Source organism: Sciurus vulgaris (assembly GCF_902686455.1).
Source record: "Sciurus vulgaris genome assembly, chromosome: 7".
Classification (NCBI taxonomy): Eukaryota; Metazoa; Chordata; class Mammalia; order Rodentia; family Sciuridae; genus Sciurus; species Sciurus vulgaris.
In genome coordinates this window covers 115,283,751-115,527,543 of record NC_136467.1, presented here as the reverse complement: position 1 = coordinate 115,527,543, position 243,793 = coordinate 115,283,751, and the positions used below count along the sequence as shown (strand labels likewise).

Genomic DNA, 243,793 nt, shown 5'->3' with positions numbered 1-243,793 from the left:
GACGGGTGAGAGGGCGGGCTGGGAGCAGGGCTGGAGGGGAGCACCTGACAGGGCTCAGACAGCCCCTTTAAGCACAGCGGAGGTCCAGGGCCTGCTGTCTTACTTGCTGCAGTTTCCCTTGTTCGCCCCCCTGAGGAGGACTTGGGAGGAGCTGGAGAGGGTCCCCCTGTGAACACTGCTTGGAACCCCTGGGGGTAATGTAATTATGACCCCCCCACTCCTACCCGCTCTTCAGCTTCAACACCGCCCCGCCCCTGCTTCCTTCCAGTATTTGTTTCCACTCCATAAGTGTGGGCTTCCTCGTTGCTGATTTGGTCTAGGGGACCCCCACTGCTCAGGTAGCCCTGCTTCCATCTGAGAACACCTAGGGGCCCCCCAGCCGATGCAGCTGTGCCCCAGGAGCAGAGTAACCAAGTTCCCGTCAAATCCCAGTCAATCCTGCAGACTGGACTCTGCCCTGGTGGCCCCTGCACACCCAGGAAGGGCACCTACTCACTCCTCACAGGGGGTGCCAGCAAGTCTGCACCAGGGAAAGTGTGGGCATGAGCAGGCTGGCCCGGGGGCCCTCCTGCTACTCTGAAAACCTGGGTGAGCCTGGAGTCGTGGGGGGTTGTGAACACCCATGGGGCTCCCAGGGCCCCGACCCCTCAGAACATGGCACTTTTCCGTCTCTGCTGAGCAATCCAGGCACTGGGATTCCCGTCCATCTGCAGCATCTTCATCACCCACTTGTCACGACGGGCACCTTCAATGAACTCATTCAGTGACAGCCGGCCTGAGTGAGCATGGGATGGGAGACATGGTCACCGGGGAAGAGGCAAGACCCGGAACTGGGGGCAGGGGCAGAGACCTGCTCTCCTAAGAGGCGCCTGCCCCTCTTCTACAAACCAGCCGGCAGTACGGAGCCTAGCGCTGTGGCTGGTCAAGTCTGATTCTCCAGGAGCCTCCGGGAGCCTGGAAGGGGCTTTCTTGACAATGGACTGAAGTTTTACTTTTGAACACAGAACCTCTGAAATGCTGAGTGGAGCTGAGAGATTCCTGAGTGTGTTGCAAGCCAGTTCCTGTGCACAGCACTGGGGGGCTGGGCACTGAGCTACAGGGTGGGGAGCTCCAGGGGCCTGAACAGATGCCTCCCCTGTCAGGCTCTTACACACTACCCCATTTGTTCCCCTCAGCCATTCTGGTTATCCCCACTTTCCAGGTGGGGAAACTGAGGCCACGCCGGCGGGTTAACTGTATCATTCTGACTCCAAAGTTCCTACTCCTTCTGCTCGCTTGCTAGGCCTCCATTGGTGACTCCTGGAAAGTTTTAATCTCTCACAAACATGTGCTCCTGTGTGATGCCCTTTGATAATTCATGTAATCCTCTCCTCAACCAGCTCACAGATGAGAACGTCAGCGGTTGGGAAGTGGGGGGCCTGGTCCATGACATATTGCCAGAAGGTAGGGATGATGCGGAGCAGGCAGCCCTCCCCTGGCAACTTCGCCCCCCTTACCGTCCCCGTTTTCATCCACCAGCTGGAAGATCCTGTCCACGACCTCCTCGGGTGTGAGCATCTGGCCCTGCTGCTCCATCTCCGTATCTACGCGGCAGGCTTTCTTCAGCTTGTAAATCGCCTGCCAGAGAGGAGAGAACGCAGCCCTTCCAATGCAGCTCAGTATCACACGATCCAGATCTAAGCCAGATCCAACCTGTCCGAAGCCCCAGCTGGTCTAATCCCACCTGGGGACCTGCTGGCCTCCTATCTGCCCTTGCCAGCACCATTTCCATTTCCACTGTGATCTGCAGAGGAATGGGATGTTTAGGACACGGTGACAGTTCACACTGCAATCTACCGAGGAAGAAATGGAGATGCAGAGAGAGAAAAGAACTTAGTGTGATCTCTGTGTGGAAGTGTCGAATACGGCCATGGGCATACAGGTGCTGGGCCTGGAAGCAACCTCTCCTTTCCTCGCCAATGAGATGACCTTTGTGAAGGTACCACGTAAACACAAAAGAGAGGGAAACTTGAGGACCCTCCCTAGCCCCCAGCTGGGTGCTTTCTGAAGACAGAGGCTGCACAGTCTTGGTCTCCAAGGTCTCCCTGCCCAGTCCAGCACTGGCATGGCAAAGCCTCATTAAACAGGTCAGGGGGGCCTGCGGGGATGCCCTGAAATTCAGGCCCCGCACTTCCTAGGATGTGGACGTGGCAGACCACAGGGCCTCTGTGAGGCCATTTCCTACTCTGTAAACTGGGGCGGGCAACAGCCAGCTCATGTCGTTCTGGGGATCCACTGGCTGCCAGAGGAAACATGTCTGGAGCCTGTGACACTAGATGCCACCTTTCCTCTTTGACAATTCCTGCTGGCTATCAGTTTTATTAGTTTTTTAAAAGAAACAACTTTGGTTTTATCAACTTGGTTTTTCTCTAAAGCGCTTGATTTTGATTGTATTAATTTCTACTCTCTATCGTTTCTTCTCTTATGTTTTCTTTGGATTTAATTTAATCCTTTCAATTTCTCTAGGTGATTTTTTTTTAGATCATTAATTTTCAGCCTCTCTTATTTTTTCATATAGACAGTTTAAGGCTGTGGATTTTTCTGCAAGCCCAGATTTAATTGTGCTCCACATGTTTTGGTATGTCATGTATGACCTGTGTCCATCATGATTCAAAATAGTGTGTGTGTGTATGTGAGAGAGAAACATGATTTCTCAGGGTCATGGAGTATTTGGAAGGGTAGTGCCAAAGTTCCAAACAGACTTTCTACTTAACTTTTTTTTTTTTTTTTTTTTTTTTGCGGTGCTGGGGATCGAACCCAGGGCCTTGTGCTTACAAGGCAAGCACTCTACAGACTGAGCTATCTCCCCAGCCCTCTACTTAACTTTCTGCAACTGATTTCTGGCTTAATTTCACTGTGGCCAGAAAACACATTCTGAATGATTTCGTGCCTCTTCCCAACCCCAGCCCAGAGGCCTCTCTTCAGTGGGTCACCTGCGGCCAGCCCTCAGTGCCCTAGCAGTGCCAAGCACCCAGGGAACCTGCTTCCAGGCCGGGACACCAACCTCCACGATGTCCAGGAGCTCCGGGCGGTCGATGCAGCCGTTGCCGTCCTTGTCGTAGATCTTGAAGGTCCACTTCAGCTTGTGCTCTAGGGTGCCCCTCAGAACCAGGTTCAGGGCCGCCACATACTCCAGGAAGTCGATGGTGTCATCCTGCATGGGGTGTGGCCATTGCTGAGGCCTCTCCCAGAGTGTGGCAGTGAGCACTGTCCAGGGCCACCCATCCCTGGGGAGACAGGGCCTTCCCTCTTCCCTGCCACACATGTAGCCTCTGTGTCACGGCGCATGCTATTCTCCACCCCCAGATGCTTCCCATTCCCAGTCTTTCCTGTCCTTAAGGCTCAGCTCAAGGGTACCCTCCTCCAGGAAGCCTTCCTTCTTGCACCACTTGGGCCATGGCCTCTGTGTCACCTGTCTCTCCTCCCTCCCTGTCCTAAGGTTCACAGCACCTGCTGTGTTCTCCTTAGTTTGGGGACAACTCTGGCAGCCCACACTCCCTTCTGGAGGACAGAGAGGGGCTGACACTGCTTGCCTTTCTTCTCCGTACCTAGCACAGTGCACTTGTACACAGAATTGAGGTCCCGTACATATTTACGAATCCTGAGCAGATGATCAAATTGATCTGAATTTGGGACTAAAGTAATTTTGAAAGATAGGAAGCAGGGCTCACCTTGGCATTTCCCCTCATAGGCACATTCCCCCAAGTGTACGGGAAGCGCAGGCAATGGGTCCCGTCCTCACGCACAGCTAGGCCTAGGTGGACCTTACACGGAAGGACACGCACGCATGCCCCCTCCATCCAGGAAGAGCAGGAGGAGGCAGAGCTCAGGTGGAAAGAGGGATCGTGAAAGGGGAGAAGCACGGCCTATGCTATAGATACCCTGACCAAAAAATGAACCTTCTTGGGACAGAAATGTGACAGCAACCATTATTCCAAAAGCAGTAATCAAGAAACAGGAGAAATGGGTGCAATGGCTCACATCTGCCATCCCAGTGACTCTGGAGGCTGAGGCAGGAGGATTGTGAGTTCAAAGCCAGCCTCAGCAACTCAGTGAGGCCCTAAACAACTCAGTGAGACCCTGTCTCTAATAAAGTACAGAAAAGGACTGGGGATGTGGCTCAATAGTTAAGTGCCCCCGGGTTCAATCCCTGGTACAAAAAAACCCCAAAAAAACAAAAAAACAGGAGAAGTACATCCTCTTGCTTTTCTCCTCCAAATGCATGTGGGGTGAAGGGCTGATGGTATGATGGCCACAGAAGGTCAGCTGGGCTAGGGTGTCACTTACAGGAGCTCACTTATTCCAGGGTTGGGACCTCTGCTCTCCAAATGAAAAACCTAAGCCATCAGCTCCCTGAGGAATATCGTCATTCACATGACTTTGGGATAGTAAGGACATCAGTGGCACAGAGCACTTCTGTCCCATTGGGTCAGGCCACTCAGAGCAGCCCTAACCAAGGAGTGCCCGGCTGAGAAAGGTTTGAGCAACAGGAGAAAATGGCAGAAAATGAGGGACATAGCAAAAAGATTGAGGAAAAAATAAGAGGAAAGTAACACTAAACTTGAGTAACAATACTTGAGGGTTTTATTCAACATATTTTGTATCATTCCTACAAATAAATGGTTCCCCTGGTCCCCCTCCCTTTATATTTACCTAATTGAGGTCCAATTATATTTATGGTTTTATTTGCTGGGTATTCATTTAACATCTCATGTTTTAAAAAATTATTTAAAATATCAATATTTGTGGGACTTGGGAGGTACTGGGCATTCCCTTTTGTTAAATATATTTCTGGTATTTTATTTTATTCATTTATTTATCTATTTATTTAGTACCAGGGATTGACCCAGGGGCACTTAACCACTGAGTCATATCCCAAGCCCTTTTTATGTTTTAGTTTGATATAGGGTCTTGATAAATTGCTTAGGGGCTCTCTCTAAGTTGCTGAGGCTGACTTTGAACTCACGATCCTCCTGCCTCAGCCTCCCAAGTCACTGGGATTGTGGGTGTGTGCCATCATGCTTGGTTTTAATATTTTATATTGTACAGGAAACATTTACGTGTTTTTAAAATAGATATTTCTGATACTGTCTTTTCTTTCTTCCTTCTTCCACCCGCCCCTCCCTGTATCGAGGGTTGAACCCAGGGGCTCTACCACTTAGCTACATTCCCAACTTTTGATTATTTATTTTTCTTTTCTTTTATTATTTATTTATTTATTTATTTATTTATTTATTTATTTATTTATTTTAATTTTGAGGCAGGATCTTGCTAAGTTACCCAGACTGGCCTGGAAACTTGAGATCCTCCTGCCTCTGACTCCTGAGTCACAGTCTGGCAATTTCTTTGGAGTAGATCCTTAAGCAGTGGTTATTTGTTCTTTTGGAAGGCTATTTTCTTTTGTACTTATTATTTATGAAGCTTACCACAAACCAATCCTGTGTTTCTTCTTTAATGAGATTGAGTATAAAAATGGTCTTCCCCTTTTCAGATGAAAACCTGAGACTCAGAGATGCCCAAGCTACACGTCTCCTCCAGTTCATCCAGTTGGAAAAAACTTCCGTTCTCCACTCCATGTTTCCCTCCCTCCCTTCCCTGCTCCTCTCTCATTCTCTCATGGTGCTGGCAATGGAATCTAGGACCTCACACATGCTGGGCAAGTGCTCTACCCCTGAGCTACCCCTGAGTTACCCCTAATAACAAGGTCTAGCAAATGAGTCTGATGTCTAGAGGTGTCCCAGAGGCTGGGGGGGACACAAAACCCAAACCACCCAGAAAGTCTCCAGATTTCTAGATTCTCCCTCATTCTTTGACCAGAAACTTCTGTTTCACAACAACCTCTCTCAATGTGATTCAGCTGAGAGAAGATGATTCACGATGTGATTCTCCTCAAAGGAGAGGTCACTGCACACCCCAGGACCATTTCTGGGAAGCTTCTAGCTGGGGCTAATCTCATCTTCTGTGCCCGGGTCTAGTCAGTTCCAATTACCCAGAGGCCTGTGAGGGCTGGAAATACCTCATCTGCTCCTGAGTCCGATGGGCGTGTCCTCTGCTCTGGGGGATTATATGCCCTATTTCTTTCTGAATCGGCTGCATTTGTGCACCAGCCCTGACCCCAATGCTGTTATACAAGAATCCCAAATGACATACAGTTTCCACCCTCCCTTTTCTTCCATCCCAGGGTGTCGCAAGGCGTATTCCAGAGAGAGAAGAGTGCCACAAGGGAGCAGAGGGGCAGAGACAAGGTGTATCTACAGCTCTGTCTCCACCAAACCCATTTCCATTCCCCTCGATTTGGACATGTGAGCTAAATCTTTGAGTTCTTTTCATATATATATTTTTTTGTTCTAAAAATCTCAGACCAATTGTCCAGAAATGAAAATCCAATTCAAAGATTTTGCTGAGGGGCTGGGTGGAGCTCAGTGGTGGAGCGCTTGCCTAGCGTGCAGGAGTCTTGGGTTCCATCCCCAACATGGGGTGGGGAAGGGTAGGTTTGGAAGTAGAGACTGCATGGGAGAGAAAGAGGGCTCAGTCCCTGACAGAGGAGTTCAGCACCTTCCAGGAAAGCTCTTTCTTACAGCAGGATGCCAACTAACAGAGAAGGACAGTAGAGTCAGAAAACTATCAACAGATGCCCAAACTGGAAGATGATTCGATGAGCAATAGTATATTTACTGTCTCCAGGGAGATCCTTCCAGGATGCTTAGTAACTGCAAAGAAAACATAAGTACAGTGGGGAAACCAGGAAGACAACATCTCCACCAAAGTCTTGAAGTTCTATCAGTGACAGGTCGAACCCACATCATGTACCGGATACAATGCCCTGACAAGGTCGCAACTTCACACCATAACCTTTTCTACCGGAATCTGAATCTCATCATGAGGAAACATTAGACAAACCTGAATTGTGAGATCTTCTACAAAATAATTAGGGCCAAAGCCTTCAAAACTGTCAAGCTCAATTAAAACTAAGGCTGAGATTAAAGCTTCCAAATTAAAGGAGACATATCAAGTAAGTGCAGTGCGCAATCAGACCAAAAAAAGAGAAAAGAAAGTTGTAAAATTAACAATTAATCAAACTTGAATATAGATGTTCATTAGATAATAGAAATTCAATGTTGAAAATGGGCTAAGGATATGAACAGACGCTTCACAGAAGAAGATCTACAAGCAATCAACAAACATACGAAAAAATGTTCCCCATCTTTAGTAATAAGAGAAATGCAAATCAAAACTACACTAAGATTCCATCTCACCCCAATTAGAATGGCAATTATCAAGAACACAAGCAACAATAGGTGTTGGAGAGGATGTGGGGGAAAAGGTACACTCATACATTGCTGGTGGGGCTGCAAATTAGTGCAGCCACTCTGGAAAGTAGTGTGGAGATTCCTTAGAAAACTTGGAATGGACCCACCATTTGACCCAGCTATCCCACTCCTCGGCCTATACCCAAAGGACTTAAAATCAGCATACTACAGAGATACAGCCACATCAATGTTCATAGCTGCTCAATTCACAATAGCCAGACTGTGGAACCAGCCTAGATGTCCTTCAATTGATGAATGGATAAAGAAACTGTGGTATATATATACAATGGAATATTACTCAGCTATAAAGAATAATAAAATTATGGCATTTGCAGGCAAATGGATGAAATTAGAGAATATCATGGTAAGTGAGATAAGCCAATTTCAAAAATCCAAAGGGCGAATTATCTCACTGATAAGCAGATGATGACACATAATGGGGAGCAGGAGGGGGCAAGAATGGAGGAAGGAGGGACTGTATAGAGGGAAAAGAGGGATGGGAGGGGTGGGGAGGAGGAAAAAATAACAGAATGAATCAAACATCACTACCCTATGTAAATGTATAATTACCCAAATGGTATGCTGTTACTCCATGTACAAACAGAAACAACATGTATCCCATTTGTTTACAATAAAAATAAATTTAAAAAAAAAAAAAGAAATTCAATGTTGAAATTCCTTGAATTTTTTCGAGGGTGGGCAGGATTGGGGATTGAACCCAGGGGAGCTCTATGGCTGAGCTATATTCCAAGCTCTCTTTATTTTTTATTTTGAGACGGGGTCTTGCTAAGTTGCCCCAGCTGGCCTGGATCTTGCAATCCTCCTACCTTAACCTCCCAAGTGGCTGGGATTACAGGCGTGCGGCACTGCACCTGGCGATCAAATTGAATTTAAAAATTAAATTCCCACGTGTGCGTTTACAAAATTTGGCTATCTTCTTAGCTGCCACTGCCAGTGAAGAGGTTAAGAAGCCCTGGGTTTGGATGGTTTCCTGAAATCCTCCATGACCTGCAGAGTTGGAAAGGATTTTTCCCAAGGATCCGGTCACTCTCCCAGGAGCTGCAGCCTCCAGCAGCCATGGCCGGGGAGACCTGGCCCCTCAGTTCAGAGGATCCCAGCAAGAGGCAGCGCGCGGTCTGTGCTGAGGTATCTTTTCCTTAGCTCCTTGGGTTTAGAGAGCTGGGGGCTCCGGGGGGTGAGAAAACCAGGTCCCTGGGCTACAGAGCCTCATCCAATAACACACAGAGAAGACCTGGACTGTCAGGCACCTCAGGTCTCAGAAGCAGGATGTGAGAGACAGGGAGGGAAGACAAGAAGGAAAGGGACAGAAAAATGGAAAGAGAAGAATTTGAGGAGCTTGAGACTGAGGAAGAGCAGGAGGCTTGGGGGTCTGGGGGTTCTCCCTGAGGATGCATCTTTGGCCTAAAGACGTGGAGGGTGCCGGGTGGACTGGCCACAGGTCCCTCCCTTCAGGTTCTTACCCCATTCTTGTCGAAGGCTCGGAACATGCCCTCTACATACTGGGCAGCCTCCTCGTCGTCCGTGACCTTGAAGAAGCGCTTAAACTCGTGCATGAAGAGGGTGCCACTGGGGCACTCCACCACGAACTTCTTGTACCACTCCTGGAGCTCTGCCACGTCCATCTCCCCAGACGTCTCCGCCTCCTCCAAGCTGAATTGCTGCCCCATCTTGCCCTGTGGGTTGTCAGGAGGCCAGGGCTATGTCTCCTCTTAGGCCCCTGCTGACTGATTCCTTAGGCTAGGGCCCTCTTCCTCCCTCTCCTTTGCTAGACCAGCCTGTTCATCGTCTCCTGGACAACTGGACATGATGGACAGACCAGCTAAGCTGCCCTAAGACCATTAAAAGATTCTTCTGGAAAGTCTGACCTCTAGTCTGCTAATCTCCTCCAGCTTTGCCCCTCCTGTTAGCCCTGCCAACCAAGCATCCTGGCTGATCCAAGAGGACCCAGAAATGGAAGAAGGGAAGAAACAGGCTGAGGGAAGCGGGGGAGAAGATGACAGGCTGGGACCCTCCCATTTCCCACATCCCCCTTCCTCTTTAATTGGGCAGAACAAAGCTCAGAGAGGCCCATCTTGGAGATACAGGAGACTACAATCCAAAGACGCAAGACCAACTTCTAGCCATAGAATAGAACCTTCTGATGCTCTGGGCCTTGCCCTTCCATGTGGTCTGTAGAACCGTGATGGGAGGGGTCCCCGGGGAGCAGCAGTCCCCAGCACAGTATGGGCAGTTCCCTTACAGATCACGCCTGAGTCTTGGAAGGTTTTCATTTTCCAATTCTAAGTATCAGTGCCTCCCTCCCACCCTTCATCCAATCCTTTCTCACATTCCCTCCAAAGTTCTAACGCAGGAGAGGGATCTTGGAGCATGGCCTAAATTACCTTTGAAGGCTCTCACTTTTATAGTAAAGGTCATTGCAAAATTTGCCTTTGGATCAATTATCTGTGCATGCTTAGAGTTTTGTTGTTTGTTTTGGTGGTGCTGGGGATTGAACCCAGGGCCTTGTATATGCTAGGCTAGCACTCTACCAACTGAGCTATATCCCCAGCTTAGTGTAATATAAAAATGATACCTCCAAGAAATCAGAAGACCCACTCATTTTTCTAGATTTTAGGGGCAGTAGTTCCAGTGAATCTACCCTTAATCAAGGGGTAGTACTGCCATCCTGCAATGGATACACACCTCCGAATGGCTCTGTGCAGCTCCAGCCTGGCCTCACCTCCCTGCTCCTACTCCAGAACACCTCCCATCCCTCAGTCCTTTGAACCTTCTTGCCATTCCCAAAGTAGGAACCCCACTTCTTTGCCGGCCCTTCAAGCCCTGGGGGAGTTCTCCCACATTCTCCAAGGACTAGGGCAGAGCTAGTGTTCTCCTTGCTCCTTACTGTTGCTTCCAGATAGCTTTTTCTTTTCTCTCAAAAATGCCTGTCCCAGGACAGCCATGTCTGACTACACCCCCATGTACTCTTCCTGTTGCCATCATTTGCTGGTGACGTCACTGCTTATCTCAAAGCAGCAAATATTTCAGTGACTTTGACATCCAGGTGGAAAACTGACCCACCCAATCTTCTGAGTTGCGAAGAATTTTTCTTCTCCCCAACCTTGAAGCCTTTGTGGTCCAGGGCCTACAGCTGCAGCATCTGGGAGCTTGTTAGACATGGAAATCCTCGGGCTGGGGATATAACTAATTTGGTAGAGTGCTTGCTTGCCTTGCAAGCACAAGGCCCTGGGTTCAATCCCCGGTACCTCCCCACTCCCCCAAAAAAGAGAGAGACATGGAAATCCTCAGCCTCCCCACCCCAAACTGGTTAAATGGGCCACCTTGGGGGTGGGCCCAGGATTTCCTGTTTAGCAAACCCAAGCCCTCTTGTGCTTCTGACACATACTAAAACCTGAGAAGTGCTACCCTAGGCCTTGTCACTGATATCTCAATTGCCTCTGAAACAGCCAGACACTGCCTTCGCTAGTCAGCCTCTATAATACCCATACTCCAGTAATTCACCAAATTCACCAACCCGAGTGACACTTCCGACCCGTTGATCTAGGGTCTGTCACCTGGACCATGTTCTCCTTTCCTTCTTATCCTCACACCACTGCCCCGCATGCTTGCTGTTTCCTTGAATTCTCTGTCCCTCTCTCCCTCCAAGTCCCTTGGCAAAACCAGTTCCCGGTTAACACTACCTACTCAGTACTAGCTGGGAGGCTGAGCACTGCCAGAGCTGATCATAAAATCATGCTGGCTGCACACACTTCAAATAATGGTGGAAAACTGTGCTCTGTGCTCTTCCCACCGAAGTCACTCTTCCTCTACAAAGGACTTCCTGCCTCCACACCTTCCACTCGCTACCATGGGCAGTGGTGACCAGGTGGCATCCCTCACAGAGAGACAGAGGGGCCACAGAGCAACTCTTCCCACCAGTGTTTACCAACTTCTGTGCCACTGTGCCCTCTTCTGTCTTCTGCCCTCTTCTGCTGCAGCAGAAGCTGTGTCCCCGTCCCACTTCCCTGTCTGCCCTGACTCTTGCTTCCCAGATGACGTCTCTCTTCACCTACTGGCCTGTGTTCCCACGAGTCACCCCTTTCTGTTCTGCAGCCTCAATCTCTCTCTAACAGATCACTCCTGTCAGCATCCGGAGAGCCTTAATATCCCCGGAATGAAAACAAAGCAGTCTGCCCCGACCACACATCTAGGACCCCATCAAGACTGGGGGGTCCTCTACCCTTTTGTCTTCATGGGTCTTAATGTAAAAATTGAATAAGTAAATATCAAATATTAAAACTATATTTCACTGTTTGCAAGACTTCGGGTCGATTACTTGTGACGTAATTGCTGCTTGAAGATACGAAATCTTAACAAAATTGACAAAAGCCTGAAGTCAGGGAGGGACCTGGGCTGTGATACTGCCACTGACCCTGGGGTCTGACAGTTTGCACCAGAGGCCCTCTGAGCACTTTGTCCTCTGCCTGGGTCCCAAGAGGCGCAGAGACCACCACTGTGTAGGGGATGCGGGGCTGTCACTGGGGCTGGGAAGAAACCCACTCCATTTGAGCTGTTTTCACACTCCTGCCCAATCAGCACTGCTCGCCTCTGTCACTGCGTTTCTCCTGATGTTCATGATCAGCTGTCTGCCGCAGTCTCCGGAGTCCGGGGGCTTCGCGTCCATCATGGTGGCCTTAATTTGGGATTCATCATTGTAGGGCTGCAGTTTGACCCCGATTTTGAATGTGAATGTCCCAAAGTCAGTGTTCTGGAAAATGTCTTCAAGCTTCAAGGATAGCTTTAGCACACTCCCGGAAACAAGTCACTTACTGATTCTCTTGAAAATCTACAATATTTGCTGACAAGATCAAATTGGCAAATCTACTGTGGCACCGTTCACAGTGGTATAATCCATCCTGTGGGTCGATCACTTCCTTACTGCAGTCCTGGGTTGGGCAGCCTGGTCCACGTAGTTCTCTTTGTGAAGATATACCCCGCTTGCCACAGAGCTAAACTAGTCTGCCTTGTCACCTTGGCCCAGGCTCTCTGATTTCACCTCCCATAAGGTTTTCCAGTTGGAGTTGCTCCCTTCTCCTCCTCCACTCTTTAGACACCATACCAGCCTTGTCCTTGTGAGTTGAAATATCCAAGAAGCTTACAGGCCTCTGAGATTTCAGGATTCACAGTGATAGTGCTTGAAGACAGCATGGAAAAGCTCCAACCACCAAAATCAGAAACCCTGCTCCTTTAATGGCCACCATGGGCTGTCTAGAACCATGGAACTTGTCTGCATCTTCTCCCCACAGAGCAGCAGTTACTACTTGCCCTGATGTGTCCATCAAATAGCTGCTTCTTTTAGCAACTTCTCTGTTGTGAGACTTTGTTGTGATTTTAGTGGCATCTTCATAGCTCTTGCAGATCCCAATAGGTCTATGAATGAACCTTCAGACTTGTTCTCTAGGTCACCAGTCCCTGTGAAATCAAACTGAACTGCAGGTAAATGAAGACCATCTTCCCAGGGCATGACAGAAGTCTCATTACTGAAAGTCTTTGCACAGTCATTTTTAACAGTGAGAATTGTTCGTTAGCGATCTTCAGGGTGCCTTTTGAGAAATAATACACCCTATCAACTTCAATAAGGGCAAGAACTTGTCCACTTGCTCACTGGAAGCTGTAGCTATGATTTCACCACTTCATCAACTAGCTCTATAGAGAAAAGCTTCCCTTCTCCTGGAGAATTGCTCCAGGTACAGGTCTGACTCCTGTTGGTAACATGACTGGTAAGGGGTGAGGCTGGCAATGGGTACCACTTTGGACTGTGTCCCCCTCAGAAGGATGTGATAGGCTGGTCCCTCTAGGTTTTCCATGTTTCTGAGGCACCATAAGCCTTAGATACTGTGGAAACCACTCCCGAGCTCCCATTCTGTTGCTGGGGCTTGCTGGATGGGGGTTTGACAGCTGAATGGGAGAGGGAATACGCACTACTGCCCATGTCCTTCATGACAGGGCACTGGATTGCCAACCTTCAATCCGACTGTTTCAGCTGATTTCAAAACTTCTAAGTCCATCAAAATAACTACTTTCCTTCCATCTTTCAGTGTTAACAATAAACCAGTTAATCTGCTAAACACAATTGCTGGACAACATTTCTTCCTCAACAAGAGGGTTCAACTGTGTTGCCAACATAAGACGGCAAGACAGTTCAACCCGTCACTCACAGCAGTTGATGACTGGGTGGATTATTACCTGTTGGAATAGGACAGATGTTAGTGACCTGGTAGATGAGGGTTTTGTTTTTGTTTTTATTTTTTGTACTGGGGATTGAACCCAAGGGCACTTAACCACTGAGCCACATCCCCAGACCTTTTAAATATTTTATTTAGAGACAGGGTCTCGCTGAGTTGCTTAGGGCCTTGCTAAGTTGCTGAGGCTGGCTTCGAACTCGCAATCCTCCTGCCTCAGCCTCCAGAGCTGCTGGGATTACAGGCGCGCGCCACCACACCTGGCTTTGGCAGTTTTATACGTGTGTCTCCCTGTTGTAATGGCCCCCTTGCCAATCAAGGATCCACGGCACTAGCTCCTGCACTTCTGTTCCTCAGCCAGGTCAGATTCTGCATCCTCTTCTTCATCCCTTACTCTCTCCTCAGCTTGCTCCAGCTGAATGTTCACCCCTGTCAGTCCCCTGAAAAGGTTTTTAAAGGTCCCCAGTGACCTACTTCTCTTACTCAAACTGCTAGATTCATCCTCGTTCACCAAACCATTTTCTCCAAACGCTCTGGGTTTCAAGGCCCTACGTAGACTCCTCTGAGTCCTCTCTGGCTTCACCAATCGTTCATTTCCTCTGCCAGCCCCTCCTCCTCTTCACCAGCCTCTGAATCCCTGCTCTCTACCTGGGGTCTCATTCACTCCCACCACAGTACACACCAGTCACAGGCTGAGAGCTTCTGCATTTTCATCTCCAGCCTGAACTTCGCCCCACGACTCCAGGCGCTTGCACCAAAGACACACTAGACACCCACATCCAGATGGCAAACCTAGCAAATCAAACTGTCAGTTTCGGTCAAGTCCCTCAACTCTTCCTCAGGGATAGCGACCATTTATCTAGTTGCTTAGGCTCAACTAGGAATCACTTTTTGTCCCTGAGAGCTCACTCCACTCTGTTAGCAGGTCATTCCATCAGTTCTACCTGCAGACTCAGTATACTGAGTCCTCATTGGTGCCACTGCTGTAGCTCTAGACCAGTCCCCTCACCAGGCCCACTGCCACAGAAACCCAGTGAGCTTCCCAGCCCACTTTGGTCACTCTGCTCTTGTCTTTCACCCAGGAGCAAGAGCAGCATGTTCAAAATCACAAATCAGATCCCACTGCTCTTGTTCTAACCTCTCCTATAGCTCCCCATTTACACTGAGAAGACATTCTACACTCCTTCCCACGGCTGGGATGCATTCCTTGCATGACCGATTGATCCACTTCTGTCTTCACACATTGGCCCCTTCTGCAAACACACCAAGCTCATTCTAGGATCAGTCTTAGCATTTAACGTTCCTCCTGCTCGAGCTGCTCTTTGCCCGCCTCCTTCCCAGGGTTCTCCTCTCCTCAGAGAACTCACTCCTCTCACCAGGGGCCACTCAAGGAATTCGGACATAACCCTATTTTATTTTCTTCATAGTACTTAACTGCTTCCTTCCGATTTACTATCTTCCCCACTAGTCTACAATCTATGCGGAAAGGGACGTCACCATGTACACTACTGAACCCTCAGGTTTAGAAGAGTGCTTGACACATATAAGGAACTTGAGTCCCTGTTGAGTAACTGAGCAAAGTGGCACGGTTAGTGCTGAATTCATGGGAGATGCTGCTCCTTCGTTTCACAGCTCAGTTCCTCCTGGGCTCCTCTGAAAGCCCCAATTAGGGGCGCACACAAGTAATCCCAGCAACTTGGGAGACTGAGGCAGCAGGATTGCAAGTTCAAGGACAGCATCAGCAAGTTAGCGAGGCTGTAAGCAACCTAGCAAGACTGTCTCAAAATTAAAAAAGGACCCAGGATGAGTGATTAAATATCCTTTGGTTCAAGTCCCAGTTTAAAAAAAAAAAAAAAGGCAAGCCCTGTAATCAGGCAATTCATTGAAATGAAAAAGATTTTAGAACTGGAAGAGACCTTTACTGTCATCTAGCTCAGTTGTTTTCAAACTTTCTCGTCTCAACACACCTATGATCACTGTGGCCACTGGCGCTATAGCTTTCTATGGCCAAGCATCTCAACTGGCTCCATGTGAGGTGGTGTTAGCCGTGTCCATCTCTTGGTATTCATTGACATTTAAGCCACACTGAGGAGAAATTAGAGGACAGTACCTGTCACAGAATAGAAAAGCTGACTACAACAATATTGTTCTTGATTATATTGATTATTTCTTATATATTGATGTCTTAGTCTGTTTTGTGTTACTATAATAAAACATCTGAGAGTTGAAAAAATTTTTTTGTGAATGAACTACAACTTGATTATACCTTTGGCTGAGGTATTTAAATTTTGATTGGCTTTTCATGTGGGTCAGTTGTCCATGACCTACCTGAAAATATTGCTGAGCTACTGAGGTATAAATATATCGTTTTCAAGAGGATTAAGAATCCACAAAGAGAACTGATAGCTTGCAGAGAGTAACAATAGTAAGGATTTAAGGAGGGCAGGGTTAGGAATTGAGCTGGGGATTTGCAAAGAACCCTGGGGACTGCAGGCAGCCGGCCATAGCCTGACGTCAGGAGCAAAGGTGTACAGGAACTACAGGCCAGGGTCTGCTAAGCCCTAGCCAGGTCTGACCCTAAGCCTTAATGTCAGCCACCTCCATGCCACTGTCCTGGGGATCCAATACCTGCCTTGAAGGAGCCCATGTTGCTCCTTCTCACTTGGGCCCTGTGCCAGCAGCAGGAACACCAGGACAAGACTTTTTATTTTGCTTCTTGCCTTTTTGCACATTGAACCTTTATTCCTTAGTTCTTGCCACTAGTCAGTCAGTCTCTTCACATCCAAGCATTAGAGGAAATAAGTATATTTTGCTAAGGTGAAAGGGGTAACAAACCTGTTATTTTTTGTTTTTTTCATTTGTAGATGAACACCTTTATTTTATTCACTTATTTTTATGCGGTGCTGAGGATTGAACACAGTGCCTCACACACGCTAGTCAAGTGCTCTACCACGGAGCCACAACCCCAGCCCTAGGTTTTAATATTCTGCATTCATAGCAGCTTGGGAGGCTGAGGCAAGAGGATAGCAAGTTCAAAGCCAGCCTCAGCAACTAAGCTGGGGATGTGGCTCAGGGGTTAATCACCCCTGGGTTTAATCCCCAATACCTACCCCACCCCCTAAATTCTGCTTTTAATATGTGGACACTTGAGTTTCTCAAAGTTCCTTTAAATAGACTCTAGGGTTGTCCCTGTCACTAACCTGAACTTAAAATTAGTTTCACCTATTTTTTGGCCTCAGTTTTATCCTCCCACTGAAAAGGCAACTGAATGGGCAAGTCAGACTCTCCAAGTCTTGTTTTTTTTTTTTTTTTCCTCCTGTAAAGGCAGATAATAATAGGAATGACTTTACTGGGTTGCTAATAAGGAGTAAATCAGATAGTAGCTGTAAATGACTGCCCATGTGGAGTGTAGCATGATACATGGTGTCTATAATAAGCATGTGACATGTTTTCCTTCTGAACTTCAGGGTCATACTCTAAGGTAAGTACTATCCCTTCCTAAGTGACAATCCAAGGGCCTTCCAGCTAGTACTTGAAGAACGCAGCACACGAGCATCTAAAGCATCATCAAAGTGGTACTGCCATCTAGTAAGTGATCATTTATCCAACGTCTATTATCTGCCCAGCACTGCGCAACATGTATTATCAGTTATCTAATTTAATACTCCAATCTTGGTAAGTAGGTACTAGTTTCCACATTTTACTAATTAGTAAATTAAGGATCTGACAGGGTTAAGTACCTTGCCTGAGCTTACAGCAGCTTTGAGTCTGAACTCTTTATCTGATAGGTCTGTTTGACTTCAAAGTCCACATTTTCTCTACTCTGCTACTCACTAATGGTGAAATAAATTTAACACAACGTAGCAAAGGAAAGGTGGTTGGCAAGTATAAATGTTAGGGGACTGGCGGTCTTAAAATAATTGCTTTATATATTTACTGTTATGGGTCTGTATCATTCTCTTTGAAAGAACTGAAACTTGGCACTGAACTAGTTTCTTTCCAGAGTTCAGCACTTGTATCTGTAACTTTAAACAGACCAGCAAATAATTATATTTGATACAAAGAAGATATGCTTTACAGGAGAGAAAGCAATAATGAACTTAGGGCTACACCTTAATGAAAAATAAATCTAACTTTCTACCTGCCTCTGGTTCATTCTATCATCAGATCCTCGTTTTTCTCATGGCACCACAGAAAGCAAGACCTGGGTATTGCTTCTAATTTTCAGAATATTCATTTTATCCAGGACCAAACTTAAAGCAAACAAACAAACAAACAAACAAACCCCAATCCCTTCTCAGCCTATCAGGGTAAGAAATTATCTTGTTTATACCAAGTAGGCTTTGAACATGCCAAATACGTTTTTGCAAAAGAAATACTGCTAATTTTTGCTGTATGTGTAGTTTAATTGCCTATTTATTTTAAAATAAGGTTTTAACATACAAGTTGAAGTGCTAGGCTAAGCAACCTGGTTTATAGGCTAATTAATCTGAAAACAGTTAGATATAGACACAGCCTTTGAAGGAGCTCACATGGAGCTGCTGGAGGTGAGCACACACACATCATCCAATTATAACAGTGATTTACACTGTCTGTTTAAAAAAAAAAAAAAAAAAAAAAAAAAGTTCCAAAAAGCTTACATGCGGGATCTATACTTATTTTTAAAGACCAGTCTTTTAAAATAAAAGTGTGTCACAAATTGCTGCTTTGCTAGATGCAGTTATCATTACACTGCTTCTGTTTGATTGATTAGTTCTTAATTCTGAGGTGTATACCTGGAATGAGTATGCTTTATGCATTTGTGAATGACAGTCAACAACTGAGCTGCAGGAGGTCATGGGGCACAGGCTATAGTTCTTCTCATGTTAATGACAGTAATGTAAGTCTGACACACAAGCAGTATGTATTCAAAACGCTGATACCTGATAGTAGATCAGTTTAAAGGGAAAAACTGAGAAGTCATAACTACCCCAAAGATGTGAAAGAAACCACAGACACAGACCTGATTCTGCTATAAAAAAGAAACAAAGCACCCTCCTGAGGTTGCCATACCAACTGTTCAGCCCATTGTAGTCTTGCGTCTTTCAGGGCTTTAATTTCATGGAAAAGTAGACATCTCCAAATAAAGCAAATGACAAAAAGAAGAGGGCTTCTTATTGTGACAGACTTAAGGAAAAATATTTATCTGGGCCTTCCAATGTTTAAAAAGTTAATTCTATTCAATTATTGGTATTTACTGCAGTAGTGAGTGCTAAGTTTACCAAATAAAAGCTTACTGAATGACTGAATCACAGGATGAATGAAATGATACACAAAGTAATTTCTTAGAGCATAAATGACACCACAGTGAACCTTGGAAGCAGTCCTGTAAGGGTTTAGGTTACAAGAGTCCATTGCATGTCATAAATGTGCTTCATCTGCTGTAAAGTATGTCCACATTCAAAAACATAATGTTTAAACAAGGTCAATCTGTTGGTCATTACCCGCAAGGTAGTATATGCGAGCCTGCACTAAGGTAAAGATCAAAACATTTAATTGCTCAAAGTTAAATTAACCAAAGGTTCCTTCAAGGAACTTTACAATTAAAAAAAAAAAAAGCGTGTGAAAAATACTGATACACTCATATTCCAATATATGAAATCATATAAATTAAAATCAGTACTAGCTAATAATAGAACAATAGCAAAACAAAATATAAAATTTGACTCTTGGCTCAGAGTATCCAAATGGTTCACTTGTATATTTTATTTTTATTTTTTTGCGGTACTGGGTTTTGAACCCAGGGGAATTCTATCACTGAATCACATTTCCAACCCTTTTCTTATTTTGAAACAGGCTTTCAGATAGTTGTTGAGGCTGGTTTTGAACTTGCAATCCTCCTGCTTTGGCATCCCAAGCAGCTGGGATTACAGATGTGTACCACCATGTCTGGCTGCTCAAGTTTTAAAAACTGGAACGGAAACAATGACATGGATAAAAAAAGAACAGATAAAATGGTCTCTCACTCCATTTCAGTCTGTTGTTAAGGTTCCATTCCCTATTCTCAACTGAACTGGGCAAGAGGACTCAACAGGCAGTGAGAGTACTCCACACTGTCTCAGTTTCACGCACTCTCCATTCACACATTTGCATCTGGCCCGCTCTTCTTTCAAATCCAGGCACAGTGGCTCCCTGAGGCTTCACGACTTGCTTTCTTCTTTTTTCTCTGGTACTGTTTCCCAGATTGGCTCCTTGATGTGATCTGGTAATCGTTCTAACCGTGTCTAAAAACAGAAACAAAACTATTATATAATATGAATTTAAATGAGCTTTGGCTACAAATTGAATTTGTTAACTTGTCAAATCCTCTTGACTTTTTTTTTTTTCTTTTAAATCTCCCTTGCCTTTCTGTAGAACTCTGAAATGGACTGAAGGCTATTTAGTATATAAGGCACTTCATATATATATGTGTGTGTGTATATATATATATATATATATGAAATTTATTTGATCCTCAGTGATTTTCCAAGGATGGCCACCCAATGTGGTCCCCAAGTCCAGGGAGACTTCATAGGTGGCTCAGCAAGGACATGGGGGATTCTGAGACTGCACAGGGACGGGAGAAGCACCCACCACTGTGGACACATGATTCCCAGTGCCACAGCTCCTCCCCTTCACTGCAGGAGCCAAGACCAGCCCTTTTTTTGTTTTTTATTTTGATTCAGGGTCTCACAAAGTTGCCAGGGCTGGCTTTGAACTTAAGATCTTCCTTCCTCGGCCTCCCAAACAGCTGGATTACCACCTTGCCTTGCTAACATATTTGTACCCATAAATGCCTACCTTTACAGAACAAATCAGGTATCCCCAAAAGAGGTAGAAGTTCAGGTCCTACCTTTGTTACTTCCATGGCAACACCTTCAGGTAAGTTTCGCTGAATATATTCCAAGTAGACATCTGCTGTGCATCCAGTTAGACGCTCTAACTAAAATATCAAACATGAAAATGGTTCATGCTATGTTGTTAAAGCAGAAATCTTTAGGGTTTTCTGTTTGTTTATAAAAGTGAAGCCAGGTTTTCCCCTAAGAAAGTACATCCTTTGGCCCTGAACATGGCCCTGAAGCCTGCTTCTTACCAGATGCCACCCTGAAAGCCAGAGCTCCACAAAACACAGCAATAAACAACTCAAACCAAAAAGAAACAAAAGACTAGATTATTACATAAAGTTAATTTATGATTTTTGTTATGTTCCACAGCAAGATGATTCTGTGAGACATAGATAAAATTTTGGTTTTTCTGTATCCTTTAGGGCTGGGGGTATAGTTCAGTGGTAGAGGGTCTGCTCAGCATGCATGAAGCCTAGGTTTGACCCCAACAGCACAAAAGGAAAAAAAAAAAAAAGGATTATTGAGATCTCCCTTTAAGAGCAGGAACCATTTCTTAACATATTTGTGAATCCCCACCCCATCCCTTTGTTTTGTTGCTGGACTGGGATTGAATCCAGAGCCTCATACATGCTAGGCTACATCTAAGCACTCTACCATGAAGCTACATCTCCAGTCCTTTTTTTTTTTTTTAATTTATTTTGAGGCAGGGTCTCACTAAGTTGCCATGGCTGGCTGTGAACTTAAGACCCTCCTTCCTTAGCCTCCCAAATAGCTGGATTACAGGCCTGTAGCACCTTGACTTTGTACCCTTAAATGCCTACATTTACAGCACTGGCATGCATATACAATGCTTTCATGTAAAACACACATGCTTCTTTTAAAATGACATTTATCAATCACTCATTATGTGATGGAAGTATTCTAAGTGCTTTTCCCAAATATGTCATTTAAGCATCGCACTAACTTTATGAGCCGGGTTCCATTATTATTTTCATTTTATAGATGATGTACGTGTCACACAGCTAGTAAGCACCACAACTTCCAGAACTTCAACTTCTTAACACTGTAAGTCTGACTCCAGAACTCATGGCCTCCTTTAATTATAAGACTGTATTAGCCCGAGTGAACACATAAATGAATGATAATAGTTGAAAGAAAAACCTAATGCTGTGTATCATCGTCATGGAAAATCCCATTAGCATGTGGAAATAATTATGAGTTATAATAAAAACTAGGATTTTGAAGCATGAAGCAAAGCATTCCAATGCTATCTGCTATTTTATATAAAAATTAGCTGGCATAAAAAGAAAAAACACTGGAGAGAAAAAAATTAGCATAATCTGCATTTATTTAGTAGGGTATTTACTATCATAAAGGATGGTTTTGAGTTTGGTTTTTCTATCATATGGCTTCCATGAACACAAAAAAAGACATTTGCCTTCTACAACTAAAAGGTAGAAACTGGCTAAAGGAAGTCCACTGACTCACAGTTAAAGAAAAGTTAATGATACATACTATTTTGAATTTGCAGTATTTAAAAAAATGCCTGAATGGCTGAAATAAACTCACCTCTAAACATCTGTAAAGTGTTCTCATTTCATACTGAACTCTGTGCTTCTTGAAAATATGCACCGATTTGAGAAGAGTAAATCGCTCTATTTTTCTTGGAGGTTCATGTCTGAAATTAATGGATAAAACAATAAACTTAAGCTAAAGATATTAAAACCTGTATCACTGACGTCAAAATATGATTCCACAATTTTGTAGGTCAGGCTCAAACTCAATCATAGATATTTACTAACTTCCATTAGTAAATTAGATAGTCATCTGTAACAACTACTGTTACAAAGCTCAGGACAAAATAAACACTACAGAAAGCAATGGGAACCTTTCCCATGGACTCCAGAAATGAGCAAACAAGCTGTGAAACATACATGCACTCATAGTTTCTGTTTTATGCCTGTGGAGTCCCTTATTAACCAAATGCATGACCTGTGAAACAGTGTGGTGGACACAGAGGTAATGTCTGCTGTATGTGTTTTAGGAAAACAGATTATGTTGATAAGCACAAAACTGTATTTTGTTTTAAGAAAAAATGTAGCCTTCTGTTTTTGTTAGAAGGTCAGATCGGTAAAGTCCCAAGTGGGTCCTGGTCAACACCAGAAGGAGCAGGGGACAAGACAAAGGAGGCAGTTCTTCTTTACTATGGAGTGACTCCAAAGCCACATGAAGCTCCCTGCTCATGCATGTATTCCTGGGTGAGTGGTGTTCTTAGGGTAGAGTAGAAACAACGGAGGCATCAGACAAAAAGATCATCACATTCAAAGGGTCTAAAAGGCGTGTTTGTTCACCTATTCTACCTCCCTGCTTCATGGAGATCCCAGACACATGGGCTTCTTGGGTCTCCTAATGTCAGTGAGATTTCTTTCATTTTCCTGTTCACTAATTCCAGTATTTAAAAGTTCCAGTAGACAGAAAGGGATGATCCTGTTTTGGATAACATGACAAACCTAAACTAACCATTATGACTTGTAACTCATTTTACCAGCTCAGGCCTACCTGGGATCAGTACCAGATTCCCGGTTATTATATTACAGCAGCTACCAGATCAGATTAGGAAAAGTTCTACTTACACTTTAATAGAGATACCAAGTTCTTTAGCAGCAAGCACAGCAAAATATTCATAACTGTCCAACACAGCCTTATCGTGGCCTTTAACTAAAATTGACAGTCGTTTATATAATGTGTCTGGTTCATCAGAAATGGTTATCTAAATCAAAAAAGAAAAGTTTCAGTTGTGGTTCCTTTCATATTTGTAACTATCAAACTTAACATTTTATCCTTCACAGAACAACTTTAGTTTACTAATAAATGGGAAGAAAAATGCTGAGGAACATCTTAATGCTGTTACCTAACTACCTACATATTATCACATTTAGATTTGCACAGTGACCCTCACAAGTTGTTAACATACAGTTTGAATCAAAAGGACTTTCAAGGCAACCTACAAAATCATTAATAGGACCTTCCAACTTAATAATTATTGAGCCCTATACTCACATTAACAGTTATGAATCCTTCTAGAAATCTGTCCCGAATGTAGTCACTTTATCCATGTACATGCACACCCAAATGGAACTGTGTTATATACAATAAGAAATAGGTTCAGGGTCTATTAGCAAAAGTAACCATGTTCAAAGATCTGGACTGAGAAGTACACTCCATTTGTAGCTGAAGGACAATGGGCAAATCATATCTCCCTGCCCCTTAGTTTTCTCATATATAAAACAAGGTAATAATACCTTGCTATAGCTCATAGCATTTCTGTAAGGAAAAAATAAGAAAACACAAATTAAAGTGCTTATAAATTGTTAAACATTGTTATACAAAGTCAAGCTATTTCTATTCATCTTTTTTATTAGGTTTTATTCATATATGCTTTGCCTGCTTTAATATGTGTATTACTCATGTCTAATTAAAATGTTATGACACTGACTGTACCTATAACTTCTATCTCTTCCACTCTAATACCCAAAGACCTTAGAAATAATGGGTTTGACATTTCTGACTATCTTCCAAGAGGTGAATTATCTGTATTTCATTCACCTGTTGAACCAGTAAATTATATTACTAATCCTATGATTCAGGGTTAAATTACTTCACTTCTAAAAAGATCTACTTACTAACCAGGAAGCTAGACATTTACTCTCAATTACTCCAAACAGAGTTGTTGAAAAAACAGAACATACTGATAGCCTATGTCAAAAGTTGAGGGACAAGGAACTGGGAATATAGCCCTAAGATGTGTTCTGATTGATTCCTGTAGGGCTTTATTTTTAAATTTTAGTTTTTGCAGTGCTGGGGATAAAACATAGGGCCTTGGTGCATGCCAGGCAAGAGTTCTACCACTGAGCTATATCCCTTGTAGGGTTTTAAAAATATTTAAAATTTGTTATGAATATTAAAAATCTGGAGATTTCACATAAAGATTTGGACATTAGTTTAGCTTGGAAGATCTGGGTGACTTGGCATCACTAAGTCAATTTCCCACATGGTCACTGTGGCTAGAGTAAGCAGTAGAAGGACAGTATGCCACAATGCCCAATTACCACCTCCTCTTACAAGCCTGGCCCCTGCAGTCACCTGAGTTGAAGACCAGCATTTAAACATACTATCATGGAGATGTATTCAGTTCTAAGGAAAAAAGAAAAACAGTGGTACATGTGTGTGTAACACAATTTTATTTTGGTGTGCACATGCATGGATAAAATGATCATGTATGGACAGATGTCTAGAAGGATTCATACAAAACTGTATTTTTGACAGGTAGAAAAGACTTAAGAATTTGTAAGTATTTTTAAAAATTACAAATAACAAAAAACTGGGTTGATGGAATCAGTGCTTCTACAAGGTTGCATAGATCCTTCTGGATTTCCATAATTTGTGCTAATGTTTTTTTCCCACTGTGAAAAATAAAGCACTGTCCAGGCCTAGACTCAGTACTTAAAATGAAAACAAAGAGTTGAAAGTTACAAGAAAAGTATTTTTCCACAATATAACATCAAGTATTCTGCATTATTAATTATTATAACTTCTCAACTATGCTGAGCTAAAAGTAAGACTACTCTTCACCACAGTTATTTGGGTTAAATAATGTATTCCTTTAGAACTTGCTTTGATACTCCAAAAGATAACGTATGAATACCCAGGAACACTGGAGAATATGCATATTGTACATGTGCCAGTATTCCAGAACAAACTGTTTTTATTCATAATGTGTTTGGGAAACAAACTCAAATGAAATCGTAAGGAAAGTTATTGATAATGTAGCTTCTTATGCTAAGAAACAGGGAATACATACCGTAGGTTTGGTCAAATCCTTTGGAACATCAATATGAAGGTTTGAGAACTGTACCCACTTCATGCTGCTACTGCTGTGAGTGGGGGAAAAAAGAGAAATCCAAGTAAAATGGGCTCAAATGCCCATTTTCCACTTCAGTTAGGCACATCAAATTGTATACTTACAGAAGAAAGGCACCATTATTTGCTGTACTGCTCTTAGAACTGTTTACAGACAAATTCCCCAAGCCCTTAAAAAAAAAGTGGGTGAGGGGAATGTGTTAGAATTAAAGTCAACTTCCAAACCACTCAGTTTCCACTAAAAATTAAAAGATACATAATACTTCAAATAAAGGGATATCTGATTATTTTAGATGAAGATGTTTGGGTATCTAAAATGGACAAATTAAGAATAAAAAAGAGGACAATGGTTGAAAATTAAAATGCACTCTCAAAACACTAGAATCTCAATTCCCACGGGGAAGAAAACAACATCTATGAGTTAAATATGTGGACATCAAAAAATAACATCATATATGATTTCACTTCCCACTGTTTTTTAAGGATTAATTGTACTTTAATATAATACTTCCTCTGCTTAAATATTTTAAGCAATAAAAATGATTGTCTTTATAATTTAATTTATAATTGTCTATTTAATTTATTGAGTTGGAGTAAGTTCCCTTCTTTTGAAACCTTCACACATCTTTTCAAGCATATGCATTTCTTGGCTTGGCTAGTATAACTAGTAACTGAAATACAGTACACCCTGGAACTTGGACCCATCACTAACTGCTATGCCACCCGCTGCAACAATTAAACAGAGCCAAATCCTATCTTGTGAGCGCCCCCTGGTGGAACAACACTTTCTTGTTCTAGGAAACTTAAATGCTCCTCTCTATATAATAGGTAGTTTGTCATCTGCCTGTTATTCTTTTAAGTTTTCCTGATATTTAAGTGTACCTTGAGAAAGCAGAATCCTTAAAATATAATGAAGATGAAAATAACAAGCTGGCACAAGCAAAGCTTAATTAAAACAACTGATGGTCACTTAAATGTTTTAAAAGTCTATTCTTAGTTTATTGCTTTTCCTCTCTTTACTCAAGTTAGAGACAAATTAAAACTTTTCATATTTTCCTTGGCTCATAAGAAAAAAAAAAAACAAAGGAAATCAGACAAATACAAGGTAGTCAGAAGTATGTGCCATTCTTCACGTATAATCTCATACAAAACTTCCTCCCTGCATTTATGCCAGAGACCACACAGTTCAGTTGTGAAAGAGGAGAAATCTCAGGAATACAACACTTCTCAGTAATACTCTTCCTGTATAAATCTTGGCTTTTAACAGCTGCCTTAAGTGCTGTTACATCCATTAACCAACCTCATAAGTTCTTAAAATTTTCTTTTCACTCTCTCTTTAAACAAATTGAGAGGGCCCAATGTGATAGCATATGCTCAAGCTACTCAGGAGGCTGAGGCAAGAGGACTGCAAGTTCAAAGCCAGTCTGGGCAATTTAGCAAAACCCTCTCTAAATACATACATACACAGGGCTGGGATGTAGCTCAAAGGTAAAGTGTCCTGGAGTTTAAACCCTAGTACCAGTGGGGGAAAAATTTTTTTTTGAGGGTGGAGGGTTGTGAGTGGGGGAATTTTTTCTGGGTAAGTTTGTTTTAGCACTTCAAAAACTTCAACCCCTGACCCCATCTAATGGAAAACAGTGGTCCTCAAAGTGTGATCTGAGGACCTCTGGGGAAGGGAATGTCTCTGAGACACTTTCAGATTTGGGAAGTCAAAACTATTTTCATAATAACACTAAAATGTTATTTAAATCTTTTCTCATTCTCTCACTAGTGTACAGTGGCATTTTCTGAAGGCTGAATGATGTGTGATATAGCAAAAGACTGAAATAAAAAACATGAAAATCCAGCAGTCTTCTATTAAGCCAAATATTAAAGATCTCTGTAAAAGTGTAAGACAATGCCACTCCTCACTAAATTTGTTTTTGTTTTGGAGAACACAATTCCCATAAAATGTTCATTATGTTAACATGTAAGGAATTTATTAGTGTTACTCCTCCCTCCCCCTACTGGGGACTGAACTCAGGGATGCTCTACCACCAAACTACATCCACAAACCTTCTTATATTTTCTTTTGAGACAGGGTCTCGCTCAATTGCCCAGGCTGACCTCGAACTTGTGATCCCCCTGCCTCAGCCTCCTGAATTGCTGGGATTATAGGTGTGCACCATCGTGCCCGGCTCATTAGGGCTACTTTTTAAACAAGTATTTTTAATATTCTCAGTTTTATTTTTACAAAAAAAAAAAAAAAAAAAAAGACTGGTAGTTAAAATTCGCAAAAAATCTTCTTTGGAGTCCTCATCTCCAAAAATGGGACGGAGTCCTTTGGCCAAAAAGCCTGAGAACCGCTGCTTAAGTTTTTCTTCTTCCAGAGAAACGTGTGGAAGATATCTAGCCCACTCTTCTGACTTCAGAGACTCTCATTTAAATCTCCGAATCCCCGGGGTCAGGAAGCTGTCTCGATTTAGCTCGTGGGGACTGTCTGGGATCTACTGCCGGCTAGGCCGCTGACTTTCGCGAGCCAAGCTTCCTGTCTTCTCTGAGCCTGTTTTATCTTTTCGAACATGGAGGGCCTGTGAAACACGACGTTCACTATTTTTGTTCCAGCTCTAACGTTCTACAGTTCTTGTTCCTGTCTTTGCCCTGACTCGTTCATTTACGTTTAATTCCACGAGACAATCAGAAATAAAGCGAACCCCTTTCTTATCACCTTCCTGCAAACAACAGATACCGGGAAAGCCTCCTGACGGGCTGGGGGGCAGCGGGAATGAACTACTGTCCTCGTCGGCCCTTCCAGTCTGCCCAGATCGCTCCTTACCTGCCAGAGGTGCCGGCACACAACTCCAAAGGCTGCCCGCGCCGCCATCTTCCTGCCAGGAACTTCCAGAGTCACTTCCGGGGTCACAGGGGCGTCCTAAAACCATAGAGTTCGACGAAAGGAGAGAGTATATCCTCGTGTGCCGTCAGGAACAACCATAGAGATGTGATTCCTTGCTTTTGGGTTTTTTTAGGCCTTTGGGTTGGCTTCCTTATTGCAACCGGCTCTGCTTAGACTTGCTTCAGCCCACGTCCAGATAATAACCAAGTCCCATCAGTATTTTCACCTTCAAATCATGCTTGTCCTATGGGTTCTGTTTTGTTGGAAGCCAACTGGAATTTTGTTCCCCAGATATCTTCTATATCTCCATCTTACTGATCTTCCTAACTCATTCTTTTCCACATGTTCCTCTAGTATTTCAGACTCTCCAATGACTGCGTTCAGTTACTACAATGAACCCAAAGCAGCGTCTGGTTATTAATGTCCACAGTAATTTAATTTGGTGGATTGGATTTGCTGTAATAAAAATTTCTTCCATTTGTGCAAAGTTCTAAGCTTTTTTCCAAAGTGCTTTTACTTAGACAATTTAATGGAAAACTTTAGATTTATAATTAGGAAATCTGGTTTGTAATAATCTCTGATTTACCACTTAGCTGAGTGACTTTGGGCAAGTTTCTTTCCCACTCTGAGCTTGTTTTCTCATATGTCAAATAGAGATGACACTAGATTTCACTTTAAATAGTTGCTATGAGGATTAAATGAGATACTGATGTGTGATATTTAGTACAGTGCCTGCCACATACAGGATAAATGTCATCTACCATTTGCAGCATACAGTTTCTTGTACCTACTGCTTCACAAAGTTGTTGAGAAGATTAAAACGATCAATGTTATGACAACACTTGAAGCACCTAAATAAAGCATTGTGCAAATGTAAAGTTATTGTTTCTCCTCGCGAGTAGATATTACCCTGTTTTGTAGGCAAGAGAACCAAGTAAAAGGTAGAATGATTTGTGCAACATTCCATATACGGATGAGAGATTTAGGAGCAGAAACCAGTTTTCTTGCCCCTCTGTCTTGGCTCTGCTCACTAGAATGTAGTCCATGTGGATGGTGGCAGAGATGCCCAGAGTGGTCCCGCAGCAGAGTATGGAAACAGCACACACTTTGCCCATGTGCACTTTGCTGCACTCAGCTGTGCCCCACCTTGGCCCACTCCCCTGGGTCTTACTCAACATTAGGCTCTCTCTTAATTGTGATGTTCAAAGTGGTCTGTCTCAACCAATGGGTTTTCCTGACAGCAGCATCCCCACCCTGCCCCCACCCAGCTCCAGTCTCCAGCTGTTGCTGCTTCTAAGGTTTGCATCGGTCTCTCAGTATGGCTCCTCAGCTGGCCTCTGCCCCTTGGAGTAGCCTCACTTTGGAAAGTGTTCTGCAGCCACAATGATGGTGATATTAAGGTTCTCTCTCCCTCTCTCTCTCTCTCTCTGTATGTGTACATTTATGTTAACTTTATCTCAGACCTGAATTTCATCCTAATTTTATAGGTGAAGAAACAGGCTCAGAAATAACTCACTCAAGATCATATGACTAGTTGTTTAGCAACTGAACCAATAACCATCTTCAAAATCTTAGTTCAGGGCTGGGGAGATAGCTCAGTTGGTAGAGTGCTTGCCTGGCAAGCACAAGGCCCTGGGTTCGATCCCCAGCACTGAAAAAAAAAAAAAAAAAAAAAAAAAAAACTTAGTTCAGTGCCTTTCCTGCCTAGCAATGGGCTGCTTCTGATTCTGATGAGGCTCAGTTGTATCTGAGTCTCCTTTGGATGAAAGGAATAAAGATACCCATACTCTATCCTACTACAAAAGAAAAAGGAGTTTATATTTAAATACATGGTGGCCCCAACTCTCCTGGGACCCAAAGAGTGTGCTACAGGCAGCCATAGGGACTGGATGTCCTCTGCTTACCAATAGTTCATGCTACCTCAGGGCTCTGCTCTGCTTGTTGCCTTTGCTTGCTGCCTCCAGCTCATCAAGTTTCTTCATTCATACTGTCTGAGAGGTAGGAATTTGATTCCATCTCCTCATCTTTCTTCGCTAAGCCATATCATATGTCACTGAATGGCCTATGGGACTAATGGCTTTGAGTCCCATGCCAATATGATCCAATTAACTGGGGGTAAGGGGAGAGTCATTGTAAAGGGAAAAACCAGGCCTGGGATGTACTCCACTGGAAGAGCACTTACCTAGGAAGGGCAAGGCCTTGGGTTTGACCCTCATACCACCAAAAAGGTGAGGGGGACCAGGTTTTGCCAACAGTATGGCTGTGGACCTGGCTCTTTGGCACAGTGTGTGGGGATGGACGGTGTTCTGAAGCTTGGCCTATCCATTATGAATCTCTTTCCTGCAGCCTAGAACTTTCTAATGTCTGGCCTAATGGAGATGAGCAGGTCAAGGGCAGCAGGTAGTTGATGCAGGTGCATCTTGCTTTATCTGCAGGAAGACACAGATCTTGCACATCAAAATTATATTTTGATTGCACCAGTTCTGTTTTTGAAGAGATTCATTTCAAAAGATTATCCCTTACATTAAAAACAAAACAAAACAAAACAAAAAACAAACAAACAAACAAAAAACAGCCTTTTAATGGCTGTTTTATGTAGGGATATCTGGAATCCAAGATCTTGTACAGGACTGGGGGTGTAGCTCGGGGGTAGAGTTCTTGCCCGGCATTCGCAAAGCCCAGTCCCTAACACTGCAAAACCAAGACAAAGATCAGCTCATTTAGGAAGGTGTTATTCAGTTTCTTTCTTTTTTTTAACTTTTTAGTTGTCAATGGATCTTTTATTTTATTTATTTATATGTGGTGCTGAGTATTGAACCCAGGGCCTCACACCTGCCAGGTAAGTGCTCTACCACTGAGCCACAACTCCAGCTCTCTTGATTTCTTCAAATGTCTAATTATGTTTAGTTTTGGTCAACATTAAAATCCATTCATATTTCTAGAACACATACAACTCAGCTGGCTGGCTGTCGCTGAGGAAGGCTGACTGAGAAGCCATGGAACTCAGAATTGACTTGAGGTTGTTTCTCTCTCTCTCTCTCTCTCTCTCTCTCTCTCTCTGTCTCTCTCTCTCACACACACACACACACACACACACACACACACACACACACAAAGCATACCTGGAAGAGACTAGAAAGGTAATTAGCAAATAGTTACTGGGCATCTGCTATAAATTGCTGCAAATGTGTGGGTGATGGCAAGGAAGTTCAGAATATTAATAAAGCCTGACCTTTACTCTTCCCAATGGTGAACCTGAATCAGTTCCCAGGTCCCTGCTTGTTCTTTCTGGGTATTAAATTCTTTGTAGTGAAGGAATCATGTACAGTCATTTTTATACACTCCCCGCTGCCCTGGGTATAACAAAGTGCCTAGCTCATGAAGACTGATCCACTGAGCGTAATGTAGGAGAAATCTGCAGATTGGACACCTGGGCCTCTGGAAGCTGACTTTAAATTTACAACAGTGGCTAAATGTACACTGCTTCTCGAAGAACTATTTTAATTGATATGGGACTGTCCAAAATAGATGACTAAAATGAAAGTACAAAACAAACCAAAGAAGCTAGAAGATCAAGGTCTTGAACAGTACATGTCCCCACCTAAGGCAAATTCTATGTAAGACCCAGCATTTCAAATTTCTTCCAAAGTTTGCTTTTGACCATTAAAAAGCAAACATACATTGACATTTGCAAATCCACATGCAAAATGGAAATAAATCAGGGCAGACATGGATGCTGTGGATGGTTTACTGTAGATTCCTGCAGGTAATATGAGCTTGAACAATACTGGTAAGCATGTGTCACATCTTCAAGTGCCCCATCCACGGCTTGAAATGTGCATCCTCATTTCTGGAGGAGGGATGGAGGGAGAGGGTAACTTTAATGAGAATGAAGTGTGACCAACTGACCTGTCAAACCTGTGTCAACATAAACCAACTAGCACTTACTCAGCATTGAAAAGTCATTTCAGTGGCTAGAAAAAAGGAATATGTAAGCCAAATGAAACTCAGAAAGATAATATTTTATTTTCAGAGCAGCTGATGCAATATTGAATCAGGTTTTCACAAATAAATATGACAGTGTGTATTTGGTTACATTTCTCTTTGATGAATGCCCATCTCTAGGAACTGTAAGAAATTTCTAAGGTTAATGACTGGAACTGAAGTAAAGTTCTCCTGGTTCTCTTCCTGAAAAAGTATTGTGATAATTTTAAAAAAATGCTTAACACTCAGGAGGGGAAGCAATCTAGAATGCCCCAGTTATTATTATTTTCTTTTAAGGAATGCACCTTTTTAGGACAAGTCTATAAAACATCTTTATTTATTTGTTACATATGATGTTTAAATATAACTTTGCTTTCAAGCTTCAAACTTTTTTAAACCCCTGGTAAAATAAGACTTTTGGTTCACCTTAACAAAAACTGACCTAGGAAGAAACATTTTTAGCAAAATGTTATTATAAAATTCACTAGAAAATACTGTCCTCTTTTTGCCAAAATGTTACATAAAATCCTTATTAAAAATACACACATTACAAAAGAAAAATTATGAATATGCTATACATAGTGCTTTGATATGGACCAAGGTAACTGCATTCCAGGAAAATACAGTTAAGCACACTGAATATTAAGATGTCAACTGATAATAGTGCAAACCTGAATAAATTACACCCCAATATGGAAGGCATGCAAGTCATCTGTTGAGAATAGAACATAAAGAAGCCAGAACAGGAAGCAATCACAGCCGCTATTTAAAAATGTTTTCATTTTTATTACATTAATTTTTTTCAAAAATACTTTTCTTTACAATAGAACTCCTAGAAAATATTTACAACCTTCCTCTAATAAAATATAACAGCAGTTAAATATATTTGAAAATAAGATGGGTTTTTCCATAAAATATATCTGTTAACTTTTTATATACAAGCTTTCTCAAAGAGGTCTAAATTCACTAATGAAAAACCATCTGATAGTAAACAGTAACCGTGTTGAAGACATTAACCATTAGGAAGAAAAGTTCTTTGGGGTGGGTGGGTGGGTGGGGGACACTAAAACACAATACATCCATGCAGGCAGATCATTCCAGAAAAAAAAAAAAATAAGTGCAATATTATACTAGGAAGTCAATTCTTTGATAGTCAAGAAATACTAATTCAGGTATTTGAACTGTCTCATTAAAGAGGAGTTCTTTGGTTATTTCAAGTCAAAGATCCTTACCCTATACTGCATGGAAAATTAAAATTGTGCATTTTATTTTTTGCTGTGAGAACTCAGTTTATTTTTAATGTTTAAAACTGGAACAGCTGAGCAAGTCTCCAAATAGAAGGGATACATTTGCTTTATAAACATTTTTCTGGGCATTTGGTCTTTTGACAGATAAGCATCTGTAGACCCAATGGCAGAACCATTCCAGGCTCACCCTCAGACCAGAGGGAGGTCACTTCAAGATCTGATGATGACATGACAGTTGCAATGGTTCTGTAATAACTGCCACCAAGCTGATGCCTGATGTCCAGGCAGTTTTTAACTCAGAACTTCTTAGATAAAACACAGGATAGATTAACCCATTGAAAAGGCAGCAAACAAAACAGTTTTTTTTTTTTTTTTTCTTAAAGAGGAAGGAAACCTCCAAGACATCTCTGAAAACAAAATGCTGGAAATAAGATCTTTGTTATTTTTCTTGTCTGTGGCTTTCCTGAGATTCAGAAATCACTGCCTGTGTGGGGCTGTGACAGATCACAGTGGGCCCCCATGAATGTGTGCTAATGCTTTTGCAGAGTCAAATTTAAAGGATGCTCAGGTCCCGTCCTCATGCCTCTGCTGATACTCTGCCTGATGGCCAGCATTACTGTGTCAGCACAGTGGCCCAGAGTGATCGCTACCCTTTGGTGGAGCTGGGCAGCTAGCTAGGGAGGGGAGAGGCCTGAGAACACCTGCTCCGGAGGTCATGCGGCATTAACACTGAAAGGGGGCCGAGAGGAGCAATCCCCTCCTTGCAGGGCCTAAGTCCCAGTCTGACTTGTGCACTAATAGTGGGATGGGTCAGTCTGACTCAGTTCAAAAGCCGGATAGTGACATTTTTGAAGGATTAGAAAGTTTATTGCCTTCAAGTACAAACAGCAACCCTGCTGAAAGGGGCAGGAGGAGGCAGAGCAAAGTCGTGCAGCTTTGTGAAGTCTCGAAGTGCTTTGGTAAGTGACTTGTAATGAACACATTCATTGTTTGAATGCAAACATTGAAGCAAAAGTGTATCTGAAACTATTATTGTTGGCCTTCAATGCTATTTCCTTTGTATTTGTTAGAAAACCCTCTCTTAGCTGGTATCTAGGTAAACTTCAGTCCAGCAGACATGAATGACAGCAAATTCCCAGTGAATGTTGTGTCATCCATCTTTCAAGTGACACAAAGTAATTTCAGAACTCCACTGACCACGTACAGCACTGCAAAAAGAATAAGTTCTTCTGATCTGTTTTTTTGGTGGAGGAAAAAGAACAGTTCCTGACAGGTCTGGACAGAAAAATAACTCTTGGTGGGAAAAATGGCCCAAGGCCCCAGCATGAAGAGCATAGCCTGCTTCACACATGTACCCACACGCACACGCACACACACACACATGGCAAGCTTTGGGATAGAAGGCAACCAGGATGGTTGACATCTGAAAGCAACGGAACATGACGTCAGGTCCATTCCCTGCTGGGAATGATTTCATGAGAACGTAGCCCAGATGAAACACCTCTTGAAGATAGTTGTGCCAATTATTTATTCCCCCAACCCCCCCGCCAACAATTTAAAAAAAAAAAGGAAAAAGAAACTGGATTTTTTTCTAAACCTGAATAAAACGACCACTTTTTAAACAGGTAGTTTAAAAGGGTTACAAAACAAGCAGGCAGTCCAGGTTTCCTGATTAATAAAGACGGAGGCCATGGGTTCTCACTGTCTCTAAGCAACAAACAGGGCTTTAGAGTTCCGCGTCACCCTGAAGCAAAACTGAATCTTGGTCATCCAAGAGAAGATCGGTGTCCACGACCTCAGCCTCTTCCATGACGCCTCCTAGCTGCTGGACCACGTCGTCATCGAGGGTGTCTGCATCCTTGATGGGCTTGATCAGACCCAGCTGGTCCAGGGGCAGGAGTCCTGGCGTCCCCACCGACCCTGTAGTCCTCTCGATTGTGGCTGCCATTTCCGCAGCAAAAGCTGCCTTCTGAGCCTTTTGCCTCTGCTGTTCCTCCTGCTGCCTGTGAGTTTTCATGTGTGCGTTTCGGCTTTTGATCTTGAAGAAGACTCTAAAAATGAAGAAAACAAAGCACATAAAATTTATAAGGAGATCTGAATTCTTGGAGATCCCAGTGTCCTACAGGGAATGTGGATGCAGGTTGGACATCTTGTTTGGGGTGGCTTTACAGAGTCCTTTGACATTCTCTTGCTGTGGCCCATCACCTCCCTTTCCTTCTCTCCAAGCATTGTAAGGAGAGGGATGGGAACAGGAGTGCACTATTGGCATGTCAGGCCTCCTTCCCAGGACAATGGCAGGGGCCTTGGAGAAGGCCTTTGGGTCCTTCTGGGGTCTGGAACAAGTGCTCTTTCTCCTTCTTCAGCCTCCCTGCCTCCACATCACTATCCACGCCTTCTACAATAGAGAATCCGCAGATCATACTGTCGATCTCTGAGAGTCCCTATCATTAAACAACCCAACATCTGCTCCTGGCTTCTGTCCCTGCTCTTCCAGTCAGGGTTGGTGAAGGATCTGCCTGCATGTACTTGGTGCATCCCCCTTTCTCTCCTCTGCCCTCTCCAATCAGCCTCTTGTTCTCTGGTTGCCCTTCTCAAGGTCACCACAAACCCTGTGTGGTCAGTTCCAATGGCCTCACTTCTATCTTCCTGGTGCTTGTCTTCTGAGCTATATCTACCACATCTTTTCATTGAAAACTCCTTGTTGTTGGCCATCATATTATCATTTTCTACTGTTGGCCTTAGAATAAAAGTGGGTCTCAGCTGGGATGATTATGCCCTCCCAGGCAACACTGGGCAATGTCTGGAGACATTTTTGGTTGTCACACCTTAAGTGGGGGAGGTGTTCTTCTGGCATCAAGTGGATGGAGGCTGGGGGTGCTACTGAACATTCTACTTTGCAGAAGGCAGTCTTTTCCCCAGCAAGGAAAAGATGTAGATGTCAAGAGTGCTGAAGTTGAGAAGCCCTGGGATAAAAGAATAGCTATCATATTTTGGGGATTATTCTTTACCAGGGGCCTGCAATCTATGGTCAATGGATCAGATCTAGCCTGTTTTTTATAAATAAAGTTTTAACAGAATGCATCTGTGTCAACTTGTTTGTTCTGTCTATGGCAGCTCTTGTGCTCAAGGGCAGGGCAGAGTAGCTGAGAAAAAGAGAGTGCAGTCTCAATGACTAACATATTTACTATCTGGAACATTTTCAGAGAAAGTTTGCCCAGATGTGAGACCATGTTTATGGATGGGGTGGCATAAATACTTTATTAGTATTATTATTCACTTCTAAGTGCCCAAAGGATAAACACACAACAAACCCCAAAACCTGATTTCTAAAATCCAAGTCAAACAGGGTTGATGAATTCCATTCAGACATACTGAAAACTGTTTAATGAAATAAACATAATTTCAGCAACTAAAGAAGGCATCTGTGAACATTTACCTAATGTCACTCCTAGTAGGGAAAACCACGGAAAATACTTCTATTTTCCATAAAATCTTAACCAGACTTTTGGTAGAAAAAGAATCCAAGCAACATAAAAACGAGAGCCATATTTAATCATGCCACTGAAATACAGTCAGAAAGCATGAAAAATAGATTGAATATCCCTTATCAAAAGACTTGGGGGCTGGGAATATAGCTCAGTTGATTAAGTGAAGTGCTTTGCCTTGCATGTATAAGGCCCTGGATTCCATCCCCAGCACCCCCCCCCCCGCAAAGACTTGGGCCCAGAATGGCTTCAGATTTTAGATATTATTTTTGATTTTTGAATATTTGTATAAATATAAGAGATATCTTGAGGGTAGAACTGAAGTCTAAACATGAAATTCATTTGTTTCATATATGCCTTACACACAATGGCCCAAAGGTATTTTTATACAATAAAATAATTTTAAATAGTTTTGGCTATGAAACAAAGTTTCATGATATGGAATTTTCCACTTGTGGTGTCATGTTGGTGTGCTCAAAAAGTTTCAGATTTAGGAGCATTTTGGATTTCAGAGCTTCAGACTAGGTATGCGCAATGTGCTTGTTTGTGTGTTAAAGTGTCCTTTGTCTCCACCTGGTGGAATAAGGAGGTATAGCCTGTTTGAACTGGCTAAACGGAAGGCGGGGGCTCCTTTCAGAGGGAACTGGCCAGACCCCACACTTCCACTCCAGGACAAGTGGGAGAGAACTGAGCTCAGGGTGGCTTCACCATTACTCCAAATAAATAAGCCTGATGAGCAGTCTGGGGACTCCTTCATTCGGTGGCTCCCTCGATGTGTGCAGGGTGGTGATGTGAAGATGACAAAATGGCATGCTCTGAAAGACTGCAGAGCAGAGGAGCCAACACCTAAACCCTCTTCTCCCATCCCTGCCTCCACAAGGGGGAAGGGACAAGCTGGGTCCAGTGCCCTGTGGTGGGTGTCCTGGGACTGAATTAGGTTCGCACAGAGGCAGCATAGCCTAGAGGCTAAGAACACGAGGCTGCTCCAGACTGTGTGCTTTGCACCCCCATGTGGCATAACCTTTCTCTGTCTTAGTTTCTGTTTATAATGAAGTTACTAAGAGCACCTGCCTCACAAGGTATTTTAAAGAGTAAATGGATCAATACATGTAAAAATTCTTTAAAATAATGCCAGATAGTGAGGGCTGATTGACAGCAGTTACTACAAAGCGGCCAGATACATCCTATGAGGATGTGGAGGGGGCGGTCCCAACTGGCCTCACTTATGTAAGTAGGGATGCTTTCTTGGCAATTTTGGCATCCTCCTGGCTGGTGTCTCTCCAGGTGACATTTCTTGTGTTAGTGGCATTGGAGGTTATGGGAAGAGAAGCTTGGTAAGACTCCTGAAGGATCTGCATGACCATGTAATGCCCTCGAGTCAGACATTCACTAGGAAGGAAACTGGAATTTTCTCCCAGAATTCCAGGAGACGGAACCATGCAGCTTACCATGAACGATATTTTCTTCCTAAGGTAAGCAAACAAAGCAAACCAAAAGGACAGAGCAACAGTCAGGAACCCTGGCTCTTCATCTGAACGAGCATGGGTTCAAGTCTTGGTCTGTTCTTCACTGGCAGTGTGACCCAGGCAAGGCATTTTACCTAACTTTAAATTCCTACTTATAAAACAAGGATGAAGACAGTGATGTATCACCTGGAGTTTCTGTGTGAGGACTGAGTTCATGTACATGAAGTAAGTACTCAGTAAACATTAGCTGCTTTTATTACTACCTACTGTCAGTTTCCCCCTTAGTTGTTGTTTTAAACTGTATCTAAGAGGGCAGTGACAACAAATAGGTTTTATCCCATGTATCAACTCTAATCAACTGGTTGTACAAGCTTGAAGCATGATGATAGAATTTGAGGCCCTGTCTTAATGTGATAGCAATGAGTGTGGTGCTCCATTAGTGATGTCTGCCCTGGGAATAGGAGTGAGCAGTGACGGTAGGTGTGTGATGTTTGAGACACCTCTGTTATGGAGCTCCTGATTAGGTGTCCTGAAGCCATTCTCAAAACACTCAGCAGGGATGCAAAGATAATGACATTAGTGAATATAGTTTGGATGTGTAGGGAGAAAGTGGGAATTGGAGTTCCACATACCATTTCTGGAAAGGAGTAAAGTTTGTCACTAGAGGTTTGCTCTCTGAAGATGCTCATCCTTCGAGGCCTAGAATGGCCATGTTCTGAGTCACAGAGAGGGTCTACCTTACAGACCCTAAGGATGGCATGAAGGAGAGTTGAGACTCTAGGTTCTTACTGCAGCTGATGAAACCTCAGACTGTCTTGGCCTGGGCCCTACAAGCCATCATCCACTCTGGTTCAGACCCTAGTTCGAGTCCACCTACTTGCCACACTCCTTGCAGGGGAAGATGGTGGTGGGGTCTGTCTCGCCACTGGTGGTGCTGTGAGAAGGTGAACTCTTCACCGAGCAATACCCACTCTGGGTGCTGCCAGGCTTCTGCTTCCCAGAGGGGACAGCACCTCGAGTCTTGGTCACCTGGTTGGTGCCACCGTGGATGCGGGCATGGCCATTCAGTGCCTGTCGGGAGCTGAACACCTGGGGAAGAAAGGGAGTGACATGACATCTACAGTCCTGAAAAGGAAATTAGGGTTATTAGTTACTCATTGGTAAAACAGGTGATACATGAAACAGTGTCTAACGACAGCACAAGCATATTGTCTAAGCAAACTCTGGGCCTATGCCACAGAAAGCCAAGCTCAAATACCGCAACCACAAATGCTGTGCCAACCAAAACATCATCATTTTCATCATCTGGAGAGGAGAGGCAACGTGGCACATGCACAGAGGACAAAGGCACCATCTCAAATTCAGAAGACTGGGAGTCTACATCCAGTCCGTCATAACTCGCGGGTGGCTCTTGGGCCATTTTCCTTTGAGACACCTCATTTTTTCCCCCATATGCAAAAATGAGGGGGTTGGACCTGTTTTCAAACTTTTTTTTTCCCCCAATGGAAAACCAATTCCCTCCCTCTTCATTAAAGAATTTGGTCTTCCTCAAACCTCAGGTTAAAAGCAGAGATGCTCTGGCTGAAACGGAGAGGACGGGCGGGAATCTGGCCCCCTTACTCAGCTGTCTCCACCCAGGAAGCCCTACCACCCCAAGGAATAGTGCAAAAGACACTGATGAGGTGCTCTGGCACATTCTCCACCTCCATACAGCCTCAATCAGGAGCCCATTGCTTAAACCCTGCCCCTCTGTCCCCAGTGCTGGGGCCTGAAGCCAGGTCCTCTCACCCCGGTGCTCTGCCACTGGACCACACCCCCATCTGGGAAGCCATTGTTTAAGCGTGTTTAAGACCCCAACCTTTCAATACAGGGAATACAAAGGGGAAGAACCTGCAAGTCTTTCTGAAGATTCCACAAAGCAGGGGTTCCAGCCTCAGCACTATGGACACCTGGGGCTGGGTGATTCTTCACTGTGGGGACTGTCCTGTACACTGCTGATGTTTAGAAGTACTTCTGGCCTCTACCCACCGGGTGCCACTTCCAGAGTCCTGATGAACATGGCTCCAGACACTGCCAAATGTTCTTGGGGAATGGAATGTTCTTGGGTCCTCGGTTCAGGACCACTGCAGTAAGGGGATGTAATCCCCAGCCCTGAAGCCCGAGAGCCGGGACTTCCAGCTTATTAAGCTTAACAGCCAACAGGGGTGCCCATCAAGCTGCCCAGCTATAGGGGCTACTCTGTGTTCATTTTGCAAGTCCTATTTATTGTCTTACAGAGAAAAACAAAATCTATCACTGATTTGACAACTACAGCCTCTATTGTTATGCAAGGAATAAGACCAGCATGCCTTCCCTCCTTTGATTTAAAAAAGTCATTAAACAATATCTATCTTGCTGAGCATTTCTGATGGGGCAAAATAAAAGATGACTTTCAGCTCAGTAAAAAATTTACTGTACACTGTAACTATGAATTGAGGAAATATCCAATTTCTGAACAAATTCACCAAGAGATATTGTCATTTAAAGTCACATCTTAATCATCCCCGAACTGAAGCACTCCATGCAAAATGGCAGTGACAGAGTAAAGAGACCAGGACATTAAATATCCAAGAAGGAAAGAAGCTGGCAGGTCCCGTTCTCACGGCTAATGCAAAATGTATACATCTTTTTTTTTTTAACTTTTTCCTTTTTTTCCTTAAATGTAAATCAAGTACATTTCTGCTTTAGGATATAAATATTTTAAAGATTGTTGCCTTTTTCATCTAAATGACAGACTCAATAAGCAGCATTTGATACATTCTGTATTATACAAGCATAAGACAACAGCACTAACTTGAGGACAAGAGCCTTCGTTTTAAAGGAACTGCATCCTCACTTTGGGAAAATACTCTAAAATTTGCCTGCACAGGTATGCCAGGCTTTAAGAAACCTGATTTGGGAAAAGTTTCTCAGTTCAGACTACTGGGGGACAGGTGAAAACCTGAGAGTTCAAAACTGCCTTTAAAATTATGCTTTAAAATATGCATGGAGCCCTCAACAAGGCTGGGACAGCTTCTGTAAGGCTCCCTTTAGTGCAGGGAATGAGGCCAGGTGGTTACGCAGACTCCCTTTTAGGCTGTTTACATAATTACTTTGTTCAGTCAATCTTTCAGTCCCCACAGAATACAAAGACAAACTTTAGCTAAATCTTTATAACAACCTTCTCAAATTTCAAATTAATGACATTTGAATTAGTAACACTTTATGGAATATGAAATGCAAAACCTTCCAGACAGGTAAGACTATAGGCAGTGGAGCAAGTAATTGCATTTATAAAAAGGTGATCCTGTCTGGAGGTTCTTCTTGTCCATTTAAATGCATGCCGACAGGGCATGACCTTGGGTGACATGCAGCCCAGGAGGTGCAGAGGCATCAAGAAAGAGTGGACTTTCTGGAGGCCACAGCTTGCTTTGAAGTTTTAAAAATTTTCATTTATTTACTGAGGATTGAACTCAGGAGCACTTTATCATCTCCAGCCATTTTTTATTTTTTATTTTGAGACAGGATCTTGCTAAGTTGCTGAGGTTGACCTCAAACTTGTAATCTTCCTACCCCAGGCTCCTGATCTGCTGGGATTACAGGTGTGTTCTACTGTACCTGGTTAGTTTTCTTCTTTCTTTTTTTTTTTGTGCTGGGGAATGAACCCAGGACCTTGCACATTTTGGGCAAGTGCTCTATCATTGAGCTACTTCCCGAGCCAGGCTGCAGAGCTTTGAATCACACATTTCCTGAGGACTGAGGGTAGGGCTTCGTGTGTGTGTGTGTGTGTGTGTGTGTGTGTGTGTGTGTGTGCGCGCGCGTGTGTGTGTGTGTGTTGGTAGGGGTGGTACTGGGATTGAACCCAGTGTGCTCTATCACTGAGCTCCATCCCCAGCCCTTTTTATTTTTTATTTTGAGACAGGGTCTCACTAAGTTGCTGAGGCTGGCCTCTAACTTGTGATCCTCCTGCCTCAGCCTTACCTAGTTGCTGGGTATTACAGGCATGGGCCACTGAGCCAGGCTAGGGACCTTTTTATGTCCTCCAGCACACAGCATCAAGCTTGACACAGAACACACGCCATAAATATCTTGACTGAATGAATAAGGAAACTATGGCCCCATGGAGCGGCCTCTACCAAATTTTCATTGCTCAAAGTGTAGCCTTTCCAAAATGCAGCCTCTCATAGCCAGGGGCAGCTGCATGGCCCTCACTTGTCCCAGAACCCTGGACAATACAGACACTTACAGCCCCACAATTGGGCATTTCACAGATGAAGGAGCCAGAGGGCTGGCCAAGGGCCTGCAGAGGTGGTCCCTCGGTGGGAGCCAGGACAGGGACTGGTGGTGGCTCCGGGGACTTCGGCAGTTCACTTTCTTCTTCTTTTGTTGATTTCCTATCTTCTTCTAGGTCCTCCTCCTCTTCCTCTAACTCTTCTTCTTCTTCACTTGTCTAGTGTTAATAAAAGAAAGAAGGGGAAAATCCCCACATAACATTTTTAGTGATGAACAGAAATCACAGGCCAGCAGATCAGAGGGGATGGTGCTGAGGCTGAGGCTCTGGAACTCTTTTCCTGGTACCAGGGACTGAACCTAGGGGCACTTTCCCACTGAGCTACACCCCAGCCCTCGTTATATTTTTTTATTTTAAGACAGGGTCTTGCTCGGTTGCTGAGGCTGGCCTTGAACTCCTGCCTCAGCCTCCTGACTCACTGGGATTACAGGCGTGCGCTACCATACCTGGCTGCTGTGTCACTTTCTTTTCACACAAGGAATGGCTGACAGCCCGTCAGGCTCAAGGCTGGCCTCTGGACACTTGGAGTTTTGAGGCCAAGGCAGTCTCCCTGCTGCACTTTGGGTCCCCTCATCCCTTATACAGAGTCATCCTCTGGCAGAGAGGAGAGACTTCTGTATGGACAGATTCTCATCCTTGTTTGGGATCACTGGACCTTACGAATGACTAACAGTCAAGTAGGGCCCTGCTCCTGAGGGTCTCCTCCCAGTAGTGGGTTTTCAGGCAGTGATAGCACCCTGAAGTCCCCTCCAGAGAGAGACTACAGAGACCCACGTGATTTGGTTTATAGGCTTTACATCACACTTCCAAGAAAGATGCCAATTTGCCCTGTGGTGCAGGGAAAGCAGGCCTGGCTCAGAGTTCTCCTCCTCTGCTCTTGTCAGAAAATGGAATAAAAAGGAGAGAAAATGGAGGGGGGAGTTCCTTTTATTTATCATGTGCTTTTTCTTTTGTCTCTGGCTACAGACTTGCAGAAAGCAGTGTGGTCGAGGTTTCCGTTTACTTATTATCTCCTTCCAGAGGCATTTTATAATAAAAAAACCAAGCAACATTTTCCACGAAAATGTATCCTCTTGGCTACTATGCTCCCTCTCCCCACATCAGAACAGGAACCACACAGAGAATTACAGAAGGTCCCTCCCGCCTCAAGGTTAATAAAACAGCAACCTCCCAGAGCACCCGGGAGTGGGCGCCCTGGCTGCTGGGATGGAACACAGGGATCCAGGAGCCCCTCATTCGACCTCTTGCTTGACTAACCACTTAATTCTTCTCTCTCTGTCCTTGTGGAGTGGGGTGGGGCAAGGGCTGTGGCCCAGGGAGCAGGAATTCTATGTTATGTTCCCCTCATTTCAGCTTATAGTTTACAGTTTACAAAAGCGTGCAGTAACAAAGGGCCGTGTTGGGTCACTGAACAGGCCGAAAACAGTCCTCCCATTTTACAAAGGAGGAGGCGAAAGGTATGTCCAGCTGCCTCTGTCCCCAGTAGGTCATTTGTCTCTCCCAGGCTCTCCTTGCACACCCACTGCTTAGAGCAGTTTGCCTTTCCTGGAGTGACGTAACTGGGCAAGTCTATGATTCTTAGAACCCAGAAATTCCAATTTCCAAGAAGAAAGATTTCTGAAGAGCATTGGTTCTCTGGGATCCAGCAACCACAAACTTCCTCTCTCCAGTCTGGTTTTGGGGTGTGTGTGTGTGTGAGAGAAAGACAATACCAGTCAATACAAGGCATCTAGCAACCTCTGACTGTTCCAGTATTGTCCACAGGTAATATCACACATAAGCATATTTGAGATGATGTATTAACAAGGTGTATTTAAGAAAAGGTTCCAGTTTTCTGAATGGTAATTAAGATTAGTAAGGATTATATTTGCTGGAAGACTTCAATGAACACTGATGTTGGTCTTATACATTTCACAGTGTTGCATGATATAAGCTGTAGGTCTCTTATGAGTACAGAACATGCAAGGAGATTTCACTGAGGTGGTCTTATTCCTATAGAAACCCACCATTTTTCAAACCCAGAATTTCAGGCAAAACCATGTTATAGCCAACTCAAAGACTTCCCCAATTCTTTATAGAACTGGGATTTTGTGGTCTCAGATACTAAGTGGACCATGGCCTACAGTTTTGGCATTTTAAATGAATCACATAATTACTTTTAATGAAAATAGCATTTGTTTCAGGATACTTGTTATAATTATTATTTTCTCACAATGCCATTCTTTGGCTTAAAAACTCTTAGAAGAAACCCTCCACGTAGCCACAAAATTACAGACTAAATTATTCTGCACTATGATTATGTATGCCTCAGGAATTTAGATAGATTTTATTTCAACTGGCAATCTATACGAGCCTGCAAAATGATTTATCATCAAGCCATATGGCTCAATGAAGTGACTAAGAGATACATAGATAGGAGGACAAAATTCCTAACATGCAGAACTCTGTATCAACAAGTTGGCCATTTTATGATGTCTTGCAAAATGAAACATTTAGTAATAATCCACAGTTAGTGGGAAGTGGGTAAATAGAGGGTAGGGAGGAGGCTGTATATTTAACATGTAGCCCAAGCCTTGAGTACCCACAAAAAGTTTCACAAGGAAGATGGCATTTTTACTTCTCAGGCATGCAAAGGAAATTCATGGCATGAAAAATGTCAGCACACAAACCCTCAACAACCCAAATCTGCTCAAAGACACAAATCTGAGTGTTATGGTCACTACTGATAATGATGATAATGTATGGAATGCATGTATCAATCAGGCAACACACACACGCACACTCAACAACCCTGTAAAACTCCTTTTTTAAACAACCAAGGAAACTTGCCAGAGAAATAATTTTCCCAAGGTCACATGACTACTAAACTGAGATTCAAAACCTTGCCTAATTCCAAAATCTCAGCCATCTTCACTCCTTTGCCATGAATGTCCACAGGGGGACACTGGTCCATCTGTAATTAGCCTAGAGATCCTAAACTCCCCAGCCATTGTAGTTAACTGTCCCTGGCCTACCCAGGCACACTGCCACCTATACTAGGGGGAGATCTGCCTTTGCCCTGAAGCCCAGAGGCAGTTAATCGCCTGGGCTGGTTTCTTGGAACCAGCAGGCAGCCCCAGATTTGCCGAGTGGGGAATGTGAGCATGCGCAGCGGGTAGCATGGTGTGGGCAGCACACTTTCTTCCAACCTCCTTAACAGAAACCCCCCAGGCTCCCTTCTGCCTCCAAGGGAGGAAGGGCCTGCAAGGGCTCAGGCTGGAAGTCAAACTATCTTGGCTGACCTTGCTATGTCAACCTCCTGGCCACCTGAAGAGCAATCGTTCCTTATAAACCCTTTAAGTCCTCAATAATCCCAGTGCTCCGGAGTGTTTTTCCGCGTGTTCCATTTGGGGGGAAATGCTCACCTGTTCTTTAATAAAACATTGAGGTTACATGATCAGGAGAGCGGTCTCAGCTGTTCCAGACAGGCCCAGGGGACAAAGGGCAGGACCATGTCCTAGGACTGTGCCTTCTGTACCCTCCCGGCCCTCCCCGTTCTTCATCTCTACTTGGCAAACTGTGTTTAGAAGGCTGACTGTGCCCACGGTGCCCACGAAAAAGCTGGGAGCATCCTGTTGGCTTTAAATCAAGATTTTCTGGTTTCTTTGGGCCTGAGTCATCTCTGCACATAAGCTTTTTGCTCTCCCTAAGCTCGCCAATGATGAAGGTGTGGATGCTCCTGACCCAGCCTGAGACTGGCTCCTGGGAAATGAGCCCAAGGTGTGGCCCCCTGGGCACCCTCTTAACCCTGCTCCTTGTCTGAGGCTATGCACTGGCCTGGACCTTTCTACCCACCTTTAAAGCAATACTAGCCAAGAGGGGCTCTGCCTCGTGTGGTGACATCTCCCTAGTGGCGCTCCTCTGCTCCACATCCCACTGTTCATTCCACCTCCCCCCAGGGAGTTCACAGGGAATGGGGCTGTGAACCAGGGTGGCTCCTACCTCAGAAAATTGTTCACTCACACACTGAACAGCTATTTATTGAGTGCCTCTGCAGTACCCAACCACACGCTGTCCTAGGCATTTGGTAACACCCAAGTCTATGAGACACCAATTTACCTTAGGAAATTAAATCTTCTGACTTTACCCTTTCCCAAAACATGACACAGACAGAGCCCAGAACATTCCAGAATTGGAAGGGACTTTCCAAATCACTGAAATTGCCTGCCCTCTTTTACAGGTCAGCAAGCCTCTAAATTAGGTACTAGGTCTCTGAGGCCACGATTCTTGGTGCTTCCTTGTTTACTGTCGATTCTACTCATTTGGAAAGCAATGCCGTGTGACCCTAGGCAAGTCCTCCCTTCCTGGATCTCAACCTTCTACCTGTGAAATGGTGGGTCCAGATGAGCATCTGTATGTAAGACATTCTGGTTCTCATCTCATACTGCTTTTAAACACACTTGGGGTTCATGGTAAAGTTTCCACTTGTATGTGTCACATGATCCAACCAGAATATATACTCTGGTGGGTGGAGAGAAGGCAGACTGGAGCTTAACAACCTTGCTGTTTACATCCACACATGTTACTGTTTACCTTGTGGGGACTCAATAGCTTTTAGTGGACTGAACCAGATAAGGTCATCCTATTTTTTTAAACATTTAGGCTGCAGATGAGCAAAAGGCAATTCTGTTCTGACTTCACGACTTAAACTGAACAAAAGCCCTGGTCACAGGAAATCCTGAATAGGGAATACTGCCACTTCTGATTTTAAAAATGGCAACACCATTCTAATATGCAGTTCTCTTATTTCCTCTGACATCTGGACCCACCTATAAATGTATATGTGTGTGTACTCCACACCTAGGATCAATTCTTAGCTAGGAGCTTGGGTTTTGATGCATTCTGAGTCCAAGCATTTTTATTCTTCTCTAAGAGAATTTGCATTTGACTGCTCCTAAGTATTCCACAAGGGAATCAGGCTCAAACAACACAGTCACCAGCTGTGTGACCATGGCCAACTCATTTATGCTCCGTGTCTCAGTTTCCTACCTCACAGCATTGGTATTAGATAAACTGTTTTTGATTAGAGGAGTCAACGATATCTGCAAAGTGTCTGGCACAATGCCCGACATACAGAGAGTGCTGTTTAAATGGCTGTTAAAGAAAAAACCCCATGTATGTACTAATAATATTACTGGGGCACAAATGGGACTGAGAATATGATTATAAATGATCACATAGTTCATGAATCCCAAATGTTTCTGTAGATGGTGATAAAAGACTACAGTTTAGTAATCTGCAATAAGACACACTTTCACATTCACACACATGGTAGATGATGTCTTCCACAAAATGGGAAGAGGAGATTTCCCTTGGGTATGAATGCAGAGCAGAGTTAGTTTATAAAGATCTCTACTAAAGCCATACATTTGGGGTTCAGAGACTGTTTCCATCTTAGGTGTTTAGTATGTACTTAATTTTAATACACAGAAAACTTAAGCTTGTCTGCTAATGAAGGAAATCAAAGCCAGAGATAAACGGTGATGGAAAGACTGAAATCATCCACACACTGTTACCTACTTTTTAAATGACCAAGAGATCCTGGTACTACTAGAGGCCAAAGTCCCTCTTGTTCAAGCAATAGAGACTGGAAAAATCCTAGGGCTCCCACCTTTCTGAGGTGTCATGTTCTCATGTATCTGTGACATGGAAGAACCAGGGAGGAATATTCCAGAGGCTAGCACACCTGCTTATAAACCAACGCATGGAGCCTGGGACCGTCCTGGTTTTACTGTCCTGGCTCCTACCTGCTTCAAAGCACAGTGAGCTGTCCCCTTTGTAACTAAACACTGGGCTGGAGGTCCTGCCTTCCCTCCGCCACACCAGGAAGCCAAGTCCTGAGTCCCACAAGGGAGCAGGGCCTCTGTCTCTCCTGATAGCAGCTGCCTGACCATCTCCATGGCAAAGCCAAACCAAACCCCAGCCACTAACTGACCTGGGGTTGGGGTGAGAGAGGGGCCAGCAAGGCAGCCACCGGCTTGGTTGCCTCACTCACCACACAGTCGTCGATGATTTCCGCCAGGCGTGTCCGGTGTTTCCGCCCTAACCGCATTATCTTCTTCCACGTATAGTAGTACTCCACGCACTGAGCCACTGTCTTGGACTTCACCTGTCAGGAGAGTGTGTCTGAGATGCGCTCCAGCAGCGGGCAAGCTTTTTTGAATATCTGGTTTTGTTAGGACACCAACAAGTTTCTACATTCAATAAACAATGAATATAGTAAAAGCCTCCTCCCCACGCCTGATCAGCCTCCTGCAACTCTGGTGGCCCTTCCTAGTTTCCTGGGTACAATTCCAGGATTTTCTTTATGCAAGTACCAACAAGTGCAAATCTGCAGTTCTCCCTCCACCGTTCGTCCTGACAAGAGGTAATGAACACGCTGGAGGTTATTTTTTTGCAACTTGATTGTTTTCACAATGAAGCTTGGAGAGTTTTTGAGATCAGTTCAGAGACTACTCGTTTGTTTTTTTTTTTTGTTTTTTTTTTTTTTAACCCAAAAAGCAGTTGTTTTTTTTAAAAAATTTTATTACTGCTTTATAGTTATACATAGTACTTGGGTTAGCAGCTGCTTTTTCATTTAACATGCTTTGTTGTGCTGAGCTCTCTGACTTGCTGACCTTCAAATTTTATTTATAAACAATGTTCTTTAAAAATAAAATAGGAATATAAGGCAAGAGTTATGATGACAGAGCTTGGTTTCTGCAGGAAACAAGTCTTGCCCTCTTCATCCCCCAAAAGGCAAGGGTGGCCCTTATTCAAGAGGTGTGGGACTGTAAGTGCTCCTGACTTCCAGATTCTGATTTAAATTTTGGGATATTTGCACAGACTTTACTGCATCCTTAATCTGAAAATCCAAAATCTAAAATGCTCCCAAATCCTTAGGGCTCCTCAACCTGATATGTATTTAAAAGTGAAAACATGCCTTGGTTTAATTCTTATATCTCCACACTCAGGTGGGGCTCAATCAGGTGGGTTTTCTGGAGGCAGAATAAAGGGTGGCCCTGTCCTCAGAGTGGGGAGGGCACGGCCACCTTCGTAAGATGAAAAGCCCTCTTCCCTTCTAGGCTGTCTTTTTCGACATGCAGTTGATATCTAGGATTCTCACTAGAATCTCCTTAGGGAGTTAGGACACTGTCCTTAGAGAGCCCTTACTTAAAAACCTGCATCGCCTGGCAGGCACAGCACATGCATCCATTGTCACAACTAGAATAGGCCTTTCAAGGAATGAGGTGCAGGCCTGAGCTGAGGTCTGATGTGACTTGTCCTCCAAAGGTTCAGAAGCCGGGGTGGTGGTGTTAGGAGATGGCAGAATCTTTAAAAGGTGGGGCTTGGTGGGAGGATCTAGGTCACTGAGGAAGGGATGAAGGAAACTCTCAAAGAGCAAGAGCAAGTTGTTATAAGAATGCTCTGGCTTCCTCCTCAGGACAACATCTCCCACTTTTGCATGTGTTCCTGCCATGATGCCATCTGCTGGTTGGCTCTCACCAGAGGCTGAACCAACACGGCTGATCTCAGGCTTTCAGCACCTGAACTATGAGCTACATAAACCTATTTTTCTTTATAAAGTTTCCCAGCTTCAGTATTTTGTTAGAGTAATGAAAAGCTGACAAATACACCAGATTGGTCCTGGGGAAAGGTCACTCAAAAAAGGTGGGAGCATGGGAACTGCTCAGCCCATGGGCCAGCAATGGAGGTAGTGGCAGCAAAGGCAGGACAAGGCCTTGGATTAATAGCTGAAGACACTTTACCCTAGGACACTAGGACCAACCAGGAGCCAGTGGGAGCTGTCATGTGTAACCCTGCTCTTTGTATACGGAACATCCTTAATAATCCTTCATAATGCAATATGGCTCCAACAATCATCAGTTTGTTGAAACACTGAATCTTTTTAATTTTTTAGCTGAACCCACCTCTCAGCTGAAGCCTACTGCATTTATCATCTGTTGTACAGAGTGTGATCTTTACTTATAAAAAGTTTTGCTGTAAAATGTTGTATATGGCAGGTATTATTCCTGCCGTCACAAAACTCTGCTACTGGGTATGGAGAGGACACGTGTCCTCCCCTCACAATACCCCAGGAAAATTCTGTCACAAACATGATAGATTGGGTAGATGCATATGGCGTAAATTAGGTGACCTGTGAACCAGAAGCCTCAGTTCTAGTTCTTCTGGCAGAATTAAGAATTACACATCTTTATTAAGATAGACCCTCAACACTACAACATCCAAAGTCTGTCTTCTTTCCCTCCATCCTCTCCCCACTATCACAACATTGTGGTTAGGCCACCCTAAACAACTACCTTTCTTCACCAGTGAGTGTGGAAGACAGGCTTTGTGTGAGGATGCTAGAGCTGCAACCCCAAATTTCTGAGTACCTTTGGGTGTATTATTTTTCAAATTTAATTTCAAGTGAGCAATGAGGGGAATTATACTTACCATCTTCTGTACAAAAATAAAGTCTTTGCTGTAAGTGGCTAGTGCTTTATTAAACAGTTTTCTTTCTAGGGAGGTCCACTTGTCTGTACCTACAAGGAAACACAAACTTCATGAGAACAGCTCAGCCTTCTTTCCATGTTCAGTTGGTTTGTTTAAATCATACAGTACAGCAGCCTAGCGAGTGATATGATGCATATCGAACTTCTGTCTGAGAACAAAAAGCTGGTGTAGTGTAATAGTTAGCAATCCTGACATTGGGGTTCAAATTGCAGCTATGGCCTTGACTTTGGTAAGTTACTTAACCTGACTCAGTTTTGCTACCTACAAATAAAAATAATTATAATTATCTCCACACCTTAGATTTTTGTGAAGTAAGAAGATAATGCACAAGAGTGCCCAGCTTTAGTAACTGGGAAATAGTGAGCACTCAATGAATTTTAGCTTTTCCATAATTATTATTTAGCTTTTTCCATAATTATTATTTTCATGAGAGCTAGCATTCACATAACGAGCATTCTTCAGGTGTGGATGGATTCACTGTCTCCACCTCACAATGCTCATGATCTGGTGGGGAGACAAACCAGAAGGCTGTGGAGTTCAAGGTGGTAACTGCAATTATGAAGGTAAAGGTGAGTTCCAACGAGACACAAAGCAGGAACACCACACTCAGGGTCAGGGTCGTAGGGAAAGTTTCCAGGCAGAGAGAAAACACCTGAGTGGAGTTTGAAAAGATACACAGAAGCAAGTTGGGCCACAAAGAGATGATGGGGATTCTGGGGAGAGGAAGCAGCAGGTGGCAAAGCCAGAGGCAAGAGAGAGAGTCTCATTTCATCTACTCACTCATTCACCTGAGAGATATTTACTAGATGTCTACTACAAGCAAACGATGTGCCACTAAGAGTGAGCTAACACACATGCCAGGTTCTAAGTGTTTTATAGTCATTAAGCATTAGGTTCTACTAATAACCCTGAAAGATGGAATTGCTATTGTCCCATTTTACAGATGAGGAAATAGGTTTCCAAAAATGACCAGAAGTCTAGTATGGTTCAATCGTAGGGTTCCAGCAGAGGGAAAGTGGAGGAGGCTGGCCAGGGGAGAGGGACCAGTTCTTGACAGATCTGCTCTAATGAAGGAGTCTGCTGCAGTGCCTTTGCTGGCGAAATTTGATATTCATGTTTTTCCTCCATAAAAGAGAAACTAGGATTTGCTGATGACGTACAGAATGGTACTGGCTTGTGTGGACTAGGAAATGAAGCCGCCATCTCAAGGAGCTTGCTAGGGTCTAGACATGGTTTGAGTGCGTTCTCTAAGGGTTCACGTTAGGGGCATGGTCCTGAGTGTGGCGATATAAGAGCTGGTGGAACACTGAAGAGGTGGAGGCTGGGGGGGGTGCCATGACGAGCCCTTCCCAGTCACCCTCTGGCTTCCCATCTCACCATATGAGCTCCTCCTCTAACATGTGTTCATCCCACAGGCTGTGATGTACCTGAAAGGGCCCTTGCCAGAGGCCAAACTATGGCTCCATTCAATCTTGGACTTTTAATCCCCAAACTCTGAGCCAAGTAAACCTCTTTATAAAAAGTACTCAGCCTCAGGTGTTTCACTACGGTGAAAGAAAATGAATAGAGGACTCCTATTCCAGGGGCACTAAGGAAGGTTCAGCTACTGTGGCTGGTTCACAGGAAACTCAGCCCCATCCTTCTGGCTTGCCAAAATCCCCACATAGCCGATTGTTTGGATGGTAAACGACATTCTCCCACCACTTCTCAAAGCTCTGACTCCCCACACCACAGTATCTTTTCTCCCACCCAGGGTACGTCCACGGTTTTCATTTTGCTGTGGTCACCCGATGGGTTGGAGAACAGGAAACCTGCATTGCCTCTTCAAGGTTCAGGCAAAATCACTGAAATCAGGTGAAACCACTCTGGCAGGCAGGCGCCTCCTTAGGCTGTGGGCAGGGATCCTAGGATTCTTGAGGGGACAGGTGCCTCAGTGATGTAAACTCAGATTTCTGAATAAACACCTTTTCTGTGTGACTCCTTGCTAGGTCTTCAAGCCAAAGCTCTGGCTCCAGAATCAGAATATGGTCTCCACATTTGGGCTGTTTCAAACCTCTACAAAGCGCTACTTGATTTCTTTAGTTTTCACTTCTAGAAGGAAAGAAGTTTTGCAGTGAATCCTCAGCAGCAGGAAGCACCTTCCATAGGCTCTGGAGGCCTGGATCTCTTTGGCTGTTCAAACCCAGCAACAGGAAGGAGAAGAGGAGGCTGGGGGCCCGGAGATGCCTTGTGGAGTGGACATGAGCAGAGGGGGTTGGTGAGATTTGGGGCTGTGCAGCAGCTCTATCACCATTCCTCAAATTCTATCCAAAATCCCAGGCCTTGGGGGTCCCATTTCCCAACTGCTCCCAGAAACAGCAGAAAGAGGAAGACAGAGAGGATTAACTAGCAAATTTAGCTGACTGAGCAAAGAATAGTCACAGTTCCTTTTAGGTGTCCACAAAAATAGTGAACAGAAAAGAGGAATGAAAATAATGAATAATAATGGAAGAAAATCACCATAGTGACATGTCACACCAGCTCCTAAGAAGGTCAATCAGATATGGAAGCACACACTTGTAGTCCCAGCTACTGAGGAGGCCGAGGCAGGAGAATCATAAGTTAGAGGCAGGTCTCAGCAATGTGGGGAGAACTTGTCTCAAAATATAAAATAAAAAGAGCTGGGGATGGGGGGAAGTGGCTCGTGGGTAAGTGCCTCTGGCTTCCATCGCTAGTACCAAAAAGAAAAAAGAAAAAAAAAAGGTCAAACACCAGATGTGGAGGTGCACCCCTGTATCCCAGCTACCTGGGAGTTGATTGCAAGTTTGAGGCCAGCCTGGGCAATTTAGTGAGTCCCTGTGTCAAAATAAAAAAGAAAAAGGGATGGGGATGTAGCACAGTGGTACAGTGCCCCTGGGTTCAATTCCAAGTACTGCGCAAAAAAAAAAAAAAACAAAAAAAACAAAAAAAAAAACCACACCCCAAAACCAAAAAACAAAACAAAATCAAACAAAAAAAAACCAACCTCAACCAGACTGTAAGTTTCTTGAGTTAGTGCAGCTATAAGACCCAACAAGACACTCACAGAACTATCAGCCTTGGAAGGCCAGCATCCTGTCTCTCCAGTAGACAGTTTCTTCCACTCCATGCCAGGCTCACCACCTAACTTTTGGTCCCAAAAGAAGCCTGTTCCCAGGTCACTCTACCACTGAGAAGCACGTCCGTCTTTTCATGTTTCTAAATGGTCTGTCAGCTGCCCCCCAACAGGAGGCAAAGTAACTTGCTGGCCCATCTGTTATGGGGGATCCCCAAGCCCCATGGGAGAAGGAGCTCTCTCAGTGGTTTCCAGGGCTGCTGCTCTGTGACAGGATCTTTCATCTTCCAGATCCCACTGAGTACATTCTGCACAACTTGTCCTGGAGAGGAGCGGGCTGCTTGCTCCCTTTCCTTTCTGTGTCATACTCTCACTCCAAGGCTACAAGGGCTGGGGCAGGAAGTATGGCCTAGAGAGGAAGAGATGGTTTCTGTGCACAATTCCAGGATCTGTGCTTAAGTGCAAAGGACAGTGCTTTGTGTGTGTGTCCAAAAGGACATCCATGAAGCCACTGGCCACTTGAAGAGCAGGGTCACAGGACACACACTGCCCCTCTGATGTACACCCAGGAGCCCTCCTGAAGACCACCTGTTCCTGTGGGTGCTCTTTACTCTGAGTATTTAATCCCACAGCTGCTCTTGCTGCCTGTCTACTCCCTGGCTCCAAAATCCCTCTGGAAAGACTCAGGTGACTCTCTGTCCTGGAGTCTATCAGCACACAAGCACTCTCCTTATTCTTAGACAAGAATCTACACCAACCTTTCTGGGATTCTGCATCTTGGACAAAGTCCAGGATAAAATGCAAAACCGAGGCAGGGGACTGCCACAAATCCTCCCCTCTCCTCTGTCCTTCCTCTCTCTGTAAGATCCCTGCTGCCCACTCAGCAGGCACCAGGGGTTAGTGGGCTGACATCCCCCCAAACTCATTTGTTCCACCTGGGGATTCCTGGCTATTGGGCTATTATCAGCAGGGGCCCCTAACAAGACGATTAAGGCTAATGACAAAGAGCCTAATTAACTGGATAAAACTGGTGCTGGAACAGTATCCAGAGAAAAAATGCTCTGAGCTGCGGTTGCTGGGAAACGGGCTCTGGACTGTGGCTAATTCTGGGGCCATCTACAGTGAACCCGGGCAATTAAAAAGACACATGGAGGGGAAGAGAAAGTTTGAACACAGTATCTTTTAGAGGGCCTTTCTGTCTTCCCGTCAGGATTTTAAAAACTTTTTTGATGCTGTTATTGTAGTTACACCAGAAAGGCATGTTCATCATAGAAAAATAGGAATGTTTCATAGCTGACTTCCTCACCCTATAGGGTTTCCATAGAGGGTGAGAGGTGAATAATTTTTTTAGGGTGCAGAGTGAAGCAGGCTGCTACCAAAGTTCCCTCTAGGGACAAAAGAGAGGGAGGCCATGAACTGAATCCATACTTTGAACTTGTCTACTAAACATTTTCTTTACAAGTGCTATGTCAAGGGAGGCAAGGGGGTAACTGTTAATTCTGTCCTGCCCTTGAGGGGATCATGTCTCTATCCAGCTGGAGACATGGGCTAGGCATGCTTGGAAAATGAAATCACAGTTGTGTTTCTTACAAAGTATTCTCTCGAGAATGTAATTCTGTCTCCTCATCAGGCTGGGGCAGCTTCCAAGGCAGAGAACAGGCCTCCCCCACGGAGTGGGTGTTTCCTGCAGGTTTCCCTCATCTCTAGAGCTCAGGGGACGGTTTTAGGGCCCACTGAGTGCCGGGGCTGTGGTGGAAGCTGATAGGCTCTGTGGACCCTGGCCAAAAAGCCAGGGCCAGTTCTCAAACCCCCTGCACTCTGTGCCCATCTGCAGAATGACCAGTTCAGTGGAGAAACCAAAGATTTGGAAACTGCAAGCCGACTCATGACAAGTGGACACCTCCCTGCTCTGGTTTCCCCACACTCAGACCTTCCCCACCCAATGCTAACTGGGTACCGTGGAAGCCACATATGGGTGGACAGTGGTGGGGAGGTGCTGAGAGAGGGACAGTGGGCTGGACCATGTGTCCTGCTGTGAGCTGAGTGTTGGGAGCCACTGCTGCAGCACCTTGCTCTGAGAATCTTGTATAGGAACTCAGCTCTCGGATCTGGGTAACTTGCCCACCCCAACCAGTCCTTCACCCCCTAGCATGCCTCTTCTGGGTCCCAGCATTGGTCACTTTTTCCTTTTCCTACTGAACTGCTTGGGATGGAGTGGGAAAGGGAAGATAATGAGCAAATCAGGAAGTGATCTTCACAGGTCTGTGTCTCTTTCTCTCCAAAACTGACAGCCTCCCTCCCTGAGCCCAGCCTTGCCGCCTCCCCTTCAGGGCACAGATAGGCCTGGGGGAGTTGACCTCTTTCTCTAGATAACTGGGAGCCCAAAATACAATCCCAGGACCAGGAATTGGGGTGGGTGATACTGGTAACAGCTACAGAGCTGGAAGCTAAAGGAGTTCCAGAAGATAGTGTTCGGGTGAACTGGATTTAAGCCGACAGTGCTGGGGAGCAAGTGATGACCTCAACAGAAAAACCAAGGCAGGATGGGACCATGAGTGATGGGGTTCACCAACACCTGAGAACCAAATAAGGGGGGATCAGGAGTGGAGGGAAGGAGGTGGGACATGTGACTGGGTGGACTCTGCCCCCTCCCCTACAGTTTAGAAGAGAACTGCTAAGGACATGGAGTTTGGTCAAACTTTAGAAAGCAGTGACCTCTGCCCTTTCTGCTCATAATTCTAGAAGATTCTCTGGGGCCTGTTCTGCAGTCACTTCCTGGAGAAGGCAAGTGACTAGCAGATGTAGGTGGCCATACTTTTTCTTGGAGATGCTAATCCTTCAACACCTCAGTTTCAGCTCTAGTCTCCAAGGTCTGAAATGATTCCAGAAAGCAAGTCTTTTCCTGTTTGCCTGGGGAGGAAGGGGAGGGCAGATGGGTAAAGGATTAGCTATGAACCCCCAACCCCAAATCAATTTATTTTAGCAGAGTTCTGGACCTTCTGGTTTCATAGTTCTTGGTAAGGTTTTGGTGCTTTGGGTTTTTTTTTTTTTTTTTTTTGCTTGGGAGTACATGGGGCTTCTAGTCCACAGTTTTCCAGTCTTTATAATGTCATGACACACATAAAAATAATACTTATTTGGCACACTGGGAAGGACTGAAGGGGAACTGTGTCAGATGAAGTTGTTTACAACTGGACATGACCAACCCTGAGGCTCCGGCCACCCCAGCCACCCTGAGGCAAAGGGAGGCAGCATCCCTCAGTTGGGAAGCTCCTTTGAGCCAGTCCACTAGGCAGAGAAGCTGGGACAGGCTCCAGGACAATGGACAGCCTGTCAGGGCTTAATGGGCTGCAGATGATGCTGGAAATTAAGAGAAGATGAAACTGTTTCCATGGCAGATTAAAGAGAACTCCCACATCTTTCTACCCACTCTTGGGACAGACACCAAGCAGGAAATGATGGAGATAATATAAAGAAATTGAATACTTAGGACATTGGTTCAATGACAGATTATTATTATTATTATTATTATTATTATTATTATTATTATATATATTTTTGGTGGTACTGGCAATTGAACCAAGGGGTGCTCACTACTAAGTTACATCCCTAGACCTTTTTATTTAATTTTGAGACAGAGCCTTGTTAAGTTGCCCAGGCTGGACCTGAATTTGCCCTCCTCCTGCCTCAGCCTCCCCAGTAGCTGGGATTATAGGCGTGTGACATCACACCAGGTTTCAATGAAGAAGCCTGGCTGGGCTTGCTGTGAGTTATTGAGTGGCTTCAAGCCTTTCTACCTGGTGATGATGGCAGAAAAGCCAATTCATGAGTGAGGCAAATGGTGGACACATTAGTATCCGTAAAGAAGCCCTCACCTGCCAAGTACATGCCTGTAATCCCAGTGGTTCTGGAGGCTGAAGCAGAAGGATCATGAGTTCAAAGTAAGCCCCAGAAAATGAGTGGGGTGCTAAGCAACCTGATGAGATCCTGTCTCTAAATAAAATACAAAATAGACTGGGTATGTGGCTCGGGGGTTGAGTGCTCCTGAGTTCAATCTCCAGTATCCTCCAGCCCCCAAAATGGGATGGGGATGTGGGTCAGTGGTTAAGTACCCCTGAGTTCAATCCCTGGTACCAAAAAAAAAAAAAAAAAAAAAAAAAAACCTCACCTTAGGGCACATCTGGTTACCAAGACCAGGGACTGGAAGGAGTATTACTTGGTTTGTATGCCTAGATGTTCAGCATCTACCTGGGCCGGGTCTGACCAAGGCACCAAGGAAACCCTCAAATGACTAAACATCAAGGGGCACTGGAGATTCAGCCCGTCCGAAGTAAAGAGAACCAAGGCAGGATTGTGGAGACCTCTCAGGCTGCCCAGCTAGCTTCATTGTCTGTGTATGCTTCACACTCCATTCAAATCTCAAAGGCATCTTCTTCCCTCCTATTGGTAATGCTACCATTAATCCACACACTCCCCAGACCCTGTAGGTATGAAGTCTTTCTCTTGCCATTACAGTGACCCATTGTTTAAGAACTACTTCCTCCAAGCCACATGAGGCAGGACTTTGTCAATGTCTGACACAGCCACTGTTGTGTCGTAGCGCTTAGCACAGTCCTTTGCACATGGTAAATTTTCAATAAGAAACAGATGAATAAATGAATAGCAATAGCTAATAGAATGTGCCAGGCCTGGGTACAAATACTACCTCTTACCTTTCCAACAACTCTACAAGGGATGGAGCATGAATTCCATTATATAGTGAAAAAAACATTTAAGGTTAGTGGTAGAGTGCTTGCCTAGCACATGCAAGGCCTTGGGTTCAATCCTCAGCACTGCAAAATATTAAAAAAAAAAAAAAAAAAAAAAAAGACTGCGGAAGGCCAAGGGACTTGGTCATGGGGTGTGGCCAAGATCTGAATACACCTCTACTGATTCCAAAGTCATGGGGGCTGCTGGTCACCCTCTGTGGCTCTATCCTCACAACTGCATGGGCCTCACTACCACTTGTGCAAGCACCTTCTACTATCACCCAGGTCTTGGCACACCCATGAGAAGCAGGAGTTCTTATCTAGACAAAGGCCTCACAATGCTGGGCCAATGACACAAACATATATCAGCTGTGGCTCAGGAGGTCTTGAGATGACAAATGGTGATTAGGACAGAGCCAGTGTTATGTGTTAATAAAAATTATTAAAAAGTGAAACAGCCAAACATGCAAGCAGCCTGCTTTCAGGAATCAACAGGGCACAGAGCTCCTGGCAACCTACCGGCATAGTGGTAATTTGCTAAAGGATGACATTTTAACCTGACTGGCTTCTGCAGCAGCAGCATTTCCAGAGCAGCCTGTGGATCCAGAGGAGAGAAAAGGCAAGTCAGTAACAGGTTTGTGTCCTATGGAGATCATCTACCCAAAGGGGAAAGCAGTTAGCACTGCTGAGCCCAGGGATGGAAGCACTGGAAAAGAGAGATAAACTACTGTAATTGGGGGTTTGCTTTCTGTTCAGCCCCCAACAAGATTTGTCCCCAACAAGACACCCTCCCCAGTCCATGCTGGAAGCCCAGTTGGACGTGTCACACTCAGGCAGTGACTGGGACTTGACTCTTTCCTAGGTGAGGGCCCATGAGCTTCACAGAGATGGGTGGGGCCCCCTCTAAGTGGGTCTGTCTCTGGGGAAGGGCTTCAAGGGAACAAGTGGGAGATTTATAATTGTATTACAGAAAAATCATTTCTCATTACAACTGAATGTAAACAGCTGTATCAGTAGTAATAACTGTACTATAGACAGTCCTCCCAGACAGCCTAAGTAAACACTTTTAGATCTGCTTCTTTCAGCCTCCTAGGTAAAACACACGCCTATAATTTGAGTTACTCAGAAGGCTGAGGCAGGAGGATCACAAATTCGAGGTCAGTCTGGGCTATTTGGTGGGCCCTGCCTCAAAATAAAAATTAAAAAATGACTGGGGGTGTATTTCAGGAGTAGAGCACTTGCTCAGCATGTGTGAGACCCTGGGTTTAATCCCCAGTACTACAAAAAAACCACCACCACAACAAAACACCTCAGGCAGAGCTGAGCAGTGGATGGTTTAGGGGTACAGCAAGGCCTGGAATCTCGCTATTCCAAGTGTGACCCACCCACAGATCAGCAGCGCCAGCATCACCTGGGAGCTGATTAGATGCAGAACGTTGGGCCCCATCTCACACTTGTTGGATCAGAATAAGCATTTTAACAAGATTTCTCAGGTGATTAGTGTGCATGTTAAAACTTGGAGGAGTGCTACTCTGCAACCCTGACCTCAAAGGGTGAAGAGGAGCTCCCCAAATCTTAGGTGTGGTCTTATTCTACAGAAGTACTTGAAGGGTATTACGCTACTGGGACATTAATTTACTTTTACATTTTCATAAAATCGAAAAGCAGGAAGCTGGATCTAGTATGAGGAAGAACCATGTATTTTTACAAAGCAGAAATGAGGTTAGTGATGGAGTGATCTGGCCAGAAATCTCAGTTGAGCAGACAAATGGTCAGCTCTGATTCTGGGAAGAGGGCACTAAGGGTCTGGGGTGGGGACATTTGTAAAACTGTGTTAAGAATGGAAGAATGGAACCAATTGGTGAACTGTACACCTTTCATTTGTGTTAGAGGTGAAAAGATTCTGTAAACATCAAACTTTGGCTGATTTTCATGGCAAGGAGGACCATCCACACGTGTGAAAGGCTACTGTGGGCAAACTCTTATTTCAGAAAGACCTCCTCTCTCCACTACTGGAGATTCAGTTTCCTGATGTGAAATACAAGATAGATGAAAAGAAGTCCTAATTTCCTAAGACAGATGTGCTCACAATTATAGCCTCAGTATAGATGCGTAAAAAAGAAGTCCGACTGGAGTTTTTTTCTGCGGGCTTGTAAATCCTGACTTCTCACTGACATAAGCAACACAGAGGCACATGGGACTGGCCATCATCTTACAAACTGGTCGTATGGTGCATGGGGACAGCACGGACAAAATGCTCTTCAGAATTCTGACGTGAAGCCTCTTTTTTGTGGTTCCTTACCATCACATCACCTTTGGCCTCGAAGAGAGAGTGCAAAGCAAATTCAGAATTGGTCCCTCCACCTGGCAATGCACTTGAACAGCACAAATTCAGAAGATTCTCCACTGTTGAGAATAAAGAGAACCAGTGCATAAGAGAAAGCTCAGCATCAAGGGAAAACATACCGATCCTGAAGTCAGAGGTTCCAATGAGAGCAGCAAGCCTCACCCGCCCAGTTTCTCCCGCATGCTAATACCTCGCTGCTGGAGGTCCTGGTTTTCCAATTCTGGCCAGGGCTTCCATACCAGTGTGGCCTTGTGTGTGTCCTGGGCCAGGGCAGAGACATCCTGGAGTTCTGGGATCTCTGCTTGGAATCTCAAGCCAATGTTGATGCGTCTTTAGTGAGAAAAGAAAAACAACAGTGTGGTCTTGAATTTGATGGCCTAGGCCAAGGGTAACTGTCAGGAACTTGAAAAAGAAGGAAACCAGTTCCTTCTGCAAGAACGCAGGGGCATTTCCTCACAGTATGACCCTAGGATTCCAGGCATGGCTTTTTGACCAAGATAAGGAACAGCTTTAAGATTGGGGAAAACTGTTGAGGGGAGCAAGGGAGCAGTTGGCCTAAGGCTTCACAGTGCTCTGTAACTGGAGTAGAAAGGTGGTTAATTCAGGGAACAGCTGCCCTGAGCATGGTTGATGGTACCATTTAACCAGAAAAACAAAGGATAAATACAAGGTTTGTATTTTTTTTTTTTAATCCATTTCAGATCACTTTCACATACGTTATTCTATTTGAACCTAACAGATCTGTGATGTAAACAAAGTAGTGATACTTACTCTCATTTAACAGGAGTCAACCCAAGTCTAGAAAGGTTAACTTGATATAGATAAAAACCAAAATGGGCCAGAGCTTGGGTTTTCTGATTTTGGACTCAGTATACTCCACCACTTAGGCCCTTTTCTGTTCTTCTCCATTGAAAGAACTTTTCCCTTTCCTAATACAACAGTGCCTCCTTATCTCCAGTTTTGTGTTCCATGGTTTCAGTTACCCATTGTCAATTACCCAGTTTAGACCTCAACTGAGGTCTAAAAATATTTAATGGAAAACTTCCAGAAATAAGCAATTCATAAGTTTTAAATTGTATGCCATTCGGAGTAATATGATGAAATCTGTTCCTCCAAGGATGTGAATCATCCCTTTGTCCAGAGTATCTACTCTGTATACACCACACCCCTGTTCATCACTTGGTAGCCATCTAAAATATCAGACAGAGTACTGAGGCACTGCAGTGTTTGCATACAGGGCCTGGTACTATTGGAGGTTTCAGGCATCCACTGGAGGTCCTGGAACATATCTTCCATGGATAAGGGGGGATTACTGTACCCCAACTGCCCATGCAAGATTGAAATACTGAACAAGTTCACCTGGAAGCCTGACCAAGAATCTGACAGAAGGAATGGGGAAGCAGGAGCATTCAAAAGTCTCTTAAGAGGGTTGGGCACCTAGACATGTCTCAATGTCACTAGGGATGTGAAAGCATGTACGTCTATCCAGACTGGTTTATAAAGCCAGAGATGGGAATGCTAAGTTCTCTGAATCCAGTGCTTTGCTCTTTTACATTTAGGCTTTGGCAAAGATCTTGAAATATGAGCAACTATAGGGAAATAAGATTACTGAGGAAATACCAACGTCCTACAATTCCTACAACTTCTCTATCATTGGCCACTCTGACTAAAGGTTCTGACTAGTCTTCTCAAAGCTCTTGATCACTTTACTCAGCTGAGACTTCTAAAAAAATAATTGGCTTTTCCTTACGGTTCAACATCCACAGTCTGCTCTCCGGGCCCTGGGGTGACTGTCATGTTGCTGCCATCAATGCTGTCTGAAACAAACAACAAAAACAACAACAAAACCTGAGGTCACTGGCCAACAGGGAAGGGGTGCTTAAGAAAATAAAGCAAATGAGCAGTTAGCTAACCAGTCCTAACAGGCCTCCTCCCCCATGAAACCCGTCAATCTCCAGACAGTTGGATGCAGTGTGGTTGTAATGGTTTAGGGCCAGCCATTTCTCACACAGGTTGAGAAGCCTCTCCTACACTGGCCTGCTAAAGCTGTGTGGTGCCTATGCAAGTATTCTTGCTCCAGGAAAAGATCCTGACTACAGGCCTCTTATGTTTTTGTTTTTGTTTTTGAAGACTGGGCCTTGCTATGTAGCCCAGGCTGAACTTGAACTCAAAGATTCATCAGATCTCCTGCCTCAGCCTCCTGAGGAGCTCAGGCTCTAGGCTGGTGCCACCACAAGCAAGTTTTCGTGCTTGATTTTTCATAAAGCATGCTAAGGCCTGGTCTTGCACATCATACCTAATCTCTACTAAATGTTTATTCTGTGTCTTCCAAGGTAGTCTTGGTGTGTGCACGCTTAACATTATTTCCTCATCTCAAAGAGACTGTAGGGATCACGTCACTTTTTTATCTCAATGAGACCCCGATTCCCTTGGGGATAAGGACTAGCTCTAGTTCTAAGCATTTCTGAACAGCCCAGCACGGTGTCTGGGACACAGATATTCCACAGGAATCCGTGGGGTAAATCCGACAGCTGAAGAGACGGAGACCCCCCACTCGACCCCGGGCAGGGCGGTCCCCAGCACAGACAGGGGTGGGACTGAAGGGGCGACTCACTGGAGCGGCACAGCAGCACCCGCGGGGTGGGCGTGAGGGGTGTGAGGGGCAGCTGCGGGTGGGCGCCAGGGCCGTGCCCCGCGATGAGGACGTTGCTGAAGAGCCCCGAGCCCTGGCGCACCGGGCTCAGCATGGGCGGGGGCGTGTAGGGGGGCAGCTCGTGGGTGGGGTCCAGCAGCAGGTGGTCCCCGAGGACGCGCGGGGAGCGCAGCTGGCTCTGGTACAGGGTGGCGCCCGAGTAGGAGGCGGGGGTCGGGGTGTAGGAGGGCGGTGGCGGGATGAAGAGGGGCTCGGGCCGGTGCCGGAACTTCTTCTTCTCCTGCACGGTCTTGAGGGGCTCCTCAGCCTTGGCCACGGCGGGCGGGTGTTTCCGGGGGATCTCCTAGGGACGGGACAACGATCTGATTCAAACAGGTGCCCCGCCGCAGGCCAGCTCCACGGGTGCGGGGAAGGGGTCTCTATGGGGACGGACTCCCTTCCGCTCGTCCCCCTCCCGCTCCCACCACATCCGCTTCGGCCAAGGCGGGTTCTGGTGGTTCGGCCAGGAAGAAACCGAGGGTCTGGGAAGCCGCCCCTGAGGTCCGGAGCGAGCCGGGGTGACGGGAACGGTGGGTGGGCGGAAGGCAGAGATTCAGATTCTCTTCGCTTATCATGACATTCCCATCTGCTTGAGTGGAATCCAGCTGGGTGGGCTCCGCGGGGCACGGCGGGCACACACAGCACCAGGTCTGAGAAGGGGCCAGAACCATCCGCTCAGGGCAGCAGAGCAGAGGGGCGCAGCCTGGCAGCGCTCCCAGGGCCAGCCTCCCACCCTGGGCTCTGGCGCGATCCTGAAGGCCCGGCCCGCTGCCACCCCGAAGGCCCGGTTCTGGGCTCTCCTAAAAGGGGACCTGCTCAACGTCCCCCTGCCCACCCCTCACTGCTGCGCCTGCACTGCGGCTCACTGGTAGCAAGCCCTCCTCCTGGGTCGGCTTCCTGTCAGCAGAGTTAGTTTATTTTATGGCAGCGGAACCAAGCTTAGTCTGGAAGGAAGATCTGCCACATGGATACATATATACTTCATAAGTAAACATGTGCACGTCAATAGATAAGCAGGGCATGCCAAAGCCAAACAGAAACAGACTTGGGTGGTGTGCCAGCATCAGCCCAGAAAGGCCAAGAGCTGATGCGGGTGGGGGAGGCGGCGGGGATACCTGTGGAAAGGTTCTGAGCAGTCTGAGGTACCCTCCTGAGCACTGCAGGGCAGGGGCCAGTCACAGCTGCAGTTCCCAGCAACCCCTGTGCCCAGGGTGGCGCCTGATAGGAGCAACAGCAAGGGGTGATGGGAACGGCTGGCCATGGTCATGTGACCGGCTGCCTCCAGGCCATGTGACTTGCCCCACTGGGCGCCTCAGCTCTGGGCTCCTCCTGCTTGCAACAGGCTCTCCCTCAGCTTCCTTGTCTTCCAAGGTGCCATGCCAACCTCTAGGACAGGAGTCTAGGAAGGCAGAGAGCTGGGGAAAGCAGGGAGCAGAGGGTCCCAGGCTCCAGGCTTCAGTGTGGAGGTTCCTGAGCCCTGCCTCAGCCACAGGGGACTCTCAGGCCACAGCTCCACAGCCTGCCTCTTCTCCCCACCAGAGGGCTCCTCACCGCCTGAGGCTGTGGGGGAGAGGCTGAAATGGAGAGAGGCTGAGGTAGAGAGAGGAGGCTGAGTTGGAGAGAGAAGTCTGAGGTGGCAAGAGAGAATGCTACTGTGAGGAGGCTGAGGTGGAGAGAAGAGGTTGAAGTGGAGAAGGGAGGTTGAAGTGGAGAGAGGCAGCTGAGGAGACTGGGGGAAGGAGGCTCAATGCCACCACCCCCTGCAACCCCAACTGAGGAACAATCCTGAAACTAAGAGCTCTGTTTCTGGGTAACTGATGAGGTCATGTAAGCACATGCAGACCTCACAGTGATCTTGACTCTGCCCTGGAATCTAGACTTAAGATCACAGGGCCAAAGGTCCCTTTTGGGTTCTCTCCTCCAGCCTTCTGTCCTGTTATTCAACCTCTATTCTAGGATTTCTCATCCTCCAGGCAAAGCTCTGAGCTGCCTGGACCAGAGAAGCTACTCAGAATGTTACATTTGGCTGTCACATGACAGGAAGTATTTGCAATGTTCCACCCCACAAAGCTATCTGGATTCTGGAAGTGGGGACAAGCATTGAGAACTTTTAAAAGCGTCTGGCTGCAACATCATGTACAACCATAAAAATGGGAAGTCATACTCCATGTATGTATATTATGTCAAAATATGTTCTAACTAAGAAGAACAAAAAAAATCTTTTTAATTAAAAAAGAAAAAACTTCTGGCTACAGAGAAATGGGAGAACCATTGATGAGTCCAACCCTCTCTAGGTTAGGGGAGTAAACCAGGACTCTCAGAGTGAGAGGGGCTCAATTTCCCTTGTCCTAGCTGGCTAGATACAGAGCTTAGAATTCAAGGCTCTTCTGAGACATTTTAATTTCCTTACATCAAGTGCCAGGATCTTGCTCACATTTACTCAGTTCCCTCCCCATGCTTCCACTTCAGCCTCTCTCTCGATTTATGATGTCTCTCTTACCCTGCAATTAAGCCAACTTCATCCCATCCTTTAAAGCCTTCTCAGAACTCCCCTACAATGATCTCTTGTGTAAACTCATACCAAATTCCCTTGTCTGTCCCTAGTGCCTAATTACTGCAGCTCACCTGGTGTACAGACACACTGATGGGGCTATGTTTCCATAAAACCATGGTTAAGTTGAAAATATTTTAAGTGGAAAATACATTGAAAGCCCCTAGCCTATGAGCATCCTAGCTTAGGATCTTAGTGCACAATGAGTCTTGGTTATTTTCCCTAGAGATGGCAGGGCTGACTGGGCGCTGTGGCTTGATGCCACTGCCCTGCATTGTGAGAACTCAACTGCATATGGCTAGCTCCAGAAAAGATCAAGATTCAAAACTCAAGTATGGTTTACTGAATGCACTTTTGTACTACTGTAAAGTTGAAAACGTGGAACCACCATGGTATGGACCATCTGAATCCCCATCCAGCTATACCCAGGGCATCGGTTTCTCTTCGGCCCTTATCTTTTTCTCACCATCTTGAATGAATTGGGCTGGGTTATGCTGCCTAGACTGTGACTGCTGTGTGACTAGGAACCCTTGATTGAGAATTCTCCAAGGGTCAATGCAGTGCATTTAAATCAGGAACTTCCCCGAGCAAAGGGGAAGCCTGGATATGTCATTTCATCTCTGCCTGTTGTTGATCCCCTCCCACCACCGTATGAGAATCTTCACCCCTGGAGGTTCTCTATCAGTCTCTCTTCTGAGGCCTTGATATCACATAAAACCAAAATGTCTCTTTCTGGACTTTTCCTGTTGTCTTAATTGTGCTCCCAAATCCTATTCTGGACCAACCCTATTCTCGTGCCTCCTGGATTCTCAGCAACCATCTATTCTCTAAGGACAAACTCTATGGGAAGGGACAAGTATGAGGGAGTCGACCATGTATGTCTGGGGCGGTGGGGGGAGAAAGGGAGAGAGAAAAACAGAAAGAGAAAGAGAGAAAGAGAGGAATTTGAGAGAGGGAAGGAGAACTTAATAGTTCAGTGAGAAACACAAATCACTTTGCTTTCATGAGATTAGGGGTAGGTGGCTTTCAGCAGAACTACTTTGGGAACTTTAACAAATTAGGTTCTCCAGGGCATTTAAGCAGGTGTAATGTTAAAAATATTAAGCATGTGCTAAGGCTGATCATCAGAATAGATGCCAGGGTTACAGCCTGGAGGCCTTGTGGTTCCAGGGGTTACCTCTTTGGCAGCTGGATTTGGGGAGGCCTAGAGGTCCTGGGGAAGGGCCAGGGCCCTGGATAACAGCGGATATTACCTGGGGAAATAATCCCATATTTTAATAACTGGTATGGTTGTATTGGTGATTTCTAACCGAATTATCCTCTGTTTAAGCCTGGGGACACCTCGAGGTGTCTAAAGCAGCCCATTAACCTGGAAGAGTAACAGGTATTTAATGGGCAGTGGGCAGGTGGCCAGTGGGGCTCAGCCCCAAGAGGAGGTCAGGTCGGTGACTGTGGAAGAGCTATCCCCATCTCCAAGAAAGCAAAGGGATGTCCCCACTCCAGGCAGGTGGGGCAGAGCAGCAACTCACAGCAGGCTTGTGGGGGGCAGCCCCCTGGGGGGAGTGAGGGGGAGAGAGGGTCATCCTCACGAGCACAGGCATCTCGTCGTCCGACACCGAGCTGGCTGGCTTGTCTCTGGCGGAGGGGACGGCAACGACGCTGTTGGTGAACCCCTGAGAGCTGGGCTTGGGCGGGAGAAGCTTGACAGGGACAGACACGGGCATGACCATAGGCGTGAGGCTTTCTGCCTCGGGAGGGAGCTGCGGTGGCGGTGGAGGCGGAGGCGGCAGTGGCGGCTGGGGCGGAGGCGGCGGGGCCTTCTCTCCTTCCTCCTACACAGACAATAAAGGCTTTGATCCTGGGCTGAGAGCAGCTCTCCCAAGGGGATGCACTTTGCTTTCCCAAAAGGTTCCAGGACATCAGGTGTGGGTGACAGAGAACCACTGCCGGTGGCTTCCTTCCTGCAACCCTGGGTCCCTAGGTGAGTAATGCCAGTTGGAGGTAGGCAAGGTCAAGCATTCTACGTCCTACATTGAAAACATCTTGGCCATATATCACTTATATGTTAAAATAGTTTTTAAAATTTCGTGGTTGTTATTGCCTTTTAAAAAAAATTTTTTTTAGTTGTAGATGGACACAATACCTTTATTTTACTTACTCATTTTTTTTTTTTAATGTGGTGCTGAGAATCGAACCGAACCCAGTGCCTCACACATGCTAGGCAAGTGCTCTACCACTGAGCCACAACCCCAGCCCCATTTCATTGCTTTTAAAGAAAAGGACACTGACTTGTAATCAGTAAAAACAACATGTATGACTTTCTGTAGGTGCTTTTAATTCCATGGGCCTCAATTTGCTTATGTGTTAGGCCAAAATAGGCATTCTACCCTACATTTTATTCAGGTTAAGAAATCACACTGAAAATGCAAAACCTGTTATTTTTTAAAAAGTTGAAGATGAAGTTCCTTTATCTAGCCTGGTCAGGAGAGGGACAGATCCAGGTAATCCAAAATTTTGGTTAACAGTTAATCCCTTAGACTTTAAGATCAATAAATAGTCAAAGAATTCTGAGAACATTCTTTGAATTTTAATTAATTTAATTAATTCATGGATAGTATACTACCTGGATATTCTACATGGAAAATCCAGAGGGTATTTAAGGGATTTCAGATGCTAGAACCAAACACCATTATACTGGCAAACACAAAATTCTGGCTGAGAGCCTGATGGTTACATCCTCTTTTCTTGGCCACTGACCACTGATCTTGAAGGCCCAAGTGGCTGTAGTCTTGGGTCTTTCAAGAAGCACAAATTTAAAATATTATTGCGTTTACATGTTTTCTTTTGCTGTTTTCTCTGGGAAGTAGAGAGTTCCCTATTTTGACCCTTGTTCCTAAGGCCAGGGAAGTAGGGCTGTTGACCTGGCTGGCTCCCAGCATCCAAGCTTAAGTCTTTTCCGGTTCGGGGAGGACTGTGCCTTCCCAGGTACCCACACAGGGCTCACTTCCCTCTTTCTCACACAATATTTCTGACGGCGACAAAGCAAAGCAAGCAGCACATGGCCTGGGAAGGACCAGGGACTGGGTGGTGCTCACCTGTTTGAGGCTGGGGGAGGCCCTCATTCCACCGTGGGAGCGCATGTGGCCATTCAGGGCAGGCAGGCTCTTGAACTCCTTCAGGCAGATGGAGCATGTCAGCTTGCTCTTGGCATCAAACTGCTCCCCAAACACTCCTTTGGGTTGGCCACTGCTCAAGGGCAGGGACAAATGGAGAGGACACACACGTTGAGGAAGGAGAAACAGCGATTTATCACAAGACCTCTCGCCCACAGCAAACCCATTTTATTTGTCCAATGCTCCTCTGTCTGAGGCCCCAGAACCCTTCGGAGAACCAAGCCCAACTTACAGATGAAAAACTGAGGCTCAGAGTGGGAAAGGACATAGAAGAGTTGACCATCCTCCATCCCAGCCTTCAGCAACTGGGGTTATCCACTCCACCTAGAGCTTATTGCCCTTCCAGGGTCAGACTGAGCACACCTCCTCTGGAAGGCTTCTCTGAGAGTCCCCTGGGTAAGTCCCATGGGGTAAGTCTCCATACTGCACACATCAGCAGTCTATCAGGATCTGGCTTGTCTTTAATTATTCACCGTGGCCATGAGAGGAGGAAGCAAGTCTGTAACATTTACCACTGCATTCTCAAAGCTCAGCTCAATGCCTGGCACACAGAAGGCACTCAATAAATCCTCACTAACTGATCGAATGGATAGTGGACAGAATAATGGCTTTGGAGTTATTCCCAACACTGCTACTTACTTGATGTATAACCTTAAGCTCTCTGAGACTCAGTTTTCTCATTTCTAAAATGAAAACAGTGATAGCTAACAGTTATTGAGTGCTTGCTATTTTGGAGGGGGGTGTTGTTGGGGATGGAACCCAGGGCCTCACATATGCTAGGCAAATGCTCTACCACGGAGCTACACCCCAGTCCTCCAGGGCTTCCTATTGACGAGGTGCTTGGTAACCATCCCCCCCCCCCCCCCCGCACTATGTTATTTCACTACACACAATGTATGGTGCCAAGCACACAATAATTGCTCAAATACAAATGCTATTATTATCCTATACATTTCTTTGATCAAATTTAAAAATTAATCAGGAGAAATAACCCAGGAAAACCTCCCGGTCTCCCAAAATACCACCACCAAGCCACCATTCATCCTACCTTGACTCAGGGGACCCTGGCTGCGCTCTCCCATCAGGTAGGTGCATCTAATTGTGAGCCAAGCAGGACACCGAAAGACAAGAAGAAAAGAGAAAAAAATTGTGGTTCTGAAGTGGGGGGTTTTGACCAATGAGAACACGAGGGCCTGGCCTTCAAGGGCTTTCCACTCCTGATGACCCTGCTCATGTCCGCTTAAGCCTTCACTTATCTGCCCTGACTGGGACCACAGCCCTCCTGCTGGAGCTGCTGCCAGCCACAAGCCCACTGGAAGCAACCTTCCTCTACCTCCTCCTCCTTCTCCCAGCAGCCCCCTGTACACAGACAAGGTTCCATCCCATCCCCACCAGGGACTCAGAGAGGAAAGTTGGATGACTCATCCTCAGGCCAGGAGACCACCTGCAGGGTTTCTTTTTTAAAAACCTTAAAAGCCTTGGCCATGGACTCTCATTCTTTTATTCACAAAGGCTCTCACAGACCCAGTTACTACTAGGTCTGTGTCCCTGAAGAAACAAGGTCCAGGGGAAGTTCACCTGTGGCCTTCGGCCTCCATTAAACCCTTTCTCCACTCCCCTAGTTCAGAATGGGGTCACCTCCTCCAAAGACCCTGTTGTCACACAAGTCTGTAGCACTTCGAACATGCCTAGGCATGAATAGTACCCAGTACACAGTAGGCTCTTTTGTGGTCAAATACTTATGAGAACTAATCAAGAGTTAATAACCATGGCCCACAGACTCAATATGGCCTGCAGACATGTTTTATTTGGCTAGATTTTTTTTTTTTTTTAAATCCTGAATGAGACAGGGTATCTGCTCTTCAGTTTACTACACTCTCCATCACTCCCAATTGTCTCGTACTGGGTCATTTTGCTTATTTATTTATTCTTTGGTACTAGGGATTGAACTCAGGGGCACTCAACCCCTGAGCCACACCCCCAGCCCTATTTTGTATTTTATTTAGAGACAGGTCTCACTGAGTTGCTTAGTGCCTGGATTTTACTGAGGCTGGCTTTGAACTCGTGATCCTCCTGCCTCAGCCTCCTGATTTGTGATCCTCCTACCTCAGCCTCCTGAGCTGCTGGAATTACAGGTGTGCCATACCACACCTGGCCCATTTTACTTATTCACTTTACCATCCTGGCTTCTGTGGCAGCTAAGGTTCACCTCTGCAACTATATGCAGCATCCCCTTTGGGAGATTAACAATGCACCCTGGCATATTAAAGGCCCCAAGAAGCCCTGCAGTATAGCAACCCGTTCCACTCTGAGAAACTCCAAGTTTATCCAACAAACCCATTATTTCCCTAGCAATATCCATTAATATCCTGCAGAACTGCTGTTCTGAGCAATATACTTTGAGAAATGCTGTCATAATGGTCCCAAAGGGGGACCAGTTTCACAGGGATTACCCAGAAGATACAAATTCAAGGGGGTGACACCCATTCTCACTGTGTGGTCCCCTGGCATGTGACTCAAGGTCTCGATCATCACGTGAATCATTTAGGATACGATCCAGTATTTTGGCCATCTCCTTAGTGACATTATATGCGCTATTGGCAAAGAACTGAATCAAAACTGAGTGCCTGGCATAGATGGTGCCTGGCACATGTAGGTTAATGTTTATGGAACATATAAAGAAGAAAAAGGTTGAAGGTTGGAGAGGGGATTAGGCACTGCAGAGACTCAGCCCTGGCTGGCCCTGTCACAGACTGAGATGGGGGACAGAAACTTCCACTGTGAGAATACCTGGGGCCACATGGCGCTGGGAGACGGCTGCTGATGCTGAGGCCCCATGTTGTTGAGGTGGATCCCGCTGGGGGAGAGGAGTGGTCGATGGGGGAGGGCACTGCTAACCCGGGTCAGGTCCGAACTCGCTGGGTCTCCCATTCCTGTATCAGGAGGCCCCAGGTCCCCGTGGGAGCTCAGCATGGTTGAGGCCTGCCTGTCACTAGAATAAGTCTTCAGTTGACTGTCCTCCCGCTGCTGGTGCTGGGGCAGGTGGCTCTGCTGGTAGAGAGGGTGGCTGTAGGGTTGCTGGGGCTCTTGGTAGTAGTACTGGGGCATGGAACCCAGCTGAATCAGCTGGACAGCGTGCGCCTGCTCCGGGGTGTACTGATGAGGGTCCCTGTGATAAGAAGGGGGTTGCAGGTGCATTGGTTGCTGCTGCTGATCTTGCAAGTGTTGCATCATGGGTTGGGGCTGATAATACTGAGGTATCTGCATTGAACTCTGCCGCTGCTGCAGTGGTAGCTGCTGCTGCTGCTGCTGCTGCTGCTGTGGCTGCGGCTGAGGCTGTGGTGGGCGAGTCTGTTGCTGCTGCTGCTGCTGCTGTTGCTGCTGCTGCTGCTGTATTTCTTGCATGGAGATACGTTGCTGCCCTGCTTGCTGCTGTTGCTGCTGTGAATAATACTGGTGCTGCTGCATCTGTTGCATGTGCTGTGACAGCACCTGTGGGGCTTGCAGCGGCTGTCCTCCCTGCATTGGCATCTGAGCCAGTGGCTGCTGGTAGTCATAATACAGGTGCCCTTGGGAAGGGTGCTGCCCGACCTGAAAGGCTGGTTTGGACAATGCCCCAGTGAAACCAGGGTGAGCCTGCTGGGTCACCTGCTGGTAGCGGGAAGGTATAGCTGGAGCTGGGGGCTCCATGGGCTTCTGAGACAGCAGCTGGCGCAGGGCACTGTCAGGGGCTCCATCCATCACCGCTGACTGGGTATGCAGCACCTGGGCCATATTGTTGACCTGAATTCGCAGGTTTTGGTTGGCAAACACCTGGGTGAAAGAGTCCAGCTTGTGTAAGACACCACTGGTGAGCTTCTGGGTCCGGATCTCGCTGGCCTGGGAGTACGTGTACTGGTAGCCATCGGCGGGCTCCACCTGGGTTGGTGCCCCCCACATCATATTTGAGTTGGCCAGGTTGCCACGTAGCTGGACATGGTTTCCAGGGCCTGCATGACCTCCCCACCCTCCCTGCCTCGAGGTATCCATTTGGCCAAGGTTTTTGGAACCAACAGGCAAGCCCAGACCATCCCGAGTATCTTGCGGGAAGTGGGGGGAGATGGGTGAGGCCTGAGGGGCATCCATTCCACCCCCTGTGACTGTATTCCCATAGTTGTGGTTTAGCCCACTGTGGACACCAAGGGGTGGCTGTTGGTAGAAAAGGTTCTCACCACCATGGGCCACGTGGTTGGTCTTGTACAATTGCTGATCTCCCATGGTGTCTGCCTTGGATGTCCAACCACAAAACCATAAAAAAAGGCAAATGAAGAAAACCCAAAAGACGGAAACCCTGAGAAGCTGAGAGAAAGTGTCCACACTACTCCACGGCTGCCATGTCTGTGAGGGTGGTGGGAGCCAGGGGTTCCTCTTGGCCTGTACCACTCATCTGCAGAATCCGGGGTTTTACATCCTCGACAGAGCTGAGGTCTGGACCAAACACCACTGTGGCGAGATGTCGCTCACACCTGCAAGACAAGACAAAGAACAAGAAACAATTTACTTGGATGTTTCATGGTAAGCAATTATGTCTATTACGAGTAGTTATAAAAACAAATATAAAACAGGATTCTCAATTAGAAATAGCCAGGCCCACATACACCACATCGCTGGCAATGCTCCTGCAGATCTGGACTCTCACATGAAGTGCTGAAGTTCTCTTACTTTCCAGCCACTGTTCAATGGCTCATTAGTTCATCGATTTGTTAATTTACTGTTTTGTTCATTGATTAACTCACCCATACTTCTGGGACCCTGCTATTGAAAGTCCAGCACTATTCTAGGTCCCATGGGGGATATAAAGAAGTTTAGGACATGCAATTTACCTGTTCAACAAATATTTTAGACACCTGCTAAGTGTAAGACAGGATGCTAGGAAATGATTAAGATATGGGCCCACCCTTGAGGGGCTTACAGTTAGAAAAGGTGATGGGGCACATGAAGAACTCCAACACAAAGGGGAAAGCTCCGTATGTGAAGCCGGGTGTGGTGGCACACGCCTGTAATCCCAGCAGCTTTGGAGGCTGAGGCAGGAGTATTGCAAGTTCAAAGCCAACCTCACAGTGAGGCCCTAGGCAACTCAGCAAGATCCTGACTCTAAATAAAATACAGAAAAGAACTGGGGATGTGGCTCAATGGTTATGTGGCCCTGAATTTAATCCTCAGTACTTCCCCACCCCTAATCTATTTGTGATAAAATAATAAAGGTGAAAATAAGAGATTTGGGAATTCAGAGACTGGAGAACCTGTTCGCAGCAGAAGAACAGAGCTGGAGAGGGGTTTGAAGGAGAAGCACTGCACTAACAGTCACCTGGCTCCTGTGGTCCCTGCCCAGGGAAATGTCTCTGCATAGGTGACAGATGGGTCAGAAGCTTATGCCATGATCTAGCACAAAAACGTTGCCTGGATCAGTCAGTTTCCCTCTCTGAGAAATGTGAACAGGAGTCTAGAGAGACTGGACTGGTCTGGTTTGAGTCCTTTCGGGCTCTTAAATAGACTTCAAATTGGACTGTGAACTTCTGGGAGCAAGCCCTGCACACACACCTGAAGCTTTGTTCTGTGTGTGGTTTTGGCGGTCATGGGGACTGAGTCCAGGGGTGCCCTACCTCTGAGCTACAACCCCAATTCTTTTTACTTATTTAGTTTTTTAAACTTAACTGATATACTTGGTAAGCTAGATCTTTTTAAAAATACATTTATTGTTATTTATTTTTATGTGGTGCTGAGGATCGAGCCCAGTGCCTCACACGTGCCGTCGAGTACTCTACCACTGAGACACAACCCCAGCCCCAGCTCTTTTTTTAAACATTTTGAGATATGGTCTCTTTGAGTTGTCCAGGCTGGCTTTGAACTTGTGATCCTCCTGCCTCAGCCTTCTCAGTTGCTGGGAGTACAGGTGTGCACCACTGTGCCCAGCACACCCCTAAAGTTTTAAGAGAATCGGTTTCCAGATCTTCAACTTCTCTAGAAGCTCCTTTCCCTATCTGGGGGATGAGAGAGGGACAAGTAGTCCTTTAGTTTCTGCTCTTTCATAATCGCCCTCCTCCTTTATAAAGAGAAAGGTAAACTCACCCATCCCATTCCAAATTTTAACTGGATTTATTGATCCAGAGAGAAGACCCTTACATCCCCCACCTGAAGCCCACTGGCTACCACACTAGAGGACATTTAAAAACTGGGAAGGCAACTTAAAAATTAGCATACTATAATGACACAGCCATGGCAATGTTTATAGCAGCTCAATTCACAATAGCTAGATTGTGGAACCAACCTAGATGCCCTTCAACAGAAGAATGGATAAGGAAACTGTGGTATATATATACAATGGAATATTATTCAGCCATAAAGAATAATAATATTATGGTATTTGCAGATAAATGGATGGAATTGGAGAATATCATGCTAAGTGAAATAAGCCAATCCCAAAATACCAAAGGCCGAATGTTTTCCCTGATATGTGGATGATGATATGTAACGGGGGTAGTGGAGTGGGGAGTCAGAGAAGAATGGAGGAACTTTAGATTATGTAGAAGGAAATGAGTGGGAGTATGAAAAATCGTGGAAAGAGACTGACATTGTTACCCTATGTATGTGTATGATTACACGAATGGTATGAACCTACATTGTGCACAACCATAGAAATAAATGATGTACCCCATTTGTGTACAATGAATCAAAATGCAGTCTGTAAATTTTTTTTAAAAAAATTAAAAACAAAAAAAAAAAAAAGAAAAAGAAAAGAAAACTGAGAAGGCAGGCAAAGGAACAATAAAGCTGTCCCTTTACCCTCTCCAAGGAGGAAAGTTTCTAATTTTGTGTGTCAGGGGGAGTAGGTACTGGGGATTGAACCCAGTGGTGCTCTATCACCAAGCTATATCCCCAGTCCTTTTTATTTTTTATTTTGAGACAGAGTCTCACTAAGTTGCCAAGGATGACCTTGAACTTGTGATACTCCTGACTCAGCCTCCAGGGTAGCTGGAATTACAGGCATGCACCACCACAACCAGCTTTCTAATTCTTTCTTTCTTTCTTTTTAAAGAAAGTTCTAATAGAAGTAATTGAAATATGATTTTTGGTGACAGATCACTTTGGCATACAACTCAGAAATAAATCAAAGAATTGAGTGACCCTGCTCTAACAAAATTTGTCTTCCTATGTGAATGAGGGTTTTCAGTGTTTACATCTACATAAATGAAATATGGAAATATACTAATGCTGATCTTTTGTCTCAGACTAGCAATAAATAACAGTCTTACATGCATAAATAAACATTGCAGAAATATGCCAGCACTAACCCTGGGTGATAACTCCATGGACATGCATGCTTTTTGATAATTCAAGCTGCATACTATCTGGTCAGATATGGGCATGTATGTTATACATCAATAAAAAAGTTTATTTTAAAAAACCATCCACTACCACCATCTCATTAAGAGGTGTATATTCAGTCTGATTTTATTTTTATTAATTATTTATCCAAATTAGTAATACATTTGTAATATTCTGATCAATTAAGTACTGTTAGCACTTGTAATGTTAACTCAAGCCAGAAGAAAAACCTTAATGCTTAGAGCTTTCTGATTTTAGGAAATTAAGAAAGTTTTGACTTTATATAAGTCATCCCTGAGAAATATGACAGGGACACAAATGAAAGAGTTTCCCTCAAGCATAAAAATATATTACATATATAAAGTTAGGGTAAAATTCCTTGGGGAAAGTGAAATGGAAATAAAATTTTAAGGAGAAAAAGAACACAGAACACAGAGCGTGTTCGTGCATTTTTGAGATGGAGGATGCTGGGTATTGAGTTGCTACAGTGTTTAGATTCCATCGGACAAAATTAAAACAGTGACGTCATAGTTTTACTTAAAAATATCAATGTTTACAACATTCTGGAGATCGTATCTTCTGCAAACACGATAAAAAAAAATGTAGATGTAAACTTAAAAATGGGCGAGAGAGGAACTGGGGGCAGCAGTGCATGCCTGTCACCCCAGTGACTCAGGAGGCTGAGGCAGCAAGGATTTCAAGTTCAAGGCCAGCCTCAGCAACTAAGTGAGGCCCCACACAACTTAGTGAGACCCTGTCTCAAAATAAAAAAAAAAAAAGGGCTGGGGATGGAGCTCAGTAGTAAAGTGCCCCTGGGTTCAATCACCAGTATTTAAAAAAAAGGTGAGGGGGTTTAAGGAGGATTTTTAAGCAGAAAAATCTGGAAACCATTGTAGTTGTCCCCTTCCACGTGGGAGTGAGCTTTATGGGTCTCTGTCCCTTTCTGAACTGTAAGAGAAAGAGATGGAAAATTTGCATGCAAGGGGTTTGGCTTGGTGGGATGAAGAGGGGATGGAAGGAAGCATAGGGAAGAGGCAGGCTGGCCAGAGACAGGGGAGCGATGAACGGCCATGGAAGGCCTGAGGGTGTGGGTTAGGAGGATGCTGAGTTTCAGAAACAGAGATCAGTGCCCTGCTGCCAAAAAGGTGGTCCATTATCCCTGGGAGAAGGACAGAGATGCAAAATCACAGGCTCCAGCTGAGATCTCCCGAATCAGAATCTGCATTTTATCGAGGGACCCCAGCCCCCAAGTGATTGGTGGGCACCTAAAATCTTAGAACTGGATTAGCAGGCTCTTGCTGCATACAGGTGAGAGTCAGACCTGAACTCAGGTAACAGTAAGCAAGGAGAGGGAGAAATGAGAGAATCATCCCTTGTGCTACTACTGGAAGTCACTTTCTTCAAAATGCTCTGCTCTTCAGGGGTTTGTGACCTCCTCCCTTCCACACATCTCCCTTGGTGGACTCAGCTACTGCCCATTCCCTGTGGACTCCCAGTGACTACCCCAGCCTGATTTGCTCTGAGCTCCTGAGCAGCTGCCCAATCCACCTCACCACTGCCATGTTCAAGGTAATTCAACATCATCTTCCTCAAACTGGATGCTGTATCAAGGATCTCTTTCCTTGAATTTGCCATAGTCCCTCCTGGCACAGGACCATTGCACATGCTGGCCCCCTTATTGAAGAACTCTTCCTTTCCCCACCTCCTCTTCATCTATCCAAGTACTCACTTTCAAATCTTTGTTCAAACTATGTTTTCTCAGAAAGTCCACCCTGACCCCAAGTCTACACCAGGTCCCTTTCTCATACATTCTCATAAAACCACACTCGTTTCCTTCAGACTACTCTTCTCAGTTTTTCACTAGTGTAATTATTTGATTAGTAAATTTTTCTCTATTGGAAACAGGTCTGATTTTTTTTAAACTTATGATTCTATTTCTAAAACCTGTCATAATGTCCAGCACACCACAGGCCCTCTAATAAGATTTGTTGAAAAGGCAGTATTTGTTGAATGAATCAATCAATGAATGTGAAAAAAGAATAAAAATCAGATAACAAAATCAAGTCTCCCAATAATTATGAGGCTAGTATCACCCTTATTCCAAAACCAGACAAAGACACATCAAAGAAAGAAAACTTCAGACCAATATCCCTGATGGACAAAGATGCAAAAATTCTCAATAAAATTCTGGCAAATTGCATACAAAAACATATTAAAAAGATAGTGGGACTAGGGTTGTGGCCCAGTGGTAGAGCACTTGCCTAGCATGTGTGAGACACTGGGTTTGAATCTCAGCACCACATATAAATTCATGAATGAAAATAAAGGTCTATCAATATCTAAAAAATATATATATAAAAAAAATAGTTCACCATGATCAAGTGGGGTTCATCCCTGGGATGCAAGGTTGGTTCAACATATGAAAGTCAATAAACATAATACATCACATCAATAGACTTAAAGACAAGAATCATACAATAGACTTAAGGACAAGAATCATATGATAATCTCAATAGACACAGAAAAAGCATTTGACAAAATACAGCACTTCTTCATGTTCAAAACACTAGAAAAACTAGGGATAGTAGGAACATATCTCAATATTGTAAAAGCTATTTATGCTCAGCCCAAGGCTAACATCATTCTAAATGGAGAAAAATTAAAAGCATTCCTCTAAAAACTGGAACAAGACAGGGAGGGCCTCTTTCACCACTTCTATTCAACATCATCCTTGAAACTCTAGCCAGAGCAATCAGATGAAAGAAATTAAAGGGATACAAATAGGAAAAGAAGAACTCGAGCTATCACTATTGCCGATGACATGATTCTATATTTAGAAGATCCAAAAAATTCCACCAGAAAACTTCTAGAACTCATAAATGAACTCAGCAAAGTAGCAGGATATAAAATCAATACCCATAAATCAAATGCATTTCTATATATAAGTGACGAATCCATCACAAGAGAAATTAGGAAAACTACCCCATTTACAATAGCCTTGACAAAAATAAAATACTTGGGAATCAATCTAACAAAAGAGATGAAAGACCTCTACAATGAAAACTGCAGAACACTAAAGAAAGAAGTTAAAGAAGACCTTAGAAGATGGAAATATCTTCCGTGCTCCTGGATAGGCAAAATTAATATTGTCAAAATGGCCATTCTACCAAAAGTGTTATTCAGATTCAGTGCAATTCCTATTCAAATCCCAATGACATTCTCCACAGAAATAGAAAAAGCAATCATGAAATTCATTTGGAAAAATAAGAGGCCCCGAATAGCCAACACAATCTTTAGCAAGAAGAGTGAAGCAGGAGGCATCACAATACCACACCAAAACTATACTACAGAGCAACAGTAACAAAAATGGCATGGTATTGGCACCAAAAATAGACATGTAGACTAATGGTGCAGAATAGAAGACACAGAGACAAGCCCACATAAATATGGTTATCTCATTCTAGACAAAGATTCCAAAAATATACAGTGGAGAAAAAATAGCCTATTCAACAAATGGTGCTGGGAAAACTGGAAATCCATATGTAACAAAATGAAATTAAACCTCTCTCTCTCACCCTGCACAAAAAAATCAACTCAAAGTGGATCAAGGACTTAGGCACTAGAACAGAGACCCTGTGTCCAATAGAAGAAAAAGCAGGCCCAAATCTTCATCATGTTGGCTTAGGACCTGAGTTCCTCAACAAGACTCCTAAAGCGCAACAAGTAAAATCAAGAATCAATAAATGGGATGGATTCAAACTGAAAAGCTGCTTCTCAGCAAAAGAAACAATGTGAAGAGAGAGCCTACAGAATGGGAAAAAAAATCTTTACCCCATGCACCTCAGATAGAGCATTAATCTCCAGGATACATAAAGAACTCCAAAAACTTAACACCAAAAAAACACAAAAAACAAAACAAAAACAAAAAACAAAACAAAACACCACCAAATCAATAAACGGGCTAAGGAACTGAACAGACACTTTACAGAAGAAGAAATACAACTAATCAGCAAACATGTTCATTATCTCTTGCAATTAACAGAAATACAAATTAAAACTACTCTGAGATTTCATCTCACTGTAGTCAGAATGGCAATTATCAAGAATACAAGCAATAATAAGCGTTGGATGGAACCGGAGAGTATCACGCTAAGTCAAATAAGCCAATCCCAAAAAACCAAAGGCCGAATGTTTTCTCTAATAAGTGGATGCTGACCATAGCGGGAGTGGGAAGGGAAGAATGAAGGAACTTTGGATTGAACCGAGGGGAAGGGGAGGGGTGGGGCGGTGGGGATGGGAAGGATGGTAAAATGAGATAGGCATTACTACCCTATATACATGTATGAAGAAACTTTTTAAAAAAATAATAAATAAATAAAGTCTCCCAATAAGCTGAGACAGGCAGAAAACGAAACTGAGTATAGGCCAAGCAGACGAGAAGCTCTCATGGGGAATAGTCAGAGTTCACCATGGTCCTCATGACAAATGGGACCTAAAGAGGTGGAGGGGACCAAGAGGGGATTCCAGACAAGGGAGAGGTATGAATGAGGTCCTGGAGCCTGGCACAGGTGTCCATGCTGGACTATAATGTCCACGTCAGGAACTCCTTAATGATCAGGTTGACTCTGTAAGCTGGGGATGACAGTGGCAGACCTTAAGGAGGCATCTGACAGAGAGATCCTATGGGCCAGAGACTTGGTATTTTGGAATGCCTTTCCTGGTTTAAGTCTCTCTATTCCTCGAAAGCCTTTCATTAAGTCACTTCTCCTAGGAAGAACAACTTGTTGGGACTCACCAGACTCTGGCCACTGTGTGATTTCTTGTCCCTGCACCATGGCCCTGCAGGTGGAATGGAAACTATGTCATTTAACTTTTGTTGATGTGCTCATTTTGTGAAGTCCTTTTAAACTGCTGGGGAGAGGGATTCCTTTACATTCTGAGCTAGAGGAACCTATTCTTTATTCATTGGTATTTTTAGAATGGGAATGTAGTTTCTTTATAAACACGGACCCTAGATGGAACCCTGGGTGGTGGTTCCTGAGCTGGCAGCCTCAGCCTTATCAGCTGTTAGTGGTTTGGATAGGAGGTGTCCCCTAAACACTGTGTGTGAGACAATGCAGGAATGGTCAGAGTACAATTATTAGATGAGAGCTGTAACCTAATCAATGGATTAATCCATTTGATGGATTAATAATTTAAATGGACTACTGGGTGGTAATTGTAGGCAGGTGGACAACGGCTGGAAGAAGTAAGTCATTGGGGGCATGACTTGCAGAATATATATGTTGCTTGATCCTTGCATCCTCTCTCTGCTTCCTGGGTGCCATGAACTGAGCAGCTTTCCTCTGCCACGCCCTTCCGCCATGATGTTCTGCCGCATCTTGGGCCCAGAGCAACAGAGTCAGTGAACCAAGAACTGTTCTGAAATCATAAGCCCAAAATAAACTTTTCTTCCTCTAAGTTGTTCTTGTCAGGGGTATTTTGGTGGCAGTGATGAAAAGCTGACTCACACACTCGGCAATGTGTTGCCCATGCTGATTAATTCTTGCCCTGCCAAGCCCCCAGACCCAATCATCAGGAAATCAGAAACTTTCTTGTCAGGTATGATCAGAACCCGAAGTCTGAGTTCCTGGTAAGTCTGCTGCATGCTCAAGTTGAAGGCCACTGCCTTAGAGATCACAGGAGGAAACCAAGGGCCAAAGATGGACCTCATCCGCCTAGAACAGACAGGGCCCGCTCATAGTAGACAGTCAAGACTCAATTGCTGGGGCTGGAGATGTGGCTCCGTGCTAGAGTACTTGCCTAAGCACGCACGAGGCCCTGGTGCTCAACCCCTAGCACCATCAAAACAAAACAACACAAAACCCAATCGCCCAATGGAAATGAAGGGACAGCGACTTCCCCAAAACAACAAAAGAAGGTAATGGCAAAACCATTTGCCTTTTATTTCATATTAAATTGGTATTTTTTTAAATAGGTACTCCATTTACACAGTTCAAATCTCAAAAGAGTGAAAATTATGCCATACAAATGCTTGAAAATAAAGTGGAAAATTATAGCAAAAATTTTAAAAAGGGTATACATGAAAAGTCTCCCTCCTGCCTCATTCCCTGGCCACCCAGTACCCCTTTTGGGACAATCAATCAAGTTCTTGGATATCCTCCTGGAGAGACATTTTATCTTCACACAAGAACAGTTGGACACAGTCCCTTTTACATAGATGGTAGGACGCTAGGCCCATATTTCAGCATCTTGCCAAAAGGCCATTTTAAAACGTATCATTTAAAACCTAGAAACTATTCTTGGTGGATTAGTCAATCTACAGAATTGCCATAATACCAACTCAGGATTTAAGTCTTCATTATTTTTCTAATAAGGCAACTGCTTTGCTCATTATGTACATTTCCTATTGGGTAATTGGTTTTCATTCATGAACTAATGAATGGAACTACCACTTTCACATTTATGCAGTGAATTCCTTCCTCAGGAGAAGACTCCAGGCTCTGGAGTGGGCTCTGCAAATGCCACTCACAGCCCGAGGCCCTCTTCTGCACTCCCCCGCAGCCTGCTGCCACCCTGACCACACGACAGTGGAATTGCCTTCTTTGTGCTGGTCTCCCCATGGCTGTCTGGTCACCCAGAGGCAGGAACAGCAGTCAACCTGTTTCATGTCCCTGGATACTGGGATCCAAAAGGTGATCTCAACACCAAACTGAAACACGGAGCTGGGCCCACAAGACCAGGAGCAGGTCTCTTCACCCCCAGGTTCCACACTCTGACATGGACGGAGGGACAAAATTTACTGTTCTCTGAAGAGGGCCTACTGCCCTGAAGCACCAGATCCGTGGAGTGGTGTGGACGATCACAAGGCTCTACTGAGACCTCCTAGTGCAAGGGATGGCGCGCTGCACAGTAGGGTCAGCTACCCAGTATTTCCAGCTTTGGGGACCGTGTGGTCTCTGTCACATCTCTGCTGCTTTAACACGAAAGCACCTATGAACAATATAACTTTATTATTATTGGTACTGGGGATTGAACCCAGGAGTGCCTTACCGCTGAGCTACATCCCCAGCCCTTTTTTATTTTGAGACAGGGTCTTGCTCAGTGCCGAGCTTGGCCTTGAACTTGTGATCTTCCCACCAGGCTACTGAGCAGCTGGGATAAGAGGCATGCACCATTGAGCCTGGCTGTAAAAATCCTTCTCAGCTCACAGGCTGTACAAGAATAGGTGGGGGCTGGACCTGGCTGTAGCCATGGTTTCCTGGCCCTTGTTCTAGAGCATCAATGTCCTTTCCAACCCCCCAGCTCAGGGCACCAGGAGACGGGGGTCAGTCTGCAAGGAGGGCATCTGTCCTAAAGGCCATCCTTTGAGCCAGAGAGACAGACAGACATCAGGAGAGGAAGTTGACTTTGGCGGAGGTCTCGGTGTTTGCTTACAATTCAGAAGGGGTAACACCCTGCTCCTGCCAGACCACCACCGCTTGTTTGAGGAAGAAAACCCCAAACGACTTTCCTTTTCCTACTGGGGCTGTCATCTAGAGACTGTATACACAATTCTCCAAATTGCCTTGGCTTGTGTTTTAGTCCAGCCTTCCTCCCAGGTCCCCCAAGGAAGCTTAACTCATACCCCTGGGATTCGTTTTCTCTAGTTCTGCCCCGAAAGGAGGCAGGAGCCAAGGGCAGTTCTCCAAGACGTGGGCTCGCGGTCCGTGGTTCCCTTTTAAGCAATGCTGTTATTCTAAATGCTTTCTGATTAGTCTTCTAAATAAAGCCGGTGGCTATTTTATAATCCAGTAACCCGATTACCATGGACGTGCTCTGCCAGTGGCGGCGTTAGCGCCTGCACCTCCCGCGGTGCTGCGTCTGGCTGGCTCTTCCTTCCTGGCCCTGCCGCTCCTGCCTGGGCTTCAGGCTGACTCTGCCGCGGGAGGAGTTTCAAGCTCCCTTCAGGCTCCAAGGGATATTCATTTCTCCAACCCCAGTGGCCTCCCACGTTCCCTCTACGTTCTAGGAATCAGCAGAGCCTGACTCAGCTCGGGACCTGAACATGGGGCAGTTTGGACGCTGCTCTCTGTCGACTGGGGCTATTTCACCCGGGCACAGAGACTCCTGGTCCTCTGTCAGCGCTGTCTCCCCTCAGCAGTTCTTTGCCTTCTCCTCCTTGTGACTGAGGTATGCCACCTCTTCTCTGTCTCCCTAGCTGGCACAGAGCGCTGTGGCTGCGGAGAGAGAAGAGGAGTCACCTCATGCAGGACAGCTTCCTAGAGGAGGCGACCGTGGTCTGGATGGGCCTGGCTGACATTTTCTGGACCTATTTTCAAACCACCCTCCTCTGCAAATGGCTGGGACTAGGGAGTGAGATCAGGAGCGTGGGCACTGGCTCTGAGTGTGGAGTGGTTAGAAGGGCACTGGAGTAGAAGACAGGACCACGGGCTTTGGTTCTGCTGACTGTGTGACCCTGGGGACATCACTTGCCCTATATGGACTTTGGTCATGTTTCTATATATCCGCATAATTGAAGGAAAATTTGTCTAAGGGAGTGTGAATAAAATCCATACAATCTTTGCCTCATCTTTCACTGACTTGCAGAAACTAAAATTCAAGGTTCTGTACCTGGTTGGTGGGGGGCAGATGCCCAGAGTGAAGAAACCACCACGAGGTCTCCATCTTTTCTTTCAGGACACAAAAGTTAGGGCAGAGAAGCAAGGTTAAATTGACATAACAAGCATTTCTTTTTTGGGGGGGCAGGTACCAGGGATTGAACCCTGGGGACCTTAACCACAAAGCCACATCTCCAGCCCTTTTTATTTTTTATTTTGAGACAGAGTCTCTCTAAGTTGCTTAGGGCCTCACTAAGTTGCTGAGACTGGCCTCGAATTGTGATCTTCCTGCTTCAGCCTCTTGAGCTGCTGGAATTACAGGCCTGGCTCAAGCACTTTTTGTATGACATTTTGCTTTGAGATTAGTGTGGGACGTGCCCTAATAGCCACTGTCCTCACACTGTACTGATAAAGCAGTTATGGCCTATGATTCCAGGGGAAAAGTGGCATGATGCAAATGCAGAGCCCATGTAAGAAATTTACAACCTGTGGCACCCTACAGCAACGGGCTCTGAGGCAGGGTGTGCCAGGGACAAGGACCACTGCAGCTGCCTGGAGCCTCCTCCCAAGCCAAAGCTGACCCCCTTCTCTAATCTCCCAGCAGTGGTGAAGATGACAGCTGATTCAGACAGGAGGTCTGCAGCAAGAGGACAGGGCAGGTGGGGGAGACACCCGAACAACCAACCCACATGTGAGACCCGGAGTTGTCTGAATGCGGGCCACTTCACAGCCACGCTTCTCCTAAGAAGGAGCAGCTAGAATCTCAGAATCCATCGGCAACCATGCCGAAGACCTACTCTGCGCCAGGTGAGATGAGCAGGTCGGTACCCTTGGCCTCCTGAGGCCTGCGGTTGAATGGACTGGGACCTCATGGATGGCAGAGCAGCATCTGTGCCCTGCCCTTTATATTCTTTCCCACAAATTCATACCAAAGTCTTTCTGCGCCAGAGGATCCGCCGTGAAAGGTTAAAAACCCACCACCTCGGGCCGGGGTTGTGGCTCTGTGGTAGAGCGCTTGCCTAGCATGTATGAGGCACTGGACTCGAGCCTCAGCACCACATAAAAATAAATAAATGAAACAAAGGTACCATGTCCATCTACCAAAAAAAAAAAAATTTCAACAAATAGCCGCCCTTTCTGTCTCTGAGCTTGCAGTTTGCAGAAGGGGATGCTTCCAAAAGACCCCAGGGAATTTCACAAGGAGAAGGCAGAGAGGGACAACGGGTGACCTTAGTCTTGCAGGATGGCAGCCACAGAAGAGGGCTCAGGCCTCTCTGGAGGGTGAGATCACTTCAACCAGGGCCCAGGAGGTACAGGGAGCAGGCCCTTGCATCTGGGACTTGAGGGAGGGTCTCCACAGGAAAGAAGGGTCTGTGTGCAGGACCCAGGAAGGATTTTCTACTCCTACCCCTGAGCACTCGGGGCCAGGATCTTCTGAATCAACACTGGCACAACTGCCAAAAACAAAAAAGTTTCCTCATCCCCAAAGCTGTCCTGGGCAGGACAGAGCAGGGCAGGGCAGGGCAGGGCACATGGGAGGAGATTTCCTTCAGGCTATTCCACCAAAGCCCCAGGGAGTGTAGGGGATTAAGATGGTGGAGAAAGGGAGCTGGCAGGGAGAGTTGCCTCCCTTAGCCCCACCTGCAGCTTCAGAGTGAATTATTAATCTAAGAGAATACAAGACAAGCACCCAAGGGCTCCATTCCTATTACTCAAGCCCCACACCCAGCATCCTGGGAGCCAAGCCTCCCAGAGGTGGCCAGTACAGACTGCTTCCTCAGCAGGGGATAGTGGAGGGGTGTGGCTGGCACCTTTGCTCCATCCCAGCCACTCACCAGGAAAAGCACCAGTCACACAAACTCTCCAAGGCCCAGGATGCCAGCTAGGTTGCTGGGGTTAGGGTCTCAGTTCCCAAAAAGACCGTGACACTGTCATGTGGTCTTCAAAGACATTAGACTGTATATTAAAAAAAAAAAAAAAAAAAAAAAAAAAGGCCTTGGTCACTCAGATTCCCAGAGAAGGGGTGGGAGTCTTGGGGGAACCACTCCCCATCTTTCTGGAGAACAGCTCACAGCTCACAGGTAACAGAACAGCCAGTGGTGCTCCTGTGAGGATGGTAACTGCATTAGGGTTCTGGTGTCTGGGGTGTTTGCTGGGCTGCCCTGCCAGCTTTTAGACAGGAAGCCCCTTGCAGAAGGCGCAGGATACCCCAGGCTATGACGTCAGTGCCCCACTTGGGCATTCTGTAAACAGTGGCAGCGACACAGAACCACATCCTGGGCAATGCCACAGCCCCCAGCCTCTTCGCTTGCGAGATAAGGGGACTAAGACAAGCCATGGCTGCAGCCCCTTTTGGCTCAGAGTTCTAAGGTCTTCTGGGGAATTCTGGGAGTTAGCAAACAAACAAGAGGGACCTCAGGCATCTGGGCTGGAGGCCTTCCCAGAGGCACTTCCTGACTCGCTCCCTGCTCCAGGCCCCGTGGATCCAGCTCTGGCCTCCTCCTAGAGGCCCTGGTGGGGCCCTGGTGAGCATCGCTCCTGCACCCGCTTCCCCGCAGGCAGAAGTCTGCAGACTGAGGCTGGTCTTGCTCACTTCTGGCTCAACCTGCATCTCCTGCCTGACCGTGTCACTTAGCAGGCACAATGAGGCTCAATGAGGCCAGGCAGAGGCCCCATGCTGGCAGCCAGAGATTTGATCCAGGGTCCAGGAGGAGCCTTGCCTTGGTGGTACCTTGTGAAAGCTCTCAGGATTCCTGCGGAGCTGCTGAGGGAAGGGAGAGAGCAGGGTGTGGAGAGACACAGGGGGAGGATGTCCCAGGAGGGACAAGCCACGGGGGCTGCTTAGGACAGTGGGTCGGGAGGACCTTGTTCCAAATCACAGCATGCCAAGATTCAGGAAAATCATATGTTGCATTTACGAATGCTTCTAAGAATTCAGGGCTAGGGAAAGGAGACTTCCGTCCTTCCGCCTCACCTGAGGTTCCCACAGCCAGGAGTTCTGTGTCTGGGATGGTGGGAGGGATCACAGAGTTTGACAACCAGGCAGGAAGAGCCTCAGGGGTTTAGACAGCGTCCTATCCTTTCTGGGTCTGCTACCTTCTCTGGGTATCCGTCACACCCTCCTAGGAAGCCCTTAACCTGTCTGGACTTACTCAAGATAGACGTCCCGTTGGTCACTGGCCCCATTATCTCGTGATCCCAACACAACTTCCCTTTGCTGCTACAAGACCAGAGGGCTGAAGTGATGAACCTTCCAGAGGCCCCTGTAGCTGAACCGAGAACAGAGAGAAGGGGTAGCCCGGGGACAGCGGGGAGAGCTGAGGCCCAGCCCTCCCTGAGGCCTGCACAGGCCCAGGCACGCCTTCTGGCTTGGAAACATGACTCCAGCGGCCTCGGTCAGTCATGTTCTAATTTTCAGCCAATACTAGATTAAAGATCCACAGGAGCAGAAATGTGTCAGAATACTTCTGCTTTTATACCTCTTCCTCCCTTCTCCCTGGTGCCCCCAGGAACACAGCAACCAGGTTTGTCCAACAAAACCCCGTGTGCAGGCTGAAGATCAGGAGGCGAAGGCTGCCCAGGGTGAAGCCCAGGAGACTGCACAAGGGCACCCTGGCACTGCCAGGCATCCTCCAAGGCTGTGAGGAGGCCGATCCTGGAGGGCTGGGCTGCAGAGGGAGAGACACCATGGTGTGTCCACAAGCTGGACCAAGATGCCCAGCAAGAACCCGCTAACGTGCACTGGGCATGAACCCCAAGCCAGGCATGGCATCGGGGCCCGCACAAGCCCCACCAGTATCCCCATGAGGTGGTAAGTACACCTGTCATCTTTCCCTATCCTGTCACCCTCCAAGTGACATCCCGAGATATACATACTAATGTGTATCTGAGAATTTCTTCAGGATCTACATTCCGGAGTGGAACACGATGTGATGGCATCAGTATTTTTTCTGAGACAGAGTCTTGTTGTATTGCCCAGACTGGTCTTGAACTCCTGGACGCAAGCAATCCTCTGGCCTCAGCTTACTGAGAAGCGGGAACTACAGGCACTGCCACCTTGCCTGACTAATGTGATGGCTTTTGAGGTGTTAATCTGGCTAGGCTGACCTACCACCCTCATGACTTCCCTTCTAGAAAGTTGGTTAAAGCAGAAACTCCTAACAAACGATACAGGCAAATGACCTGTATCCATTGCAGTACTGTTCGGACAGCCAAAGACCGAAAACACTCAAACGCCCATCAATACAGAATGAATTAGAGGGAATTATGGCAGAACTAAGATGGAGTACTATATGGCTGTTAGTACAGGGAACAGGGAACTCTATGGAGTGATATAGAAAGCTCTCCTGAAGTTAAAGAGCAAAATGCAGAACAATGTGTCTAATATGCTGTATTTTGTGTAAAATGGTTAAAGTAGAATATATTAAAAATAGAACATAACATAGAAACAATTAATGAATACTGAACTATTGCTCCTAGAAGAAAGATAGGGTTAGGTTCCTGTAAGCCTCTGGTCACATTTTCATTGATGGATCACTACATAACCTTGTTTTATGTGTGTTTCTGTTTAAAGGCATCCTATTTCATATACATTAACACTGAACTTGCAGCCAACAGTACTATAATTCATGCCTGGACAGGGCTTATCTCATATGCACATTTTCTGTCAGGTGATCACAGCCTTCTTGTGCTTGGAGCAGTAGACAACCCTTTACTCTCTCTGTGGGGCCATGTGAAACAGTGGAATCAACAAAAGCACAAAAACGTGAAACCGTGGCACTTCAGAGCCTGCGAGAAGCACACTTGGGTCCAGCACTAGAGGTGCGTGCGGAAAGAAGGCAGAGTGGCATTGTCCAGCCTAAGCTGGGACCACGGCTGGGTAACTCAGAACATTCACCGCAAAGGACTAGGAAAGAGCCATGAGTACTGGTTTTTGTGTTACAGACAGGTCTTACAGAGTAGGAAAAATGGCAAGATGGAATCCACGAAAAAGGAAGATCAACAGTATCTTTATGGTTGCTGGTGTGTGTGTGAAGGAAATCTAGAAGGAACCAAGAAACTAGTAACAGTGGTCTGAGCGATGGTGGCCCCCAAAACTGGCTTGACTAGGAAGGAGCAGGAAAGAGATTTTTTTTGTATCGCTTTTTATGTTTTTCTAACTTTTCGAACCATATGAATATACTACTTCTTCAGAAAATAAACAAAATTAATAAAATAGTGAAAAAATCTGGCATGCACATTAAAAGCATGTAAAGCACATGTAAAGCAGCACTTCCATGCTTTACAAATTTAACTTAAAACACAAATAATTTATGAAACTTTTGAGGTGGGGCCCAGGCCTTTCTTTACTCACAGATTTTGCTGAATAGAGTTCTGCATCTGTACTTAAGCATCAACCACCCAGAATATATAATCTACCATTTTTCAGCTTGATTTCTTTAAAAAAGGAGCCAGAGGTTGAGGTCACTGGTGTGAAGGAACTGTGCGGCAGAATCCTCTGACATGCTTACAGTTCTCTCCCTAACACCAGTCTTGAATAGTTGTCTTGCTCACACCTAATGTGGCAGCAATTCTCTCTTGTTTTATTTATTTATTTATTTTTGAGTGGGGGGGGCTACTGCGAATTGAACCCAGGGTTGCTTAATCACTGAGCCACATACTCAGTCCATTTTTGTATTTTATTTAGAGACAGGGTCTCACTAAGTTGCTTAGGGGCTAAGTTGTTGAGGCTGCCTTTGAACTTGTGATTCTCCTACCTCAGCCTCCTGAGTTGCTGGGATTACAGGCAAGCGCCACCGCGCCCTGCTAGTGATTCTCTTTGGTGGCTTGCTTTTAATAACTTCTTTCTAAAATATTCAGCAGTAAAATCTGAGTTGTCCGATGCTCATTCCCAGTTGAATAAGGTTGAACAAGGTGACAGTTACTTTCATAGAAACAGTATTCCTCTCTTTTTTTAAATTCATAGGTCATCAGTTTATATCACATTTAATTAATTTACATCATCATAATAACAAGTACAATGGCATAAGTAGGTCTGGGGACCAACACAGTCAGTGCTCATCCAGAGCAGGTGCTGTGGGGGATGGGTGCTCTGTTTGTGGGGTACTAGAGAGCTGTGGAAAGGTGGGTTGCTGCTTAGATACGGAGAGGTTGATGAAAGGCAGCTTCACCTGTGTCCATGTGTCCCGCCAACATAACATGCTACAATGCTAGCTGTCACTGAACTGCACGTCCTGGCCCTGTTCATGCAAGCCGAATGCCAGGGATGTGTCTCCAGGTCAGGTGCAGGCTCCTTGGGGGCACCTGGGGTCCTGCGGTGCTCAGGGCGGAGCTGGGTGGCCCTTGGCAAACATTTTCTAAAATGACTAGATCTCTTTTCTTCAAAGACTTATAAAGTGGGATTTCTGACAAGGCTGACATTTAGTCTTTGCATTTTAGGAAAAGGCAGGTCAGTAAGATCTCCCTTAGGCATCTGGGATATCAATGCCCCCAGCTGCTCCTGATGGAGATGAATCAGCCCACCATTCAGGGAAGATGTGGAATGCTTTGCTCACAAAAGGGGTAAAAAGGTCAAAGTGACCTGAAACTAAAAGGCCAATGTCTCAGCAGATAACCCCAATCGCCGCTTCACAGGGACAGAGGGGGCTGATAGGCCTTGACCCTTTCCTGTACCCCAAATGTTCACCCCTCTATCCTTACTCAAATGCTCTTCTCTTCAACCATCTGCAATGACCCTTTTCTCAGGAGCCTGCGTCAGACACTGGGCCCCAAGAGCCCATCCCCACTCAGTTCCTGCCAATGTCCCCTCTGCCATTTCCCAGCCCATCTTCTCTCATTTCCTTGGCTCAGGGGTTCTCACCTCATCTGTGACACAGCTGGCCTTACCTCCTCCAGCCTCATGCCCTGTAGTTCACGTTCTATCCAGCAGTCCTGCCCACACCACCATCTGCTGAAAACCTCCAGGCCTCCCTCTGCCAACAGGCCAGTGTCCAAACAGCCAGCACAGGAGGCCCCTCATCATTTGGCTTCATCTGTCTCCCCAATAATTTTCCCTTCCCATTCCCCAGAGACATCCTGAGCACCTGCCCTATGGAGCTAAAATCACATTTCCAGAATGCTGGTCCCTCTGTCTGTGATCTCTTTCTGTCATCCTCTACCTTCTCAGTCTACAGGTCTGATTGTGGCTATTGATTTCTCGAGTGTCCACTACGCACCAAGCACAGTAGATATGGGGAAGACAGGGAGTCAGCTTTGGCGGAGCCTGCAGCCCGGGGTGGGTATCTCACTTGTGGGCCAGTGCAATTTTAGGATGTGCTAGTGGCTATAATAAAGGGTCATGTTCCCAGAAAAAAGGTCAGGGAAGGATTCTCTCAGGAAATCACTGGGATGCTTGATCAAAAGATGAGAAAGAAAGACACAGGGGAAGCAGGGTGTGGAAAAGTATATTCCAAGTGGAGTAAAGGACAAGGTGGGCCAAGCCCCGCGGAAGGCGGGCATGTGGTAGGAACAGAAAGAAGGCCAGAGTGGCTGGACTGGGGGAACGAAGAACACAGTGGGAAACCGGAAGGCAGGAGCCGGACCACTGGAGGTGTTTGAAGGTAAGGAGCCTTATCTTTATCCTAAGTGCCCTGGGAGCCACTAAGTACTTTGGATTGGAGTCTGTGAGCAAGCCTGGGTGACTGATCAGATTTCTATTTGCAAAGCTCACTCTTCTTACTGTCTAGTCCAAAGCTCAGCAACATTTTTTTTGGAAAGAGCCAGATAGCATATGTTGTAGGCTTTGAACTTAAGAGGTGAAATAGAGGCTCTTACATAAATACTTACATAATAAGAGAAAAAATAAATTTCTACAAATTCTTGGAGGAACCTCAAAATGTAGTAATAATAATCAAGTATTTTTTTTTTTTTGTAATACAGATTTACTAATGGGAAAACAGAATTTTGGGGGGAAGGATTACATTTACTTAATTGAGGTCCAAGTGGAAGGATTACATTTTACTTAATTGAGGTCCAAATGTTTCCCCATCATCAAATGCTCATCTGTGAAAATAATTTATACCTCTTGGGTTATGCAAAATCAGGCAGTAGCTGGATTTGGCCAGGGACTGTAGGTTGTCATCCCTGGGTGCAGAAATTATGCAGAATTAGGCGGGTGAGTGAAGGGAGGGAGACTTGATTTTGCTATGGTTTCACCAGGGAGCTCAGATGAGGGAGATGATGGCGGGATATTCTGCAGGGAGCCTGATGGGACTTGGTGAGGGGGTAGGGTGCAGAGGTGACATCCAGGTGTCAGGTTTGCTTGGAGGAAGACTGGAGCACTGGGAACACTCGGTCTCACTGGAGACCTACAACAGGAGCTGTCCTGAGGCTGCTACACAGAGGGCGCCAAGGTCCAGAAAGGTCTGCAAGGCCCCTGACAACAGGTGATAAAGGAAGGCAGGAAAAATGCCCGACTCAGCAGAATGGGTTGGCACATTTATGTACCACCTAGCACATCCTTCCCAAGTGTTTTGTCTGCCTTGCCCTTCAGACTGGCATCTCATCTAAGGACTGCCTCGTTTGACTCTGTTTTTAGGGGTTGGCATTACACCTGTACACGTGGGGTGCTAAACTCACATGGAAGAAGGGAGGGACCGGGGATGGGGAGAGCTTTTGCTTCCACAGCCAACAGCAGATCACTTCAATTCTCAACGAAGCCAGCTTCCCACTCCGGCTCTGAGGGGTTGACCCTCTTCCATAGCTCCTCTTCCACAAGAACCGCCTCTGATAGGGGTCAACGAACCCTTCCCCAATCACCCTGAATCATCCAAGTAGGTGTGTGTGCACACATGCACACACACACACACATCTCCTCCCTGTCAACCCTGGGAGGAGGATTTGTGGTGATGGTGTATTGACAACACACCCATCAACTGTCAGTTCAACGTGTCAAAATATTATGTTTCATCACCCAGAACATCATTTTTATTTTTAATTAAAAAAAGTTAAGTGGCAATCCCACTCATAGGGAAGGGGATGGAGAAAAAAGCCACAAGTTAAAGAAAATTAATTTTTCTTTTTCTTTGCTTGCTTCCTTCCTTCCTTTTTTTTGGACAGAAAAGTAAAAAGCTCAGGACTCTGCCCTGTTAACAGCCCTGGGAGGTGAAGCCCAGTGCTCAGATGCAGAGATGCACAGAGGTCAGTTCTGGGGACCATAAGGTTTGCTTGACAGTGGAGCTCAGGGAAGACCAGTCTCCCTAGGTCTTAGTCACAAATCCTCTGACCCCCGGAGGTGACACAGAGGCATTTGTGAGAAGTGTGCATGCCCATGTGGCTAACAGAAATATTCTAGAAAGCACAGTACAGAACACATGGACACATACTATTTTACAACAAACTTGCAAGGTCAGAAGTGTTTTCTCTGTTTCAGAGATGAGGAAATTAACACTTGAGGGATGACCTTTGTATGGTCACACCACTGGTGACAAAGGGCTAGGACCCTGGTTGAAGGATGTTGAAGGATGAGGCTTCCTCTGATATTCTGCAGCTTCCCTTAATTGCTTGCTGTGGTTCTGGTTAGTACGAGGCTACTTCCCCCTTGCTGGATCCTTCCAGCTTTTATCTTTGACTTCTGAAGGGCCAACAAGAGCTGGTCTATACCACAGTATGGACATGCCCCATGAATGTAGCTACCAGCTCCTAGTAACCTTCAACACTCCAGTATTTAGGCATTTAGACGTGAACTTGAAGCGGGAAGTAGGAAAATAATGCACCCCCTCCAAAAAAAAAAAAAAAAAATTCTAGGCTTAAGGGGCCAAACTCCAGTTATATGGATATTTTTTTTACTCATCCATTCTGAGGAGAAATCAATGGCTCATGTGGCAAGCCTCAAGAGCACTGCTTTTGGAGCTAGAAGCCTAGCTCTAATCTTACACCAGAAAGGTGAGTAACCCCAGCAGAACCATCCCACCTTGGTTGTGACATCTGTAAAAGAGGAATATCAATACCTACTCTTCCTGATTCTTATGAAGACTAAACAAGAGAAGGTATGAGACACCATGGCACCCAGGGGGGAGGTACAGTCATGCAGCCTGGGTGGGGTTTTGGTTGTTTGGTTTTAATGTGAGTATAGTTAAGATCAAGCCCAATGGCTCAGTTGTGATAGCTTTGGTTTATTTGTTTCCTGGGTAACCTTCCCCCTCCCTCTGTTTCAATTAGCAGAATGGTGCTGGGGCAGAAAACCCCAGAAGTGGACATAGGAAGAAAGAGAGAAACTCGGGAGCCTGAGGTGCTCTGGTACAGGGATCAATGACCTGGCTTAGCCCAGCACCATCTGGAAGGACCAGTGCATTAGGGTACTTTTATTTTGATCCAGAATAAAGATTCAGAGACATGATGGAAAGGCTCAATTACATTCACTAAACAGAGCAGTAACCAGAAGAAAGCATGTGCCCATGTGACTTGCTCATTTTTGCAAGAAGCTCCCTGGGGCCTATGGGTCTACATGGGTCAGTGCAATTCAGGGGGACACGAGAGCGAATCCGAGTGTGGCCACAGGTCAGGCTGAGTTCTCCAACTTGTAGCTACTGGTAATGAGGTGGTGCTCTGCTCTCTGGGGTATAGCTGTCAAGCAGCTCACATCCCCAGGAGAGGAAAAGAGAAGTCATTTAGTGGCTATTAAAAGCATAACAATACCCGTGGTTATCATTAATGAAAATTAAAGTCCTTTGAGCCTGAGTTTTGACATCTTTAAAACTAAGGAGTTACTCTGGAGTCATGGAAGACCCTCCATGATACCAGAGAAGGTAATATTCTACCTGCGTCCTATTTCAAAAGCCCCAGCTTTCAGATGCCAGGAAACTGGCAACACAGTCACCATTTCCTGAGGATTGGTTGCTAAATGTCCTCCAATGACAGGCTCTTTGAGGACCTTGGAATACACAGTCTGGCAGGGCCGTCCCAGGGGGGCAGGACTGAAGTGGCCTCAGTGGCCCATGAGTACACCTGATGATCTGATGGGCAAATGGGGCCTTCCCCCAGAGCTCCCGCCAGCCTCCCAGACGTTAGAAAAGAAAATATGGGGCCAGCCCTATCCTGACCATTTGGGAGGTATCCTCATATCTATTATTTCCATATGAGCCGTTCCAGCAGGAAGCTGCTTGTGTATTTCAGGCTGAGCTACGGGAGCCCCAGGGAGGAAGAGATCTGAGGTTGCATGTGCTGACAGAAGCCAACCCAGGGAGGTGAGAACTGAGGGCACCTACCAAGTCCCAGGCCCAAGGGCCTCTAAGGGCCACAAACCATTGCTTCTAGGATGAATCCCAAGTCTTCACATGCATGAGTGAGTGCTTCCAAAGAACACAGACAAGAAGGTATTCTGGAGATGCAAAGACGCAAACTCTTATTTGGTCCCATCTCACTGATAAAAATGTCCCCGCTTTCTCTCCATAGCACTCATGTGGCCCCTCTTCCTCCTCCACTCTCGGGCTTCTGGAACCAAACCAAATCTCCCCCTCTCCTCTTGATTACATGCTCACAGATTATCTCCCTGTCACAGGAAATTTAAACATTCTCAGACAAGTTCTTTTAAGCCCACTTCCCCTGTCCTCCTCCCCACCCCCCACCCAGTTGCTGTGTATTCAGGAAATGCAAACCCCATAGAAAGATAACCCGGACCAAACAGAAAAGGGGACCAACTCTGTGACCTTGTTGGGCAAATGACTTCCCCTCCCTGTACCCTGGACTCCACTTCTGCAGAATAAGGAGGTAAAGGGACCCAGTGAGCTCCAATGTCCCCCAGCCTCTGACCAGCTAAGGCTCAGTGGGATGAGCCTCCCCACAGCCTATCTCAGGACACCCAACAATCCCAAGCACACCATGATACTGAGACAATAGCACTTCCCACCACAGATATCTTTGTGATCCCTCAAGATCCAGTCTATGGGGGGAAAGATGCTGGGAGTCAGGACCTCTGGACTTCAGTCTGTTCCACCATCTTTTTGGAAGAGGGAAGGAGAGGGTGGGGGAGGGTACAGAGCAGACTTAGGTTCTAGCTATAATGCTGCAATTAAAAATATAGAATAATGCATGGACCAGTATAAAAAAGGTGATTAAAATATTATTAGAAGGGAGACTGCACATCAGTGAAAAGGAGCTGATGGCCAATCTCAAAAGCAGCACTAAATGACTCAGTTTAGAATATATTTCCAACAGCTTTGATGTGACTCTGAAAGCATAGGAGCTCTGTCACAGGCCCAGGGTACCTGCTGTCACAATAACTCCAACATCCTCAACTCCTCAGAAAGCCCAGATGTGATATGTCCTAATTCCCTGATTCTAGATATGCTTTCAACATCTGCCTGTAAGGCAACCCCTTACTGCACGGTCAGCCAAGAGAACGTGCCCGGGGAAGTCACCCAATGAGGAATATTTAACCTACCAGTTAAGCTCCCCGTGGGCAAGGCCAGTTGGATGTTGTAAGCAATCAATCCTGGCTCACAGCTCTGAGTAACTAGAATGAAGGAGGGGCAGGAAGCATGAATCATCGAGAGAGAGGCTGTTAACAGAGTCTGAGGTTTGCTGGTGGGGTTGGGCATTTAACCCCAGGCAGACAGGCCTGGCCACTTGGTCTGATGGGGAATATCAAGACATCATCTTGGAACCGGGGAAAGCTAGAAGCCCCTTCCTGACTCAAACCACCTCCACTGGACTCAGGCTCCCTAGCAACCTTTGCCCTTCTAAACTTATCTAAACCACACTTGAAGAAAGAAGACAAGTGGTTGGCTCCAAGTAACTTTTGGCACTCACAGATTGAACTTTCAGAAGAAGGTGCCAATCCCTGTTTTACAAAGATGTGTTGGTGGCCCTGATGCACTGAAGCCTTAGATAGAAGCTCTACACACAAATCCATTCAAGAGCAGTGCGTCTTTCAGCCAGGAGCCTGGTGACACAAATATTAACTGCAGGACTTCTAGAGCTTTCCTTATGCTATGGGAAATGGTTCTTTAAGAAAGGTGGTGAAAGTCATCTGAGGGGCTTGGAAGCACCTTGCTGGGTCTCACTGCCTTATGAGAACACCCATCTCTAAATCTCTGCAATACCCAGGATGCACGAGGCCCCTGCTCCAGTCACCTCCCCCTGGCTGCCCCTTGGAGCCAGGAAAATTCTTCCTCCAGCTCCTCCAGAAAGCCTTCCTGACCACACAATGTACAGCTTCCCCTCCTTGGAAATCCACTCTGAATGCCTGACAGTCTTATGAAGATGTTTTATCCTTTATGTCCTTTTTGGTTATGAAGTTTGTTTTATTAACAGACTAATTTTTAAAGGACTTACAGGTTCATAGCTACTTTACACATTTTTAATACTATTTGCCCACAGTACAGAGCCTAGTGTCACTATGAATAGAAGGTGCTGAGATAAGAATTGTTGCCTGATAGATATCAAATCAGGAAGTGATTTGATACAAATCTGGGAGTAATATAAAGCCACTTACTAGAAGATGAAGTAAAAAGTCTCATGTCAACTATAAGAATGGAGATAAATGAGCTGGGTGTGGTGAAGCACACTTGTAATCCCAGCAAGCCAGGAGGCTGAGGCAGGAGAATCCCAAGTTCAAGGCCAGCCTCAGCAATTTAGCTAGATACTCAGCAACTTAGTGAGACCGTCTCAAAATAAAAAATTTAAAAAAGATCAAGGATGTAGTTCAGTGGTAAAATGCCCCTGGGTTCAATCCCAGGACCAAATAAATAAATAAATGAAATAAAATAAAAAAGAAAGAAAAAGGAATGAAAGTAAATGGATGTTGAAGATCTTCTCTCCCCACCCTGTCACTGCTGTACCCTGACCTGCGGGCTCCACAAGGGAAACCTTAACAGTGAGTGGCATCTCCTGGCTCCAGACCCATCATAGTCCTACTGGACTATGGGGGTCTCAGTCTCATCTCCAGAACCTATGATTTAGATCCTCTGCAAATAGTGGCCAGACCTATGTTCTGTCTTCCCTCAGGTTATTTCATTTTATTTATTTATTTAAAAAAAATTTTTTAGTTGTAAATGGACACAATGCCTTGATTTAATTTATTTATTATTTTTATGTGGTGCTGAGAATTGAACTCAGTGCCTCATACGTGCCAGGTAAGTGCTCTACCACTGAGCCACAACCCCAGCCCTTTTGTCTGTTTTTGAGGCAGGTCTTGCTCTGTGTCCCAGGCTGACCAAAAACTCCTGGACTCAAGTGATCCTCCTGCATCAGCCTCCTGAGTAGCTGGGACTACCCATCTGTACTGCCATACCTGCCTCCTCAGTTCAAGGAATATAACAGAGCAGCTGGGAGCCCCACATGTGTCTCTGATGCCCTTCTCCATTTACATCCATTTTGTAATCCAGCTCTTTCCACGTAGAAGCGTCACTGAACAAGAGCCCTGGCTTTGGAGCTCTCTGTTCTCAGTCCTAGTAATGTGACCACAGAGTGCTTCCAATGATGTCCAAGCGCCTGTTACAACCATCTCATTTAGTACTTGAATAACTCCATCCACCGCCTGCAGGTGACAGATGGAGAAACCAAAGCTGGGAGAGGTGAAGCTAGCAAGTGCTGGAGCTGGGGTCAATCTCAGCAATTTCTCCATGTCCCCCAAAGTCCAAATGCCCAACTAGAGGGCTTGGTAGGCTTCCCACCCATGAAAGGCACACCAGTGGGCAACAGAAAAACCAAAGGCAGAAAGGACAGGGTGGGGCAGGGATGAGGCACAGAGAAGGAGAGAAAGTGGGAGGAGGGGAGAACAGACAGGGGAGGAGGTGAGGTCTGGAGGAAAAGGACTGGGACCTTGCTCCGGTTCCAGGAGCCCTTCACAGAGTCGAACACAGCAGAAAAGTTGCTGGTGATGCTGGAGAAAAAACCCACAAAATATGCAGAAGCCATTTCCTCTCTCAAGGAAGATAAACAATACACTCATAAACAAATTTTACAAAGTTGTGCAGCTATTTAATGCATCCTAGCAGAAACTCATATTCTATGCAAGCATAAAGCTGATCCCCCTGCAAATGGTCGACAGCTACCTGAGGGAGGTTCAGAGAGGTGGGAGGACAGGAAAACGCTCCTTCCCAGCTCTTCACCTGCTAGGCCTGTGGCTGTGCCCGTGATACCCTCTCTGAGCTTTGGTTTACTCTTCTGTATGAATCAACTGGGCCATGGTGGACAAGAAATAAGATAAACTTTCTGGCAATATGGTGAATGATTCCATTTTCTTAATTGAAACAACTAATGCATCAGATAAAAAATTAAATATAAAGGCTATATGCACACATGGACAGTTAGTATAAATGGAAAGATTCTTCAAAGGCAACACCCAAACAAACAAAAAATCCCAGTCACAATAAAAGCAGGACCCCTGGGAGGCAAGCTAGCACCAAAGCGGGCCTTTACGCTGAAGGCTTTCAGCTCTGAGGATTTCTGTTGAATCCCGAAGATTCTAAGTTTCCCAATGATAGCTGCACAGGCTTCAAAGCCTAGGAAGACCCATACAGCTGAGATTCCAAATGGCTCCATTCTCAATGAGAAAAAAATATACAGCACAGAGACAACAGCAAGGAAAATAATCTCCCGAAAATTTGTAACCATAAACTGGACTTCACACAGCTTTGCAGGGTCTGAATTATATTACTTGTGTGGCCAGAGAACCCTGAAGCAGATAATTAATTCAAAGCAATTTTGGGGTGGTTACCCTCCTCCCCCTGACAGTCAGCAGTACTTAAAGTATATCTTCTCTAGAAAAACTAACTTCAAACCACACCTCAAATAGTTCCCAAAGATTTAAGTTCCAAGGAGAATGAGCAGTGACCAGAAACAAGAAATGGGGGCTGGGGTTGTGGCTCAGTGGTGGAGCACTTGCCTAGCATGTGTGAGGCACTGGGTTCGAGCCTCAGCACCACATATAAGTAAATGAATAAAATAAAGATCTACCAACATCTTTTAAAAAAAGAAAAAGGAAATGCAAACCCAGCCTGCAGAAACAACAGGCTGCAGAAGCAGACCTCAAGGACCCTGGAACCACCATAAGATCATGAAATTTCCAAGTGGTTAATTCAGTCTTTTAAAGAAATGAAAGTCTCCAAATACATGCAAGTAATGAAAGACCAGGAAAATCACTAAGCTGATTTGAAAAATAAAATCAGAACTTCTAGAAATGACAAATAAAGGAAGAGAAAGAAAATAATTTGATGGATGGATTAAATAGCATTTGAGATCCAGAATAAATGAACTAACCAGAAGACAGATTTTAAGAAATTATTCAATTATTCAGAGCTTAGCACAGAGAGACAAAGAGATGAAAAGTATAATACAGAGGTTATAAGACATGGAGAACAGTAAAAGGGCCAATGTAAGTCTAACCAAGGTTCCAGAAGGAGACAAAGAGCAGGAAGAGGCAATACTCAAGAGAAACGAAGGGTGAATTTTCCAGAACTGTTGAAAGACAGGGATCTTTAGCTCTAGGAATCCCTAGGAAACCAAAGCAGAATAAAGACAGATTTATATGCAAACACATCAGAACATGGCAAAACACCAAAGAAAACAATATTCTTTAGTGTAGCCAGACAGAAGTATCAGACCACAGGAACAGCATTTGAACTGATGGCCAACTTCTCAGCAGCAACACTCAATGCCAGAGGCTGTGGAACAAGAGTTTCAATGGTGTAGACAGATATACAGGAAAGCCACCACGCAAAACCAAAAACAAAACAAAGACATTGCCCAACCCACAAAAAATAAAAACCAAAGTGAAAGATCCCGAGAGTTTGCCACCAATAGCCCCCCACCAAAGGATAACATGGAAAGGTTTATTTTCAGACCAATGAAATGACTCCAGATTCATAAAAGAATGGTGAGATGGTGGCACATGTCTGTAATCCCAGTGACTTGGGAGGCTGAGGCAGGAGAATTCCAAGTTCAAGGCCAGCCTCAACAGTTTAGCAAGGCTCTCAGTAACTTACTGAAACCCTTTCTCAAAATTAAAAAATAAAAAGGACTGGGGCTATAGCTCAGTGGTAAAGCATCCCTGGGTTCAATCAGTACCAAAAAAGGGGGAAGAAATGTTGAAAAGCTAAAGAAGGAATATACCAAAAGTAATTCAACTCATATTTCAAACTCTCTCCAAGAATTCAATCTATTTTATTCTAGAAAAGAGAGAGACCCTGTCTTTCTTGCTCACTGCTGTATCTTCAGAGTTCAGCACACTATTTGTTTCAAAGGAAGTTCTCCATAGTCCCTGGAGAGGGACGGTGAATGAATGACTCTCCACTGAGGACAGCGCGGGTTGAGAGGGCAAGTACAAGGGCAGACCCTGGAGTCAACGAAGCCCTTTCCAACGTGGAGGGGAGGAGAAGAAAAGGTAAATTCTGTGGGAAGAATTTATTTAAGAAAACAAACAAACAAAAAACGAGAAGCAGAGTCACGGGCATGACAACCATCCCTAAATCCAAAGACAGAGGCATGTGGAAAGTCTTTGAGAGGCCAGTCTGTGGTTCCATCTGGCAAAGCAGAGACGAGCAGACAGGAGTTACAGAGAGGCACCATCTGTCCCCATGTTAGGAAGAATTTCCCAACAGGTAACTGTCCCACATTGGTTAGCAGTGGGCCTGGCTCACGGTCTAACGTCCCTTTGGTCTACGTGGCACAGGAGTCTGTCTGGCATATACTAGGAGTCCCAGACTGCGGACTTTCTGTCCTGTCTTACAGATTCTTTCATCCAAAATTCCCTAGAAGACCAGTCCAAGGTCCCAGACTCCAGAGGAGGAGTAAGAAACAGGAGCACCACCCAGACGGCTCAGAAGCCCTCCTGAGCCCGGCGCCCGCCCCCGGCCACGCCCCTCCCCGCCACGCCACGCCCCTCTCCGCCCCGCCCCGGCCGCCGTCCCCCCTCCCCCACTAACTACCCTTGTCCTGGGACACCCCACTATGGCAAGGGATCACAAAAGCACAGTAGACTTTGTTAAACTGAAACTCCCTCCACCTCCTGGGAGGAAGGCAAGCTCACCTTGACTTTGGAAGCAGAGGGCTGAGTTGGGGGCCTGGCTCTGGGGGCTTCTCCTGCGGCCGGCCAGTCATGCTGCTTTCATGCTGCTGGGCTGGGAAGAGGAGACCTGGGTCTGAGGAAAAGGAGAAGGAAAGATCATTTCCTCATGTTGGTTCTTAGCTTGCCTCCACTGTCCTGCAGAGGCTACCACCCGGAAGCCCAGGGAGGTCCCGAGGCTGCCCTTACCCCTCAGACTAGAGTGCGCCGGACAAACCTGTCCCAAGACCTGCAACACGCCTGGCAGGGCACCGAGGAATAGGCCACCAAGATGAATTAGATGCAGTCCTTGCTCTCAAGAAACCAAAGGGTGGGGAAAGCGCACATTCCACTACTATGTGATTTGTTAACTGCTGTGATTTCTCAAAATTCACCCACCACCCTCTCTGTTCTGTAGGAGAGCTGCGGCAGCTTACAAGCACCGTGGCAAGGCGATCCTCAAACCATTCACCATGAAGGTCTATTTTGTTTTAATTTCTAACCCCTTACAGCCAAATACACCTCTGAAATATGATAAAAATGAACTGATAAAAAAATGAAAAGAGAGTCATACACAGTACTAGCCCACTTTTTTTCACTCGTTTGTTTTGGTGCCGGGGATTGAACCAGAGGTGTTTTACCAGTGAACTACAACCCGAGCTCTTTTGTTCTGTTTTCAGACCAAGCTGCTGAGGCTGGCCTCAAACTTGTAATTCTCCTATCTCAGTCTCCCAAGTCGCTGGGATTACAGGTGTACTCCACCACACCTGACTAGCCCACTCTTTATATTATTATTATTTGATACAACAGACTATCGAGTCAAGTCAGAGTGAACGTTGCTAAGTGCCTGCTCTCTGTGTCTGTACTTCTTTGGTGAATGGTGGCCTGGCCAGCAGCAGCCAGACCAGCACCATTCCAGAGTCACAGCCAAGGAGGACTGCCAGGGACACACTTGTGCCACGTTGCCCACCTTTCCTCAGATGTCTGACTGGTATCTTGGTTCAGAGGGAACCAGAAATAAAAATGATTTCAAAGTCACTCTCTGGACTACAGGAAAATAGTTCAGTGGGTGTCTTTGTGGGAGGAGAACTTCACAGGGACTTTGCAGGAGTGGGGCTCAGGGTTGTCTGGAGGGCATCGAGTCCCTGGGTTCAGCTAACAAAGCATGAGGCTCTGTCCTTGCAGCCCTGTCTGCCCTGACCTTGGATTTCCCAACCCTAGGCTACCTCCCTGAATATGAGAACAAAGAGTCACCTATTAAAATGGACTCGGGACATTTGAGAAAAGAAATCATTTTCAAAATGTCAAGAGGGCTGCTGGTGTTCGTTCCTGCTAATGCTCTACAAATGATTTTTTTTTTTTTTTAATTGAGAAATCCTTTGTCTGCGACAGCCAGCTCCAAAAAAAAAAAAAAAAAAAAAAAAGCCTTTATGTGCCCACTGCCTTACTGCTTGAGGGAGGTACTCCAAGTCATTGTCACCCATTTGGACATTCAAGAGAAAGTCCTCACTGCTCTAAATTCTCAGCCTTTAAGTAGTTCTTATCTTAAACTTGAGGAGAAGATAACTCTGCAGAAAAAAACTTCCCTCTTCAAAGGCTTGTTTTGTTTTTGTTTTTGTTTTTTTAATGCAAACACACATACACTCACTCCCTGCTTCAAACACTAAATCATCTGCAATTTTAGAGTTTGTTACTCATGAAATTTTAGCGATAAGCACATCACAAACATTCCTATAGCAACAGAATGTTTTTGAAGTAGTGTCTGTAATGTTACAAAGATTGTATATCATTATCTCTGAATGTTGGCGGAAGAGAAGGTTATGGGGGGAAAACTGTTTATGTACAAATAAGTCAATACAGTAGCTGGCAACTGAGCCACAGACCTCACTGGGGAACCAAATCACGGCAGGGGTAGAAACAGGAATGGACTTAGTGTTCAGGAATAAATTCACCATCCTTACCCTCAACATATGAAAATAACTGGCTAGGCTCCTTGGAACTGCTGGTTTCATGGACAGGAGTTACTTTTATTGCTCATTTGCCCAATGTCAGGCATGGGGCTTGATTCTAGGTCTCTAAAGATGCTTCTGAGAGACACAGACACAGATCATTACCATTCTCCTTTCCTATAAGAAAAGATTATTGGCTGGAGTTAAGGGAAAGAAAATAAAACTAGCTCAATTCATCTGCTCAATGGTCCATTCATCTCTCTGAAGTCAACAGGGTACCTAATTTGTACTAGGCAAGTGCAAGGCACTAGGCGTACAAGAGTCACGTGAGACCAATGTGTTCCTTGCCTTCGTGAGGCTTCGAGTCTAGTGGGGGAGGTCAACATTAAGAGATCAGAAATTTAAAATAACCCTAACATATAATGGAGACCGGCATGGAAGAGGGTCAGTGTGCTTTCCTGAGTTATTTTTTATTTTAAGTCCTAAGACTCTATTAGTGAAGCAAAGAAAGAGGGCAGGAGGGGAAGGATAGAGAGAAAGGGTGCTGTGGGCACCATGGAAAGCCTGTGCAAAGGACCTGTGACAGGCAGGAGCATGACGGCTTTCCCATGAAGGAAGGCCCTTAATAAGATCACGCTGGTTCCTGATCTTACCTAATACTCCAATCACTGTGGTAGTCAAGACAGGCATTAATACATTTGTTTTCTGTTTGTTTTTTGTTGTTTTAAAGGTACCCAAGAAGTCACCTAGGGCAATAATAGTTAATTTTCTTCCTCTTCCATGTACAGCCATGTGTCTCCTTCCATGTGAAAATCATCAGGAACCCAAAGGATGGCCCAGTCAGGGCGAGGGGCCAGACATCACTGACCGGGGATCCTGATGACTCACCGTTTCTTGGTCTCCACCCTCAAGCATCCTCAGTCACTGTACGGACAGATCCCAGAGCAATCCAGATACCACCTGGGGGGCTTTCAGAGTGCCCCACCCAGGAGCTCAGGGCTGGAACAGCTGGGTTCCAGTTCTAGCTCCAGCTCCCTTACTCGTGACCAGGGTCTCCTGCACAAAGAGCCAAATCCCAAGCAATGGAGGAGGTGGAACAGCTAACACATTCTAAAGGCGTAATTCAGACCAGGCATGGCGCTGGGACTTCTCAGATGAGGCCTCAAACAACTAAAACAATCTTGCAGGAGGCTGGGGTTGGGGCTCAGTGGTGGAGCGCTTGCCTAGCAGATGTGAGGCACTGAGTTTGATTCTTAGCACCACATAGCAATATATAAAGTAAAGGTATTGTGTCCATTGACAACTAAAAATATTTTTAAAAGACAATCTTGCAGAATCACCATGGGGATTACTATTTTACAGGTGAGGAAACCGAGGCCCAGTGACTTGCCCAAGGTCACAAAACTAACTGGCTTGAAGTCCAAAGTCCTTTCTCTCTACCCCACTGCCACACCTCCTTAGGGGAATCTTGCTCATCTTCCCACCATTGCGACTATGACCCCTGAGGAAACTCCCTGGAAGGCTGTCTGACTCCAAGGGCCCAAAGCCTGCAAGCCACCAGGCAAGGCCCAATCTTCTCCCCTCTACACTGCTGTCAGAGTCTCAGTTTCCCTTCTGCACAATGGCGGTGGCAAAGACTCCCTCACATACTCCACTGCTGTTAGAGATAAGGAGAAAGGAAGGGTCTCGGGGAGGGAAAAAATCAACATACAGAAACAGGCAGAGCAGGGCCTGGCATTCGGGAGGCCCTGGGTTCCATCCCCAGCACTGCGAACAAATAAATAAAACAAATAAATTTAAAAGCCAGGTACACAGAAACTCAAATCAAAGACGAAGGGTTCCCTTGAGCAGCAAGACTGCCGAAATGAAAAGAACAGCTGACTTCCCACCAGCCAGGGGTGGGTGTCGGCCACAGGATACACACCATGGGCTTCTGAGAGGGGAAGCAGGACCAAATGAAGCGCGAAGAGTTCCCTCCATGCCACCCACCATAAATTAGGAACTGGCACAGATTTTAAAAAGGAAAAGGAGTCGTGGTGCGGGAGGTTAAAAACAACGAGGAGGAGGAGAAAGAATTAAATGTGAAACAGGATCTATAGAGCATCTACGAAACAGTGCTGAGAGTGATTGATGCAATGAGAAATCTCAGACTACAGGCACATGGGGACCAACCCCTCTGTCAACTGAGTGCTCCTCTGTGGAGATGACGGAAGGATGGACATTGAATTTTTTTTTTTTTTCTGGTACCAGGGATTGAACCCAGGGTTGCTTAACCACTGAGCCACATCTCTAGCCCTTTTTATTTATTTTATTTTATTTATTTTTAAAAATAATTTATTTGATTCATTTAAACAAATGGGGTCTTTTTATTTTTTGAGACAGAGTCTTACTAAGTTGCCCAGAGCCTCCATAAATAGCTGAAGCTGGCTCTAACTTGTGACCCTCCTGCCTCAGCTTCCCAAGCTGCTGGGATTACAGGTGTGCCTGGCATGGACATGTAAATGTTCAAGGGAGACCCAGAAACTTTTAAATGCGAAGGAAACTCAGCATCTCTCTTCTTTTGATGCTGTAGCCTACCCTACTCCACAGAAACTGAGAAAAGAACAATTTTCAGAAGAAAAGGGCCCCAGCTGGGCCACCATGACACACAGGCAGACCACTTCCAGTCTTCCTGCATCTGCTCATTCCAGAACACAAACACTTAGGCCTTTCACATCAATATCAGATCCTCTAAAATATCTGGAATTTGTCAGATGGAATCATCACAGGCCAACAGTGAATGACAGCCACACTCTATTCTTAACCTCAAGCTTCCCACCTTGCTCACAACTCTGACCAGCTTGTCTTTCAGGTCTTGAGATACTTGAAGCTCTTTCTACCCCAGGACCTTTGCTGATGCTGGCTTCTCTAGCTGGGATGTTCCTTTCCCAGCTCTCTCATTAACAGCTGTTCATCTTTCAGGTTATAGCTTCAGTGAGATGTCTTCAACCCTCTGAAAGTGGGCAGCAGCACTTGTCATAGTTGCAATTAGTTATTTATGGGATTAACCAGCTGGTCACCCCATTTGGGCCATAAGCTCTGACAGGGCAAGGGCTATGCCACATATTGTTCACCACTGTCCTCTGGCCCAGCACAGCACTTCTCTGTCCTAATGGCACCTCAGATTCATCTGGGGAGTTTTAAGGCAGATGCCTGGGTATCCACAAACCTGTTCAACCAGCGTGTTTGGAGCTTGCCAGGTGGCTGTACTGTGGCCACGGCTGAGAACTGCTAACTTAAAGAAGGGGACTTGGCTTGTGTCCTATAGCAGCCTGTAGTGGCTCAGGGAGTTACAGGAGGACCTTGCTGCCTTTGCTCGTGCATACAATGTATCACTTAGATGCTGTTTTCCACCCCAGAGATTAATTTTGAGGAAATTCTGGAAGAGGGAAACAAAATCCTCATTGTTAACAAGGAATACTACTCCTTTCATTAGGTGCTCCCATACGGCCCCTCCCCCAGCACTCCTCTGTCCCCTTACCCTGGCTAATCATCGTCACCCTCAGAACCACAAGACTGTCCTGACGCATTTACTGAAATATCTTTTATCTTTCATGTTTAATTAGAGTAAGTCTGGCTATTCTACGTAGTAACACTTACAATTTCACATTAAATTTTATCAAAACAGGAGGGTTCAAAGGCAGTTCAGACTGGGACAGGCCTTCCAGGCCATCCCCAGGTGGACAGGTGGAGGTATTTCCCAGAAACTCTCCGTGAGGCATTGGGGTGGGGCAACTTTCTCAATCAAGGGCCATCTGCAATGACCAGACCTTCTGAGGACAAGCCAAGAGGGTGCTGACCCTTCCTACCAGGTCCCCCTCACTAGAGGGGAGGGGTGAATGTGTGAAAAAGAAATCTGCTATTAACACACACAAAGCAATAATTCCAGGTCCCTGACCCATTCCCAGCCCAAGGACCCTGCTAGAGCAAGTCCCAGGACCCTGGGAGAAGTAGGCTCAGTCAACTAAAGGAAGTGTGAGCTCTCCTTAAAGCCACATTGCTCCAAATTTAGTGTCCATGGAGAGGGTACTGCACACCTGCTTCACACCTGCTTCACACCCTTCACACCGCTGGACTGGCCATAGCCAAAGAAAGGAAACCAGCACTGGTGTTGATGTGAACGGCGAACACACGTGACCCAGCAATTCTGCCCTAGGCATATGCTCCCAAGAACTGGAAACCGGTTCTTAAGCAAAAACTTGTTCACAGATGCTGCTAGCAGTTATTAGTCACGGTAGCTAAAAAGGTGGAAATGATCCAAATGTCTACTAACTGATGAATGGACACACAATGGAATGTTTTTCAGCCAAAAAAAGGAACCAAATACTGGCATATGCTAAGACATGGATGAACCTTGAAAACACTGAGCTAAGTGAAAGAAGTTGAAAACAAAGGGATGTATTCTCGTATGATTCCTCTTATCTGGAACTTTCAGAGTAGGCAAGTCCACAGAGAGGGAAAGCACATCAGTGGTTGCCAGGGGCTGGGGAAGGGAATGGAAAGTGACAGCTAAACAGTCAGGGGTTTCCTTCCCAGGAGATGAAGATGCCTTGGGGCCAGGCGTGGTGGCACATGCCTATGATCCCAGCTACTCTAGAGGCTGAGGCAGGAGAATCCCAAGTTCAAAGCCACCCTCAGCAACTTAGCAAGGCCCTAAGCAACTTAGTGAGACTCTGTCTTGAAATAAAATATGAAAAAGGGCTGGGGGTGTGGCTCAGTGGTTAAGGGCTCCTGGGTTCAATCCCAGGCACCAAAAAAAAAAAAAAAAAAGCCTTAGAACAAGGGTGAGATGACACGGCACAGCTCTGTGAATGCATACTTGTGTCCTTTAAGATAGTCAACTATTAATTTTATGCTATGTGAATTTTACCTCAAGTTTAGAAAAATGAATGAAGCTTCTTGGTCCTCACCATGAGAAACTGATTCAGTCCTGGGCTGGGTGCAGGGACCTGTTTTTGTTAATTTTAAGATGGACATAAAAACTATTTATTATGTGGTCCGAGGATTGAATCCAGTGCCTCACACCATGCTAGGCAAATGCTCTACCACTGGGCTACAATCCCAGGCCCACAGGGCGCTGTTTTTTAAAAGAACATTCTACTTGATTCTGGGATGAGTGGTTGGTTCCCAGACACAGTCCAAAAGGCAGGAAAAAGTGCTTTTACTTCAGACAAGTGAATAAAAACTATTGCTATTTACCGAGTACCCTGTGCGTGCGAGGCAGTAGGCTTGGTGCTTTCCAGTACACAGTCTCAGAATCCCAGGGCAAGGTAGGAATGCACTCTGTTCTATTTTACGGCTGAGGAGATTGAGGCTCAGAGAGGTTAAGTTAACTGCCCAGGCACACAGCTGATTAACAACAGATTCAAACCAATATCTGTCTGACTTCACAGACCATATTTTTCCCATCATTCTACACTACACTATTTTGACCCTTAACAAGCTCTTCCAGGTGCCAGAAATGTCATTTCTGTATTAAAAAGGTAAAGCATCCCTAATCTGAAAAATCTGAAATGACTTGAAATCCCAAACTTTGGGGTTACCAAAGACCCTGCAAATAGAAAATTCCATACCAAAAAATTTTGTTTCATGCACAAAGTCATTTAAAAATACTGTATAGAACTGTTTTAAGGTCCTTTGAATAAAATGTATATGAAACAAATTTTGTGTTTATATTTGGGTTGTATTCCCAAGATATCTCATTATGTATATGTAAATATTCCAAAAAACATTTGAAATTCGAAACACTTCTGGTCCCAAACTTTTCAGGTAAGGGATACTCAACCTATATGCACAAAAATGCTCCTTAGAGATCAAGACCATTTCACTCAAAGTGTCGTCTTCAGAACAGCAGCCTCAGTATCCCCCAGGGATTTACAGAAACTTGCTGTCTTCACCCAAGTTTGCTGACTCAGACTCTGTTACCCACTGAGTAATTCATGTGCACATTGAGGTGTGGCCATCACTGGTCTAGAGACCACGACTGGCTATTTAAATTAAAATTAAATTCAGTTCTTCTGTTGTACTAGCCATGTGTTTTAGTCAGCTTTTTTTGGCCACTGTGACTAAAGATCTGACCGGAATGATTATAGATGAGGAAAGATTTAGGGGTTCATGATTTCAGAGGTCTTAGTCCACCAAAGGTCAGCTCTATTCCTTGGGGCTCCAGGTGAGGCAGAACATCATGGTGGAAGAACATGGCAGAGAGAGGCAGCTCACACCATAAAAAGCAAAGAGAGTCTCCACTTTCCAGATACAAAATATACACCCCAAAGTCACGCCCCAATTCCAATCTCTTCCAACCTCACCCTACCACTTCAATTAATCCCATCAGAGATTAATTCACTGATTGGGTTAAGACTCTCACAACCCAATCAGTTCTCCTCTGAACCTTCCTGCATTGTCTCACATATGAACTTTTGGGGGACACCTCACATCCAAATCATAACAAATGCATAGAAAGAAGTCCTGGTTTCCAGAGTAATCGATGAGTTCATTACTAAAATGAAATTCCTACACTTCAAATCCCAAGGATTAGGAGAGAATGAAATTCATTTTTGGCACTGCGGTGTAGAATGCATAGTAACTTCTGCATAGAAATCATAATCTGCTGCAGGTCAGGTGCAGACATATCACTCATGGATTCACTGGAAAGTAATTACTGAGCACCTATTACATGTTGGATGCCCTTCTAGTGTTGGAAACAGCAATAAACAATATTCCAGGGGAGGAAAGCAACAGTACACAAGCAAGCAAACACAACAGTGTTATGAAGAAAAATGAGTCAGTTTAAGGGGACAGAGGTGTGATGAGGATGGGTGGGGTCTATCTGAGGTCACCTGAGAAGGTGACATCTGGGTAGAGACCTAAGACTGAACTAGGTGACTGGGGAAGGGGAGAAAGTTGCAGGCAGAGAAACAAGAGTATGCTGAGCCCTTTTGAGGAATGAGCTTGGGAAGGGGACTGGCAGGTGAAGTCAGCGAGGTGGGGCCAGGGAGCCATGGGAGACTGTGGACAGAGAAGAGCTTGCGTCTGATGAACTTCCCACGGAGAACAAACAACAGGAGGGCAAGGGCATTAAAGGCAAGACCAGTTACGAGGCTGCTGCAGACTTCTTGGCAGGAGATGGTGATGGCTTATCATTAATTAATTAACCAAATCATTAATATTAACACTTATTCTCTACTTGGTCAATGCTATTAATATTCTATTTGAGATATATCATGGGGAGGCCAAGCACCGTGTTCAAGCGACTTCTACAGGAAAACGCATTCTGCATTTCAAAGGATCAACTTGAAACCTTTCCCATCAGCCTCGGGTTTTAAGGTGAGGACCGTGCAGAGAGCAGGAAAGGGCATCAGGGGCTAGGGTGGAGCACCAAGAGAAACGGGGCACAGCCCCCAATCGGGCCGGGAGGAGAGCAGTGTGCGCGGCCGTCCTGGCATCGCTCTTGCCAGGATGGTTGGTTGGGCAGCAGATGGATGCGCCCAGCAGGTGGATGGGCCCAGCAGCTGGAGGCAGCCAGGAGGAGACGGGCTGCCTCTCCCAGAAGGACAGCACCACAGCTGCGTCCGAAGATTGCTGGGGAGGGTTCTGTAAGAGCATGGGGGGCCTTAACTCCTGTGGTTTCTGAGGTTTCAGGGCAACACAGGGCCACGGAGTCATCAGATTTACAGGGGAATAACCTCCTGGTGCCTCGTCCTGAATGCAGGACATGGGGCAACTCACCCGCTCTCCCTGGACCTCAGTATTCACCCCTGCACATCCCCACACTGGTCATGGTAAGTCAAACAGATGACAGTTGTGTTGACTGGGGTGACTATTTGTGGTCCATGTGCACACATGCACCTTCTGGAGTAGACAAGTGCCCACCATTGCCTATGGGGACAAGAGCCCACCATTGCCTATGGAGGCAGCTCTTTGCCTCCAGCAACACATGGCATTGAGGTACCACACAGGAAGTAGGTTCCACTAATTTTTCTTTTTCTCAGTGCCTGGAGGCCACTGCCCAGATCATTTCCTTGCCTTTAGATTAGAGCCACTGGCCTCTGCGGGCCTGCAAACCCCTCTTGTCACCCATAGCTTACAGTGTTGACCCTGGGGGCCAGTGTCCCCTGCTCATCTCCAGACTGGGCTGGTGTTTCTGCTGAAGCAGAAAAAGATGGTGAGAAAAGGCAGGGCTGGCAGGACAGAGAGGGGAACCCAGCTGGGTCTGCCTTCAGCAAGGCCTTCCTTCCAGCCCTTTCTTCCTTCCTCCACTGGACACCCGGCCTCAAGACAAAAAGAAAGCCAGGAGGGGTGAAGTGCCGGGACAGCCATTCCTGACCCCGAGATGGCCTGGGGCTCAGCTTCTCCCCAGTGCTTCCCAAGGAACATCTAGAAGAGAGGCCCAGCTCTGAGTCATCTGAAGCAGAGAGGAGACCTTGTAAAAATAACTCCAAGTATGAGGCCCCTCTATTCATACAATTCACGATACAAAGAACAAAAAGGCAGGGCAGGAAGCAGAGGAGGAAAGTGTCGTTCATATCAGGTTCCTTCACATGACAACCAGCCAGGCGCTCGCTCTGCGGAGCGCGGCCCTCCCCCTCCTTGGCACAATTACATAAGCAGACGGAGGGTCTCCCCAGCACCCTCCAGCCCCCGCCCCTCCTCCCCTGTTCCTGGTAACCCCTGCCAGGATGAAATAGGCCCCGGCTGAGTTCTCGCCTGGCCTGTCTGCCCTGGGACAGGGTATTCCATGAAGATACAGGAGACTCTGCTGAGCCCCAGGGGTGGAATTTTTGGCACTGTGCTGCGAAGGAGGCCAGAAGGGCTGGCCAGGTCCCAGACAGCATATGTGGTGGGACTTCCTTGAAAGAACTTGGAGTTCAAAATGTTAGGAAAGCTGGATTCCACAGCTTGGGGACCTGGGACACTCCTGGTCAAATTCAGGGTTTCCTGGGATCCAAGAAGGGTGGTGCTGCCAATTCCCCTGCTCTCTGCTTTCTGGGAGACCTGGTCTTCATGTGCAGGGAGTTTAAGGCCAGGGATTTTGAAATAAGAGTCCCATGAGAGGGAAAGCAAAGGAATAACCAGGAATAAGGAGGGATGAGAGATTTAAAAAAAAAAAAAAAATCCTAGCTGGGTATGGTGGTGCACACCTATAATCCCAGTGACTCAGGAGGCTGAGGCAGGAGGATTCAAAGTTTGAGGCTAGCCTCAGCAACTTAGAGAGGCCCTCGGCAACTCAGTGAGACTCTGTCTCTAAATAAAATACAAAGAAGGGCTCAGGATGTGGCTCAGTGGTAAAGCGTCCCTGGGTTCAATCCCTGGTACAAAAGAAAAAAAAAAAAAGGTATCAAACAGAAGCATAAATACAATAAAGTGACAGGGCTGGTCACAGATGGGACTGAGAAAAATCTTGGTAAGGAGGCATCAGTTGAGCTGAGACCTAAATGAATGTCATGTGAAGATCTAGAAGTGAACACTCAAAGCAAAGGGGACTAAAGTAGGGATGTGCGTGTGTGTGGAAGGTGCACAGTGGGTGGGAGCCTGGGACTCTGCTGTGTAAGGTGGCAGTTCTCCCCCTGGAGCGATTCTCCCCTCTGGAAGACACCTGGCTGGGAGAAAGTCACTCCAACCCGTTTTCCTGAAGCTGATGTCCTTGCAAAATCAAGGCAGGGCCTTGGATCCAAGCCACAGTGAAGAGGGCTGAGAGCTGGAAAATGCCACAGATCTGACAAGTGCAGATGGCACAGTTGAGGTCATGTGTAGACAGTTCAGGAATGAAATCTCCAGCAGAAACACAGCCTGGGCTGAACAGGAGGGGCTTGGGTGCAAGTGACACGGGAAGAGGCCCATCAGGCCCAGCCACACAGTACCTGGAAGGTGCAAACGGGGAACCAAGAGGTGCTACAAAATAAGAGACCGTTTAGGTGTGATCTCAGATCTGGTGGTTGCCACCCAGTTAGTGGTTCTCCACTTCAATGGAGATGGTGGCACTTAGAGGTCAGGCCACCTGGCTACCGGCCCACCTGACAACACTTCAGGGTGCAAGCTATTCCCAAAGTCAAGTGAGTCCACAGGTCTGGGGAAGTGGCCAAGATGACCAATGAGTGACAGGAGTCCATCCCAAGACTGCCCCTCCTCCTCACCCATTGATAATCTCCATGATTCATCAGAAGAGGCTGGTCTCACCTTGTTAGAAAGAGAATCTAGACAAGATCCTCATCCCTTAGAAATAAGACCGAATTCTTAGCACAGATGCAGGCCTGCACCCTTTCCTGGTCTCTACCCAAAGACATTTTCCTATTTTGGAGGGAGAATGGGAAAGAGCAGCTGCCTCATACTTTGTTTCAACAAAATTTCTGAAGGCATCCTCAGTTCTGTCTGTGTGTATACTTTAATACACTCTAGTTGAGGTCATATTGTATATTCAATTTTGTATCCTGCTTATAGCATAAGCACTTTGTCATAATATTCAAAACTCTTTATAAATATTCGGGTTTTTTGTTACTGTTTTTTCTTTTTTCTTTTTTTTTTTTTTTTTTTTTTTTTTTGTGGTGCTGGGGATTGAACCCAGGGCCTTGTGCTTGTGAGGCAAGCACTCTATCAACTGAGCTATCTCCCCAGCCCCAAATATTCGTTTTAACCAATGAATAACAACCCACTGAAAACTGGGGTGTACTCTGCCATAGCATGGATCTTAAGTGTCCTCCAAAGGCCCATGTTTTAAAGGCATGGCCCCCAGATAGATGCTACTGGGAGATGCCAGGACCTTTAAGAGGGGGGGCCTAGTCTTTGAGTCCTGGAGGACAGTGGGACCCTGTGTGTCTCTCCTCTCTCTCCCCACCACCTCTCTTTTGATTCCCCACCATGAGGAGAGTGGTTTTATTCAGCCATGTGCTTCCTCCATGATGTGCTGCGTCACTACAGGCCCAAATCAACGGGGCCATTAGATCATGGACTGACACCTCTAAAACTATGAACCAGATCAACTTTTTCTCTTCATAAGTTAATTATTTCAGGTATTTGTTGTAGTGATGGGAACATGACTAACTCAATACCCTAGTGTTATAAAAGCAGAGTCCCACTGCCTCCAAGGATTTATTTCAAATAACAAGTATTTTCAAATCAACCCCCAGCACTGAATACGAGACTCATCACCATTTTCTAAGCAATTACTATTGTGTATCAAGCATTTCCCCACCACACTGAGTGGCTGTGGAGATGGCTTAACACTGGATTTGTTCCTCTACTTCAGTCTTGGGACCTCTACACTTAGAGGAGGGTCATATTCCACTCTTCCTACTAAAACATCAGAGACAAACCCCCCTCATTCAGGTCAGAGGAAGCTCCAGGTTCTAGTTAGACACTGCAAATGGAGGAATGTGGATTAGGCCCCCAGAAACAGAGGCAATGTGCACAACTGAAAAGTCCCAGAATGGCCATCAGGTCTAGGGATACTCAGAGGTTGGTTAATGACAGCCTGCAAGCCAATAAGCCATGTGTTGATACAAATAAAGCTTTATTGGAACACCACCATGCCCATTCATTTGTGTACTGCCTATGGCTGCTTTCGGCTACGGAGAGCAGAACGGAAATTTTGAGTGATTGTGATAAAGACCATATGGTCTGCAAGTCCCAAATATTTAGTATGTAGTTTTTTAAGACAAAATTTGTGGGCCCCTGTGTTTGGAAGTCAACTGTCCTCCAAAATCTGTCCTGCTCCTTGTTTAACCAAGAAGTGTCACTTAAAAGGAGCTGGCCAGCCATGGACCACATTCCTCAACAACTCTTGCAGCAAGGTGGGACTCCCGTGACTGGTTCTCACCAACAGAATATGGGCCAAGGAATGTGTGTCACTTCTGGGCCAAGGGACACTAAGTGGGTGAAGCCTACCCTGTATCCTGTTTCCTTTCCACCTGAATGCAGAGGACTTGTAAGCCAGGGGCCATGTTTGTCAGCCTTTGTCTCATTACTGTTCTCCTAAGGAGCCATTTTAGACATTTTTCTTCCATTAAATTTCAATACTATAGATATACTGTTTGTTTATATATCATTTTTTCTGTGTTTTGTGCATCAAAATGTAAGATATTTCAGCCTCTGAGATTTTTACCTCTTTGCAGGTGATACTGCCCCCGTCAGAGATGCAAAGTCACAAGATGCAAGGCATCTGGGTCTCTAAAGTATATGGTGGAGGAAAGCCAGTCACAACCAGGAACACTTACATTTGACTATCAGAAGGGCAAAAATAAACTTCTTTCATGTTAACTCTTGAACTTTGGGAAATAATTATAGAAGTTAATGTTGCCCTAACCAATACAAGATCTGAATTTGATTGTTTAAAAAAAAAAAAAAAAAGGTGTGGATTTCTTTGACATCTACTATCAACAGGGAACTTCTCCTAAATCCTAAAGGAGGTAAACTTAGGATTAAAAGCCCCCCCCTTTTAGGTCGTGGAGCATTTTAGCCTGTTGGCTCTTGAACTGAAATAGGCTAAAATTTTAGCCAGATGCAAGAGAGGTTAAGCTCAATTCAGGGTTACAACCTATTAAAGAAGGACAAAAAATGAACTTCATTCATTTATATCCTCTCCATCTGGACACATCAGTAAGAGAAAAGGGAAAGACTTTTGCAAATGGAACTTTAAACAACAAAGGGTACAGGTGAGGGCTGCTCATGACCGCAGCTAGGGCAGCTGTGGAAAGAGGGACAGAACATGGAAGATCAGAAACTGATGATGACAGCACTGGATGCTTTAGCCTGCACAGGCACGGACATCTGGGGAGTCTATCAGTCTAGCAGAAGGGCCAAGGGGTTCATGACAGAGAGATGCCAGAATAAAGATGTGCAGGAATCACACATAAGGTTGAAATGGGAAGAATCATGTGAAATCTGGTAGCTCAAGAGGCCGCCAGGTATTTACTCTACCAGTTGGGGAAAAATAAATAAAAAAAATTTCCTCTTAAGGACAAATGGAACGCCACCCCCATCCCCGCCTTGCCCAAGACTGAAAATCCAGGAAGCAGGAGAACCAGCCTAGTAATAGTATAGAAGGGAACCCCAGACAACAGCTCTGTTGTCTAGACCTAGAGAGCAACCAAGCCAAACTTCAGAATAGAGGACTCAGGGGGAAAGAGGAACACATAAAAAATACCCAACTGGCTAGAGAGTTGGGGAGAAAAAAATAAGGATAACAGCAAGTGGGAAAGAAAGAAAAAGAAAAAAGGAAAATGGGAAGAAAAGAAAGAAAAGCAATGAGAAAAATAAAAAGCTCTAAGATAGTATTCATATCACATTAGTTGGCTCCAAAAGAGAGTAACATCAGGCATTAAATGCTTTTAGGATCAGGCAAGAAAGTAAATGAACAGGCAGGTCAGGCACCAGAGCTCGCGGACACACTGTGTGAATGGCAGGGACTGTGGCAAACTGGAACACTGCAGCCTCCAGCAGTTACATGAGAACTCAGAGCATACATGTCAATGTGCCACGTTTAGAGCATTGATTGAAAACCTTAAAAAAATCAGTGAGCAAATTCAATGAGTATGTCTGAGGGTAACCTGTCAATGTACAACATGCCATTTATACATTCACAACAACATAAGCCCTATGTGCTGGTTCTTCAGACATTACATCCACCTGCAGATAAAGTATAAAAGACTGAATGGCAGGTAGATGCTATCAATCTTACCAATATAAAAGTAAAAACAGAGGTGACAGAAGGTGCAAAGTGGAAGGCACGCTAGGTAAGGATGCTAGTACTGTCATCTTACTGAACAGGGACTCAGGAGGTATTGTTAAGGAACAAGAAATATGACAGCGAGGATCTCACTTATAATGGTAACACAATCGAGGTGCTATAAATACTGACATGATTCTGTTGTGAGGATGTGGGGAGGGGAGGTGGGGGTACAAGTGAGCTAAATTGCCATCTATCTTAACAGGAAGTCAGCTGATAATTTCTAAAATAGGGGTAAAATTAAAATGTATCACTTAAAATATGGAGGTAAATGACAGAAAAAAATAATTTCAGAGTTAAAAGTGATTGCCTCAAGGGAGTGCGACTGCATTAGGAAAAGAGAGGAGTTTATCATAAACTCTTCTGACCCTTCCCCTCCAATCTTTTTCAAGAAAATTAAACAGATCCATTCATGGGGTTGCCTATTGGGATAGATAACGAACCTGCAAGGCTGACTCTCTATGAGATGCTCTTGAAGGGGTTTAAGTGGAATGGATTGCATGAATGGACTCACTATCAAGGTGTGGGGAGGATGGAGGCACGCAGCAATATAGGGTGCGGCACCCAAAGGCTGACAGCAGCAGGAAGCTGATCCCACTACTAAGACTGCAGGGCCAGGAGAGGGAGCAGCATTACTGGAGGACTGGGAGAGGGGCTATCGCTGTAGAAGACAGCCACTGCTGGAGATCAAATAAAGCCGAGAAGGAGCAGGAGATTAATACGCCAGCCTCTCCTTCCTCCTGTTCTTGGATCTCCCGCTGGTGCCTCCTACTGGCCAAACCCAACCAGTTTGAGGAAACCAGCCCAGTTCATGAGATCCCTACAGGCTGGTCTTCCAAGACACAGCAGGGCAGAGAATGGAACTGTTGAGGTGTGGGGGTGGCAATGGAGAATCACCAGCACATATCACCTCCACTCTCCGTCACCCAGCCTGCTCCATGACTTACCTGAGACTGAAAAAAATGGGTTAGACAAAAACACATATTTGCCCAGAGTGGTAATTCTGACTTCCTCTATTTCAGCCCACAATTATGGGACTACCAGAAGGAAGTGATAAAGGGGGTGCACCTGCTTCCCCCCATTTTCAATAGTAAATAAATACAGATGGGTGACTGCCATAGGTAGCCCTGTGTTCTGTCATGGAAGAGAAGAAAGAGATTGAAGCAGCAAGAATCCCACCCACTTGACAATAGGGGAGGTGAGAGGTCCCCAGAGAGAGCTGAAGATACGGTGTGTGATGAGCATCTCACAGAAAGTGCAGTCACACATTCCCAAGCTCCAAGCCAGGAGGAAACTGATCTGTTGGGTAGGGGAGGTGCAGCCGGCCCCTGAAGGACTTACACAGGTGGGAGAAGGCAGCCTGGAGACCTGCTGTGAGGACAGCAGGAACGAGAAACAGGTTGTTGGTCAGATGGGGGCAGCCTAATGCGGGGATCCAAATGCAAGGCTCGGGAGCAAGGATTTTATTTTTGGAACAGGATATCATCAAGGTTTTCTGATCAAGTGACATGTCCGAGGCAACAGGGAAATACAGGGGTGAGATGTGCTTGGCAGCTGTTGAACCGAAGTCAGAGAGAGAGAGAAGGTGGGGACATGGGGTAGGAGATGTGCTCTCAGTAGGTGCCTAATACCTGCAGAAGGACAAGGGATGAGGGAGGAAGAGTGGACATAGGTAAGCACCTAACTCAGATTTTAAAGACTCAGGTACAAGGTCATCTCCTCTATTAATCTTTCTTGGCCAAACTCTAGTGGGACATGAGGTCTCACTAGCTGAGCTTGAAACACTTCCTTGAACTCATGTCTCCTGCCGTTAATGTATGCCAGGATGGTGGCTTTCTCATCTACAAAGATCCTGGCCACAAAGTCTGTCCCGTAATGAGCATTCAAAAATAAGTGCTACACAGGCTGGATGGAGGGGGACAGAGGTCTGTATTAAGGTGGTAGCATGCAAAGGAGCTGACTGCAACAGTGGAATCCATCAACAGGACCCACAGCCTGGATGCTTCCCAGAGTGAGCTGGTGTGACGCCTGTCTTTCTTGGAAAGTGGGAGATTATAACATAATTGCTTTATCACTCTGCAAATATTCCCCAGCTTGCAAGGGCATGTTTGGTTACTAACAGATCATGTAGCAAATTAGACACAGGAAATAAACTATGAATGAGAGGAAGGTGGGTGGGGACTCAGGGCAAGAACCAGAGACCAAAGCCCCCTCTCAGCACTTAGGTACTATTTAGGAGGATGGGGTCGGACATGTTGGCTTGCTTTACTTTAAAGCTTTGATTAGTCCATTCTTCGGAGGGCATCTCTGGAGGATGACACGGGAGTGAGAATCTGTTTCCATGGTTTTCTCCTCACCGTGCATCAACATATCATCTATTACCACAGTTTTTTTTAAACTGATAGTCTTGGCAAAAAAATGATAGAAAGCAAAACAGAATTCTTACACTTAGGTTCCAGAATAACAACAGCTGCTGAAATTAAATAGCCAGGCTGATAGCCTCCTAATGAATAAGAGTAATTTCCTTTAAAATGTGTCAGGAGTCGATGAGGGATTTTTGAGTGGTCATCTCCCCAAACAACAAAACTCACCACTTCCAATCAGATGCAACTGCTGCCTTAAATCCAACATTCCTATTGGCCAATGATAGAATCATAGCATCTCTTACATCCATGGACCAAAAAATGATTTCAAGGTTCTAGTTAGAATTCTTGAGACATTTAAGACTCTCTTGCTGCTATAAAATACCTACAAGTAAGGGATGGGAGACAGAATTTGACAAATGTAGTACCACCAAGATAGACCTAAGTGGTAGCTGAGTATCTTTCTTTCATCCAAGTAGGAAGGAAATGCTTGCTGTCTCCCAGTCCCAGAGTAAGGATGCCCAGAGACAGTCTGCCTCTCTAACAAACGTGCACATCCTGAAGTGATTTCACCAACATAGCTCAGAAGAAGCAGCCCAGGGGAAGAGCGGGGCAGGTTCCCCTATCATCCTTTCACAGCTGAGAAAGTTAAAGTAGTTATCTACAAAAGCATCCAGCCCAGAGTCTCAGAGAGGAGTCACTGACCCTCCTGGTCTTAGGATGCTGGTCTTCTGATGACTGAAAGCAAGGACAAGGATATAACCCATTTTTGTATCCCCATATTCTAGAATTGAGTATCCAGTAGGTATTCAATAAATGTTTACCGCATAGATGGCTCCCAGCAACATGTCACTGCACTAACCTCTCTCTGGACATGGTTTCTCTATTTGTGCAATAAGGAAATTCTTCTCTTCATAGTTAAAGTGAGGATCAAATACACCCACACATGCCAAGCTTTTCCAGCACTGCCCGGTGGGTAGTTGGTACTCTGGAATAGAAGCTACTGCTATTATTACTGCGTCTGTAACTGCTGTGAAGAACACAGAATAAGGGAATGTGAGAGAGAAGTGTTGCTGGGGAAGAACTTTCTGAGGATCCAACACTGGGCCAAGACCTAAGCAAAGGAGAAGAGGATGACTTGCTAGGTCCAGAGGAACAGGACAGCAAGGAGGCCTAGCAAGAGCAAAGGCCTGGAAATGCAGGGCCATAAACTTGGTGTGTCTGAGGGTCAGAAGGAAGTGGTAGTTTTGTGATTATTGCAATCTGCATAATGATTTTCATGTCCCAATTTCTATTCCTGATTTTTAGGTGGCAGTGTGGATTATCCATTTGAACAGTGATTCTTTCTCAGGTAGAATCCTTAGGGACTATTCTGAAGGTTTGATCAGAGTATCTCAAATAGATCTGTAAGACCTGCTTTGCTGAAAGTTAAAAAAGAAAAAATCCCTACAGCACTGTTCACAGATTTTTAAAATACTTCTTAGGCCAAAGGCGACTGACTGGGAAAACGGGGCTTCAAGTCACCCTGATCCTGGAAGTCCCCAGCTTATGCTCAAGCAGAGCAGCGGAGAGAAATTTACCAGCATCCACCCCCAGTTGGCTTCCTCCCCCAGCAGGCCTCACCAAGAAGTCATCTGATAAATGGGAGGAAGGAGACAAGTCAAAATGGTAAGCTCTGGGCAGCAGCACCCAGCAATATCGTGGAATCCCAGTGGGGACTGCCTGGTCCCCAAAACCACCCTCCTACCCTCTGACCCCCTACCATGGCTAAGCAGTCCCCAGAACTGTCAACTGTCTTCTGAAGGAACTGAGAACCACAACCTGAACTCAAGTCACAGAAACATCTGCAGCCAGCCCACTCCTTAGGCTAAAGCAGCAAAGGAAACTTAGGATTCCCATGGTTCATTCAGCTAATTTTGGAAGCACCCACAAATGCAAAAGATAGGTGAATTTTACTGTTTAAAATGTCTTAATCCTGGGGCTGGGGATATAGCTCAGTTGGTAGAGTGCTTGCCTTGCAAGCACAAGGCCCTGGGTTCAATCCCCAGGACCACAGGGGAGGTGGGGCAGGGGGGAGTCTTAATTCTGTGTGTAAACAAACAAAAAGGAGTAAGTAAAGTCAAATGTCAATAAAATGAAAAGACAATTTTCCATACATATTAATATCCTTAATATATAAAGAAAGCTTAAAGATCAATAAGAAAATGATAAATATGCAATGAGAAAAATGAGTTATAGATTATCCACAAAATAAGAAATACAAATGGCATGAACACATAAAAAATAGTCGACTTCAAGAGAAATCAATAAAATGCAGATTAAAATAACCTATCAAATTGGAAAAAATTTTGAAATCATAATGCAGCGTTGGCAAGAATGTGGAGAAAACAAGCATGCACACGTACTGATAATGGAAGGAGACTAGTAAATGGAACAATATCTATCAAAACTTCAATGTGCATGCACCCTGGCCCAGGGATCAATCCTGCAGAACGCTCACATTACATGCACAAAATTATATGTTCAAAGATACCTGGCATTGACAAGGCCATAGGGAGGCAGGCACATTCATTGCCGGTGGGAATGCAAGTTAGCTTCATATTTATGAAGAGCAAATGAACAACATGCACCAGGACCGGCCATGAGGATAGTCCCTTACCTTTATCCTTACCCCTTCCCCTGGGCAAGAAGTTGGGAATGGGGAGTTTTGTTTCCAGAGAAGTAAAATAGATGCCATTAGCTATGCTGTTCCTACAAATCAGGAAAACTAGACCAGACATGACATCTACTAGACCAGGTATGACATCTAGACCCAGCATGATATCTACTGTTTGAATGTCCCCACCAAAACTGATGTTGAAATTTAATCCCCTCTGTGAGATATTAAGAGGCAGAGCTAGAGGGACCTTGGGAGAACTCTGCCTTCATGAATGGATTAATAGATTTCTGGGTTGTTAAAGAATGTGCTGTTGGTATATTTGCTCTGTCTCACCAAGTGATACCAGGTGCTGCTTTGGGAGTCTTCAGGGTCCCTACTGGCAAAAAGGCCTTCACCAGATACAACTCTTCAACCTTGGACTTCCTGGCCTCCAGAACCATAAGCTGAGTAAATCTTCATTCTTTATAAATTACCCAGTGTCTGGTACTTAGTTATAGCAACAGCGAACAGACTAAGTCAACATTCTTGCAAAGAGGAGGGACTCTCCCTGTGAGGAACTGGGAAAGGTATAGTGTGTGGGGCTCAACCCAGGGAAGCAGGCACACTCCAATCTCCTCACAAAGAGAGAACAACAGCTCAGAAAATGGAGTTCCACTACAGATCACCTTGGATGGTCAAGGTTCTCCTAGACATGAACCTGGTGGCAAAGTTTCCTCACCTCCTTGGGCTATAAGTGACACTGAGGAAGAGGACTCACAGTGAGCTGGGGAGCAGGAGCTTCTTCCTTGGCGTTGTAGGCAGTCAACAGTATTGACTCGCTGATAGAGGGAGTCTCTTCTAAAGGCAAGCAGAAAACTCTAGCTACTTTCCTAGGGCCTCGCAACCCGTCATCCTAAACCTCACCTCTGTCCACTCCTGTGCTTAGGGTTCTCACAGTTACCCAGGTTGGTCTAATGAAGACTTGTCCATTGACTTCTTCAGGACAGTCAGTATTTATTTTCCCATGATGGTGCTTTTTCTAAAAATTCCAGAAAGCTGCGCCCTGATCATTAAAATACTGGACAAGAAAAGAAAACCTTTCCACTTGGGTAAGATGAAGACCTTTTACACAGCAACTAGCTCCTCAGAAATGCCATATGCTACATTTGGGGTGAGAGGAACTGTATTACTCACCTTGACCCCCAACTGAACCCAGGTCCTCGTGCATGCTAGGACAGTGTTCGGCTACTGAGCTACATTCCAAATCTGAAACTGGCCTACTTTTAAGGACCTGTTCCTTGGTCATCCCTCAAACCATATAAATATGGAGCAGCCATGACATTCTTAGCCTCTAGGGATATCCTCCTAGGTGACAGAATTAGACGTTAACACAAGTTGAGCGTGTGGGTTGGCAGAATGAACTGGCATCCCATAGCTGACACAGAGGCACAATCAGTTGCAAAGGATATTAGAGATAAGTCCTTTGCTGGTTGGTGCCAAGATGGTTCCTAATTAAAATCAGCAGTAAATGAAAATGTGTCTTGATTTCTCACATATATCTTGCTCTTACTTTTCTGGGGTTCTGGGGTTTCACATCAGTGCAGTGGGGAGACTATGATTCAGAAGTTCACAATTGCCAATGCTTTGAGCTACTTAATAACAAAGGCACAGTCCTCTTTTTGAGAAATAAACTGGGCATCCAAGGTGATACTTCCTCTATTTTCCAAAGGATCTGTGCTGTGGCTCTTACCAGGCACCTGACTTGCTGGCCTCCTCCTTTTTGCCTCTGATGCCCTGCACAGACCCACAGCAGACACATGTCAGAGGCAGCAGGGGCCCTTCACATCAGTGCAACTTGAAAAAAAGGTTTCTTCTCGGCCTGAGAAGAACTAACCTTTGGTCTCTGAGCGAGGAAGCAGGGTTTCTAGCACCTGAAGGTAAAAGGACCCCCTTCCCCATTCCAACTGCTCAAGGAGTAGAAAACAACCCTAAGATCCAAAGGAGGTCCCACTACTGACTTCAGGCTCCATAGGAAGAAAACATAGGAACCTCCAAGGGTCACATGGGCCCCTCTAGTGCTTACTTAATTCAAAGAGGAAATTGCCCCACAGACACCCATCAACGGATACAAAGACACCAAGGCCAAGAGCAGTGATGATCCCAACGGTCACTTCCAACCACCTCCTCGTCATAAAGAAATGGAAAGTTTCAACAATGCAGCAAAAATATTTATCTTCTCTCAGTCCATCAGTTTTGGGGGACTTTTCAGTGGGGCCACCAAACACACTTGTGCAAATCTACACATACACATACAATATATTCACTGATACTAATTATGTTATTTATTTAAATATATGTTGATTTATTCATATTTATGCATACACACACACATGAATGTGTGTGTGTATGTGTGGTGTTTTATACATAAGCCAAGAACTCCCAGTGGAATAAATATGAAAATCTAAAAATAAAACAAAGGAAACTTTGGGAAAGCAGGTGGGACTGAATGACTAGAAGGCAGTGAACAGCGGGGATCACAGCAAACTCAAGACAGGAGATCCACCTGCAGCAACCACTGACACGCCCCTCCCTGCAGAGCACCTGCCTTATCAAGCCCCTCAGCAACGTCCACCATTCGCCCCTCTTTCAAAGCTTCAAAGTAACTGAAAGTTCCAACTCTAAGATTCTCAACAATTATATTACCTAGCCATGTTTATACAGGCCAATCTCATTTATCAAATTCCATTGTAAGAAAGAATTACTTGGCTGGGCCAAGTCATGGTGACGTTTTGACTTGGTTAGTGAAAAAGTGTCTCTGGGAATGAATCTTATAGCACAAATTCTCCATGGGACCTGTCCAGTTACAGTGGTCACTCTCTGGGACAAAAATAGCTGGTCCTGAGTTGGGAACTAGGCAGACCTCTGGGGGCTGGGAGGAACATATCTTGGCTCTGCTTATGGCCCCAATGCTCTGATGGGGAAAAGGAATTAAACTCCAAGACCCACCCAAATAAAGGTCATCACACCACAGGCTTAGGGCCACCGAAGTCAAAAAGGTGATGCGTCACAGCTGCCAGTAAGCCACGTGGCGTGGGAGTGGCAGAGCACCAGAACACCTTGCCTACACCTGAGCGGAGGCAATGTGGTGGACTGGGCACGGGGGCTCACTCAGAAGGATGATGCGGCTGGCCCAGAGGGTCTCTTCCACCGCCAGGGTCCTCACATCCCCAACAACATGAACGTGACACGTCAGCATCAGGAATGACCTTGCTGGGTTGTTAGCAGGCTGGATGACATGCAGGCCACAGAAGGGACTGCTCTGCTGTGCCTTCTGCACAGCCAGACCAAACATTCACAGGGTCAGCTGCAGAGAGTCAAATGGAGAAGCAGGACAGGGCAGCATGGGAAGCATGTGCCAGGGAGCCAGCGTCCTTGCCTTGCTTGGGTGCTGGGGCCCGGGACCAGGTACTGCGTGATTCAGCAAGCAGCTGCAGGGAGGGCATTCCCTCTGTGGACAAGGCAGGGGTCCTGGGGGCAATGACCACAGCAGCCAACACTTAGAGCACTTACAGGGCACCAGGCGTGCCTAGGTGCTTTAGATATAGTAACTCATTTAACCCACAGCGTAACTCTGTTGTATACATCTAATGCCCATTTTACAGATGAGGAAACTCAGGCAGTAGGTGAACTTGAAAACCCAGGCAGTCAGGATCAGGGTGGACAGAGCATGCCACTTGTTGAATGCCAGAGATGCACTAGGCAGAAGTACTTTTGTGTGCAGCTCTGGGGTTCTGTCTTCTACCATCCTCCTCAACAACCCTGCCTGCTGGTCAACACCTCCAACTCTAGCTTAACCATCACTTCCTTAGGGACACTGTCTAACTCCCCAAAACAAAGGCTGACCCCATTATTGGCTGAGATAGTCCCTCCCCTTCTTCTTCCTATTGCTTTCCAGAGCTTGACCTCATTTGCTTCTCTGCTTACTTAACCATTTCTCTCCCAGGCTAGACTCTACTCTGGCCAGCAGAAATTTCTGCAATAAAGGGAACTATTTCGTACGTGCACTGTCCAATGTGACAGTAGCCCCAAGTCACAAGTCACTGTTGAGTGCTTGAAATCTGGCTACTGCAACTCGGGACCTGAATTTTGGATGTGTTTAATTGTACTGGACTTAAATTTTAATAACCCTCTGTGTCTAGTGGTTACAGCCCTGGACAGCGCAGGCCTAACCCTCAGCAGGGCCTACTTTGTGTTGCAATGTCCCAGAGACTGACAGCCCAGATGCCGTACACATTTGTGAAATGAATGAACGAGGAAAGAACACGGATGAATGGAAGAACACCTGAGCGGGCACTGGTGATGGAGAGAGAAGCAGATCCAAGCAGGACCACATTCTTCTTGCCCCTCTCTCCCCTGCACTGTCTCACTGGCCTACCACATGCCACCATCCCCCACCATCACGCCTCACCCCCCAGGTCTTGAAAGGCCTTTTGGAGGAGCTGCCTGCTGCGCCACCCTCAACAGCCTCTGGCCCCTTGGCATCAGGAGCCATAAATCCATTCCTATTCCTCCCCACACCTGCCAGGAAGTATGTCTTCTCCAGACGGCCTTATTTCACAGATTGGAAATGCACAAGGATAAAGCAAGTAATCATCTCCGATAAAGATTATTTGTCCCAAGGGAGGAATCATCATCCCTGCATCCCCACTCTAAGCTCTGCACAGACTGAGCCAGGGAACTGTAGGAGTGTCCTACCAGGTTACCTGCCTTCCGACACTTGGTTGAGAGGCAGGAGCGGAACTGGGGCTTCCATGACTCAGCATACTCACCGCACCCCGGAGTGGGGAGTCAGCAGCCTTGGGGTCAAATTCCAGTTCTGCCACTAAAATGTCACATGGCGTGGTGAAGCCTCACAGGCCGGCCTCAGGAGCTGCTCTCAGTGTTCATTCAGCTCTTATTTATTAAGCTTCTGCTGTGTCCAGGCTGTGTGTGAGGTGCTGGCAGTACAGTAAGGGACAAGGTGACTGTGGTTCCTCCTGCTCAACAGGACACTGGTTCTAGTAAATGCCAAAGAGAAGAGCATATAATGGGGACAGTGGGGGATGTGATTTGTCCTCCAAGAGTTCACGGGTTGGTCCTCACTGTGGCCATATGAGAGGCGAGGGAACCTTTAAGAGGTGGAGACTAGTGGGAAGTTGTTAAGGGCACTGAGGAGCATGTCCAATAGGGATTCAGAATGTTCTTGTGGGACCCCGAGTTACTTCTCTCTAGAGGATTGTTAGAAAAAAAGCAAGCTTGACTCCACCACTTGCCTGGCTTTCTGTCTTCCCATGTCATCACTCCCTCTTGAAGGTGTTCCCACTTGATGCCATCCACCATGATGTGATGCAGCCAGGTGTGACTTGCAAGAGCCTGTGCCATGCTGTTTGAACTTTCTTCCTTGTAAAGGGTGAGCTAAATATACTTCTTTTCTTTATAAAGTACCCACATCAAGTATTTAATTACAGTAATGGAGTAATGGAAAATGATCTAATATGGGGGGGTGAGAGGGTACACACCTGAAAGGGGAGGGAAGCAAGGGGGGCAGGAGGATGCCAGAGACACTGGCTCCTGAGGCATTCCTGTGGACATCCTGAGTTGCTCCATGGAAGTGTGAGCACTGAGGAAACCTGACAGACTCCGTTCTCTCTGCTTTCCTGAGAGGTGTGGCCCAAGGCCCAGAGGGAAACAGCTAGTCAGAGAAGGGCAATAGGGAGATGACCAAAAAACCCATCTCGGGATGGGGCTGGACCAGCTGTGAGCAGTTTGAAGGTGGTAAGAGCAAAACCTATAATGTTCTTGATCTTCTCCAACATTTGAAGCATCTCCTCCTTCCCCTTGGCCTTTTCCTCTAGGAAAAGCTGGGTTGTAGTTCTAATTCCATTCCTGCTCCTCAAGGAGACAGGACAAATTAGTGTAGTGGGTCGGAGGCCCCTGTGGGTTGTCTCTGGGCCCAGGAACGACCTGATTCATTCCCGTGTGAGTCCTCACTTGCAGATGAATGGGCGCGGTCCCCTCCTCAAGGCCTGCCTAATGTACTGGACGAGACAGCCATGCACCCATCACCTATCTGTGAGGCAAAGTGTGCAACAGAGGGGCACCTGTGCCGTGGGAGTGAGGGGACTGAGACCAACAGCAGGGATCCAGCATGGCTTCAGGAAGTCACCGCCCCTGGGCAGAAGGACGTACAGCATTCTAACAGGTGGAAACAGGGAAAGGGTTTAAGTAGAAGAGATGACAAAAGTCTGAGATCAATGGTTTCCAACCCAGGCTCCACATTACAATCACCATAGACGTTTTTAAAACAGACAGATGCCCAGACCCTGTCAATCAGAGATTCTGATGCAATTGATCTGCGGTGAAATCTGAACACTGGTATTTATTAAATGCCACCCTAGGGTTGAGGGCTGCTACCTGGATGGGCAGCGTCAGCACCACCTGGGTGTTTGTTAGGAATTCACAGCTTCAGGCCTCACACAGGCCCCCTGAGCCAGGATCTGTATTTTAACAAGATCCCTGGGTTGTCTGTGTACACATTCCAGCTCAAGAAGTCCTACTCTAGGGCATGGGAGGAAGAGTGAGGAGTAGCATTTAAATCATTCAGAGGGCATTTTTCTCATCAAAGGCACCTGGCTCACTGCTGTAAAAAGTAGATGACCAAACGCAGCACTGGTCCTGCGTCAGACGTCTGGCCTCTGCCAGGCATCATGGGGTTTTAAAGGAGGGTCACCACACAGCACAGGGACAGAAGAGAGGAAGAAAGAAATGAGAGTGGGGATGTGCAACCAGTGTTCTGAGCAAGACTGGGATCCTGTGAGGCACGTGAAGGAAAAATCATCTGGGCCACAAATATGTGACTGGGCAGAAGGCATATACACCCAGCATGAAATTCAGAATGGCACTGAAGACCTGTGAGGCTTTAAGAGTCAGAGGCCAAGGGTCCTAAATCAAATGCATCTGCTCATTGAAACGGAATTTCCAAAGAAATGATTAAGCGCCCCATTATTAACTTCTGAAAAGCAGCGCTCTTGCTTCTAAGAATTCAGAGCTAACAAGCTGAGTGAAGGTGTGCCCACATGGCGCTACTCGGCTCACTGCCTTCCTTGGGCACCATTCCTAGGAGCCACCAGGATTCACCACAGCTTCCTCTGCCATCACACCCAGGCCTTAGCAGTAACCAACCACATCTCTGAAATGGAACCTAAAGGACGCCTTCCCACACCATACCACCAGGACCCGCATGGGGGACTCCAAGTACAGCCTACACTCAGGAACTTCCCAGGTGCATCTGCTTTTTGTGGTGATGAGTCAACGTGTATTTGGTTTTGTTTAAAATTCTTTTTCACAACAGGTCTGCACCAGACGGTTGGGCAACTCACCAGTGATTCCTCAACCCTCCTCCCACCACTACAGCAGCTGGAAAAGCTAAATAATCCCTTTCCCAGCCTCTCCTGCGTCGAGGGATGACCAACACACCAGCTCTGGAACTGACAAGAAGCCCTGGGACAAAAGGCCAAAGCACCATGAAAGACAAAGCAGAAGACTGCAAAGGCTCCTCTCTATCCTTGATGTCTCCGTGGAACTTCAGATCAACGCTGGATCACGGCCTCCACCCGAGCTCCTTGTTTTGTGAGAAACGGCTCATACTTCTCACACCACTATTTGCTACTGAGACAAGTCTTCTCACTTCTCACCTTCCTTTTGCTTCATCTCCTGCCTATTTACCTCTTCCATTGCATTTTTGCACCCATCTCCAGACTGTTCCTTTTTTCATTCTTTTTCTATTCATATCCTCCACCCCCTGACTCACAGTATAAGAGCAGGGTCGTACGACCAGCCCCCACTCCTGAGATGTCAAGTCTCAATGTCCAATCCTTGATCCTCAGGCAGCCATTTCTTCTCAACACTGAAAACTTCAGAATCACTCCAAATTTACCCAGAGCTATAAAGAACAATGAGCACATTCCATTATTATGTTTCTTCACACCTTGGATTACTGTTATGAGCTAATAAAAGCACATGAGGATATTTCTCCAGTGTATTTATATTTAACAAACTATGCATTTCATAGCAGGTATCAAGACTCAGCCAAACTCATTCAGGCTGACACATCAACAAAGAAAGAAGGCCTTGAACAAAAGTAGCTACTCCTGAGAACAGATGTGTAAACAGAAATATAATTTATGAATTAGCTCGGTGCTCTTTCCAATGCAGACTGATAAAATCTGGACACTACCTAGCTGGGCCCAGGAACCTTCAGAGTCTAATCAGATATGTGAGTAAGAAAAGTGTATTTTAATCTTGAGTATGTTTAAAATTCCCATATCTTTCATTTTACCACTTAGCATATGTTTAAACCAACACGTTTTCTGTTTTCTGCAACTATCGGCATGTCTTGGCCTCCATGAGGTTGTAAAGTGCTCAAAGGCAAGAACTCTGTCCAAATGGCACCATGTACTACAACACAGCACCCAATCCAGAGCCAAGTCTGGTATCATCCCCAAAACAAGAGCAACCCAAGTCAAAATTGAAATTGCATGGCAGTTGCCAGTCACAACCAAACAGCCATTTCTTACCTGTACATGCTACAGAAATTAGTCACATTTTCAGGACTCCCTCATTTCAAGAACGGTTCACATATCTTGTGACTCAGATAAGTCACTCCTTCCTACTTTAGCTCATAAGGAGTGTGGAGTGTCAGCCTTATAGGATGGACAAGCACCCCAAGATTACCTTAGTGGGCAGACAGGCAGATCACGCAAGTATTGGGAGTTTATTAGGATCACCCACAGGTCAAGTCAATTCTTTGTGTTTTTTTTTTTTTTTTTCTTTTTCTTTTTTTTTAATTAAAGCCAGTCCTTTCTAATGGTGATGCCCCATTGCCAAAACAGGAACAATGCTACCATGTTCAGTATCCATTCATCAGTCCAAGGACGGATCTATTGATTCTTTACAAGTAGTATTTCTTCCCATTGTTAACTTGATCTTTTAAAAAATTTGTTCTTTTTAGATATACATGACAGTACAGTGTTTGTCTCTTAATCACACACCATGCATGAAACTTCAGAAGGGTTACCTTTCCCCAACAATGGATATGAGCAAAAAAGAAAATGCTTTTATCAGATCAAACTGAATTAAAATTCTCAGAGGATTCTCAAGTGACTGATTTCTTTCTAGAATGTTCTCTGACAAGTATGCTTCACTCCTTCATAACACCCTGGTGGATTGGATTTTAAGGGGTGATCTTTATGCACCTTGTACTTGCTATGGGTGCCGGGAAATTGTTCAGAACAAGTTTCTCCAAAGCACTGTCTGTCCTCAGGTGCCGAGAGCCTGTCACTTCTGACATCTCCAAAACTGTCCCCAGTGTGCAGTGATTCTCCACCAGCATGGTGGTGGCTTCCAAATTTGAGGGTGTGATTTTTCATGACCTCAAATCATTTACTAGTGAAGCAAGGAGTGAAAAACACAAGGGACTTTATAGACCAAAAGCTCTGGTTTTGAACCCTGCTCAGTGTGACCCCAAGTTATGACTTAACTTCTCCAAGCCTTGATTTTTCTCACCTGTAAATTAACACCTGCCTGTGTGGGGGCATTTCAAGGATTACAAATAGCAGAGGAGGCCTTGGTACAGAGGAAATGCTCAGTACTGGTCAACTATCAATAATTATCATTCTCAGCACCCCAGTGAGAACACTCCAGAAAACACATTCAACTTCACATTCATGGAACCAACCAAGTACAGATACTGTGAGTCCAAGACCCCAGGGACAAGAGGAAGCAGGCACAGGGCAAGGTCTTGGACAATGCAGCCCAGAAAGGCATGTTCCCTTGAGATATGGTGCCTGTTCCTTTTTCTGAGAGATTTGCTTGACCATCACAATTCCGGGGTGAACCATGCCAAGGCCCCAGGGCAACCCCCTCATCATTCAAAGCAAAGGAGTCCATACCCTTTACTGGGTAGTTGTTCCATGAAGAAAAGGATCAACAGTCATGAAAGCAAGTTACCATAATCCACTGGCAACTACCAGGAGAAAACTAGAAATTCCTTCATCTTGGGCACAATCGGGAGGAAGTTTCAATGTTATTTGTAGGAAGGACTCATGTGAATGTTCAATATCAAGTCACACAGTCACTCCCCTCCCCAGTCCCTGGCTTTGGTAATCATTAGTAGAGCCATCTGCTCAGCCTAATGAAATGTGCAATCTCCTGTACATATAATTAGTGAAGTCACTTTAATTAATTAAACAAATTAATTAATTGCAAGGATATTGCAACCATTTCCCAGGAACTGTATCCAACTCAGTTATTGTGCCCGTGTCTATGGGGCTCCTGTTGAGGGCAAAGGCCCATGCTAGTGCTCTGAAGAAATACAGATGCTCATGGCACACCATGAGCAGAAACAAAGCCCAGCATGAGATCACTGATGACCATCCCCTTCTCCTCAGTGTGACCAATTCATCCTAGCTTTCCTGGGAACATCTTGGTTTTAAAATCGAAAGTCCACGTCTTAGGAGCCCCCTTGGTCCCAGGCCATCTAGAATGGTTGGTCACCCTACTTCTGCTGCTTGGTATGGGTCAAAGGTCACCGCTGGACAGTCACCATTGGACAGGAGATGGAAAATAGTGGGTATCCTGCAGCCCCAGCCCCTGCTCATGGCAGACACGGCTCATGGAACAAGGAGTTCCATTTGCTCAGCTCCAAATCCTTCTCATTGCTGCTCCAGGCACCGCTTTTCATTACAGGAGGCTTGAGGAATTAATTCTATTTACCATCTATGTCTGAGAGTCATACAGGCTCTAGGCCAGAAAAGAATGTCAAAGTCTAGCCTCCTCACTTATCCAGAGCTTAAACCCCTTCAGAGCATCCTCCAAAAGTGGCCAGCCAGCCTCTCCTTACCTGCCTCTAGTGACAGAAACTCACTACTATCTCCTAAATCCACCCTTCCTGTCCTCAATTGTCTTGGCTATTAAAGTCTTTAAATTCCTAAAATGTCTCTCTCATCAATCATTTTTGGGGGACCACATGATGGTGCTTCAAATAATGAAATAACAGTTTTACTTTTTTTTTTTTTTTTTTTTTTGGTGGCACTGGTGATGAACCCAGGGATGCTCTTCCACTGAGCTACATCCCCAGACAGGGGATGAGACAGGGCCTTGCTAAGTGGCCCAGGCTAGCCTTGAACTTGTGATCCTATTGCCTTACCAAGCAGCTGGGATTATACCACCCACACTCAGCTGAAACACAGTTTTAAAGCTTTTCTCAAGTCTTCTCTTTTCCAGGCCCAATTTCTTCAACCGTTTCCTCACCTGACTTGGTTTACGTAAAGCTCAGGTGCCATCCTGGTTTTACCATGTCTCCTGAGGCCCTTGGGATCTGGCGCTCAGGCATGGCTTTCACCCAGTCATCCCGCTCCTGGTGGATCCTCTACTCTCTTGCAGCATCTGCCAGCCCAGCACCCCCAACACACACACTGACTCATACCAACACCCTGATGCTGTTTCTGAACATGCTACTGTTGAGCCCCAAGTGTATCCATCTGCCACAGGACTTCCCCAGAGCTTCCACTCCATCTGGAGTCCTGGAGACCAGAAACCCACAAGATGGTAAGAAAACACAATATAAATTACAGACTGCCAATTTCCCAGTTACAAGCAACTTGCTCTAAAGGTTTCCTTAAACGTAATTTCTTTAGAATGCTGACAGCATGGAGCCACACAAAACATATTTAAAATGATGGTTAGACTCCTAGCCAGCCCACAAAAGCCTTCTGAACTTATAATGTACCTGTACCATAAAACTAACAGTGCTATTTTAACCATATGTAGCCGCCATTTATATGGTGGTTTCTATGGTGACATGCACTCTGCATTCCATTTCAGAGAACTAGGCACAAGGTGTGCTGAGTGTTGTGTTCCTCTACCAGGTTGTTGGGGGGCAGGCAGGCCTCAAAGGAGAACTGACTCTGGATGCCAGGATCCCCACCCATTCAGACCCCTGGGTCCTTTAAAGTGCGCAGTGCCGAGGATCTGGTCTATGTACACGAGGGCCAGTTAGGACTGGGTGAGTCATAAAGCTGCAGCCAGCAGAACATCCAGAAGGTGGTAAGTGATAATGGTTATAAGGTTGGTTGGTGGGTTTGTGGGGTCACTGTTTTTCAACAAGGCACTGCAAACAAAAGGACAGGGCATTCCTCAAAGTCAGAGATGCAAAACTAGAAAAGTCATGAATGAGCTTTTCTTCTCTGAATCCTTATGCGATGTTCACAGTGATAAAAGAGTAGAGAGAGAAGATGTCCAGACACCTAGCTGGGGATGTTGTGCAGAACTGCAAAGCCTCGGTTCTTCCCTGTGGAAGCTCCATATCCTTCCTTCCTCTCACCCCAACCATCCCTGACAGCACCCACACCCTGCCCCCCTCCACTGCTCTCTCTTTTTCCAGTACAAGAGATTGAACCCAAAGGCACTTAGCCACTGAGCCACATCCCGGTCCTTTCTTATATTTTATTTAGGGACAGGGTCTCGCTGAGTTGCTTAGGGCCTTGCCAATTTGCTGAGGCTGGCTTTCAACTTGCGATCCTCCTGCTTTAATCTCCTGAGCTGCTGGGATTAGAGGTGTGCACCACCATGCGTGCCCCTGCCCCTCTTTTTTCAGGAAGAAGAGGAGATAATCAGGAAGAGACTGAATGGAATGTGTGGTTCTGTCTCCCTGGGCAGCCCACCTGGAACAGGAGGAGCACTGCTCACCTGAAGAAAGGCAGGTGTTCCTAGGGACCAAGCTGCCTGGCGTCTGAAGGTCAGCCTGAGACCTTGCTCCATGGCTTTGCAACCACTGCTGCTCTGAACTTACTAAACGGACAAAATCCCAAACCTCAGCTTCTTCATCTCTACACTCCTCATCCTCCTCAAAGGACTGACTGGTGCCGGTAAGTGACAGACAATAATAATAACAGCTGAACTTTCTGCACTCATATCCACACTGTGTTATGCACATGGTGTGGATTCACTGGTTTCAACTGCACAAAAGTTTGATAAGCTCATAAATGAGGAAACTGAGGCCCAAAGAAGGTGGGTTATTTACCCAAAACTGTGCAGCTAGCTAGTCAGCAGCAGGGTCAGGATAGAGATAAGAAATCTCTTTGATGCTGTCATGTGTTATATATATGGTGGCCAACATAGGAAGATGCTTGAGTGCTCAACTCTAAGAGAGAAAGGTCTTGCTATGTTGCCCAGGCCGGCCTTTGACTCTTGGGCTCCAGGGGTCCTTCTGCCTCGGCCTCTCGAGTAGCTGGGACTAGAGGAGTACACACTGAACCTGGCTCTCACCCAGCACTTTAAGGCTTTGATGATGTGTCAGCTCCAGCTCCAGCCCCAGCAGTCACCTTGGCAGTATGTGCTGCTTGCTAAATGTCATCACACACTATCAGGTGCCTGCTGAAGGACTGCCTCCTCACCCGACCACCCTGACAGAGACTGCAAAGTGCCCCCTGCACCTGCATCTCGCTTCTCCCCGCAGCACTTATCACCTGCTAAGCTACTTCAGGTCACATCCATGTGTGATTGCTGGTCCCCTCAACCAGACTATGTGCTCCATGAGGGCTGGGAATTTCATCTGTTTTGTTCAAAGCTGTATCACCAGCACCCAGGGCAGTGTTAGTGATGTGGTCGGCATTCAGGAAGTATTTGCTGAATGAATGAACAAATCAGTATTCGTCGATCTGGACAAAAATGGCCATAATATGTTATTCGGCAAAAGACAGTAGGCCTCTAAGTTATGTATATGTAATGATCTCATCTGAGTTAATACATTATTGTTTGTCTGAACATATGTGTAAGTGGCACAGGAAAACAAGTCTAGAAAGATACACGTGATGGGGAGTGACCTAATTATATTGCTGTATTATGTGTATGTACAAATGCATAACACTAGATCCCATCAATATGTACAATATAATGCACCAATAAAAAATATGGAAAGAAAAAGAAAGATATACATGAAAATGTTCCTTGTGGCACAAGAGGTAGAAAGAAGCAAACACGGTTTTTAACTTTCTTCTAGATGTTTTACAAAGATACACATTATTCCTGTAAGTTTTTATGTACTTATATCTGAATGCAAACAACTTTGGGCATGCATGTATACCTGTGCACGCACACATGTGCACACACGCACACACACACACACACACACACTCACAGAAGCATGCAATTGGTTACAGGAGAGCAACACAAGAGGTTAGGGCTGTCGGCAGCTTCCCCACCTTTCCCACAGTGGGCCTGCGCAGCACCTTCACCAGCAGCCAGTTATGCTGTGAGACACAACAGAATTAGGTCTCCAGGGCCCAGGACTCAGAGTTACTCCTTCAGAACTCCTTCGAAACAGGAAAATTCTAGAAAAATCAATGCTACTGCACTGCCTCTCCAGAGCAGTCTCAGAATTGTTTAATACCATGATTGTTTTTTAAATTACATTAGAATGTTCCAGAAAATGTAAAAAAGTTAACCTGATACATGAAGTGCAGCATTAACAAGAAGATTGGGATAACTGAATTCCACCAAGAGTCTGGGATTGGCTCAGGGTACAGTACAGATCCTACTCTCCCTCCATGCTGACAACATTTGGGTACTCAAAGGGAACTAATCCAGTGACTTGCATGTCCCCGTCACCCATAAATCACCAAGGTGTTGCCAATCAACAATATGCATCAAGAGAGGTCCGACTCTGGGCCCAGCGTGAGGCCAGGAGCTATAAGGGGGGAGGAAAGGAAAACTAAGATAAAGCCGGCCTTCTCGAATACACCTGAAGTGTGGAAGAAAACAACTCCACCCACGAATGGCCCTGCGCTGGCCAGCCGGTAGCAGGACTTCTGAGAAAAAAGAGGTAAGTGTGGGCAAGAAGGCTTTGAGGAAGCAGGTGGGCGACAGCTAGGGCTGAGAGCAGAGCTCAAGGTGAGAGAAGAGAGGACAGGAGAGAAGGGGGTGGCACTGAGCTGGGCTGGGAGGTGTCCTCAGCACATATCACACTGGCCTTGGGCAGAGCTGCCCAGCTTATGCTGACTTCCCCGCTCCTGCCTTCCAGGCAGAGGGTGCTACTTTGCCCAGTTAGTTGCTCAGCCACTCTCTGAGCACCACGTGTATAGAAACAGTGTCCTGGGGCCAGACACTCAACTCTGTGACAGCTTTCACATCCCGGTGGACTTGAGGAGCCAGTCAGAGAGGATGAAAGCACCTGTAACTACGGCCAGTTCCAAGAGCTCTGTCAGTCCACAGCGATTCAGAGCTCTGGTGTAGAAAGGCCACCAACAGCAGAAATACCAGTAAGGCTCCGGTAGAAGCAGTGGAGAAGGCAGAGGGGGCAAGTCAAGAGCACTGAAGGGGAAAAGAATTGAGAAAGGTGGCTGGCAGGGGGCAGGGAAGGGCTGGAGGCATCTAAAAAACCCCAACTGTCCCAGGACTCAGAACTTTCAGTACTAACACCAGAACCGTCCCAGACAAACCAGGACAGGTTGGTCAGCTCAGTGGCACCATCCTCAGGGAGGCTAAGAGGTTGCCTGACCCCTGGGTGCTCCTCCTCTGTTCTCTTTTGGATTTGTCACTGCTCATTAACCCCTGGAGGGCCAGGGGAAGGAAGAAGAAGCAACCCATGGAGGCGGCCACCAGGACTAAGAGCTGTGTCCTCTCACCTCAACCATGCAGACTTCCAAAGGGGCTCAGGCAAAAGAGATAATTTTTTACTACTGTTCTTAAATAAAACCTAGAATCTGGCCAATATCCTTCACTCAACTGCTTCTCAGATGCAACCTTATCAGCCACCCATCAGGGAGGATAAAGCACACCACCCTTAAGGAATCATTATATCTGAACTTGGAAATGAAAAGTCAAGGAATTGGCACAACCAGCTCTTGAAAGCATCCCTACCCAGGTTCAGTCACCCTCTTCCTTCTCAATTCCTATCACCTCTCCCAAAGACAGATACTACAAGTGCTGATGATGGTTTCTCTCCACCCACATAATCCTTCCACCAACAAGGATTTATTGAGCCTGTTGTATGTGGCAGACACTATGTTAGGCACCATCCAGAAACCAAAGAACAACAGGATGATGTCTATAATGCTAAAGGATCTGAGGTTCTGTTGAAGGAGGGTGAGGGGATTCAGCTGGGACTGCTATGGCAAGAATTCAATGTATATTTATTTTCCCCTTAATATGTGCCAAGAACTGGATGGGCTGGGATATAACAACCAGACAATTGCAAAACCAGATATAAGTGCAGGATGGTCACACGACAGCAGGGGTGCACCTACCCCAGTCACTGACCGGAACACCAGGTGATCACTTCTGCCTTGTACAGGAGTGAGCGCTGCAAGGAAAAGGGGGTGAGACCCAGCCCAGCTTCAGAGAATAAACCGAATTATCCAGAAGAAAAAACTCTCACCAATAATCAACTAGTGAACCATCCAGTACAGGGCACAGAGCTAACTGTGGAACAGACACAGGAGAAACAGAGGTGGAGAAACCCCTCAGAGCTTCAGAGAGGGAGTGGAAAAAAAATGCAAGATGAAATATTGATGGGAAACGGTATTCTAAGCAGGAGGAACATGACAGGCATCTGGTTCCTCAAAATGTTTCTAAATGGCACAGCTATGCACAGGTGCTTGGTTTGAGTCAATAGAGACCTTGCTAGCAGTGATCTTCACAAATGTAAGTTACATTTAGATGGAAAGACGGGCATCAAATCTAATTTCAGCTGTCCCCGACATGAAGGTGGGGAATTGAAAGATACTCCTGTAACACAGGTCCCTGTGTGTGTCTGCACCCCATGCATGGACACACTCCCCCAGCTTCTCTTTACGAGTCTACCCTCAAGCAATACAAAGCCCATCCTTCTGTTCAAAGAGCCCCATAATTCAGGGAAAGAGAAACTGAATTACCAGGCACAATCCACCAATTAATAACTGGAAATCGACCACATTGGTTTTTCTATAATAATATTCACAAAGTATGAGCTGAAGGGCCACCTTTGGTCTGATGGTACACTGGCCAGTCAATAACAAGTTAACAACTATTGACTGACTGTCTACTTAATGAAGAACGCTGCACTGGTGTTAAAGGAAAGGAAAGCAGAGGGCAGTGGGAGGGAACAGGAGGAAGGAGGCAGATACATAAAGAAGAATGAAATTATGACTTTTGCTGGTAAATGGATGGAAATGGAGACTATCATGCTAAGTGAAATAAGCCAGTCCCAAAAAAACAAAGGCTGACTGTTCTCTCTGATACCCAGATGCTAATACACAATAAAGAGGGTGTGTGTGTGGGGGGAAATAGAAGCTCATTAGATTAGACAAAGGGGAATGAAGGGAAGAGAGGGAGGATGGGATTAAGAAAAACAGAAGAATGAATCAGACATAACTTTACCATGTTCATATATGAACACATAACCAGTGAAACTCCACATCATGTACAACCACAGAATGGGATCCTAATTAGAATAAGTTATACTCTATGTATGTACATGTATGTATTTGTCAAAATACACTCTAATGTATTTCTAAAAAAGAACAAATGGAAAAAAGAAAAGAAAGGAGGCAGATACATCCAAAAGAAATGGGGGACTCATAAGACACTGACTCCAGACCTGGTTCCACCACTGAAAAGTGTTGGGTAAGATGAACCCGTGGTGAACTTCATTCCCTTATTCATAAACATGTCCTACCTACCTTGCAGGGTCACTTACGGTTCACATGAGATAAGGTATGCCTAAGTGCTTGGGAAAACAGAAGGCTCCATATACTGCATAGAAACCCACCTCTCCAGTTTTCATTAACTACCTGGTCTACTTTTCCAACAGTCCCCAGAAATTCCCAATTTGTCTCATCCCTTCTGCACCATAACTGATTCAGGGAACACAACCAAACTCAATTCCAGGTCTTCAGCATACCCATCTTTTTCCTCCCACTGGATGAGAACAAGGAGACATGCAAGCCCAGGAGCCACGGTCAGTCATCGTGGGGATGGAAGGGGAAATCCTGAGCCCTGGATAAAGTGTCCCTGACCCCATGTTGCTCAATCACATGGACCAATACATTCTTCTTTTCATCAGTTTGGGTTGGTTTTCAGGTCAACCAACAACACTGACAAAGAATGAGAGGAAATGAGGTTAAAGAGGCTTTTTTTTTCCCTGCCTGAGGGGCCGGGGATTCGAACCGTGGTCCTTGCACATGCTAGGCGAGCACTCTCCAAAACAAGCTATTTCTTCAGCTCCAGAAATGAGGTTAAAATCATACTATCAACCTGTCTAGGTCCTCACTGCATCCCTGGGGCTCCATAAAGTGTCCAGAAGGAGGTGCAGATGGGAAGGGGCTCACCAAAGGAACAGAGAGAAGAAAGGCCATCATTAGCAATAAAATGAAGGATTGCTGGGTCTGCCATTATTTGCTTCCCATCTTCTAAGACCAGAGAGGGTTGCACTGATGGAAGGGAGGGGACCCTCAATGATGAGCTCTCAGCTCTACGTCCTCATGGTTTCTCCAAATGTTTACCTATTTCCTTGTAAGGCAACCAATGAAGAGCCCAGAGCAACAATATGACTACCCCATTGATTTATTTTATATCTTAAAATTACCCAGGGCCTAAAGTACTGAGCTCATGTTCAAATTAAATTTTCTGGAAATCTAATTTGAGATGAGTAATTTAATTTGGCTACTACAATTAAAAGTGGTGCAGTATTTGTGTTTTAAAGGAAAACCATATTAAATTCACCTAATCTTATTAGGCGACTATCGTATTTAGATCACATTATATCTGGGACAGATACATACTGGATTGATTTCTTCCCTAAGTCACTTGGGAGGCCAAAGGGACTAACCTTCTCCTGCACCCTGTTCACCCAACCACAAAGGTCAGCACCAGCAGCAAATGCCAAAGAGACCTCTGGGAAACTGCCACTGCCCAGCCCTGGAATCCATGCACCCAACATATCACCGAGAACAATCTCTCATGCTTTGCAGATGAGTAAGCAGAGGCCTCAAGTGGGCAAGAGACTGGATCTGGATCATAGATTGAAGAGTCAGTGGCAATGCTGAGGCACAATTCAGTTCTGTGCACCCCGTGTGGATCCATGCCATGTAGCACCTGTGGGCTTTGTAAGGTCTAACATGAAACACAGTCAGAGGCCTCTGAGGCCCTGCTGCTACCCACGTAACTGAGGCATGGAGTGATCAGATAACCACCTATCTATAATCTATCAGCTGGTCCCTCTGCCTCTCTTAAATGTCCAAGAAGGTGAGGAACTGATCTCACTATCACCATGGATACCTTGGACCAGTACCCCAAATCTTTCTGTCAAGTCCATTTTTCTTTTTCTTTCTTTTTTGGTACTGGAGATTAAACCCCAGGGCGTTTTATCACTGAGCCACATCCCCAGCCTCTTTGTATTTTGAGACAGAGTCTCACTAAGTTGCTGAGGCTGGCCTTGAACTGGTGATCCTCCTGCCTCAGCCTCCCAAGTCGCTGGGTTTACAGGTGTGCACCAACACGCCCAGCTACTGATCAAGTCCATTTTCTTGATGATTTTTAAAAAAATCCCTTCACTCACCAAGCATGAAAATTCATATTAAGAACATCCAAAACGAGATGATGGGCCAGAAAAAAACCAGTTTGCTCTGCATTTTAAAATGCTATTAATTTCAGGAGAACTGCTACTAGGCAGATTAGGTGGGTATGATATCACACAACAGGGTTTCAACTGCAGAGTTTAATTTGCGAAAATTAAGTTATAAAGCAAAATTGAGGAAAGGAGAAGCTAGATAAAAAATATTTGCAACATATCACAAGTTAATACACATTGCATAAAATTCCCTTGGAAATGATTAGAAAATGGGCTGTGGCTATAGCTCAGTGGTAGAGTGCTTGCCTGGCATTTGTGAGGGTTTGATCCTTGGCACTACATAAAAATAAATAAATAAAATAAAGGTATCATTCTAAATGGTGAAAAACTGAAAGCATTCCCCCTAAAAACTGGAACAAGGCAGGGATGCCCTCTTTCACCACTTCTATTCAACATCGTTCTTGAGACTCTGGCCAGAGCAATTAGACAAACCAAAGAAATTAAAGGGATACGAATTGGAAAAGAAGAACTCAAACTATCCCTGTTCGCTGATGACATGATTATATATTTAGAGGAACCTGGAAATTCCACCAGAAAACTCTTAGAACTCATAAGTGATTTCAGTAAAGTAGCAGGTTACAAGATCAATGCCCATAAATCCAATGCATTTTTATACATAAGTGATGAATCTTCAGAAAGAGAAATTAGGAAAACTACCCCATTCACAATAGCCTCGAAAAAAATAAAATACTTGGGAATCAATCTCACAAAAGAGGTGAAAGACCTCTACAATGAGAACTATACAACACTAAAGAAAGAAATTAAAGAACACCTTAGAAGATGGAAAGATCTTCCATGTTCTTGGATAGGAAGAATTAATATTGTCAAAATGGCCATACTACCTAAAGTGCTATACAAATTCAATGCAATTCCAATTAAAATCCCAATGGTGTACCTTACAGAAATAGAGCAAGCAATTATGAAATTCATCTGGAAGAATAAGAAACCCAGAATAGCTAAAGCAATCCTTAGCAGGAAGAGTGAAACAGGGGGTATTGCAATACCAGATCTTCAACTCTACTACAAAGCAATAGTAACAAAAACGGCATGGTATTGGTATCAAAATAGAAAGGTAGATCAATGGTACAGAATAGAGGACACGGACACAAACCCAAATAAATACAATTTTCTCATACTAGACAAAGGGGCCAAAAATATGCAATGGAGAAAAGATAGCCTCTTCAACAAATGGTGCTGGGAGAATTGGAAATCCATATGCAACAGAATGAAACTAAACCCATATCTCTCACCATGCACGAAACTAAACTCAAAATGGATTAAGGACCTCGGAATCAGACCAGAGACCCTGCAGATCATAGAAGAAAAAGTAGGTCCAAATCTTCACCTTGTTGGTCTAGGACCAGACTTCCTTAACAGGACTCCCATAGCACAAGAAATAAAAGCTAGAATCAACCACTGGGATAGATTCAAACTAAAAAGCTTTCTCTCAGCAAAGGAAACTATCAGCAATGCGAAGAAAGAGCCTACAGAGTGGGAGAATATCTTTGCCAATCATACTTCAGATAGAGCACTAATCTCCAGAATCTATAAAGAACTCAAAAAACTCTACTCCAAGAATTCAAATAGTCCAGTCAACAAATGGGCTAAGGAAATGAATAGACACTTCACAGAAGAAGATCTACAAGCAATCAACAAACATATGGAAAAATGTTCAACATCTCTAGTAATAAGAGAAATGCAAATCAAAACCACCCTAAGGTTCCATCTCACCCCAATTAGAATGGCGATTATCAAGAATACGAGCAACAACAGGTGTTGGCGAGGATGTGGGGAGAAAGGTACACTCATACACTGCTGGTGGGGCTGCAAATTAGTGCAGCCACTCTGGAAAGCAGTGTGGAGATTCCTTAGAAAACTTGGAATGGAACCACCATTTGACCCAGCTATCCCACTCCTTGGCCTATACCCAAAGGACTTAAAATCTGCATACTACAGAGATACAGCCACATCAATGTTCATAGCTGCTCAATTCACAATAGCCAGACTGTGGAACCAACCTAGATGCCCTTCAATTGATGAGTGGATAAAGAAACTGTGGTATATATATACAATGGAATATTACTCAGCCATAAAGAATGATAAAATTATGACATTTGCAGGCAAATGGATGAAACTGGAGAATATCATGCTAAGTGAGATAGGCCGATCTCAAAAAGCCAAAGGACGAATGATATCGCTGATAAGTGGAGGATGACACATAATGGGGGGGAGGGAAGGGTTAGAGTTAGGGTTAGGGAGGGGGGCAAGTATGGAGGAAGGAACTACTGTATAGAGGGTAAAGAGGGGTGGGAGGGGTGGGGGGAAGGGAAAAAATAACAGAATGAATCAAACAACATTGCTCTATGTAAATTTATGATTACACAAATGGTATGCCTTTACGCCATGTACAAACAGAGAAACAACATGTATCCCATTTGTTTACAATAAAAAAAAATACAATAACATTATTTTTTAAAAGATTTCTAAAAAAGAAATGATTGGGAAAAAGATGGAATGCCACAAAATAAAAATGAAAAAGGACCCAAAGGGGCAATTCTCACACACACACACACACACACACACACACACACACACAACTTATTGCTTCATGAAAAAATGTTCCAACCCATTAGTAAGCAAAGTTTGCAAATTAAAACAATGCAACATAGTTTTTAGCTATCAAATTGGTAAAAATCTAAACACTATAATGCCCAAGATTGTTGAGGGTGCTCTGAAATTGGAATCCTCAGATACTACTGTTGCGAGTGTAAATTAGTCCACATTTTTGAAGGGGAGTCTGGTGATATGTATCAGTAGCCTTAAGACAGAGCAAATTCACTCCTAAGAATCTTCCCTAGAGAATAATCACAGGAATACTCAGTAACTTATGCACAAGGACATCTCTAGCAGTAATATTCATAATAATAAAAACCTAGAAAAACCTAATTGTACCATAATAGAAAAATGGTTAGGTAAATTATGATACACCAACACAAAACTCATGGTTTTGAAAAAGATTTAGAGATAGGAAAATGCTCACAAAATGATGCTAAAATTCAAAACTCTCAATTAGACTATTGCACTTCATAAAGAAGCATGCATATTACTTATGTAGAATCTGGGGGCAGATTCTGCTAAATGTCCAACAAATATTCATACTTCTCTTTCTAGAGTAGAGGATTTTCTCTGAAGAGGAGCTGCTGGGTCAGGGACTACATTTCCCAGAACCCCTTGTGGGTGCCCACTGACTTCCCACTAGAGGACTACAGGTGAAAGTGATGTGGGGCATGTTCAGGTGGAGGTGTTAGAAAGTGCTGTGTCCTTTCCATGTTGTCTTCCCCTACCTGCTAAATGGATTCAGAGGACTACAGGACCTAGAAATGGGAGAGCCATAGATGGAAGGAGCTGACTCACTCAGTGGAGGGTTTCACAGTGGAATGGTCACCCACCAGGAACACCTACACCAGACCGAGTGAGAAATAACCTCTATTGTGTTAAGCTACAGTTTGGAGTTTTAATGGTGTCTTCAGATAGTGTTACCCCACTGTACACACCTGCAAAAACTACTGGAAGGAAAACTACCAAATATTATCTGATGCACTATATGACAGTCAAATTTAGGTAAAAAAATTTTAAACATATTCTTTTCTATCACAAACATATCTTATTTGATAACCAAAACTTATTGAAATAAAACAAACAGACTTTAGATGACAATACTATATAATGAAATCTCTTAGGGTTACAAACATTATATAAAGTACAAAAATTACAAGGACACATGGAAAAAGAATCTAAATTTATAACTTTTAGAACAATCTACTAAAACAATTCTAGAGCTGGAGACATAGCTTCCTGGTAGTTGCACTTTCCTAGTATAAGTGAGGTCCTTGGTTGAATCCCCAGTACTGCAAAATAACCATATTCTAAACAATTCTAGACAAATTATTGTTAAAAAATGATTCAAGGCTAAAAGACAAAACACAAACTAGGAAGAAAAAGTGCAATTTATATAATATACAAAATGTTAGAATACTTTTAATATGTAAAGAGCAGCTGTGAATCAATTAAATTAAGGATAAATTTTAAAATGGAGGGAAAGGATATAGGCACCTAGTCATAAGAAGTCACTTAAGAGGCTGGGGTTGTGGCTCAGTGGTAAGAGCCCTTGCTGAGCACGTGTGAGGCACTGGGTTTGATCCTCAGCACCACAAAAAAATTAATTAATTAAATTACTTAATTAATTAATTTGATTAATTAAAATTGTAGGTATTTACCTACAACTAAAAATATTTTTTCAAAAAAGTCATTTAAGTCATAAGAAATAGAAGTAACATACACACATGCAAAGATTTTCAAACTCACAAATAATCAAATGATTGCAAATTAAAATATGATCCTCTATCAAACTGGTAAACATTTAATATTTTGGGAATATAGGAAACAAGGTTGCTGAGATTATGATTAAACTGGATAAATGCATACATTGTAGAAAAAAAATTAAAACTATCACTTTTCCAATGAACAATTTAGCATGATAGGGCAGGGTGGGGGGAATCTTGAAAACTCTTCGACCTTCTAGCTATTTGTCAAAAGAAATAATCAAACAGGTATACAGCAGAGGTGTGTTTAAATAGGAAAAAAAAAGGAAACAATTTAGGTATCCATCTGCAAGGAACTTGTTAAATACACTATGGCATATATGTGTATCCGTGTGAGTGTGCATGCATGTGTGTGTGTGTGTGTTCATGTACTGGGATAAAATACAGTCATTAAAATCATGCTTAAGATCTAAATGTGGGGCTGGGGAGATAGCTCAGTTGGTAGAGTGCTTGCCTTTCAAGCACAGGGCCCTGGGTTCAATCCCCAGCACCACCAAAAAAAAAAAAAAAAAAAAAAAAAAATCTAAATGTAATAAAACACAAAAGACCCCATGATGTAAGAAGAAGCAGGACACAAAGCAATTAAGGCAGTATGATCTCATTATTGTTTAAAAATGTATATGTGTATAAGAACATATGCTATAAATGTGTAAGGAAAAAGTACAGAAGGATTTTTATCCAAGTGTTGATAGTAGTTATTTCTGGGGAGTGGAATTATAAGTGATCTTCATTTTCTTCTTTATACTTTTCTACATTTTATATGTTTTTGACTATCAACATGTATTACTTTTATTTTATATTTTATTACAAAAAAGCAAACATATACAAAGGTAACTAGAATATACATACCCATCACCCAGCTTCAATTATCATACCTGACTGACCTTTTTCATCTTTATGCCTCACATCCCTGGAATATTTTCACATAAATCCTGGATATCTCTCTCTCTCTCTCTCTCTTTCTCTCTCTCTCTCTCTCTCACACACACACACACACACACACACACACACACACACACAAAACACAGACTTTTTATACTTAACATACTGGAACCCACCACTAGATTAATTTAATATAAGTATCTGATATTTCATTTATCCATAAATACTCCAAAATGTATCTTTAGAACATAGCCATTATGGACTGGGGTTGTGGTTCAGTGGTAGAGCACTTGCCTAGCATGTGCGAGGCACTGGGTTTGATCCTCAGCACCACATAATAATAAATATATACAATGAAAGATATTGTGTCCATCTACATCTATACTAAAAAAATTTTTTAAAAAGAACAGAACCAGTATAACAATATGACACCTAGAAAATTAACACGATTTCTTGATATTACCAAATATCTAGTGTCCCAATTTCCCCAGTTACCTCAAAATGCATTCCAGGGGTGTCTTTTAACATGGTCCACTATCCCCCTGTATTTCCTCTAAACTGAACTTTAGTTCTAATGACTAGTCAACTTCAAGGTCTATTAACTTTCATAAGAGTATTTTGAATCAATTGTATCATTTTATGACCAGACGAAACAATAAAGCTTAAGAAAGAAAAGGAACCCACAGAAATGCCAGCCTAATTCATCCATTTTAGCAATTAATTAAATTCAGTTCCAAAAGTTTTTGCTGAACGCAGCCCTGGTCAGTGCTTTCTCAAACATGCAAGATACTCAGAGATACTCAGTGACTATCTGTGGACTGATTTATTTTTCCAAACATTTTCCTGTTGCCTTTTTTTTTTTTTTTTTTTCAGTAGTGAGTGGGGACGGAACCCCAGGCCTCACACATGCTAGGCAAGCACCATGCCCCTGAGCCACAGCCTTTGTCCTTTTGCCTTTTAACTCCATTCGGTGGTGACGCACATCACCCTCCGGGCAATGGTAGCCTCCCACAGCATGCAATCCTTCCTTGTCATCTCTGATGGCAACTGTCTTCAAATTTCCTTTCTTTCATGGATGTAATATAAACACATAATGGACAACTTGGGAGAAAAGGAAAGACTAAATCACTCACAGCCTCACCCTCAAACACACGGTTAGGTGCATACAAAGCACTGTTATCTATGTCTTTCCATTCCTCCTTTACTGGAGGCACATGTTTTGTTCATAATCGTAAATCAGTGAATATGAGTGTTAATATCCTTTTAGTTAACATTAAATACATTCAACAATATTTATAGAGAACTGGAGGATGTAGCTCAGTGGTAAAGCACCTGTCTAGCATGCATGAGGCCAGGACAGCAAATAAATACATGTGTGTGTGCGCGCGCACGCGCGCACAGAATACACCAAGGGTATGAAAAATAGCAGCAACACATACATGTGTAACCATAGCCCAGCTTAAGGAAGAGAACTTCACCAATCCCTGGGGTGCCCTCTCCCCACGTGGAGGAGGGCTCTTCCGTCATCCTCTGCTCTCATCATTATTCTGCATTTTCGCTGCATTCACTTGGTCTTCTTACAGGTATTGCATATGCACAAGGGTGTCTAAATGCTTCGCATGCACCTAAACTTAAGGAAACTGAAATTACACTGTATGTACCCAGTAACTTGCTTTTTTGCTTAATATTATATTCCTCCAATTCTTCCATGTTGTATGCAGCTAGCACTCATTTATCTTCAGAGCACAGCTATATAGCTATATTTCCTGGAAATATATATGTAATTTCTGCATATAAAATTGTTTTGTAAATATCTTGCCACCATGCTACCTATCTTTAGAATAATTATTAATTATACTATTGTGCTGAGAGAAATGCTATTTTATTTTAGTTACTCAAATGTTGGGTGTGTAAGTGTGTTTGCTTTGAAAATAATGCATCAGAGAAGATCTCTATCTAAACTTGTTTGTTAAATATTCTGTATTATTTCCTTCATGGGGGATGGGAGAAGATCCACAAAATGGTCTGACTGCATCCATATGTATGAATAAATAACACGGATCTTTAATACATCATAAAATTGTTTTACAGTACTGCAATTATCACAGAATTGGAAATTATCATTAAAAAGTATTTTTGGCAAACATGTTCAAATGATACTTTTATGGCTATTTTAGTCTGCGTATCTCTTATTACCATTGAATTTGAACATTTTCCATGTATTTGCTTAGTGTTGTATTTAATTATCTAGTCAAGTGTTCTACCAAGGTTTTAGCACCTTTCTTTTTAATTTGAGCATTTCACATTATAAAGATATAAATTCTGTCATGTTACTTCTAATTTTTTTCCCAGTCTTTGTTTCCCTGTTGGCGTTTTTACATGAAGAAATCTTTCTTTTTCCTGCAAGCTGACTGACTGTTCTTTTCCTTTTTGAATGATTTCCTTTTGTTTCTAAGCAATATTCAATTCTATAGATTTCCTGTGCCTCTGCATTTTGCACTTCAATTGTTTTATCCATCTGTAATTCATTTTGGTGAAGCCAAAATGATTTTTCCCCAATTGCTAATGAGGCATCAGAATTATTTATTGAATAATATTCCCTTCCCCATTGATTTGCAATGACTGCTTTATGATTTATTAAATTACGTATGCAAGGGTCTATTTCCGAGCTCTCCTAGTTCACTCAGCTGCCTCCTCTCGCCAGCACCTCGGTGCTTTCATTACAAAGGCTTCATGGTGCATCTTAATACCCCATAGTCCTACGTGCCTTCCTATCCATTAGATCCAACTCCCTTCCCCCAAAACCATCTTCAGAACTCCCTTTGATGTTCTCACCTACTTATTTTTCCAAACAGAACCATACTGTGAAATTTAAAATATCCTGATGGTACTTTCAGAGGAATAGCATTAGGCTCACAAACTAATTACAGAAAAATCCAAATACTTAATTTTCATCTTGTCAACTAGAAATAGCATTTTCAGTTAAGCTCTTATTTAAGTCTTCTTGGGCTACAATTAAGCAATCTGTTCTAATGACAACGATCACTGTCTTTACAGTGTGTATCCCCCATGACTTCTTTTATTGGCTAAACCTCAAAGAACAATGCCTGACTCGGACAGAACTTTCCTATGTTCATATATGAACACATGACAGTGTCACTCCACATCATGTACAATTACAAGAATGGGAAGTTATACCCCATGTATGTATGATATGTCAAAATACACTTTACTGTCATGTGTATCTGAAAAGAACAAAAATAAATTACTTAATTAAATGAAAAGAAACAATGCTTTTAGGTTTAGTTTTGTTTTGATCTCATAGGAATCTCTAGTATTTCCCCACTACTGTATCAACTTTATCTTCCTTATTATGTTAAGGAATGGTCATTTTATATATTTTTCAGTGGCTCATAAAAAATCAGAAGCTGAATTCACTGAATGCACTTTTGGAGTTAATGAGATCACTACATATTTTTACTTAACCAATTTATGTAAATCCTCTGACTATATATGTATATGAAGCCACCACTCCTGCATTCCAGGAATATAATCTATTTGGTTATGGTGGAACATTCACATACTGTCTTGTTGAAATCTACTTGCTAGAATTTTATCTCCAATTTTTACATTCCTAAGCGAGATTGGTATACAGCCTCCCTTTGGGGACTCGCCAGCTTTGATATCAGGGTCATGTTTGCTTGAAAGAACGATCTGGAAGTTTTCCATCTTTTTTTCTAAATCTTAGAACAGTTTATATAACACAGGAATTATCTGTTCCTTGAAAGCTTAAAGGATTTTCAAAAGCCTTTTCATGTTGTAAAGTATTCCACCCAGCACAGGGGCGTGCACAGTAGTGTGTGGACACTACTATGTGTTTGTACACTTTTAGCATGACATGCGAGATACTGATCTCTAATGGAATAGCTTTGTTTTAATCAATGTCTTTCTTTCTCCCCATGAAAAGGGAGTAAATGCCCAGGAGGATTAAGAAGAGACCATTTTCCCAGGCTTTGGCTCCAAAAGTCTTTTTAGAGGCATAGAAGGAAGGCAATAGAAGGTGGTCAGGGAATTCTAAATGTGTCACCAACCAAATTTCATTGAGGCCAATCAAGTTTGGTAACCACACTGTTAGCTCTGGCATATGGAAACAGGAGACCCAGGACCTGGAGAAACAAGGAGATCGTCTGTCTAGCCCTAGATTACCCCTAGATCTGTGTAAAGGTCTTCCAACTTTCTTCTCACTGGTGTATCCCTTCTGTAGGATAGTTCTTTTCCACAGCAATAAAAGTTTGTCCGTTTAAGCCTTTCTCTACTATAGTTCTACTATACTAGCACTTCAAGGGGACTACAAATAAAAATTTAGAGTTGTTCATGGACTAAGTATTTATGTCCCCCACAAATCCCTATGCCAAAGCTCTAACCTCCAACAGAATGGCATTAGGAGGAAGGGCCTCTGGGAGGTAATTAGGTTTAGGTGACATCATAAGGGTGGAGCCCCCACAATGGGATTAATGCCCAGAGCTCCCTCTCTCCACAAGTGCCCAAGGAAGAGGTCAGGTAAACACACAGCAAGATGGCGGCCACCCACAAACCAAGAGAAGAGGCCTCAGAAAGAAATCTACCTTGCAGAGCATGTCAATCTTACTTCCCAGTCACCTGAAATGTGAGAAATAAATTTCTATTGTTTAAGCCTTCCAGATTGTGGTATTCTGCTACTGCAGTCCAAAGTGACTGAGACAAGAATGTTCTGGAAATGTCTATCAAGAACAGAGCTGGAGTTCTGTAGATCTCACAGTTTGCTGTAGAGTGAGTTACACCTTAGAAAGCAAGGAGTAAGAAGTCTGAGCAAATTATGATTCTGCTAGTACAAGCAAGAAGCAGGCCATGAGCAGGTATGAGGATACAAGCGGGACTCCATGACACCATGGCTGAGGACACAGTTAACAGGGCAATAACTACAGCTGTGAGTGTGTCACAGATGGTCTCCTTTTTCCTGAGAAGACACCCCCAACTTCATGTCCTTGTTCCCAGAGGAACCATGAAACACTAGCAATCAATGAGACATTAGAATTATCACACCTGTTGCCAGTCAAGGTAATCAGGAGCTCAAAACCCACCCCAGCTCCAGGATTCCATGATCCCACTGGGGATTTCACATGGACCTGCAAGCAGTCTTTCTCTCCCGGTCAGCAAGGACAGAGGGTTGCTTCCACATCAGTCACAGACTAACACCGAAGCTTCATTCTTGGTTGGAAGGATAAACGTGTTTGTGGTGAAGCCAGGCAGGCATGCTATCAAAGCAGAACGAGTAATGTTCATTACCATTCAGGATTCATCAGTGGTTGTTGTATGCTTGGGGATTTTTAATGACTCCAAAAGGCATCTTTGAAAGTCATAAAGCTCCATTATGGAAGCTTTTGCTACAACTACTAACACCAGCCACTGACTGATGGGCACAAGGCTTCTCTTAGGAGCGTCCCTTCCTCTTCTGGGACTCTGGAGACTAAAGCAAGTTTTCTATGTGTATGGAGGCAGGTGCACTTTCTCACCCACAGAAGCACACCATACCACTAAAGGCCAAATCAAATCGAAGGGAATTGTGGAAAAGGAAAAAAAAATATTGATACACCTTTTAATTTGAGCTATTTAGGTATTGCACGATTTTCTTCCTTCCTGCTGTAAGAAAATTAACAAGTCTAAGTTAATAACTGGAGAGTAAACAGTTCCTTTTCTGTCATATGAATTGGACTTGTCAAGACTAGTTGTTAAAGTAAATTTTCTCCCAACTTTAACCTTTAAATCCAATCGAGACATGACTCTGGAGAACTCCTAGGCTTTATGTGCAGCTTCAAGAAGTACTATTTTTTCCCCCTAGAGTTGCGTGTCACATAGAATAACTCCCCTTCTCCAGGTGGTTCCCCAACATTGCCTACAGGCAGATACAGGACAGTGCCCATTCCTGATGCAGTTTTGAGAGAAGTAAGAACAGTGAAATGAATTTTTCTTAAAGTTGAGAGTTATCGATTCAAAGATTCTTGGTTTGTTCTTAGATTATCTCCTTCCTATTATTTTGGCCTTAAGATTTTTTTTTTTTTCTTTTTTTTTTTAATAAAATGTCGGTGATGATGGATGTTAAGATTTTAAAAAATGTTCTACCTTTACAAAAGAACAACCAACCAACAACCAAAACTGGTGGCCCTTGGAACAATCCCCCAAATCTCTCTTTTTTTTTTTTTTTTTTTTTGGTACTGGGGATTGAACTCAGGGGTGCTCAAACACAGAGCCACATCCCCAGCCCTTTTTTATATATTATTAGAGACAGGATCTCACTGAGTTGCTAAGTGTCTCACTAAGTAGTTGAGGCTGGCTTTGAACTCGCCATCCTCCTGCCCAAGCCACTGGGATTACAAGTGTGTGCCGCTGCACTGGCTTTTGGTGCTTTCTTGGTTCAGGCAATCTATATTTGAGAACCAGTTGTCCACAGCACCTTTCGAGTCAAGGAATTAAGGGTCAATCAGTTCTCATCTGCACAGCATAAAGGTGACCAGCATGGACAGCAACAAACAACCTACAAAAAATTTAAGTCTGATCGAGTCCACCTTCAAGGAGTGGGACATGGAAACACATGGTATATAGGGTTCATGGTCACTCTGGAGCATCCTCCTCTCGCGGCACCCCTGGGTCCCATCCCTTCCTTCACTTTCAGAGTGACTTCCTTCTGGTTTTGGAACTGAACTGGTGGAAGTTTTGAGGCCCTGTGCCTACCTCTGTGTCCCCCACCAGCAATCTGGGAACCCCAACTCAAGACACTCAACCCTCCTGAGATTCTTGAGAGGTGAACCCTAAGGCGCCAAACGCTTCAGAGAATGATTCCCAGCGTCCTTCGTGTGGCTGGAACACCACTGAAATCCATGCTCAGTGCTAGCTTCTTTATTGATGCTACTGAAGCATCTCACCCGCTCCAGATCATCCCCAAATCCAACCACTTGGGAGAGCCTGACCGCACGGCTGGCTTGGAAAACCTACGGCCAGGGAGGGTCACTCATCTCTCTGGAGACACAAAACCGAATAGAGGGAGACAATGAGCTGGGACAGGTCATGTCAGGCCATTAACTATTTGAAGGATTTTTCAGCTAAGAACAGATTAGCAGGTTGCCATGAAGTTTAAAAATCCCTATTTTCCAGGGATTATACCTACTTATAACTTAACTGTAGGCTATTAAACTTTTCTTTATTGATGTTTTCCCCAAAACGGATTCTAACAACAACAACAAAATCACTAAAATATCCACAAATACTGTTTTAGTGCATTTATTTACATCATCCCTAACAGAGCTAATCAGAGGCTGATAATATATCTGTTTGTGAAGAGAGTTAATTTCCTAGATAAAATGTGCACATAAACACATAAAGTTGACAATATTTTGGGATATATGATGCTAATAAAGGTAACATTTATTAGGCCAGCCACCGGGCTAAACACTTTATGGGATTACCTCACTTAATCCTTGAAGCCAACCTATAAAGCAGGTGCTGTTCTTATTCCCATTTTATAGATGTGGTTATAAATGAGGGACCTCATTACTGTCATTTAATCTCCACCAACCCAGAATTTGAGTTCAATGGCTATAAAAAGGTTGAATAAGCAAATTAGAAATTAAAGAGGATTGCAAAAGGCCTGGTTAACCTACAAGAAGATTCTGCATCTTAAGACATCCTGAAAATCAGATGCTAATTGCTCCCAACTGGAAATGTTTGGGAAGATTCTGCCCAAAACTATATGAAAACATTTTAAAATTCAGATTTTGGCTAGTTAAGAGTGGGTTTCCTCTCAGTATTACCTCCAATAATGAATCCAAATTAGTAAGGTTTTACCCAATTTCTATAGATGCTAGCGTATAAAGGATGTCAGCGGCTGTTCCCAGTATTCATTTCCCTTTTCCCCTGACAGCCCCCAGAGCTGTCCATTCCCTCTTCCCCACAGCCCAGGCAGAAGCCACCTTGGGCATGAACTGACCCAGGGAAAGCAAGTGAAGAGATGGAAGAAACTGTTGAGCTGCTGGTTCACACTATCCCTGCAGTCCACCCTATCCCCGTTCATAGCATGTACCTGAGGGAGTTAATCCCCCTTGATGCCAGAAATCCTTTGGGTTTGACTTTCTGGCATTCAAACCGATAAATGGGAAACAAGAGAGCTTCTATGGTCTGAATGTGTGTGTCTCTCCCAAAATGCATGTGTTGAAATCCAACTCCCAAGGTGACGGTATTAGGGGTGGGGTCTTTGGGAGGCGATTACTAGGAGGTAGTGATAGTGCCCATATTAAAGAGGCCTGAGAGAGGTCCCTGGCCTCTTTCCCCAGGTGAGGGCTCAGGAAGAAGCTGGCAGTGTACAACCTGAAAGAGGACCCTCGCAGGACCTGAGCGCACTGACACTCTCCTCTCAGACTTCCAGACTCTGGAATTGCGAGAAAAGCAGTTCTGCAACTGTAAGCCCGTCTCCCCAATTCTGTTAGGACAGCCAGAGGTGACTGACAGCAGGGCTAACCCACAGTCTTTCCCTGGCACTTGCTCAGATTTTGTTTTCTACTGTTTCTCAACAGTTTCAAAGGTTCTGTATTGTTTTTCCTGAAAAAACATATAAAGCTTTCAAGAACCACTTCAGTGAATTAATGAGTGGCCTCAGGCACGTCATTTGACTTCCCTGGGTCTTTGCTATGGAAAGGAGGAGGGCTTCTGTGGCTCCTTCCATGCCTCTCGGCCCACAGCTCAGTTTGGCTGCCTTCCTCAAGCAAAATTTCACTCAAATACAAAACCCATCCCCTGGTCCTGTTAGGCGGTTTCCATCTGCTCTGTAGGTCCATGGCCACCTTGTCCCCTCAGCTTCCACCCAAAGGCTCTGGTCTGGGTGGCCAGCATGGATCAAGCTTCCTTGCTCTCGGACTCTGGCTAATGGCAGCCTCCTCAGAAGCATCATCCTTGGGAGAAGGGTGAGGACAGAGGGGAGCCCAGTGCAGATGTTCATGCTTCAGGCTCTTTCCCGGCCATGGGGCTGTGGCTTGACTGCTGCACCCTCCCAGGCTTTCTGGCCTCTTTGCCAGTCCTCTTCCTATCAGGCCTAGCCCCTGCCACTGCTAGCCCCAGGATACCTCCCTCATGGTTTCTCTTACCCCTGCCTCCACCCTCACAAAGAACCCCTCAGGAGACGCATCCATTACCCCATCCGAGTGAACTGCTTGCTGAGTGAACTGCTTGCTTCCTGCTGAAACCCCAGGACAGAACAGCTTTAAAATTAAATGAAAATCAGGCACAATAAAAACCCAAACCAACTTCAAGTCTCACATAAAAGGAATGGAAAAGGTGGCGCATACCAGTGCACGCTGAGATAATCAAACCAGGCCTCGCCTCCCCACTGTCACTGACCAGAGTTTTTAACTCAAATTAAAATTCTGTTCACATACAGACCTACTGACCCTTCTGAGGGCTTTTCTGTGGGACCTGGCAGAGGAAACACAGCTGTGTGTCCATTTTCTAGAGGGATAAACTGAGAGTGGAAGAAATCACTGGCAAATACACTAGAGATGCCCCAGGGCTGGCTAAGGCTCCTTGGTCCAAAAATCTGCCTTCAGCAGGCTGTGAGGAACCTCTCGCAGTGGCCTATACCACAATGCTCCAGAGTGCATACCAGCCATTTTCGATTCCTTCTGAACTCTCCTGGGGCTCCATTCACAAACATCCTTTGGATTCTTAACTATTTACAACACCTCTGCAGAGACACAAGATCAGATGCCCTCAGCCCTACTCCAGACAATACTGAAAACCAACATGTGACTCCACTGACCATTTTCCAGGGAAGGTTTGCCAGAAGTCTCTGGGGGTCCAGGCCCAGAGCAGCCCTCCGCCCTTCTAGGGCATTCTTCCACACCACAGGGAAGGATCTTATGACCTCTCTGTCACAGAATCTTCTTACACCAAGACTCCCAGAGAAGCTACCTGTTTGAGGAGTAAGAGGGTCACTCCTTCAGAGCTGTCCTGCTTCTGCGTCTTCCTCCTTCAGCATCCTCCAGAGCCGGGGCCTGTAGGAGTGATCCAAAGAGCACATTCAGGATATTTGGCTTCAACATGGGAACAGTCAGTGACAATCAGGGAGAGGCTGGAAAAGTGACCAGGGACAGAAGCCTGAAGAACCCCACCGTGGATGGGCTGACCCAGGAGGACCCAGCAAGGGCTGCTGAGGAAGGTCCCTGAGGGAAGAGAGGATTCAGGAGAGAAAGACGTCCACCTCCGTTCTTCTGGCTACTTAGGCCCTAAACCAAGTCATCATGGCTCCCCCTTTCCCTCAGACCCCAGGTCTAAACCACCAGCAAATGATGTCAGCTCTAGCTGCAAAATACTTTCATCATTTCTCACCACCTCCGCCATTACCACGTTGGTCCAAGCCTCCCTGAAACCTCGCTCACTGCTTGTTCACCTTCAAAACTCACTTTCCATCACCTACGGATTATGAGTTGAGTTCCGTTATGAGGTGAACTGTGTTCCCCAGAGCTCCTGTACTGAAACCCTAACCCCTAGTATCTCAGAATGGGTCATATTTGGAAACAGGGTCAATGCAGATATAATTGTGTAAGATGAGGTTGCGCTGATGTAGGATGGGGGGGGGGGGTCCCTAATCCAATATGACTGGTGTCCTTATAAAAAGAGGAAAGTTGGACACAGAAACATATAAAAGGAGAAGACCATGAGAAGACTGGAGTTATTCAGCCACAAGTCAAGGAATTTCCAGAAGCTGGAGAGGGGCCTGGAACTGATCCTTCCCTCAAGTCCTCAAAGGAAGCATGGCCCTGCTGACATTGTGATCTTGGGATCCCAGCCTCCAGAATTGTGAGACAATAGAATACGATTATTAAGGACACCCAGTGCAGGGAATTTTGTTTTGGCAGTCTGAGTGAACTAATACACACCATGCTCCCCAGAGCAGCCTAAGTGGTCATTTAAAAATTACTCCTCTGCTCAAAACACTCCTACAGTATTTCACCTCCTTCAGAGTAAAACAAAGTCCTTGAAATGACCTACGAAGTCCACACAAGCTGCTGATCTCTTCCCTGACCTCTCCTCCTCCTCCTCTTTCTTTCACTTCCTCCAGCTACAATGGCTTCCTCACACATCCCAAGCAGGCTCCTGCCTCAGGCCCTTTGCACTTGCTCTTCCCTCTACATGGAGTTCTCTTCCCTGGGGAATCCTTTACTTCCTTCAGGGAGGCCCACTCCACCCCAGCACATTTCTATCCACCTTCCCTATTGTATATTTCTTTGTGTCCCTTGTCACCACCTGGCATTTATTTACTCTCTTCCTTCACACTATAGACTCTGTGAGCCATACCATGGTATTGTGATTACACCCCAGAGCCTGACACACAGTAGGTGCTGACCGATTTACATCAAAGACACCAAGAGAAAAGAGGACCGCACGAAGAGGAAGTTGTCCTCAGTGTCAAAAGTAGCAAAGTCCAGAAAGATAAGGGCTGAAGTGTCCCTCGGGTGTAGCCACATGGAGGCCCCAGGCCCCTTAGGTGGGGCAGTCCCTGTGGACCGTGGGAGCCCTCTGCTGCAAGATCCACTGAGTCCCTGCGCTGGGCCAGGCACACCACCACAGCAGAAGCCAACCTGAGTGGGCCAGGTGTGTGACGGGACAAAGTGGCAGGCAGATTCCTTCCAGAACTCTGTCCTTCTGTGAGAAGAAACACAGGATGAAGGCCAGAGTTAAGAAGACCAGAAAGGGGCAGGGTCCCAGGTCCACGGGAGGTGAAATGACCATGCAGAGGAGGGCCCTAGCCAGGGGAGGGATGCCTCTTCCTGAGTGGAAGGAAAGCAGGCTGGGTGAGCCTGGGTGCAGATGGAGGTGCAGGGCAGGAGGTGGCACCTGAGCAGGCTCTCTGGTGAGACCAGGCTGCCTCCTAAGGAAGGCGGGGTGGCCAGGGAGAGGGCACCTCGGAGGTACAGCGACTCAGGCAGCCACTGTAGGGCTGTGAGCCCCAATATTTTATTTAGAGACAGGGTCTCACTAAGTTGCTTAGGGCCTTGCTAAGTTGCTGAGGCTGGCTTTGAACCCGCAATCCTCCTGCCTCAGCAGCTGGGGTCTAGGAGGAGAGCGTTCCTAAAACTGAATCAGAGGGCCCGGAAAGCTCCGTCTCCGCCTGGGCAGCCACCCTCATTCCCCAGGGTACCCAGATGCAAAGCCCTATGCGCCTCTAATTCCTCCCGGTCAATCACGAACACACCTCTTATACATGAGAGGACTCCCACTCAGAGCTGGGTATTACAAGCTGAAAAGCCCCACAACAGTTCTGCCCAGGGTATCAAAGAGATGAACCGGCTCAGAGGCACAGGTGCCTCTGAGGGACGCAGGGACTCAGACTCCCATTCCTCTGTACGGAATCACCACCGGGCCACAGCCTCCACACCTCCTGCTTCCAGTTCAACGGGAGAAACGCCTCGAACCTGCTCCCACATCTCCCTCACGGGCCACACATCCTGATGGATCTTCCTGTGGCTCTGTCTTGTAGTCCCTGGCCTACTTGTCCCATTTTGGTGGCTCCCAAATACGGGAACATTCAAACCCCACAGGCAACCTGGGATCCTCTGAAATGACGCACATGTCCTTCAACCTTGTCTCCCACAGCCCTCTGCCCCTCCTCCCACCCCTGATCCTCTCCCCTGCCATGCGCAGTTCCCACTCCAACGCTGAGCACGCTGCTCACCCTACGGCCCCACCCTTCTCGCCACCTGGCTCCTGGCCCTCTCTTGAGGCCAACTGAGCGGAACCCCAATTCACCAGGCGCTGAGCCTCCCTTCTCTTGGCAAGTGTTCTACCTGCCTGTGTAGACTGCGAACCCCTCGAGGGTAAGTAATGGCTGTGTGAAAAACTCTTGCAACTGCCCAATGCCCAACACACGATTCGAATGGTAAATGTTACCTGATCCACCGAGCACGGTTCTGACGCCCAGGTGACAATTCAGAGGGCTTTCAGAAAACACAGGACCACTGGGGTGGCTGAGGGAAGAACACTGCTTTGTTTTGTTTTGTTGGTACCAGGGATTAAACCCAGGGGTCCTTATCCACTGAGCCACATCCCCAGTCCCTTTTTAAATATTTTATTTAGAGACAGGGTCTCACTAAGTTGCTTAGGGCCTTGCTAAGTGGCTGAGGCTGGCTTTGAACCTGCAATCCTCCTGCCTCAGCCTCCAGAGCCGCTGGGATTACAGGCGTGCACCACTGTGCCCAGCAACACTGGCCTTCTTGAGGTTTGGGGGGCACACCTATTCTGCATTTGCAGGAGGCAAGGGGGTCTGGCACCTTCTAAGAACTACCCTGCTGAGGAGGACAGCTGGAGTTGGCCCCCCTCCTGGTCCTGCACCCGCCCATGACAGAGGGGTCCTTGCCACCCTTTCACAAGCACTCAGAGTCTGTCTTCTTCAGGGGAAGAGCTGGCCAGTGAGCAATGTGGCTGAGTGGAGCAGCTCACAATGACCAGAAGAGTCAGGGCTACGTGCCCAGAAGGAGGAGGAGACTCCGATTCTGGGAAATCAGGTTTGTTGAGCTCCACCTCGGTCATCACGGACCATCACCAACAATGCTAGGGTTCCCAGAGACACAGGGGAAGGCTGAGTGCGGGAGGTGAAGTCAGCAGGGCACTCAAGGATCAAATCCGCCCCCCAAAGAGAGAGGGGTGGTCCTGAATAGCAGGCTCTGGGAGGAACTGTGCGGTCAAGGCCCTGCCTGTCAAGATCTACCAAAGGGGCAGTGCGTGCCTCAGGACTTCGTTGAAGTAAAGGAGCTCTGGAGTCTCAAGCCTCGGAGCAAATCCTGACCTTGCCACCCAGCAGCTGTGGAGCCTTGGGCTGGTCACTCAACTTCTCTGAGCCTCATTCATTCTACATAAATGACTGTGTCCTCTGAGAAAACAAGAAGTGAATAAAAACACCCAGCACAGTGCCTGGCATTATATAAGGGCCCTCCTTTCCTTTTTTTGTTTTTTGGTACTGTAGATTGAACCCAGGGGCACTTAACCACCGAGCCCATAGGAGCCCTCTTAATGCTGCCCTCCCTCCTTCAAGCCTTCAGACCTCAGGGCTGTCCCAGCACAAGACCAGAAGCAATAGAACGTTCCCCAGCAAGAAGGTTTGCAAAGAGAGGTGACAAAAGTCACCAAGGGAATCACCAGGCCATCCCACGGCTGGTACAAGAGCGCTGGATCTCCGTCAATGCCTGTGTTTCAAAACACACGATGCTCCGGGGCTCAGATCATACCCAAACAGGAAGTTTATGACAAACTCAGAAAACACGCACACGCAGCTGCACAAGTCTGCACACCACTAGGAAAGACACCATCCAGTCCTCTTGGAGGGCTCGTAGTGGACCAGAGCAGCACCCTGACCATGTCCCACCACCCTGCTCGACCCGAGTGTCAGGATGCACCCCTGCTCCAGGCGCGAGCGCCCAAGGGCTCTAAGCTCCACTGTGTGGAGTTGCTCTGGTTTGCCCAAGCCAGGATCCGTCCCCTCAGTCCTCCTCTCAGGCGTCAAGGACAGAGGGTGCTCTGACCCTCTCTCGGAGGCTGGGAGGCTTAGGTGTGTGGGATGATTTTTCAGCTGGGAGATCTCAGCGCGGAAAGAGGAAGTGACATGCGGCGGTCCCACAGGGCTCCAGCCCGCATCTCCCTCTGGCTACCCCGCCAGGGCACATTTCTTCGGGTCCCTCAGTGCTCCTTAGGAGACCTCAGGCTGCCATGTTCTTCTCTTCTGAAATCCCACCAGGCAATAACAAGCTCGCGTGTATGTCCGTGCCAGTATGAGGCTCTGAACTCCAGTAACTGTATGGAAGTGCAGACAACAATGGAGGAAAAGCCAGAGGGGCTCCTTCCCCACGGCTCACCATCTCCCAGCCCCTGTGGACTGAGTCTGCTTCTAGAAAACCTGCAGGGTGTATGTGCACCAGTAAATACTTGGTCACTAATAAGCAACATCAATCCCATTCCTACCACCTCCCCCAACCTCGGCAAGGTCACGTCCCCCTTGTTTTTGGTTCACCTTGAGCAAGGCCAGACCCAGGTCCCACCCCTCCTGCACAGGTGGCCCCATTGTAAACCTGGTCACCTGACCGCTGGCTCCACAGCTGCCCCCACTCAGCACCTCCCGCAGTGGTTTCCCCACTCCCTCCCCAAATTAGGTTCCTTTTTAAAAAAGTGACTCATTTAGGAAGAGACAAAACCAAAACTTCAATGATAAAGATAAAACAGCACCAAGACTCTTTAAAACACCTCCCACTCCACGCTGAATCGAGATCTGATAAGCCTCCCCAGACTGGACCTCCTAATTTGGAACTTACGGTAGACACAAGTTCTTCTAGCAAAAACACTTCCAGTAAGGTCTTCACTCTTTACATGCAGTGTCTTCTTCACAGAGAGAGAGATGGCCTCCGGGCTCCAGCCAGGAGCTTTTGCAAAATGAAGGAAGGAGAAATAAAAGATGAAAGTCGAGACTTTCCACTGGGTCAAAAAATGATGTGAGGTTTTACTACATTTATGATTCTGATTTATTAACACAGGATATTGGCATTAGATCATGAGCCTAATGAGAATTATGGGGGGTTTCTCATTCAAAGACAAGACTTCTTGGTACGTAAGATGTCGACAACATTCGTGCACAGTAGAAAAGCACACGATTACATAATACGAGGCGCACAGTGAGGCCTAAATAAAACTAGGCTAGATGAGCAACCAGGATGATCGGAATCCAGGGGTTCTCAGCGTGGCCTGCCTTTCTTTAAATTCCCAGGCACTCTCCCCAAGAAATTCTGGTACATGTCATCTGCTGTGGGGCGCTGGCTTCAGGTCTTCTTGTTTGTGTTTTTGAAATTGTTTCCAGTGATGTGCATTGAGGGTTGAGAATGCCTGACCCCACAGATAAAGAAAACCGAGATCTAAAAAATTAAGGAGAGCTTAGGGTGTAGCTCACTGGTAGAGTGCTTCTCTAGCATGTGCAGAACCCTGGGTTTGATTCCCCAGCACAGAGAATAAATAAATTAAATTAAAATAAATAATGAAGAAGCAGTCCAAGATTGCACAGCCAGTAACAGATAAAATCAGAACCAAATCTGCTATGGACAACTCTTAGTCCAGTTCTGCAGTTTTTTGCTCAGGTTTCTGGTATTTATAAATTTGTTTAAAAAGAAATTTTTTTAACAAAAATGGAACTAATACAGAGTTGCCATTTTTTAGTTTTGTCAGGTAAAGGTATTTTACAAATGTCTACCAATTACTATCACCACTTCCTGACGTGCTTCTGGCTTATTTGTTTTCCTAATACCCTCTCTGCTCCCATCCCACTCCCACCCAGGAGGTAGAAGCTGATGATCAGGCCCCTGTCCACAGACTCACTCACCTTCATTCTCCCTGCTCCTTATGATAGATCCAACCAAAACCCAGTCCTGGAAAATTCTTCATCTCCTCCTTTCCTTAACTCTACAGACATCTGTTTCTGAAAGTCCCGACTCCACCCACAGACTACTTCCCAGTCCCTCCAAACCCACACTTCACCTTCCCCCTGACCCTGACCTGCATACAACATCTGCCCAAGTTACAACAACCAATATTTACAGTTTGCTATTCCACCCACCTTGGCCCTTCTAAATGTCTCCCTGATCCTGGCTCGCTGAAGATTAGAACTAGGGAGTGAGAGAGGAGTCCCAGTAAGGGGGGTTCTCTTTTTACCCTTTGGTTTGAATTTGGGGCAAGCATGTATTCTTTTCAATGACAAAAATCACACGCACACAAATACACGTATATTTGCTTCTACTTTGTGAATTCAGGAAATAGTCTGGGAAGTCTACATGCCCTCGTAAAAATATAAGTGATCTTTGAGTGGTGGGATCACAGGTGACATTGATTTCACTTCCCTTTTCTCCTTGTTATCTTTATTATGTTTTACTTATGTTAATAAAACAGTATGGAGAGCTTAAAACCAGAGGCAAGGCATTTTCCGATCGCTGAAATCTCACAGTGTTAAGAGAAAAGACACCAGGCCGGGTTACGGGCTGGGGTGCAGAATCACCTCTTTTTTGTAAAGTGGAAGATTACCCATCAGGCTCTCGGGGCCTCTGTGCCCTGCCCAGGCCTCTGACTCAAGCCATCCCCCAGTCACGTGGGTCCCCAAGAATAGATGGGGAAGCGAGGTCCCAGCACAGGGCTCAAGTCCCATGTAGAGCCGTCTGGCTCCTGAGGTCGTGCCCCCTGTGGCCCGCGGGCCCACTGTGCTTGGACCCCAGGCTGTGCCCCCACATTCTGTGAAGGCAAATAGCAACACGCAACCCAAATTGAGAGTCAAACCCACAACTTATAGCTCAAGAGCCCCCAAACCCTTGAGATGGGGTGTAAGCTGGAGGATTCTCCACAGTCCCCACAGCTCCATAATGCCTAGCAAGGGGAAGAAGAGGGGTGAAGGCGCATTCTAGCAAACAAGAGCAGAACTGCGAGAGAACCCGTGAGGTCAGAGGGTGTGTGATATGTTCAGAGAGGTACAAGGCCTGCCTTCTGGACATCTGCAGTGTCTCCTAACACATCCAAGGCCGAGCAGAGAGAAAAAGCCCCAAAGACTTCTTAATAGCAAAATCCCCCCCGGACCTCCCGTGAGGCCCAAGTGAGGAACTCTCAATCTTTCATGGGCTCTGCTTCTTCAACCCGCTTCCCCACGACTCCATGGACCCTTCCCGTGTCTAGGAGGATCTAGGCCAAGAGGAGTGGGTGGAAAAAAATAGGAATAAAGAAAAAAGAAATGAGATTAAGCAACACCACCCTGAGGCAGTATGGAGCCCTCACAGCCCCACATGGAGCTGTGGTCAGTGGTCTGGGGCGGTTCCTGAGATGCAGGAGAGGAGGTTCGGCCTCCTCCTGACCTCCTCGTCGCCAAAGGTAAAGAGGTGAAGGATGTGTGCCAACTGCCCAAATTTCTTGGACCCTTAAAGTAAGTTTTAAAGAACTCGGAAACTTTTAAAGCGCCCAAACAGACTCGCTCATACCTGATCCAGATGCATGTGTGGCCTGTGTGAGGTCATTTTTGTTGTGGGGGTCCTCGCTGCGGTGCTGGGGATCACAGCTAGGGCTTCGTGCATGGTAGGCAGGTGCTCTACCACTGAGCTACACACCTGGCCCAGGGCCTTTCAGGAAACCCTCATGGAGGCCACTGACCTAGCCCACAGTTCCAATGCTGTAAGGAGGAAGCCCTGGACAATTTGGTCTCAGGGGTCCCCCTTCACTGCACTTGACTGCCATACGGCAATCCATGCATACAAGGGGAATCACTATTCCCACACAAGAGTCCTGTTCCAGGTAGGAGTGTGTGCCTGTCTTCTCCCGGCAACCACTTGGACTGGAAGCCCAATCCTTCCCTTTCCTTCTTAAAAATCCTCCCTTTTGGTTCTCAGCAAGCTTCTAACCATGCATAAAGCCAGATCCCAAATCTATGGACTCCTATCCTGGGGCCGCTCTCCCATGACTGGCTCCAGTGACGGCTCCCTCTGGCCTTGGCGTGGTAATGGCTTTCCCCATGACGCATCCCTGTACACCATACCATCCCAGACAGTCCTGCAACCCTCCTCTAGCTCTGTAAATACTTTTTTTCAAGTTCCTTCTATTAAACCTCTTGAGCGAAGAATTCAAAGAAAACTCAGAACCCAAGATCTGCACCTAAGAATGTCGGAGTCTTGGGAGGACTCTGGAGATGTACACATTCAGAATAGATGAATGACATCCCGAGAGAGGACAGAGAGCTACCTGCCACCCACTGCCAAAGGAGAGACGTGGGAGGTGGGAGTGGTCGGAGAAAGTCTCATGGAGGAAGTGAGATCTGAGTTGGGTCTCAAAATCCAGGGTCAAGTAGGTCAAGTGGAGAGGAAGTGGGAGACCATCCCCAGCAGTGAGCCGGCCCATGAGTGGCACCCAGCACAGGGTGGGTGGGGCATACCCCGAGGGATGGTGTAGGAGTTAGACAGACTGGTCCGAGCCCACCTCTGCCTCTTATCTAGCTGTGTGGCTGGGCAAAGGACTGACCCGTCCCAGCCCCCATTCTTCATCAGTAACTTATGAAGACAAGGACAATGGCACCTGCCCACCAGGGTGACTGTTTACAGAGAGGATGCTTAAGATACCTAGGATACTCAGTGCCTGCCACCAACAAATAGGACCTGTTACTCCAGCTCCCATGCAAACTACCTAGTGCCCATCTGCCGAGGCCGCCAGGGCTCTTTCTTCATGAAGGTGGGAACAAGCGAACACTTGCAGGCTGGCTCGTCACTGTGAATACCCCAACAAAGGTAAGAGCCAACCGAGCCTTCGAACGCCCAGGCAGCAGGGAGGGAACTCAGCGTGCCCCCCACAGGCTCTCCTGAGCCCACTCACCGCATCCCTAGGCCTCCAGCGGGATTTAGCCAGGGAGAGCCTTTATCCCCGCGTCTCCCTCCTCAGCACAGTCGGCAGTGTTTATGTCCCTTCACCATCACAGCTACAGTCAAGGCCCCTTCTCCCCAACTCTGGGGCTCCCTCCTTCTGGCTGCCCGCCCTTGCCAGCCCTGGGGTTCCTTGCCATCCCTTGATGGTTTCCCTAACACCACCTACTTTTCTGTAAATAGCCTCTTTCCTTAAAGTCTCTCCAGTGGTACATTTTGCAGGCACCCATCATTTCCTGCTGGGTGTCTGACTGAGAGCCAGGACAGACATCCATCCACCGGACAGACGGCGCTGAGACAACAGCCCCATCCTACCCTCCCCAACTTCGTGCCTAGGCAGAAAGTGAAAGGCAGCTATTAAGACAGAACACCCACGTGTTTTGCCCAAGAAGAATCCTCCAGGAATTGAACACCCCTGGGCAGCTGGATCAAACCAGGAAGTCCAGGGACAAGCAACTTTCCCAACCCTGGCAGGTCCATTCAGAGGTTCCCTCAAGCCCACCACGAAGCCACAGTGTCCAGACCAGTGTCTAGCACATAGTAGGTACTTGATACATATTTGCTCATGGAGGTCCTTTTAGCTGAAGGTGGAAGCCTGAAATTCAAAAGATCTTTCAGGAAAGGATGTTCTGCAGAAGCAGCAACTGCATAGGGCAGCCACTGAGGTGCCCTCTGCTCACCCTCCCAGGTGACCAGAAGCTCTGAGGGACCCCAGCTACCTCCAGCAGGCTCGCAGGTTCCAGTCCTTCACGCCACAGATGCAATTTCTGCCTCTCCTAGCAAGTCATGCCTGGGCCTCAGAGTTTCCTTGGTATTTCTTTTGATGATTTTACCGTTCCCCTCTCTCCCTCACAAAGACTTGGTTCAGTGCAATTCAAAAGCATTTATTAAGTGCTTACTGTGTACAAGCACCATGCCAGGCACTAGAGATGCAAAGATGATTAAGATAAAGATCTCGGAATCCAGGGGCCATCAAAAACATGAAGGAGGAAGGCTAAATACGACTAATGGGGCCTCTCAGGGAAGGGCGAAACTGGAATGAACCTGGGTCTTGAAGGATGGGGCTGTGATTCTAGTGAGGTGGGGAGGGGGCAAGTGGGGTGGAAGGAGCAGAATTGAACCATCTAGGGCAACAGCAGAACAGAGCGGGACAGGGGTCTGTCTCCAATCCAGACCACTTGACTCGAGACCCAGGCACACTCCACAGAGCAGAAGTGAAGTCTGATCAGAAGGCTCCATTCCAGTAGCCTCCAAAGTAAAAATGGTCCACTTTCAGAAAACAGTCAAGGCAGTGGCTGCGTGAGAGCAAACCACTGGTCCTCGAGAGGGGGTGTCTCAGCCTGACACTCACCACCACCTCCTCAGTCTTGAGGGCCTTGAGGTTGGTGGGATCCACATGTGGAAAGGGGTCTGGACACCCCAGGTCTCCACTGACATACACACCCATCCCAGAAAAAATAAAAAACCCTCCAAGCATGCCTGCTCTTACTTGGAATTCTAAAATTAAACCTTCATTCCTCTCACCTCAAAGCTTTTTCCTTTTCTATGCTGATATGCAAATGCCCGGGGAGAGGCTGCATCTCAGCAGCCATATACCAACTTGGCACGAAGACTTCCACAGACCTTTCCTGGAAGACAGGCTGCCTAAGGGATGCTTAGGAGATGACCTGGGATTGGAGGAGAGGCGGGAGGAGGAGGAGGAAGAGACTGCTGGAAGGAAAGGGGCGACTCCTGCACCCAATTGACAGCACCCAACCAGGGCAGAGGGGAGGGCTGAACACAGCCCTTGGAGCCTCCCCCGCGGCTGGTTTCTACAAAACCGATATTCGATTCACATACCATAAAACTCACCCTCTCAGAAGGCACAACTTGCTGATTTTTAGCCTGTTCACGAGACCATGGACAGGGTCCAAACCCTCCCTTCCCAGTCACTGACTTTCCAAACACACAGTGGCTCAGGCAGCTCCAAATCAACCAGGCCATGATGGGAACAACTCCATTTTTCTTTTTTTCTTTCTTTCTTTCTTTCTTTCTTTTTTTTTTTTTTGGTACTAGGGATTGAACTCAGGGGCTCTTAGCTACCAAGCCACATCCCCAGTCCTTTTTACATACATATTTTTTGAGACAAGATTTCACTACATTACTTAGGACCTCACCAAGTTGTGGAGGCTGGCTTTGAACTTGCAATCCTCCTGCCTCAGCCTCCCGAGCTGCTGGGACTACTGAGGGAATTCTTAATGACTCTGCAAATGTGTATCCCACATCTCCAGGATCCTGGCAGCCCAAGATGGAAGCAGAAAGAGCAGCGCTGGCTTCGCAGGCACGAGCCTGTGCAGCCTCGCGGGGCCCCATGCTTGATTGAATGCACTGCTGTCACCATCTTGAAAGTCTTAATAATCTTAAAACAAGGGGCCCCACATTTTCATTTGCACTGGGCCCCACAAATTATGAAGCTGGTTGTGAGCAAGAGGCCAAGGCAGGGGAAGAGGAAGGACTCGAATCTTCCCAAAGCTGATGGAAAGGCTGCTACTGCTCACTGGGCCAGGTCGGTGGGCCATGGCAGGGTACCAGGTCTGCAGCGATGCCGAAAACCCAGCTCAAAAACCGCCTGAGACCACATCTTCCTACCCCAAGGCTGAGCAGTTGGCTGATAAGGGTTCCCTGAAACAGTCAGACTGGCTGAAAGTCAACGTGATAAGGGGAGAAGACACAGGCCCAGACTGTAAAGCAGGGGCACTCAAACCGAAACTCGTTTGATCTAGTGCTCACTTACAGGTTAAGAGCAAGAAGAGGAAAGAAAGAAAGAAAAACCCACGTTAACTAAAGTAACCGGCACTGAGAGAACTTGTTAAAACACTTGCCATTTTTTTTTTTAAACTGTCGCCTTTATTTCCAGTATATTAGGGAAGTTAATCGTTTCACCAAAAAACCTGTTTATCTGATCCAAAGGGAGCACCAGGTGGGTTTCCAAGGCAGATACCCACAGGGATGTCAGTACGAGAAGGCTCTCAGGAACAACACTAGGTTCCTGGCTCTTGTCCCTTTATGGCAAGAGACCCCTGAAGTCCATCTGCAGGGATCCCTAAAGCTCAGACCCACCCCCCTCAACCTACTCCAATTCTTCCCTTATAGATGAGGAAGCTCAGGCAGTGAGAGGGGAAGTAACTGGCCAAGGCCACCCACAAAAAGGGCAGGACCAGAACCCGGAAGCCTTTAGCTTCCCCTCCCCACCTCCCAATTTCAGGAGAACAACCTAGATTCAGATCCACAGGCCAATCTTCCCTGGGTCCTCGGCTCGAGTCTTCTAGCACCTGTGTTTGTCCCTCGGGAAAGGAGTCTGCCATGCAGAAACATTTGAGATTCCCGAAGCCTGATACAGAAGACGCACCTGCCTCCACCAGTCACCATCTCTGTGCCACCACTGGGCAAAGGGTCAAGGAGCTCCAGGTAGAGCTCTGGGCCTTTCTGGGTCCAGGGCATTTATCAACATTACCTTTCCTGAGAAGACTGGAGCCTCACCCTAGTATTTTCAGTGACAGGTGAGGGCCACACAAGGTGGACAGAGCTCAGGACAGGAAAGGCTGGCCGTCCGCTGTACCAGAGAGGGATCCCAGGGCCCCTGGGCTGCAGTGGACTTGCCAGCTCCCATCACATTTGTCCCTTTTTTATAAAGCACAGGAACCAAATCAAACCCATCTAACAGCCTGAATCCCTTTTAGTTCGATTTGTGTTCCTCTCTCCTACCTTCCTTCTGCTTTCCCTCACTTTTTCCCATGAATGATTCATTAGTGAGCACTTATTAGATGCTGGGCACATTCCATCCGCTGGGGCTGCAGCAGTGAACAAAACAGAACAGGTCTTGGTATTTACACTCTAAAGGGAGGAAACAAAGAGTTAAAGAAATGAATTATATACCTTGTCAGAGGGCAAAGAATGCTCTGGATAAAAATAAACCAGGATAAAAGGGATAGGAAATGGTAGGGAAGGCAGATATTTTATCTAGGATGTTCAGGACAGGGGTCTCTGGAGGGGGTAAGGGAAGGAGGGAGTGCATATCTGGGGGAGATATTCTAGGCAAAAAAATCAGCAAGTGCAAAGGCCCTGGGGTAGGAAGGTCAAGAACAACCAAGACTCTAGCATGGTGTGAGTGGTGAGAAGGGCAAGTTAGAAATGCAAGGCGGGGTGTGGGGAGGGGAGGGAGCTGAAACAGGCAGGTCGTGAAGCTACAAGTCCTTTAGCCTTTTCTCCTAGTGAAACAGTATGCAGGCTCTGAGCAGGGGTAACTGATCTGACATAGCCTGTCACATGACCTCCCTGACCACTGCTATTACCAACCAGCCTACGCTGGGCACATCTATGAAGGGACCAGATTCAGGAGCTAGACCCTGAGCCCAGCACAGTCTCTATTCCTGTGTGATACCAAGAAAACATTTCCCTTCTCCTGAACTCCGAATTCATCTCTGTGAAATGGTAAGGTCACACTAGAAGATGTCCAATGTCCTTTCTATAGAAACTCTTATTTTCTGACCCTAATACTACTGCCCCAAGGGTCTAAGTCTCTGGAAGCCCCCAATTATTTCCCACGGCCTACCCCACCCCAAAGCAAACACTCACTGCCCCAAAAGCACAACTCTCTAGGGAGCAAGGTCCAGCCCAGGAAACAGCCACGTCAGCAACGTCCTCCACAGATTATAAAGAGCCACCACTAAAGATAGCGCAGCTTCCACACGAGTCAGGGTGGGGCGCGGCCAGCAGGGCCCAAATCAGCAGGGCGCTACTGAGTTGGCGTCTGCCTAGGCTGCCTCAGTCTCTGGGTCTCTCACGCCACCTGCACCTCCCTTCTGGGTGGGAGAAAGTTCTGGGTGTAAGAACTAAGTACTCTGGGGCTGGAGACGTCGCTCAGTGGTAGAGTGCTTGCCTGGCACGTGAGGCCCTAGGTTCCATCCCCAACCCTGCAAAACAAAAAGAAACAATAGCTCCACCCCGTCCGCCTCCTTGAGGGTCCTGCTGCATCAAGACTCAAGCCTCGGAGGAGGAGGCAGCACGAGCAGGGCTTGTCCCTCCACCATCAGACTGGGAGCTCCCTGAGGAAATGGTCTGCACCACCCAGCAGACGGGGACGCATCCCAGGCCTCCTCCTAGGCCTTCCCACCAGAGAGGGGCTCCCCACGGCATCTTGCCACTCAGGCTGGGAGCCCCCTGAGGCAGAGACTATGTGTCCCCAAGAGATTATGTCCCTGATGGCAGGGGTGCTGCCACCCCACTGGACTGGAAGCTATCTGAAGACAGGGTTCCTGAGCCCTTCCCCTCCGCCACCACCCTGAACCCCACAGGCCTTCTCCCTATTATGTGATTTCTTAAAACAACATGCTGGAAGCACAGGGTCCAGCCAGCCACCCCTGCACCCTGTGATTCCTAGGAAATCTCCCTGAAGATGACCTCCATGCAGAATAAAAAGACAAGACTTCAAAGTCACCGTTCCCCAACAACTTCTCCGCCACTGTTTACAGGCTCTGCCCACAGGCTGTCACCACTTTAAACAGCCCTTTCTGGTGACCAAGGCCAAGGCCAAGCTGGAATGCACCTGAGGACCGAGAGCACGGAATCCAAGCAGGGTTCATGCAGGTTCAGGCACGACCACACTCGCAGCTTCCGGGATGGGGAGGAGAGTCATCTCAGGGGCAGGGGAGTCCTCCCTCAGCCGAGGAGGTGAGGGCGGACAGCAAGGATCGGGCCTGGCTCGGCACAAGCTCGGCAGCTCACGGGGCAAGCAGAACCTGCCCCAGACACCAAGGAGGGACATTTGCACACATGTGGACTCAGAGAAGCTGCCAGAAGCTCCCCGGGAATGCAGCGTGCTGGCTGCTGTTGGCAAAGGGTCTCTGCAGAACCGCAGAGGAACAGGAAGGCTGGAACTTGCAACGGCTGCAGGCGGTCCCTCATCATGGCCATCACCGTCCTAGGTCACACGCCAACTCTGCTGATCTTCATAACCTGCTAATGCCACTGCCCTCCTAAAGACCAGGCAGCAGAGGCCCGTCCAGAGTCACACAGGGGGGAACGCAGCAGGCACAGGGTCCCAAAAATGTGCTCTTGGCAACCTCCCTCTCCAAAGCCAAAGGGCGCTGCCTCTGCTATTGCAGCTGGTTCTTCTGAACCCCCAAGGTGGACGTGGAAAGCCATCCAGCCACAACATCCTGAGAGCATGGGAGACTCGGGTGGGACCCAGGGGCCCACTGCACCAAAAGCTTGGGTACACTGAAAACACCACCCTAACGGTCTTTATGACATCCTTTCAGAAGCCTCAGGTTGAAAAAAATCTACCCTCCTGTGTTCCCCTTAGGGGGGCTGGGGTTGTGGCTCAGTGGCAGAGCACTTGCCTGGCATGTGTGAGGCACTGGGTTCAATTCTCAGCACCACATATAAATAAATAAATAAAATAAAGGTACTGTGTCCATCTATAACTAAATATATATATTAAATATAAATAAATAGATTGATAGATAGATAGAGATTTTTTAAAAAGTATCCTTAGGGAAAAGAGTGATCCTTTTAGCAAAACCCCAACCAAAGTCATGATTATTTAAAAAGAAAGGAAAAAAGACAGCTAGTGGTAAAGGAGAGAGGGGGGAAAGGAGGAACATTAGTGGTCCCCAACATGTCTCAGCTCTCACTGTTGCTGGGGTTCGGATCCTGGGCCTTGCACGTCTTGGCAAGTGCTCTACCACTGAGCCACATCCTCGGCCCTCAATCATTTCTAAACAGTGTGTCAGTTACATTTTCAACTAAAATTCCCCATTTCTCTTCAGCCTTTACACCCTTTCAGGAGAAGTTCATCTACGTGTACATTAGTGAGTCCCACCATGACACCCAGGAGTCTTCATGACAACTGGAAACCAAAGGAAACAGGGGCTTCTTTAGACTTTTTTTCAGATTAGCAACTGCACCTGCTGTCTGCACAGATGGACACTTGGCATTTCAGGTTGACATGGGGGCTGTCCGCCACATGGGATGCTCAGCAGCATCCCTGGCCTCTTCCCCCTCCCCATCCCTAAAATGCGACCAAAAAATTCCTCCAGATGTGACTGACAAGTGCCCTTTGGAGGGGGCAAAAGTGGCTTCCAGCTGAAAACCACTGTATGGAGCAAAGTATTGAACACACAACCGACAAACTGTTTAAAAATAAGCATATCCCACTTTTCCTGACTCCTTGGACGCCAGGAATTTGAAAACTCTCCATAGAGCTATGTGGCTCCTTCCTGTGAACACGCCCAAATACAAGTGCTCCAGGTTCTCTGCCTGCCCCTCCTCCAACCCTAGCTTCCCACTCTCAGTCACATTCACACTCGGAACCAATCCATCCTCAGGCGCTAGCTGTCCCCCTGGGTGGGGTGACTGTCAGCTCTGAAGGAGCACTGCAGGGGTGAGAGCCGGACAGCATGGGCTCGGGGACTCCAGCAGCCTCAGAGCAGCAGTGGCCACATCCAAGAGAAGGGACCCGCTGTCACCTCCAGCGTGGCTGATTCCTCGTGCTCCCCAAAGCCTCATCTGAACGCACAGCTTGCCTCAGAGTGAACGATGCCAATTCCGAAGATAGGTCAAAGAGAGAACCGAATCTAAGACCATGAAAGACCAACAACCCAACAGATACATGGGCAGAGCATGAATCACAAGAAAAGGAAACACAAATGGATCTTGAACTTGTGAAAAGATGCTCAACCACACTCATAAAAGAAATGCAAATTAAAACTAACTGAGACACCGATTTTCATCCATCAGATTGACAGAGATCAAAAACTATGATAACTCGCTGTGTTGGCAAGGGTGCCTCATTCACTGATGGTATAAAACTCTAGAACCTCCTTGAAAGGATACTCATGCCTATCTACCAACATCACAAACATATGTGTGCCTATGCCAGCTCCACTTCTAGGAACTTAGCCAACAGAAATTCTCTTATATATGCAAAATGGTATATATAGCAGGATGCCTACCCATCGTGGTCTGATCTGTAATGAAAAAAGACTGCCACCAGCCTCATAATCACTTTTGGGGGAGTGCTTCAGTAAATTACAATTCTTCTACAAAATGGAAAGCTACACAACCATGAAAAAGAATGAAAGCATTCTCTCCATCATCTGGGATGATTCCAAGATATGTGGTAGGGTAAAACAAGCAAGGCACAGAATAACATGAATAGTAGAACAATAGCTGTTGGCAAATACCATGTACTCATATGTGCATTTATATGCCTAGGATGTCTTTCCAAAAATACCCATCAGGCGCTAATCACAGTAGTTATCTCTAGAGAAAACAGCTGGTCAGCTAGGGGCAGCATTAGTTATTCCACTTTAGACACTTTATAACATGCAAATTTTGTTCCGTATGTGCACGATTCAATCAATTCATCAGTCAATAACAAGCAAGCACTGAGGAAAAGACAGTAAGTCATTGATCCAGTGGTACACCATCATGTGACAGATGTCACAGGTCAGTTTCCATTTTAAATCCTCTATTCCTACAAGTATCCATACTTGTCGGTTCTAATGTCCTGTTTTTTTTTTTTTTATCCAAAAGTAGGATGATCAGCACCTCCAGAACAGAACGGAAAAGAAACTCACCAGCTTCCTTCCTCAACAAGGTTTTGAAAGCACTCAAGCTCAAAACTACCTTTCCCTCCTCTGAATAACACAGTCGCTGACACTGAGCGCCACTGTCACCCTGGAGCTTCAAGGACAGGCAAGCAGAATCCTTCAGAAGGTGCACTGCAGGATCAACGGCCAGGGACCTGGGGGCACCCACACTTTTAACAGGGCCTCAAAGCACTATCGGCTGGAACCGTGCATCACAAAGTGACCTGGACCCCAACACCTATCGGGAGTGGCGGGAACCCCAGCAGCCACCGAGGATCCTCCCCGCAGCTCTGCCTGCGGCGACGTTTTAATGGCGTATTTCTCAGAGGTGCCACCGACACCACTTTAAACCCACCCCACCACCACTGTCACTTCGTCATAAAATAACCCTTATATTTTAAGCTGTAAATCAGCATTTGTCAAGTTCTAAATTGGGCTACAGCAATATTTATTCATCAAAGGATAAATCTTCCCTGCACAGTCATAAAACTGCCTAATAATTTAATATGCTATCATTCTTACCTGAAACTTGTCAGAAAGTGGCCTGAAAGAGGCATGTGTTTTACAGTTGACTGGCGTTAAGTCTATAGTTTATTAAAGAGTTCATATTTTTTAATTCTCTTATGGGGGCATGGCATAAAAAAACACATCCTATGCAGAATAGCAATTCAAAGATTCATTAGCATCTAATTTGGGGTGAAGAAAAGCTGATTCCCCAAAAAGGACCAAAGAGTTCTCTGATGAGTGATAGAGACAGGACAAGGAAGAAAGAGGCAAATGCTAACATGTGGAGCAGGGACAGAAGCAGAGTGGGAAGAATCACGCCGGGGGACAGGACCCAGGAGCAACCAGACTAGATGAAGAGCCGTTTCAAGAAAGAGGTTCAAAATGCCTCTCGGCAGCAAAGTGTTTACAGCAGGGTGAAGAAGTCAACTCCTGGGACCCTTTCAGGTCCTTGGAGCAGGAAGCTCTCCGGACCTGCTGGCGGCACATCTGCATCAGTGTATTCTTCCCTCAGCCACCACCGAAACATGTCTCTTTAAGGACAAGATGAGCAGCAACCAAGCCCTTAGGTCAAGGTTTCTCGGCCTTGGCACTAAGGACGCTGCAGGCTGATAAATAATGCTCTGTTCGGGCTGCCTCCTGTCATGGAGGGTGTTCAGCAGCATCGCTGACCTCTGTCTGTTAGTTACCAGTACCAACCCTCCCAACCTGGCGCACCGCCAATCTTGACAACCAGCAAAGTCTCTAGACCAAAGATGTCTCCAGCAGCCAAGCTCAAGTGCACCTGAGAACTGCTGCCCTTAGCCCAGCGAAGTCTAACTTAACTAAGGTGGACTGCTGGGGCTAAACCCATTCCCCACAACAAGGGTAATCTGTTCCCTTTGTGCTGCCTCTTCTCTGAAGTTTCAAAATACAAACAGAAGGAAACGTAGGCACCTGAGGGCCAGTACTGATCCACACGCCATCAACCTTCCCTCACTAGTGAAGTCCAAGTCTGCCCACAAGCCAAAAGGAACTTGCAGACTTTGCCTCCCTTCTGTGTTCTGCAGCCCCCCCATGTCCCCCACCCCCCCAGGCTTCACCTTTCATTACCAAGTCACCCCCCATTTCCTTTACGTTTTTCCACAACCTTGTGGTTTACTTGGGCACAAGAACATGCTTCAGGCTGGCATGCACTGGTGGTTAATGACATGGTGGGTTTCCAAGCCACAAACACTATTAATTTTATGTTCTAATGCACTCTCCTTGTTTGTGGGCGAGTTGGGGAGGAAACCCCTCCCTAGGGCTGAACACTGAACTCCTTACAATACTTAAAGAATCAAAAATAGTGAACCACCTTTTAGTTTGAAATAAGAAAAAAAAAAAAAAAAAAAAAGTCCAAGTTCATACATTCACATTCGGAACTGCACTTCCTGCAACAGACCAAGATGCTACATGGGACCAGCAAGATTCCACCCAGTGAGCCATCTAGTTATCAAGGCATTTAAACCAATTGGGAGATGACAGAATCTGGGCTGGACTCAAATAATGCTGTTAAAAGTTTCAGCTTTGATTTCATTGTGGAGATTGAAAAAGGAAAAAAAAAAAAAAAAAAAAAAACCAGCAAACTTATCAAGGCAGTTTTAGAACAGGATGGAAAATATTAAAACAAAGCTGGTTTAGAATTATTTTTCATCTATTCATCCTCGTCTATCAAGCGGTGAGATGATGTTCAACCCCCAAAAGCAGAGGAGCAGGAGAGAGGTTGCATGGGGCCACCTATGCAGTCTCAGCTCAGCACTGGCTGGCCTGGTACCAAGTCCACAAAGTGGCCACTGACCACAGTGTCCAGCAGGTACAACTTCCAATCATGTAAACTGACTTCTCTGAACTTTTGATGGAAAAAAAAAAATGAAAAATTAGACTGCCATGAGATTTTCCTTAAAGCTTTTCCTATCTTTCTCAAGTTCCATTCATATGAAAAATGCCAGCTATTGCTATCGCCAACCAGCACATTTTTAAATAGCATGTGGCACTGCCAGAGGAAGAGACACCCAAGGCTTGGGCTCCTCAGAAGGTGGGGGTTCGGCTAGGAAGGTGTTTAGAACTCCCCAAAGTAATCCATGAATGTCAAATGGTGCCTGAAGACAATCCTGCTTGGTTTTTTAAAACTGTTTTTTCTCATGCCCTATTTGTTCCATTCATCGCACACAACTTCACTCAATTAGCTAAGAGTCCAGGGTAAGCCTTCCACCAAACAATATTAGAAAAAATACAAAACAAGACAAAAATGAAGGCATCAGAGGCAGCAAGTTCCCCAAGTCACAGGCCACAGCACACACTAGCTGATTACAGCCTGCAGGTATTGTAAACCTCTGTCTCACACACCATCCACCAAGACCTGGACTCCAACACTCAGAGCAGGCCTTAAACACACCTGAGAACGGCAGAGCCAGAACACCACAGATTGACGTAACGGAGCTGGGCAGACAGACCGGCTTAAGAAAGAAAAAGAAGTGAAAACCCTTCACGTTTCTCTAAAATAGCCTGTCCTGGGTGCATTTCCAAGAGAATGCAGTTGGCGCAAAAACCTGCCAGGCTGCGGTGCAGGCAGAAATCAGATGTGACTCTCTGCGTATCAGAGGGCAGACTGCCTATCCAGCAGTAATGCTGAGGGAGTCGAGGTCAGGATGAGCCCTGGACTCAGCCGCCCCAGAGAGGCATTCTCAGGATGCAGACCTACCTGAACCCAGCCAGCCCAGAGGCGAATGCCAGTGAACACAGAGGGCAGCATGGAAGGCACAGGCTGGACAAGAGTGACAGAAGGGACGGGATGCCTCCTCCGCCATCTTGAGTCATTGAACTGACTGCTCTAGGTCTCCATCGCCCATCTCTCCATGGCTGCTCCTCAGCATTGATTAAGATAATACCTGTGACCTAAAACTAGGGCTTTGGACCCAAGGAATGTACCCAGTAAGAATGGCTCATCATTCCTACTACATTATTTTATTATTAATATTATCCTGTCTCCCAACCTCAAAAGCCTGACGGGAAGGTAAAATGAGGCAACACAGGTGAAGCTCATACAAACACATAGTTCTTACCATGAGCTCGGTTACGGTGAGCACGAACCCACTCAAAGCCCAGCTAATGTGGCTACAAGAGCCAAAGCAACACCTATAAGGAGCTTCCTTCCTCAGGACCACGTCTGCTCTTCAAATAAAGAGCTGGTTGTCTCAACCAACAACCCTTCTCTCCACCTGGCTGGCCAGTCATTTGCCCCTGGACATGTGAAACGTGCCCTCACTAGAAGAAGGTGTTTCAGGCAGTGACAGACAGTTCTCACTGGGTTTGGCGAGGTCTTGTTCAAGTCAGCATGGGGCCTTCACCATCCTGGAAACTCATTACTGAGTTGGTTCACTCTCCTTTTTCAGTCCTCAGTAGGAAATGAGAGACGGAGACAGAAGCAGACAAGTACAGGGAGCAGAATTCCACTTCCCCACCGTCCCCAGGTCCAAGGAGAGCTCAACCTAGACCACAGGAAGGTCTACAAGAAGAGCACCCCAAACAGCTTTGCCAGCCCTTAGTCAAGAAAGGGAGAGCGAGAGGATCCACAGCATCTGACTGACAGGAGTTGGTGTCAGTTTTGCTGAGTTGGAGGGGGTGAGGGTTAACATCTTCCCTAAACTCGTTCACTCCTAACTCTCTGCATAGGACTCTGAAGAGGTCAAGCCAATTAAAACAAACAAGAGTGTCTACCCCAACGTTTAAGAGCTACATGATTTTAAAAAGAAAAAAAAAAGTCCTCAGGGTTCTGAGTACATATCGTAAGCTTTGTTCTGCTTGCTTCCCCACTTCCTGTTGCTTCCTCACCTCATAACTTTTTATTTTTGAAGCCTATGTCTTCGCATCGGTATCACCGTAAGGTTTCAGTGGGAGGCCACCGGAGGGACCAGGATGAGACTCGGTACTGTTCTGAGACACAGGACTGTACCAAAGACAGAAATCACAACTGCCCAACCATCAGGAAAGTACACCCAAAATTTCACGGCCTCCTGTCAACTGTGGGGGTGCTAGGAAAACACTTGTGGGTGAGCTTTACTTTGTGGGTAGCATCCTGTGTGGGAGGAATGGCCACTTAACCACGAGCTAATACCAGGTGGCTTAGAACTGGGAGCCCAGGGGAAAAAACACACAGCACCCACAGACCAAGAAACACCCCAAAGGAGACACATTCCAGATCTCTGGGTTATTCAGACCCTTCCTGATCTTTAACCAAACCCTGCACTCTGAGGGATGAATGCCACTTGGAGGAGGAACCAAACGATTTAAATGCTTTGTGAGTGGAACTCCGTCTAATATCCAACTTAGAATAAAGGTCAGAGCAATAAGAAACATCAAAAGGGGCACCATGTGTCAAGCCCACTGTGGTCACAGAGAAGGAAACTGAGGCCAAGGCCTGCATCACAGAGCTAGCTTATTAACCACAGAGCAGTACAAGACCCCAGTTCCCTCATCTCCCAGGGTAGGGCTTTTTAAGATCTTATCAAATGAACCTCAGGCAGAAGCACAATAAATGTTGGCTCAGTCACAATGGACACTGGTCGGTCCCCAAGGCGTAGTCCGTGGAGAAGGCAATTCTAAAAATGCTTTTTTGTCTGTAAGATACAAGAAGGTCACACCTTCTAGAAGTATGTTTGGGGAGTGGGGTAGAGCAGCCTGTCCTCACAACCACTCTGGCTCTGAATGCTTAGGGTTACAGGCTGCCCTTTGACAGGTGCCTGGACTAGCTTGCTGCACCCCTCTGCAAGGACTCCCCAGCCAGAGGGGAAAGAAAGTCAAACCTGGGAGACAGGGAGGTATTGCTCAAGGCACAGGACTGGGAATAGAAAGCCGAGCTCCCCTCTCCAGGGAACACGGTCTCACAGGTGGTCTCAGGGGGCCATATGACCTCTGTGCCTTCCTGCACCCGTGGATGCCGTGAGCACACTGATCTCCAAGAGGCTGCTCCCCTAGGAGTCTCTAATCCTCTTCCACCCCTGACCACCACAGAGCTCATTCTCCTCCTCCCACCTCACGGCCTGGGCTTCCTGCTTGCTCCACCAGCCTGGCACATCTGCCAGTCCTCAGGATGTGGATTGGCACTTTGGAGGTTCTACAGAGATCTGAGCCTGATTTGAGCTCACCCGGAGCCCTCCATGTGCCTGCCCAGATCCTCCCTGTGCAATAAAACTTTGCTCCCAAAATAAAATAAAATTGAAAATGACACAAGGACCAGCTGTGTGCAAGGTGCCTGGCTACATCCGCCGTGGGCTCTGAGGAGAACATCCAGAGCCGGGATCTGAACAGCCAAAGCCCAGCCGCGCCCCCTCGGTCTCCACCTCCTTCCCCAGACCATCTTCACAGACCGCACCAACGCCCGGCGCTGCCGCATGTTTACCTGTCGCTCATCATGGTCTCCCTCGCTGGAAGGAAAGCTCCCTGAGGGCAAGGGTTGCAGGCGTGCATACTGGCAGGCAGGGCACATGACAAAGGGCGGGCTTCCATGTCCACTGAAGAATGAACGAAGGAATGAGCCGTCCATCCTGGATGTCCCCCCATCCAGACCAAGTTACTTAATTAATGTCTCTAAGTTTCACATTTTCCTCATTAATTAAAAAAAGGAAAAGGAGAATAATAGTGTCTTCTTTACATGACTTAAGTGAGGAAAAAATGAGAAATTGACTGTAAAAGCATTTAGGATGTACCTGGTGCATCACAAACCATCAATAAATGCTATTACTTGTTCACCCTTATTATTATAGTCATTGATGGGAACACAGGGAAATAAAGCTCCTTTATTATACCCTGGGCAGTTTTTAGGCTAAATAACTAAAATTCTGTGTGTGAGAGACCCATCTAATAAAGGATCATTAAGAGAGGACTGGGCCAGGGGCCTGCATAGCTACGATGGTCCCTCAGAGCTTGTCTTGGTGTAGAATTTTCCATGTAAAGTCATGAGCTCGTTTGCCTAAATGCTGCTTTGCAGGCCTCCATCAAAGACATCGCACAAGCAACGAGTCGTCAAACACCTAATTCCTGCCCTCAAGACCTTACAGTTCATTTGGGGGAAATGAGGCATTAACATACGAAAGGAGAACTACAAATTCAAACTCAACATATGGCAAATGTTGATTAAGAGCACTCAAGACTAGTCCTGTAAGCGTTAGTAAATGACAAATATTTGACAATCATCTCTCAAAAAAAAAAAAAAAAATCTGGTTGTAGCATTGATCAATTTCCACCCTGGCCAACGTGAGGGCTCTGGACATGGAGCTGGGGAGAGCTGTGCACAATTGATTCCCCCACACACCACCAGAGTAGGTCCCATAATCAGACATTTCTCAGAGAAGTCAAAGGCCACAAGGCAAGTGGTCGATGCCAACTAACATCTTTATGGTACTGCAGGTGGCAATGCACATCCAAGAATGAGACTGAATTTCACCTTCACCTTCTGGTCAGAAAGGTCTCATTACCCTCATTTTGCAGATAGGGGAAATGAGTGTCAAAAACACCACCACCAATTTTGTCATTCTGCATCATCAGGGCTTGAACCAGGATTTTACAGGGCAGCTGTGACCTCTCATGGTACGCTATGCCCCTGAGAAGGAGCGAAGGCTTCCTAAAGCAGCAGCTGACGGATGATGAGCAGTAGGTAGGGGGCAGGAAGAAACAGGGAAGGTACAGTATTTACCTGGATGGTGAATTTCCTGCAGAGCCCCAAGATCTAGGGAGCATACAAGGAGCCTCTGCACCTTGAAACTTAGGAAGCCACGTAGTCCAGACTGCTCTACCAGTGACCTAACTATAACACCTGTATTCTCAAATCCACTGCAGCATAAGGGAAGGAGCCCAAGAAAAGGAAAGCGATTTAAATGACTGACCAAAGGGGGCTAGTTAAATAAGTTATGGAATATCCCACACGATTGAATGCTGTACCACCACAGAAGCTCATGTTTTAGAAGAACAGTTAACAACTAGCAAATGCTCACAATATACGATTTTAAAAGCATGTTACATAACAATATGTACAGTATGATTCCAGTTCTGTAAAAAAGGAACAGGCAGGCCAACTCCCAACATGTACATGCACAGAAAAAGAGTTGGGGACATTGACTTCAAACTCTTCATGCTGGTTGCTTCCAGAAGGGTAGGATTATGAATGTGTTGATTTTCTTCTCTATGATTTTCTTTATGCTTCAACTTTATCTTACTGCTTGCACCATAAAACAATAAACAGACTGGATTTTTTTAAATCTGGATTTTCAAAGACTGAGAAGACTAACTGTAAAGAATCGATGAGGTAGACCCCCCAGGGGGACACTTCTCTTGGGTGAGAACCATGTGCTCAAGCCTCTAATACTTTCCCCATCACCCCCAAAGAGACAAGCCAGTTCCCCCCACAAACCCCATCTCCTCTGCACACAGACATGCATGCATGCACATAACACATGCTAGCAGAAGACTATGTGTCCATGCCACCCACTGCCTGCTCCTTCAGTGGGCCATCATCTCGACCTCATGCCTAGATCTGCCTCAAGCTGGGTGGGACAAGGCATGGGAGGCACAGTAAAGAAGGACAGCCAGGAATTCATGAGTACCCTTCACGTGCAGGGGGTTTCACAAATGCGATGGCAGACGTACACCAATTCTAAGATGGGCATTGCTAGCAACATTTTAGAGAGAAGGAAAATGAAGTTCAAAAGTGATATCCAGAGTCACACAGCCAATGAGTGCTTGGAACTGGAAATGAAACCCAAGTCTAGCCAGAACAGTCCCTAGATGCTCAGGCGGCCTGCCCAACAACTGGACTTGCCCTTCACAAAATGCAAAATAGTAATGCTAATGCAAAACAGTAACATTCCAATACAACCTATTTTAATTTATACTAGGGCTGAAAGTGAAACACACCACCAGTCCTCATTTGAGAATATAAAAATATAGATACTTAATCATTAAAAAAAGAAAGTAAGAAAAGGAAAGGCGGGGGTAAAAAAAAAAAAAAAAAAAAAAACCTTCAGCTCTGTGCTCAACCCTCATTCAGTGAAGTAAAAATAAAAACCGAACCTTCCCCCAACACATTGTGCTGTAATGAGAGCACCAAGCCAATCTTCTTCACTCCCACCCACCCCAGCCCACTTCGTTTAAATTTAGGCAACCACCAGGCAAACTGTACCCAGTCGCAGTCTCTGAGATGAAGTCATGAAGTCCTCATCTGTGACACCAGCACTTATTTCAAGAAGGGCAGGCAGGGCAGAGATGGCCGGTCACCCTCGGGCCGTGGGGAAGGCCCTTCATGAAGAGTCATGTGTGGCCTGGCTCAGCCGCCTGTAGCTGTGTGACTCTGTGGCAGCCAACGAGCCCTCTCTGGGTCTTGGCCATCCCTCTGCAGAGTCAGGATGGACTGTTTAAAGCCATCACCAAGGCCCACCTAAATGTGCAGGTCTGAGGCTCCTAGCACCCCGGTGTGCACAGGGGTAGCCTGATGGCAATGCCCCCAATCCAGTACCTGGAGAATGAACAACCTGAGATTTGGGGCGGTCGGGACCCAATGAGTTGAGAGGACTAGGAGCCTCTGTCATTCTTAGGCTCTGGCTCTGGAGTACTCAGTTCTTGGTAAGTATTTGGGCAACAGGAGAGAGAGCGGGGAAGGTTGCAGCACGAAGGACCCTGCGGCTGCCCTCTACTCCAATCGAGGCAACAGCTGGAGGTATTTTATGGCTGGACTCAGTGAACCCAGAATCCCTAATACCGTCTTCCTCCCCCACACCTGACTTCTTCCCCCCCAACCCAGGGAATTGAACCCAGGCCCTCATGCATGCTAGGTGAGCACACTGGCATGAGCTACTTCCCCATCCCCCACCCCACGCCTGACTTTTTAAAGTGTGATTCCACCAGAGAAGAGGGATGAGACTGGCTGATGAAAACTCTCCAGTTTCCTGATGAATCCAAGGCACCAGGGACCTACAACATAGCTGGATTTTCCTATAAACAACCTGGTTCAAAGTTTCCTTTCAGTGTCTCAGGAGTGTGTCTTACCCTTACAATATGTCTGTGCCCACCCCTCCAACAGAGGCATGGGACACCCTGACAAAAGAGAGTAAAATTAATAGTAACAGCCCAAGGAGAAGCATGGCCTTAACAAATGCCAACACACAGCTCAGCTCACATTAGAGACACACCAAACTACTCTGCTCACTGAGATCCACAGTTCAACCACACCGTTTATCCAGCCTGTGGTTCCAATCCCTGCAGTCAATGGACAGGCAACTGGACCTGATCAGCGGTCATTTCATGAGCATGTGTGTATTTGCACACAGCTTTCAATCCCAGTCCTCCTCTGGCCCTGCATCCTCTACCCACATGGAACCTTCCAGGCAGGTTAGTTCCAGGTCCCTCATGTGCTGAGTTATGCTCTCTGGACTCCAGCAGGAAGCCAGAGAAAGGGCTTTAGAGACAGCAGAAGGAAGCCAACAGCCGTGTGCTTAGAGGCACACAGATATGTGACTTGACTTCTGAGCTTCAAAGAGCCAGGAGCTAAACCTCCCAGGCTTCCCTCCCACTGGACTCTGACTGACACAACAACCCGGAGCCTGAGGACCTACCTGACCCTCACCAGGCCAGTCATGCCAGTCAGCAAAGCCCCAAATGCCCAACACTCAAAGGCAGCACTTTTAAGGTGAATAAAAATGGGATACACATATTACACCACTTCACACAGTCCTAAATTATCCAGCCTGTGTCCGAAAGAGGGAAAATGATAGGAAATAGTAAGTACTTTTGATTTTAGGTAAAAGCATGTTTGGTGCATAGAGTAATAAAAATCATGAACTCTGGAATCAGATCTGGACTCAAATCTGGCCCTTTCACTTACTCGTGTGACCTCAGGTAAGTTACTCACCCCTCAGCCGCCTCATCTGTGAAGTGCAAGTCATAGGAGAGGGCACACATAACTTGGAGTTTATTTCTTAATTTCCACAATGAAACCCACAAATTGTTTTCCTCAGCAGCCTGGAATGACAAAGAATTCTGAGTCTCCCCAGAACTAGGAGGACCCAGACTTTGGGAGCAGAGCAGGGAGCAAGAGGACCAGTGCTTCAGTCCCCTTCCCCTTCTGAGGATCCTGTACACACCACATGCAGCAGGGGCCATGGCTCTTACCCACAGCCTCAGCAACCCTTGCAGACAGTGAACACTGCAGAAATGCTCTAAGCATTTGGTTTTCAATTTCATTTTTTTTTTAAGTACAATCACAGACCCCAATATAATGAACAGAGATAAAAGGCAAGAAGCTCTTACAATCTAAGATAAACCAATCTGCAGCCCTGGAAGAATCTTGCAAACTAAAATGACACTGCAATAAAGAAGGGGGAGAAAGGAAGAGAAGGAAGGAGGCAGAGAGCATCATAGGAGAACAGCGACAAGAAACTGGATGTGTAACAGGGTTTGGACCTTGCGGGGACTATACCTCATTCATGTGATGAAACTGACAACCCTGGGCACGTTCCCCAGACAGTATTCACTACACAAATCCCTTGTCAGAGGGGCCAAGTGGCAAGATAGAGGCACCGAGAGATGGACTCTACAATTACAATATTATACCTCTATTACCAAATACTTAGTAAAATTCAGACACACGACCATTCATCTATTTCATATACCCCTTGCATCTCAAGATATGTCATGGATCCAAAATGCCCAACACCAATCTACTGCCCTTGTCCACAAAGTGCCACCTCCTATTCATTGTTCCTCCTTTTGGATTTCATGGGCATCATTCCTTTGTCCAATAAAAACTCCACCCCTCCAAACGGAAGGAAAACTGGCCAATTCTGCCAGCTCCAAAGCTTGTCTCCATTAGAAAACCATTCAAGCAGAGCACTTAACTTACCAGTTTGGGCAAGTCTTAGGTCAGAAGATTACTGCTCCTCTAGGAAATAATATATGCAGCACTCACCCAATAAACCAGTTAGAGGACAGTATGATAAAAGAGTTGGCACCACAGACAGTCTTCCAGAAAGAACAACCAAATGGCAATATTCCTTCCACTCACTAAAGAAAGTTTGAGTGACATCAGTTAAGACAATGCTATATTTTCAAGCATTCCTTTAGGACAGAAACCAACTCTAATCTGCAGCCTGAATTCTGTTGTTTGGGAATGACTGTTTATCATCCATGAACCTCCCAAGAGAAGGTGCTAAAGCAGCAGGAGGGGCAGAGCAAGCGCCCTAGGATCAGAATTATGCGTTCAAGTCCCAGACCCTGTACTTCCTGGCTATGTGTTCTTGACTATGCAATGTATGCCAATGGGGTAAATGTACATAAAACACTCAACATGTGCCAACCTTCTCCTAATTCCATTCTTCGACCTCCAACCCTAACCCCAAAGTGAAGCATGTGCAAGCATTTGGTAAAAACCATTATTGGGCAAGTACTACTTAAACCCAGGACATAATCAACTCTGTGTTTGTGCGTTGTGGTACAGGTTGAGTATCCCTGAAATGCTTAGAACCAAAAATGTTTTAGATTTCCAAGTTTTGGAATATTTGCATAGACTTTATCAGTTGAGCATCTCTAATCCAAAAACCTAAAACCTGAAAGGCTCTGAAATCCAAGACATTTTGGGTGACAATGTAACATGCAAAGTTTGGGATCTTCCAAAGGAAATGAAATCAGCATTCAAAAGAGATGCTTGCATGCCCACGTTTATTGCAATGCTACTCATAGTAGCTAAGATACAGAATCCGCCTGGGTGCCCATCGACAGATGAATGAATAAAGAAAATATGGTATATGTACACAATGGGCATAAAGAATGAAATCCTGTTACTTTCAGGAAAATGAATGGAACTGAAGGATATCATGTTAAGCAGAATAAGCCCCCGAAAGACAAGCATTGCATGTTTTCTCCCATATGTGGTGGAAGCTAAAAAAAGGGGGGGGGGTGAGTGGAAAGGGGGTAGGAGAGGCAAAAGGGAGGTTGAACATAATCACTGTATGCTGTACGCATGTATGGAAATATCACAGTGGATCCCATTAATTTGTACAAATAATAGGTGTTAATTTAAAAATATTTTAGAGGATAGTTCATAACCTTCCAAAAAAAAAAAAAAGTTTTAGATGTGCAGCACTGTGATTTCAAGTAGGGATGTTCTCAGGCTGTATTAAGGAGCCAAGTGTGTGGTCATAACATGTTCTTGGTCATTATCTCCCCCAAGTGCCTTTTCATAGTTTTCTGAATAAAATTCTATTCAGCCTTCAAAGCCCATCTTTTAACCAGAGCAATTAGGCAAGAGAAAGAAATAGAAGACATCCAAATAGGAAAGGAAGAAATTAAATTGTCTCTGCTGACAAATGATCACATATATAAAACATCCCCAAGATTCCACCAAAAAACTGTCAGACCTGATAAACAAATTCAGTAAATTTGAAGGACACAAAATCAATTTATAAGAGCAGTGTTTCTATACACTAACAATGAACTATCTGAAAAGGAAATTAAGAAAACAATCCCATTTGAAATGGCATTTAAAAATAAAATACTTGGAAATAAATTTAACCAAGGAAGTGAAAGTTTTCTCTAGTAAAAACTATAAATATTGATGAAAGCAATTGAAGATGACTCAAATATGGAAAGATATACAAGGTTCATGGAGTAGCAGAATTAATATTGTTTAAATGTCCATAGTAACCAAAGTGATTTACAGATAAATGCAATCTCTATCAAAATTCCAATGTCATTTTTCACAGAAAGAGGAAAAACCATCCTAAAATTCGTGTAGAACCACAAAAGACACCAAATAGCCAAAGCAATCTTTACTAAAAAGAACAAAGCAGAAGGTATCACACTACCAGAGTCAAAATGTGTTACAAAGTCATCATAATCAAAATAGCATGTACTAGCATCCAAACAGACACACTGACCAATGAAACAGGATAGAGATCCTATTTCTATGCCAACTGATTTTTTAACCAAGATGCCAAAAGCACACACTAGGGAAAAGACAATCTCTTCAATAAATGGTGTTGGGGAAATTGGATATCCACATACAGAAGAGTAAAAATGAACCTTTATCTCTCCCTTTATGCAAGAATCAACTCAAAATTCTCTAAAGACTTAAATATAAGACCTGAAAGTATAAGACTACTAGAATTTAAAACAGGAGAAAAGTTTTACAACATTGGTCTGGGAAGAGATTTCAAGGATATGACCCCAGTATCACAGGAAATTAAAACAAAAATAGACAAATGGGATTGCATCAAACTATAAAGCTTCTGCACAGCAAAGGAAGCAATTAATAGAGTAAAGAGCCAGCCCACGCATTGGGAGGAAATATCTGCAAATCATACAACAGATAAGGGACTAATATCTAAAATACACAAGAAACTCAAACTATTCCAAAGCAAGAGACCAAGTAACCATTAAAAAAAAAAAGAGGGCCAAGGAGGTGAATACACATTTCTCAAAAGAAGATATACAGTGGTCAATAGATACATGACAAAATGTTTGACATCTGTAACCATCAGAGAAATACAAATTAAAGCCACAGGGAGAAATCAGCACACACCTGTTAGATTAGCTACTATCAAAAAGATGAAACATAACAAGTTTTGGGGAGGATGTGGAAAAAAAAAGGAGCCCTTACGCACTGTTGGTGGTATTGTAAATGAGTATAACTATTTTAGAAAACAGTATGGCCAGTCCTCAAAACAGTAAAATTAGAACATACATATGATCTGGCAAACCCACTATTGGATATATGCCCAAAGGAACTGAAATCAGTTATGTTGAAGATATCTACACTCCAGTCTTTGTGGCAGCAGTATTCACAAGAGCCAAGATACAGGAACAAATGTAAGTATCCATCAGTGGATGAATACATTTTTAAAAATGTGGTGTATAGCAGTGTTTTTTATTTGACCTTAAAAAATAGGAAATGCTGTCATTCACAACATGGAGAAACCTAAAGAATATTACATTAAATGAAATAAACCAGACCCAGAAAAACAAATATGATATGGTCTCACACGAGTCCAGCTTGGACTTCAACCCCCCTCATCTCCGCAATGGGCCCCACTGTCCCATTTCAACCTCTACCGGTTCCATGAGAAGCACAGAGAACCAGCCAGATGGAAAGAAGGAAGGCGCTGTCCAGAGAAAGCACTATGTGTTTTCTACAGTCCAGTTTTATTTTCTAGATGGTTTTGGTTTTCATAGTAGATTGTTTGGTGATGTTTTTAAAAAACAAAAAGTCCACAGGAAGAGAAATGAAACAGAATGTAGAGAATTTTTAAAAATAAAACAAAAATGAAGAGGAAGTGGGTCCCTCTCATAGTTTTCTCATTAAACCCATAGTCAAATTTTAGTAATCATCGTATGTTATGGTTTCCATTACCGACAAGAGCACATTACCCAAGAGAAAGTCAATTCCTCACCACAGCTCCCTGACATTGAGGTCTTGTCTTCCCCTGTTAACAATGGGGTCTGGGTTTCCTAGCACTTTCTTGCATGGACAGAAGGGAAGGGACACCACTGATGGTCCCAGTGTCAACACAACCAGAAAGAAGCCACACCTTCAGAGTTGGCTACTGCCCTGGGGCTCCTGGCAAGTGCTATCCTGATGTAGCTGTATATTAAAAACACTAGGACAAGAAGAGTTCTTTAGATTTAAGGCTTTCAAACAGGAATATGCACTGAGGTAGCCTACGCTAAGCCTCATGCTGATATGAAGTGACCAGAACTTGACAAAGAGGATGGAGGGAAGATAGGGAGGAAGGAAGGGTTCCTGAGTCTAGAACAAGAGAGTCTGGACATGTTTAGTAATGAGGACTCTGGGAACCAAGGCCACCTTCTCTGTTCCTCCCAGCCTTCACAGTCAGATCCACTCCATTATGGCAGTGAACACAGAAAGTCACTTTTGATGCCACTGCTGATTCACACTCCTTGAGTTCTCATAAGAAGTTCCACGGGAACCAGAGTGGATGGGATGTCAGTGTTAGGGCGCTGTGGTATTCCAGGAGTCAGGCGATGCTGTGGAAAGAACACCAACTTTGGAGTCAGAACTGTTAGAATCCTTATCATTGTATACAAGAGGTTCCTCAGTGGAACCCCCCTGCACAGAGCAGACTTTCCCCTGTTGGATCCAGTCCTCTCTGAAGCAAAAGTCATAGGAGCTTTATCTTTTGTGGGGAGAAAAATATTCCTGATCCTGGTCACAGAGTATACTCTAGCCCCAGCCAGCCACACCCTAAACACTGCACCATGTCTACGCCAAGGCCTGGCAAGCTCAATGTGTACAACTCAAGTAACAGCTACACACCCAGCGCACCAATACATGCAAAGGAGAGAGGATAATGCAGCTAAACAATAACAAACGATAACGACCCGCTTCCTGTGGCAGGGGGTGCGGGGCAGCAGCCTCACCGTGAGGGGTTTTCATTTGGTACTTCATGCATTTGTGCTGACTGGACACTGGCTTCCTGAGGGGCTGCCTAGGGCTACAGCTTCAAACAAGGCACAGAGTCCCCTCAGCCCCTGCATCAAGGACCATACCTTCTAGGAGGGCAGTAAACACCAGCCAGGGAAGCCACAAGACCAGTATGGAGGTGAATTCAAGAAGAAAGGTTGCTCCACCCAAGCAAAATAACCTCCACCCCTGAAAGCTGGGAGGGAAGACACTAACCCGAGGAGACTCCAACGACGAGGAGGCAGAAGCAAAGAAGTTGCCTTGACTTCCTGGTTCTCCATGAAGATCACGCCCAGCCACGGCAACCCTTATCCTGAAGTCCCCAAAAGTCCCAATTTCAAATAGTCTGTCACCATTGTCTCTCTATGTTTCAGACAGCACCAAATTTTAGGATCCCAAATAGATATCCTTAACAGTGTCCAGCATACACACAGAAGTCTCTGGGAGACGGGGATCCTGACTGGGGCCTTGGAAAAGGTAAATCTCACCCCCTCCTCTGTCCAAGGAGGGAGGTTGTGAAGGAAACTGCAGGGACTGGTGGCCATGGTGGAAACACACAGGAAAAGCACAGCCCCGTCAAAAGAGCTGGGGCCATCACGGAAGAAGACCCCAGAGGAAGGTACGGCCAGGGGGTTCCACGTGGACCAACAGCAAAAGCCAAGGTGAAGAAGGAGAAACCAGTCAACTGAAGATGCTGAATTCATCACCACCACAAAGCAGGGAGTTGACCGCTGGTTACTGGGAAGCAACTCCTCCATACTCGTCACACCAAAGGGTTTGAGGGCACCACCCATTCCCTCAAAACACAAGACCCAGAGCACTTCTTGTAAACACAATGACCACTTTTTGATTCCTGCTATGTGCTAGGCCTGTACTAGGTGACTTACACATCATCAAAGCCTTAAAACCACCCAAATGAAGAAAACTGCCATCCCTATTTTACAGATGAGAAAACTGAGACTGAGAGGTCATGTAACTTACCCAAGGCTCCAGATATGCACACAGACATGCTCAAAAATGTCCTACCTATCCAACTAGATTTTACATTTCATGAGCACCTCAGGCCTGCCACAGAACCCACTGTCAGAGAATCTAGAACCCACTCTGGGGGGCTGCGTGGGGATACAGCATGTATGGGGCACTCTGAGGGTACCTCTCCAGTCACTTACTGCCCCCCACACCCTGCTCCCCAAGACTCTCCTGCAAGAGGGAGCACATTGCGCTGGGGAGTCTTTCCTTTTCCAACTTTACAACCAAGTTCATCCCCAAAGACTTAACTGCCCAAGTCCTGTCTACCTTGGGGGACCAATTAGAATCTCAATCTCACAGGTTCATCTCAAAAGGAAAACAAAGCCATCACCTGCCAGCAGAGAAGAGTCAAAGATATGTCTACTTGTCTCTAGTCTCTGGCCTTGAAACTTCGCTGTCAGTGGCCCATAATCAAGAAATAAAAGTGAGTCCTTTTCATAAAAAATTAATAATTATTCAGAAACAAAGGCAGACCCAAGCATAAGCCTTTAGTCTAAAAGCAAGCAAACAAAAATGTACACAGACATCTGACTTCAAAATGTGCCCACAACTATATATAGGTCAAAATAAACTTCTAGTGGTAAGTTTGGGAAGGAGGGAGCGGTAAAGACTGCAGACCCTCACCCAAGACCTTCCTACTACACTGGACCACAAGAAGTGTGCTCTGCCTCTTGTTAGACACCAGAGGCTGGGCTCTTGGTCTTGCAGGGGACCCTGGCCCTCCTGACTGGTGTGCGTCTGCCGGGCATCTGAAAGCTTTACAGTAAATGGTGACTCATCTATTGCAGCCACCATAGGTACCGCTAATGTAATAAGCCAGTTTGTTCCATCCACATGAAAGAGAAGCTCTGGGTGCCGGGCTGTGAGTCTGACTCAAACTGAGACCCCTGTGCACTGCCACTCGTCAGCAACTAGCTGAAGCCCAAACTGTAATCACCAGGGAGGACCAAAGGCAGGGGGCTTCTAAAGAAAGGTTGCATCCATAAACACATAAGTGTCATCGTTTCTCATCCAGCCAAGTCTCACCAGGTATCCCCTTAACCTACTATTTGCTGTGCCAAGTGCCACATACACCAAGGCAAACAAAATAAACATAAGCCCTGGCCTCGTGGAGATTGTAAGGCCCAGACTAGTTGCTCTAAAGATATTTTTTTCATTTGGTTCATTAAATTCTCATTTAACCACTGCATCTTACAGAAGGGAAAACTGAGGCAAAGAGAGGTTAGGAAAGTCACTGAGAGTCGCAGAGCTAATCAAGTGGCCAGCCAGGATTCATACCCACTCCCACAGCACTCTGGGAAGCTGGGACTCTCAACCAGATCATGCAAAGAGAGAGGGGCAAGGCCCAGTCCTGATCTCACGGGGCTGGAGTCTAGACAGGACACGTTCAATAAGGAGGAGGAGAATATTGGGGTGAAGTTCATGGGATTCACTCAGTGAACCTCAGCTGGCACAGATCCTGGACATCTTCCCAAAAGGAGGCCATGGGAGAGGGGGAAAAAATCACAGAATGTGATCTTATTTAGAAATAGGGTCTTTCACGTATAATTAGTTAACATAAGATTACAGTCATCTTGAGCTCATCTGTTACCAACAACTGGCACCCTTATAAGAAAAGAGCAACACACACACACACACACACACACACACACACACAAACACACACACCTCTCCCTGAGGCAGAAATTGCAGTGATATATCTTCAAGCCAAGGAACACCAAGGACTGTGGGGCAGAGGGAGGCACAGAACAAGCTCTCCCTCGGCACCTGTGGGAGGAGCCAATCTTGACAGCACCTTGACTACGAACTTCTAGAACTAGCCTTCAGAACCATGAGAGGACAGACTGTTGTTTAAGTTGTCTGGCTTTGTCAGGGCAGCCCTCCAGAGCTAATCTAAGGCCTGCTCAGGGCAGCCATACAGTTGTGCTGTGGAGTTTGGACTCTACCCTGCAGGCTATGGGCCAGATTTTGAGCAGCAGAGTGACACACGTTCCCGGGTGTGTTTGTAACTGGAGCTGCTATCCTTCAAATCTGTGAACTCCAGTCCTGTAACTGTTAGTATCCTCCAGGGCTCCACTGTCCGTCTGCTTCTTCCGCCCACGTTCTTCCTTGTTGGGCGCATCCACATTTATGACTTGAAGCACTAAACGGTACATCTGTTTGCAGATGGTGCCTGACCTCAGCCAGGACGTTCTGCCAGACACTTCCACCTGCAGTGCGGGCTTCTCAGACTCAACCTGTCCAAAGGTAAGCTCGGCTGAACATCCTTTCCCTCTCCCTTGCTCCTGCTGGGTTCCTTCCTGTCAGTGGGGCCACCAAACATGCAGTCACCACACGAGAAGCAGGGCATCACCCTAGACTGTCCAGCCCCCTCCACACCCAGGGAATGATCAAATCGTCTCCCATTCCAGCCCCGTTCCCTAGCACAACTGTAATCATTTCCCTCCTGGACGGCTGCTGCGGACAAATCACGTGTTTCTGTTTCCCTAGAAGGACTCCTTCATTCCTCCCCTGCTCCGTGCGGGTCCAGCCATCTCAGCACAGCAGACACAACTAGATCCAAGAGCACAGCTTTCAGAAAAGCCGCCTCCAGGCCGACTGCACCAGCCTGGAGGCTCTGGTGATTCACAGGCCTTTGCGGGGGCAGGAGCCCCACCCAACCCCATTTCCCTGTCCTCCCCTGCCCTGAGATCCTCTCCTCCCGCCTGCGATCCCACCCTCTGGCTGCAAGTCCATTCATCAAAAGTGAGACCAGAGAGAACATTCGGCCTTTGGTTTTTGGGGACTGACTTAGTCCCCAGTTCCACCCATTTACCAACAAGGGAGGAAGGGGAAGGAAGAATAAAAGCTCACTGGATTTGACAAAGGGGAATGCAGGGAAGGGAAGGGGGATGGGAACGGAGAAGACAGTGGAATGAATCAGACATAACTTTACTATGCTCACAAGTGAACACACGACCAGTGTAATTCCACATCATGTACAACAAGAATGGGATCCTCATTAGAATAAGTTACACTCGGTCTTGTATAACATGTCAAAATATACTCTATTATCATGTATATATAAAAAGAACAAATTAAAAAATTAAAATTAAAAAAAAAGTGGAGACCAGTTCACAGTGGCAGGGCTAGAACTCCTCTGGCCTCAGGGCACAGACAGGTGGGCCAGGTCACTAATGTTTTCACATACTTAGTGGAGGCTAATTTTCCCACCTTCAGGCTAAAGTCCGAAAACAGGTCCCCTGGGGGGTGGATAGAGCCTGCCACCCATAACAGCAGCCACGATTACAGCTGTGCTCCAAGGCTATGGGTGTCCCCTTATGTCACCATCAGAGTAATCCTACCAAGTAAGTGCTATCCTCAGCACCACTTCACAGAGGAAACGAAGGCTTTAGGCACTGGGGACCATGACTCAGTGGTTCAGTTAGGAAGGGAAAAGGCAGCGATCAAGGATTGTCCAGCTGTGCCCCGCAGTAGGAATAAGAAATTTGATTCACGCTGCCCTAAGATTCAAAGGCTAAGCACACAGTGCCCCACTGATAGAAACAGGGTCTGAATCCCCTTCCTCCAAGCCTCCATGTCCTCATCCAAAAGATAAGAATAATAAACCTTGCCTTGGAAGAGTTACTGGATTTAAGTGAGATATGTATATAAAATCTCAGGGCAAAATCCCTGACATATCAAAGGTGTTTCATAAAGGTGAGCTGCTTTGAACTGAAAATGGGAGGGTCCAAGGCAGTGGTTGAAATATGCATAGGGGAGGCCCCAGGTTCCACCCCCAGCCAGAGGCCCCCTCCTACTAAGAGGGGGAAAAAGAGAGGGCAGAGGAAGAGTGAGACAAACAAGAGGCAGGCAGAGAAGCATCCAGCTGCCCAAGCGTGGAACAGGGAAAAGATTACTGACCACAAGGCAGCAGAGGACACAAAGCCACCATTGTTTCCAAGAGGCACGGAATCCTTTGTGATCGCAAAAATGATAAAGGCAGCAGCGAGTTTGAATGGAAGACATAAAAAATTCCTCTACTTTCCATACCTAACTCATACACTCCTCCTCACACCCCTGGGAGGTAAGCTGCTTACTCAAGCCTTGACCAAGAGGAAAACTGAGGCTCAGGAAAGTTGATTGACTTGGTCATGGTCAGGGAGGCTAGAAGCTGTAAAACTGGGACCTGATCCTCAGGTGACATCCTATCACTGCCTCCGGAAACTCAGCCAGACTCCCTTCATGACCTTCACCTATACTCTTCATCTCAGTCTTCCTGTGCTTCATCCTCTTCTCTGGAGTGCCCTCTGTCCTGGGCCCAAATCAGCCTAGAGAACCCAAAGGAGCTTCAACCCCTCAGTCTCTGCAAACCTCAGACTCCTCAGCTCACAGTCTGTTATCAGGCTTACATAGAGTAACAGACGTGTGCATCCTGCACATCCCACAGGGCTATGCAAACCCACCTCAGGTTTTCTGGAACCTTCCCCAATCAACCACCTCTCACCCGGCTCCCCACGATGCACTTGACTAGCCACTAGCCCCTTTTCCTGACAGGCTACCTTCTCAGGATGCTTATCCCTTCGTAGGGATCTGTCTAACTGCCCCCTCTGGGATGTACAAGCTCCCCAAAGACTGAGACAATCCTTCAGACAGCTCCCTATTCCCTGTGGGCTCCAGCCTCGTGTCTGTTTTGGCGCACATCCAGGGCAAACCTCAGTAAATCGTAATTGAAAGCACTAAGAATATTTACACGCAATGTCTTACCTCATTCACACAATGAACTAGTAAGACTCACAATGAACTGGTGAGACAGGGAGGATATCCCTACTTCACCACAAGGACTTGGGTTTAAAAGTTCAGGGTCATCTGGCTCCCCAGTGGAGAAGCTCCTTACTAGAATTTGTCAGGCCTCAAAGTATAAAGCACACCAGGTGAGTGGCCTTTGGCCTCATCCATAAACCAGACTTTTAAAAAGGTTCAACTCATGGTATATCTTTTTTTCTTTTTTCTTTTTTTGGATTGAGGATTGAACCCAGGGGTGCTTAATCACGGAGCCACATCCCCATCCTTTTTATATTTTATTCAGAGACAGGATCTCGTTGAGTTGTTTAGGGCTTCACTAAGTTGCCGAAGCAGGCTTTGAACTCACAATCCTCCTGCCTCAGCCTCCTGAGCCACTGGGTCATGGTAAACCTTCAGTCTGCTCAACACAATGTTCTTTTTCAGTCTCTGCTGTCACACTAGCAGATCTGCCCCTGAGCTACAGACAGTTTGTAAATGGCAATGAAATGAGGGGCAGTAAGGGCCTTCAAAACTCTACAAAACTGGCTTATAGAAAAGAGTGCTCAAAAGCCAAGAACTCCTCTGATCTAATTTGTGGGCATCACCATTACCTCGTTTCAGGGTAGAAGCAAGAAGGCTGGAGAAGAGATAAATGATTTGCCCACAACCACATGGCAATGTAGTGACTCAAATCCAGCCCCCTGTGGATGCCTTGCCCAGGGCTGTCTCTCCACCACAACCCACTGCCCATGTTTCTTCTTTTTACTATCAGAATTTCCCCCTTTTCTTCCAAAAACCTGCATTACTTAACGTCTTAATTTTAAAGGGAAAAAAAATATAATCAAAAGCACATCAAATAAACACAGTGCTTTTCCAGATTCTCGCCAACGTGCATGCACAGCAAAGGTAAGCTGTCCACAATAAGCCACTCCATAGTCAGCTCATTCCACCTGGAATTATTCCGTCTGCTCTGTGTCAAGTGGGCAGATGGCCACTGCATTGTCACTGCTTTTACCTAACATTCCATAATTACCTACACTAAGTTACTACCTGTTTTTTTGTTTGTTTCCAATTTTGTAAGTTGGTATTCTTCCTCTTTGGTATTATTTTTATGGGACAAATTCCCAAAAGTAAAAATACTGGTTAAGTGGTTGAACAGTGTGGTTATTCTTGCTGTCCAAGGTTATGATACCCGACTCCTCAGTAGCTAGCAGTACCCCATTTTCTTTCCCACAGGCCTCAGCAGCAGCTTTCAGACATTTGACCCACTTGTGGCCAAGATTACTGAAGCGCTACCTTGGAGTCATTTTAACATACATAGCTTTTGTATTTAGGAAGTCAGACCCTTTCCGACACCTCTGTTTATTACCTGGGCTTTGTATGAAATTATCTATTCCCATGCCACAACTGCTTCCCCAGTACAGCCTGGGTATTTGGCTCCAAGAAAAATACTGCACATAATTCTGATGTGTCCTGATCCATCCGTTTATCACAACTGTTTCTCTCTTCACTCACCTTCCCCTTAAACATAACTTTATTATTTTTATCTTACAGGTTTTATTCCTTTACAGTAGAACACCTCCCACTCCATTAGTGATCATTCTTCGAGAATGTTCAAACACATTTGCTCTCCACAGTGAGGATAAATATTCCATCTACCTCCTGAGCTTCCAGAGTTCTTTTTTAAAATCTTTTCTAGAGGTTGACGGACCTTTATTTTATTCATTTATTTATATGCGGTGCTGAGGAACGAAGCTAACACCTTGCACATGCCAGGCAATCGCTCTACTGCTGAGCCACAACCCAGCCCCCTCAAGAGTTCTGGAAACCCACTTTTTAGTACATCTAGAACTTCACATTCACATAGGATGGGAGACATCAATCTGAGATCATTTTCTCCACGTTGTCACCTAGTTTTTCCCCAACAGCCATTTACTTTAAAATTATTTCTTTTCCTATTGTCTGCCTCCAAATTTACCCTCTAAAGTGTCTTCCATTTACTTGGGCCTATTTTATTTTACGATCTCCCACTTTCCTGCTTTATCCTTAGGCTGTACAGTTTTCATAACTTCCACTTACATGCCTGCTCCGCTTAGGAGAGCCTCGCTCCTCAAAGAGTTTTCAAAACATCCCCTGGTGTGCTTTCCCACCAATTTTTCTGATTAGCATTATTAGTAAGGTTTTTCAAGCTTTATAAAGTATTTCATTGGAATTTTCACTGCTAGGGCATGAAATCAAGACGTAAACTTTGTAGTACTGACTCGTTAACACTTTAACTTCTTTCAGAAACAGCCATGTAGGATTTTGTAATTTTCTTTGAATAGAAATTGTGTCATTTGCAAACAGCGATATTTTTATCTCTTCCTTCCCTATACCAATCCCTCCAGTTTCTTTTTGTTCCTATATTGTTATGACAGCATCTGTTAAACTTTGTTAAATAAGAGTCGAGATAAGGGGCATTTGAGTTTAGTTCCTGTTTTTCAGAGCATGCTTCTAATGTTTCTCCACCTTGTATCTGCAGCTCCCCGCATTATATTTAAGAGTAGGTTCCCCAACACACCCACTTTTAGTTTTGTGATGTTTTATAATATATAACTATTTCCAGTATTTTTCTGTATCTGAGACCAAATTCATTGATTCAACAAAATTTGTCGAGTGCCAGCTATAATCCTGGCATTGTGCTAAATACTGGCTGTTCCTATTTTTATAGTTTCTTTCTGTTAATATTAGCTTCTTCGTGTTGAACCAGACTTATATTCCTAAGACAAGCCTTGTTTGGTAATTTTTAAACTCTTTTTTTTTTTTTTTTGCAGTGCTGGGGATTGAACCCAGGGCCTTGTGCTTGTGAGGCAGGCACTCTACAAACTGAGCTACAGCCCCAGCCCCTAAACTCATTTTTTAAGAGCTTCTTAGGTACTTTAAAATTCATCAGAAAAAGTAATGTACCAGAATCTTGAGATCAACCTTCAAGTCTGTTCAAATGTCACCTCCTCTGGGAAGCCTTCCTAACCCTCACCTTCCTAGAGCAAAGTTCAAGGTTCTTTCCTCTGGGCTGCCATGGGCTCCCCCTCCCCCTTCATCACTTTAATCAAGGGGACTATAAAACAGTCAAGTGGTCATTTGCCTGATCTCCCACAGGACTCCAGTGCCCTGAGGATGGAGGTAGGGGCATTTCCCCAAGGCTAAGCACCATGGCTAGAGGATAATTGATGCTCATGACTATTTCCCAAAGAAGTTAGGTCATTCACCTATTTATTTTTTTCATTGATCTTCTTTGCAGCCAATGTTTTTACATGAAATTGATCTGCAATTTCCTCCAAGATGAGAAGGTCATGGACAAGCCAGGCCAGTTCCAAGCACACACACAGGAGCCCACAGGTGATGTGGGCTGGCCTCCTGTCTGGGACATACTGGCCATCTACAGATGGAGGCTAGGCTCACAGTGACTTCAGGGAAAAGAACAACTTAGGATTAAGTTATGAACAGTTCCAACTCGTGGCCAAAACCCTGTGATGGGGGAGGCCAGAAGGGTGACTCTCAGCAACCCAGGCATCAGGGCATCTATGGAGTTACCACAGACCCAGCTGATTTGACAAGGCGAGACCAACCCCCGGGAGTAGGACTTGTAAAGCTGTCTCCTGGTTCTCAATACATACTGCCCACCAATTTTCTTTCCAATCACCCCATAAAGCATATTCTGTTGTTCCCCTCACACATGTAAAGAAACTGAGGCCCACTCAGGTTAAGTAATATACCCAGAGTCACATGGCCTAGTAGTGCATTAGCTGGGGTCCAAACTGATGCCCTCTCACCGTGCTATCCCTGACTGACAGAGGGACAGGGCTGGATACCAAGCACATCAGCAGAAGAGAAACCAACACAGAAGCCTCACAGAAGAACTGAGACTTAGAGAAGGAAACAGCACCCAGAAACAAAGCAGGAGGCTATGCCATGTCAAAGCCAGAATGGCATCTTAGCTCAGAATCCTGGCCGGAGAGGATCTGAACCTCCACTTCCTCAGGACAGACATGCCTGTCAGAGCTGAGGGCAGGACAGAGTTGAAGGAAGCACCCTGTGCAGCTGCTCTCCTCAGAGATGCTACAGGTTGGGTCTGGGTGGGCAGACATCTCTCAGACTGGCAGACCCCCAAGGGAAACCAATGTCTAGGCAAGTAGGTTTCCCACGGCCACAGGCACTGCCACGGCCACCTGTGCTAGAATGGAAGGGAGGCCCCAGCATGTGGAGAATATTGGCACTGGGTTTCCTTATCTGTAAATGAACAGGGCTGGAGCAGATGGCTTCTGCAGGCACTGTGGATACTGCTCCTCAGTTTGGGATTCTGTGCCTTAACAGTACCCTTCAAGCCAGGGGTTCTGTGGCCTGCAAAGAGGTTTCAGGAGGCTTAAAGTACACCCAGGCCAAAGAAAAACTGGAGGTTTCAGTATGCATGAATAGGGGTGAGATGTGCTTCTGAACAAAAAGTCCATGGCTTCCATCAGACTCCCAAAGGGGTCTGTGAGCCACTGAAAAGGCTAAGAACAACTCATTCAAAGGGACCTAAACACCCAGTGAAACCAGCAAAGGCTGCACAGTAGTGCTGGGCCAAGGCAGTCGCTCAACCAACCAAACATGCCTGAAGAAATTCTGTAGCCACAAATGCTCTTCTACTCTCTTGGGCCTTCTGGAAAATACGTGGTCACCAACGATGTCAAAACAAGTAATTGAATAGGACAAGGCATCCCATCTTTGCTACCTTAAAGGAAAATAGTATGGCTTTTATTCCAATAGTTAGAAGCATAATCTTTATAACAGGTGACAGATTCATTAGACACTGGACACTGGGTACTTAAGAGTTGGAGGGCTCGGGAGGCTGAGGCAGGAGAATCTCAAGTTCAAAGCCAGCCTCAGCAATTTAGTGAGACCCTAAGAAACTCAGTGAGATCCTGTCTCCAAATAAAATATTTTAAAAGGGCTAAAGATGTGGCTCAGTGATTAATGACACCTGGGTTAAATCCCCAGTACAAAAAGAAAGACAGGAGAAAAAAAAAAGAGCTGGAGGAAAAGCAGGTGATATTACCTCCACTTTCTCCCTCCCAGCCTACTGGATTAGAATCTTTTTTTTTTTTTTTTTTTTTTTGTACCAGGGATGCTTAAGCACTGAGCCACATCCCCAGCCCTTTATATATTTTATTCAGAGTCAGAGTCTCACTAGGTTGCTTGCTATCTTGCTGAAGCTGGCTTTGAACTCATGATCCTCCTGCCTCAGCCTTCCTAGCCGCTGGGATTACAGGCATGCACCACTGCACCAGGCTAGAATCTGCATTTTAACAAGATCTTCAGACCCAAGGAGATTTCAAAAGCAACACTGCAGTTGTGTTGCTGTGCATTCATGCAAGAAAAAAAAAAAAAAAAAAAGGTTAAAAGAAAATTACAGGGCTGAAGTCAGTGGTAGAGCTCTTGCCTAGCATGTGTCAGGTACTGGGTTCAATTCTCAGCATCACATATAAATAAATAAAGTCCACTGACAACTAAAAAAAATAATTTAAAAAAAGGAAAGTTAACAAGTGAAAACAGAACTAACAGAAGGATGTGAACAAATGTCAAGGAAGAGAAAGTTGAGTCATTGGGGAGAGAAATCTAATGAATTTTATAAAACCATGGGCCCAACTGATTTCAAAAGAATAAACTGAAAAAGTTAGAAAAGAAATATAAAGGTCCAATAAAGAAGTCATTGATACATTTAAGGAATTGTAAATACAATCTTATACCAATAACTTTGAAAAACAGTTAAAAAGATGGTATTTACAAATTTATAGGATTCTCAAATTAAAAGGTAAAAGGAAAGACACTTAAACTGAGCAACTATAGAAAATGAATTAGGATAAGCCAAAACAACCAAGTGGAAAGCACCTGATGGCACATCCTTGCAGTTTCTTTCAATAATGTGCAAACATTGTTTTAATCACTTAAATATCCCAGCCAAACATTCATACTTTCTTTTTCACAAATTCAAGCATGCACCATAAATAAGCCCAGGCATCTCTCAACACCACCCCAGACCCCAAAGAACCCTCTGATATGAAGCTGGAACACATTTTTCAGGCCTCTTTTACATGAATGCACAATTCCACCAAAAACATAATACTGTCAAAATATGATACCATTTGGGGTGTTACACTTTTCAATATACAACATACGATGGTGTCACACTGTGTGTATCACTCCACAAGTGATTTTTTCACTCAACATTATGTATTTTTATGGCTAAGTATCAACTGGAAACATCCCTTTTAATTAGCCTTACAGTGTTTTTCCAACTTTTTGACTGAGTCTCATTGTAAGAAATACACTTTATATGTACTCACATTTATGCACAGACAAAAGACAAAGAAGAGCTCCAATATTTACCCACATCATGTGCAAAGCACTCATGAGTACCTATTCTTTGTTTCACACCATATCATAATCCACTAAGTGAATTTACTGACCCACTAGTGATCGGAACAGTCCGGTTCTATTTTGCCTTTCTCCTACTGATAGATATTTGTATTGTTGTCTCCAGTTTTTCACTATTATGACAATGTCCAATGAACACCATGCACGCTCAGAAGTTTTCTCTAGGGCAGAAACATAAGAGTGGAACTGTTGGGTCCTGAGATATGAGCACTGGTAATTTAGATAAATATCACAAATTGCCTTTCAAAGCAATTGTATCCATTTACTCTCATCAGCAATGTATGAAAGTATTTTCTTTACACACTTACCAAATCAATGTATTGCCCAACATTTTGATCTTTTCTGATCTGATAGGTTATGAATGCCCTCCTTTTATAGTTCTGATTTGCATTTTTATCAGAAGATAGTTTGTGCAACTTTTCATGTATTTAAGTCATTTACACTTTTGCTCCTGTTCTTTGCTCAATTTTTAATTAAGTTAATGACCCTTTTTCTTTGTTTCTAAGAGCTCTTTGTATATGAAGTGAATTAGCTTCTTTCATCACATGCTTTGCAAATATTTTTTCTCAGATTATGATGTATCTTTTGATTTTGTTTATGGTGTTTTTCTCATGCAGTGGTTCTCATTTTCATATAGTCAAATTTATCAGTCTTTTATTTTACAGCTTCTAGGATTTGTGTCAAATTTAGAAGGGTCTAACTCCAAGATGTTAGAAAAACTCTCCTAGTGCTTTTATACTTCCATTCTTTATTTAAATCTTTGATGCATCTTTGATAACTTATTTTGATCTAAGGCACAAATTAGGGATTTTGCTCTTTTTTCCCCCAGATAGCTATCTAGTTGTAAAGATTTTGTATTCCCCCATGCACTGGAAGCGCTATCACAAATTGTGTGCATGCACACACACACATGCACACACATCTATATTGAAGTTCTTTATTCTGTTCCAATGCTTATTCAGTCAATCTGTACCAAAGAATTTGAATTATTCTACTTTTTAAATGCTTAATATCTGCTAGAGCTGGGCCCTCCCCTTGTTTTTCATATTTTTCCTACATACCAATTTTTCCGTGAACTTGAAATCAGCTTTTCTATTCTCTAAACAATCCAAGTGGTAATTTCATTGTGATCACAACTTAAATGTATAGGAAAAGCGACATTTTTATAACACTGACTTGAGTCAAGGTGATATTATCTTTCTAAGTCTTTCACATCCTTTTGCAGTATTGATGTTATTATAATTTTATGACGTTTATAACTAGGCATTTTATCTCTTTTGTCGTTTGCCTTCGTGGGACTTTTTCTTCCATTAGATTTTTAAGCTGGATATTTATGTGAGAAAAATCACTGACTTTTGTGCATTAATAAGCATCCAACTACCTTCCTGAATTCTTTTGTTTGTCTTTTACTTTTGCCTTCTCCTTCCAGTTTCCATTCCTCTTATTTCTTTCTCTTATGTGATTATGACAGTTTATCCTCCCTCCAGACTAAGGTTAAATGATTATGGTCCTTATTTGTGATTTTAATGAGCAGGCATCTAGTGCTCACCATTTCAATACTGAGCAAAATCTGGGCACTGGCTCGACAAAAATGTATTTTCCCATGTTGAGGAGGTATCTGATTATTTCTATAAAAGTTTTTATTAGAAACAGATGTTTAATTTTTCATAAAGAGTTTCAGCATCTTATTTTCTCCTTAAATCCTTTAATATGGTACATCTTTATTAATAGAAATCCTAAAATTAACATATCCTTGCATTCCCATTCTGAAAATCATGTGATAGTGGAGTTCTTTCCAGGGGCTGCTCGAATCTAGTTGCCGATTATGTTATTAGGACTTTGCATCTCCTGGAAATTGAGCTTGCCTTGTGGGTTGTCATGCTCACACTGTTCTCTTGTCACATCATCACACTAGCTTTATAAAAAGAATTTAAGTAACTGGGCATGGTGGCACATGCCTGTAATCCCAGCTGCTCGAGAGGCTGAGGCAGGAGGATCACAGGTTTGAGGCCAGCCTGGGCAGAGCTGGAGATAGTGTGCTTACCTAGCCCTCGGTTCAATCCCAGTACTGCAAAAAATAAAAATAAAAATAAATAAATGTTCTTTCTTTCTCTATTCTAAGACAATTTAAATTGCATTAGAATCACCTGTACCTTCAATATTTGAAAAAAGGTACCTGTGAAGTCATCTGGTCCTAGGACTATTTTAAGGAACAGTGCTTTGATAACTTTCTCAATGTCTTCTATGGTAATTGGTCTGTTTACATTGTATTCTATTCTGGTGTCTTTTAAAAAAAATTGTTAAAGAACACATACTTTCGTATTACATAAACGATTTCTAAACATAGAAAAAGTTCTTCCAGCCTCACTATAAGAAGCAAATACAGGGGCTAGGGTTGTAGCTCAGTGGTAGAGCGCTTGCCTAGCACTTGTGAGGCACTGGGTTCGATCCTCAGTACCACATACAAATAAACTAAAATAAAGGTACTGTGTCTATCTACAACTAAAAGTAAGGAGGAAGGAAAAAAAAAAAAAAAGCAGCAGCAGCAAATACAGTCTCCACCCCAAACTTTACTAGGATAACGCCCAAATGGCCTGGTTCCTGACTTTTGCACCCCTGCTCGTCACCCCTATTTAAGGCCTCAACTTTTCTCAGTACCAGATTTACTTAGAAAGAGCACGGACAGGTTTGCAGCAAACGAGAAACACTCCAAAGCAAGCTGCACGCTGGCACTGGCCTCCACCTTCTCCCATTAGGGAAGGACAGCTGGGATCAGTTCATGTTCTCTTCTACAGCCAGAGGCCCAATTCCCCCTCCCAGATGGAGGAGACCCTCCAGATTTCTTCCAGGCTTCTTTTCCAGTCCTTGCCCACCCCTTCCGCGTATCTGAAGCAGCCCGCCCACTCTTCTCCCTCCAAATCCTCCGCTCCTGATGCTCAGGAATCCACAGGTGTTTGCTCACCCAGCACCCGCCAGAGGCAGAGGTACCCAGCATTATTAGGGTCCTACCCTCTAAATGTACCAACATGGGTTAGACCTGGCCATAAGAACAAAAGCCCCCAATAAACAAACATCCCAGAAAGACCAGCTACTAACTCATAGGCATGAACATGGAGAGGAAAGCAATCGGGGAGGCACCTCAAGCCAGGGCACATCTGGGGTCGAAGGCTGGCATCTGCCTGTCCCAGGAAAAGAGGAAGTAGGAGGAGGGGACAAATAGATGGAACCCCAGGGAGAGGTGTGAGCCTGACACAGCAAGCCTGGGTTCCTGTGCAGGAAGAAAGTGGTGCTTTGGTCACACCCCTACATTCTGTGATGCCAGACTCGCATTCAAAGAAATGACTAGCCGTGCCAAGAACTCGGTGAGCCAGGGGTGCGTAAACCACAAGCCTATGCTAATGCCACCAGTAAAATGGAAACACGCGTACATACACACAATTCCAGGCTTTAATGACAGGTCAGAGCCTGGAATCATACCGTGTTATTGGCACTTTACAATATAAACCACATTGCCACACACAAACCTCTAACCTAGGGGGCATCTGCCTGGCACAGCCCTTCTCAGCATTTGTATGCACCTGATCACCTGCAGGTCTTGTCAAAAATGCAGATTCTGATTCCGCAACAGTGAGTGGGACCTGAGGTTCAGCATTTATCTTTTTTTCTCTCTCTTTTTTTTTTTTTTTTTGGTACTGGGGTTTGAACCCAGAAGCCCTTTACCATGAGTTACATCCCCAGTCATTTTCTTTTTCCCTTTTTTTTTTTTTTTTTAATTTTGAGACACAGTCATGCTAAGTTGCGAGAGTCTTGCTAAGTTGCCCAGGTCAGCCTCAAACTTGTGATCCTCCTGCCTCAGTCTCCCAAGTTGCTGGGATTGGAGGAGGCCCCAACACTAGGCCCTACTTCTGCATTTATTTCTGATCAGTTCTAAAGGTGACAGTGGTGGCTGCAGGTTCAGGGACCAAGCTCTGGGTAGCAAAGGACTAAATAATTCTGAGAGCTCACAGGCAGCAGATGGAGGGCGTTAACCACAGGAAAAAAGAAAACGGAGGGGCTGCCTAGGGTCCACAGGAGAGCCCACGAACAAACCAATTCATTTGCTATTCATGGTGCTGGGTCAGTAACAGGCAGGGCCGCCTTAAAGCCATTAGTAAATGGAAACCGCCCCCTGCATTTCACAACTACCATCTAATTACTTTCACATAACCTCTCACAGCAGCCCTAAGCCAGATCTTTGAAGTGTTGATGCCACTAATCAAGTCATAAAGGCTTAAAGTGTCATATTATTAGCCTTGATAACAGAGCATAAGACAAACCTCCAACAACATCCATCTGCCTTCCTCCCAGCGAAGGTCCTCAGTCAAGCCTACAATTGTTACACCCTAGGTCAAGGAAAACTGCACTTCATCAGGGAGAATCCCGTGTTTGGAAGGAGCTACTCAAGAGAAATTTATCAGCTCTTTTAATAAACCATCCAAGAAGATTCTGGAAACTGATAATGACATAAAATTCCAGCTGCTTCTTTTCTGTCCCTATCTCCTTGGATGTTTGGAAACTGGAAGAGGCTTCTCCTTCTCCCTAAGCCTTCCACAGAGACCCCCTCCCTTCAAGTCACTTGTTTAGGCAGAGTGACCCTCTTTGAAGCAACCATGCTCAATGCCAAAATGAGATGGCCTGCATTTTGAGATTCATTGTGTGCCCTATGGTAATAGGACAAGGGGGTAGGTCAAGTAAACAATCACAAAACATGTTCAAAGGCACACCCAAGCCCCAACTCCATGTGACCACAAAACTAAACCCAATATGCCAACAAATCTATAATGCACAGCTAATGTTCAGCATTTCATCACACTTCTACGTGCTTCAGGGATTCAAAAGACCTATTCCTGAACTTGAGGGACTGTGGAGGAGAAGATTTATCCCCCATGCTCTTGGCACTAACCAGACTTTGGTTTGCTAATGGCTAGCACCCACCAATCTGGAGAATTTCCTATACCAGTGGCCAAAAGTTCTACAGAACATAACTAGTGATAAGTCCTTGGTAGAGAATGGGCCATTGGTCTGGATGGACACCAGGTAGAGGACATGTTGCACTGGGGGTAAGCACTCTTGTAGTTGTCACCTAAGGCATACGTGAGGAACAAGAATGAAGGCCATCCTCCCAAGGCCACAGGTAAGTCACTCACCCAAAATTTCACAGCAAGTTTTAAAGCTGAGACCAGAACTCGGGTCCTGCAACCACCAAGTAGAGGTTCTTTCAACTAAACCTCCACCCCTTCGCCTCACTTTGGACCTCCTCTATGAAATTAGAAAGTGCCACTTCTTGGTTCTTTATTGCTCCACAATCTCAACCAACCAGCAGCACCCTTTTTCTTTTAGGGAAGCAACATAACCTGAAAGCAACATAACCTGAAAGCTGGTCCTAGTTCTGCTCTCTGTGAGACGAGTCAAGAGCAAAGCAGAGTCATACCCCTCCTCGGGACTCTAGCCTGAAATGGAGTGCTTAGTGGGGATGATTTCTAAGATCTTTCTACCTTTAAATAGAATCAATGCAGTTAGGAGAGAAAAGAGGCTCCCCAAGCCATGGCCCCTGTCTCATCCTGCTCTGCAGGGAGGATGGGCTGGTCCAGGAAACTGATAAGAGGCCGCAGTCCACGGAGAACCTACCCACCAATCACATCCCGTGGTCTGCACTGAGCTTCCCCAGCCCACACAAGAGGAGGAAGAGCCAGCTTCCAGCTGTCTCTCGAAAACTTGCCAGGAAGAATTCTTGATTAAAGTTTTCTGTTACACTGCAGAATTATTTTATTTTCAATGACTTTTTAAAATTATATAAGTTATAAAATAAATTCATATTCATTACAGATAATTAAAAACACTTTCTTTTTAATAACTTTCTTAAATCATAAAAACGTACATTTGTTACAGAGAAATCAGGAAACTTATTAAAAGAAAATCCCACTTGTAAATAAATCTAAATCTATTTATTAATTAAATCACATTCCAATCAAGAAACCCCAGGATTGGAATTGACCTTCCTGCACCAGTTGAGCTCGGGACTACGCCGCATAATGTCAGAGGAGAACAGTGTGATTCAGTGCAGCCTCCTGCTAGGGTAGAAGCAGGCAGGGGACAGGCAGGAGCCCTGTCCCCACTGTCCCTATCAGGTGGCCACCCAGCCTCCACTGCAACACTTCCCGCCTTACCAGCCCTTTTCCAGACAGTCTGGGCCTCTGGGGATGGCTCCATCAATGGTTCTTCCTACAGTAGAGGGAGTTTTTACATGAACAGGCTTTTCTTAGCTTGATTTACATTCAGTTCTAGGCTCAGCCTCTTATAATGCCCCTGGCCCTGGGAAAGTCACTTAGCCTCTGTGAACGTGAACCCTTCTCATCTCCAAGATGCTTCATGGGGTCATCATGTGATTTAAAGGAGAAAATGAAAACAGAGGGTTTGCAAAGTGTCAAGCACAGTGTAAGTGCTCAATAAATAGCAAATATTGCTATTAACAGTAGCGTGTTATTAACAGCTTTCAAACTTTCTCCACCTTTACCCCACTAAGAAATTATCCTTCATATCACCACGCAGTACATATATCTATGTACCCATAAGTACATATAAATATATTACACTGAACAAATATTCCCAAGAAACAATGCTGTTCCATACAAATCCGATCCACTCAATTTCCCCCATTCTACTCTTTCCTTTCAATTCTATTTCATTTTCTAAAATTGCTGATCTTGATCACTAGATTGATTACACAACCTACTAATGGATTACAGATTGCAGTTTGAAAAACACTGACTTATATTAAGACCAAATTATCTCCTCCTATAGTTTCCACCTCTCAATTCTAGCCTTACCTTCTGGAACCAGGCCAAAAAATCTCCACTCCATCTTCCATGTTAGACTTTTGTATTTGAAGCATTCCCTGCTCTCTCAAGCAGTTGTTGCATGTGACCTGGATTCCCAATACCCTTCTGTCCCCATCCCTCCCTTCAGGACTCCTTCCTTCCTCCTTACGCTTTGACCCTCCATCACTGACACCCAGGAGGGCCACATTCAGTGAGCAGCTGCACTGCTCTTTGGGTGGTTCGTACACAGTCCCAGGTCAAGCGACCTGACCTGAGTTACTTTTTGAAACTTCCCACTGGATGTTTTATCCACCTGCAGACAAACTCACTTGGTTTCTTCCAGTCCATCCCAAACTCCTCTCTGAAAGTTAGATCTTTCATTACAAAGGTCTGCTTCCTTCTCTGTCCTGGCACAATTTAAATTGGGACGCCCGAAGACAACAAATTAAGAAGAGCGAAAGTGAGGAAGAGTTTCGCTATGCAAATGTGAGCCAAAATCTACAACCAGAAAGTGTCCCTTTCTTACTCATCTCTGAACGAGCTCTGCCTGCCACCTCCGGGACCGCACCAAGTAGGCCTCCTCGCCCAGATGCATGTGTCCCTTAGGGGTGAAAGCAGTCCTGGGACAAGGAATCTCACACCTGGCTGCAAACACAGCTGTCAGAACTGAAATCTCCCAGCACCACCTTGCACGGGCAGGAAATGATAGATATCAAATACAGCCACAGTTTCCCATATCCTATCTGTGTTTGTGGTCATCAAAAAATGCACTTGTGGTAATCAAAAAATTAAATGCGCGCACACACACACACACACACACTCACACACGTGTCATTACTCTGATAGGTTACACTTTGTAATTTGAGTTTAAAAAAAAAAGTTCCAAAACTATGAAAAAAAAAAAAAATTGTGCTCTGCCTTCAAAACCAGAGTGGAACCTACAGGCTCCCACTGTATCCCAGCACTGGGGTCCTCGTCACAAGAAGACCTCATTCAAAGAAGATGATCCCACAGACAGAACCTCACCTCCCACCCAAAGCTTAGGACTTTACATAATCTGCATCCCTAAACAATGTACTTTTGAGTTTGGGTTGACTTTAAAATTTAATAAAAAGATACCTGCTGTGTGAAGTACTCAGGGTCTTGCCTGCTCAGATCTGACATTATATCACTAAGATTTACACCCTAGTTGACCACACATGCTGCCACTGGACAGAAATCTATTGTGTGACCACCAAGTATTTACCCTTTCTCCACCTGATGGGCATCTGGTTCATAACAACAGGACACAGCTTTTATGCTACTAGGAACACTCTTGGTATACATCTCCTGCTGCCCATGCAAACAGGTTTCTCATGATCATTACGCACCTAGGAGTAGAAATGACAGGACACACAATATGTGAAGGGACAACTCACAAGATAATGCCAAATGGTTTCCCAAAGCAGGATGGATGTCACTCAGCACACTGGCAAGGGGACATTACTCATCAGTATCCACTCCACTGGCAGTCTGTGAGAGACTATCCTGACCTAAATCCTCTATGACACTTGCTTCTGCAGTTTTCTTCTTTCTTTCTTTCTTTTTTTTTTTTTTTTTTTCCAGGGATTGAGCTCAGGGGCACTTAACCACTGAGCCACATTCCCAGTCCCTTTTGTACTTCATTTAGTGACAGGGTCTCTCAGAATTGCTTAGTGCCTCCCTGAGGCTGGTTTTGAACTCATGATCCTCCTGCCTCAGCCTCCTGAGTTGCCGGGATTACAGGCGTGAGCCACGGCACCTGGCTTGCACAGTTTCTTCATGTTTTCTCATCATATAGGATGAAACAGAATCCCATCGTGATTTGTATTCTCTGATTACCAGTGAAATTGGCTTGCGATAAAAAGAGAGATTCTCTCCCAACCTAACTCCTTATACTTTTCTTTCACAGTGGGACTGTGTGAGTCACACCTATCCTCTCTCTGCTTCCTCCTCCACAGACAAAGGGAGGGCCTCGGTGTGCTGAGGGAATGAATGCAGAATACTGAGCAAACGAGCCAGGGCCCTTAGTCTTCAGGCCCTGACCTGACTTTATGAGAAGCCTGGGCTCACAAGTCAAGGTTTGGCCTTCCCAGCTGAGTTATGGGGCCAAGTAGGGTGGACATGATGAGGTAGAAGCTCTACAACTGGACAGAAGAGAGGGCAGGGCCCTGTGAGGACAGTGCCAAAGTTCAGCCTTGGAAGAGAGCAGTTAGTGGTGTCTCCTTCATAGCGGTAATAGTAAAGTAACAACTACTATTGTGAACTGCAAGCCAAACCTGGGCCACGCACTTCACCCTGACTGAGCACAGCTATCATTACATAGCATGCCCTCGCTTACTGGATTATTCATCTGATCCTCACAACATCTCTATGAAATGGATATGACAATCTCATTGTGCTGGCAAGAAAACTGAGGCTAAGAGAGACTAAGAAAAATGCCTAGTCACAGAGCACCCAAGGAGCAAACCCGAAGTCAGGGTCAAATCAAAGTCAGTCTGGCTCCCGAGTCCATGCCCTTCCCACACACCCCACGGCAACCCGGCCCTGAGCACCTGACCTTCCCTGCTTGGGGCAGCTTTCTCCCACACAGCGCCTCAGACTCCAAACTGTTCCACCACTCACCAAGGCTCCCTGCCCCTACGCTGGGGAAGCACTGCTGACTATCCCTGATGCTGGCACTGACAACACACTTACCTGGCTGGATGTCACTCAGCAGGTTGCCAAGGGGCTATCACCCATGCCCAGCTCTCCTAGATGCTCCCAAGTCTGTCATTTGCATTTGGAGTTTCTGCAGAAACCAGTGCCTCTCCCAACTCTGAAAGGCTTCTTAGAACTGGAAATAAACATCTAACAAATGCCCACCCCACCTGAGGTACGGGACTGTCTCGCCTTGACTCAGCAAGAAATACTATGTAGCCATGAAAATTATACATGAGAACATATGTGAGTAGGAAAAAATAGAAATAATACTTAGGTGCCAAATATGAGCACACACTGTACCCAAACACTACCCCAGGTGCAAGTGGATAATATAAATTGAACTGTTTTCAGTAGAACCTTTCTTTCAAAATGTTACTTAGGCCTCCAGTGCCCCCACCAAAAGCTACTTGTCAACTATTTATAACAAGTATGGGGGCTGGGGATGTTGCTCAGTGGATAGAGTGTGTATTTAGCACATATGAGGCCCTGGATTCAAACCCCAGCACCACCAAAAATGTGATTTCAAAGCAATGCAACTAATAGCAGCAAAGAACTATTCTCAGCAAGAATGAAAACTCCATGAAGGTCACAACCACATGCCATATCTCTAAAGGAGGGTTCGAGGAGTCCACCTGAGAGCAACAACTATGCCCGCCTACAAAAAATAAAATAAAACTGAATGGAGCCAGGTTTGGTGGCACACTCTGTAATCCCAGCAGTTTGAGAGGCTGAGACAGGAGGATTCCAAGTTCAAAGTCTGCCTCAGAAACTCAGCACGGCCCTAAGCAACTTGGTGAGACCCTGGCTCAGTGGTTAAGAGTCTTTGAGTTTAATCCCCAGTACCAAAAAAAAAAAAGGTTGGGTGGAGAACTCTGCATGCTCCTTCATGTGCCTGCGGTCCATGGCTGCCCTGTGCAATGGGAAAGTTCAGGAGTTAGAACAGGGCATGGCCCACGAAGCTGAGAATATTCACTCAGAGCCTTTTAATAGAAAGTTGGTCTAAAGCTTAGCCTGGTAAACTGCACAGAGTGAGTAACATTGAATAAATTCAGGTTATAAACTCATGATATAAATTTAACACCTACATAAGTTTATTGTTTTATTTACTTTCAATAAACCTAAACCAAGGTCATATATAAAAACAAAGAGCTTATTTACCCAGGACATTTAATAACGAATGCTAAGCAAATGAGAAGTATGTTCTTTTACAAAAATCTGTGTGTGTGTGTGTGTGTCTGTGTGTGTGTGTGTGTGCATGTGTATGTGTGTGTGTCTGTGTTTAAAGTCCAAGCCCTGACACTCTCAGTAGAGGGGAGGTATGTCTTGAGCAGCTGCTTCCCTGAGGGTTACACCAGGCACCCTCTAAGTCATCATACCTGCAGCCACTGAGTCACAGTGGGAGACACCTGGTCAGGGTTTGGTGCACCTTCTGGGGCCAGAAGCAGAAGTCCAGTTTGAATTACTGGTCAAAATGTTGTAATAATCATCAAGTGGGTCTCAAAGCAGGAGTTGGGCCTTCTATACCCAACAATTGAGCTCCTGGCCCAGAACTAACCAGAGTGAACTTATTCATTTTCTATGCACCTTCTGAACAGGACAATGCATCAGTAAACAACTGCAGTCTCCACGCTTCCCCTCGATTTATCAGCACATCTGCATTGTAATGTAACTCATGTTTTTAGTTCTGCAGACTTGACTCTTCAGGGCTGATCATTCAGCTGGTGGCTTTTTGAAGCTCATTATACCCCCAGAACCAGAAGACAAGAGAGAGGAAATGAAAGAAGGTGAGACTCAGATCAGTTGGCCTTGCTACTCAGTTAGCAGATGAGACATGAAGACTGGGGTGCAGGGTGGATAGAAGGTGAACCCGGTCTTTAGGTCTGAGGCACTCCTCAGACATCCTCCCACATCTTACCCCACTGCACGTTGACAGTGGACCAACACTTCTGTTCTACCGGCCTATTCCTGTAATGATCCAGGAATATTACCCTACTCCCTGCTTTGTTCATGTGGGAAAACCACAACTCAAAGAGTGGAAGCTCGAGGCCTAGACCAAACCTGGGGCTGGAGTCAGAGTCAAGGACCGACTGCCCGACTCTGAAAAGCCTGAGGATGGATTCATTTAGGGAATGTTTAGAAAAGAAAACTGGGAGGAGGCTCAGCCACTTCCTCGCCAGCCTGCCTCCTCCACCCTCCCCTCCACACACATTAATCACTCCCAGCAGGCTGCCCACTTCCCAGGAACCCACAGACAGAAAGGTCCAACGTGCTGGCTCTGAGCCACTCGGTCCTGCTCAGGTCCCCTAAAAGTGTCCCCTCTGTGGTCGGCTAAGCAGTGGCTGGAGATCCAACTCCAGGCCCAGCTCCCCAGGCCCTCCGAGCCCATCTGTACCCAGCAGGCACTGCATAAATGCTTTTGAACAAATGAAGGGAACTGAAGTGAAAACTGAAATTCCTTCCTAAGGACCACACTTCTAATTTCTCTAGTGACAGCATTCCCCTGCATGGAACCGTGCCAGTGTCCCCTCGCTTCTCTCTCCTGTCCTCTCTCCAGCCCACTTCCTGTTTTATCTTCTACCCTGAGCACTGGTGACTGGGGACACCCAGACACCCTGACCAACGACAGACTCTCCTGCTGCCATGCCCTGTGAGGTCCGGCACCCCTGCTCATCACGACCAGGAGGCTGCAGGCCATCCTAAGTGAGCCAACCTCATGACAATCAAGGAGGGAAAATGGAAGGAAGCCCCGGCCGCTGCCGCCTCCTCTTTCTTTCCCCAGGGCCTTAGCTCTGTCAGATTTTGAAGCATAATGAGTTTTGTTTCATAACAGTCTTAAATGAACTGGAAGGGGGAAGGGGATGACAATGATAAAAATCTTAATTAAAAAAAATTCCTACAGGCAAAGAGATTTTCCAGATCTTAAGATGGGATAAAAGTCTCAGAAGCTGGGGGCCCTACCAAGCCCCCAGGTGCACAGCATCCAACACACGTGTATGGCGTGCCTACCACGTGCTTGGCACTCTTCGGGGCACTTGAGATTTTGCAGTGGACGATCCAGTTCTTGGAGAGGGGAGACAGACAATAAAGATCATGAGCACATAAACTAGGATGCTAGCAGGTTAGAGTTTGAGGGGAAGAGCAGGGAAAGGGATGGGAAACTCAGGTAGAAGGCAGGGTGTGGCGGGAAACAGAGGGGAGCCTCGTGGAGACTGACACACATCTGAGCAAAGACTTGCAGCACGAGAGGGAGTGAGCAACACAGTCAGGCATCACGGCCCAAGAAGAGTGATCTAAGCACAAAGACGGACTGTGCAAAGGCCCTGAGGCAAGAACATTCTGGGTGTGTTCCAGGAAGAGCCATGAGGCCTGAGTGGCTACAGAGATGGGAGTAATGGAAGATAGTGTCCCAGAGGCAAAGGTGGGGGATCACTGTACAGACTTAGACTTTCACTGACTGACATGGGGGCCACTGAAGTGTTGTAAGCAGTTTCCCTTCAATTATCTACCACCCCTTCATTTTTCCTGGTAACCTCCTTTGATACCATTTTTAAAATATGGCTCAAAGTCATCTCTTGCAAAGACCCCTCTGACTAATCATGACAAGTTAGGAACTCAAATAGCCCTAGGAAAGCCAGCAGGCTTCATGCTCACTGGTCCCCCAAATCAGTACGAGGCGACCTTTCCTCACTTCAAGAAGGAACAGACAGAAGAACCTTTTTTCTGTGAAAAACCTCCAACCCAGAGAAGGCAAAGAAGGAGTCATTTCATTCACAGATTTTTTTCCTCGAAGCAGTAACATTTTACTGTTTTTAGATTAAAGGCAGAATATAAAGTTTATTCAATCAATAGAATATTATCTTAAAATATGGTATACTTAGGGTCTACATCATTAGCAGTTAAGAGAGAAGTGGAGGAAAAAGGGAGGGGGGTAGGAAGAAGAAGGATGATGGCATGGGTACCAGGAAGACAGAGTGACAGTCGGGGACGAGACAACACATGAAGGAGACACAGGAAGTACAGAAGGCTGCAGAGAGGGGCGGACAGACAAAGGGAGCTGGAACTAGCAGCGTCTGAGGGTCCTCGCTCTTTCCTCACTAGGTCCAAAGCACCAGCACTGAGTCACTCAGTCCAGCTGTCCTATGGCCACCCTGGTACACTGAAGTGAGCTGCCACATCCGAGCCTCTGTCCCAACATCAACTTCTGTCAGTGGTACCTCCTTTCCCAAATTGTCCCCACCTTCACATCCATTCTCCAACAATCACACCGCAGAGGAAAAGCAAAGCCCAATTAAGAGAACAGTAGGGCTGCCTTGTAATAACTAAAATCAGTGGAAAGAAAGCAACACTAAACTAGAATGAGAGCTTCAAGGGGCACCGGGGTAGAAGCACAAGCTCCAGAACCAGAGGGCGCGGCTCAGCTCTCACGCTGATGAGCTGTGTGACCTTGGCCAAGTGACCTACCCTCTCATGCCTCCAATTCCCCTTCTTCAAGAACAAGATAATTAATTATATCTATGTCCTAGGGCTCTTAGGAGAATTAAAGTCAATATTACACAGCATGTATAAAAATGTCTGACACATGATAAGTATTATATGAATGCTTTTAAAGAAATAAAAACACTTTAAAAAACAAGAAAATTTCTCTCTGAATCATCTGAGAGTGACATGGCTTATAGTTTTATTTTTATATGAACTATGCATACAACAATCACTATGGATTATTAATTTTAATTCTGATAATTTCTATCCTGCACCTTTAAAATATGAATAAAAACATACTTTGGCAAAGACAGGCCAAGATATTTATTGTAGTATTATTTCTCAAAGCAAATTATGGGAAATGATCTAAGTATCTGACAATAGAAGAATGGCTGAGTAGATTATAAATGCCATAACAGGGAGTTTTGTGCACATATTAAAAATCACCTAATGAAGAATTTTTGAAGACATGGAAAATAATTGTAATGTCAAATAATAAAGCATACAAAATTAGACTTCACTGTCAGCTATTACAGCACAGTTGATATTAAACCTTCAGGTACAGAACAACTACAAAAGGCAGATAAAACACAAAATAATAATATTGGTAACTATTTTAAGATGTGGAAATATAACAGCAGCTAGAACTTGAAGAACCAAACCTGTAGAGTGAATGGAAGCATCTTTAAATGATGACTGTTTCACATCAGGATATTTGCTAGTTTGGTGCAAGAAACCTAGGTAAAACAGAAAACTACAAACTAAAGCTTGCAATAGCTTTTTCCCTGGCCCGAGAAAATGAAAAACTGCTGTTTAGGGTTCTGATGACATCCAAGATTTGAAGAGGCCAAGATCTTAGAGAAGAGGCAACCACACAGAAGCAAGCCTAGTGTTATGAAAGCAATTTCCCCTCAAGGCATTTGCTGGCACCTAAGTCATGTGTGTACAGAGCTAGAACCTAGGGATCCAAGCATGAAGAAGCTATTAAAACACCAAAGCATTAAGCTGAGATTTCCGGTATTTTCAGAGTGGCAGGCAGACGAAACAGAGATAAGGACTTATAGAAAAGGAGGTCCCCTAATAAGCACTCAACCTAAAAATAAAAGCAAGCCAGAAAACAACAAGCCTTAAGTGAACCAAGGTAACACAACATCCCAAACTTCTACATTTTCTGTGTAAAATGTCTAACATGCAAACAAAAATCACCAGGCACATCATGGAATAAGACCAAACCAAAAGCAGAATACAATCAATAAAAATAAATCCCAGGGGGAAGGGTTGTGGCTCAATGGTGGAGCACTTGCCTCACATGTGTGAAGTACTGGGTTCGATCCTCAGCACCACATTAAAAAGAATAATAATAATAAAGTTTATTTTTTTAAAATCCAAGAGGGGACAAAAACATTGGTGTTATCAAACAGAACTTTAAAATAACAATGCTCAAGAAAAATAGAGGGAATTTTAGAGAATTTTAAAAAGGACTGGATTGAAAAAATTTATTCCCCATAAAATGTCAAAATATACTCTACTGTCATGTATGTCTAAGAAGAACAAATAAAAAATATTAATTATCAGAAAAGCAAACCAAAAAATTATTCTAAACAGAAATACTACAACTGAAATACAGTAGCTACAATCAAGAAATGAATAGATGGATTTGACAGCATAAAGGAAGAGAAGAAATGACTGTTAACCTGGATGATAGGCCAGTATAAAGATATTCACAATGAAGCACAGAATACAAAGAAATGAGCTTCAGACACTTGTGAGACACATGAACATGCCTAACAGGCGTAGAGGTGAAGATGGAGGGGAAAACTGGGCAAGAGCAATAGCTGAAGAGAACGCCTCGAGAATTTTCTAAAACTTACTCAAAACCTCAGGCCATGGTTTCTAGAAGCCCTCCAAACTCCGTGAGGGATACATACTAAGAGAACCATACCTGTGCAAATCACAGCAAAATTGTTTAAAAAAAAAAAAAAAAAAAAAAGCCAAAGAGAAAAAAGATGTTATTTTCAAAGGAACCACAGTCACATTGACAGATGACTTTTTTAACAGAAATCATGAAGCTGGAAGAAATGGAAATCACATCTCTAAAGGACCGAAAACAAAGACAAGCTAGAATTCTCCAACCCAGTGAAATATCCTCCACGTATTAAGGTCAATAAAAGACATTTTCTCAAGCAAACACTGACAGAATTGTGACACCAGCCACCATTCTCCAGCCCTCTCCTCCTCTCTCCGTCTCCCCTCCCCCGCCCCCCTCTCTCTCTCTCTCTCTCTCTCTCTCTCTCTCTCTCTCTCTCTCTCTCTCTCTCTCTCTCAGAAGTTCTTCAGAAAGAAGGAAATAATTAACATGATAGAAGCACAGTAATACAGGAAGAAATAAATAACACCAAAAGGATTTACTATATGGATATATGGATTAATCTAAATTATTATTGACTATTTTTAAAATGTCTTAATACATAAGGAGAGAATCAAAATACACAAGACTTGAGAAAGCATAAAGGAAGTAAAAGAAGTCTAAGCATTGCAAGTAGCCTGCATTATCCAGGAAATGGTAAAAATATTAATTTAGGGCAGATGCTAAAAAAAAAAAAAGGATATAAACCCTAGTACAAACATTCAACTACACAAAGAAATGCATTAAAAATATACTAGAGGGGCTGGGGCTATAGCTCAGTGGTAGAGCACTTGCCTAGCACGTGTGAGGCACTGGGTTTGATCCTCAGCACCACATAAAAATAAATAAAGACATTGTGTGCACATACAACTAAAAATTTTTTTAAAAATATACTAGAAGGAAATATGTCCTTTTTTATTACAGAGATATAGATGATGGAATGATAACTGGTTTTCATTTTCTCTATACTTCAGCATTTTCAGTAGGACACCTTTTTTCTCATTTTCGTTTTGTATAAAACTAACAAGTATTTGTATACCTGCAAGAACTGTATTAGCTTTCACTTTCTTACAAAATTTTGAAAGAACCAACTTCTTCAAAATGGGACAGAGACCCTATAATTCCTTAGCTAGTTATTAGCAACATTAATTCCTACAAGAATGATATGCGTCTGTTCAAACAAACCAGATACCTGACACATCCTGTACTCTGGCCAGGGAAAGATTGCTCACCCACTCCATGAGAAGAAGCACTCCAAAAGCCTAACTAGGCAGAAAGTATCACTTTTGATAATGATTCAGGTCATTTGCATAGTCTTTACACAACAGACCTTGCTAAATTAACAAGCAGCAGAAATCTCACAAGAGATGTTTATATTGCTCCCTGCAGCAAGAAAAAAATTGAGCCCCAGCAAAGCAATGTATATTGTTTAGAAGGAAATCCATGCTGCCTGAGAATTCCTATTTCTTAAAAAAAATAATAATATTATTAAAGCTGATGAAATTATGTGGGTATTCTCATATGCAGACAGCAAAAATGAAAATTAGTAAAAAACTGAAGAATAAGGAAATATGATCACTAACCTTCAAAATGTCCACTGTTTTAAACACAGTAATTTTCATTACTAGGAATCTGTCCTAAAAAAATAATCTGAGTTGGGCTCAAAGATTTACATACAGGGATGTTCGTCATGACATTATTTATAATAGCTAAACATGACTAATAAGCTATATTGCCAATAATGGAACAATTAATTATGGAACCCAGAGCCCAGTACATAGTAAACACTTCATTAATACTGGCTGGATATAGAAAAAGATATTAAGTATTTGAGAAAAAAATTCCAAAGAATATTTAATGATTTAAGATACTAAATCAACCAGGCGCAGTGGCCCACGCCTGAAATCCCAGCATCTGGGGAGGCTGAGGCAGGAGGATCGCTAGTTCAAAGTCAGACTCAGCAACTTAGCAAGGCCCTAACCAACTCAGTGAGACCCTGTCTCTAAATAAAATATAAAAAAGGACTGGGGATGTGGCTCAGTGATTAGGCACCCCTGGGTTCAATCCCTGATACAAAAAAAAAAAATGATAATAAATCACACTGAAAACAACCCTGATACTATTTTTAAAACACACCTCATAGCTTCTATTTATTAACTTCCTACCTGCTAGGCACAGTTGCAAATGTTTTACATGTCTTTTCTCAATTCATCTCACTCGGACCTATAGGTCACTTGTTAATTTCAGAGAACAAAGAACCCTGGATTCAAATTCATGTAGTTTGACTCCAGAGTTTAAACTCTTTCAATCACCCATATCATCCATTGCCTGGAAATACTGAAAGGAAATCAAATTTAAACTGAAGGAATTAAAGACAATTTATACTTTCTTCCTTACCCCTGTCAATATTTCCCTAGTACTCTATAAGCACCACGTGTAATTTATAGTCTCCCTCTACCAAAAAAATAAAAAGTTCACACACTACTTTCATTCATCATTGGAATAATTTCAGTGAAAAAGTTTTATCCAGAGACTACGGTGCCCAAGACCTTCATTTCACAAATATGTGATCACCATCAGACTTACAAGGTGCTAATTTTACACATATTCAGCAGCTAATCTCCCCAATAGCCTATCCAAGTAAAATGACTTTCCCAAAGTCACATGGAGCATTCTTGATCCAATGGAAGGTCCTCCCACCTGCAGCCCAGCCACCAAAGATTCCCCCAAATCACACCAACCAATCAGGTGAACCAGAGAGGCCCAAGTGCTTCTGGGAGTTAACAAGGAAGCATCATGTGGCTCACACAAACATCATACCCAAAGCCCTGGGACAGTGCTGGGAGCCAACATACTCAGAGACTTTAGAAAACAATTATGCAGAAGAGGAGAAAGTATAGCTTCAAGTTCTCAAAGCACTTTAGGTCTTTTATCTCACTTGACTCTCAAAACTTTTCTGTCAGGGAAGCAAAGGTGCTAAGGAAAATAAGGATCTGGAAGAGAGACTGCTGTCCAAGAAGAATCCAAGAGAGCCAGAATGGCACCCCTTCCACCATATTATGATAGTCTTCTATCTGAACAAAACTCAGGCCACGCTGACTGTTAGGTTAAAGGGAGGCAGCATAAGGAAGTGGGGAAAGCACCTGCTTTTACTGTTGCCCAGGTCTGGGTTCCTGTGTTCGAATCTCTGCCCTGCTATTTACTAGCTACCACGTGACCTTGAGCATGCTTCTTAATCCCTTTGTGTTGCCCTTTCCCCCACCTGTGTTTTGAAGATAATAATGCCTTCCTCATGGAGTTGCTCTGAGAGTTAAATGCAGTACCCAAAGTGACAGCATGCCTCATTTTAGAAGATTACTATTATATTCTGAAATATATCCTAACCCCAGATGTGCACAAAGTGAGGACACTGTGACCAGAGAACACTGTCTCACCTTCCTAAAGAAAAGAATTCTCTTATACCAACTTAAGAAGTAGTTAAGAACTACTTCAAAAAAGACTATTATATTGATCTAAGTTACTTCTGAGACTCCTTTCCAAAACTCTGAAAGCTTTTAAATTCAAGTTCCCAAAAGTGTTCTCACAGAAGGACCTGATATGTATTGAAGAAGTCAGAAGGCTGGAAACGCAGCACTTGCATTCTGAGCTTCTGCTCAGACTGTATCAGAAGGGTTTAGATCAAGGGCCAACACAGAATAGGAAACATGTCCTGAAGGGAAACTAACAGTGAGCAAGGAGGGGAGGGGCACAGAGGGCCACCTGCCAATAAGAAAACAGTGGACAGAGGCTGGGGTCTCCTTGAGGAAAGGGGTGAGGGACACAGAAGTGGAAAGAAGCCCCCTTCAGCAGTCCCCCTCAGAACCTGAAAAGAACTTACCCAATAGAGAGAAAAGGGGCAGGGGCTGTACCCTCTCACAGGGTGATGCCCGCCCCCCTGTCCCTGCCACATCACTACTACACCTAAGTAAAGGGCCTTCTTGCCCCTGCGTTTCTAGCACCTTCCTAACTCATCTGTTGGCATGCAGGCTCAAGCTTTTGCTATAGTCTGGACCTGGAATGTTCCCTGAAGGTTTATATGTTAAAAGCTTTGTCCCCAACCAGATGCTATTGGGAGGTGGTAGAACTTTAAGAGGTGGAGCCTGGTGAGAGGTATTCAGGTTATTGGGGGTGTGCCCTTCAAGACTACTCTAGGACCCAGTCCCTTCCTCTTCCTCTCTTTTGAGACCCAGCCATGAGGTAAGTGGTTCTGCTCTGCACATGCCCTGCCATGAGGTGATGTCTCACCCAACAGGAATGATTAAACTAAAACCTCCAAAACTGTGAGCCAAAATATACCTTTTCTCTTTATAAGCTGATCATCTCAGTTAATTATTATAGTGATGAGAAGGTGGCCAACATGGCCCCTCTATTCTCCTTATCTCTCAGAGTGAATTTTCTCATACAATAAATCTGACTTGGTCCCATCCTGCCACACATCCCTCCTCCCTCCAAATTCTTCAAGTTCTTCCATACTACCCACAGGATCAAGACCAATCTCCAAAACATGGCATCTGGCCCTCTCTGCCTAATCCCTGCTGACCTCTCCAGGCTCATCACCTGGCAACTGTCACTGAGACTTGCATGTAACAGGCCCCAGGCTGGGTGTTGGGGGCATGATAAGCAAGACATGGCTCCCTGCCCTTAGGAAGCTAGGGGTCCTATTGGGGAGACAGACATCTGAAAGGATTGCCGGCATCCAGATGGACAGCAGCGTGGAAGTCCAGCTGAACTTTCAGGAAGGCCTCTGGAGGAAGTGGGGGCGTGGCAGGTAAGAAATAGAGGAGGAAACACTCCAAGCGAAAGAAACTGCCAAGTCCTAGAGCAGCACAAGCTAGCAGGACTTTCTGCATTAATGTAAATATTCTATCTTGCTTAACAGGATAGCACCAGCCCTATGTGGCCACTGAGTACTTTAAGTGGCTATTTTAATTGGGGAATTGGAATTTTAACTTTTTTTTTTTTTTTTTTTGGTACTGGAGATTGAACTCAAGGGCACTCGACCACTAAGCCACATCCCCAGCCTTATTTTGTGTTTTATTTAGAAATAGGGTCTCACTGAGTTGCTCAGTGCCTCACTTTTTCTGAAACTGGCTTTGAACTCGTGATCCTTCTGTCTCAGCCTCCCCAGATATTGGGATTACAGGTGTGCACCCATCACACCCAGCAAATTTTTAACTCTTTAAATTTTTTAGTTAATTTAAAGTCAAATAGCCATGCAGAGCTAGTGGCTGTTCTTTTAGACACGGTTGTTCTACAGCATTAAACTGAAGGTGACAGAAAATGAATGAAGTAAGACAGCAATAGAGGCTGAAGGGTTGTGTCTCGCAAATTCATAGGTGGAAATCGTAACCTCTCTGTGATGATATCAAGGTGGGGGGGCGTCTTTGGGGGTGACTGGGTCATGAGGGTAAGGCCTCATGAACCAGAGTTTTGCCCGTTCCACCACATGAGGATGCAGAGAGAAGATAGTCATCTATGAACCAGGAAGCAGGCCGACAACAGACACTGAATCTGCCCACACCTTGTTCCTAGGCTTCCCAGCCTCCAGAGCTGGGAGAAATGAACGCCTGTTGTTTGAACCACTCAGTCTACAGCATTTTTTTTGTTGCAGGTGCTTGAAAGGGTTAAGATGGTAGGTCTTGCAGTTACACATGATGCTTTCATTAGGCCAGACACTGCGTATCCCTACACTCACCTGCAGCCTATTGCCTTCCCACTGTGGACCTGGCAAACCCGGGCTGACCCTGCACAATCCCATTCAGGTACTGTCTCTCTGAAGATGTCCCTGGCTGCTCTCCTTCCTACTACTTCTGAAATGATGTCTTTTTCCAGGAAAATGTCACTGTGTCTCATACTTCTATGTTCACCTGACAGTCCTCCTGAGCTGCTTCTCTCATTCGTCCTAGTAGTTCCAGTCACTGGTACAATCCTGTTACATGGTAGGCGCTCAATAAATGCCTGATGAACAAGTTGTCACCAGTCATCTCAGGCTGGCAGGGATGGCAACCGAGCATTTGCCTTTTCTAATGAGGATGTGTGACCCCAACCTTGATTATTCTTAGAATGACAACTCACTCCAGCAGCTAGGGAACTCGCTCCCTACCCATAACTGCCAACAGCAGCCCTTATGGGTGTTTCTAGATATTCTTCTAGGTTCTTAGAATCTAGAGGTCTGTACAGAGTGAGTCTAGTCAATTTTTCTTAACACTTTTAAATTTTTTTGTAGTTGTAGATGGACAGAATGCCTTTATTTTATTTGTTTATTTTTATGTGGTGCTAAGGATCAAACCCAGTACTTCACACATGCTAGGTAAGTGCTCTGCCACTGAGCTACAGCCCCAGCCCCTGGTCAATTTTTAAAGGCAGCATAGGCAGTCTTTAGGGTTAGTCCTGGGTTTGAATACCAGCTCCACAATTTAGCACCTGAATGTCCTTAAACAAGTTGCTGAGACACCCCAAGCCTCAGTTTCCCCAAATGTAAGTAAAGTGAGCATCACATCTTACATAGTAAGAGGATGAAAGAATTAAAATGTCTCACAAGGCCAGGGACATAGTAAGTTCTCCCCTGTAGTAGCTACACCAATAAAGTGATCTGGATCCCTAATTCTGATACCCCAGGACACACTGCAAATTCCTGCACCCCTCCGCAGGCCCTTCTCCATGTTCTCTTGGATGCAAGGAATATAATCCAATCTCTGACTCACGATATGTTGCCAAAATTCTCCTCCAGTTCCCAAGAGAAAATTTATTTTAATTCCCTCCAACTTTAAAAATTACACAGTCCTTACTGCGTTTTTGGGGTGGCAAGAGTGAGGAAGGAAACCATAAAATCCAACAAGCAGCTTTTAAAAGGTTACAAACTGATTGGAGAAAGAAAGGCGAGGGCAGCTGGAGGGGGTGCGGAGGGGGGAGATGGAGACAATCCCCTGAGTTTCTGCTATTATTGAATACCCCAACTCTCAAAGCAGCCTGGCCACCCCCTCCTCCACGTGGGCTGAGCTCTGTTAATGAGAAAGCGGAGCTCTGCCTACATTACCACAATAATGATTTCCCTGTTGCATTTTTACATGCCTGCCGCTTTATCATAGCAGAAGTAGACATATATTTTCAATAAATCCCTTCTCTCCTTGCCCCTCCCCAACTCCAGCTCTCCCCGGAAATGTTGTTCCCTGGGCTCCCTCCCCCATCGCAATCCCAACCCTGGAGCACAATGAGTTCCACTAATCAAAACAGAAAGAAAAAGAAAAATGGAAAAAATCACAGCTGCTGAAAAACAGCATTCGCTACAAGTCAAAGCCCTCTACATTTTTTTCTGCACACAGCATTTACTTCTTCAAGGACACAGCACCCCTCCCCTATCAGAAATCTTACGTAGAGTTGCTCAAAGGGGAAAGAGGAGGGGGGCGGGTGAAGAAATCTAATATTCCCTCTCTTTCCTATTTTGACTAAGCCAGCACAGACAGAAATATAGATAAGGCCTTGAATAACTGATTTAACAAAATGTCACTTATTAAAGGGGATGGGGGATGGGACAGCATTTGCATTCGAGAGCTTAGTTAAACCACCCCAGCTAAAGGCTGCAAGGCCACAGCAAGGCAAGGGGGAAGGAAATATTTCTCTGGTCTGGTCTCCTTCAGGGATGGCAAGGGTTGGGCCTGGTAGCAGAGAAGCTTGGATTTCTCCCTCCAACAAGAACCAGTGTGTAGAAAACCAGGAACAAAACAAAAACAATTTAAAAAAAAAAAAAAAAAGCCAGCTGATTCTTATATAAGTAAGCATTTATACAACACTAACTACTGCCAAGCTCTGTGCTAGATGCTGGGGGTACACAAATGAGAAGTGACCCAGTTCTGCTCTCCCCAAGTTCCAGTCCAGAAGGGGTAAAAGACACGCCCAGAGGACGTACGATGAGGGCAGCTCTATCAGCCAAGGTTCTTGGGTGGCAAGAACCCCTTTCTCTAGCCCACCCCACAGCCAGGAATCCTGAGCGACGGAGAAAAGCCTTAAGGAATGGGCATCTGCAAACCCAATTAAAATGAGAGAGAACCAGCCCCAGTAGTTCAAAATCAGCCTCATTCCTCCTCTCCTGCATTGAATTTGAAGAGAATTTGGTATCTCCTGTGGTAATGACAACAGGGGAACCCAAAGGACACTTCTATTAAACCTCCCTGAGCATCAACTTTATCTTTTTCTTCTTAAAAAGTCTTTCAGAGGTCGGGGTTGTAGCTCAGTGGTGGAGCACTTGCCTAGCATGTGTGAGACACTGGTTCAATCCTCAGCACCACATACAAATAAATAAATAAAACAAAGGTACTATGTTCATCCCCAACTAAAAATATCAAAAACAAAAAACAAAAAAAAAGTCTTTCAAAGGAGATAGACTGTGGGCAGTTCTCCAAAGACCCAGGAAAGGCAGCCTCTATTATAGCAAAGACCCCCAGGGGTTCCCAAGAGGGTCTCTTTCCAAGGTAGCAAACTATTCAGGAGCCCAAAGGCCAGAAGTCATACCATCTAGGAATGACCACTGCACTGCTCAGGTACCTCCACTGAGAGGCCCCACTGAAGGCACAGAGATGACAGCAGAATGCAGAAGAGCTGCCTGGCTATTAAAGTCCAGTGCTGGCCTTAGTTGTAAGGCAGCCAGTAAACGGTGTCCTCCAGAACAAGAGCCTGAGAAGTCAAGTTTTAAAAAATGTAATGCTCAAAACTTGCTTAAATCATCTGAGTGTTTTCAACTAGCATCATCAGAAGGGTAAGCTCAAAACACTCAAGTGACCTTTTCTGTGACCTTTGGCATGTATTTTGTAACACATTATTTAATACTATAGAACATTATCTATTTGAGAATGAACAAAATTTGGAAACCATGCAAATTTTGGCATTAAAGCAAGGTTTTTATTTATTTTTTCAATTCTACATCTTGTGCCTCAGTTTCCTCAGCTGTAAAACAAGAATCTATATATCTTCTATGACTGTTGGAAGACATAAATAAGGTGTGTCAAAGAGCCTGCAGAACTACCACGTACTAGGTGAACACTAGCTACTTAAGCAGGGCATCCATTTTCTCCCTCTCTCTCTGATTTTTTTTTATTATTTTCCCCTCTCTGTGAAATCAAACTGATGTCAATTCTACTGCTGTTTCAAAACTGACAACATGTATTTATTACACAAATACAGGAAGAAGTCTCATTCATGGGTGTGGCAAAATCTCACAAACTCTGAGTCTAGGTAATGAGTACAGGGAAGTTCATGATACTAATCTATCTGCTTTTGTATATGGTTAAAGTTTTTTCACTCTGAAAATAATGTTAAAAGAAATAAATCAAGCCTCACCCTCTTAGACAGAAGACAGGAGTCTGATTAATGGAAAGCACTGAATGTTTTTCAAAATTGGAATTACTTTCTAGCATTCACAGTAAGACTGAGGGCTACTGACTGCTTTTATAGACTCAGCTTTATAACACAATCCCCATTTACAAAACCAAGGCTGAAAGTGGATGCAGACTGCTAAGATATGGGGACCACAGCTGGGTTTCTTGGATGGGTTCAAGGTTTCCCTAAACCCAGTTCACACAGTTCTTTGGAGGACAGCAAATCAAGTATGTGTGGTTCTTTACTTGGACAGTCTCAAATTCTGCATGTCGAATCTGGGTTTGAGCCTATCTTGACTGGCCATTTCTCAGCTAGTATTTCTGATGGCAGCCTTCTGACAGTAAGAGCTGGTTCACTAACCTGATCTCAGAGAAGCTGAAAAATCCAAATAGAAAGTGGCCACAAGGAGGGAACAGCAGTAGGAGGGGACACAGTGAACAGGATGTTAGGAGATGCTTTGGGAAGTTAAGGGAAGTGTTTCAATGATTGTCAGATTTTATATCTGAAAAGGAGATGGGCTGAAGATCAAGTCACCTTGCTGCTGCCTGTACAACACTTCCTACAGTTTACATAGCACTTTCTGTGTATTATCTGATTCCACCTCACACAACTCTAAGAGGGGAGGCGACAGATGGTATCACCCTGTTGTTACAGATGCAAGACAGGTTCAGAGGCTGACTTGCTGGAGCCTTAGAGTGGAGGAGGACCTCAACCTAGCTCTTCAGACCCCCTAGGCAGACCACATTGCTGGAGGTCACTAAGGCTGGCACAGGCTGTGGGACTTTTTTGTGAGAGGTAGCCTGAACAAGAGGTGGCTCTTTCCTTCTTAATTTTTTTTAAGCTTCTTGCTCAAAGCATATAACACAGTGCCTACTAACTTTTGAACTGGGCTAAAAAATCACAGAAGTCTTTTTCCAATCATAGTTTGCAAATAAATCTAATGTTAAGGGCTAAACTACTTTAACTGAAGACTCTTTTTCCCCAAGCAAAAGAATCTGCTCTTTCCTCTGTGCGGCTCAGTAATGCAGTCAAATGTTCAGAAAAACGCAGTACAATTTCTGATGCAGTCTTAACCCTTGTAGTCTCAGGCTGATGTCAAGCCCCAAGTCCAAACCACTTCCCAAGGACAGTGCAGCCTCAGCCTGGAGAGGACTGCAGGCCTCCACGGAACTCCCTGGCCTGCCCACTCACCTGCATCCTCCCTCTTCTAGGCTGTTCCCTCCCAGGAGGATGGAGGCAGTCCCTCCCCCAGCAAAGTCCAGCTCTTCCCCTCAGGCTTTTCTCAACTGACTCAACCCGTTTCTCTTGATCAATCACTCCCTCTCCACCATTTTCCCCATCAGCACATAGATATACCACTCCCTAAAAAAAAAAAAAAAAAAAAAAAAAAAAAACCCTTCCTGTCATGCATATGTCCTCTGCCAGCTTCCAATCCACAACATGCTCAATTTTTGCCAAGAAGGTGACTGCACATGCCATTCAAAGTTCCTCACCTCACATTCCCCACCTAACCTTCTCCAATCTCTATTCCACTCAATCCTTCACTTCATTGAACCTGTTTTTCCCAAAGTCACCAATGGACTCCATTTGACAAGTCCAGTGGTTTCTTTTGTGGCCTTGTCAACTTTAAGAAACATTTAACTCTCTCTCCCTGACCCCCCACTCCATACAAACCTCTACTTCTCTCTCTACAGGTATTTCATCCATTCTCCTAGATTCAGAACCCATCTCTGTGGGGATGGCTCCTGTACTTTTTATCTCCTGTTTTGGCAGTTGGGCTTCTTTGACACTGGGTACTTCATCAGACTGTGTACTTGACATCTCTACTTCGAGTCTAACAACCATTTCAAACTTAGTGGTGCCAAATGCAAATATCAGGCTGAGGCAGGAGGATCACAACTTCAAAACTAGCCTCAGCAACTTAGTGAGACCCTGTCTCAAAATAAAAAATAAAAAAGGACTAGGGATGTGGTTCAGTGATTAAATGTCCCTGGGTTCAATTCCTGGGACCAAAAAAAGAAAAGAAAAATCTTGCTTGTGTTCCCTCTCCCAATCTTCCCCATCTCAGCAAAGAGTACCAACATCTCCCCCAAATACTCAAGTCAGAAACGTCAGAGTTACCCTACATTCCTTCTCCCAACACTCCCACATCCAACAGCAAGCCCTGCCCATTCTGTCTCCAATGTGCATCTCACACCCACCTGCTCCCCACAAGCACCTCCGTCATCTCCTCTTCACCTGCTCCAACTGCATTTTTACAGCACCCCCCAATTCCACACCTTCCACTCTCCTGTCTTCCCCATCAGTGCAGTCTCCTTTAAGCATGAGTTTGGGTGTGTCACTTCCACTCTAAACTTCCAATGGCTTCCTAAGATGTTGTAAAAGAAATCCAAACCTTTTCAAGGTCCACCCCCTTGTCTTTATGCCTCTTCTAGCACGTCCCTCATGCCTCCTGCAAAAGTCAAAGTCGTTCTGCACAGGTCCTCCTCTGCCTGACCCCTTGGTCTTCTCCCACCCCCAGTCCTAAGAGAGGTCTTTGCAGGCTACTCTGTTGAGGTCACTGTGCCTGTGGTCTTCAAAGCATTTATCACAAATTGCAATAAATATTTCTTTACATGCTTGCCCCTGGACTCTTAAGTTTGGGGGTGGGTGGGTAGAGAGAGATGATTATGTCTCAATTATCAACAGATCCCCAGACCCTTAATATGGTGCCTACCAAACAGTAGGTGCTCAATAAGAAACTGATGAATGTATAAATGAATAAACCAGGGTTTCTTATGGCATGAAAATGACTGTTACCTCATTTGGTGGCCCCAGAATTATCACTCCCATTTAAGCACACAGATTCTTTTTTCTCTTCCTCCATTATTAAAAAAAAAAAAAAATTTAATGTTGATTAACCAACAGCTCCATAGCTCAATATATCCCACCTCATTCCTAGCTTACTGTCCTCCATGAGGGGAAAAAAATTATCTATTTCTTCCATAAATCCAAATTACTATAAGCAGCTACTCTGAGAACTTAAAATTCTTAGATAATATCAGCAAGGCCTTTTGTTGTGCATTTTCTTTAAACCAGAAGAAAAGATTTACTGAGAGAGCTGTGGGGTAACTAGCTATGAAGATTATACTATTTATTAAAAATGCCACAACACCCTCGTCAAAAGGCATTCCAGTAACTGCAATCCAAGCTGCTATCATCTCCCTCTCGTCGTAAAAGCAATCAACTATGTTTTAGATTCTCCTTTATTTCATTGGTTTCCCTCCTATGTCCAAATCCAGAAATATAGTTAATCCACAAGATCCCAGCAGATTCCAATCCTTTCTCCCCTCTGTCCTAGGTTTCATGAGGTCAGAAGAAAAAGCTGAATTCAACTGTCCCTGAAGCAGCCTGGGGTCTGGGCCAATTGTCTGAATTCTTGCTTTTCATGTCAGGGTTCAAAGTCAATAAAAATAGAGCTTTTTTCCTAAAATGCCCACGGTCAAATTACAGTCTCTTGAAAGTGACAAATAAAATATCATTATCAAACCCTATCACAACTATTAACCCAATCCCAATTACCCACATGTGAACTCTCCACAGAAAGTGGGCAAGGCCTCACTGGCCTTCTGGGTCCTTCTCTCCCCCACAAAGCTATGTACTGCCTGGGAATAACAGCTCAATTAACCTTAGACTTGACTAAGCATTAGACCAGTGAGCCAGCTGGCTAGAGGGGAAACTTCTAAGATGAACTGAAATTATTTTTGATGCCAGGATTACATGCCCCCTCTCTACTGGCATGCATAATTGGGAATTTTTTTTTTCTTGGTCCAAGACAGGAACAGACTTTCATAAGTAACTGCTTGAGTAGGATAGTCAAGATTCTCAGGCCACTCAAGTGCCTTTTTGGAATGCTAAGGTGCAAATCCACTTTGTCCATGAGAAGACAAAACAGAAGTTAATCAACTCACCCAAGTCCATGAAGCAATTTGGCTGTTGGCCCAGGAAGACACTGTGGAGACCTCTGGGATTTCACTCCACAAGACAGAACTTCAGAGCCAGAAGGGAACTCACAGATCCAACCGTGCATTTTTAAAATAAAATATCTGAAGCCTAGAAATGGATAGAAATTGGTACCCTCCCCATTTTTATTTCTGGGGACAGTTTCCCCCTGCCTTGAGCATCAAATTGTCTTCAAAGTTTTTGGTCAGTTTATAAATACTGTAAACCTGAGTGACGTACTGAATGCAAGACAATAATTAACACTTCCTTCCTAATCAACTTTATGGAGAATCCTTAAACTTTCCCCCAAACCAGTGCTCTGATTATTATGACCAACCCATCCATCAAAAGAGAAGGAAAAGGAAATTATAAATAAGCTTTGTTTTTGTGACCACACACTTTATTATATAAGCAGCAAAAAACCCTACACTCTGACTCTTCTTTCCAATTTAAGCTTCTATCGCAACAAAAACCACAAGCCCAGGCGGGCTAAAGGAGGCAAAACTGAGTACTTTCTACACAATTCACAGAACAACTGTTTTCACAGCAAGCTCACATAAACGCTATGTGATATTAACACATGCCTGCTATGTGGAAGCCTGCTTACCAAGCTGTGAAAAGACCCATGTTCGCCATGGAACCTGCAAAATTAATCTTCTCGATGCTGATAAAGCATAGGGACACACTCTTTTTGAGATGTCAAGCTGGCTGCTAACAGTTCATTGGCAAAAATGGACATGCCTAAAAGGGCGGGGCCCAAAGAGGTGTGTCACTCTGGGTATCAATTCCTATAAATCAAATCCTGACAATCACCAGAATATTTTAAAAAGAATGAATTATGATTCATGGGCCTTCAAACATTTATTACCACAAGAACATTCTCAGTAGAAGAGAAAAAAGCGACCGGGACTTGATTAATGGCTAAAGCAAGACAATAAAATAAATCTCATAAATATAAGGAAAGAAAACTGAACGACTAGTCTGCAATAAACACAAAATAAAGATTTTGTTTACCTTCCCACCATATACACTAACCAGACTCAAGATTTTCACTGGGTAAAAATAAAGCTAATTTGTTTAACTAGTTTAACTAATGCCTAATTAGGAACATTTGATAAGTAGCAATAATTTTATTTCCCAACTAACTCTCAAACTGCCAAATATCAAACCCTCAATCTGGAAATCTGATGACAGGAAGGGGAAAAAAAAAAAAAAACACTGTCCATCAGTAACATGTAGAGAGATTTTTTTTTTAACCCATTTTTTTCCCTGCTAGAACTCAGCCTGTCTTCAGAACTGGAGAGGGCTTAACCAACTTAGTTAACCCCACTTAGTGTCTAACCCTACTGAACATCTCTGGGCTAGACCCTCTAGTGCTAAAATTATCCTGGCAAAGTTAAATTCCCAGCACCATCAAGGTACCTGACAGCAAAGACCTACAACTCTTCTGCAGAAACCAGTGGGCTTAGGGCCAAGAAAACAGAGGCAAGGAAAGGCAAAGACTGCTGGTTAACTAGTTAAGTACTGAGTACTCCTGCTTGTTATCCTTCCAGAGGGCATTAAAGCAACATTTTCTACCACCAAACTCCTTTCTTGAAAAGGTGAATGATGCAGAAGGTTGGGACTAATGGGGACAACTTAAAACTCCTTTTCTAAAGCTCGACTCCATGGCCTGATGAGAGGTGCACCCACACCGACTCTCTGGGAAGGCATGTTTAATGAACTCTGGGGCCATGCCTGGACCGGTCATTCCTAAGCATGACTTCCATGCACTTCACAAGACGGCCCCAGGCCACACGGTTAGCAACCTCTACAACACGTTCACTTGCCAAGCAGTTCTCATCTGGAGAAGAGTTTCCACGAAGCTGGTTCTAACAGGCCGGTTGGTAGAAGGCACACAGAAGAATCAGAAGGCGTTTTCTTCTAACCCAAGGATGGCAGGCGCACATGCTCCAGCCCAGAGCTGGCCAGAGGCTGCCGGCCAGGTGCTCTCTGCCTTCACCGGTGAATGGGTGGTTTTGTTTTGTTTGTGATATCTGTTTCTTCAGACCACCAGCATTAACTTCCCAGTCTCCCAAACTGAAGTTGGGGAGTGAAGGGGCAAGTTCCCCCTTTACACATTTCTCCCATCTGGGTGGCCACACTAACTTCTGGAGAGTACCCAGCCCCCACAGAGCCCATAGGATCACATACATACACATATGCATCATGTCAATAACCCCAAAAGGAACATCCCCAGGGCCCTGCGGTTTCTTGGCTGGAAGAATGAAGGCTTTATAACATCACAACCTACCATTGCAAGTCCACCACCTTCACCCTTTAAGCTAGGGTTGCCAATTATAGCGCCCACCTCACCCCTCCCCCTTTGCTGGGATGCTGTGCAGCCCAGAGAGGGAACAGGGAGGAAGGCAAGCAGGGAGAAGGCCCTGCTCACATACTGAAAGTAAAGGGGCGGCAGGAGACTTGTCCTCTGTTCCTCCACTCGTCCCTTCCCACCCCACCCCCGTCTTCTCACGGAGCATCCCCCAACTAATTTTTTTAAAAATGAAACTTAATAAGCCTCTTGCCTACCTTGGCTGTTTCTGCAACAAGTGCATGAGCAATCCGACAGGAAGACCAGTCTCCGCTTGGGGGGGCGAGATGGGGGGCTAGCAGAGCTGATGGAGTAATTTCAATATTAATTTATGTCAGCCGCCTTCTCGCAGCGCTACTCACTTACAGTACTGCCCTCAGCCTGTAAACAAATATCGCTCCGCCAGGAAACATACTCCCCAGATGCAAGCCCCTCTCCCCAGCAGGGAACCTGGCTCCTCGCCCCCCCGAAACAGCGTGCTCCCCCACTCCCAGTGGGAAGCTCAGGGTTTCCAACGCACCAAGCCACCACCTCCGCCACCACCCCAGCAAGAAACTTACTCGGTCCGTCTACGCCTCCACCCTCCCTCCAGGAAATCTACTCTCCATATGCATTCAGCCTCCCCGCAGGAAATCTGCTCCCCCCTCCCCCTTCTATATACATGCACCCCTCCCTCTTCTCCTCCCCACGCGCCCTCCCTGGCCAGAAACTTACTAGCAAGCAAGCGTGCAGGCTCTTCTGATCCTGGAAACTTATTCCCAGATATAGCGCCCGCCAGCCCCCTTTCCCGGCCCTGCTCCCCTTCCTGCCCTCCGCCGCAAGCAACTCCAAACTCTCCGCATCCAGCCACTCTCCCTCCCCGGTGGAAATTTGCAGCGCCGGGCTGCGCGCGTGCATCCACCCTCCCCTTCAGGAAACTTACTCCCCATCTGCATGCACCGCCTCTCAGCCATCGCTTAGAGGGAAGGGGGTGTGCTGGGGAGACAGAAATACATATGTATCTCTCGCCCCTCCCCCGGCCGCAGCCCACTCGGGGCCGAACCGCGGTAACCTGGCCTTACCTTTTGCATTGCTCCCCACCCTCGCCCCCTCCCTTAGCCCTCCTTATCCGCTCTCCAGCACCCCCCTTTTTCACCCATTACCCACCCCTAGCAACCGTTCCCAAGCTCCTCTCGGCCTTTTTTTAAAATCCAGGATGCAAATTCCTCCCCTGTCAGCAAATCGACTGTCAAATTATTTTCTTGCAAAAGGAGAAAGGCGGGGTGGGGTGGGGGGGAGCAGAAGCAAAAAGCGGGGAGGCGGGGGAAGGGAGGGAGAGGGACAGAGGAGGGGAAAGATATCCCTCCGCAGAGCTGGGTCTGGCCGCGGGCGGGGAAGCAGGAAGTAAGGTGTCCAGCGCCGCGGCCGGCGGGTCCTCCGCCGCGGCCCCCGCCCGCGTCCCCTGTCCCCCGGGGCGCCGCGCTCCGGCGGGCGCGGGCCGCCGGGCGCATTGTTCGCAGCCTTCTCGGCGGTGCACTGCTGACTTTATTTGTGCGCTCTGCGTGTGCGTGAGGTTGCACCTTTTGTAGGCTGGCGAGTCTCTGGACAAGGATGGGACAAGGGCCCAGTTGCAGCCCCGCACGGGACCTGTCAGTCCTGGGGTGCAGCGGACTCTCCGGCGTGGCCAGAAAATCGAGGCCCGGGAGAAAGCAGCGTGGTCGGGAAGCTGCCTCCTTAGACCCGGACCAGTGCAGGATTGCTTCCTGCGTAGCCGTCCCGGTTATTGTAACGCGCGTTGCAATCTAATGACTGGAGTTAGGGGGTTTTGTTTATTTTTTTTGTAAGGGTTTGCATAGATGCCAGGGTCTGGGCAGGCTGGGAGGAGGCGGGCTGCGCCTACCCCCACCGCACCCCGGCCTTGGAGGGGCTGGGAGAGGGCCTGGGGCTCCAGGGAAGGGGCTGGAGGTTCTCGAGGCGCGCGGCTCCATCCCTCCGCCCCGGTGGGGGCGGGGAGGGGTGCTGCAGACGGCACTGGAAATGGAGCTCTCTGGGGAGGGGGCTCCATCTCCGCGGCGCAGTAGGCCGGGAGGGGGGAGGTTGCCTAGGAGAGGGGCCGGGGCTGGCGGCGGAGGGGAGGGATCGCAGGGGAGGGGGCGCGGGTGCGGCCGCGGCGCTCGCCCCTCCTCGCGCGCCATGACTGTGGAACGTGGTGCCGGGGAGGAGGGACGGCCGCCGGGGGCCGCCCGGGGCTGCTCAGCATTGGTGCGGAAACCCGAGCCCCGAGTCGCTCCCTCGCGCTGTCTCCTCCTCCTCCTCTGCGGGGGAAACCGCTGCACCCAAACCGAGAGCAGCTGCGAGCAGGGGGCTGGGCGCGGGCTGAAAGGCTAGCCAAGGGTTCAAACCTCGGCGGCCCCGGGGCAGGGGGCAAGAGAGACCGAGTCCGGCGAAGGCGCTGCCGCCGTTCAGTCCCGGTGCCGGGATCCTAGCCGGTGACCCAGCATTTGTCTTCTGGTCCTAGGAAACGTAAGCCAAAGATAGTTCAGCCAGAGTACCTCGCGCCGGGTTCGAGGTATCGATCTCGCGGAGGGTCCTCAAGACAGCGAGTATTTTTGCACGAGGGAAAGTTACACCATTCTTTTTACAGTGTGGGGGAATCGTTGCGCCCTTCCCCCAAATCTCATGCAGGATAAGTCAGCTCCCGCTCTCCAGGCCTTCGACACTGTCCCCCCGCCCCACCCCCACTCGGGCTCTGGGTGTGGACAGGGCGGGGGAAGGCTATATGGGAGCTTAAAGCATGAGGTCATGGGCGGAGGAGGCTGCTGCCAAAAGCAGCCTAGGTTTTTGTGTATTTTGAGGGGTAACGGTTCTCCATCTTCAGCAGTGGGAAGTCCTCCTGCCTAATACTACCGATTCGGAGGCACCTGGACCAGAGAGTCCCCTAAAGAAGCGGGGGCTCTGCTCTATTTCGCTCAATGAGCATCTGGCGGGTACCCAGCCTTTTATGGAGCCCTTACACATAAGCAAAGAAAGCTGAGGGACAGCGCACAGTGTCGCCAGGACTGGGAAAGCTTCAGATGCCCTCTTTCTTCAGTCCTTGGTCATCCTCCAACTGGACTGCTTTCTGCGACAGCTTCTAGGTCCCTCCGACCCATTCTTTCCAAGCAACTAGAGGAGACTTTCTAACACTCGTCATTACTCTCCTTTAAACGCAGCAAGCCCCTCCCCACTGCTCTTAGAATAAAGCATGTCCTGAAACCCCTGCGTGGTTCGCCTCTGCAGACCTCTCCACAGCTCTTCCACGTTCACAGTATGCCCCGTCATGCTTTCTTTGTTCGAAGGGTGGGGTATCCTTACCCCCGCCCCTGCCACCTCTTACTAACTCCAGTTAGACCTTCAGGGTTTGGCTCAGCAACCATAACCTCCAAGAAGCCTTCCTGAGAGTACGCACTTTCTACCTCAAGTTCCTTTTGGGTGAAAAAGATCTACCCTAGACCTCCAGGCAGCCGGGCTGCGGCCAGAGCTATCCCCAGTGGCGGTCCTTTTCCAATCGGAGGAGCAACGGCCAAGTTTGAGCACCACCACCCAGAGGCCTGACCTCGAGAGGGAGTTGGCTGGGACAGAAAGAACCCAAGACGCCCTGTTTCCTGAAGACACCTGGGAAAAGCACGCACCGCCCAGAAACCTCAGCCCCTCCACCTCCTACTCTAGCACACACCCACACACGCTAATGCGAGGAAAGGTCTTTTAATCTGTAGTTCCTCCCTGGGGCAGATAAGGAACCTGAGACTTAGAGAGTAAGTAAATTGCCCCGGGTGAATGCAGAATTTACATCCTGTCTCTCGGGTCCCTAAACCTGAAGCCGCAGAGGATTGAAGATTTGGTTCTGGTTCTACACAGCCAACGACACTTTTGCCACCTTCAAAGTCTGAGTTTATTGCTGAAAGAGGCAGTATGCCAAATGATTAGCCATGCAGGCTCTGACCTTGGGCTAGTTACTTAACCTCACTTGGTTTAGTTTCTCTGCCTGTAAAATGGGAATGATGATACCTATAGTGTAGCATTATTATGAGGTTTGAATGAGTGATATTTACAGGCCTTGGAACAGTTACCTAGGCAAGTTCCTGATTATTTGTGAATGGAGTTATGTGCCCCCTTTCCCTTCCCAAGCACTCTAGAAAATTAGGTCCTGAGTCTTAAATGATTTAAGCAAAAATTATCTAGGACTTAAAACTGGGAAAGCACAAATAAATACACAATATAAACAAAGACCTAATTTAGTCAATAAAATCCATTGTCAACTCTTGAAGGCAAGTAATCCAAATCCATGAATTCTTTTAGAATTAGGGTTAGAGGAAAGATGACTGATATTAAAATATTATCTCAGATCTTTGCAATCAGTCAGTCTGCAATAGTCCCCATTCTGGTGCAAAACCTGCCCTATGTGACTGAGAACCTCAGGCTGTACAAAATGGGAGGGGATTATCATTATTATCATTAGATCTTAATTTTCCCATTCTTGTCACTCATCCCGATGGTAAAAGACTTTTTAAATGTAATTTTTAAAAAATAGGATTAATGCCTAATTTTAAAAAGCCAACAGAGCTGGGGTTGTGTCTCAGTGGTAGAGCGCTTGCCTAGCATGCCTGAGGCACTGGGTTCAATCCTCAGCACCACATAAAAATAAATAAATAAAATAAAGGAACTGTGTCCATCTGCAACTAAAAAATTTTAAAAATTTTAAAAAACCAGCAAGAAGTTTCCCTTCCACCTTCTCTGCCACTCATCCCATTCTCACTCTGTAGAGACAGCCAAAGTGAGCAGTCAAAAGACATGTTTAACTGTCTTCCAGATGAGGCCTTGAGAGTATTCTTTGAATGCTTACTTAAATGTTTATATCCAAAGCTCCTTTCTCCACCATAGACAGAACCATCATCCTACCATGCTATCCCTATCCCTATCCTCATCCCACCCTTTCAACCTCAACCCTAAATAGGCTCTATTAAAATGATAAACCACCTGACTAATGACAGAAGCAAATGATTAAGTGCTTTATGGTTCTTTCCCCTTCTCTACACTAATAATCACTAACATTTAATAATCATAACTTTGTATGTGCCAGACACTGTGCTAAATACTAGATGTGTGTTGTCTTATTTAATCTGCCCCATATGATCATTATCCTTATTTTATAAATACACAGAAATGGTGGCTCAGAGCCAAGCGTGGTAGTGCACACCTATAATCCTTCCTGCTCAGGGAGCTGAGGCAAGGCAAGAATTGCAAATTTGAGGCCAGCCTGGGCAACTTAGGGAGACCCTGTCCCAAAATTTTAAAAGCTTAAAGAAGGGCTGGGAGTATAGCTCAATAGCAGAGTGCTTGCCTAACATGTTCAAGGCCCTGGGTTCAATCCCCAATACTGCAAAAAAGAGAAGAAAAAAAGGAAAGAAAGAAATGGGCAGTCAGAAAGATTACATAACTTGCATCAATTTGCAACTAGACCAACCTGAACCCAAGTCCTCTCTCTTAAACACTCTTCGCCACAACACAGGAAAAATTCTAGTAGGCTGCATCAAAAGGAGTGCTACTTCCAAATTGCATGGACTCAAAATCAGATGCACGGATGAAATTCTCAGCTCTGCTTACCAGTTCTGTCTCAGCTGCCCAGAACTGTGACACTGGGTTCCCTCATTTGTAGCTTGGATAAAAGCCCTCTCTGGCCCCTCCTACTTTTCCGACTGTCGAAAATGTTGGCTTTCCCAAGAGAGGGACCATTTCTGAGACCACACTGCTTATTTGCCTATCTCAGGAACAGATCAGAACTCAATGGAAATGGAAATGTATCCAATTCACAGCCAAAGGAAATGTTTTAGGCCTGCGCGTTGGGGTATTGTTTTAGGGGTCGTTTTTCCTGTGCTTTGGATTTAAACAGCTGGAGTTATTTTTATATATGACCCCAATTTGAAATGAAAGTTTGTCCTTTTTGAGAGAAAATTTGCTTTCCAGGAAAAAAAAAAAAAATTTGTGTGTGTGCATGCATGTGTGTCTAGAGAGAGAGAGACAGAGGGTGAGATGTGGTGCTGAGCTACATGCTGGTCCTGGCCCCTATAATGCGTTTCTTTTTATTAAAGGTGGAGCTTCTTAAATGCTAGAGAAACTGGAGGAGTGACGATACAGGGAGACGAGGGCACGGAATGAAAAGCACCACCTCTGCTTCAG

At 45.5% G+C, this 243,793-nt stretch overlaps 3 protein-coding genes and 1 pseudogene across 22 annotated transcripts; all 4 read right to left on the bottom strand.

The window, feature by feature from the left end:
- Positions 1-642: 642 nt before the first annotated feature.
- Positions 643-9,037, bottom strand: GUCA1B (guanylate cyclase activator 1B; the record flags this gene model as incomplete). The annotated part of the gene is made up of 4 exons (XM_079148964.1): positions 643-775; positions 1,497-1,617; positions 3,044-3,193; positions 8,831-9,037. 4 exons carry the CDS (start codon positions 9,035-9,037, stop codon positions 648-650), a joined length of 606 nt encoding a protein of 201 aa, XP_079005090.1. The 3' UTR covers positions 643-647.
- A 2,628-nt stretch (positions 9,038-11,665) lies between these two features.
- LOC306665758 (replication protein A 70 kDa DNA-binding subunit-like) lies at positions 11,666-14,994 on the bottom strand (annotated as a pseudogene). Its single transcript has 2 exons — positions 14,968-14,994; positions 11,666-13,579 (listed from the first exon to the last, which is right to left on the bottom strand). The product of its transcript is annotated as a replication protein A 70 kDa DNA-binding subunit-like (transcript).
- Positions 14,995-19,312: 4,318 nt separating this feature from the next.
- On the bottom strand, positions 19,313-28,253 carry MRPS10 (mitochondrial ribosomal protein S10). 2 transcript variants are annotated; one of them, XM_079148120.1, is made up of 7 exons: positions 28,190-28,253; positions 25,480-25,544; positions 25,316-25,388; positions 23,088-23,224; positions 22,024-22,132; positions 20,463-20,552; positions 19,313-19,854 (listed from the first exon to the last, which is right to left on the bottom strand). In XM_079148120.1, the coding sequence occupies exons 1-7, from the start codon at positions 28,235-28,237 to the stop codon at positions 19,771-19,773; spliced, it is 606 nt and encodes a 201-aa protein (XP_079004246.1). In that variant the 5' UTR covers positions 28,238-28,253; the 3' UTR covers positions 19,313-19,770. The 2 variants fall into 2 exon arrangements, with proteins under 2 accessions (XP_079004246.1, XP_079004247.1); XM_079148121.1 differs by having other exon boundaries at positions 25,316-25,385.
- A 3,997-nt stretch (positions 28,254-32,250) lies between these two features.
- Positions 32,251-238,871, bottom strand: TRERF1 (transcriptional regulating factor 1). Of its 18 annotated transcripts, none has more exons than XM_079147724.1 (19): positions 238,745-238,871; positions 237,817-237,902; positions 164,908-165,015; positions 159,518-159,600; positions 103,832-103,943; positions 72,650-74,364; positions 70,908-70,954; positions 69,782-69,932; positions 68,216-68,518; positions 64,058-64,439; positions 63,194-63,260; positions 61,634-61,773; positions 61,399-61,502; positions 59,616-59,691; positions 51,216-51,304; positions 48,715-48,888; positions 42,696-42,899; positions 39,309-39,556; positions 32,251-35,531 (listed from the first exon to the last, which is right to left on the bottom strand). In XM_079147724.1, the coding sequence occupies exons 6-19, from the start codon at positions 74,114-74,116 to the stop codon at positions 35,207-35,209; spliced, it is 3,777 nt and encodes a 1,258-aa protein (XP_079003850.1). In that variant the 5' UTR covers positions 74,117-74,364; positions 103,832-103,943; positions 159,518-159,600; positions 164,908-165,015; positions 237,817-237,902; positions 238,745-238,871; the 3' UTR covers positions 32,251-35,206. The 18 variants fall into 18 exon arrangements, with proteins under 18 accessions (XP_079003850.1, XP_079003851.1, XP_079003840.1 ...); XM_079147725.1 differs by lacking the exon at positions 238,745-238,871 and adding an exon at positions 238,521-238,644; XM_079147714.1 differs by lacking the exon at positions 238,745-238,871 and adding an exon at positions 238,313-238,479.
- Between the last annotated feature and the right edge of the window lie 4,922 nt (positions 238,872-243,793).

Bases quoted from the DNA above. Each gene is read 5' to 3' on its own strand.
- TRERF1 (XM_079147724.1), bottom strand. From the start codon at position 74,116: ATGGGAGATCAGCAATTGTACAAGACCAACCACGTGGCCCATGGTGGT. The intron at 59,692-61,398 runs GTAAGGAACCAC...CTGGATCCACAG, and splicing joins AGGCCAAAGGTGATGTGATG to GCTGCTCTGGAAATGCTGCT. The intron at 51,305-59,615 runs GTAGGTTGCCAG...GTTTCCTTGTAG, and splicing joins AGCAAATTACCACTATGCCG to GTACAGACAAGTGGACCTCC.
- MRPS10 (XM_079148120.1), bottom strand. From the start codon at position 28,237: ATGGCGGCGCGGGCAGCCTTTGGAGTTGTGTGCCGGCACCTCTGGCAG. The intron at 25,389-25,479 runs GTAAGTATACAA...CCCCACTCACAG, and splicing joins AATAATGGTGCCTTTCTTCT to CAGTAGCAGCATGAAGTGGG. The intron at 19,855-20,462 runs GTAGGACCTGAA...TTCTGTTTTTAG, and splicing joins TTGCCATGGAAGTAACAAAG to ACACGGTTAGAACGATTACC.